The 250,287-nt window shown below is 42.4% G+C and overlaps 8 protein-coding genes across 17 annotated transcripts; 5 read left to right on the forward strand and 3 right to left on the reverse strand.

Annotated features, from left to right (window-relative positions):
* The first annotated feature begins 2,701 nt into the window (after positions 1–2,701).
* OCLN (occludin) lies at positions 2,702–34,826 on the forward strand. 4 transcript variants are annotated; one of them, XM_077936275.1, is made up of 9 exons: positions 2,702–2,725; positions 7,207–7,295; positions 12,906–13,608; positions 15,498–15,656; positions 23,567–23,706; positions 27,272–27,466; positions 28,838–29,009; positions 30,763–30,804; positions 32,233–34,826. In XM_077936275.1, the coding sequence occupies exons 2-9, from the start codon at positions 7,246–7,248 to the stop codon at positions 32,332–32,334; spliced, it is 1,563 nt and encodes a 520-aa protein (XP_077792401.1). In that variant the 5' UTR covers positions 2,702–2,725; positions 7,207–7,245; the 3' UTR covers positions 32,335–34,826. The 4 variants fall into 4 exon arrangements, with proteins under 4 accessions (XP_077792401.1, XP_028604276.2, XP_028604274.2 ...); XM_028748443.2 differs by lacking the exon at positions 2,702–2,725 and adding an exon at positions 3,488–3,625; XM_028748441.2 differs by lacking the exon at positions 2,702–2,725 and adding an exon at positions 3,875–4,003.
* A 7,459-nt stretch (positions 34,827–42,285) lies between these two features.
* On the reverse strand, positions 42,286–44,700 carry ANAPC2 (anaphase promoting complex subunit 2). The gene has a single exon (XM_028749059.2). It carries the CDS (start codon positions 44,634–44,636, stop codon positions 42,372–42,374), a length of 2,265 nt encoding a protein of 754 aa, XP_028604892.2. The 5' UTR covers positions 44,637–44,700; the 3' UTR covers positions 42,286–42,371.
* A 2,190-nt stretch (positions 44,701–46,890) lies between these two features.
* On the forward strand, positions 46,891–64,810 carry GTF2H2 (general transcription factor IIH subunit 2). Of its 5 annotated transcripts, none has more exons than XM_028748700.2 (16): positions 46,891–47,046; positions 47,885–47,960; positions 48,062–48,139; positions 48,515–48,551; positions 51,097–51,183; positions 51,778–51,828; positions 53,405–53,459; positions 54,629–54,734; positions 56,246–56,336; positions 56,543–56,630; positions 57,363–57,470; positions 58,619–58,682; positions 59,517–59,620; positions 60,257–60,359; positions 62,083–62,122; positions 63,185–64,810. In XM_028748700.2, the coding sequence occupies exons 2-16, from the start codon at positions 47,905–47,907 to the stop codon at positions 63,302–63,304; spliced, it is 1,188 nt and encodes a 395-aa protein (XP_028604533.2). In that variant the 5' UTR covers positions 46,891–47,046; positions 47,885–47,904; the 3' UTR covers positions 63,305–64,810. The 5 variants fall into 5 exon arrangements, with proteins under 5 accessions (XP_028604533.2, XP_028604536.2, XP_028604534.2 ...); XM_028748703.2 differs by having other exon boundaries at positions 46,902–46,989; XM_028748701.2 differs by having other exon boundaries at positions 47,040–47,178.
* A 1,786-nt stretch (positions 64,811–66,596) lies between these two features.
* On the reverse strand, positions 66,597–72,607 carry LOC114606432 (survival of motor neuron protein). Its single transcript, XM_028748673.2, has 9 exons — positions 72,477–72,607; positions 71,386–71,457; positions 70,674–70,799; positions 69,886–70,083; positions 68,751–68,888; positions 68,458–68,529; positions 68,084–68,194; positions 67,597–67,658; positions 66,597–67,177 (listed from the first exon to the last, which is right to left on the reverse strand). The coding sequence occupies exons 1-8, from the start codon at positions 72,528–72,530 to the stop codon at positions 67,602–67,604; spliced, it is 828 nt and encodes a 275-aa protein (XP_028604506.2). The 5' UTR covers positions 72,531–72,607; the 3' UTR covers positions 66,597–67,177; positions 67,597–67,601.
* A 4,924-nt stretch (positions 72,608–77,531) lies between these two features.
* SERF1B (small EDRK-rich factor 1B) lies at positions 77,532–80,796 on the reverse strand. The gene is made up of 3 exons (XM_028747886.2): positions 80,644–80,796; positions 78,174–78,282; positions 77,532–77,723 (listed from the first exon to the last, which is right to left on the reverse strand). Exons 1-3 carry the CDS (start codon positions 80,648–80,650, stop codon positions 77,651–77,653), a joined length of 189 nt encoding a protein of 62 aa, XP_028603719.1. The 5' UTR covers positions 80,651–80,796; the 3' UTR covers positions 77,532–77,650.
* A 2,977-nt stretch (positions 80,797–83,773) lies between these two features.
* On the forward strand, positions 83,774–135,189 carry BDP1 (BDP1 general transcription factor IIIB subunit). Of its 3 annotated transcripts, none has more exons than XM_077936276.1 (42): positions 83,774–84,176; positions 85,771–86,329; positions 88,080–88,189; positions 88,653–88,712; positions 89,898–90,032; positions 92,196–92,329; positions 94,240–94,334; positions 94,489–94,543; positions 94,900–95,052; positions 96,424–96,705; positions 97,803–97,965; positions 99,537–99,687; positions 100,732–100,799; positions 101,861–102,011; positions 102,319–102,407; positions 103,037–103,172; positions 106,295–106,371; positions 107,084–107,321; positions 108,296–108,492; positions 109,225–109,423; positions 110,157–110,338; positions 111,186–111,363; positions 111,522–111,655; positions 112,948–113,155; positions 113,794–113,999; positions 114,340–114,562; positions 115,452–115,645; positions 116,055–116,442; positions 117,263–117,370; positions 118,666–118,699; positions 119,378–119,461; positions 120,327–120,642; positions 121,424–121,581; positions 121,896–122,049; positions 122,536–122,701; positions 123,927–123,978; positions 125,521–125,719; positions 126,316–126,541; positions 128,624–128,666; positions 130,179–130,473; positions 131,462–131,693; positions 132,948–135,189. In XM_077936276.1, the coding sequence occupies exons 1-42, from the start codon at positions 83,926–83,928 to the stop codon at positions 133,068–133,070; spliced, it is 7,206 nt and encodes a 2,401-aa protein (XP_077792402.1). In that variant the 5' UTR covers positions 83,774–83,925; the 3' UTR covers positions 133,071–135,189. The 3 variants fall into 3 exon arrangements, with proteins under 3 accessions (XP_077792402.1, XP_077792403.1, XP_077792404.1); XM_077936277.1 differs by having other exon boundaries at positions 125,524–125,719; XM_077936278.1 differs by having other exon boundaries at positions 113,812–113,999.
* Positions 135,190–138,226: 3,037 nt separating this feature from the next.
* Positions 138,227–170,111, forward strand: MCCC2 (methylcrotonyl-CoA carboxylase subunit 2). The gene is made up of 17 exons (XM_077936279.1): positions 138,227–138,504; positions 143,416–143,482; positions 144,078–144,162; positions 145,913–146,014; positions 146,419–146,546; positions 147,633–147,745; positions 150,625–150,738; positions 152,845–152,909; positions 153,204–153,303; positions 158,003–158,098; positions 158,444–158,516; positions 159,010–159,086; positions 160,523–160,589; positions 161,002–161,158; positions 161,701–161,815; positions 162,029–162,114; positions 169,877–170,111. The coding sequence occupies exons 1-17, from the start codon at positions 138,364–138,366 to the stop codon at positions 169,992–169,994; spliced, it is 1,704 nt and encodes a 567-aa protein (XP_077792405.1). The 5' UTR covers positions 138,227–138,363; the 3' UTR covers positions 169,995–170,111.
* A 6,801-nt stretch (positions 170,112–176,912) lies between these two features.
* On the forward strand, positions 176,913–180,806 carry CARTPT (CART prepropeptide). Its single transcript, XM_028749351.2, has 3 exons — positions 176,913–177,142; positions 177,471–177,554; positions 179,025–180,806. The coding sequence occupies exons 1-3, from the start codon at positions 176,999–177,001 to the stop codon at positions 179,130–179,132; spliced, it is 336 nt and encodes a 111-aa protein (XP_028605184.1). The 5' UTR covers positions 176,913–176,998; the 3' UTR covers positions 179,133–180,806.
* Positions 180,807–250,287: the final 69,481 nt, after the last annotated feature.

Here is a 250,287-nt window from a genome sequence, read left to right on the forward strand (position 1 = left end):
TACCATTTCCAGCAGTGAGGCAGAGCACAGCGGTTATGGTTAGTAGCCACTGATGTCACTCTCATCCATGAATTTGTCTAATCCTCTTTTGAAGAGCTCAAAGTTTGATGGCCGTCATTGCCCCCTGTGGAAGTGAGTTCCACAGTTTAACTATGCTTGTGTGTAGAAGTTCTTTCTTTTATCTCTCCTGAATCTTCCAACATTCAGCTTCATGGGATGTCCACGAGAATAGTGGAACCCGCAATTCGGGTTGGTTTCAAACAAAGTCACCTTCAGACCATAGATATGACAATGGCTTGCTGAAACTTGCCTGCTCAGTGACATTTGCAGTGTAGGTTTGAGTCCTGGGAGCTCCCTCTCCTTAGCCCCTGACTAGAGATGTGAAGGCCCATGAAAATTGGAAACTGGGGGGACCACTGGAATATATATATGAGAAATGCTGACTCAACCAACTCAAACTGCGTAGTTTAAAGATTTTTGTGTGAGACAATGCAGAATTCAAATTTCTATGTATATTGTATATGCATAACACACCGATCCAAGATACATTTCTACATTTAAATGTGAACCTCAGTTTTGCTGTCTTCTTAGCACGGGGACAAACAAAAGAGGACGACTTCACCCCAGTATGGCTCCCCTTTCACAGCTCAACAAGACAACAACAGGAACCCACCAACAGTATATGAATCAATATGGCTAAGTTGACCCAACAACCCCCTCACACACTCAAACAAAACTCACTGCAGTCAACTACTGTATAGGCAACTAATCATGCCCTGCCCCCCACCCCCAATGTCTCTCACCGCCAACAAAAACTAATAAATGAATAGAAATAGAACCTACCCATGTGACACTGACACAAAAACCTTACACATACACTATGTAGATGAATGAAAGTTCTCCCCCCACCCCGCGCTCTCTCCCCACCCCTTTCTTCTCCTCCAACTTTATACTGTCTAACACCAGTGTCTCACACAGAATATGAATTATCTGTAGAAATAACTCTATGAGCTGAAAGCATAGATGCCGTACGTACTTTTGTAACCCAATAAAAATTAACAAAAATGTTTTTTTAATTAAAAAAAAAGCTTTGCCTTCTTCTGGAGACCTTTGATCTAGTTTGGAGACACTCCCTTGAGGCTGACCTTTTCTCCTCTCCCTGTCTGTTTACTGAACTGGGAATAAACTCTGCTAAACAGAATGCATTTTATTTCGAAGTACGCTTGCATCAGATTGTTCTGTAATGTTTATAAATATGCAAAACATGATTATACATGCTAATTACACCATAAAAAATACTGTTTATGCTGTTAAAACTAAAATAAGTTTAGATTTCATGGGGGTAAAGGTTGTATCCAAATCTGTGTGAGTCGTGTTCCACTCATGCAGTGGAACTTCCCTTTCCTCTCCTCACAGGTCTCCAAAATCTGCTATGGAGGATCGCCCAACTCTCTGGGGCAGATTTTGAGCATGTGCAGAGGGCTGCACAGGAGAGGAGAGTTCCAGTGTGCAAGTGATCAGAATAGCAATGTTGGCTACAACAACACACAATATTGCATATATTTAAATAAATAGATAAATAAAACCACCCTCCTCACGAAAACCCAGAAAAATTGCTTTTCTGAAGATTTTACATCATAGAGCAGGACTTTTTTATGGGCATGTAAAATTCTCCCTGATGAAGCTCAAACTCCCATTTCCTGATTCCCAACTTCATGGCCATTCAGTGAAACATTAAAAGTTGTTGCTATCAGTATGTGTCTGTGGCTACCCTTGTTGTGTGTCCTGGCTGCTTTGTTTTGGCTGCTTGGCAAAAAGAAAAAAGAAAACAAAAAGTATTTCACTCTCTGTGTCTGAAGGGAATTGGAGTCCAAAACTTCAGGAGGCTCCAGGATGGGGAAAGGTTATGTAAACAGGATTGAGCTGGATGGCTCTTTGGTCTGTATGAGTGCACAATGGAGCTTCCCATGTTCCTCTCTAGAGTCTATACCCCCTGCAGATTTGTACTGAATCTTCTAATTGTGCACATTTCTCTCATTCTGAAGACTTTCTAAACATTTTAGCATGTTGGTTTTGTGGTTGTATGCCAAGGCCTTCCCACCAACTGGTATATGAGTGCTTTTCAATGAGAAAAATAACACTTCTGTCAACAAAACAAGGTGTTCAGCAACATATACATAAGTGGCTGGCTCACCATCACCTTTGGCACATCATGGAAATAAACATCTCCAGAAAACTCTGTGGTTCTCTAGTCCCAAAACATATTACATCTATCGCTGAGACAGGAACACTTTAACTGATAACTTATCTCATGGAATCACTGGGTAACAATTATACATAACAACTTCCTCTTTCTACACTCCCGCTCATTTAATCACACCCACTGTCGATTCTGTAAGTTCTGAAAAACAACATGTTATGAGTTTGGGGTGGGGGTGGGCGGGCAGTAGGCTGTAGGTGGGGACCCTTCTATTGCTTGGGCCCCTCCTCTAATTCTTGGAATAGCCAGGCAGCCTGGTAGAGCCTGCTAAGTATGGGTCCTTAAGGGAACAAAGGAAGTGGCTCTGTGCCTCCTTCAGTTGTCTATTAGTTAGAAAGACAAAAGCCCAAAGTGGAGAGTTGAGTTATGTGAGCTACAAGCTGGAAGAAAAGGTGCAAACTGGAAAGGGAGAGAGAGAGAGGAAGAGAGAGAAGACATGCCTGGTCTCTGCTGGGATCCAAGGCTGTATGGGAGAAGCAAGACTTTCTTGGGGTGTTAATGCTTTGAACCCCTCCATCGTGGATTCAGGTTGTATATTATGTGTAAACAAACATATATCATAAAGACAACACAGTCGCCACTGTCCCTCATTCCAAACCCCAGTGGCTGGGGAAACCCAGCCGGATGGGCGGGATGTAAATAATAAATTATTATTTATTATTTACTTCCCCAGCCACTAGGGTTTGGTTTCCTTGGAATGAGGGACAGTGGAAACTGTGTTGAATAAACGTGAATAACTTGAATAAAATATTGGGGGGGGGGGAGGCAAGTAAGCCCTGTGTCGCATAATCAATCACAAGATGTGCATATGCACACTATTTGAATGACAATGCTCATTAACTGGGGGGAGGGACAGGCAGACCCCCTCAAATATTTTATGGGTGGGTGAAGGCCCCTAGGAGTTGGCTCCTATTGTTCTAAACGTCTTAGTTTTTTAAAATGCCAGTTGTTTAAATGGTCTTTTTTGTGGACATGTTTTGTTTGGTGTTTCGTGGACATGTTTCTATTTGACCATCATGTAACAACTCCGAACTTAAGAGAGTCAGGACAATTACCCAACACCTGAGTGAGGGAAAAAGCAGCCTCTCTCCCTCCCTCCGTCCCCCCCACCCCCTCTCAGGTATGTGAGCGATTCCTCGCAAGAACACCTGGTTTCAAGGACGCCAGGATGACGCGGCAGCCTCGGCGAAGTTCACCCCACCTGGGTAAGCGCGTCGAGGCACTTTTTGTGTGCCAGTCTCGTCCCGGCATCCCGAACGAGACGCCGAGAGCGGAGCTCCTCTTCCTCCCGACGGAGCCTTGTCCCTTTAAATGCGCTCTCTCCCCTCCAAGCGCTTGCAGGAACAACCTGTTTGCCGCCGGCAGGTGAGTATCAGGTGAAGAGGTCACATCCCCGCGCGCGGCATTCCCGCTCTACTACTCCCTTGGCCATTCCGGGGCCCCATTCCGGGCCCCGCCCCCGGGCTAGGAGAGGGAAGGCGCTGGGCCAATGGGATTGCGCCGTGCGCGCATTCCGAGCCTCTCATTCCCGAGCGAGCCTGGCTGGTTTCGAGGGAGCGGGGAACTCCTCACCCCGCCCCTCCCTTTCAAGCCCCCAGGTGTGCCGGCAGTGCGCATGCTCTGCTCGGGTGTGGCGCTCACCCGCTCTCTCTTGGCTACGGGGAGGAGGAGGCGGAGTTGGAGGAAGAGATGCGAGTTCTTGAGGGGAGAGCGCAGCAGGTTGCACTTCAGCGGCGAGCCAAGGTGAGCTTTTCTTTGGCGGGGAGCTGTTTGGGTGAGTCCAAAACGTGAGAGGTGTAGACTTTTTCAAGAGGGGGGTGCCGGGGGCGGGGGGGAGACGATACTCTGAATGACTTTGCTCAGGCTTAGGTGGGATATCTCGTTTATGCTTGCGAGTCCCAAGCCAGGGCTTAAGATGTGTGGCTGCGTGGGCTGAGATTGTGAGGTTAACCCCAATCGCTCTGGATGGAGCCAGCTCTTTCAGGTTACCCGGAGTTGGCTGTTGTGAGGGAGCTTTATTTTGTGGTGGGAGGGGGGGGGAAGAAAGGGGGAGACAGCCATGCTTCTCTAGTCCCCCCCCCGCTCCACTTCCCCCTTAAAACTTTACAGGACGCTTATCCGAAACTTAAAACTTTACAGGACACTCATTTGCGATTCTTTCCTCCAGGCGGCTGAGATTTAATTTTCCTCCATATAACTGAGATTTAATTTCTTGCCTCTTCGTCGTTCTCATGCAAAGTCTGCGGTCGTTATCGAGATATATTAATTTATCGACCCTGAACTTGATTTTGGTTAAGTGGCATGAATGTTGTTGGTCTAATATGATTTGCTCAAAGACACGTCCAGTTTTAAATGAACACTGCTCATCGACCAGGTGCTTAAGCCCTCCTGATCCTCACGAATTCTTGTTTGCTCTTTTGTCTATCATTTAGGAATTAGCTTTCTTTCACTCTGAGCCTTGTTTCTTGAAAGTGTGGTTGTAAACAAGGCAGTGAGTCTGGCAGGTCTTTAGAGCCCTAGGTGGCAAACTTTTATACTGTTTTCTAAATTCAAAGCCTAATCTCACTTACCTGGGAGTAATTTACCTGTTGATTTCAATAGGATTTCTGAGTAGACATGGTTAGGATTACTGTTAATCTGTAGGAATTAATATGGAATTTTACACTGGCTAAAGCACATTAAAATCCACTCTTCCCTCCCTGCTATTTCATTGTTCTCTGCTCCAATTCAGTTTTATCTCGACTGTGAGGGCATCTTTTTAAATAGGTGGCCTGAGGGCATAAATGATTTTCTTCAATTGTTTGCCTTTTCTATTCTCTCATTTCCTAAGGCTGTAATTCTATGCACACTTTTATTTAAGTGTAAATCCCTATGAATCCAATGGGTCTTGTTTCTTTGCAAATGTCTGTAGGGTTGTGCTGCGAGTTTGTTATGTTGAAGAACATGCTTTAATTGGTTTTCACTATACAGTAGATGGGTTCATGTTAAAGGCTACTGGTTCTGTATGCCAAGCAGAGAACTAGGACACTCTGGTAAGTTAGAGGACTCCTGCAAGTGCGTCATCAAGCATTGCACGTTCTGAACAATGCACTGGGAGGTTGGATAAGTTTGACGTCTTGGCCAAGGGTGGACTCTGATCAGTCAGAAGCTTGGAAACTGGTTTCACACAGACTTGTTACAGAATTAAATAATAGCATGTGTAAGTGCAGGCTGGTAGAATGGGTTGAAATTGTAATCATTATCAGTGTTGAGAGCTGGTTGAAGTTTTTCCAATTTTGTGCAAAGATATGGCACACAGTTTTAGTTAACAAAATGAATACAGTATATTTTTAAAAGGGGGTTTTCTCATTCATGCATGTTGTTTTCCAGTACATTCCTAAATTAAGAGTGCAATTGCTTCAGAATGTGGGACTGCAATTAGGTGGAATATTATAGTAATATGTGTATATATCACATTTTTCAAGTTGCATAGATCGATAGCCAGAACACACAGCAGGTGGATCTGCTTCGCTTGCTTTGTATGTATGTTTGTTAAGCCAAATGTGATTTTGTTTGTTGGACTTTCCAGTGTCCTGGAATAGGTTTGTTCAGAAGTTAATCCCATTTAGTTCAATGGAGCCTGCTCCCTGGGAAGTGTGTTTTGGATTGTAGCATAAATCATGAAATGTAGGGATGATCTGAGCATAGATCATGTTTGCAAATGTTCATGTTTAAAAACTGAAGAGAGCTCGGTCCTACATTTATAATATAGCAATGTGGAATGTTAAAAAGAAATACTGGTGTGGCATTATATAGAGAACACAAATGCCCCTGATCCATCACATAAAACATATAAAGTGTGTGGTTTGCTTTTTAACCATAATATGCAAACAGCTTGGAAGTGCCCACAACTTGAGTGCTTTCTTTACATTCCCCTCTTTGTCCAGACAGGAGCAACAACTTACAAACCACAAGCCTTGGGCTAGCATGACATGACTGTTGTTTTTCCCAAACAAACCATGATAACATCATGGTGAATTTAGAGAGAAGCAAACAAGAATCTCTGGTTCAAACTTCAGGGTAAGCCAGAGCTTGTGGTTTGTTGTCCCAGCTGGCCAGAGTGAGTTGTGAAATGGAAGTGCATAATAATCTGTATGGACAAGCCTGCAACTCATGAACAGTATGGTTTAAACCAACCATGCACCATAGCTTAACATTACATGAAAACACTGCCATTGAGTGTGTGTGTAGATCTGCCATCTCACCTAAAATAAACAAGGGAGCTGCTGTCTGGGAGCAAGATAAAAGGATGTATCTATAAAAGTTTGAATTGGATTGAAGAGTATTGACCAAATCTATTTTCAATAGATGGAATCAATTTAATTGTATTAAAAGGAATGAGGAAGCTAATTATGAGAATTGGAGGGTGGGTGCCTCAGTTTATATTGTATCCATAAGCTGCAGTCCTGTGCATACTTATATAGGTGCAAGACCATTTACCAAGTAAAACATACTTCCTTGTAAACACACTTGGGATTTCCTGTAAATTTACGGTAGATGGAACATAAATAGTTGCTCCAGTATCATACATGGTAAACAGGGATGGTACTTGCATGTGCGTGTGTGTCCACATAGTCCCCTCATGCTGCTGAAATTAGGCTTTAAGGAAGCATTGTAGCTGATATAATTGGTTGCAGAGCATGGTTTGTTATGGGGTGTGTTTGTGTGCCTGTGATGGTTTCACCAATTTGTAAATGTGCTTGCGGGCCAAAAAATGTGGCGACCCCTTATAGAACATAAATCATTCCGTCTCTGCTGTCTACATCTACTTTGCTGAAAAGAGTTGTCCCGTTATTGTAATTTAGAAACTTGCCACTCCATATTTGTGTGTATAACTATTGATGGTTTGGTTATGGTTGACTTAATATTCTAAGCTGAGTTTCTTTTCCCCCCATTTCTTCTTATAGATTTAAATTCTTGCAGCTAAACAGTCCAGAGCTTCCACTATGTCATCGAGGCCATTTGAAAGTCCGCCGCCTTATCGACCCGATGAATTGTAAATATCTGTTTTTCTTTTCTCCGTGCTAGTTCAAATTATTGTTGATAACTAGTGTACACTGTTAAAGATAAGAATTCTGGCAGCTCCCAACATTAATTGTATAAACAGTAGATGCAGTTTATGCTAGCTACTTTGTTACTAAAACAATACATATTTTGAAAATTAAATTATATAATGGTTGTAAACCATAAAGCAGACACCATTTTAAAGCTCAACATAGGTACTCTATGTGTGTGGACGTACACTTACTATTGAGAATCAAGGGCATAAGGGGGGTAGACTATCCTGCCCCTGCTATAAATTGTACAGCCTTAGAATAGAGAGAGCATTGTTAAATCCACTGTATATATGGAGAGATTTCAAAATGGTTGTGACAGTACAATGGTGGGAGAGGTTAGCTGCTTGATGGGGAAAATAAGTTTCCTTAGCAAGCAGGTTTGTGGATAGCAAACTAAGGTCTTGCTGAAACTCATGGTTCTCTTCCTTTCCATTTCCTCTTCACAACAACGCTGTGAGGTAGGTTAGGCTAAGAGATGGTAACTGGCCCAAGGTCACCCAGTGAGCTGCATGACTGAAAGGGGATTTGAACCCTGGTCTCCCAGGTCATAGTTCAACATTCTAACCATTATGTCATGCAACTGAGTGGCTTTTTTTAAAGAACAACAACAGTACACTCTAGCTACAGAATGCATCTAGCCCATCCGCTTCAGATTGGCTTATCCAATCATCCCTCTTCTTAAAACATGGCTTAAGTTTGGTAGAAGGCTGCTGGGATGCAAATATAATCTGTGCAGATCTGTTAGCCCACAGTACTTAGGAATTGTGACCATGAGGTGGAAATAAATTCTGTGTTTAAATCTGGTAAGACTTGTCTCCATGTTAGGTGCTTAAGGTCAAGGAGTCGTTGCTTAACGTGATAACAGTACTGTTGATCTTTGCTGTTTCTGCATATTGTGACTGGTGAAGGTTTCAACACCTGCACTTTTTGTGTTTAAAAACATGTATGTTTTCTGGCAGGAGATACCGTATTTTTCGGACTATTGGACGCACCGGTCCATAGGACGCACCTAGATTTGGGGGGGAAATAAAGGCAAAAAAATTTATTCCCCCCCCCCCGCCAGGCGCGGGGCTGGGGCGGGGAAGCCCGAGCTTCCCCCTCCCCCAGAACGGGACCCAGAGCCATGCCGAAGCTGCGCGCAGCTTTGGCATCGCTCTGGGAGCTTGCGGGGCTGGGGGAGGAGGAAGCCTTCCGCCAGCCTCCAAACCATGTCGGGAGACAGCGGGATGGCGCGCTGCGCCTCTCCCGCTGTCCCCCGAGTTTGCGGGGCTGGGCCAGCCTTCTAACCAAGTCGGGGGACAGCGGGAAGGGCGCGCTGCGCCCCTGCCGCTGTCTCCCGAGTTTGCGGGGCTGGCGACGGGGAGGAGCAGGCTTCTCCCCCCGCCAGCCTTCTAGACAAGTCGGGGGACAGCGGGAAAGGCGCGCTGCGCCTCTCCCGCTGTCCCCCGAGTTTGCGGGGCTGGCAACGGGGAGGAGCAGGCTTCTCCCCCCCCAGCCTTCTAGCCAAGTCGGGGGACAGCGGGAAGGGCGCGCTGCGCCTCTCCCGCTGTCCCCCGAGCTTGTGGGGCTGGCGGTGGGGCTCTCCTGAAGCCTGGAGGTTGTGGGGCTGGTGGGGGGGAGAAGCAGGCTTGCTTCTCCCACCCCCAGCCTCCAGATCAGGTCGGGGAATAGCGGGATGGCGGAGCGCCGCCATCCCGCTATTCCACGACCTGATCTGGAGGTTGTGGGGCTGGGGGGGGGGAGAAGCAGGCTTGCTTCTCCCACCCCCAGCCTCCAGATCAGGTCGGGGAATAGCGGGATGGCGGAGCGCCGCCATCCCGCTATTCCCCGACCTGATCTGGAAGTTGTGGGGCTGGGGGGGGGGGGAGAAGCAGGCTTGCTCCTCCCACCCCCAGCCTCCAGATCAGGTCGGGGAATAGCGGGATGGCGGAGCGCCGCCATCCCGCTATTCCCCGACCTGATCTGGAGGTTGTGGGGATGGTGGGGGGGAGAAGCAGGCTTGCTTCTCTCACCCCCAGCCTCCAGATCAGGTCGGGGAATAGCGGGATGGCGGAGCGCCGCCATCCCGCTATTTCCCGACCTGATCTGGAGGTTGTGGGGCTGGGGGGGGGGGAGAAGCAGGCTTGCTCCTCCCACCCCCAGCCTCCAGATCAGGTCGGGGAATAGCGGGATGGCGGCGCTTCGCCATCCCCCTATCCCCCGAGCTTGTGGGGCTGGGGGGGGAGAAGCAGGCTTGCTTCTCCCCCCGCCAGCCTCCAGATCAGGTCGGGGAATAGCGGGGTGGCGGCTCTGCGCCTCCCCGCTGTCCCCAGCTTTTGGGTGCAGGCTGCTGCCCGCAAGCCTTGCGAGCCCGCGGGACATCCCGCCGGGCTTGCAAGACTTGGGATAGCTTCCTGAAGCCTGGAGAGCGAGAGGGGTCGGTGCGCACGGACCCCTCTCGCTCTCCAGGCTTCAGCAAAAGCCTGCATTCGCACCATAGGACGCACACACATTTCCCCTTCATTTTTGGAGGGGAAAAAGTGCGTCCTATAGTGCGAAAAATACGGTATTTACTGAATAACTGAATATTTAATAATGTGCAAAGAATTGTCTGCTTTCCAGCCTTGTGAGCTGAAGGTTTGACTGTACTTTCCTACTGACTGGAATGTTTCATTGGAAATGGCTGGCAAAAGTACCATTTACTTACTGACATAGAGGAAGTTCATGGGGGAAGGATGGTTTTTCTGTGCTGATTGTGATAGCATGTGTCAGCCTCCCACAATCTGGGGAACCTTGAGTGTTTACTGGGGCTGATGGGTTTCCCAAACACCTGGACTGCACTTGGTCAGGAAAGGGTGGTCCACAGAGGCCTTTGTTTTCTTGCCCACATGAGTGACTGGGAAGATTCATCAAATCCTGGTTCTATGTTATTGGAAGGGACTAGTTGGGAAATGTGTCTGACCAGTCTTCAGCTACTACAGTTTGGTAATGTGATGCTTTTCTCAAGCCAGTGCAATGACGTCATTAAGCCCGTGATGGCATTCCTATGGGCATGCTTGTTCCTACAGGTCATTCCAACCTGTGGGCTTTGCCTCTCATAAACTTAAATACAGAATGAACTTCACATTGGTATTATGGCTGAAGATGTCTGCTTCTTTTAGAAAGCATCCAGCTTCCCTCCCAAATACCACCCTACCCGTTATGTGAATCTAATGCACCATTGAATCTAATGTGCACCCTAATTTTTGCGACGTAATTTGTTCAAAAAAGGTGCACGTTACATTTGAGCAGATACGGTAATGGATTTTCACTTGCTACAGAGATGACAATGGGATGATCTGTGGGACAGATTTTTTTATAACAGGTTTTTATAAAATTCTGAAAGATTGTAATCCTCATTAATGAAAGGTCTTTTGCCATATTTTTGTTAGAAGGTGCTTTTTGTGGTTGTTTCTCTCTCTGCAATAGTGTTAAAGAATAGATGTTAGAAAATTCAGTATAAATGGCTTTTCAGTATTTTTAAAGCTAATGCAGGTGAACGTTGTCACAAGATACAAAACTCACGCCATGTCAATTATAAAATTGTTTTGTGGCATTTTAGAGGTTGCTTTCATTTTTAAAATAAAGTAGGAAAGGGTAAGCACCTGTTCCTGCATTTAAAAAGGGACAGTACTTTCTCATTCCCCAACCACTTTGAGGCATTTTGCATTCAAGTAGTATATAACTTGTATGAAATAAAATACATTTTGGGGTTTTTAACTCACTCACACATACAATATACAATTAATCTGTCTTACCTGAAAGAGTTTATTGCACCCATACCTGTGTTCATAAATGTGGGAGGGGAAATCTCTTTCCTCTGCCCCACAACCCACTTGTAGTCTTATTATGGGCAGAAAAATGCCACTTGTCGTACTTTGTATTCAGTTACATGTGCTCAAATGTAAAACCAACAGGCAGAAAATCCATCCATGACATGTGGAGGACTCTACCCTTCTGCAAGCAGCTGTCCAGCTGTGTGCTCCCAACTCTTTCTGCTCAGCACTAATCAGCCCCACTTTGCAGCACTATGGAGTGCCCAGCATGGGAACTCCTGTTGCCCTCCAGCCCATGCCACTTATAGGGAGATGGTGAACACCTGTTCTGTGGAACAGACAGCAGCAGAGGCTCAAGCACCAAGAGGTGTGCTGGAGAGGGAGAAGGAAGCTTGATTCCAAGAGGTAGGAGAGGTTACTGAAATGAAACTACAGAGCTGTGTGGGTGGAGGGGAGAGGAAGGTGCAGCAGGGGCCCACTCCCCATAAGCTCAGAAGCAGGGTTGGGGGTGATCTGAATGGTGTTGTGCCCCATCAGAGATGTTCATTTCATCCTGCTCCTTTTCCAGCATTTAGAAAGGGCCCAGTATGCAAGGAGCCATCACCACTGTTTACTGCAAGGTGCATGTGTACACACATACAGCCCCTACTCCACCCCATCCCAGTCAGTTTTGGCTAGTCAGGCAGCAGCAACTTACGGCTGAGCACAACTAAGTTATGTAAGGTTTTAGAAAGTGGGTCAGACTCACCCTCTGCAGAGTCCTTTGAACATGCAGCTGGAATGGGAGATGGATGCCAACCCTTGTGCAGTCTCTTGCTTGCCATATACAGTGGTGCCTCGCAAGACGAAATTAATTCGTTCCGCGAGTTTTGTCGTCTTGCGATTTTTTTCGTCTTGCGAAGCACGGTGTCGGGAAAGTTTTGGAAAAGCTTCAAAAATCACCAAAGTCTTAAAAAACCTCAAAAAAGGCTACCACACCGCGTTCTATGAGTTGCTCCTCGAAGTCAAGTCGCAACTGTATTAACGGTGTTAAGAAAAAGGAAACAAACTTGCAAGACGTTTCCGTCTTGCGAAGCAAGCCCATAGGGAAAATCGTCTTGCGAAGCAGCTCAAAAAACAAAAAACCCTTTCGTCTAGCGAGTTTTTTGTCTTGCGAGGCATTCATCTTGCGAGGTACCACTGTATTGAGTGTAGTGTCAGACAAAGACCCTGTCTTCCAAGGGTAGGATTCGGACAACAAATTTTGGATTGACTACTAAGGCCAGTCAAAGTTTGTGAAACGCTGTACAGAATACATGCATACCATATAATGTGTATTTCAAACATGGCAGATGTAATTCTTTATTGTAATTGACAAGTGTAAACAGTTTAATTATTACTTGCTGATGTTTAATTTTAGTGTTTACTATTGGATTCTAATGCATTATTGCATACTACTTTATTTGGTATAAGTTTATTTTAAACAACTTTTTGTGACTTTGTATATAAGATCTGGTTGTTACTATTTATGTTGGATGTTTTATTATTACTTTTGTGTGTGTTGGAAGCTACCCAGAGTGGCTGGGTAACCCAGCCAGATGGGCGAGGTATAAATAAAATAATAATAATAATAATAATAATAATTAATAATAATAATGCTGTATGCTGTTATAAAAGACAGTAATTAAATGGTTTTCAGAGGTATATAGGGAAATTAATATTTCATATTTTAATAGCGGTTCATAACAAGGCGTGTGTTTTTTTGGATTTTTGCAGCAAACCTTCACACTATGTACCAAGCAATAATGCGTATGGTGGTGAATTCCATTCTCAGCCAATGTACTCTCAGCCTGCATATTCCTACTATCCGGAAGAGGAAGTTCAACACTTCTACAAATGGTCCTCCCCTCCAGGAATAATCAAGATCATGTCGGTTCTCATAATAGTGATGTCCATTGGCATCTTTGCATGTGTTGCATCCACGTTGGCTTGGGACATGGATATGTATGGAACTGGCCTGGGAACTGGCCTGGGAACTGGTATGGGAACTGGCTATGGCTATGGTATGGGATCTGGCTACGGCTATGGTAGTTCCTTTGGTGGCTTTGGAAGTTCTTATGGCTATGGCTATGGAGGAAATTATATTGATCCACGAGGAGCAAAAGGCTTCATCATTGCAATGGCAGCTTTTTGCTTTATTGCTGGATTAGTGGTTTTTGTAACGGGCGTTACCAAGACTAGCATAGCCAGGTCAAGGATGTATTACCTCCTCCTGATAATAGGAAGCTCCATCTTCCTCTTTTTGATATTTATTGCGGCCATTGTATATACACTAGCAGTGAACCCAACTGCACAAGCTTCTGGATCGATGTACTACAATCAGATTTATGCCATGTGCAGCTCCTTTTACTCTCCTACAAACACTGGAGTCTTTGTGAATCAGTACTTGTATCACTACTGTGTGGTGGAACCTCAGGAGGTATGTAGATGCGATAATTAAGAAATTCAAAATGCAAAATACTAGTTGTATTTCAGTCCTGAATCAAATGTGTGCTGAATAATGCTAAAACTAGTTTTGTAATTGAGCTATTATTGATTAGCTTATACTGGTGGCTATTTAGTTAACCTTGGGCAGCTTTTGCAAGAATGTGATTATTCTCTCTTTTTTTAATACTGTCTATACTGCTCTAGAGAGGATTCAGATGATTAATTGGAGGCCTAGACCTAGTGAGTAGGGGTTATCCTATGTAGATTCAGGGTTTCAACATGGCTTGACTGGTTTTATTTACTGGAGTCGCATTGCACCTCTAAATCTTGAGTTCAGATCTATGTATCCTGGTTTAAGCTCTACTTGAATTATTGAAACACTTGTTAGGAAGCAGCTGGAGCCTACAAACCCTGCTAATCCCTTTAGCTGTTCCTTTTATGGGTTTGTCTATGTTGATCCTTAATTGAATAACCTGTGCTAGCTGTCCTGGGCAATTATGTTCATGGACAGTAACTCAACTCTGCAGACATATTGAATGGTCTTGGAGAAATTTCAATTCTCCATTTGTTTGTTTGTTTAAAAAAATCAATCGGTCATCACCTAGGATTTTTGCAAAAATCTCAAGGGGATTAATAAAAATAATTTTAAGTGAAAGTATGGGGATGCTAAAGAGCTGCAGTCATATTTTTTTGATTGCAAGAATGCAATTATTTGCTTCTGCCCAAGGAAGTTAAAGGCTAAGCATGAAAGGTTTTGCTCAAATCCCTCTCCCACTCCCCCCTGGCAACAGCCTGATCTTAAAACATTTTTTCTCACAAGAAAGTTCTGCTCAGCCTTGCCTTCCAATTAAGAAAATTTTGCAGAAGTGAATGTGAAGGAAATGGCTCTTTGTTTCTTTTCTGCCCTACGATACACAAAAGTAGGCTGAAGGCTGAAATAAAGATGGGCCCCTATCATGGGGAGCTAGTTCAGGACTGGCAGAACAGGAGCCAACCAATCAAAGTATGAGCTTATGTCAGATGACCTCCCCCCAAATATTTGAGAATTGCTTCTTGCAGTAGCCGACAAGTCGCTGCTGCTTACCAGGAGGAAGAATTGTGAGGGGCACAACAGCAGCAATGTTAGCACGGTGCAAACACACCAGCAGGAGCACTTCTGTAGCTCCACTGGTGCTGCCACCTTGCCCCTCCCACTGTTCTCCTGAGAAACAGGGTGAGTGCCTCTGCTCCACCATGCCATCTGCAACTGGTTTCTTGCATTGCTGTTGATAATTGGGAACCTGTTCCTGAGCACAAAAAAGACTTTTTAAAAAGATCACATGTATTCATATACTGTGGATTTTGCCAGTAAAGCACAGGCAGGTGTGGATTCATACTTCTCAGTTAATGAGATTGCCCTAGGACACCTTATTTTTAAGCACTAGGTTCACCTAATTGAGCTAAGCATTTCTTTTTTTTAAAAGACTGTTAGAAAGGCAGGTATCTCTAAATTATCCTTTACCTTTCATTATTCCTTTCTTAATCCTATGAAAGTCTGAGTTTCTGGATATAGAGTATATCAAGTTTGAGGAATGGCTTGCCTAAATAAGTGTAAGGAATTTCTACCTGCATTGAGATCCTGAGTAATTTACGATGCACTTTGCGTACCAAGTCCTGTCATAATCAGTTTTTGCAACAATCTTATGAGGTGGGCCACCATTTTAACTATTCTGTTAAGTGCAGTTAAGTAACCATGGCTAAAAGATTAAGTTGCTTAAGACCAATGTGTTTCTGTCTCATTGTTACTTGTAGTTTTGAAAGGAATAGATAGTCAAATTTAAGACTTATCTTTGTTCTGATTTGTTGCATTTTAAAACTCCTATTGATCTGTTCCTTTCCTAGGCTATTGCCATTGTATTGGCCTTCCTCCTTGTTGTAGCTTTTGCCATAATAATATTCTTTGCAGCAAGAACCCGAAGTAAAATGAATTACTATGGCAAAGTGAATATCCTGTGGGACCACGTAAAAAGTTATGAAGAGGCTCCCAATGTAGAAGAATGGGTAAGTTATGTTTTAATATTTTATTTTGAAATTTTTGTCTTCAATAATTGTGAGCCTGCATTAAAGATTATATACGTGCATTAGTGACTACAATTCTGAAGAATCATTAAGTTTAGTGATTATATGAAGTTGTGTTTTTTTTAAACCCACCTCCTAAGCATTATTTCTTGAGGCAGCAGGGTTCATTCTTGATAGGAGTCTAGGGAAGACAACCCATTTTTATCTCTTTGTTGCACAATGCTTGTGCTGGATAGGTTTGTAGCATGTAAAATTGCAGTTTGCACTCAGAATGAACAACTAAATGAGTTGTTCACTACAGGTGTGGTGTGTTCTGGGCAGAGAAAAAATATCCCAGGTCATATACAGTCCAGAATTGGCCCTTGGATTGTGTTTTGCTTGTGCTGTTTACAAAGTCTAAATGCTCTTTTGGAATATAAATACTAAGAATTTTCAATGTAACTTCAGGTAATTTGAGAGGTGGTAGTACAACATTTGAGATAACGATGCAAATGTTATAAATGCAAGGCTGAGCATTTAAAATACCTGCACTGTAATATAAAAAGCAACCCACCTCCTTATGCTGGAGGTGCTTAATTAACTAGGAAAATGACTCAGTTTAATGCTTGCTCTTTTATGAGTACAGTATTCACTGTGCACTTTGATATTTTATGACTTGCACATGACACGGAGTTCGTTTGTCCTTTATCCATCAGGCCAGTGTAAAGGGACTGACTGCTTCATATAGTGCCTTACATGATATGAAGCAAATGTTTCGGTGAGACAGTTTCGGGGCGTGTTCTTTACTAGCTAATGAACTTGTTTACTCATGTTTCACTCTGCCAGGGGAAGCGCGGGTGAAAAAAAAAACCCTGAGCCAAATAACAAATCCCAGTGAATAACTATACAGTACCTGTAGCTTTTTGTCTTTACCAGAGATCAGATATCCCAAGTAGAAAATTATGGCTAACTTCTGATATTTGAGGTGGCTTTTTGTGAAGAACTACATTAACACTTTAGAGGAAATCTCTTCTGTTTTAATGCCGGGGGAGTTCTGAGGTTCACTTATATGTAACTGAAATTTTTTTAGAATGGCACTTTGTTCAGGTGCACCCAGAAAATCCACAGTGTGCAATTTAGAATTATCCAGATAAAGTACTAAATACTCATGGAGCCTTTTATACTGCATGTTCCAAGCTCTGCAACTTGTTACAGCCTAGGACTGTGGCTGACCAGAGTTATTAATAGATCAAGCAGAAAGTAGTGGGATTGGATGTATATTGCCTTTTAGATGTCCTGGAAATGGTCAAGGTCAACCATGACTTAAGAGAGTAACGTATTAGCAACACTGCTCATTCATGCTTAACCAGATGTGGCTGACTTATGGTCCTCTAGATCAGTGTTTCCCAACCTTGGGCCTCCAGCTGTTTTTGAACTACAATTCCCATCATCCCTGACCACTGGTCTTGCTAGCTAGGGATGATGGGAGTTGTAGTCCAAAAACAGCTGGAGGCCCAAGGTTGGGAAACACTGCTCTAGATATTGCTCAAGTAAAACTCATATTAGCCGCAGTCATAATTACAAGTGAAAAGGAATGAGGGGAGTTCAGCAACATCTGAGACAACAGGTTAGCCATCTCCAAAAACTATGAAAACCTGTCATAGTTACTGTTGTCGAGTAGTATATTCAATGGCTTATCTAGCACTTGGTATATCCAAGTTGTAAAGCCAGGTTAGGTGGGCTGTCACAGCTTTTAGAGTGCACATGAAAACACTTTTATATCACCATACTTCAAATGGTAATTAGTTGTAGCATTCTCTCATTTTGTGGCGGGGGGGGGGGATTTTTTTTTTTTAAAAAAGTCTTCCTCTTCACACTTTGTAATGTAGTCGTACCTTGGAAGTCAAACAGAATCCGTTCCAGGGGTCTGTTCGACTTCCAAAACGTTCGAAAACCAAATCGCAGCTTCTCATTGGCTGCAGGAAGCTCCTGCAGCCAATCAGAAGCCATAGAAGCCCTGTCAGATGTTCGGGTTCTGAAATAACATTCACAAACCGGAACAATCACTTCCGGGTTTGCGGCGTTTAGGAGGCAAAACGTCTGAGTTCCAGGGCGTTCGGGATCCGAGGTACCACGGTAAAGGTAAAGGACCCCTGACAGTTAAGTCCAGTTGCAGATGACTCTGGGGTTGCGGCGCTCATCTTTCTTTACAGGCCGAGGGAGCTGGCGTTTGTCCGCAGACAGTTTTCCAGGTCATGTGGCCAGCATGACTAAGCCACTTCTGGCACAATGGAACACCGAAACCAGAGCAGTGCATGGAAACACCATTTACCTTCCCGCTGGAGCGGTACCTATTTATCTACTTGCACTGTTTGGCATGATTTCAAACTGCTAGGTTGGCAGGAGCTGGGACCGAGCAACGGGAGCTCACTCTGTGGTGGGGATTCGAACCGCCAACCTTCTGATCGGCAAGCCCAAGAGGCTCAGTGGTTTAGACCACAACGCCACCCGTGTCCCTAACCATTGTACAATATATCAACCTAAAATGAAATACATGATTAGGTTTCTGAGATACATGGATGAGTGTTTGGATACATCCACATGTCAGAAAACCGATAACCTACCTTTTACTTTGGCATATGCTGATATTCACCTAGTTTTGGCAGTAATTATAAACTAGACGTGCAGGGGAATGAGGGTACCAAGCTTCCCGGGACTTGCATAACATTCCTCTGTGCAGGATGTACCATGTGCAGTGACTCCACCAATACTGGGCCAGTTTCTGTAATGGCAAACCATGGTTTTGCGTTGCATGAGCAAGCCTCAGGCTTGCATGCACCCTCCCCTTTTTTCCATGTTCCACTTAATAAGTTGCTTTCAGGATTGCAGCCAATCATGACTTGCTTTTGCATATTTAACAGCAAACTATATTTGCCATAACTCAGGAAGTGTCAGGGAGAGGTGTGAGCATATATGTAAATACAGGCTTCATTCCTGCATTGCTAAACCATAGTTTGTCTTGTATATTTATTGAATTGATGGGATCAGCAGGACTTCCGGAGTTGATTATTCAGTGCCTCGGTGTCTTACCACAACCATTATATATGTCCTCAGGCTTACTTTACACAGTAAATAGACAAACTTGGGTTTACAACCAAGCATATTCTCAACTGGGAGTTGCAGCCAATCATGGATGATACATGTGTTTGCATTCAGACTTCATATTTTAGGTGTGCCCTTTTAAATATAATGCGAACCACCATACTCTGGTATCTGCCTGTTCTTCATCACTCTTTAAAACTAGAGGTCATGCATGGATTTCAGTTATGCCAAACAAGAGGATGCTCTTATAACTTAGGGAAATAGTCTTGTTTACCATGATTTGCACGTTCTCTTTTCTTTTATGCCGTAGTTCCCACAAGAATCCTGCTTCCAGCTAACATGCTAATATGTGCAATCACTTTAGGTGAATTTAGGCAGTTGAAAATTTTCTAGTCTCCGCCATAGGGAAAATCGTTTGGTTCTCATGTAGTACTGATTCTTTACATGCTGGGTCAACAAACCAGCTAAACTAAATAAGTGAGTTCCTTTGACCTTAAGTCAATAGGATGAAATTTGTGCCATTCCAGTTCTCAGGGTTAAATGGTTACTGGAGCTATTCCTTGAAAAAAGGTTGTTGTGTTAATTGGACAGCTATCTTTCGTTTGTGGTGTGTGGAAAGTAGATTAAGTTTGAAAAGAATACAATGACTGGGTACATAAGTGAAAATAGTGCTTTCCTAGAAACATTAGTAAAGAAAGAGCTGTAGCTCCATGATGGAGCCACCCGCCTTACATTCAGACTGTCTTACATTCAGACTGCAGAAGGCTCTTCGCAAGCCCTGCATAGGAGGTCCCAACAATCATCATCTGGCATCATTGTGATATCAGGTGATTGACCAGTGAGTGACTCTACCCATCTCTCTCCTTTGCCCCACAAGGGGAGAGATAAGGAGCAGATTTTGTCCAGCACACTTAGTCTACTTGGTAATGATGGCCAGAATGGGGAATTCCTTGCTCAGCATAATCCACTTAGTCCGTACTCTGTTGAATTCCAATGTAGGCAGACCACCTTTTCCAGCTTGGTTTTTGTTTTTCTTTCCTCTGGTGTCCTGCATTATGCATTGCCACTGTTTTGGCTTTGTTATTGTATATGCCTTTAAAAAAACCAACAGCATTAATCACCTTTAACACGGTGTGTCCAAGGTAGAGAGAAAGAATAAGAAATTCAGTATAAATTAAAATGAGTATGAGCTGTCCTCCAGCACTGTTAGTGTTTTGTAAAGATGAAATTATTTCATCTGGAATGTCGTACTTCTCCCCCTCCTTTTCCCTCTTAAGTTTTCTGTGCTCTGGAAAACATAGCTGACAAAGCTATGCTATGGCTGTGAAGAGATGTAGGCTTTCAGCAACTCTGTATGAAGTTTTAAACCTCTGGAGAACTTGGAGCCAAAAGCTTTTTGTCATATTAGTTCTACATAGAGCAAACTGTGGAAGAATGCCATTTTTTTTTGGGGGGGGGGAAATACCTTTCCCCTTAAACACTCTTAACAAATATCCATGTAAAGTTTGAAAAACCAGTCAAACTGCTCTTTTCCTCCCTCCTTCCTCTGCCCAAAAGAGATCGTGAGGTGAAGACACATAGCACTCCATATCTAATACTGAATATCAGATGGAATTTGAGAAGAAAGTAGTTCCTTTGTGAAAGTAGTTACACCCAGCCTCTTGGATGGGGTTGTTGTTGGTATCCCTCTGTCTCGAGAGACAATGGATTGCACCTCAAGGGGTGAAGGCAAACTGCTGTGTTAGTAGCATGGAAGTGACCTTCCTGAGGTGCAAGCCTGGGTAGTGTGTATGGAGGTCTTGGGCTGCCCAGATGACAAGACCCCCCCCCCCTCGACCGCGCTGATGTGGTCCAAAGGAGCAACAACAACAACAAATTTTATTATTTGTACTTCACCCATCTGACTGGGTTGCCATAGCCACTCTGGGCAGATTCCAACAAATATAAAAGCATAATAACATCAGGCATGTGCTTCCCTATGCATTTGGCACCAGCTCGGCTGCAAGGGGCACTGGAAGGAGGTGTACAAGGCGCCACCTTAGGGACTCCACTCCGAATTTCTGTAAGGTTTACTCCTTTGCCTTTTCTTCTCCCAAGGCAGTGGAGGTTTAGACTGTATATTCACAGAACAAATGTCTGTGCACACTGTTTCACAAAATCCTGGGATTAGAACCATGGTGCTTTCTAGTGTGGTATCCAGATACTGGCCGGGAATATTTTGCCCCATTGGTTAAACTGCAAATCACTGCAGCCCCATGCAGCTTTGAAGCCAGTATGAATTTGATAAAACCCTGTAACTCAGGGGTGGAAAATATCAGCCTGTGTATCAGCCAGATGTAGCCCCAGGATCCTCCTCATCTGCATCATAAGCATCCCCTTCTTGCTGCACCCCTGCCCTCCAGCTATCAGGCTTGAAAAAAAGCCTTCATTTATATACAATTGTCCCCTGGGGTGGCCATTGTAAACCTTTCCTTCCCCAGCCAGGACCCCCTGTGCTGCAATTAGGCTTGAAAGACTTCCAAACAACAGAAGCCTAATTGTGGTGTAGGAGAGGGGCTTTCTCTCCCCGCCCCCGCCCTCCAGGCAGAGCTTGGGAGGAGAGTTAACCCTTCATTCCCCAACTGTGATCCCAGAAAATCCCTGCTTGCAGGTAGGCGTGAAATAAGGTTTCCTTTCCATGCTAATTGTTGTTAGAAGTTTGGGGTTTGTTGTAAAGTAACAAACCCCAAACTTCTAACACATTTTAAAAGCACTCTTTTAAAAAAGCATGTGTGAGCAGGGGGTGGGGTAGCCACACCCCACTTTTGGCATGCAGCCCTCCTCCCCCAAGTTAGACAACAGGAAATGCAGCTTTTGAGCTGAAGAAGGCTCCTCGCCAATACTTAGCCATCAGAGCTGCTCTTGTGGTCAGAGCTGCTCCAATCCATGCAGAGAAATTTCTTAAAAGAGAAGTACGTGTGTTCTGTGTCTCTTGATATGAGTGGTGCACTCCATATGTAACTTCTGCCCCACCTCAGAATGGCACGACTGGAATTATTTAGCAAGATGCCACAGCCAGGGTGACTGCCCCCACCCACACTGTTTTTATATCATGGTGCCATATAGTTAGAATTGTTTTTACAAATTCTGCCACCTTGGGCTGAACATTCCAGAGCCTGGGTGATTTGTTCATGCATCAGTCTGGAAACTGACCTGGATCACTCTGGATTGATATCCTGGGTCTTGCCTTCAGCCAGCATGCCTGGGGGTCGGAGCCGCCTCATGGGAAGCTCTTTGAACTGAGAAGTTGGCTGATAAGAGAGCCAGTCACTCAAGGGAGAGGCACTTGGATTCTGCTCTGGGCAGCCTGCTTTGGGTGAGGTCAGTGAGGGTGTAGAGAGCTGAGCCTTTTTTGGGGAATGCATTCCCCAGAGTGGGCTGCCTGGCTCCCTTGGTGATAGCTTGTTGCTGACAGGTGAAATTGTGGCTCTGGTTGAAAGCTTTTTCTACTGGCTGATTTGGTTTGTGTGTTTAAGCTTGCTTAAGCTTTTAATTAGCCAGTTATGTTTTGATGTCTGAGTTATTCCTGGACTGCTGTGTTTGTTTGTTTGTTTTTCATTTTAGTGCGATAGTTGTTTATATTGATTTTTTTTAATGAACCTTAATGTTACCATGTGTGCATTTCATCACCTGCTGTTGTTCTACAGCAGAGAAGGTGACTAAATGCCTGTATTTTCCTGATGAGTCAAGAAGGGGATTCCCCAGTTGGAAGCTCCCGGGTGTTCTTGGTGTGGGATACTGGGAATTCTCAGGCTCCAACAGGCATGTAAAAGTCGCTGCAATAGGTCCAATTCAAGTAAACAGTTGAGGTAGCAGGAACCGGTACAACGAGTCCTGCTAGAACAATGGGTCACCCCCCCATCTCCTACCCCTGGGCACCCGGGCTCCCCCCAAAACAGCTCTGGGAGAACCTCAGAACAGTACACAAGGGGCAGGGAATAGTATTTGTCCTAGTAAGCAGAAATTCTTGTGCTGACGAGCAGACATAATAGGGAGATGTTGAATTCAAGTTCAGCATTTGTTCCGGTTGTAGTCCCGTGTGTGAGGGGCTCTTGAGAATAACTTATAGAAAGGTGTCTCATCTCGGATCTCTTCACCTGTGGGTCAGACTAAGAAGACATGATCACTGTGTACCCCATTCTGCAAGTCTCACTTGCACATTGCTATATGCACCAAAGAAGGGACAGGAATGTGCATTACCTGTTTGGTTTTCCCACCCCAGTAACCCCCCAAACCCCTGTTCAGGAAGCTGTCACCTGCACACGCACAACATCTGTTGAACTGTGGTTTAAGTTAGTAAATTGGATGGAAGCTGGTATGAGGCATTAAACAGCAGTATTTCTCAAACCCTTACAGGATAGATATTCATAGTGGCTAATGTCATGCATACACAGTTTCAGACAGCAGCAATGGGAGCGCACTGGAGCCAGAGTGAATCTGTACAAAGCCTTATTCTCAACATGCACATTTGAGGCAGGCTTCGTTTGGTGCGAAATTTTGGCATTTGAAAAACTTCATAATTCTCCCTTGAGTGTAGTTGCTTATTATAACCTCTTTGGGCAGAGAGAGCTGGCAGGCAACCTATTCTTTAGTGGTGCATTGTGGGTTCAGCCCTCTACTGTGGAGTCTAATCCTTTCTTTAAATACCCATTTTGTGCCATGTAAGAATCTGAAATGCAGCCAATTAAAAGCCAAGAGAAGTATTCTACTCTGAGATGACGGTGTCCTGTTCAGTGTTACGTGTTTATCTTAACACATGTATGTCCTTCCAGGTGAAGAACATAAATCCGGAGCCAGCAATACCTACCCCTGTAGCTGACTATACAGATCGAGTGGCCAGTTCTGTGGGTTACTCAGTTTCTGAAGTTCCTGTACAACAGATCTATAATGACAATAGCTACAGAGCTACTCCGTAAGTATAAATGTTCCTGCTTTTTTTCCTACTTGAATGGACACAATGCAATAGAAAGACCACACAGGATCAATATTAAGCAATTCAAAGCAGGTTGTGATATCATTTTCTCCTGCCCCCCCCCCCTTTCGGAACATTAATCAGTTACTAAGATTCCTGTTGACAAAACTGTAACACTGACCTGCAGTTGAAAGGGGTGGGGTGCAGTAACAGCGGCAGATTCAGGGGAGTGCGACTGGTTCACCTGCACTGGGTGCTGAATTTTGGTATTACGCAGGGTCCTACTGAAATTTGAAAGCCCAAATTCTGACACTGGCAGTGATCCCAGGATCTGAATTACACCTTTGTTTGGATCATGGGTTAGTTTAGGTGAACAGCTGGCAGATAGGTGTAGCTAAGTTGAGGATGGGGTGAAGGGTTAATTCTCCAGAAGGAAGGGATAAAGAAATGTATCACTGCTGCTCTGTTGTCTTTAAATGTAATGGTTTTATGGTTATTATATGGGTTAGGTGATTCTTTTAAGCTTTTCTTATGTGAAGTGCTCCAGACTAGAGGGGATAGGAAAACTTCAATAAATAAATAACTCTTGGATCTGACCTGTCCAGAGAGTTAAGAGACTAGGGTGTTTGAAAAAAAAGAAAAAAGCATACTGTTGATCTTCATCTCGTAGCTACTTATCACTTTGTCATATACAGGATTTATTTGTTACAGTGTTCATCTGGGATGTGCATAGCTTTGTTTTTTCTTTTCAATATTCTGAGGTAAAAGCAAGGCTGATGCCTGAGTGGGTATACTTTTCAAGGTATGCAGACCTAACAATAAAAGTGCAAATATTTTATAAAATGTAGAATGTCCACATTCACACTTACACAACCTGAGGGAACGAACACAGGCCCTGTGCTTTTAAGAGCGTAGTTTCATGGTTACACTGTTGTTTACTTTTCATGTGTGTCCTCCACTGTTTAATAAGTATTTGGATAAGGATAACCAATCCGCATTTTGATAACCTAGGAAGTAAACATACACTTACAGTCCTCTGGAAGTAAGTCTCGCTGAGTTCTGTGGGACTTGTTGTCAGATAAGGGCATAGGATTGCAGACTTAGTCCCTTGGGTGTATTGTTCTTTCACTGTTGCACCCTGCATTTCACAGCATTTTGTAAGGGAATTTATGATGAAAACAATAACATAAAGCCAACACCTAGAAACATTAAAGCAGAACTAAGAATCCTAACTCTAGGGATTTTTAAAGAATGAGCAGTACTATCCTATCTTCCTTCATGCATCTTGTAAATACTGAACAGCCTTTTTAAAAAAAACTTCTCCCAAGTCCTTGGGTGTGTAGAATTTTTTTTAAAGCTTTTAATCAAGAGCCAATATCAACTTAGGGGTGTGTTGGGAGAACGTTAAGCATAGTGATTTGAAAGAATCATGTTATCCTCTGGGCTTGTAGAGGTTGCTTGAAGAGATTGCTCTTCTTGTAATATTCTCTGGCTCCATTGTTTAGAAAACTGACTTGCCTTCTATGATTGGCTTCCATTGCCCACTTGCTCATCAAGCGTTCCTTACATCAGGTAGCATGCCCTCCAGATGTTTTGGACTAGAACTCCCACCAACCCTAGCAAGCATGGCTAATGGCCAGGAATTAATGGGAAGTGCAGTCTATAACATCTGGAGCGCATCATATCGGCTGCCACTGCCTTAGGTGATGTATTGGTGGTTTATCATTACTTTGCCCCCATGTATCATCTTTTAGTTGGGTTCAAGAGGAACTGGTGATCAGAAAGTATGTCGTTCATCCAGCTTGCCTTTGTACCTTCAGAACTATGTTTTGTCTGGAAGATAGCCATAGTTGAACTTGTTAGTTATTCTGTTTATGAATGAACATAATGGAATAAGGACAGTCCTTGCATACATATTACATGAAATAGCGCTGTAATGAATGGTTGTCAAAGGTTGATGGCCATGTTTTGAGAGGTGCAGCAACACCATCCTGCTTGCAAATTTAGCTCACAAGTGACGATTTCATAATGTTCTCAGTCTCTATTGAATGAAATAAAAACACTGCATTCATTGGGCGGGGGCAGGCAGGGCGGCTTGTCACATTAGTGGCATTCAGAAGTTTCACAACCATGTCTTAACCTAGAATGTGTAAGTCCCTCGGTCATCTGGGGTCTAATTGCAGAAAATAAATTGACCAGGGGGTGGGGCTAATATTTTTATCGCCATGCATTGGAAAGTGTTCTACCAGCCCAATCAATTTTGTTTGTAGCTTAGAGTTGGGCAGGGATCACCCTTGAGCAGATGGAAGAAGATGTGTTCCCCACCACCTTCAAGCTAGAAAGGAAGGCTATGTTGCTAAAACACTCATCATGGCATGGCAGGCAAACCAGCTAGAGAGGAAGGTTTGGGGCATCTGTTTGACTGGTGCTCAAGCCACCTCAACTAGTCCCTGCTAAAACAAACTCCTGTTCTCTTATCCCAGCTCCCCCAAAATAGAGCTGGAAATTGTGCCTGACCTCCCATGGAGGCACTGCATAAGGTCAATTACTACAGCTGCAACTCTATGCCTGTTAACCTAGGAGGAAGACCCAATGAATGCAACGAGACTGACTTTCAAATAAATTTATCCAGGATTACACTGAAAGCAAAAGGCAGGGTCCTAGAAACCACACTATTTTGGCTATCAGGGTCAGCCAAAATGTTCCTGACCCAAGATGTGCCACTCTTGTTTTGTCACTTAAAGACTAAGTTAAATGTAAACCACCTTCAATAATGGCTGAACACAAGTCTCAGGGTGGTTTACATAATTAAAAATAAGTTTTGTTATGGATATTTGTCTGACCCTCTCCAAAACTGCCCCCAACTATGGCTATAGCAGGGAGGGTCAGAACCATATTATGTGAGCCATGTTGAGAGGGGCTTTCAATATTAAAAAAGACATGACAAAACAGAAGATGGTGAGGGAAACTAAGGCAGGGTGTATTGTATATCTGGTAGTTTCACTTGCACATACTGAGGTTTCCTTGCAGAAGGATCTGAGGACTGTTGTGTGTGTGCCAAAGGAAACAATAATTAATATCGTTTTGTCTTAGATTCTTGAAGTCAACTGTTTTCTGTAAATGGCAGGGAGATTAAATGTGTACAACTTGCAGAAGGCTGGGATACTTAAAGTTAAGGAACAGTCAAGCAAATGTGTCCAACATTTTATTTCATTAAGTTCAATGCATAGGTCCCTTTTGTTCCTATTTTAATCATGAGTTTACTAAAGCTGAACAGTAACTCTGAGCCCTTAGAATTACAGGGGTTACTCTGATTAACATTTCTAGAGAAGGATACCAGCTTATGCTACAGAACAGAAAGTATCTGGCATGACTTTGCCGACTTTGTTACCTGCTGCATTAGTCTACCTGACTTCGTACAACAGCTCTTAGACAATAACGTCATTTTGTGTGATGAAGAAAATAAACTTAACATTGGGAAGCCTAGCATTAACAACCAGCAGTCTTTATTTTGTCTCTCTTAATATCTGCTCAGTGGAAATGAATTGTTCTTGTTTTGTAACAGGATACCTGAAGTGAATTTAACAAAGAGCCCAATGCCACCTCAGTATGCCAACACTAGCAGTTACAATGGGTCAGCTAAGGAGCCAGCACAAAAAGGAAGAGCAGGAAGAGTAAAGAGAACCTACACCGACAACTATGATGCAGATTACACCACTGGAGGAGAGTCTTGTGATGAACTGGAGGAGGACTGGGACAGGTATGGACAATTCCATAAAACTTGGGCATTGGTACCATGTTAATGGCAGCCTGGTTGTAGAGCATCAGTACAGAGAACCCCACTTATTCTAACACAAGTTGATGCAGGTTACCATGAGGCTTTAACAGGTTGTGTATGTTATGAATGACACTGGGATACAGCCTCCTACCAACACTCACTCTCTAGGTTTCCACTAGCATAAATGGAAACTGGATATTAAATTCAGAAGTTGATGTCACCTACTTGTTAGTAAAAAGCTAGTATTTTGGCAGGGAAAATAGAAGTGCAGTGCCTTTCCTACTATTGATGGAAGCATCACTGTGTTTGAATACAAGTATTTTACATGAATGTGATGGATTGAAAAATTAGTTGCTGTAGCTTCTGTGTGTTACCTACCTATTAAGGTGTCAATCTTGTATGTTAGGGCAGAGCAGGAAAATGAAGGGAGGTGCAGGCAGATGTCATATTTTGGAACATTATTAGCCTCTGAAAACTGTCTGCTGAAACTGACTCATCCTGAGCTGCTGCTTGTATGCATACTTGGAAGGTCTCTGTTTTTAGAATCTGATCACAAGAATGTAAGATTTCAGAAATGGCTCTTCCTGTGTTTCAGTGATATGATTCAGTTGGTTAAAAGTTCTTGGATCACTGCTTAAATAGGTAAAAACTGACCAGCAATTAAATAAATATGCCTCACTCTAAACAGATAGTAACATAGTTTGTGAAATTCTTGATTTGTCCCTTTACAGACCTTTTTGTAAGTAAAACGTGTAGTAACCAATTTTCAAAATACAAGAGGTACAAATGAAACGCACTCCAACTACCCTTTATGTAACCTGAGTTAGAAACTCAAGTGTGTTATGTGTAACTATGGCAACTCATGCGGTCAGCCAAGATAATGAAGGAAAGCTTGCATTGCTTGTTAAGTAAACGTGCAAAAAACATAGTATGTGGAATGCATATTGTGTGTGTGTGTGTGTGTGTGTGTGAGAGAGAGAGAGAGAGAGAGAGAGAGAGAAAAATTTCCTTGGATATGTACATGGAAGGAAGATGGAGCCCAAAATAGTGGTAATAATTTCTAGAAACTGAAGTTTTGCTGAAAGAAAGTTGCATTTAAAGGTGTGGAAATGTACTTCTTTATTATTGCGTTGGTTCATCTTTGTACAAGGCTCCTATAGGCATTTGCCAGTTCTAGTAAAGAATGCGGATCTAAATTCTACATTTTCATGCTTTGACCAAAGCACAAAACTGAAAGATTAATTTGCATCATAGGTATCCTTTCCCTATAAACAAATGCTAAATCAGCAAGTCTCTCTGCAACTGCCTACTCCATTTCTTCAAACAATGCTGTTTAAATCACTCTTCATCCAGGGAATATCCACCTGTATCATCTGATCAACAAAGGCAAGCATACAAGCGAGATTTCGATGCAGGTCTACAAGAATACAAGCGGTTGCAAGCAGAGCTTGATGAAATCAGCAGAGAAATTTCTCGTCTTGATAAAGAATTGGATGACTACCCTGAAGACAGTGAAGAATATAGGGTAATTTCATTCATTGAAATATATTGCGATTTGAGTGTTGCTTTAGTGGTACATACACCTTTTGCCTCTTGAGAGAATTTTGGACATTAGAATTATGTCTGCATCTGCACTAAATTCGCTTGCATCCCATCTCCCAGAACTACAGTCTAGCTAAGGCTGTGCAGGGTGGGATAGTCCTCCAGATGTCGTCAGATTCCAACTCCCATCAACCCCACCCAGCATGGATGATGGGCATTGCATTGGACATCATATTTCTCATGCAGAAGGACCCGTGTTCCATCCTTGGCATCTCCACTTAAAACACTCTTAAGCAATAGGTCAAGGAAAGAGCTCTGCCTTGAAGAGTCACTGAAAACAGCAAAAGATTGGTGAAGTGACTCAGTGGTGTTTTGGTGAAGGCAAATTTGTATTTTTTATGGCTCTTCTTTGTTTTTTTGAAATGTGGCTTTAGATGTTGAACGCAATATTAGTAGCCAGTGGACAACTATTATTAGTGCCATATGCTTTCCCCTACAAAAATCACAAGCTATTAAAGTCTGTGATACTGTAATTAAAAAGGAACCAGGAAAGAAACACCTAAACTCCTAATGATCAATGCAGTGTTTGTTGAAACCAACTCTAACCGTAGGCTTCCCTTAGGCTAGGTAGCTGGAAGCAGTTTTTCCTTTCCGAAGAAAAAATGTTGCTCTTTGACCTGAAAAGACAGATATATAATTTACTGTAATGTAGAAAGCAGTCCTTAATACTAATACTGATTGGGACTCAAATTCCTGTAGCTTTAGAGGAAGTAACATGCTTGATAAAGGAGCTTTCTAACCTACTTCATCCAACAAGAATCCCAAGTGTTGTGGGAGTTAGCAACGTGGAAAGTATTTAATGTTGGTGACCTCTGAGAAAGACTTATGGGTCTGACTGCACAATGTTTGCGGCTTCCTTTCCCCCCCTGAATGATCTGAGTCAGCTTTTGAGTGAATACACTGATGAAATAATGGGATATTTTTCTCTGTCTCCTTTCCTGCTGTTTGTTGCTCAATCCCTTTTCTAGCCTCTTTAGCACTGCTTAAAGATAGAGACTCTGGCCCTTGTCAGTGGTCAATCAGTCTAGACTCCTACTGTGGCTATCTCTGATTCCCCCCCCCCAAAAAAAAATAACCTATCAGCTAGCTTCCTAGAAACCACTCCTTATTTAGGCTGAGTCAAACCATTACTCCATCCATCCCAATGTTGTCATCTTTGATTGTTGGTGGCTTATGGGGGTTATAGGAGTCGAGGAAGCTGCATTAAAAAGAGTTGGACCATTTGTCTACCTATTTGAGTATTGCCATTCCTGGGCTTCAGACACTAGTCTTTGCAAGCTTTACTTGGAGGTGTTGGGGATTGAACCTGGGACATTCTGCATGCAAAGCCCGTGGGTTATCACTGAACCATACCTCTCCTTCCCCACTCCCAAATAGTGTGTGGTCTCCAGTCTGTATTTGTGAAGGATCGGAGTAGATGAGAATTCCTCAGACAGATGCCTATGCTTGCAGCTTTCCATAGACATCTGTTTGAGAAAAGAATGGTGGCCAAGATGAGCCTTTGGCCTGATCCAGCCGGGCTCTCCTTATGTTCCTGCAGCTGTTCTTGTTACCAATAAAGATATTGGTTTAATAGTTAAACATTTATACATGCATCATAATGAAGCCTGCCTCCATTCTGCTTTTGATTTTTGCTAATGTTTGTGATATCTAATTTGAGTTATTTTTACTTGTAGTCTGCTGCTGAAGAATACAACCGACTGAAGGATATAAAGGCAGTAAGTAGTTTACTTAAGTAATCTCTGCGTAAACCAAGATACCTCCTGTTGCAGCAGGAGAGATCTTTGAAAGAAGTACGGTTGGATTGTCAATTTTTGCAGACTTTCAGTGGCTGCTTCCTGAAACCTGTTGCAATTGTTTTTGTCTTCTAAAAAGCGTGTGGTGTTTATTCAAAAACACTAGTAGTATCCCACAGTTGTTGATTTTTGTTCTTCACCAGTTTGGACCTAACTCATTGAACACATGTGCAACATGATGGGGCTAGAAATGTCCCAGATGTGTTGCAGTAAACCTTGGCCACGGAACATGTAGACTTCAATTGGGACTTAGTTCTTGTTGAACAAGTTGCCAAGTTAACATAGCCTGGATGACTCTGGCCCAGGTGATTTATATCTAGGAGAGGGTGCAGTTGGCACACCAGCCTCAGCTGGTGAAAGGGTTTCTGTGCCACCAGTACCACTTTAGCCGCCAGTGGAAAAGTAGGATCTACGGATTCTGTCACTGAATCTACAGGTGAGGGGGCAGCCTCTGCTGGGCAAGATGAAACCAAGTTTTCCTCTGAACACTGGAGCTATGGAAGAGAGAGGATGAATCACACCCTAGAGTTTGGCAGAAGGTTAAGATCTGTTTTGGCTTTATACTGTCCAGGTACAAGCCCATAGCCATAGCAATCCTCTGCCTCCCATCTCCAGCTCTTAAGAATTTGGCTCTGACCTGATGGGTATTCCAAAATTCAGACCACTTTTCAGGTTGCAGAGGCAGAGCAAGGGAAGGCTGAGGTTGGGCTTGCATCTGTCCCTGTTAAATACAGCCTGCTTTTCAAACTGTTGTCTTTGAACTGTTCTGTCTCTTTTAAAACAGAAGTACAGCTATTGGTCTGCCATACATGTTCCTTCTGGTTTTTCTTCTTCTTTTAAACAGATTTTCATTGGTTTTTAAACAAATACAATAACTATTAAACTCTTATAACTCTTATTGTACAAATACAATAACTATTAAACTCTGTCTCTTTTAAAACAGAAGTACAGCTATTGGTCTGCCATACATGTTCCTTCTGGTTTTTCTTCTTTTTTTAAACAAATTTTCATTGGTTTTTAAACAAATACAATAACTATTAAACTCTTATCTAGCAGTAAATCTAAGGGTGCTTGTTTTATGCATTGTCTTTAGACATTTACACATTCAAAATTCAAACTTACGTGTTCCTTCAGTTTCGAACAGAAGCACATGAGGTCATATCCCTTGGTGATTATTCTGCAAATTCATTGTTTTAAGGACTTCATAAACTATTGAGAGTTTCAGAATAGGCTCATTTGTCTCTTCTGATAGTGATCACTTTGAATGAATAAGACAGTATAATATTCTAGCATTTTAAAGATGAAATCTGATTTACTTCATTTATTAATAGTTTTCATTCTGTGTTTTAGTCAGCAGACTATAAGAACCGCAAAGCCCACTGCAAGGCACTAAAGAGCAAACTGTCGCACATCAAGAGGATGGTCGGTGATTATGACAGGCGAAAGTCATAACAAGAAGAAAGAAAGACAGCCTGGTTGCTTAAATATGTTAATTTTCATAAAGGTGGGACATGATTGTGTTGGACCACAGATAATGACAGGGCGATATTTTCACCAAAACAACACTTGTGCCATGTTTACTATGAAGTATGAAATTGAGCACTCAGTATATGAGACCTCTTATTGTTTCACTGAGTCAAGGAATTTCACCACTCATCACATCAGGTTCATCCGTTTTAACATGTAGTGGGCATCTTCTTGTCCTTTGTCTGCGATGACTCATCCTCCATTCACCTCTGTATGTCGCATCTTATTTTTAAAAGCAGTTGAGAAATGTCGTCCCCACCCCACCCCCCAAAAAATCTTGTGCCCCCCCCAATAATCCAGTTCTCCCTTTCTTAAAGATTTATTGCCACATTGTATCCTTCTAAATGCCATTCATAGTGTGGTCTGGGTGCTTCTTTCAAAAGGTACGTTTCTTCATTATTTTGTTTTCGAAACATAGCAACCAATTTTCCTTGTAAATGTCAAAATATTAAGAATTGTATTTTTTAGGTGCAGCCCAGTGTTGATCATTCTGTATGGTATCATCAATGTCAATGTGAAACTAAATGTAAATATATCTATTATTATTTTTTTAATAACCATTTGTATTGTAGGGAATGTTTTCATTGTACAAATGTAGCTTTGAGTAGCAGTGTTTTGACTCTTAATATCTTCTGTGGATTGACTTTTGAGTTGTATCTGAGTATGTAAAAAAGGATTGACTACAGCTAGCCTGGTTCTTCTAAATTGCCAAAGTCCGGACCACTCTGCAGTGAAACAGTTTTGCCATAGCCAAAGAAGAATGGAAACCAAAGTAGCAACTGATCATTTTATAAACATGTGGGTGCTCCTTTTTGAATGTTATGTTTAACAAAAGCACCGCCACTTAGGAATACCCAGTGAAAATCCAAATGAATTGTATACTTACTGAGATCCAGTGCTCTCTTAGGTCAGTTCTTAGCACACTCCATGTCTGCCGTAGCACAAATGCAATAGCCTTCAGTTCTCCAAGATTTGTATTGCCCCCTTTTCCCAAAGCGAAACATCATCTGAAGTAGCAAACAAGCCATTGTTAACATTAACTGCACCTTGTCAGTTTAGATAACATGACAAGCTGTGGCTAAGTCTCCCGGCTCCACTTCACACTTGTGCTGGTGACTGGCGAGTGGGGGCATTTGAGAAGAAGACTTTGCTGCATAAGTTCTCATTATGCTAAACTATGGTTTAACTTGACATCTGAACCAGGAAATTGGTTCCATGAGATTAAGCTACTAATCTATATTGGCATATCAAGGCTAAAGTTTAACACTTAGTTGTTTTCTTTTTGAGGCATATTTCTCACATTATTTTGATATATTCATGCTAGGTTAATCACTTTTTTAGTCAAACCAAAATACAACAAAAAAGGTGTGTATGCTTCCTGTTTTGTGACACTTTTGACATAACGGATAATACAAATTTTTGCATTTTTCTTGTGGGCAGACTTATTTACTTATTTCTTTGCTACAGTTACCGTAGCTCAGTTTTAAACACGGCAGACTCACACCCTGCGTGCATTTAACTTGTGTGAATACAGCTTTATGTGCCCGGCAGCCGGTCAACTGACATCACACAAATTAAATGCACACAAGGCAGAGAGCTGTTAGGCTCTCAGATTTGCTTACTGGGCTTTGGAAGACTTGTCACATGGGCTCTGGAGGCCTCCTCAAGATTTTGTTGGGACTTTGTGAGATCCCAGAGCCTGCTAAGCAAGGCTTAAAAGTGCTCTGCCTTACATAGGGGACAAGGCCCACTCGGCACACCAGCTTCAGAAGAAGGGGAGGGGTGATCATGCCAGGATTGGTTCAGGGATTGTTCTGACTATATGCTGTTTTGGCTTTATAAATGTAACCCCTGAGCAACTTGCGAGTCTACTGTAGTTGCATTGTGAATAACAGCACAATATTATCCATATTTGCTAGTGGAATATAGATGCTGTCTAATCTTCATGCATTCCATGATAATTAAAAACGGCAGTTCCTTGTTCAGAAAAGGCCACAGTTGTAGTCGGCCATTCTGCAGCTCTGGCTTGCACTGCTTTTGGGGAAAGTATATTTGCCTGAAAGCACCCCCTATACATCCAAGACTCTAGATCAGGAATAGGCAAACTCGGCCCTCCAGATGTTTTGGGACTACAACTCCCATCACCCCTAGCTAACAGGACTAGTGGTCAGGGAGGATGGGAGTTGAAGTCCCAAAACGTCTGGAGGGCCGAGTTTGCCTGTGCCTGCTCTAGATAACGGACAATGTTCATAAGGATTTTAATGGACTGAATAAAGAAAAACAAATTCCTTGAATTTGGCAAAAGAATGGAAAGTGTGCTTTTAATTTGTCTTAATTGGAACATAATAACTGTGTACGTAATGGCTGATTTGTATTTTTGTTATACGGTGTCAATAAAATAATGTGCTTAATACTAATTCCCAACCTTCATTGCATGCTCCATTGCTAAGGGTTTTTTTTGGGGGGGGGGTTCATGAACTATGTATGAACTTCAAGTGGCAGCTGTGTTAATCTATTGTGGCAGAAATTAAATTAAGAAGAGGTATGTGCTTCCTTAAGACTAACAGATCTATTGTAGCTTAAGCTTTCATGGAGCAAAGTATGTCATTGGATGCACATGATGAAGTGGACTATTAATCCACAAAAGCTTGTGCTACAAATAGGTGTGTTAGTCTAAAGGTGTCACAGGAGCCTTTCTATAGAGCAACAACAGAATATCCTATTGTGGTAAGAACCTAGGGTCATGCCTTATGGGAGCAGAGCATGGATTTAAGCAAAGGGCCATTGCACCTCATATCTGCCTGGCAACTAGTGCACACCATTCCCAAAGGGATAGTTCAACTGGTGGTTTTTAATGGTTGAGAGGGGCAAGCTCATACACAGCATTTAACAGGACATGGCTGTGGGTGAAGCAATAAAATGTAGCTTTCCTTTAAATACGCATAACGATACACATTGTATATGAACTGTAAGAATAGGTGCCCAGAAAAGTTTCCATGAGCAGCAATGGTTTAATGAAACTCCAGCTATCCTTGAATGATGCTAATTATGTGGGTCTGTCTCAGGTCTAGTTTCAGATCAGAGTCCAGTGGGTCTCATTGTAAATTATGCCCATGATGTCTCCAAAATAAAACGAGCATTCTAAAAAATAATAATGAACAGCTGGTCAGTTATTGTTTTAATAAAGCATGTAGCATTTTCCATTATGGCTATGCTCTGCAACCTGTTCAACCAGTCTTTGTGACATATCTTAGGAGTCTAGCAATCAGATAAAGTACTTATTACTAATAATTTTAGAACAATATTTTTTTACATTATGAAATCTCTGCCACATATGAAAATACTACTATAGCCTTCCAATGTAAGCCCTGATCTGTACTCTCATGTGTGGGAGTGGGGAGGTCAAGTACCATCCAGACAATACTGGAAATTATTTTCACAATTTAAGACATACTGAAAATACCCTGTCTTAGTTCTGGTTGTTGAATATTGGACCCGGTGGGGCTGCTTGACAACCAGAGGTCATGTTCAGGTTCTTTCTGTCCTCCTTGCAAAGATAATGGACACTTAAGCATTTCAATTATACAAATACTTAGCCCCTAATGAAGCCCAAAGTCTTTGGTTCAGAAGGGGCCCCTGCTGCCACAGTCGCTTTTTTGTTGAGAGGGGAAAAATGTGCCCTCCACCTGTTCTGATTTCCGCCTTCTCTTTTGCAAAGAAACAGTAGGCACTTAAACACTACAGCTGCATAAATACTTAGATATGTGCTACCTTTGCTCTGAAGGAATTTATGCTATCACAGTTTCTAGTGTGGGTTCATGCAACAATAACCACATTACTCAGAAGTAAACTACACTTAATGGGGATTGCTCCTTGATACATATGTACAAGATTGCATCTGCTGTGAATGCTTCAGAAATAAATGGCGCAAGCATGTACAGAGTGCACCAGTCTTGCCGGTAAGGAATCCACAGCAGACTGACTTCATAGAAAGAGTACATCCTACCATCACCACAGAATTGACAACAATAAAGTTTTGTAATCACTACACGTGCTCTGGTCCATGGGGTCACGAAGAGTCGGACACGACTAAACGACTAAACAACAACAACAATCACTACACCCAGTGTGGTGTAGTGGTTAAGAGCGGTAGACTTGCAATCTGGGGAACCGGGTTCGCGTCTCCGCTCCTCCACATGCAGCTGCTGGGTGACCTTGGGCCAGTCACACTTCTTTGAAGTCTCTCAGCCTCACTCACCTCACAGAGTGTTTGTTGTGGGGGAGGAAGGGAAAGGAGAATGTTAGCCGCTTTGAGACTCCTTCGGGTAGTGATAAAGCGGGATATCAAATCCAAACTCTTCTTCTGCTTCTGAACAGTTTGCATAAATGGGATTAACCCAGTCCCCTCTGCCCAGTTCATAACAGGAAGCAACTTCTTGCTTAAAACAAAACAAAAAAATACATGTCTCAGGCAAGATTGCAAACAAACCTACAATTCCCAACATGCACCTGTATCAAGTTGACAGGCTCACAGCATCCGTGGCTGGTCAAAAGAAACATGTCTCATCATTCCTTTGAAGAAAGCACCAGCAAAATCAAACTTTGAAATTCCACCAGCCTTTAGTACAGGTTTTATACTTGTATCTCAGTTAAGCTGTTGAATGAGGTTGTCTGAAGATTTGGAGCTATCGGTATGTTTGTGCCATCCAGCTCCATTTCTTTTCATCTCATTCAGCTGAGGCTGTAGCCTTACTGAACCAGCATTTTGGATTAAAAATTGACTGGATGAGGATTGATACATTGAAGCTCAGTTCTGATAAGATAGAGAGAGGTATCCAAACCATTCTGGTTTGGGTATCACTTATGACGGATCAGCTGTGAAATTTGTTGTTGCTGCAAGATCCGGCATTGTCAATGGAGACTTGAGTGCCTTCTGTGGTTGATATGAAGCATCTTTCAACAACTTCAGATGGTTTGGAAGCTGTGACCCCCCTCATGAGAAGAGAGAGTCTGGTCCTAGTGATTCATGCTCTGGTAACCTCCAGATTAGACTACGTACTGCAATGAATTCTACAGGGGACTGTGTTGTCAGATGATAATGTTGTTTAGTCATGTCCGTCTCTTCATGACCCCATGGACCAGAGCACGCCAGGCACTCCTGTCAGATACTGTACTTTAATTAGTCCAAAACAGCTGTTACGTTCTAACCGAAACTGGCTATATCTTGTCACTCTAAACAACGCCACAGGCTATTGGAACTAACCTTGAACAACCTGGGACCTGAGTCTTATAAAGAAGTGCCTTCTTCCACGTGAGCCTACCTGAGTTGAATTCACCATTTGAAATCATTATTTGAGGTTTTTCTCCACTGAAGGCAGATGGTGACCAGAGAGGGCACCTTTGCAGTGGTGGCACCTCTTATGGAAAATATTATTCTCTGGAGTAAAATAATCTCTGTGTCATTTTCACCACCAGGGGAAGACTATTTTATTTGCACTGGCTTCCCAGCATGTTGAGTAGCTGGTTTTAATCACTCTACTGTGTTTTATATAGTTGTTTTGTTCTTGTATGTTTTTATGATCCTCTGAAAACTTGATAGCTGAGGCCGGGCCTTTTTGTAGTGTCAATATGGGAGTGGTTACTGAGGCTTTGCAGCTATTTCTTGAATGTTGAGAGTCTTTTCAGGAACAGATAACCCTCGAGTCAAAGCTTTCTCTAAAATGGGATTGAGTTAATCCAGAGGACAGGGCAATGAAGGGTAATTGACCATGATAGCTTAGTTGACCCTCCAAGTTCAGGGGAAATGTATTTCTGCCAGTTGCTGGAGAACAGACAAGCCTGTAGGCACCCCTTAAGTATTTGTGCCACTAGACTGGTCTTGGCAGGGCGGTTTTATATGGGCTTCCATTATTGCTGACTTCAGCCCACACAGCATCCTGCCAACTGCCCAGAAAACAGACCCGTGGAGTCAGGTGTGTGTTTTCCTGGCGAGGTGGAGAAGCTGAGTATACAAGCTCTTTCAAAACAGACTTTAGAAAGAATGACCTAGTTGAGAGAGGATGGCCTGGCATCCTTGGTTGTCCTATATCAATCATGACGTGAAGCACAGCCACATTTCCTCCTCAGACAAAGAGGTTCAAGATACTAAAAGAAGGTGGTGAGAGAAAATAGAGGCAAAGCCTACATTCTCTTAATCAGCATTAATTATCTTTGACCCAAAATACACTGGACATTTTGTAATGTGGATGTTCAATGAAGCAACAGCAAAAACTGTTTATGATTATTGCACTTCAGCTTCATTAATGATTGTGCTGCAGCTCCATCAATTCAAATGTTTACATCATCACAACATATGGAACAGGACGTCCCTATTTTCGTTGGAGACATGTTGGAGGGTATGCAACCCTTGTGTCAGGAGTCCAGTCCTTGGCTTGATAGCACAGTGAGAGTAGTTAATTAAAAAGGATGATTTATTGTTCCACTTCCTATATTGCAGCCCTCCCATTCATGGAGGGGGTCAGCTCCCTCCTCTTCCCCAGTCTCTGAGAGGCTGTCTCTTAACTCTTTCTCACCTATTTGTGCTTCCAGTGAGCTGTGACTGTGTTCTAGCTTGTTCTCAGCGGCATTCCAAGGGGTGGGTGCATGGCAGTTAACCCTCTCTGTTCCTGACTGCTTCCTTCAAATGTCAGCAACTATTCTCTGGGAGTGGCTGCAAACCTTCCCTGGGGGCTGGCTCATTCATGACACCCTTCTCCATTGTTTAACATTGTCTTTCAGTATTGTCTAGCTCAGACAATACTGAACTAGATGACCATTGGACTTTATTTGGTATCAAGCAGCTTCCTTTGTGCCTAAGAGGAAACAATTATGATAATACACTTCTTTAAGCTCTTACACGGTCACCTTCATTTATAATCTTTACTTAAAACACATTTTGTGTTACAAATTGTACTAAGAATATGGAAATATTTGGTCTGGCCTCTCCTGTGAGAAGGATTTCAATTAGGAGAAAAGAGGTAACACATGCAGTTCTCACCCAGTTTCATGCTGAATCGAGAGAAGGAGGGTAAGGGTGTGGAGTCAGGAATTGCACTGAAATATTCCATCAGTTTTGATTTAACATTCGTCAGTTCCAATTGTGTCATAATAAATGATGATGCAAAACGTTCCTTGTCTTTGCAGGGAGGAATATGGTATCTGCAGAATCTGAAGCAGTGCTCAGTATCAAAACTATGCAAACAAACATATTATGACAGGCACTGTCTCTGTTTAGTTTCAGGTGCCTGGTTAAAGCCATCTTATTCCAGGAGGCCTTTGCATCATGGATGCTTCTCCAATGTTCTAAAACAGGGGTAGGCAACCTAAGGCCCATAGGCCATTTAACCGGCCCACGAGCCACCCCCGAACCGAGCTGCCCGCTCGGCGAGTCCCCACACACTGTGCTAAAACGGCACAGCGTGGCGCAGGGACTCGCTTCCGCAGTGCCGGAAATCGCGTCCGCACATGCTCAGATGCCGAAAATTGCATCTGTGCAGACGGAGACACCAGAAATTGCGGCTGTGTGTGCTCACGAATGAGCTTGATCTGGCCAACAGAGGGATCTCTGCTGGAGTAAACCAGACCAGGCAATGTGAACCTTGCCGACCCCTGTTCCTAAAACATTCTCATTTTCTTGTTCAGATGTTGGATATTTATATTTCTGAGGTTTAATTTTTTTGCAGTTTAATTATGTTTTTATTTTGGAAATTTTGTGTTTTTTTCATTGTACGCTGCTTTGAGAACGAGATGGTGAAAAGATGGATATAATTTTTCAAAATAAATAAACTGCAGGGTGTTAATCTTAAAACAAACACCACACATTTTAATTGCACATAACAACCATAAGGGTAATACCATGCATGCAAATAAATGTTGTTGAGAAAATGTAAATTATCAGCTATTAATTAATATAGGGAAAATATTTCCAAGCCTTAAAAAAAGGTAAAGGACCCCTGACAGTTAAGCCCAGGAGCTGGGACTGAGCAACGGGAGCTTACTCCGTCACGGGGATTTGAACCGCCAACCTTCCAATCGGCAAGCCCAAGGCTCAGTGGTTTACATCACAGCGCTAGTTCTAACTAAATACCTTCACCCAGCACATTGTTGTTGAAATAAAATGTTTTATGTGAATGTAATTTAAATGATAAGAGTTTTATAGTGTGTACTTAGTCCTCTATTAAAACTAAACCTTTTTGGAACAACAGATTATAGCCAGGTGTTCTGAAGGAAAACAAATGATATTTCAAATGGGTCACAGTGAATGTTGAAATGAATGGAAGCAGCAGCAAGCTTACTGGATGGTTCCCCAAAACTTTCAACTGCAGTATTTCCTAATTTCTACAGAAGAATCAGGTGGAGGTTGACATGTTTCAAACTTGACATTTTATATTGAAAAATGAGTGTTTCCATATTGTAGCAATATTAGGCAATTTTTGTAGTTTTTAAAAAAATAATAATCAGATATAATTAATTGGATAGTCTGATTTGTGTGTGTGATATCCAGAGCCCAAAACCTAAAACCTTAAGTATAAGAGGGCTATTTATTTATTTTAAAGATCTAAAAGTAAATAATGTAAAATTTCCATGAAATATAATTTAAACAGCAGTCAAAAACATCTAGAGTCTATAAAACCACATAAATTATTAAAATAGTTTAACTTTCTCAAAATACAAATCAAGAACTGCTTGATGGGTCCTGGGCTGTTATACCTCTTTTTAACCAGCTAACATGGGCTGACTGGGTGACCTTTGAAATTATTCTGTTCATAAAAACTAGACTAAAATTGCCACAGATGCAAATGTTTTAACAACCAAAGTGTTTATAATTTGGTCACAGAGCTGTCTTTTGAAGTCTTACTATTTTAAAAAGGAACTAAAAACTACCTGGTTTTACTTCCTTCCTTACTTTGTTTTAGAACAGGCTTGCGTGTATCAATTTTTCCCTTGAGAACATGACTATTGATCTTCATGTTATGATTGTGGGTTTCTGTCATGTGACATAGTGAAACATTTTGTTTGGATATGCAAGTAGACATGTTCAGCTGTTGGGCAACTGAAGGTATCGGGAAATGCACTCTCACTTGGCAGGTTTCTACTTGAAAGTTATGAGCACATATGGGGGTTGGGTTTTTTGACATCTTATGGTGATGGATGTGATATTTGTCCACCTTGTGTTTAGTCATTCAACAAAGAACTGCAGTCTCCAGAGAGAGACGGAGGAAAGCCTTTTTGTGCCCAGATATGTTTTGTGCCAAATACCGTATTTTTCGCTCTATTGGGATGCACCAGACCATAGGACACACCGGACCATAGGAGGGGGAGAACAGGAAAAAAATCCCCCCCCCCTTGTTCTCCCCCTCTAAAACAAGGTGTGTTCTGTGCGTTCACCCGAAGGGTTCCTTTCGACCTGCTCTTTGGGGCTGGCGGGGGGGGGGGAGCGCTGCTTTCCCCACCGCCAGCCTCCAAACCAGGTCGGGGAACAGCAGGAAGGCGGAGCGCCGCCTCCCCACTGTCCCCCGAGCTTGTGGGGCTGGCGGTGGGGAGAAGTGCTGCTTTCCCCCACCGCCAGCCTCCAAACCAGGTCGGGGAACAGCGGGAAGGCGGCGCTCCACCTCCCCGCTGTCCCCGAGCTTGTGGGGCGCACCCAGTGGATCTCTCACACCTGGCGCTTCAGTTCCTGGCCTTAGGGGAAAAACCCAGGCACTTTGCTTGCAAACCAATATCTTTATTGTGTGGGAACTGTAGCGCCCCCAAACGGATGGCGCCCGGTGGATCTCTCGCACCCAGCGGATCTCTCACACCCAGCGCTTCGGTTCTCGGGGGGAAAAAACCAGGTGCTTTGTTCCAAACAAATAGCTTTATTGCGTGGGAACCGTAGCGTCCCCAAACGGACGGCACCCAGTGGATCTATCGCACTCGTCGCTTCAGTTCCCGGCCTTGGGCAGGCGGTAGACGCCGCCGCAATAGACCAGCTGCTCGTCCTGGACCTTCTTCTGGAGGAAGATCTGGAGCTCCCGCAAGTCGATCTCACTGACCATGGGACCCGTCATGACGAAGATCTTCAGCATGCTGTGGATCCGCTCGAGGGGCAGGCTCTCCAGGTTGGTCAGCATGGCCTGGATGTAGGTCCAGAAAACCTGGAGCTCCCCCTCCTTCTGGTCAGCCTGGGAGGCCATGGCGGAGTCGCCCTCCTCGTCGCTCTCCACCAGCACCACCTTCTCGGGCGCCTCCTTGGGCGCCTCCTCCACCACCGCGAAGGTGCCAGGCGCCTCTTCGCGCAGCACCCCCTGCTGGAGCCAGAGGGCCAGCTTGCGGCGCAGGAGGGCCGGGGGGCAGTGGAGGGCCGCGCTCAGCTCCTCCAGGGTCCAGGTGCCCTTGTCCTGGAAGTGGAGAATGATGGCCGCCTGGGCTGGCGTGACGGACAGGGAGAGCGTCCTATCGGCGAGCTCCACCTCCAGGCAGACCGCCCCCAAGTGGTGCTTCCAGCTCAGAGTCCGCATGGCCTTGAGCTTCTCGTACTTCCGGGCATAGTCCTCCATGGCGGCCTTGATCTCAGCCGGCAGCTCCAGCTTCTCCTCCTTGAGGGGCGGCCAAAACTCGCTGGAAATGATGGCGGCCGCCAGCCGGAAGGGGGGCCTCTGGCCTTCCGGAAGCTTCTGCTCCTCATCCCGGATGTGGGCGTTGATCCGGCGCGAGTCGGCCATGTCCTTCAGCATCACCTCGCAGTAGAGCATCTGGGTTTCCCCAAAGCGCAGCTTGAGCAGCTCGACGTTGCGGATTTCCCTCTCGGCGCTGTAGTTCAGCTGGTGGAGCAGGCGGTCGGCCAGCAGGGTGCGGTATTCGTTGATGAAGAGGTCCTTGCTGCCGTAGATGCTGACCAGCAGGGTGATGATGTCCGCCGAGCGGCGCTTGGCGGCGGGCTTTCCGGCTGGGTGGGCGTCGACCGGGTCAGGCACCCAGTCCTCTGGCTGGGCGCCAGCCTCCTCGTCGCTCTCCTGCCCGTTGTCCAGGGCGACGGGATCCGCTCGGGAGAGCTCGTGCGCCAGGTCGCCCGAACCTTCGCCCGTCAGGCCGGCCACGATCTGCCGCACGGTGTCCTCGCGGGTCCTCAGGTACTTGCGGATGGGCTCCCCAGCCACCTGCAGGATGACCATCGAGGGGTCCAGCTGGCGCAGGGCCTTGATGGCGCAGATGTAGAGGGTGATGATGTCCGAGGTGTTGACCCCAGGATGGAGGAGTCGCATCTCCAGGGCGCTTTTCAGGGAGGTCAGGAGGTGCTGGCGCTGGTTGGTCCTCTCTAGGCAGAACTTGAGGTCCTCTATGGCTGGCTTGGAGTCGGGGAAATCTCGAATGATGCCAAAGAGCTCCTCGATCCTCATGGCGGTGTAGAGGCGGTAGAAGAACCTCTGGACGTGGCAGCGCCAGCGCCGCAGGGGGGCGGCCTCGGCCCCGCCCTCCCGCCGGAAGACCCAGCCGACCCAGCCAATCACGCGCTCGAGCCATTCCTGGAAGTCGGGGAGGAAGGAGCGCTCAAACTCGCCCCGGCAGGTGCCCTCCAGGCGCTCGGCGATCATGCGGTGTAGGATGTCGGTCACAGCGGGCGTGCTGATTCGCTCGAGGAGGCGGAGGCGGTGCAGGACGCCATTCAGCTCCTCAAAGCGTGCTACGGTTCCCTCCTCCTCGCCGCTGCCCGCAGGCGCTACGTTTCCCGCCATGTAGACCCGGAAGCTGCGCCCGTAGAGTTCGCCCAGCGCCTCCTGAAACGCCCCCGGCGGCGCCAGGAAAACCACGGCGCGCAGCAGGGCATCGAGGTTCCCGCGCAGGCGCCCAGTGGTGCCGGTGCCAGGCACCGCCTCGGGCACCCACTCCTCCAGCAGGGCGGCGCCACGCAGGTAGGGCGCCAGGCGCTCCTCCAGCCAGCGGAAGGCCTCCAGCAGGGAATGGGCAGGCTGCAGTTCACCGGGCGCCGCGCGCCTCCAAAACTCGGGGCCCAGGCGGGACTGGAGGTCCGTCTGGAGGACCTCGAGGAACCAGTCTTCCAGGGCGCCCTGCAGGCCGTGGTGGCGGAGGGCGGCCCAGGCCGGGCGCAGGTCGGGGGGGGAGTCGTAGCACGGCGGCGCCTCCATCCCCAGGGCTTCGGGCGGCACCAAGCCGGTGCTCAGCGCGCTCCAGGCCGCCGACAGTTCCATTTCGCGTCCGAACGCGGCTGCGGCGACCCGGAGGAGGACTAGGCTCCGCTTCCGCGCATGCGCGGACCGGCGGCGACGGCAAACGACGTCCGACGCGCGACGTGACGTCGCCAAATATATGTTTTGACACTGAATTCCGGAATGAGATAGTAAGCAAGAAACTACAATGCAGGAAAAAAGCAGATATAATAAAAGTTTTTTTGGGGGGCAGTTACTGCCTGCCTTCTTTAATGTTTGATTGGGACAAAAAGAAAGAAAATGGATGAATTAATTATATTTATATGAACCAGGATATTTTTTGCTTGTAGTTCGGTAAACTGTTATGAAATGTCATGGCCTTTGGCTAGCACAATAAACTTATTGTTGATGATAGGCTTATACCATGTTTGAGCCATCTTGTTTTATTAATTTAAAACACAACATTTTTTTTAACAATAAAAAGGCTAAAAGTGAGAACCCACCCTATATCTTATTTGTTAAAGCAATGCTCTGTTACAGAGTCTGTTCACCTGTGATTAGTGACTCTCTTGTCCTTGGGAAATTGAAAGCTAGCAACACCTTTTTTGGGAAAAGGTATGCCAGTCTCTGACGGTGTGATGCGTTTCAGGAAAGTCCAAAATGATTAGGAAAGGCACATTTGGGATTTCTGTTGATGGAAGCTGGAGATGCTAATATTTTGATTTATAATTTGGTTGAATTGTGAATGGTTTTATATTTTAACTAATTTTTATTATTAGCCGCCTTGAATTTATTCTGAAAACTAGACGAGATATAAGTTTTTAAAAACAGACTATCAATAAATTGGAGTAGAGAAGGGAGCTGATCAGATATATACTTGATTAAGTATACTTAATTAATGTAAGGCTTAATTTGTACCAGTTTTTTTTTAGGAGGAACAGTTGCGGCTCCAAATGTTGCTGAACCACAGCTTCCATCAGCTCTAGCAAGCACTGCCAGTGTCAATGGATGATGGGAGTTGTAGTTCAGCAACATCCAGGGGTCCAAAGGGCCCCCTCTTGACTTAAAGAGAAACTGGCTCAAAGGTTCCCCACACCTGCTTTAAGCGATGCATAGTTCTGAACCAGCTGGCCAGTGGAACATTGGAAGCTGCCTTGAATCAGTGGTCCATTAAGCTCAGCTTAGTCTGACTGGGAGCAGCTCCACAGGTTTTCAGGCAGCTCTACCTGGAGATGCTGAGTTGAACCTGTGATTTCTACATGCTCTGCTAAAGAGAAGAAGCCGTCCAGGTTTTTGATTTGATACTGGAATGTTCTACTTTCCCTTAGGCTGTCCCTATTTCATTGGAGAAATGTTGGAGAGCATGGAGTTATCAGACTCACGAGCCATCTGAAGGCAATCCTGTATAGGGAAGGGTTTTTTGTTTTTTTTTTTAAAAATATCTTTAATGTTTAATGTTTTCTTATGTTTTTATATATATGTTGGAAGCTGCCCAGAGTGCCTGGGGAAACCCAATAAGATGTGTCGGGTATAAATAGTATAATTATCATTATGGAATGGGACATTCCTATTTCCATCAGAGAAATGTTGGAGGGCATGCTGAAGCTAAGCCCTGGAACTGGTGAAGCTCAGAGGGGGAATAAAGTCTGTGTGATTAGGAGGAGAACTTTCCCACCCTGAGATGCGTCCCAAAGTTACAAGCCTCTAAATTTTAGCCTCTAAAATACAGTACCTACTGGATGACAAGGAAGGCTATCCAGGTCACAAGGCATGGTCTGCAACACTGTAGACACTACAGGTAGGCTTAAACAGCAGCTTTAGCAAAAGAGAAGCATCTCTGCGTCTCTCTGGACTGGAGGAAGTAATAGCCGTCCATAGCAGCTGCACCAGTTTATTCCCACGCCCCTTCCAAGACAAAAGGGCAGCAAAGAGTGGAGTCTTATTTCACCTGAACCGTTCATTATTTTAAAGAGTTTCTAAAAGTCCGAGAGTCCCCACATTGGGGGCAGGGACGTGAAAAGAAGAAACTGAGAAACTTCTTTATGACATAAGCTTTTGAAGACTCAGAGTCCTTTATCAGCCTTTAAAGTCCCACAGGGCTTTGTTGTTTTTGCTGCAACGCAGATTATAGCAAAGTGTGGCTTTTAATTGCTGGCAGAAGCTGAGGCTGCGTCACCCATAGCAGCAGAAGCATACTCCCCCCCCCCCCCCTACATCTATGTCAGTCACCCTGCTCTTTTCTTCTTCTAATCTTTCTCTGCAACAAGCTCTTTGCACGGCAGAACTCCTCTTCTCAATATTTGCGCTGCCACCGGAATGTTTAAAGTGTGGAACCTTTAGCCAGAGAGATGGTTTTCCTAGAGAGCCTCCGAAGTGCATGCGACTCGGTTCTTGGGCGCGCGCTTCTTTTGGTTCCTTCTCTTCGGTTTTTTCTGTCTCCTGAAAGATAAAGGCAGGTGGCAAGAACAGCTCCCCCCAAGACCTCCCTGAGAGCTGTTAGCCTATTCCTGAGCCAGAAGACGTTGTGGGAACAAGACGCTTTTGTCCCAACCCCAACCTTGTTCTTGTCCACCAGCTGAGCAGGGTAGTTCTACTTGTCTGGCTCTTGAGAGTTTAGAGGTGCTAAAGTTGTAATATGTGGCAGCTATCTTAGTTTTCGGTGGTGGAAGTGTCATTTTATCCTAGCTATTTTCATGTTGTTGGTTTTGTTCTTTTCTTTTTAAAAAAGTCATTTGGGTAAGGGTTGAAACGTGCTTACTGTATGTTCTGTCCTCTTAAGTCAATTGCAGGAAAAGGCTCGTTAAAATCAGCAAAACTTCCTAAGCTGAAGGGGGGGGGGGAGGAGGAGGGAGGCTTGAATCGAGCATTTAAAAAAAAAAAATCTAATTGATTTCCTTGTAGCCAGAAATTTGCCCAGGCTGGGACCCCAGCTCCGGATCAGCCAGAGTAGTGATGTGTGCTGATGCAGCAGAATCAGGATGTTATAAATCATTTCCCATCAAATACCTCTCCTTTTCCTAGTTTTTAGTACTGGATGGAGCTTTGTAGACTCTGAGTCTTGAAGACCACAAAAGCTGATGGGGTTTCATAAGGGCTTCTCCTGAGAGTTACATCTGATTGCTCTGATTTATGTACTATTCAGGAACCTTGAACCTGACAAGATGTAGCCATTTGTACATATGTTGTGTACATATGTTGTGTTATTTAATTATTTATTATTTATTTATAAATTCTATTATAATATCTCAAAATATAGTTTTAAATTACAGTATAATAATTTTCCTTATTAGTTTCTTAACTTGGAAGAGAAATGGATGATGAACCAGAGAGAACCAAACGGTGGGAAGGGGGTTATGAAAGAACTTGGTAAGCTTTTATATTTCTCTCCCCCCCCCCCCATTGTTTAAGAACTGTAGTCTTCTGCTATCTATATACAGTATATTATACTTTATTTTTGTTGCTTCTAGGGAAGTTCTTAAAGAAGATGAATCTGGATCATTGAAAGCCAGCATAGAGGATATTCTTTTTAAGGCCAAAAGAAAAAGGTAATCACTAAGCTGCACAATGTAGGAATGCACTATAAATTACACTTCAGAATAAATTGCATTTTGCTGCTGTCTTACAAGGAGAAGGGTGAAAAGTTTCCAGTTTAAATTCAAATCTAACTTCATTCTACTTAGGTTGTATGATGTTATAGTCAATCAGATTACAATGTGGCTCTGACATCCATCTTCACAGCATAATTAAAAACTTTTGTATCAAATATGCTCCTAGACTTCCAGTTTTTTTAAAAAAAGTAAATATGATTCCCTGAATATAATCTATATTTCACAAGTGAGAATAGATTGTGTATATTGATGCTATAATATATAAATGCTATAACAATTAGCAATTAACTTTTTTTTTTTTTTACTTTGCAGAATCTTTGAGCATCATGGACAAGTTCGACTTGGGATGGTAAGTTCTCTTATTCTACTTGGTTCTAAACTTATTTTGCTGTGAAGTTGTATATGAAATAGGTCTCGTTCATATGCTTAATAAGAGCATAGTCAGCCACTTGTTTTTTCTTAGATTGCAGTTTGCTTTGGGCAGGCAGCTCCACTGTCATTCAGTAATAAGAGCAAGAAGAGACCTGCTGGATCAAATCAAAGGTCCATCTTGTAAAGCATTCTGATGTCACAGTAGTTCATCCGATGTGTATGGGAATCCCACATGAGGGATATGAGCACTCTTGCTTGTGTGCCCTAGCAACTGATCCTGGAGGTCGTATATAGCCATTGTGGCTAATAGCCATTGAGAGCCTTTGTCCTCCATGAAGCTGCCCAAGTTGGTGGCCATCACTACATCTTGTGTAACAAATTGCATAGTCTGAGGATGTGCTATGTGAAGAAGTACTTCCTTTAGTCCGTTCTGAATCTCAAACCACTCAGATTCATTGGATAACTCTGGCGTCTAGTATTGTGAGAGAGGGAGAAAAACTTTCCCTACACCATACACACCTTCTTGTAAAATTGCAGTGATATTTAACTATAATCTATTTAGCCATAAAGAAATTCCTTCCAGTAGCACCTTAGAGACCAGCTGAGTTTGTTATTGGTATGAGCTTTCGTCTGCATGCACACTTCTTCAGATACCTGAAGAATACCTGCATGCACACGAAAGCTCATACCAATAACAAACTTAGTTGGTCTCTAAGGTGCTACTAGAAGGAATGTTTTTATGTTGTTTCGACTACGGCAACCCAACACGGCTACCTATCTGTAACTAGAACTATTTAGGCATGTTCATATGACCTTTGAGCTTCAAGCAAGCAGGTCAATAAACTTCAAATTGCATAGCAGAAATTCTAGCCATCCAAGTTCACAGAGATAATCTGAAGTCAACCTAAACAAAAGGTAGCTCTGGTTGATTTTTGGTTGAGGGAAGTTGGATTCTATTTAAAGCAAATAAAGTTTAAGCAAGTCTTAGCTTTGCTTAAGTGCTTTCAATAAAGACTGTGGGATTGTGACTGCAGCTTACCAGCTTTTAGAGTTGGTTTTGGGATGTTATAGTAAAATGCTGGATTCTTCAGTTATGATAAAGACATGAGAGAAGTTCTACTTGATTATTAATTTAGGCTGTGTGCAAATTTTACATTGAGGCATTTATTTGTGATGTTAAAGGTAAAGGTAAAGATACCCCTGCCCGTACGGGCCAGTCTTGACAGACTCTAGGGTTGTGCGCCCATCTCACTCAAGAGGCCGGGGGCCAGCGCTGTCTGGAGACACTTCCGGGTCACGTGGCCAGCGTGACATCGCTGCTCTGGCGAGCCAGAGCCGCACACGGAAACGCCGTTTACCTTCCCGCTAGAAAGCAGTCCCTATTTATCTACTTGCACCCAAGGGTGCTTTCGAACTGCTAGGTTGGCAGGCGCTGGGACTGAGCAACGGGAGCGCACCCCGCTGCGGGGATTCGAACCGCCGACCTTTCGATCGGCAAACCCTAGGCGCTGAGGCTTTTACCCACAGCGCCACCCGCATCCCTATTTGTGATGTTATTGGACTACTAATACATAAAAATAAAAATGTATTTTGATTACATAAAATTAATTGGATTTAAACTTTTTTTATTTTTATTTTTCTGCCCCATTCTTCCTCTTGACCAGACCCAGGATGGCTAACAAGAATCTTAAAAGCATGGGTCATGAAGCAACGGTTTAAAATTATACCAGTTTAATGTGCTTAGAGGCACAGCAACAGATGAAAAGGCCTCTGGGTTGCATCTAATGATGTTGTGCTGTTAGCACAAGGACTTAAATGGGACTACCTCTTCTCTCCCCATACCCCCCCCCCAATCTGCTTCATAGGGTTGGGGGAATCTCAGAACCTATTTGTAGGGGTGAGGGAGGAGATTCTTGCACTGGACAACTTAGTTGGATATAACCCTCTGTATCTTTTATAATTATCATTAGTCCTCTGCTTTGGTGGTTGACCAGATTGGATGTTGAGTGTAATGTATCTGAACTGAATCATTAAAAAACAAACAAACCAACAACCCATGGATGTCTAAGAGAATGTCAGGGCAGGATTAGTGGAAAATATGGGTTTCAGGGAATATGTGAGTATCTAGTATGATAAAGGTTGACAGGCTTCCTTGGCTCAATGCTGTGTGCTGCTTAAAAGCAAATAATACTGTCAGTAAACACAAAAACCCAGAACCAGCACAAAGAGAAAAACAAATAGCCTGAAGTGTAAATTTACCCTGAAGTAAGTTCCATGGATTCAGTGGGGACCACTCAAAAGCAAGGACGCATAGATTTTCAGTTTTCAGATATATTTCTGTAACTCTGAAAGAAGGGGCCAACAGCCTACAATTCCTGAAAACCTGTGTGTGCATTTAGAATAATTTGTGAATCCTAGATTACTTTTGAAAAGGTATGTATCATATTGGCCTCATACTCTGTTTTATGAATATTATAATAAAATATATTTTAATTCCCTAAAAATATCTTACCCATATGTAGATGCGTCACCTGTATGTAGTGGTTGATGGATCAAGAACAATGGAAGACCAAGATTTAAAACCTACCAGGCTAACGTGTACCCTAAAGGTATTTATTCTTGATAACTTGCATTTGTCTAAGATCACGGAAATCAATGAAAATAAATGTCAGATTGGGACAACTCAGATTCAAGTTCTTGCTCAGCTCTGAAACCCACTGGATAACCATGGGCCAAGTCCCATTTCTAAGCATAATGTACCTTGCAGAGTGGTTTGGAGGATGAATTGGGTGTGGTTAGATACAGCAAACATCACCTAGAATCTCTTGAAGGAAAGGTGGAGAGAAGGAAACAAATGTGATAAATTATCCTTCATTTGTTTCCCTTTCTCATCTGGTAATCTCAGGGTTTCCAGGAACAGTGTCTTTCAGCCATCAAATGGGAATGTTTTCAAATTCCTCCTGAAAGTCAATAACTGTCCTAAAAATAAGGTTTAGATGGACCTTAACATCACTCTTGAAATACCATTGGTAACCACAACTTTTTTTTTGTTAGTTGTCCTTATGCATACTTTTTAGATGACAAGAAGCTTTTATCTTTTTTGATGACTAGGTATAAAATGACTGTTGCGATGTTTATAAAGTTGTGCACTGTAAAGTAACACTTGAGAACGAATGGATCTAATGATATTTCTCTTTTTGTAGTTACTGGAATATTTTGTTGAAGAATATTTTGACCAAAATCCGATTAGTCAGGTATGTACACTGTGTTGGAGATGGTTGCTGCGGATTAGAAATAATCACCTCTTTGAATGTTTAGCTAAGAGCAATCTTAAGTGTGACTATTAGCATATCGGTGAGTTAAAAACATTCTAAAGAGAAAATAAAAGCCATGATTTATGTAAAATTTAAATAATGAAAATGTTGTACTGGGATAATTCAATTTTCTGTCAATAAAGCGCAAAGCATTTTGGCATTCTAAATGAGGGGGTTAATATCTTCATCCCTGCCTGTGCACTGGAGAATGTCTGAAGAAGGGAGCCTGCTCCATGAACACAGGCTGCCACCATGATTCAGAGTTCTATGCGATCATGCTTCCAAATCACAGGGCCATCTTCCAATGCATAGCCAAAGGGGGCTGGACTCCAGCAGGGGACTTGGCAGCCAGGCCAGTAGGTGGACTTTGCTCTCTAATCCATGTGATTAATACTAAGGTGATTTATAATGCCTGAATAGGGTTTGGTCCATATAAATGAGCATGCATTTGATGATTTTGCACAATTCATTTTGCTTCTGTTATCTATGGGCAAGAGCAAGAAATGACACAGTGCAATGAAGCCTCTGACCACCCCTCCTTTTGCCTTTCCCCTCCCTCCCTCGGCTTTTGATTTCATCAGGCATCACCTCCCATCAAGCCTGTCTTTGTATCCACCTAGGCTAGCAAGAAACTAAATAAAAAGGTAAAGGGACCCCTGATCATTAGGTCCAGTCGTGACCAATTCTGGGGTTGCTGCACTCATCTCGCTTTATTGGCCGAGGGAGCCGGCGTACAGCTTCCGGGTCATGTGGCCAGCATGACTAAGCCGCTTCTGGCGAACCAGAGCTGCACACGAAAACGCCGTTTACCTTCCCACCAGAGCGGTACCTATTTATCTACTTGCACTTTGACGTGCTTTCAAACTGCTATGTTGGCAGGAGCAGGGACCGAGCAACAGGAGCTCACCCTGTCGCGGAGATTCGAACCGCTGAGCTTCTGATCGGCAAGTCCTAGGCTCTGTGGTTTAACCCACAGCGCCACCCGTGTCCCAGAAACTAATTAGGAAGTGGCTAATAATAATAATATTAAAGCAGAGACTCTCGAGATTCTGAAATTTGCAGTGTCAAACTCTGTTTCTTCATCACGCTTATGGAATAAAAGCTGCTGTAAATATAGTAGAATGAATTATATAGATTACCAGAAACGGCATAAACATTCCCCCCCACAGATTTCATATTTATAGCTCTTGGTCAAACTTATCCCCAGCTGTTGATGTCATGGGGTAAGTGGAAGTAGCAATGGCTTCCATAATTCAAAGGCAGGTGGAGATGAAACTATCCAGCTCTGCCATGTCGAATTCCCTGCAGTGTTGCTCATTACATGTTTTGATGGGAAGCTGCAGGAGTGCTAGGTGGCTCTTGGTCCTCTTTGCATCTCAAGTAACTCTTGTTACTATAAGCTCTGCAAATGATTCTTGGCCCTCTGCTGCCACCTCTGTACGTTGGAAAACATGGTTGGGCTCAACAAGACTTCATTACCCTGTGACTCTATTAATAGTAGACATCTTTCTGGCAGGTTGGCATTATTGTGACTAAGGGCAAAAGAGCTGAAAAACTTACTGAGCTTTCAGGTATGAACAAATTATTTCTTTCATACTGAGAAGAGATTCGTTATGATGGCCTTGCCATTTTTTTAAAAAGCAAAACAGATAATATCTTCTATATTTCTGCCTCATTCGGCCATTATTGCTATAATAATCATGATACAGACAACTGACTTTGACCCAGTGTGAACTTAAATACACCTGGAATTTAAGGATAGTTGCTGGAGGGAAGTAGCAGGTTTAAAGAGAATGTTCCCTATAATGTTTCTACCTTAGACTATGTACAAATGAAACTTTACTTGAGGGCAACTCTCTAAATTCATTCACTGTGTGCTGTTTAAATAAAGCTTTCTCCAGGATGGTATTGACCTTAAGTGTATGTATGTGGTGGGGACGGTGACAGGTTTGGTTTTGCAAATTTGATTCAGCAGCCAGATGTGCCCAGTGCTGATTGGCTGCCACATGTGACATGTCCCCAAAGCAAGCTTTTAATTTCTAAAATTTTAAATAAAGCATTGAACCCAGAATGTTGACAATCAGTTGGAAAAGAAAATGGGGTGGAGGAAATGAAATGGTTTTCTGGAGAAGGGGATGGTTTGACTGACTGGCTGACTGGAGCTGTGAACAGGATCACTCTTATCACTCTAGACCAGACTTTATCAGCCTTGGGTCCTTCAATTTTGTTGGATTACAAATCCCATCATCCCTAGCTAGCGGGACTAGTGGTCAGGGATGATGGGAGTTGTAGTCCAACAACATCTGGGTTCCCAAGGTTGACAAAGGCTGCTCTAGATTGCAGCATTTTGTTGCAGGCCCCATTTCTTAGGCATAATGGACACTGGACAAAGATGAAGCAGGGCTTGAATGAGGGAAACTAGTTGATTGGATGGTTAGAGGACCCTCTTGGGGCAAAGGAGAAGGAGTGCATGAAAAATACTTGTTTTGAGCTTTCATGTGATAATGAAAGGTGGTCTTGGGGTGCCTGGAGACTTGATGAGCATTGTTGGTATACCTGTAGTCCTGGTTCAGCTATAATGCCAGACCATGGGTTGATATTGCATGAATGTGCGTCAGTTTACTTCCTTTGTATTTTCCTTCCTTCCTGCTAATAAAAGCAGTGTTTTATGTCAGAATATTTGTTTTTTGTTTAATTCAGTTATTTTCTGATGTTTGATAATGAGTGATTTTCCTCATAGGGAATCCAAGAAAACACACAGCTGCTTTGAAAAAAGCTGTAGATATGTCTTGTCTCGGAGAGCCATCTTTATATAATGCCTTAAATTTGGCCGCACAAACATTAAAGTAAGTATATATAGTCTACTGTAGTTTGCTTTTTTTTTGTTTAACAACCATGGAGATCGATCTGACTATAATCACAGGGAGAGTGATTTATTAATCAATTATCCCTTTTCAGCATTCATTAATCTGCTTTAGCAAAAACAGCCAGTGTAAACTAGGTTAGAAGGAAATAAAATGCAATAAAACAGTCTGACAATTGTGTTAAAGTTTAAATGCATGTAAAATAATTACAGTGACCGTTCCCAGAGCAGTGTTGATGATACCGTAAACATCGTAGCATTGGTTAGCTAATTAACACCTATATTGGGATAAGAACCTGTTCTGTATTCAGGCCACTGGTGATAGAATCAAATTTCTTGATAAGTAGTTTCATACTAGAATTTCCTGTTTGAAGTTCTTTTATCCAATAATATAATAGTCTGTTCAAGAACTAGATTGTTCCTCTTTGTCAAGATTGGGGAATCTTTCTGCAAGAGTCTTGGGTAAACTTCCAGGGACTGCATATTGGGAACAAAACTGCGTACACCTCCCCATTCACATGTACCCATGCATTTAAATTATCTCCCCATTCACATACATCCATACAAACCCAATTCTCAAACAGCCATTTTAACAGTCACTTACGTTATCTCTCCACCTTTTCTCTCTTCTCTCTTCCTCCCTTCACTGCCCCCCCTCAGTGTGGCACTTGGCTTAGTTTTTTTTTTGGGGGGGGCGTTGTGCATAGGGTGAGGGGAATGTTAGCTTCCTCCCCATTCAGTAAGTAGTCACAGGGGAAAGAACGATTCCATTTGTGCAAATGGGACCTCTTTCCTAAGACCGAGGGCTAATTACTAATTACATGGTGAATGGCACTGAAGAGGGCAGGCTGTGGTCCAGATTCAAAGACCTAGCCAGAGATTGTCCACCCTGGCTCTTGGACATTCTGCAATTTGAAGGTGCTGCAGCAACTCAAAGCAAACTGCAGAATTATCCTGGAGATTAGTACATGCTAAGTTACAGTGGAAGATGTTTAAAGCCCATATGTCCAACACTGATTCCCCTCCCCTGTTTCTTACTTTGCTTTCAACAGCCTTGGCTGAACCATCAAACTACTTAGTGAGCATAAATACACCTACTTACGCTGTGTGTGTACAGTCATACCTCGGGTTGAATATGCTTCATGTTGAGCGTGTTACTTCCGGGTTTCGTCGCTCACGCATGCGCAGACGCTGAAAATTACGTCACACGCATGCGCAGAAGCAGCGAAAAGCGACGTGCACAGACGTGCCGTCGCTATTTACGTTTGCTTCTGGATGCGAACGGGGCTCCGGAATGGATCCCGTTTGCATCCCGAGGTACCGCTGTATATGCAACATTTTCTCTGCACCGATTCATAACAAGTCTCATTGCTGTCAGAGTGTAAAATAATTTTCTCACGTAATTTATGTAGAAATGGGTCTCTGTCTTGCGTTTGATTGTTTTGGCACTTGTTTTTGTTTGTCACAAACATAAGAGTGTTTTATTCTCTCTAGGCATATGCCAGGGCATACAAGCAGAGAAGTCTTAGTAATATTCAGCAGTCTGACAACATGTGATCCTTCCAATATTTATGATCTAATTAAGGTACACAAGTTTTTGCTTTTGCTTTTTAGTTTTTTACTATTAAAAGGATCCAGAATGAATGCTGGACTTTCTTGACATTTGGGATGATGCAGAGATACTTAACATGCTTGAAACAAATATTTGTCACAGAATCCTGAAAGCTTTGTGCATTTTATAGGTTTTTTTAGATCTCTTATTGCATGTGTTTTCTCTTTTTTATATCGAAGAGTTTAAAGGCAGTTAAGATCAGAGTGTCTATTATTGGCCTTTCTGCTGAAGTTCGAGTTTGTACTGTGCTTGCCCGGGAAACTGGTGGTATGTATATATTTGAGTGTGAGTGAGTGAGTGAGAGAACCATGAACTAAATTGAAAAAGCCCTGAAGGCCTGCATTTTCAGTTGGCCTTCTAGCTGTGATGTTTATAATTTGGATGATGGTCTGACTGTAGTTTTGAACTGTAGTTTTTAGCTTTTAAAAATATATATCTGGTTTTTAAAATATTTCTTTGGTTTTGATTGTTAGCTGCTTTTGACTGGCATTTGCTCCAAAGAGCTGTCTGGAATAAATAAAATAAAAACTGCTTGTATCTAACATATTTTGATGACAAGTCACTAAAAGCTGATGCTAACAGAGAAGGAAAATTTCATAAATAGTTAATCTTTACATAGTCAGTCAGCGTTATCTAGGCTTATCTAAATGACTATTCACTTCAAAACCTTTTTATCTCTTTGCGCTGTGATGGAATTAGTGCAAAATTATTCATTTGCTGTTAAACCATTGCAGCCTTTCTTCTGACATACTCTCAAAAAGCTCCACAATTAGATCCACAAGGTAGTAGATGACATGTCTTTTTACTCGCCCATCTGCCCACATATACCTGTGTCAGGTTTGGCCTAAAAGGGGGGGAAGAGAACTAATTGGTTTTGCAGAGCTCCTTTCCTTGGTCACTTGTTGACAATTCTTACTTACCACTGGCAACCAGATGAGCAACTGTTGAGATGCCTGCTCTCAGTTAATTAAATTTTTATTTTGTTTCCTTTTGTGGCAGGAACCTATCATGTCATTTTAGATGAAAGCCATTATAGGGAACTTCTGATGCACCATGTCAGTCCACCACCAGCTAGTTCAAGTTCTGAAAGTTCGCTTATTCGAATGGGTAAGAAATTGTCCTTTAATATTTTGGTATACTGTTATTGAACACACAGCATTATTTACTCTAAATCCAGAGGCAAGCAATTAGGATAGTACTAAAGACCACCTATTCTGAGCTGGCAGATTTCAGTGTTATGTTGTGGTTTCAAGTAATTGGCATAATTTATCTACTGCCATACTAGGTAATATTTCACTTGCATTCTGCAGATACTTTAGACCTGTTGTTCTCAAACTTTGGGCCACACTTTCAGAACAAAAATTTGCTTGCACCACACTGCATTTTTTATTGCTAAGAAATGCATTGGAAAACAAAAAGAAATAACTCCTAGCAGTGCTTGATTTATAACATAGAACACAACTACCTTATAATACAGTCGTACAGTGGAAGTTGAACGGAATCTGTTCTGGAAGTCCGTTCAACTTCCAAAATGTTTGGAAACCTAGGCGCAGCTTCCGATTGGCTGCAGGAAGATCCTGCAGCCAATTGGAAGCCATGTCGGCTGCTCGGATTCCAAAGAACATTCGCATACTGGAACACTCACTTCCCTGTTTGTGGCGTTCGGGAGCCAAAACGTTCGAGAACTAAGCTGTTCGAAAACCAAGGTACGACTGTATTAGGTCTAATTTGAGACAAACTCTAATCTCATCAAAAACAAAGAAGCCTTTCCATTTTCTGATCTTTCATATTTGTCAGAGTTGAAAATCCTTGTTCACTACAATATGTTGTGGAGAACTGTAGAAGAATAGCCAATACTCCTGAAGAGAGGTGTGGATACTGTTTCCAGTTGTATATCCATACCACACTGAAATGTTTAAATTATTATTTTTTTTATCCTTGAATCTTCTCCTCACAATTGCCATCCTCTCCTGCCACACTAGTGCGCAATGCCACACTCTTTGAGAACCACTGCTTTAGACAATTATTGTTTATTAACTACAGGTTATTACCATTTTCAGTTATCTGTAACATACATTTTGCCCTGTCTACCTAGTGATGGCATGGTCCAAGCCTACCACACAGAGATTTGTGTGTCAGCGCGGTAAAGTGGCTTATATTGGGATGTAAATCAATGCACACTAAGATTCTCCTCTTAAATGAGGACCACAATACATATAAAGTGACTTAAAACTATGACTGTTCTTTTCCGCTAGGCTTTCCTCAGCACACCATTGCATCTTTGACTGATCAGGACGCAAAGCCATCTTTTAGCATGGCGTAAGTAATGGGTTGCTTTATTTAGACACGGCATGGACCGCGGTTTAAAAGTCTGAATGAGTGCATTGAGCAGCCAGCATTTTATCTGAAATTACTGCTTCAATAGCTCCAGTAGTGTAAGGGAAAACATCATTTTAATAGCAGCTCATAGTCTCTTTCAGCACTCAGAAATAATTTGCTGGAAACATCCAAGGCAGGTTTGGCTGTGTAGCTGTTCTTCCCCATATGTCTAGATTTTGGTCTTCAGTTCTGTTTAACTAAAGGTAGGTTTTGCTCATTGCAAATTTTATTATTGCTAGAATTTCAGTTGAACCGACTTTCTGTAGGAGAGAGAACTCCAAAGGACACAGTGTCTGTATGGGTCTTCCCAGATGGAATTATTACACAACAAATGCAGAGTTCTTTTGCTGTGGAAGGAGATCTCAATGACTTTCCATTGCAGAACAGCCACCTTTTCTTCTGTGATATTATAATGGACTCAAGTGACTTACTGGGAGGGGAGAGGCAGCAGTGAGGATGGTGTGGTACAAATGCAGCAGTGGGAGCAGCGGATTGGCTCTTCCCATGACTTAAACCACCCTGGCCTCGCCACTCCCCCTCTCAGTAAACAGCACTGATTCCAGTGATGAAGCACCACTGCTGGAAAATGCAACTCTTCTTCAAGTGCTTGACAAAGCGGTGCCATTTCTTTAGCCATACTGGCTTCTCCAAGAACTTAAACCATAAACTTTGAGGCCTAATGCCATTTCTCACCGTTACAAACAAACCTTTTCAAATTGTTGAAAATGTTTCTGTGCAACATTGTCAGGGTGGGGAAAATGTTCTTCTTTACAGGCAGCTAGAAAACAGCAATGATCCAGGTCTTACCCTGGGAGGATATTTCTGCCCCCAATGTAGAGCCAAATACTGTGAGCTTCCTGTGGAGTGCAAAGTTTGTGGTGAGTAATTAAGTGTATTTATCTTTGTCTATTATAATGGGGGTGTGTGTGTGTGTGCCAACCCCCAACTGGGAAAACAGAAAAGTAAGCCACCAGCCTTGACTCTTGCTGCATCCACTGTGATTTAGCCACACACTTCACAATTGTGCATGCTATTCAGCTTCAGTGTGTGAGGCAATTATGACATTCCCAGTAGTCAATTTCTTTTCTGGGGTGGAAGGTGGTGAGTTTCCCCAATATTTAATTCCTAAACGAAATGTTGCCACAGATCAGGCCTGTGTAAAAGTCATATCCTTTCACCTAGAAACCCTTCACATTAGTCACAGATAGAGGGTTGGTTGTGGTCTCTTGATCATGAATTAAGTGTCATTTGTACATACCAAAAGCACTCCTTTACTCTGTTCACATCTTCCAAGCATTCAGAAGTGACATCCAGAACTAAACCTTGGTCATTTACAGCTACATGGTGAAGAGCAGAATTTGTATGCTTTTTACATCCGTAAACAAGTTTTATGAGGGGAGCAGAAGTTTGAAATACTAATAAGAAGGTTAATAAGTTAAAGCTACGTTTTAAAAAGGATAATTGAGAATTGTTTTTCAGGAACCCTTTATAAATATGCCGATATTTTTTTGTAGGTCTTACACTAGTATCTGCACCCCATCTGGCTCGATCTTACCATCACCTATTTCCTTTGGATGCCTTTCAGGAAGTCCCACTGGAACAGTATGTAGGAGAACGGTGTGTAAAAGATGTCTGGTATACCCAGTCTGAATACCAGGGGTTAATGTTTCCAGCATGTGATGGGTTGATAGATTTATCTCTGCCTACAGACCACAACACCATGGTGAACACATAGTAACAATGGTACATTTGCAGGGGGTTTCTTTCCCACCAAAGGGTGAAATATCTTTTCATAATTCCCATTTCTGCTGTTTCCAAGAATGGCTCTGGAGCTTGCGGCTACTGAAAACAGAGCAAGGATGATCACCTTTTTGGGTTTGACTACCATTTTAAATAGCCATTACTTCCTGTTGATCCCACCACTGTTATAGTTCCTTTAAAAAGATGGCAGGGTAATGTTTTGCTTGGAATAAGAACAAATTGTGATACAGCATCTTCCCCCCCCTCCTCCCCAGTTTTGTGTCAATCAACTCATCATCAATCATTCATTTTGGAAACAGGTTTTTGTTTCGGATATAAGTGTTCATTATTATGAGCAAATTGGGGACTGTGATTGTATGGTGGTAAACTGACACTTCTATTCTTCTTTCTTGAGTGACCAGAGAGGCAATATTCTCATACAGTAGTTTGCGTTACTAATTGGAATATTTTCAAATAAAGAACTTCAGCTCTTTACAGTTACAGCTTCTGTCATTTCACAGGGTCCAATATTTTATGCCACATTAATATAATCATGCAGTTTTTGTGTTGACACAAGTGAAAGTAGGAACATGTGAAGGATCTTTTTTGCTAGACATGGGTTATCCCTGCTTTGGCTGGACTATTGAACATTTCTCTGTGCATCGTAAGCCCCCATTAAAGGTAACACTTACACAGGCAGGGGTTACGTTCTGGGGATAACGCATAAAGCCAAAATTGCATATGGTCAAAACACATTGGGTTCAATGACAGGGGGCATTGCCAAAGTCTTTTATCCCCACTCGCCCCCTTTCCGCCCACTTTCAGAAAATGATATTTTGGGGGACCAAGCATGTAAAGCTGATTGCATGCAAATTAAATGTGCATAAGTTGCAAGGTACCTGTAACAACTGCAACACATTCCTGGCATTTGATTAACTGGTTCTGATCCTATATTCTGTTATTAAAGTAATACTGTAGTTGCTTTATAAACACAACAGTAGCAGCACTTTTACTGTTTTTTTTAGGCCCTATGCATGCACATGACACTTTACAAAACACAGAGAACAGGTCCCTACCTCAGAGGGTTTACACTCTGTAAGGCAACAAAGGGGAGACAACAAAGGGAGTGGAGTGGAGGCAGGAATAAATAGAGAAAGAATATGCATTATTTCTGTTATATATACTTAAGGCAGGGGTGCGGAACTTGTGGCCCTTGGGTGAATGTTGGCTCACCAGGTCATTTGCCCCAAACCATGTCTATGTGTCCATCAGCTGACAACGTGGGGTGATTTGGGTGCTAATTCTCCACTGTGTTTCCTGGGGGGAATGTGCTGATGAAGCAGACCCCTCTCTCTACTGTTGTGGATCAACTTGGACAGGTGGGTGGGATTGTCCACCTACCAGTCGCCTTACGTCATCATGATGTAAGCTGATTGACAGGTGGGTGGTCCCTGCCCACTTGTCAAAGTTGGTGGTTGGGATGTAAGAGGCCCAAAATGTTCTCCACCCATAACTTAAGGCATGAGAAGTAGAGGTTAAACATGAAGTATGTATTAATTAGCCTCTGTAAAATCTCTTCATAAATATTATTTTTAAACAGCTATTGCCAAGGATGCCAAGGAGAAATTACAGATCAGCATGTAAGTCTTCAGCGTTCAACCTATAAATTACATTATATTTGCTTGCTCTTCATGCAAGTAATGCTTTTTGTCCACATCCTTCTCTTCCCCCTAAAAAAATTGTTATTGAATGTTTAATACTTAATACAATGTAAACAAAGGTCATAACTTTTACATCAGAGACAGCAGAAATATTTAGTAATGTTTAGGATTGTCTCTTTGCAGGCTATAAAAATGTGTCTGAGCTTGTTGATACATCAAGACTCTTTCCTGATATATAGAATAAGTTTTGCTAATATGGTAACATTCAAATTAAAAGCAAAGTGGTGCATTGGTTAAAATGTCAATGATTGATCAACCAAAATATTTATGGAGTGGTAGTGATGTAAGTCTGTTCTATACCAGCCTTCCCACCATGTGGCCCTATTCATGAACGCCAGGTCAGTTCTCAATAAAACAACCCTCATCTGTGACCTAATCATAGCTGAGGTGTCTGATCTGGTATATATTTCCAAGGCCTGTGTGAGCAAGCTGGGTAGGCCAGACCTGACCCAACTTTGTCCAGTTGACACCACACTAACATAGATTGGTGAAAGGGTTCCTTTGAGCATCACACACCTGTCTATGCAACTGTGGCTCTCTCCAGCAAACCAATCCACCTGAAAACTGGGTTTGAGGGTTTGTTCCTGGTGTTTGGGCAGGGATAAAGCAGGGATTATGTTGGTGAAGCACCTATCCCTGCTACACAGCATCAGCTGGCAAAGGGGGTGGGCTTCAATATTCACAGTGATGCTACCTTGTCAAGACTAGTTCAGTGCATTGGAATATTCCAACTGCCATGATATGCTGTGCTGCAAAATGTAGTCCATATTATTAAATGAAGTAAAACATTTTAGAGTGTTTTACCAAACAAACAAAAACACAAACAGAAGGGCAACAAAAAAATAAAGCAATATGCATTATGATCATAGCAGATAAATCTATGTTAGGTGTTCAGTACACAAGGCAATAGTTGCAAAAAATAATTCTAGTATCTGCTGTAATGTAACGTTTTAAATTTCAAATCTTTTTTTTTTTTTGTAGGTCTATATATGTAAAGTCTGCCAGAGTGCGTTTTGTGTAGAATGTGACCTTTTTGCTCATGATACTCTGCACTGCTGTCCGGGTTGCATTCACAAGCATCCTGCCCCTCCCTGTGTGTGATGCTACCTAAATGATCAACAATGTTGGTTGCTTTTCTGTGAGTAAAAAATTCAACTTGACTGTTCAGTGAAGGTCTTCAGCAAAATAGCTTAAGATGAGGAAGAGCACTTTGCTGAATGCTTATGTAAATATTACTATTTCCACACCCAGTTTGAATATACATGTGTGTACAGCTATTTGTATGTGGAACTAGTTATTGAAACTTTTTCTTCTTCTGAAATAATCTGAATAGTGTGCAAGTTTGTACCTCTGAAACTTGAAATGGATATGTGTCCTAAATGAATGGCCCTTGCTTTCATTTTAAATAATAATCAGCACAATAGGCTACAAGCCACAAAGCAGTCATGGAGAAGCAAGTTTAATATGTCATTAGGACTTAAAATCTAGGATGCAAAATCCCTGGTGCGATGGTCACTCTAGACCATCTCATGATAAGACCTGCTTCTCTGTGTTGGCAAAGGTTGAGAGTGATGTCAGGCAATCTCCGTTTCAATAAACAGTGTTAGTGTGCTGCGTGTTTTGTTTTTACTATAATGATTACAGATGAGAGAGTCTTTTTACGTTCAATTGCACTTCAGCTTCTGCAGGCAAGAGATAGAACTGTACCACACAGTTAAAAAAGAAAAGAAAAAGGTAAAGTCCAGTCAAAGGCGACTATAGGGTGCTGTCTTCAGTAGAAGAAATCTATAAAGCACCTTCTAATGAAAAGTGACACGGGTGGCGCTGTGGGTTAAACCAGAGAGCCTAGGACTTACCGATCAGAAGGTTGGCGGTTCGAATCCCCGAGATGGGGTGAGCTCCCGTTGCTCGGTCCCAGCTCCTGCCAACCTAGCAGTTCGAAAGCACGTCAAAGTGCAAGTAGATAAATAGGTACTGCTCCATCGGGAAGGTAAACGGTGTTTCCGTGCGCTGCTCTGGTTCGCCAGAAGCAGCTTAGTCATGCTGGCCACATGACCCGGAAGCTGTATGCCGGCTCCCTCGGCCAATAAAGCAAGATGAGCGCCGCAACCCCAGAGTCTGTCACGACTGGACCTAATGGTCAGGGGTCCCTTTACCTTTACTAATGAAAAGATGGTAGAGGGAAGTGCTATGATCTAAATCAGTAGGAGTATGAAATGAATTTTTTTAAACTTCTCTTAGACGCATCTTTTAAGAAGACATCAGGCACATGACCATGGACCAAAGGAATGGCTGAGAGACCTCTGTTGCCTTGCTGCCATGGGATTTTGAAGGGGGGAACTTAATTTTCACATATGTCAGATCCCTGACTTTTGTGTTCCACTTGCTCCATTAGGTGTATCCGCCCTCCTTTCTTTTCAGTATGAGTCTGGCAAACTGCTGCACTCACTCTCTAAGCTCTGGGTAGTTAGGGACTCTTTCACTCTTCAAAACTAAGGTGGGTGACCATATTAAATCATATTTGCTGCCTGCATAGTTGTACCATCGTTTTCTAAAGCACTTGTACTGCTCATCTTTCATTTCTGAATAATAAACCAATCATTTCTACTTTAGGTTGTGGCAGGCCCTTTATTAGGCATACATGTATACATGCTTATTTAATAAACTCATGTTCTGACTCCACACAAGTTTCCATTCCTCTCAGGGTATATGTTGGGTTCACATATGCAGTGGACATGCCTGTGGCTTCAGCCATACCCCTTGTAACAACCTGCAACTCTAGTGACAGAGCTGAATCTGAGGCCACACCAGACTGAACCTGCTCCTACAGGGAAAGTGCAACCCCATTTAGAGCAGGCAGCTTTGTGACTTTCTCCCACAGAGCCCTCATCTTGCCAGGTTTCAGACTCAGCTTATGAGTTCACATCCAGCCCACCACTACATCTAGACACCAGTCCAGGACCTTCTCAAGCGTTCCCAATTCTGAGGTTACATAGAAACCGAGCTGGTTATCATCAGTGTACTGGTGGCACCTCACTCCAAATCTCATTACCACTCCCAGCTGCTTCACATAGGTGTTAAATAGCACTGGAGACAGTACGGCATCTTGCAACAACCTGTAGTTCAACAGCCAGAAGGCTGAGAAACACTCATTCAATGCTCTCTTCTTGAACTGTCTCGAGATTAGAACCACTGCAGAATGAAGCCCCTGTTACCCATCTCCTGTAGATGGTCCAGGAGGATTCCATTGACAATGGCATCAAAAGCTGATGAGAGATTGAGCAGGAACAGCAAGATTGATCTCCCCCTTCTCCCAATCAAAGTCATCCATCAGGATAACCGAGGCTGATCAAGTCCTGAATCGTAATTGGAATTGATGTAGATAATCAGTTTACCTAAAGAATGCCTGCAGCTGCACTGCCATGACCCCTTGAGTACCTTGCCCCAAAAGAAGGTATTTGTGATTGGCTGGTAGTTATTAAATGCCATTGGATCCAGGATATTTCCCTAGGAGTGGCTGCACTACTGTATCCTTCAAAGTGGAAGGCCACACCTCCTTGTACAAGAACACATTCACCAGCTAAATGTTATTAATGAATTAATTAATGTTTGATTGTCAAAAATAAACTTCAAAGTGGTTTACAAAGTATACAAATTCTGAAATATGAACATTTGTAATTGAAAATAAACAATAAAAATCTCCCTTTAAATTAACACAGACACTAAAACAGGAGGCTGCCGGAAGTTGCCTTATACTGAGTCAGACCACTACTCCATCTAGGACAGTATTGTCTGCACTGACTGGCAGCATCTCTCCAGGGTTGCAGACAAGGGTCTCTCTGTTTTACCTGTAGAGGTGGATTTAGGGCAGCATGACCAGTTCCTCCACAATGGGCCCGAGTCTAGGGCGAACTGCAAAGCATCACAACAATGATGAAGTGAATTGAGCACAATTGAAGGTGAGAGGTGGGGGAAGCAAATTTTGGCCTTGCGCAGGGTGCCACTGAAATTTGAAAGACCCAAGACCCAAGGGAGAAGAGAAAGGGAAGCTACTGCCATATGTAACCTAGACTTTCAGAAGCTAGGGTTAAGGAGATGAAGGGTAGTTGTATTTCTGAAATAGTATAATCTCTCATGGTATTTTATTTAGGAATACTAGTACATTCTGGTTCTGAAATTAGTGCTATGTTTTCCTGCTAACAAAATGTTTAACCTAGATGGGTGTGTGCTGAACAACCTAAAGACATCACTGCATAAAAATTCAAGTTCAATTCCCTCAGAGATGTAATCTTCATCCACAACAAAATGTAAAAAGATGTTTGGTAACTTACAACTTACCTAGAAGCTTTCTAAATATAAACACCCACCCACTGACATATTATACAAACGCAAGTTGGAAAAAAATAATTTTATTGATCACTAATACAAACCAGTTGAATGGTGTAACTGATAAGTAATCTCTCTCTCAACTTACCTAGGAATTTTTCTAGTCCTAGGATTTGGACTGCTGCATAATTAACCACGTGACTACACAGTTTCTGTTATCACCACTGCCATCCACAGCTAGAAAGGGACATACATCAGTTTCGGCAAAATATGGTTAGATCCCATAAAACTGACCTCGTTTAAGGTTTAAATGTGTAGTCAGCTTGGCATCACTGAACGAGTTAGAAATGAAGATATTCTACAAATTGAAAGATTGCTTTACAAATCAAAGCAAGTCCAAATAATCAGATTCACTTGAATAACAGTTCACTTAGTCCAGAACAGGTACCCGATGATTAACAAGATACGGGCACCTTGCAAAAAAAAAGCAGGGCTATCCATTCAGAAATCTTGCTATGATGATGAAAACATTGCTGGCAGATTCCTCTCTGAGTTATCCAGTCAGTAATCCTGGTACCATTGAAAGCTTCTTTGCTGACCAATACAGAGTTGGGATGTCCTCCTTCATGGGAATCTTTTTTTTAAAACCTAGTTTTAAAAAGACCATGTGGGATAGTAAATTCATTTTAGAAGAAGTTATGCCAATGCTAAGGTCATGTTCTATCGAAACTGATCTTTATATCAGAAATAGAGGAAACTTAAAAATCTGATGTTGATAGCCATCCATCCCTCATACACATGCACTCTTTTACGGAGAATATACTCATACAAGCCACATTCTAGTATTTGACCCCCCCCCCCCTTTGCAGCAACCCTGGACTCATTTAGCTACAGGAGCCTATTTTCTGTGGGCTCCCAAGGAAACACCATAAGGTGTGATTTCCCCATCTCCCGAAAAAGCAAAAAAAATGTCACCAGCCCAAAACTGATCTTGTGCCTTCAAAATGAAACTAAGTTCAGCTTGCCCTCCATTGCAACTTAAAGTTAAAACAAAATGCAGTACTTACAACAGCTACTTAGAGTGGGCATGTCTCCCCAAGGCAGCTTCCATGCGGCTCTGCTTTAAACCCTGTGCAATACAAGAGACAGAATGGGTTGTTACAGAGGACCTGTTCATATTTCCACTCTCTAAATTACTGGGGGGGGGGGGGGAATCATATTACACTTAACCTGATTATCTAAATGTTCTTAATAGCAGTGGTAAAAGCAGTTCAGTAGGTCTTTGGTTAAGAGAAGGCGCACCAGCTGGCACTCCCTATAATCAGAAGATAATACACAGCAGAATTGTCCCCCGATTAAATGTGTGCAAGTCTGTCAGCCACAGTGTTCCATGTCTCTCTAATGAGCTACAGAAATATTTATTTTATGTAATCTGTCAGGTGCTGACCAGCCACAAATCGAAAGATTAACCTATTTAAGCAGTGTTAGCACCTTAATTGGTGACTTAGGCAAGTTGCTTGCATTTTAGTACAGAAAAAGATGTATGTTTCTTACCAGATAGTAACCAGTGTGATAGCCACTCATATACCAGGCTATTAACATACTTCCCAATGCTTCGTCGTCGTCAGGAGAATCTGGACTGAAAGGTGGTGGAGGTGGTATCAACTAAAAAGATAAATGAAAGACTTCTGAACTGGAATAACTACCTTTTCTTCTCAAGACATTGAAGAAGAAACAATTGTTCACTACAAACATTTAGAACAATTCTTAATGCGAATTTAATTGAATTAGGGAAATAATAATTGTAGGGGAATATTCCATTATTTAAATCCCCAGCTCAGGTGGTACCATTCAGCGTCTGGGTTATTAACTTTCCCATTTGTGACAAGAGTTTCCCTTTACTGTCACGCATTTTACCCATCACTCACCGGTGGTCCTGATGGAAATGGTGGAGGCCAGCCTGATAAAAAGGGTGGAGGTCCACTGAATTTCATTCCAGTCTACATGAGAGTAATTTAAAATAAAATAAAAGGTTTTCATTATACCAATGCTTGCAGAATTAAGCATGCAAGATACAGCAACCCCCAAATCTCACAAAAACATCCATGACTAGAATGGCACCTGTAATTCTGCTTGTAAAGGTAAAGAAACTACTCCTCTAAAAATCTGGAACACTACCATATAGTAATTGGATGTCTTTCAGATTTGCTTCTATGCTTACCCTTCCAAGGCCCGGTACTGGTGGTGGTGGAGGAAAGTGAGAATTCCACTGTGCTGATTTGGTACGGTTGTATTTGTTTCCAGGTGACCGGAATGAAATGTCACTTTCATCTGTTGAATACTGAGTCTCGTTTTCATTCTAAAAAAATAATAGTAATTAGGAATTTGCAACCAGTATTTGCAAGCCATATGCAGCTATAACTAATGAAACTTAAAAAAAAGCAACATTATTTTCTTCTGTTCTGATTTTGTGACATTCCGAAAGACACCCTCTTAAATGCAAACTGTTAAAAGGTTTTATGAACCTGCCCTTCTGGAACTCTACTTTCATCCTTCCCCTATTTCTACTTAAATTTTGACATATTCTCATCCATGCCTGCCCTTTTAACTATTATTGCTTATGTCCTACTCCTCTGCCTTGATTTAAAAGATAAATGAATACTGGATGTTACTTAGAAGCATTTTAACATGCTTCAAATATGCACAATCACATCCACTCCCTGGCTGCAACAGAAGTAGGCTGCCACAAGCAGCACAAAAAGGTAAAAACACAGCAAAATGCTTTCGATCTTTTGCAAAGGGAGCCAGTAGAATTTTTGTTTTACCTCACTATTTGAGCTGCTTGCCATGTGGTCTTACGGATATACAGCAGTTGCTCGAGTAAATAGGATCAAAGCTACTACAAGACCAATATACAACTGGGCTCAAGAACCATGGAGATAGCACTGGAATGTGTGTGGGTGGAAATGCTGCCTTTTATTCTGAAACTGCAGGCATGTTTCATCTCCAACATTTGTGTTGTGTGTTTACTACAAACATTCTTCTGTGTGCTCTTTAGAGAAACTCTATAAAAAGCAGGCAGCAGAATTTTAATCTCCCAATCAGAAATTGCTATGCAAACAGGCAGAAAAACTTGCTGTGAGGGTTTCATGAGGCTTGGCTGTCCCCCCCCTGAAATAAATCATGTGCAGGAGGCCCAGGACTAAATTCAGCTCCCACAGAAAAAGGTAAAATCCTATATTTCATGTGCTTTAGCTTTAATTCTCACACACTGTACTTCCTGAGCTGTGAAAGACGTGTAGCAATGATAAATTGTTTCCATTTCAGTCAAGTGTAAATTTTCTACTTGGCCTCACCTCAGCAGCACTTTTCTCATTTGTTCCCTCAGCATCCGTTGGTGGTAGCAGATCTGATAGATTTTGCTCTTCCTTATTTCCATATCCAGTATAGACAACTACACACGTCCCTTTCTTCCAGTTAATTGAGGTAATAGTTGCTTGGTACACATTGCCATCTTCAGACCAAACTGCACTGCACGCATCATTAACTCTCCACTGCATTGAAAGGAAAAAAAGTTAAGTTGGTGGTGTTATGAATTTATTCCTCACTCTACTGTACAAGTATGATTTCCCTCCTGCATACATCTATGTCATATTTGTGACATACCTGTTCAACACACCTATGTAAAAATTAACATTTTGTAAACTGCACTCTCCTTCCATATTTGTTAGCCACATTAGCTTTAAAAACTCAACTTTGGGTATCATGCTACATTTTACTTTGTATTAATCAGTTTTAAAACTTCATCCTTTATCACCTCTGTTTGAAATAGTTCTGCAGATGCACTACCTAAAAATACTTTCCAGCATCATAATACATTATTATTGCATATATAAAAAGTATTTCCCCATTTTAAGGACTGGAATACCCGAAGTGAACCAAAGGCACAATACAGGCCATTGCAAAAACCAGGTTATTTCCCTGTAAAAATTCAGGTGCTACAAGAAAAAGGTGGCTAAAGCTTTAGGTTTTGTATATGGGAACATATATTTATGTTTGAAGAAACAGGATCTTAATTCCATGATTTTAAAAACAACATTCTTAGTACTATCTCCTGTCAGGGTTCCCCTCCCCCCAAAATCACCTGTTTCTGTGATCCAGCATTACTTTTCTTCCTACTCTTGTTCTTTTTATTATTTTTTCTTTTTGTCCCAGCGTTTTGTTCTGTTTTATCCAAAGGCTCTGAACAGTCACCATTCTTCAAAGCATTCTGATGGAAAGAAGATACAAAATAATTATTTTGCAGGTTTCCAACTCCCTTCATTCCTTGAACTATGTTACAGCTATTGGTATTTAATTTTTTTTACTAGTATTAATACAATAATTATTACTTGAAATATTCATATATTTCATCTAGATCATTTGATATAAAGATGCACTGCACCAAATTTGATTAATCAAAACATATCAAGCATAAAAACTTAACTTCCAAGCCAATGTTAAAAATATAAAATAGTATATATACAGAATGTCCTTCTTAGAGCAGCCAGCTTTTTCCTGGCAGGCTCCTTTAGCTTTAAAAATGTATGTGACAAACTGAACAGGTGAAGTTTGCCCTGTCACTGCATTTCTGCACTAAGAACTGTTCCATGGACTATCTGCTTTCAGCCCAGCTGTTAAAAACCACAAGGATATAGAGAGAAGAAAAATGCAACAATCTTCTTCTGTTCCTTTCTTCCAATCCACCTATCTTTGGGGTGACAGTGAAGGATGAGAATGGGTGGCCACCATACAAGCTTGAGTCTTTGCAGTTCACATGTTGCATAGCAGGTGGGTCATGCTAGAGAATGTTTTACCTTGAAGGACGCAACGGCTTTATCATATGCTTTTATGAGCGCTGTATCATCCCATATATCAGAATCATCACTCTGTAGAGACAAAACAGAATTGTAGGTTTCCTTTTTATTTTAAACTTTTTTAAAAAACCAAAAGATATTTTGAGAATTACAGCCAAATCTAAAGGTGCGGCTTCTTCAATATATCAAGATCATCTCATGCTATATGCTATATTATTGCTGGCATCTAAAAAGTTAGTTCAGGCACCACCAGCTGATTGCCATGTCACATCCTAAGAGGCTTTCCCCTGGTTACAATAAGTGGTTGTCATGTGCAAATGCAAGCATCCCCTTGTGCAGGTAGAACTTAGTTGTGAAACTAGTTGCATTCTGAGACAGCTTTACAGTACTTTGTGCGTAGCTCATGCTTTTGTTGAAGTTGCTAGGGCAAGCCTTTGGAGCAGAAATTCAAGGCCCTGCTCAGCAGACTGAACAGGAGCACACACACACACACCCCGCCCCATGGCTGGTATGTGGCATTTGCAGTTGGTGTACACGTCTAACTCAGAAGTAACCTAACAGGACTAGGTAAGTGGACTTAAGCCTAGTCCACAGTGTCATCTAAAGAAGAGATCCCCAATGAGACTCACCTTACTATACCACTGCTTGCTTCCGTTTTGGAAGCGGGTCGACCTTCTTGCCCACCCCACTTAAGCAGTTACTTTCTAACATGTGCCATTAAGACGGGGAGCATGCAGGAAAAATGATTTTGAGGAGATATGGAAGGTGTTTGTAGAATTTGTACTGTTAAAACGGAAAGGGGTCAAACCCTCGCAAGAGGGTTTGGGAGGTTACAATGGAATGGTCTCGGGTGACGTGGTGTACAATTTTATTCTTATTTACTTATATTACTTCGTCAAAGTAAAAAATAAAAAAGCAGCTCCTTTCCCCTCAGAATCCGCTCCGCTGAACTGCGAAGCTCAGAGTCCCTCCTGAGCAGCGCCTCACGCGGGAGGAGCGGCCTCGCCTCGCCCGCTCAGCCGACAGAGACCCCCTAGGAGGGAAAGCGAAACCCTATGAAGGGCCACGGAAAGCCCGGCCTACCCCAGTACCTGCCCGGCCCCGCGTCTGAACAGCACCGCCTCGTCGCCGCCGCAAGAAGCCATGAGGACTCCGGGATAAGGCGCTTTTCCACAGGGCCTCCTGCTTCTACGTCATCAGTCAGCGACCGGAGGGGAGGAGCTCCACCGACAGAGGCCTCTTGCGAGCGCCGCCACCTCCGGGGAGATTGCCTTAACTGCCCCCTGCAGGCCAGGAGGCCTCAAGCTCTTCCCGGCGGCCGCCTCCTCCTCCTTCTTCCTGCGACAAAAGCGGGGCGGGAATTCCACAGGTAGCAGCCGCGCTTTTGCTGCGCAACAAGTCTGGTGCAGGATTCCGTTTCCAACGATGGGCAGAGAGACCGAGGGATTAAAAAGCAACCCTCGCATCCCAGCTGCCCAGCCCTTCTTTCGATCCACGTATAGTGGGAGACCAAACCCTACCAAGTCTCGTTAGTGGTTGACTTCGCCACGGTTACGACTTGTCCACTTGTTAGGGCTTGAGGTATTGTTCCAAAGGTATTTGCTGTTGTTGTTGTTTGTGTTTTTTTAATTCGTTCATACGTAAATCACCTTGAGATGGTTCGATCAGTGTTGATGAGACTGCAGCCTAGCAACATCCGGAGAGGGGAAGTTCCCCTATATCTGCTTCATAGGAAACCCCGCATTTATATGGGATAATACACACAACAATCCGCATTTATATGGGGCACTTGATATTCCGATGCTTATTGCCTCAGTCCGAACATTTAACCATCAAAGCCAACCGCTGCTGATAAACCATATCTCCATTGATTTGTATAATGCCTTTTTAAAACGATTTATAGTAGTGGCCGTTTCCCACAAGGTCATGAAAAAAATCTCTACCAGAAATCATCCATAGACTTGTGTGATCAGGAAATCGCAGATGGCCACATAGTTGCTATCAAGCTATACCAGTTACAAGGCTTACCCCAATTTTGCACTCAGAGGGAATGAGCCATTCTTGTGTGGTAAATGACTTCCTTTGTATTAGTTTTTGGGTGAGGGGGGGCACCTGTGTCCCTCCAGGTGTTGGAGAGCCAGATTCCTCAACCCTGGGATAAAATATGGTCAGGGATGAACAGAACTGGATGGCCACAAGTTCCCAGTCCTTTCTCTTTTCTAATTGGTGTACCATTTGTATTATTGTGGTCTATTCTCACTTTCTTCACAAATGCCTGCTTCTGCACATAGCCCTTTCCCAGTAAGGTATTTAAAATCCGTACCTGCTAAATGTAACCTGTAGAGGTACAAACCAAGTCTCCTTAAAGGCCTCTCAGAAATGCTTAACTGAAGGTGTTGTTGTTGTTGTTTAGTCGTTTAGTCGTGTCCGACTCTTCGTGACCCCACGGACCAGAGCACGCCAGGCACCTCTGTCCTCCACTACCTCCCGCAGTTTGGTCAAACTCATGCTGGTAACCTCGAAAACACTATCCAACCATCTCGTCCTCTGTCGCCCCCTTCTCCTTGTGCCCTCAATCTTTCCCAGCATCAGTGTCTTCTCCAGGGAGTCTTCTCATGAGGTGGCCAAAGTACTGGAGCCTCAGCTTCACGATCTGTCCTTCCAGTGAGCACTCAGGGCTGATTTCCTTAAGAATGGATGCGTTTGATCTTCTTGCAGTCCATGGGACTCTCAAGAGTCTTCTCCAGCACCATAATTCAAAAGCATCAATTCTTCGGCGATCAGCCTTCTTTATGGTCCAGCTTTCACTTCCATACATCACTACTGGGAAAACCATGGCTTTAACTATACGGACCTTTGTTGGCAAGGTGACGTCTCTACTTCTCAAGATGCTGTCTAGGCCTGTCATTGCCCTTCTCCCTAGAAGCAGGCGTCTTTTAACCAAGTGCAAACCAGCATTTCTATGGATTTCTGGCAAGTTTCATTGAACTGAGAGAGAGAATGGATACAAAGCTATTCCATTAACTCAACTTCCTTTGTCTATTCCTCAGTACTATATGTACCTAGTAACAGTCATTCTACCAAACATGTCACATATTTGGTTGCTTGTAATTTCTGTAATAAATTCCTTTTAAGAACTGGTGTCCTCCTTGCTCCTGAACCTATTTGTAGAACTTATATTCCACTTTACAGTCCCTGGAAGCTCTCAAAGTAGCTTACAAAAGTTTCTCAAATACTGGAACAGAAATTACATACTTCCTACATGGAACCAGAAATATTTAAGTAGTGTTTGTTGTCCCTTTCCCTAAGGGAATGCAACTGAGCAGATGGATCTCATTCAGTCCATAGGAACCAAGTTTCTTCCTTGCAGTTTAGTGATACAGTATTGTTAAACTGGGGCCAAAGAGTGACTTTTTATTGATCTAGTCGTCTATTTAGTTAAGGTGTAGGGTAAAAATGCTTTAATAAATTTAAGTGGGCAGAATAAAAAATGTAGTTGACCTGAGCCAGTTTCATGAAATTTACGTATCAATTTGTATGTGTATATGGGGAACAGTAGCCTATTTCCTTAAAAAATACTGTACACTGCCCTGAAATCCTATAAAGTTTTTTAAAAAATGTATACTTGCAACAGCAGCATTCTGCAAACCTGTGCACAGCCTCAAGCTAAGTGTAAAAGCAGACACCACATGGGTAGGATTAAGACTGCCATCATTATACAGCTCCAGAGTTTATCTCTGTATGAAAACAGACATGAAATCAGTAAGGGAGTGATTACTTTAGGAGGGAATACTGGTGTTTAGCTATCACAGTTGACAGCTATGACCACAGCCAATCCATCACAAACAGAAGCTGAACCTTCTATTGATGCAAGCATGGCTTGTATAAAGCACTTGTACAATACATGGTGCATACACAGCTACTTGCCCAGCTCAATTTCTTAAAGATCAGTTTTGCATATCCCAATAGAGAGGTGTATGGGAAATGCATCTGCAAGGAAAAAAATGTATCAAGGAATTAATGGTCTGACATAGAGCCCTGCCAGCTTGTCCCTCCCCCCTCCCTCACTCTTGTTAAGTTTTTGGGTGGTGTGAGAACATTAATGTCCTGAGAACTTGGGAGGAGGTGAAGTACCACAAAACTGCCTTGAATCAGTTGTGGAGGATAATGCTAGGTACCTTCTTTGATGTTGGACATTGTTTTGAGAAATGAAGCCTTGGGAGGGGGTGGCTAATGGATGATCTGCACATAGCCTGTGTGGCTTCCAAGACTGGCTATCTATAAAATCGGACAGTTATGGGCAGTTTCTTTGAAGCTCGTGCATGGACTGATTTGGCCACAAAGCCATGCAAACTGAGGCTACCTGGGGGAGTCACTTCACCATTTCTTGAGGGCTTCCAAGTGGCAGACTGAAGTGCTTGCTTGGTACGTATACATTGCCTGCTGTTTTAGAATAAAATCTTTAATCTTCTCACTCGTGTATTTTGTATTGCTTCTGAATCTCATTTTAGAAGAACCACCTTGCCTAGGGCAAGACAAGAGGGCAGTTCACAGGTAACTCTAGCCATGGCTTACTGCAAATGAGCAAACATGTAGTTTTCCAAGAGAGAAAGTAGTTGTTGCCTTGCTTCTCCAGTTCTGCAGTTGCGATTGAAGCCATGACTTGTCTGATCATTAAAGCATGAGTCTGGGTTCAGATATATCTCTTCAAGACAAGCCACAAGTGGTAAGCTATAGAACCCACCTTAGCTATATGTTATGGTTTGTTTGATGAAAGATAAAATCATGAGCTTAGGGTTTGGATGCAACACCAAGCCAAACCATAGCTTATAGCAGCACAGCACCAGGAAAAACTGGAGAAGTAGGGTGGCTGCTAGCTTTACCTTTTTAAAAAGTTGGACATTTCTAATTTACACACACAAAGTGGGTATGGCTAATCCATCTTCCCTTGGGATAGCAGTATTAGAGAACCATATATCACTTAGTTACTTGTGACCACCAATATGTCTTACAAGCCAAATTCTTCTCCCCCCCCCCCCAAATTTTTACCAAACTAGTAGTGCACTCATAAATATCCTTATTTAACGCACTGCTATACTCCTCCTCCAAGACAATGAATGTTGGGTAAAATTCCAAAGGGGTCAGTTGCCTAGTCTGTTACAGAAAAGTCAAAGTATTAGAGCCGAGTGTTTGTTGTACTAGAACAACTTATCTAGTATGCTAGATTTCAATGTCTTTGAACTTCTGAAACCCGAGTTAGGGTCACCCCGACTGCCTCCACCCCAATCTGCTAATATGCTACACAGAGCTCTATTGTTTTTAAGAGAAGTAGCAGGGAACAGAAGAATAAATTTGGCTTAATCCCAGGTCAACAGGCTTTTGTTCTTGCTCACTAGCTGAAGTACAACCATGAATGTCAAATACGTAATTCCGCTAGACCTTTAACATCACTATGGAAAACAGTCAGGCCTAAAAAAAAGCAGTAAAACTAAGCAACTTATTCTTGGCTGCCATTTTTATAATCAACCAAGCTTTAGACAAAAGAGGTTATTTATATTTTAGTTCAGAGTACAGATTTTAAGCTGCAGTTATACATAGTAATATATTTAGAGAATCTTACTTAGCAGTTGAAGAATTGTATTAAGTATTCAGGCTGCAATTGAAACACAATGGAAAAGTTGTGCTGATGAAAGGACTAAGAACCCTCTGAATTGTGCCAAACGTGTCAGAAACAATGGAAAAGCTATTATAACTGTCTGGTGTACCCATTTCCAACTTAGACAGTACTTCATGCAACATTTTATTGTAAAAATAATTTACGGTTAATTTTACAGCTGAGCTTTACAAAGTGGAAAGCAAGAACAGAGACCTGGGATCGTTTTTGAATGCTGTTGGGCTGCCAGACAGGATTCTCAGTATTTGCATATTTAATAATTGGTACAGTCACACAAGCCATTTACCAAGCCAACACTTAACAATGAAAACTGCAGTCAAGCCACTGCTATCATTACTAGTAGACATGCAAAGGGAACTTTGAATCCAATTTTACTGGAACTATTTCTAGTATTTCAGTTAAAGCCAAGTCAGTTGCAACTGCACTCTACTAATCAGACATTCTAAAATAAATGCATACTGGACAAATGAGCTTGTAGAAGATAAACATTAACCATTTAATGGCTGGCCACTTTTACAAATATGTCTTTTCTTAGGCCCTATTATTCTGAGATGCACTGCAGCATTATTAGGTCCTTCATGCAGCCACAGATTATTTTGTTCCTGTCTGAAGAGTTTTCTTCTCATTAGCTGCTTTCTGCTTTTGCTGCATAATTTCGGAGTCTCTGGAAAAGAAAAGATGAAGAGCGAGTGATGTCCATTGTTTAGTGGAAACAATATTTTTCAGGGCAACAAGAGTTTTGGTTTTTCACCTTCCTCAAAAATCCCCCAACCCTCTAGAATGGATTTTGGAGCACACAACGGGGAAGAATAAGAAGTCCTGTTGAACGATGTTGGTTCTCAATGTTTTAAAGTTTGGTGTTCTAGTTCTAAATTTTAAACTACGCCTCCCCCCCAACTTCAATTATACTAAGACTATATCCATTCCAAATAGCCAAATGCAAGCTTAAGCACATTAAGTTAGCTTCCCAAACATCAAATATAATTTTTCTGTCTAAGACAGGGCCACAGTACAGAAATTGTATTTTATCTTTAAGAATTCTGAGGCAGAATTTTACACTACTTACATATGCACCAGGGTATGTGGGTTGTCAGAGATTGCTATGCAAACATACCTCTGTTTCCTTTGAGAAGCCGACAAGGTATCCTCTTTTCTTTTTCCTTTATTCAGTTCTTGGTTTTTCTTCATGTTCTTTTGGCGGGCGAGTTCACGCTGGTTCCCACCTAAAGTTGGAACAGTTTTAACAGTTAGGCTTTAGGCCAGTTACTAGTACCTACTTTTGACCAACAGAACCAAAGATTGTCCATCTCTTAGTTGCACAATAGTAAATCCTGCTGCCGATAATCCAAATTTCCCCCTTTACACTATGTTAAAAGTACCACACTTTGACTGCTCTTTGGTAAATGAGGCTTGTAAGCAAACCCTGTTGGATCAGCTGCACTACTGAGTTCCCAACTACGCAGCCCACAGTATAGCCAATATTTTCAATATTCCTAACAAAGTGTGGCTTTGGTAAGCGCCAGTCACCAAGGAAATACTTAGCTTGCCCAGGTAGTTTGAAATTCAATCAAGTGGGCAAGTATTCAGGCTGGCTTGCAAAGGAATGTGCTTCATCCAATAACATGGTGACATCTTAGCCTACAAGCTAATATAACTGATAGAACCAAAGTGGGCTACTGCACATACATGTTGACAAGAACTTGAGCAGCACTGGTACCAATGCCCTTTAGGTATGCATGCACAAATATTTTATGCTAGTCTTTTGATGCCATGGATCCACAATATGAAATATTGTGTGTGCGTGCATATAATTTTGCTGCAAGTTGCTTGGAGACCTTTGGATGGCAAGCACCTAATAAATTGAATAAATAAATAAAAAACAACCTCTATGCCACAACCACCAATTAATTCTGTAGTAGAAAAAGTTTGAGTGCTGCAGTACAGTTTACACACACTTCAGCCATATTTCACACCAAATCATTACTTTTTCTTATACCTCACATCTTATCAAAATGAAATCTTCTATAGTTCTGAAAACTTGATACCATTAATGGGCTGCTACTCACATTTATTGTAAAGTTCAAAATCTATTTTCTGTATGCTCAGCCATGTGAAGCACAGTGAGTTTGACAACTATGCTTGCTAGTTGCCCAGGAGACTGGCTGTGGCTCTCTGTCAAGCGTGCACCAAGTGGCAAGCTCAAGAGGCTTCTTATGCCCATTAACACTCAGTTTTGTTGAATTCCATCCACACATTTCCTTGATGCAGAGAATCATGCAAGCTCTGAAACTAAAACAATTCAGCAAACAATTGCACAGGCACAACCAGCCTCATAACTGCCTTTATTTGACGCAAGGGTATAGATTGGACAATAACTGTGTGCTGCCCTGAGCTCTTTGAAAGTAATGCAATCATATGATAAACATCAAGAACAGTCGTTTCATTCAGCAAAGTTTATGCACACTATTCTAAAGACAAAATAAATACAGAATATCAGCCAAGTGTTTAAGGTTCAACTCCTAGTCAGAAAATATGAAGCAGATAACTCTACAGCTCTGTTGGCATTATGTACTGCTCGAATTGTTTCTGGTGTCAGTGAAGCTGTAACCATCCTATTCAGGCAGCTTCTTTCTGTGCTGAATAAGGAACTTAGGAACCACCTTTGGGGGAATGAACTTAAGGGACCTCGTTTCCAAGTAAGCCTGCGTACAAGTCTAGTTAACATTTCAATGAAGCTCTCAGCAAAGCCTAGTTCCTGCTGAGGAAACAAATCGGAGCGCTCCTATATAGAAATAACACACACTGAGCAGCATCTTTTGTTTCAGTTTGAAGTCACTGGAAACTGAAGTCGGCGCTGCAGCTGTTGTTTCCAAAAAGTTACGCTGCAGTTTGAAAATGCTGTACAGTACAGCCCGCATAGTGCAAACACTTAACTATTGAGGCATATTTAGCATCCACCCGTGGACACCGAGCGTCCCCGCTGGCTCTCGCCACTCGGGGAAGGCAGTTTGGGGCCCCGGATTCGGTGAAAAGGGCCCTTTCACACGGCTCATTCCGAATAAGGGAGGCAGTAATGCGAGCGCAGCAGGGACGTATGCTGCTCACAAAGAGCATGTTGTTTCCCCGGTCGAGGAAGGAAAACAGAGCTGTGGTTTCTCAGGCCATCCCTTCCTATCGCTTCCTCTTAAAAGAGAACCGCTTCCCTCCAGCCAGAGTCCCCGTTCACCCCAACAGACACACACAAGGGCGGCTACGGCCCCCACGCGCGACCGGCCTCTCCTGCGGCGCAGCAGCCCTCGCCGGGTCTACTCGGGAGCAAGCCCTACTGAAGTCAACGGGGGCTTCTTCCCCAGACAAAGAGGAGCCAGGGTTGCAAGCGAAGCTACCAACGTCTCTGAGGCGACCTTACAATAGCCGCCCGCCAGGGACCACAACACGGGAGCGGCAACCCACCGGTGGCCTACGGTCCCCGCAAGGCCCGCTTCGGCCCCAGGCCGCCGCCGCCACCAATTATACAAGTCCTAACTGGCGAGGGAAGGCCACCAGCAGGGCGGTGGCGGGCGCCGCCCACGCCGCATACTTACGGGCCATGGCAAAACAATAACCCCAGCGGCGACGACCGTTACGCGCACGAACAGCAACAACCCCGCTATCTGCTCCAACTGCCAGAACCTTCTGCGCGCCCCGCCCGCCGTTGTTCTCCTTATGTAAGGGGCCGCCTCTGTGACGTCAGGCCGCACGTCGACGCCTTTCCTGTTCCCAGCCCCGCTCATGGAGCCGGTCCCTCGGTGCCCTTACTGCGCGTGCGCGCAACCCACCGATCGGGCCTCGACGCCTCGTATTAGCTGCACGAGTTGAAGCTGAGACGCTGCGCGCGCGTTACGCGGGAGAGCGGCTCAGTGGGGTTTGCTTCCGAGTTAACGCGCGTACGGTTGGGATGTAATTACCGCTATTTCCCTGGCACGCGCGGGATATGATTTCTGCACGATCTCCAGGTTTCAAATGGGATGCGAGTTTCTTGCCCTAAAAGGCGGGATGGAAATAAAATGAACGAATATTCCTGTGTTTTCAGAAGCCCCACTGAGTTCGATGCACTTACCCGTGATTCATCTGAAATTATGGGGACTTTAAAGAAAACTGGGAGGATAAGGCTGCTTTTTAAATTATAATCGATTCCCAAAACTGTGGGATGTATTTTGAGATATACCATTTGTTCAGTGACTTCCAGTGTTTGAATTCTATCATGTATATTTGCCCATTTCTGTTGTATTGATGTAATATGTCAACAAAAAAGGCAAGGAAGAAGAACAACAAATGTATTCCAATTTTATACTTTATACAATTGGCCCCTTCACATCCAGAACTCATCTGAACAGAACCAACTCCTATGGTTCCTCAAATCAACCAAATTCACAGGTCACAGGAATGGATAGAATTAATGCAGTCACAAAGCTTAAGCAGAAAGCACATTCTGATACCATTTATTGTCCAGTGTCATTTATAGGTCAAATCAAAACCGATATGAATGAGCACTAAGCCACAAACCAGTGTGCTAGTTTAGAACCACATTGCCCAATGTGACATGAATTTGATTGGTTTAGCTACTCAGAAGTTGGGTGTTCCTGACTGTTCTGCAATATTGTTTATTGCTTAGAACAGGAATGAGGATGTGGTTTCTGTGGACTTTTTGTGGCTTACTGCATCATTCCCACCTGTTCCAATGTGACCTGTGAATTTGATTGGTTTGGTTCGTTTGGAAGCTGGCGTTCTGAGCCATTTTTCTGAAATACCATTTTTGCCGGTAAGTGATATAAGGATGTGGTCTCTGGATGTTTTTTGGCATATTGTATAAATCCCATCATGGTTTGGTTAGCTTGATTTGAAAAAGTATAGGTTGAACTCATTAGGACACCATCATAAAAATGGGTGGAGAGCTGCAGTCCAAGATACGGTCATGTCTTTTTGGAACCAACAGTATAATAATGGCATGTGCCATAGTTATATAAAGCACGGCACTATTTTTCTGCTGATGCATTCCTTTTCATATCTATAGCTCAGTATATTGGTTATTGTATATCACTATCCAAATGTTTAGATCCTTTTATGTATGTTTTATGTTGACCAACTAGATACTTTATGTACCAACCACATCTGCTCACTAGATCTTTGTCCACCATGGGTTATTAAAGCTACGTGGATTTAGATGACTGAGAGGGTGACGGGTGTAGTAAATGTATTTTTGTGTTGGAGTGTTGCCAGCTGCCCTTAAAGAGTCAGTTGTGTGCCTACTTCTTTAAAAGCCTACTCTGGATCCATGAGCATAGCCATGATAATTTTTTTTGTGGGGGGCAGAACCGTGACATTATTGGTCAGTTAATTTTTATCTATTTACTTGATTGGGGAAGGGCAGCTCCCCCCTTGCCCCCCGCTGGCTATGTCCATGTCTGGATTCAGTGGAATGTTACAACTATAGAATAGTTGCCAGCACCCCTTTCTTTCAGCAGTGTGGTGTAGTGGTTAAGAGCAGTAGACTCGTAATCTGGTGAACCGGGTTCGCGTCTCCGCTCCTCCACATGCAGCTGCTGGGTGACCTTGGGCTAGTCACACTTCTCTGAAGTTTGTTGTGGGGGAGGAAGGGAAAGGAGAATGTTAGCTGCTTTGAGACTCCTTCGGGTAGTGATAAAGCGGGATATCAAATCCAAACTCCTCCTCCTCTTCTTTATGTGCCTGCTGAAAAGTTTTTTATGCCACTAAGCTTATGCAGACAGCTTCTTTTTCTAATAGTTGATGATCTCCAATTTTAAACGTTCACACAGTTTTTATTGCATGTAAATTCTTCTGTAAATCACCCCGATATAATTTTTAATGAAATAGTGGTATACAAATATGCTTTATAAATGAAGAGTGCAGAATATAACCCTCTAAAAATAAGGAAAATTGCAAAACTAAAAGAAAGTTCCAGATTCTGTAATAGTAGTAGTAGTAGTAATAATTTATTATTTATACCCCTCCCATCTGACTGAGTTGCCCCAGCCACGTTGGGTGGCTTCCAGCACATATAAAAACATAATAAAACATTAAACCTTAAACAGCTTCCCAATACAGGACTGCCTTCAGATGTCTCCTCAAAGATATATAAATACTCATCTCCTTGACATCTGATGGGAGGGCATTCCACAGGGTGGGTGCCACTACCGAGAAGGCCCTCTGCCTGTTTCCCTGCAGCTTCACTTCTCACAGTGAGGGAACCGCCAGGAGGCCCTCGGCGTTGGACCTCAATGTCCGGGCAGAAAGATGCTCTTTCAGGTATACTGGGCCGAGGCCGTTTAGGGCTTTAAAGGTCAGCACCCACACTTTTGAATTGTGCTCGGAAACGTACAACGTGGAATTACCTTTTCAAAGAATATCCGCTCTAGGAAAACACTAACATTTATAAAATCCAACCGAGGTCAACAAAACACCGGTCTCGGGATGCCTTTCTCGTGACGCGGGCTTCACGCGGCAGGAGCCGCCAAGCCGGGAATCGCTACGAATGCACTCGGCTAATAAACTAGCTGCTTTCCCTCTCCTCGTGCAAGTCAAGTTCAGGCCAAGTTCGACATGAACACGCGCCGCTCTCCTGCGTTTCAGGCGGGCGTCCTCGCCGCCCAGGTGATGTTCCTGTTTTGTCGCAGAGTGATGACGCCACGCCGCGCGCCGTCCCCGGAGCAGCTGACAGACTCCCCCCCTCCGCGAGAGTCGGAGAGGAAGGGCGGGGAGCTGGGCTTGGGCCGAGCGAGGCCGGTGACATGAGGCGGCCTCGGCGGCCGGAGGAAAAAGGGGACGGTGGGCTTTAGCGAGAGTCGGCAGTTCCCCTTTGCGGCGCCATGTTCCGCCGCGCCAGGTTTAATGTGAAGCCCAACGTGAGACCGGGGGCGGCGGCGGCGAGGGGCAGCAACCCCAGGGGCAGCCCCAGCCCCTCAGGCGTCGCCGCGGCCCCGGACCCCGCTCCCCAGCCCGGCTCGGCATCCGCCCCCTGCTCTTCTGAGGATGCGGCTGCCTCGGCTCTCCCGTCGGGCGCTGCCGGAAGCCTGCAGCAGGACGACGGTAGCAGCAGCAGCAGCAGCAGCCCTGAGGGGTAAGCTTCGCCTTTGGCTGTAGGTTGCGCGCTTCCTTTCTCCACAAAATAAAAGAAGCCCGTTTCTGGAGATGAGCTGGAGCGCAAAAAGGTCTTTTTTTGAGAGACGCGTTGAAAATCGCGGGAACTGGTTCTCACGTGCACCTCCGACACTTGATGGCCTGCGCCTGTGAAGGAACCCCTCGCAAAGGCCGGTGCTTCACGTCCCCTGGGACACAGTGCGGCGCTTTTATCCGGAGTCACTACGCACGTGTAGTTGGGGTGAACCAGCTCGGCGTCTTTTATTTTTATTTCAAAAGATTTATATCGCACAATCGTCTGTTATTCCCCCCCCCCCCCCTTTAACCAGCATGACTTTGAATCTTTAAATAAGTGGTGTGTGTGTGTCTGTGATTCTAGGGCTTAAGGGAGTAGTCAAAATTATAGCTGACATTAGACAGTGACTGGTGCTACCAAGTTTGTGTATTGCAGGTGTGGGGAGAATTCTCAATATACATTCTTTGGTTGGCTGTAATGAAGAGGGATAATTCTAGATTTGAAATAGTTGCTGTCTCCCAGTTCCAGAAACAAGGGTGGCTAAGTCATGACCTTCAAGTTGCTGCCATCATCTCTCATCTTTGGTCATAGTGACTGGGCTGATGAGACTTGTAGTTTAATAGCATCTACAGGACCACAAGTTTAGCTGCATCTTTCCTAATAATAATATGCAATGTATATTATAAAGGTAAAGGGACCCCTGACCATTAGGTCCAGTCGTGACCGACTCTGGGGTTGCGGCGCTCATCTCGCTTTATTGGCCAAGGGAGCCGGCGTACATCTTCCGGGTCATGTGGCCAGCATGACTAAGCCGCTTGTGGCGAACCAGAGCAGCACACGGAAATGCCGTTTATCTTCCCGCTGGAGCGGTACCTATTTATCTACTTGCACTTTGACGTGCTTTCAAACTGCTAGGTTGGCAGAAGCAGGGACTAAGCAACGGGAGCTCACCCCGTCGCGGGTATTCGAACCGCCGACCTTCTGATCGGCAAGTCCTAGGCTCTGTGGTTTAACCCACAGCGCCCCCCGCGTCCCACAGCGCCACCCGCGTTATTAATTATATATGCAGCCATCATTCCCAGCTTTTGGTCATTAATTTGGATTGTTCTGTGCTATGATCTCCGGCCTATTTTATGGGTAAGAGTAAATTTTTATAGTTATTGTAGGATGAACACCCTTAGAAATTTTGTTCTGTTGCATTTTTTCTATGTGTTTGGTTTTTAAATTATTGTTAACCTTTTTGTATTATTATGTATTAGTAAGTTAGGAATGTCTTCTTGTGGAAAGTGATGACTGAATGTATCAAATAATATAAATACTAGATTGCTAACAGTGAGCTGTATGTGGGACTCTAGCCATCTATATTCTAAGTAGATATAAAGTTGTAATATATTTTTTGCTTTAATTTTTTATGTCTAATCAGAATAAGCATTTTCAAAAATAAACTCGTAATATGATGTGATTGGCTTTGTGGGAATACAGTGCATTTATTTATTTTAAAAACAGCCTGATTACAGTTTTTAGAAATATGACCGCTTTCTCTCTTTTAATCTTCCAGAAATGAAAAGACCAACGCTAGTGGTGATGGAGATTGTAGCAGACATGCAGAGACACTTCTGCAGAGAAGAAAACGAATATCTACAATGCCTAATCTTGCTAAACCACGAGTTGCACCACTATCCACACAACGTGTTGCCACTTCAGCATCAAAATGTTCTCAAAAACAAGTACCTCATTCTCCTGTTATTTGTAACCCACCACTTCAGAAGGACTTGCCACCTTCTGAGAAGACCAATGTGGAGAATTCCCCGAAGTCTCCCATACTTCCTGAAAAGAAAACTCCTGTTCCCCAAGTACCACAATTCTCTCCATTCAAAAAGTCTGTAAGTAAAGAGCCGAATGCATGTGTAACAGGTCAAAAAAGTGACGAAGCCTTGCAGAAGAACACATCCTCACCCCTCAAAGAGAGACCAACGCAGGAAAGTCTGATTCAAGAAGAAATACCACACTCAAAATGTATTCCAGCCAAAGAGAAAAAAATATGTTCCGATCGTGAGAAAATAATCAAAGCTCAGAAGCTAAGGAAGATGCTCAAGGAAGAGTTGAAGAAAGAGAAGGTATAACAACACTTTGGAGATTTGGTTATGAGGAAGAGGGGAAAGTAATAGAAAGAGCATATAGCCTGATTTCTGCATAGAAGTCATACTGAATCAATTTTGGCATTTGATTCAGTGGTATTGTCTCTACCCTGATTTTCTAGGGTTTTGGAGAGGAGATTTATATAGTCTCACCTGGAGATTAGCATTCAAAGCATGCACTTTGCCACTTCCACAAGAGATGTGGAAGCTCTTGATGTCATGATATGATGCTTCCCTATAAAAGGTACAGATAGGTAGCCGTGTTGGTCTGCCATAGTCAAAACAAAATTTTTTTTTTGTTTTGACTATAAAAGGTAGTTTGCTAAAGGTTTCCAGTTTTTAAAGCTGGCGTGACCCTCAGCAACATTGTATGATACATCAATTTATAACAGGGATAAGGAAATTATGGCCCTGCAAATGTTGTAGTACTCTACTAACTCCCATCACCCTTGATGCTCGTTGGAGTTGCCATGCTCATTGGAGTTGATGGGTGGTATAGTTCAAAACACCTGGAAGGTCACTTATTAGCCTGCCGGATTTATTAGCCTGCCGGATTTAATGGCCAGCAGAGATTGAGCTTTGCTTGTATCTGTGGGATGTCTTTTTGTAAGATTATCATGGTTGTATAGTATGCTCTGAATGTGAAATGATATAATGGAACTGGTTAGCACCTCTCTTTAGAAGGTGGCATCACATGAAATATGATTTTTAAATCAAGCATGCTACCTTTTAAAATGGAATGTGGGAGGACCTGTTAGGATGGTCTGCCCTCGGAGTCTGATGGATCCAGTCAGTTTCCAGGTGACTTTGGAGGATTTTCTGGCTGATATATCTGGCACTCTTGTCGAAGCCCTAGCTGACCTCAGGAACATCCGAATGGGTTGCCATGATCACTCTTGAGCTCTTCCCCTGCTTTGTGGAGCCTGTTTGGCTTACTGGTTCACAACAGAGCTTAGGGCAAGGGCACAAGCTAGGCGAGATGGCTTCAACACAAGTAGAGGAAAACTCCAGTCAAATGCGGTCAAACACTGGTGAGGGCTCTTCATCAAGCCTACCTAATGGCAGGGAGTGGGCAGGGGTGGGGGACTCCCTGGTCCTGAATTGGGTTACTGTGCCCCTGAAGGACCAGGTGCGCAGCCTGGGAGTCATTTTGGACTCACAGCTGTCCATGGAGGCGCAGGTCAATTCTGTGTCCAGGGTAGCTGTCTACCAGCTCCATCTGGTATGCAGGCTGTGACCCTACCTGCCTGCAGGCTGTCTTGCCAGAGTGGTGCATGCTCCAGTTATGAAGGCAGCCCTGCTTAGGGAAGTTTTTTAATGACTGATGTTTTAATGTATTTTTAATTTGTTGGAAGCCGCCCAGAGTGGCTGGGGAAACCCAGCCAGATGGGTGGGGTATAAGTAAGTATTTGTTTATTTATTTATTTACTGAAACATATACACTGCCTTTCTGCATTCAGTGCCTAAGGCAGCTTAGACTATTATAAAAATACATAAAAATAACTATATTAAAAGAAAACAATACATACAATTAAAACAGAGTAGTTGCAATTACTCCAGTAAAATATAACAATAAAATGAGCAGTCAGTTAAGGTTAATTAAAAGCTCCCACAAGGCCACTCAGAAAAAGAGCAACCAAGTTGTCATAGATTTGTCTAAAAAAGAAAAGTCTTTGCTTATATATTTGTTACGAAATATATAAACTTAAATGTTAATTTTTGTGTCTAGCAACAACAGAAATACAAATACCCAGTAATTGAAAAAAGCATGCCAGAAGATCGTTCAAAAATGGTTATGAGGGACTTCATATACTATCTGCCTGAAAACAATCCAATGAAGTAAGTACACATTTTATTTTTATTGTAAATGTAAATTGTTTTTATATATTTGTTATGTCTTCATTTTATCCTTCCTTTAAGATACCTAGGCCTCCTCCTTTTCACTTTCCAGGCTTGTGGAAAATTTGGGATTCCTTGTTAAGTTGCTTTAAATAATATCAGCTTTCTCTGTTGTCCATAGGAAAACATCAGGGCTCATATAAAGGAATTTTAAGTAATTAGATTTCTAAATAATTCATAGTTGTCTTATTCTGACAACCAATAAATCACATAGATACATTTCCCCCCAATCCCACTGAAGTTTGTGTGAATAAACCAATTAAAAACCTAATATTTCACATTAAAGTGTGCTGAGTAGGATGGTAAATCACACAGGTAAACTGCAGGAGTGTTCACTAGTTGCTGTCTTCAAATTTTATTTTAATAAATGGTTAATGAAAATTGTGCTTTTTATATTTAATAGATCTTCACTGGTGGAAGAAAAGAAATCCGAAAAGCCTTCTACAGTGACTCAAGCAAAAGAGTAATTTTTTTGTTCCTTCTTTCAAATAGAACTAGTGATCTGTGCAATAATTTAGCACAGAGGGATTTGTATGAAAAAGATCGGTTTGTTTAATATTATTGAAACTGAATTATTGCTCTAAAGATTATAATCCCAGAAATTTTTCTTTTACTTGAAGATATACTACTTTGGTCAGTGAATTGTAATAAAATACCCATATGGTAAAACTCTGCGAGGACCAGTTTAGACATAATCCTAGCTAAGACCAAGTACATGCTGTGTTCTTGGGTACATGGGTTCCCCAAGCCTCTTCCCTCTCACATGGAAACTCGCTGTACCTTATCTGCACTGTCTTTAACAGTTGTGGGCAAGAAATTCTCAGCAGAAGTCTTGTGTGCAAGTGGGTTACCAAAATTACCACCTTTTGCCTGCACTGACATTAACCATGTTTAACCTTAAGTCCTGGGGACGCGGGTGGCGCTGTGGGTAAAACCTCAGCGCCTAGGACTTGCCGATCGCATGGTCGGCGGTTTGAATCCCCGCGGCGGGGTGAGCTCCCGTCTTTCAGTCCCAGCTCCTGCCCAGCTAGCAGTTCAAAAGCACCTCTAAATAGGTACCGCCTTATAGCGGGAAGGTAAACGGCGTTTCCATGTGCTGCGCTGGTGCTGGCTCACCAGAGCAGCTTCGTCACGCTGGCCACGTGACCCTGAAGTTTCTCCGGACAGCGCTGGCCCCCGGCCTCTTAGGTGAGATGGGCGCACAACCCTAGAGTTGGACACGACTGGCCCGTACGGGCAGGGGTACCTTTACCTTAACCTTAAGTCCTAACCCAGCATTTGATTCTTGATTTCAAATGCTAGCTTAGGAGTTCCCAGGGTTAGTACAGAAATAATACCATGGTTGATGGCAGCAAGAGGAATATTAGTACATCAGAGGAGTGGGTTAGGATTGTGATTTATTTATTTATTGCACTTTCTCATCTGCTAGTGGATGCTGGCTCTCAACAGCCTATTTAAAATATATGCCTATTTAAAGTGTATGTGCAAGAACACATTACAGTCTTCTGAAAACGGTGTACAGTATAATGACAGTGCCACGGTTGGAAGTAACTGATAAGGGCTTAGGCCATAGAAAATAATTTTTATTTGAAAAGGAAATATGAAGAAAGTTCCCTGCTACTAAAACTGTTATCTCTTCCCATTTCAGGCCTGAAATCATTCTTGAAAGCGAAAATGAGGAAGATGAGGATGAAGAAGAAGCGGGAGATGATGATGATGGCCCCCTTCTTGTACCTCGAGTAAAGGTTGCAGAAGATGGTTCGATTATTCTCGATGAAGAAAGGTTCGGTTTTGTCACTTTGTATCTGCATTGGACATTGCTGCATTTCCCCTCTGACTCTGTTTCGGTCTCACATATGCACTTTCTTTCTGCTGCCCCCCTTCAGTAGCATATGCTCAGTTTTAAACTGCAGAGGACGGGGAGCAGAGATTTGAGGCAGTGGGAATAAGTGGTGGCGGCAAAGGAGCTTGTCCACTGGGAGCCTGTGTGGTGTAGTGGTTAAGAGCGATAGACTCATAATCTGGGGAATCGGGTTTGCGTCTCCGCTCCTCCACATGCAGCTGCTGGGTGACCTTGGGCTAGTCCAGGGGTCGGCAACCCGCGGCTCCGGAGCCGCATGCGGCTCTTTTACACCTTTGCCGCGGCTCCGCAGATCCTTGGGGACCCTGAGCAGAAAAGCAGAAGCGCCAGAAAGAGGAGGGGGATGGAGCTGGGCAGCCGAGCTGGGGAAAGCAAGGCGGTGGCGGCAGCGGAGCTCGAGAGGCGGCGGCTGCTGGGATGGAGGAGGAGGCGGCGGCAGCCGGAGAAGGGCTGCTGCTGCTGCTGCTTCTGCCACCGGAGGGAAGTTCTGCCAGGCGGCTTCATGGCTCATAGCTTCCCCCGGGGTAGGACGGGCGGCGGTGGTGAGGGGGAACGCTCTCCCAGGCCACGCTCTCCTCAGCCCCGCGCGCGAGGCACCTGAGGTGAGGGAGAGAGAGCGCGCGCGCTCAAGGGAAATGGTGGGGCGGGGTTTTTGTGTGTGTGCGAGGGGTGGCAGTGGTGCTTCGGGATCCTTTTCCGTGCCTTGCTTCTGAGTGGCCACCGAGTTGAGGGAGAGCACCTGAGGTGAACCACAAAATGGGCTTTCCCTCCCTGTCAGGGAGGAAGGGGTGAATTACGTCAGTGACGAGGAGGGGGTCCAGAGGTAGCCAGCAGATGCAGCATCTCGGCCTCAGAGAGAGGCGGGGGAGCACGAGAGCAATTGCAGAGGGAGGGGGGCTGTTAGGCACCAAAATCCTGCATGCGGGATTTCCCCGGTTCTCTTGTGCCTATGCAATCCCTGCCCTTCTCCCTTCCCCCTCGAGATTTGCTGCAGAGACAAGCAAATGAAGAAGAAAGGGAAGAGTATTAGCTGACATGTCCCCGGATCCCATGGAAAGCACCACAGATTCCTTTGCTTACCAGCTCTTTTTATTTTAAGTTGACTTCAAACCTGTAATTGTGTAGGTGTATGTATGTATACATATACACACATACATATTCATATCTCTTCCCTCTCACCTTCCTTTCACCCAGTTTCTCTGGCACTGGTTTATAAATGCTGCTATGTAGAAATGATGAGAAAGTTGCACCAGCAGAAGGAATGGATATGTGCTGTTAGTAAAAAGAGAGGGAGTTGAACTGCAGGGAGGGACAGACACTTTTCTATGTATTAATTTGTATAATGCCCTCTATGCACATGGTGCTTTGCAAAAAATGGATATGAGAGGTACCATACCCCTCTTTGCTATCTGAAATAGACTCAGGGAAAAGAGAGAGAATGCGGGGAGGGGAAGAATGTGTGGTTATTTACATTTGGCTTGTTTTGCGGCTCCCAATTTTTTTTTCTTCCGGAAACGGGTCCAAGTGGCTCTTTTTGTCTTAAAGGTTGCAGACCCCTGGGCTAGTCACACTTCTCTGAAGTCTCTCAGCCCCACTCACCTCACAGAATGTTTGTTGTGGGGGAGGAAGGGAAAGGAGAATGTTAGCCGCTTTGAGACTCCTTCGGGTAGTGATAAAGTGGGATATCAAATACAAACTCTTCTTCTTCTTTTTCTTCTTCTTCTTCTTTTAATTATATAAAAAAAATTCTACCTGTGGAAAGTGTGCCAGATCTGTCACCTGAGTGCTTTGCCTCTGGTTACCTAATAACCAGCTGGGCCCTGGAACTCTTAAGGCTTCTTGTTTCTCACATGGATCTTAATGGTTGCTGGATTAGTGAACTATATTCATATTGGCATGGAATGATAACTTGAGGCCATACTGGAGTTCACTGAAAAACTGTAAACTGTTCATTAAAGTGTTTGCTAGTAAGAGCAGAAATTCTAGTAAATTTGAGGTGGGAATCAATTGGTCTTCACTATTTGTTAAGATGGTTTTCTTGCAACATTTCTTTTGTATTTTAATATCTCTCAATTTCACATTTAGCTTAACTGTGGAAGTTTTAAGGACAAAAGGGCAATGTGTGGTAGAAGATAATGATCCCATCTTTGAGCGTGGATCCACAACAACCTACTCAAGTTTCAGGAGAAGCTATTATACCAAGCCATGGTCAGAAAAAGGTAGGTGCAGCTCAGTGATGTTATTCGCATTTGGCTTTGAAGGACCCCTGGACGGTTAAGTCGAGTCAAAGGTGACTATGGGGTTGTGGCGCTCATCTCGCTTTCAGGCTGAGGAAGCCAGCGTTTGTCCACAGACAGCTTTCCAGGTCATGTGGCCAGTATGACTAAACCACTTCCAGCGCAATGGAACACCGTGATGGAAACCAGAGTGCATGGAAACGTCGTTTACCTTCCCGCCGCAGCAGTACCTATTTATCTGCTTGCACTAGTGTGCTTTCAAATTGCTAGGCTGGCAGGAGCTGAGACCGAGCAATGGGAGCTTACCCCGTCACGGGGATTTGAACTGCTGACCTTCTGATCAGCTAGCCGAAGAGGCTCAGTGGTTTAGACCACAGCGCCACCCACATCCCTGGCTTTGAACACCTACACTTTTTTAAATATCTTGGCTTGTATGGCTTCAGGTGGACAAAGCTAGTGTGAGTGGCAAGAGCTGCATGCATCCCTATCTTATTTCTATCCTGGACTTCAGTCACTGCAAAATAATGGAGTTACTGTCATGGAATCCTACTCAATATTGATCCAGTGTAGATTCCAATGTCTAGTTGGCAGAGTAACAATTTAAACACATTGCAAAAAAAGACCAGAGGCAATTGTATTTCATCCAGCAGAGCTTTACTGCTACTGAAGACAAATGAGCATAATAGTCACAAATCCAATACATTCAGGATTGGCACTGTCCATAAGAAATCCAGTTGCAGCAGACTTAACTTAAACTTACAGTAACTTACAGTAAGTCTAAACCTTAACACTAAGCATACTATGTACAGAAGGAAAAGAGATAGAAAGAGAAAAGTGAAACCCAGGCTCCTTCTGGCCTTATTTTTATAGTCAGCATGACCTTGACTGAAAGAGATAACAGGACCAGTTTAAGCCAGCTGTACTCAGCTTCTCTGAAGGAATAGCCCAAACATCATGAACCTTCTGCTTGTTTCTTTCACACAGAGAAGCTTCCAGAACCTTTTTGAATTAATTAGAATAGGAAAGATCTCTGCACATCAGATCAATACTTCTGCACTAAGAAATGCAAACTGACAGTTACATCATGTAACATAATTTGTATTTTTTTACAATCCATGGTGTGTGTGTGCATGCATGCAAGTTAATTGCAAGAGTAAGTCTTAGTGGCATTTACTGCTGCAAAGAGTTACAGTGCCTTTGACTTTCTGTGCAAATCTGGCAGTAGCGATCAAATGATTATGTATCCATATAATCTCAAGTAATTCTCATGTTCTGTTTCTGTTATCATGGGCAGCCACAGTGGTGCCCATATACATTGTTGGACTGTAGCTCCCATTAGCCCCAGCCAGCATAACCATTAGTGAGGGATGTTGGGAGTTGTAGCCCAACAACAACTGGAGGGCACCAGGTTAGTTACCCCTACTCTAGATCTACTGTACTGTACAGAGTTAAAAGTAGCTGGATGCTAATTGACAGTGTTTATCGGTGTGCTTTAAACTTGGTGACTCACACTAATTATTCATTGCTGCCAGAGGAAGATTAGTGTTAGTAGTTTGCTTCTTTAGGCTCCATTTGTGGTCCTGGAGAGATATAACTTAGTTCTGCACCCTAACATTTGGAGTGAATAGCTTAAAATCCTTTTCAGTGGGAACACCTGAAAAACAGAACTGTGTTTCACTGAATTGTAAAGCTATGCAACCCTTATGAAAATGCGCAGTACAATGCAGTAACTAATGTTAGTATGAAGTATTATCCATTTCATAATATGCAGCTAAAGGGAGATGCTTTGGTATTTAGCTGAATGTATACATTTATTGATCATGAGATTAAAATTGATATACCAAAATTGCTCATTAAAAAATGGCTAAACTGTTTTTTCCCCTCTCTTACAGAAACAGACATGTTCTTCTTAGCTATAAGTATGGTAGGAACTGACTTCTCAATGATTAGTCAGCTTTTTCCTCACAGAGCAAGAACAGAGATTAAGGTAAGCACTGAAAAACCCCCAAAATCAATGGAGAAGTGATCATCTGGTTGTGGATGCTAATGTTAAACATTTGCACAGATCATTTCAATTGAGTTTGCTTCGTATCAGCTGATGATCTGAGAATGGCTTATATAGCATAACTTTCTGTTTTCAGAATAAATTTAAACGTGAAGAAAAGGCCAATGGATGGCGAATAGATAAAGCATTCAGTAAGTATTACCACATGTTTAATTATTTTTTTCATTTGGGGGAAATGGTGTGTGCACTCTAGCAAAACTAAACTAAAATTCCATAACTGTACCTTTTTACAATAGATAAACATTTTGAGTAAAGGGTCTGTTTCATCGCTCTGTTAGATCTCGTTTAATGGTTCTTGATATTCAGTAAATATTATGTTTTTTCGTGCTATTAAGTAGCATCAGGACTACATGTATTTTAAAATACTAATTTTTAGTTGCATGAACTTCAGTGACAAATCCTTTCAGGACAAGAGAAGCTCAAGACAAAATTATTATTTTTAGCTGGAATGTTTGTACATAAAATAATCCTCTCCCCCTTTTTACAGAAGAAAAAACGCCATTTGACTTTGATTTCTTTACAAAACTCCTTGAGAAGGTCCTGGAAAATGAAAAGAGAAAAAAGGATAAGGATGCTAAATGTCAGCATCAAAAAGAAAAAAATCCCAATGAGAAAAAAACACTCAAGAAAAAGCGAAAAGGTATTTCTAAGTACTTAAATGTATTAAGGAGTAAAAGTAAATCCTATTTGTTATTAAACTTCTCTTCTAAGTTCTGATGGAGCCGCTGTTTTGCATTCCTTCTGTGTGCAATGTTAGATTTGTCAGTGTAGACCGGACGTTGGCAAATTTTTTTAGCTGTGGGCAGGTCCACTGTCCCTCAGACCTTGTGGTAGGCTGGAGAAGCAGCACCGGGGTTGGGGGGAAGCTAGAAGAAGAGGCGAGGGGGGCAAGTAGTCCTCCTCCCCACCCCCAGCCGCTGCACTTACCTTCCCAGGGGCTGCTGCTGCCGCCACTGACACTGCCGCAGCTGCTTCTCGTGGGTAGGCAGAGGGAGTTGGCCCACAGGAGCATCAGGGCGGCGACGGTGGAGCGAAGATGAGCGGCACAAAAGGGCTGGCTTCGGAGAGGGGCTACTTAAAATGGCACCTAGCCAGCTCAGCCCAGCCCCCTTCCTCCTCTAGGCAGGGCAGGGAGAAGCCAGGAGGAGGGAGGGAGGAGGTGCCGCCGTGGTGTGTGTGTGTGTGAGGGAGGGAGGGGGAATGGAATGGCGCAGAAAAAAATATGGTGCAGCCCGAATGAACAGAATCCCCACGCTGATCCACGGACAGTCCATGGGCCGGATCCTGAAGGCAATTGAGCCTGATACGGTCCCTGGGCTTTAGTTTGCCGACCCCTGGTGTAGACAGTACTGCACTCTAGAAAGCCTTTCCGAAGGCTTGATTGGCAATGAAGGCTGCAAAAACACTTTGCCTTACAGGTATTTCACATAGTGCATGTTTGATTGTTGCTTTTTTCAGTGCTAGAATTAGTTTTGTTTTGATTTCTTTCACTGTTTTGACAGGTCTAGGGCTTGCTCTGTCTTATCCTTGGGTTTTTATTTTAATTTAATTTTACCATCTTGAATAGTTTTGATTGGAATATGTCACATGCATGGTCACATTGGGTGATATCCGATGGTGCCCATCTGCCGGCAGAAAAAACTTTGGCTTCTCCTTCTCCGTATAGACCTCATGCTCTGGGACAGATTTGGTTGGTTGGATAGATTTGCTGCAGGGAAGGAGAAGTCCTATTCTGCTATGTTGCATTTCTCTTATTTTCATATAATATTGCCGTGTGTGTGGAATTAAGACTTTTCCTCACAGCTAAGACTGTCTTTGGGGGTGGGGTACAGTGGAGGGAAGGAGGACTGATGGAAGGGAAAGCAGAAAACGTTGAACAATCTTATATGGAGGAAGTAGAATTCTATTTTTGTTCTTGGGATTTTGAAAAAAAGCTTTTCGGTATTTTTTTTTAGCTTCCTTGTTGAGAATTGTCTTGCTGTAGGTATATTTACATTGTATACTTTGATAGCTAAAGTTGTCAATGGACAAGCAAACCATGGTCAGGATGACCCGCAGAATGCCAGAATTTCTGATGCAGAAATGGAAGTGGATGCTGGCACAGCCGAAAAAGAGAACGAAGAATCTCCTAGCATTTTGGAGCAGCCAGACGGACAGACAGTTACTGAATCAGTGATGGTGAAAAAGAAGAGAAAAAGGAAGAAAAAAGATTCTGAACAGGAGGCAGAGAATCTTCCTGACGAAAGAACTATTTCTGCAGAAGTGGCTGAGGGAGAAAAAACTAGAAAGAAAAGTAAGAATCTAGAAATTGTTGCTACTATGTCACAGTGTGCATGTGTGCTGATTTTGCTAATCTTCTTCCAGACGCTAAACTATTTATTGCAAGATAAAACAGCCTTAGTAACACAACCAGATTTAATAATCACTCAACTGAAGCTCATTTACTTCATCTTAATGACAAGTGTACAGCATAAATAGAGATGATTTTCATCTTGAATTTGAATTTACTTTAAAACCTGAATGTAACAAAATGGCTTGATCTGCATCTGCAAGTAGTTGGATACAATATGTGTTGTATTCCGAAAGATCTGTAGGCTGTGCAATTGCACAACATTGTTCTATATTTCAGGGTCAATTATGAAAAGTGAGTTTTATAATGGTTTGTGTTGAATTGTTTCCATAGTCACAAGAATATATCCACTTGAAGTTATTTCGTTAATTTATTTTTCATTAATTTTTATGTCATTTATTCCATTAAGTATTTTCAGGAACTGTTGTCATAGTTAAAGTGCCATATTAATAATTATGAGAAATAATGAAAGATTCAGCTTACTGTTAAATAAATTCCATATACTGACTGGCATTAGGATGACTGGGTTAGGGAGGACATTGTGTAATTTTCTTTTTCCTTCCTGTTAACTTAAATACAAGATTAATGCTTTGTGACAGTGGGAAATCCAGATCACTTTAGGAAATTGCACTTCTTTCACACTAGAGTCCTTCCAGTAAAGGAAACCAGTAAATTAAATACTCTTCATCAGAGCCACTGAATAGAGTGCAATAGAATTAACTGGATCTGGTAGGAGGAAGCTTTAATTAAAAGCATATTAGTTATTCAGAATCATCCTGCCTGCCCATAACAAATAGACCAGTGGTGTAACTGAAATTTACTTTGTGGTGGGTGGGGAGGAAATGACCAAAGATCAATTTGAGAAAATGGGAATAAAACACAGAAAATACTGAAATGTAGTGCTTTTGAAAATTGCCATCTGGATAGTAATTTCAAAGAAAAAAGTTAATGTGGAAGCAACCAGAGGCTCTGTCTTTTAAAAGTGTGTTTGAGTGGTAATTGCTTCAATGGACATATAATGTTCAAAAATATATTGTCAGGAAAAAATCTATCATCTAATGTGGAGATAAATGGCGCAGAAGAAATTGGTGAGGAGCTGGAAGTCCCTGATGAAGAAACACCTGCCCAAATTCTTCCATCTGTTGAAGAAGACCCACAGGTGGATGAAGAGAGAGAGGGAGACCTTGGTTCACCTTTATCTGGGTAATAAGATATATTATCTTTGCAGAATTATATGAATAAGCCTTGATACAAAGTGTAAATATAACATCTTTATTACTTCCTTTCCAAAAGTCTCCTAAAGGTTCCCTGCATTGCTGTATTACATAGAGCCCATTTCATTTGCCACTCAGATGTGGCTGACAAATCTGCCTATAAGGTGGATACGTATATGGCTGCAGTCCAAGTTGGAGGGTTACAAGTTAGCCTCTCCTATTTTGTTTACATTTTCTTTATATGGAGCTATTGAGTCTTTAATATACAGAAACAAACATTTTTTTTTTGTTTGGAGAATGCATAGGAGCATTCAAAACAAATGTCACAACTTGCTTTCTCTTTGGGCTGGGAGAAAGATAGCACACCTCTATAGAATCTCATAGGCAAATATTGGATAACTGCAGTGTGCTGTAAACTTCTTTTTGCTTGCTATCTGTGTGTGAGCAGCAGTCTTCTGCTTGAACAATGTGGCTTCATCTTCTTTCCTCCCACCTGTAGTCCCCTGCCCCATGCAGCCCCACATCTGCTCTGAAAGGTTGCAGGGGGAAGAGAATTGGAAGTCCTGTTGTGTGAGCAGAAGTGTGCTTGCACAATGCTGAATTTTGCCTTCAGATACAAAGTTTGAGTATTGGAGGGGGTCCTTTGATAGGACATTACAGTGCAGTCCTCTAACTCCAGCGGGGCAGCAGTGGAGTGTGATAGAATGGCATAGCCACCTCCACAATTCCTCTGCTCATGCTTCCTGGGGCAGAAGGCAGTGGGAAGTAAAAACCCTGTCACGCCAGCCTGGAAATGATGCAGTGATCAGGCCTGATGCTGAGTTTCTTGGGGGAGAGATGCCAGTGGAACTGTTTTGGGCTTGGCCACTCCCAATTCCCACCCCCAGCAGCACAGTGGATGGGCAGATGGAGGGGGGCTGGATTCCAGCCTTAGCCTTATATGAGTATACAAATGGGACAAATAAAATAGTAAGTGTTAGATTTAGACTTCGTGCTAAATTCTTGCCCAGCAAGTGACTTTCGGGTAATCTTGATGAAAGCCTTACCTTATCTTTGTTTTCCAGCTGTAAAATAGGAATACAGTGGTACCTCGGGTTACAAACGCTTCAGGTTACATACGCTTCAGGTTACAGACTCCGCTAACCCAGAAATAGTACCTCGGGTTAAGAAGTTTGCTTCAGGATGAGAACAGAAATCGTCCTCCTGTGGCACAGCGGCAGCGGGAGGCCCCATTAGCTAAAGTGGTGCTTCAAGTTAAGAACAGTTTCAGGTTAAGAACGGACCTCCAGAATGAATTAAGTACTTAACCCGAGGTACCACTGTAGTGAACTAGTCTTCAACAGTAGTTGCAATGAGATTGCACATGAACAATCGTGTGTAAATGCCAGTAAATAAAGAAGTTAGTTTGAGCACTTTTCGCTTATCAATCACTTTGAGCAAGCCTCTATCTCAGTTAGCACAGCTGTTGAAAGACAAAAGTAAGAGACAAGAAGCTGCCATGAGCCTATGGGGTAGAGTAGGAAAACCATTAATGCTTTCTTCATATTCTTACTTTTCCAGTGTTCAGAAAGGTAATGAATTCCTAGACGTTGATTCTGGAGAAGCAGATGATTCAGATGTGAGTTCTGAGCACCATGTTGGGCGGCCTTCAGAGTCTCAGATGTCTCTCAAAACAAATAAAGAAGGTTTTGAAGAAAACAGTGCAGCAAAGGTAAACAATATGTACATGCATTTCTAGCCTACTTCCTATTTCAAAGAAACAACTCATAAAAATAAAACCTACAAGAAGGCACTGAACTTAAGGTTTCTGTTCTGATTCGGCATAGATTCCTGCATACGGATATTGCTTTTGGATATGGGCTATTACGTACAGAACAGGGTGGGGGAAGTAGTACGTTGACGACATTGTGCCTGCATTTGCAGGCCTGCTACCAGATAAGGGGGTGTTGTCACCTCTGATAGCTTATTTGGACAAGGACTCATACCAAATGTTCTGGGAGCTCACTGGTCATTTCCCATTTTTTTGTTCTGGATTTGTCCCTTCGGGTAGAACAACTCAGAATGAGTGGAGGACCAGCTGGGTGAGGGACTGTATCAGCCGCCTTCTTCTTCCCAGCTATTTTCCCACTTAAAATTGCCTTCTTCTTAAATGCCTTTTTTCCTTGAGGGAAAACAAATAAACCAGAACCTGTTTCACTTGGGGAGAAAAGCAGCCTGGGAGAGAAGACAATTCTGAGAGATGACTTAGGTGAGGAGGAAAGGATTAAGCAGTCATCAACCCACATGCAGAAAATGTTCATGGAATATGCATGTCCACCCGGAGAGTGCCTGCTATTTGTTCAGTGGGGGAGATGCACAGCAGCCTGCAAAGATTTTTCCTTCGTATGCACAAGCTGTAAAAGCTTCTGACACATTATCATCATCATCATCATCATCACTATTACTGTATTTATGTATTTATATACTACATTTATATACCACCTTTATCTTCCAAGGAGCTGAAGGTGGTGTACTTGGGAGCTGACTGAAATTCTACTTTAGTTCAATTTCCCCCCAGAGAGTGAGAGAACAATATGTGGGGTTCCCCCACCTTCAACCATGACACACTCATGAAATTCTCATCAGTGTTCACTTCTGTTTTGTAGAGAAGTCAGCTTAGTGGGTAGAGTTTCTTGTTCCTGGGCATAGCCTCTCCCTTATTCATTAAAGAAGCCAGGACCATAAGATCATACTAACTGTTCTGATTTCCTTGCAGAATGAAGTAGCAGAGTTAGATCAACCAGATGAAAATACAGCCTTTCCAAGTTGTAATGATGAGCTTCTGTGAGTAAAATAATTGGACGTGGTTCCCATTTCCCCACATATAATGAAACTAATCCTATAGCCTGATTTGGGGGTGGGGGAGGCTTTCAAACAAGTTTGGAGTTCAGGTGTTCTCTCTGTGGATAGACTAGGAAGGAGGTTCATGTCTATGATCTCATAACTCCTATTCCTGGTTCTCAGCCTTGCTTTTAATTTATTACATGGGCTTGGTAAAGTTGGTCTGGAGATTTTAGAAAAGAAAACTCACTACCATTTGAAGTGAATAAAATAACAGAAAAGAGGTGGAAAATATATGATGGGTGTGAGGTCTATTTGCCCAAAGGAATCTGTCTTTTTAATTTCATATTTGCTATTCTAGAGTGCAATCCTATGTATGTAGATTCAGAAGTAAGTCTAATTGAGTTCAATGGGGCTTACTTCCAGGTAAGCACATAGGAATGGAACCTATTCACCTTCCTACAAAGGTGTGGCATTGGAATATAATGTTCCTTTTGGTCAGTGAACTAACAAGATCACAAAGACTTTATAGAGCTTGTGAATACCAAAAATCCTCTGAATACCTGTTGCTGGAATTCACAAGTGACAAGAGTGCAGTTGTGCTCAGGTCTTGCTTGGAGGTTTCCCATAGACATTTGGTTGACCCCTGTGACAACAAGATGTTAGAGTAGATGGGCCTTTGGTCTGATCCAGCAGGGCTCTTTGTATGTTTCTATTTCTGTTTCTTAATGTTTATAGAAGTAGATTCTTTTGTGCAAGATTGAAATACATAGTTTGAATCCAAAGGTGTGAGTATTGTTTGAGCGGAGTCTTAGATTTTTAGCAATTTCTCCATCCTGCAGAAAATTTCTAGGCTGCTTTGCATGTCTTTCTGGAAACTCCTGTTACACTCAGAAGTGGCTTTTGGGACACAGGGGGCTTCAGCAGGAAGTGACTGGCAGGAAAATATAATAGATGGCACCACCACTTCTACATCCCATAATAAATTATGTTAACTGAGATGGTTGGTGATGGACTAGATTTGTGTGTGTTGGAAAATATAAATATATTCAATTTAACTTCAGGGAAACGGATAGAGCAGCTATTGAAAAGCCCACAGTGAAAGGACAGCTACAGAGACTTGCAGCAGAACCGTCAGAAGAAAAAGAACTTCCAGTTAATGACACATCTGAGGGCAAGATTTCTCTTTCAGAGGTTCTGGTTGCTGCAGAAAAGGTATGGGACTAAATAATTTAAAATTAATACAAGCCTTTATTGTCTCTTCTGTGCACATGGAAGCTATTTTAATTTCACAACCCAATCCTGTTTTTCAGAGGGCTCAGGAGATTGGCTGCATTGTTGCACACACCCTTGTTGTTATTTCAATTTGTATACTGCATTTTATCAAAAGATCCCAAGGTGATGGATAGCATTAAGGACACATTTTATGGAGCATAATAATAAACACACAATACAAAGCAGAATAATAGACAGCATAATGATAATAACTCTTATCTAAGTTCTTTATGTCTCTTTCATTTAGAGTTCTGTGCAAGATACGACTGCTAACATAACTGGACCTACGATAGAGCAAACAGACAGAGCAAGCAATGATGTGGCAAGTGAATCCCAGTAAGTATATGTAAAGTAGAAAGATTGAAAAATGTGGCTTAAAGTGTGCATCACTTCACCACTTACTATATTCAGCTGTGGTGAAGGAAGCAGCTCCTAATGGTGCCTAGAGAATGTCATCTCCTAATCAGACATTGTAGGAACTACTTGGAGTTAAGCAGCTTACACTGATCTGTGTTTTTTTGGGATAGAAGAAGAGGTGACATTTTGGAGCAAAGTCTTGCTTTGATACTGAACCAAATCAATCCTTTTTAGAGATGAGTCAAATAGTACTAAACTTTAACCGTAACAGAGCATTAGGCATAGCTGTTGCAATGAGTGGAAACTAAAAACAGAACTTTTCACAATTTCTTTTTTGGATTTTTTGCATTTGAAATCACTTGGACATTTTAGGGAAGGGATGGGGAATCAGGTCCCATCCCCGATGTTGTTGGACTATAGCTCCCATCATCCCTGAGCATTGGCTTTGCTGACTGGCGCCGATGGGAGTTGTAGCCCTACAAAATCTGGAGGGCCGCAGGTTTTCCATCTCTGTTTTGGAGAGTATAAATAATTGTTTTTATAAGTTATTTGCAGGTTTTGCCTAAAGAGTGTTGGGATTATAATTTTTTCTCTCTGTGTATTTCCAGAGATACTCAAAAAGGTCCTGTAGTGAGAGGCCGTCGGCAGAAACCTAAACCTAATATATTGAAAGTGTCCAGCAGAAAAGAAGCACCTCTCCGGGACAAGCCTGAAAAGTCAGAGGCCAATGAAACAGTAGGAAAGGTATTCTCTATGTTAGATTTAATTCTCCCCTTACCCTGCTCCTGCAATTTGGGAAATTAGGAAAATAACTCTCCATTATTATTATTCAATTCAATTCAAAATCCTTTATTAGGCATATCACACCTCACATTAACAAACAAACATCATATACAGACTGTATAAAATATGGGCTCATCGCACACAATTTATCCCAGTCCTATTCTTAACTCCAAGAAATAAGTCGATGTACATAAATAATACAATACAACACAGCAACATCACCTACCATTAAAAACCACTAAGTCTCTCTATCATGGCCCACTCTTTCTTCATGCACAGCACTCAAAAATTCAGCCGCTATCAAAGTAATCTGATCATCGCTGTCCGCCAGCAGGTCCTGAACAGTTGGTTGTGTAAAAAACTGTCTATTAAATTTTAGGGCCTCAAATAATTGTCCTCTGGCATAGCTGCCAAAATCACAGGAAAAGAATATATGCTCTAGAGTATCGGGTTCCTGTTTTCCGCATTTACAGAGACGCTCTGATTCTGGGATAGCTAAGTATCTTCCTCTCACTACCGCCGAGGGAAACATGTTAAATCTGGCCAACATAAACAGCCTACACGATTCATGTTTCTTCAGATTTGTCATGTATCCCTTTTGGAAATCTCTACACAAAGGGAGATTTAGGTGGATAGGAGAGCAGGTGCTGTGCCTTGCAACCTCAAGCATGGCGAGAACACTTTTTTCTGTGAAGGTCTTCCTGATAATTTCCCATATATCTTTGGGATCAGAGATTTCAAAATCAGTTAGAGTGAACCCTATCGAATCCAGTTTTCTCCTACAAATCAATGATAGATTGTAGATTGCACTATCACTTAAAAGATCGTAAAGTATAGAATTAGGGGATAGGGCTCTATAATGGAGGAAGATCCAATATTTCAAGGTCCTCAGCCATGCTCTTACTGATAAAGGCAGTATTCCCAGCTCACAACATATTGTTTCATATTTTACAGAGTTTGCAAGTCCTAATAATGACCTCAAAAGGGATGCGTGGAATTTATCTAACCTCTTGAGGTCACCTGAAATCCACACTGGTGTGCCGTATAGAGGTTGGGCACAGAGTTTCATGTCAATCACTTGCAATACAGCTGGAATAAATTGTTTCCTACTGGAGAAAAAAAATAGGATTTAATATGGTGGGCTGTCACTTTGGCCTTAACTATTGCATCACATATATGTGTATTCCAATTCATATTATTTTTGAATGTGATTCCCAGATAATTGAAGTGCTTAACTTCCTGTATTAGATGTCCGTTAATTATACAGCCATTTGGGTTCCCTCTCTTTCTGAATTGCATAATCTTTGTCTTATCATAATTAATTTTGAGATTATTGAGAGAGCAGTAGTTTGAGAAACTCTTAAATAATTTTTTTAAACCCAAAACTGAGAGTGAAATAATTACAGCATCATCTGCATAAAGTAATAAAAAGAGTGGGCTATTGTTTAAATAAGGAGTATGTGTGGTTGCATTTTGAAGAAATAATGGTAGGTCAGATAAAAATAGATTAAATAGGGTAGGGGCCAAGATACAGCCTTGCCTAACTCCTCGATTATTCAGAATAGGACCTGCAAGTCTACCATCTTTTGATACTTTAACATATATTTGGTTATTAGAGTGTAAACTTTGAATCAATGTAAGTAGATATGGGTCGATACCAAGATGTTCTAGTTTAGTCCATAGTTTATTGCGGTCGACCGAATCAAAGGCACTTTTTAAATCCACAAATGCCACAAAGAGTTTTCGTTTATTTCTCATGACATATTTATCCACAAGATGACTTAACACTAGACACTGGTCAATAGTTGACGAGCCTGCCTTAAAACCAGCCTGCTCTTTACCAGGCAGACCTTTTGTCAGCATCCATTCTTCCAATTTAATAAGCAGAGACTTGGCATAGATTTTACTTATGCATGGTAACAAACTTATAGGCCTGTAGTTCTCTTGGCAATTCCTATCACCTTTTTTAAAGATCGGTACCACTATTGAGTTGTTCCACGACTTAGGTACAAGGGCTGAGTGATAGATAGAATTAAAAAGCGGTACAAGTTTGTTGGCCCACCATTCTACATCTAATCTCACCAGGTCTATTGGAATGCCATCCATACCAGGTGATTTCCCTTGCTTAAACGAAAAGATTATCCTTTTCATCTCCTCAACAGTAATTTGAAATTGTGTGGTTTTTGCCTGAGAAAATTTAAAATTTTCCTTTTTACAAACTTGGTGATCATAAAAAACAGCAGTAAAATGTGAGATCCAAGCCTCATCGCTAATATTAGGGAAATCAGTGATATCTTTTATTGAGAGAAGTGACCAAAAAGTTTTGGTATCTTTAATTTCTAATGCAGTAACAATTTTAGACCATTTGGCTAGTGCGAACTCAGATTTTTTTTCCAGGAGCATGTTCTTAAAAGCTTTTTTCATTTCAAAATAAGTCTTCCAGAGACCTTGAGAGTTGGTAATATAGGCTTCTTTTAGACAAGTTCTAAGTTCTTTCTTATAGTTAATACAATCTTTATCAAACCAGTTATACTTATTTGAAGGTTTGTTGCTGAACTGAGGGTCTAAAAAAGAAGAAAATAATTCCTGGATAGTCTTATAATAACAATCATTATCCTCCAAGGGCATCAAATTTTGGTTAGCCACAGGTTCGAGTATAACTGGGTTATTTTCAAATACTGCTAATAGATCCTCCCTATTTTTATCACTTATATAAATTCTTTTGGCATAGATAGTCTTATCAATACTAATAAGAGGACTAATACCATAATTTCTAGGATTCCTGTACATCTCTAAAACTATTGGGAAGTGGTCACTTTCTGAGCGAGGTACAACTGTAAAAGAGGCAACTTCATTTTTATTATTTATTATTTATTATTTATTATTTATTTATTATTTATTATTATTTATTATTATTATTATTAATTATTATTATTATTATTATTTTATTAGTGATTTTTAACTCCATGTAAAGGATTATGTTAGTTGTTTTCTATAGCAGGTTTCTGCCACTTTATTAACTAACATTAACTACTATTATTTTAAAAATGTATACTCCACTTATTTTTATGCCTATTCCTCAGAACAATGACCAGCATGATGCACTCATCACAGAGGAGACTGCAGAAAAAGATTGCCAAGTTTTAGATACTGAATCTCTGTAAGTATGTTTATTTGAGTTTATTCTATAATTTATAGGCTGATCGTTAGAGTTACCCCACAGCAGGTTGCTCACAACATATTGCAAACTGTAAAATTGTTCTACAAAACACAATACGACTAAAACATAATAGCAGCAGCAGTTAAAAACAGTATCAGAGAATTAAGCAGATTCAGATAAGCTGGTCTCAAACCATGTCATACTTTAAAGACCAAAACCAGCACCTTGGATTGGGCCTAGAAATTAATAGGCAGCTACTGTAGTTGGCACAGAATAGGTGTGAGATTATTGGAACACTTAGTTCTCAAAACTTTTCTTACTACTGCTTTCGGTACCACCTGAAGTTTCCAGACAGTCTTTAAGGGCAGACTAGGATAGAGCTCATTACAGCAATCCAACTTGGAGGTAAGAAAGGTGTGTATTACAGAGGCAATGTCTGCTTTCTGTGGATAAAGCCACAGCTGGTACACCACTCCTGTTTTTATTATACAACTATGCCTGTTTATATACTGTTGTTGTTGATGATGATATACCTTTGGCTTATTCATATGGGGAGAGTTGATCCTCCATGGTGACAAGCTTCTAAAATTCGAAGTGGCACCTGTAATTGGTTCAAATAACAATCAGATTCAATTACATTATGAAATGAAGGATCTTTGCAATGTTTAAGACCCCCTAATTCTTTTCCTCCCTGAAATCATTGTTCTTTCAGGACTAGTAAGAAATCACAAGAAAGCAGCAAGCAGGTTGTCTTGAAACCTGCACCATTAGCAAGGGGACGAATACAGAGGCCCAAGCCAAATTTAGGAAGGGTTGCTAGAAAGCCAGAAGAGCCAGCAAGAAACACGGAGGCAGAAGAAGAAAAGGCAACTGATGCAGCCATTGAATCATCTGAGAAGATTCGGATACAAGCTGAATATAACAGCCAGGAACTCCTAACTGTTACCACAGTAAGTACCACAGCCCGCTTGCTACTGTACATAAAACATTATGTGAGCACTTGACATTTTGGATGAATTGGATTCCAGCCAGCAAACATTTATGCTTCTTGTAAACCAGTTAGTCTAAAAGGTGCCAGAGCACTCATTTTCTTAATATAGATGGTAAGATCACATCTTAAGTACTCAAAGCTTTCTGTATTATATTTTTTCTGGAACCCCACACCCTTTTCAGTCCCCTTTATTTTATTTTTTTAGCCACATGCATAAAGCTTGAATGTGCACAAATTAAATGTGAGGAAGTTGCAGGCTTACTATACACACAGTCTTGATCTTTAATTCAGAATTCTGGGAAATGGGCTTCCTGCTGATGTAGAAGATGTACACTGTAGGTGCACAGGGCATTCTATCCCTACTTTAGCAGACAACGTACAAAACTTTTTTATGTTTTTGGGACTGGGGCCTATATTTGAAAACATTCAAGAGCACAGCATTTTTTTTTAAAATAAGATGTAATCCGGTCCAGAAAATAACATGTGCACATATTGGTTTTGGTGCCCAAGTTAAAGCTTGCCTTCTTTTTTCCAGATGTAATCCTCAAGAATTCAAAACATATGTTTTATTGTGCTAACTGTATTAGTAAGAAAGAGCAGCACACTTTTGAATTGCATTGACTTCATGCATAGAAGAATCCCGAGCAGCGTGAAAACTTACTGGTACTGCTTTATCATACCAAAGCAGTCTAGTACATTAGCAATTTTGACACCCCCAGTACCAGTGTAACCTTTTTTTGTAACTATTATTTTAAACTGTTATTTCCTTATTTCCTTTTATATTGGTATTAATTTCTTACGTTAATGCAGGCTAAAGGCTTAAAAGAACACTGTGTTCTTGTCTAAGTATACACTAGCTGAATGTCTTCAGATTATTTTCTTTATGAACTCTTACACGTTGGATGTTTCAGAGAAGTTTAATTTGTTTCCTAGGCGGCAGCTAGTTATGAAGCTGACATTCCCCACTGTGATGTCTTAGAGGACAAAGCTGTTGCCAGTGCTGAGAAAGTGCTTTTGGCACACACAATCCAATCTCCTGTAAAGGCACTCTTCGAATGTGAGAGCCATGAATTTAAAAATATGTTTCCGTCAAGTGATAAAGTGGAGGATGTGAAGGATCTTGCTACCAGGTAAGGTTTATTATTTTGAAGGTGAAGAATAAGGGGCACAGTGCCATCTTCTTAATGGAAAAAAATGCATACTGACATATGTGTATGTTTGTGGCAAATACATTGTGCAGGCACTCCCCCCGCTCCCAACGCACCTTCCACTCGGGTTCAACCATGTTTACGTGCGTTGCCACAAAATAAAAAATAGTGCCAAAATGGCGTTGAAAGGGTGGCAGAGACCCGGAGATCGGTGAAAAACAGCTTGCATGACTGCTGCAAGTGTCTCGCTGCCTCCACCCACTCATCCTTCTTGGCTTTCTTCTTCCTGGCCACCATAGCTATTGTGTGTGGGGTGCTCTGTGTTTCCCCTGCCTGCCCACCTACCTGTGCCTCCCTTGCTCACTTGTCAATTTTGTTCCTTGAGCAGGATCTGAGAGTCCCTCTTCCCTCTGATTGCCATCACCCTCTCCCTCGCCGCCCCACAAGCAGGCAGCAACATTATTTATTGGGGTATGAGTGAGAACATCTGTTGCCTGCATGATAATTATGGGAATTGTCCTTAGTAATTGAAACATGTGCAAAGAGTGTAAGTAAGCACATATTCATGTGGGTTGTGGTGTTGTATTGGGCAACACTGTGTTGATTAGTTTTTTCGTTGCTCCTGAGATTTTAAAAAGGAAAACTAAATCACACATCCTTTCTTGCTTACTTAGAAGTTATAGAAGTCCTGTTGACTTTTTTTTCATCCAACAGAGATTCCAGTTTTGTACAAGAAGAAAAAGAAAATTCTGTTGAAGTAGAGCCATCTTTGAAAAGTCTAAAGGAGAACACAGAAAAGGCGGCAGAAACTGAGGAATTAATACAAGCAGAAAAAGAAATGCTTACAAATGAACATAAGACTGACTCTAGAGAAAATATCAGGAGTGAAGGCAGCAACTCGTCTAATCTGGATGTAAGACTTATTTTATTGCTGGTGCTTGGTAATTTAATGGCTTCAGGTTGCTGTATCGTTTGCTCCTGAAAGTACCTATGAATTCACTTGCATAACAAAGCATTAAACAGTAAATTACATTTAATACTGTGATTTGTAGAAAGCCCTATGTGGGACAAATGGTGTGTTGGCAGTCAGTTTGCATGTTGTTTCCTATGAGATTACTTGTTGACCTTAGGCCATATATGAGATACTTGCAGTTTAATTTCAGGAGCACAGTGTCACTATATTTTCCTTAAAAAAACCCAGGAGTTCCTGGCATTGTATGGCAAATCATTCTTGAAACTCAAGCATGAAGGGTTTCTTTGTGAAGGATGTCCATGTTTTAACAAAGACATTAAGATGACTTTCTTAATTTGGGGTTGTTTTTTAAAGTCACATAGGCACAGGCTTGTAGTAAACTGCATGAACTGTTTACAAAGCTTAAGTGAATATCAGATTCTTAAAATGACTGAGAGTTAGTAGAACAGTTCAGCTGGTTTAATGCCACTTTCCCCTTTGCTGGTGTTGCATTACTTCCCTGTACAAGAACTGAAAAATATTACCTTGTATTTTATAATAGAACAAGCTGTTGGTAGTCTTGTGTTGTACTTGGATTCCCTGCATGATTTGTGTGTGTGTTTTTCCTTGAACTTTTAAATTTAACTGCATGCATTTTGCACCAGGTATTGAACATTCTGATAATATATTTTAGGAAACTATAGCATGCGTAATCCTGCCACCGCCACTTTTGTCAGAGGGGAACTCCTCAGATACTCAAGAAGCAGCTGCAACAAATGAGACCCACTTGTCTCCCCCAAGCCATTCTGACTTCATAAGTAGTGATCCAAATGAAGTTTTATCATCCCCAGATATCCAAGAAAAGATTACAGTTGGGTAAGGATCTATTAGCTTTTAAAGAGCTTTATCAGTTGGAAATCCACTTTTCCTCCTTTACAGGTCTGCTGATTTGAAACATAGGTTGAAAAAAATCCTATTCCTTTGATACGTTGATAGATGTTGGAGATAACGGATTTTCCTTAACTGAAAATGAGATGCAATAAAAATATCCAAAATTAAACCTTGTTTTCCATCCTTCTGTGATGGAGCTGTTGCCAGAACAGGTTTATATGTCTTGCTTTGGGGCCAGGGACACCCAAGCAGCCTTGCCACGGATTGTTTTATTCCCTCTAACTGATCACTGCAGTACCATTTCTGGGGATTTCCTGATCTACAGGAGTAACTGTTCAGAGGTGGAACAAGGTGCTGCAGCAGTGTAGGCATGGAACATGGTTCTCTGCATCTAAGCTGTAGTTAACTATGGAATCATTGGGAAAGCAATGAATATGTGATTACTGAAGATGAAAGCAAGATAACACCACATAATTAAATTTACTGATGAACTGAAAAGAAAATTATTTTGATTGGTTGATTAAGTTTACTTATGTGCCGCTTTTCCACAATTAACTGTGTCCAAATTTGACAGCTGCAAAAGGCATATGTTGGGAAGGGCAATGATGGCAAGTCTCTCCCTCAGCCTCGTGGAAGTACCAAATGCAGGTTTTATTGCACTTGTTTTTCTGTTCCATATTTGAGAAGTACATTAGTTACCATTAATCTGTGAAACATGGGATAAATTATTTAACCTATGGATGTAGTTTTGTTACATGTGTGTATCAGTGGTGATGTATCTGATGAGAATGATTTTAACTGCCATATGTGCTGCTTTGGGTCTCCCCTCCAGCAAACAGAGCACTGTTCCGCCAACACCTTTTCTCAGGGGCAGATTCCAGAGACCGAAACCTAACATAGGAAGGGCAGTTGGAAGGAAAGAAACACCATCTCTAGGAAATGAAGCAGCAGCTGGATCTGAGAAATCAGAACTGCAGAAACATGGACCTTCGAGAACTCTCCCTGCAGTAGTAAGTTAAGAAAAGGGCCAGACTTTCTTTAGTAGTAAAGACATTTCAAATTCAAGAGAGATTTTGTTTCTATATTTTTGCAAATACAGAGTAAAGTTGAGACCATCATTGCTAAAATGGTTCCACGTTTTGATGTTTATATTGCTTCTTATTGCCAGCCTCAGTTAAAGAGTGACAGAAAAAAATTACCTGCTGAAGGCTTGGAGAACAGACTGGTAGACATGGAGAAATTGATTCAGGAAGACCCTCAAGCACCCAGTACCTCTCAGGATATTTCAGATCAATATCCCAGGTGTGTGTTCTTCAACAAGGTCTTGTTAGCTTGTCCCAAACTCCCTTTATTATGTGTGCATGACTTTACAAATCCTCCATATTTTTAAGAGTGCAGTTCTTCTCTGCTGGGGCCCCAATGGGGATAACGCTTCTTATGTCCTCAAGCTGGTGATGCTCAGGTTTTGATAATACAGCAAGAGGAAAAACAAATGGAGGTTCTGCTGTGACACAGCGTAGGCAAAGGTTCTCTAATTAAACCATCTCTTAGTTATAGGAGAGCTTTGGGTTAGTGCACTCCCACCAGTAGCAACTAGAGGGCACACAGTGATAAGAAAAAAGCAAAACAGGCCTTCCTTAACTGGGGGAAAGGGAGTCCTAGGTTAGAGTTCCGCCTTTCCCTTTTCTTATGTGTGCTCACCTTGGGCTTTCTGGAGCTCTCTGCTTCCTTCCTTGCTTGGGCAGCTGCTAAAGCCTGTATCTGCCTCCTAGCAGTCTCCCATCTGCTCCCTTGTCACCCAAGGCTATCAATGCATGTTTAAATGACCATTTATCCTCCCACACACTTTGAGCAATTCCACACCCTCCTTTCTGTTCTAGCTGCAACTGTTTTTCTCAGGTGTGGAGAGTATTGACTTGAGGCAAGGACGCAGCTAGCATGGGGCACAGCTCTGGCCAGAACCCCCAATACACTTTCTTTCCAACTGCAGTTTCCTAGGTCTGAATTCGGGAAATGGCAGCTGTTGCAAACCACAGAGTCAGATTTCCTCTCCTGCTTCTTTGTAGAAGGTCTGAATGTATTAGGTCTGAATGTAGCCATTCAGCTCTTAGGCAGTTACTTTACTTCCTCTGGTTAAGTTTGCTCTTTCTTGCTCTAGAACTGCCACTGAGAGAGAAGCAGTTGGTCAAGTGGGAAAATCTGTGAATTTATTAATTAAGAATATTTCTAAGCTAAACTTTAGGGTGGAGCCATCTTCCCTTCCTCAGTAAAACTGTAAACAACAACGATTGAAAACAGTTAAAACAATTGTAGCGCTGCCTTTGTATCTGGTTCTGCAGCCAGGAGATATAGCTTGGCTGCAGATGCAGAGGTCACAAGACTACTGCTGCTCTCAGCTGCTGAGGCTGGCTTGCCTAATGGTGAGAGGCTCTGCATGTGCAAGGCTAGCAAGGGGGGCGGGGAGTAGCTGTAGATGGTGAAAGGATTGAAGTCTCCTCCCCTCTCTCCTGTTTGGCTTTTGCCACAAACAGCACTCCCTTGGTTCCTGGGCCTGTTGAATCACTTCAGTAACATTTTCTCCTTTTGTGGGATAGGGAAAAACCAACTTCCCAAGAGAATAAGCCATGTACTATCAAACCAGCTCAGCTGGTGAGAGGTCGATTCCAGAGAGTCAGGCCGAACCTTGGAAGAATGAATGACAAGAAAGAAGACCCCGTGTCAGAGAGCATTACTGCTCCAGTTGAGGGAGACATAGAAAAAACAGAGATGACCAAGGAAAGCGATCTGCACCCGCCTTCAGAGGTTAGCTACACACTTAGTTTTCTTTCATTTAAGCACAGCTTTACCTGTCCCAACATTGTGGGAGATGCTGCTGCTTTTCCGGTTCATTTTTGGGCAGGTGAGGGAGCGGAGGGGTCTACGTTAGGAAAGGGGCCGCAGAAGCAAAATAGTTCTGGCCCACATTCTTGAATAATTGACCATTTTTCTTGCAAAGGCTTTATAGAGTTTTTCCTGCATATCTTTTTCTGTTGTATATTTTAAATTAATTGTGTTTTTGAACAACGAACCTGCTTGTGTCACCTTAAAGACTCATAAATTTACTGTGGGATGAGCCACAAAAGCCAAACTTAAATTCCTACGGCAATGATAATTCAGACAGAAGTCAAACAGAAAATTCTTAGAGTCAACCATCTTAAGACTCTACAGGGAAATTCCAGTTCACACTAACTTCTGGATCACAATCCAGATTAAGCTTTTGGGCAGGGATGCCATGCAGACATTGGTAGACTACAGCTCCCATAATTTCTGATCGTTGGCTGTGTTGGTAGGGGCTGATGGGACTTAAAGACCAGCAACATCAAGGGGGTGAGCACTATGTTGTTAGGGTTATGTTTGCTCTGTTAGTAAATTGACAAGCGTATTTGTTCTAAAAAATCAAGGATAATGTCAATGTCCAGGCATCCCTTGGTGATCTGGAGAAAAAAGAAGTGTCAGAATCCAGTGAAGCCCCATCACCCGAAAGGAATATCGATCAGCAGAAAATTGATTGTCCTGAGAAGCCAGAGGGATGCAAACTTCCAAAAGACCAAAAAGAAATATTTGTTTCTAAAGATGTTGAAGGAAAGTGTCTGGATCTTCCAGAAAGGTAAAATAGTTTTCAATAAGTTAAGTGTTTCTTTGAGTACCCAAGTCTTTATATCAAGCATTATTAGAACTTTCAGTGATCTCCAAGCTGAAAATAACCGTGCCAGAGGGGTGAGGGTGGGATTTTGTTTTTACTTTTTCTCACAAATTTATTGGGTTCGTGTGGAGGAGCTAAGGAGGAGCTAAGATTGGTTCTGGGTTTTTAAAGGAAAAAATATTAATATGGCTTAGACTCTAGACAATAAAAGGTAGATATACCAAAACACACACACACATTTTCAGGAATAACTAAACACTGGAATGATCTAATTGTTTTGCTGTTACTTTTTCTTTTTGGTCAGTGATATATCTGGTGCTCATAAAGGGAGTCTTTCAAAAAGCATAAAATCCACACAGCTGTTGAGGGGTCCTCTTCAGAAGCCAAAACCAAACCTAGCCCAAGCAGCTAAAAAGAAAAAAGCCTCTTCAAAAGGAGAAGTCAGCACCAAAGAGAAAACTGGAAGCGATACACAAAGCAACACAACCCCAAGTGACAGCAAATGTGGGAAAACACCCACATTAATGGTGAGCCCTGATCAGGAATTCTAAATCATGTTTTGATTTAAATGGTTTTGACAACATTGGATTTTCATAAAGAAGCTGGTTGTTGAACTGCTTTTATGCTGTCTGAAATCACCTGCAGCAGCATGGGAACAGCAATGAAATCCTAGGATGAGTGGAAAGCACCCAGTCATGCAAAGGGATTCCCTTCCCTCCCCACCCACCAGATGCAGCGGCCTGTGTCACAGTGAACCCTTTGGAGGGGTTTTCAGGAGACACATAGAGCTGCATCAGGAAGGAGAAGCCAGGAAATCCCCGAGGTGTATGTGTATTGTTTTTAGCAGATCCCATTCTCAGGTTCAAAGTCCTTGAGATTGCCTCCCGCTTTCTTTTTTAAGGCTCCTTTGGCAATAAGATAAACAAAATTAAGATTTTGTAGCATTCTCTCTCCATTTCTTTCTCATTAATTAGTTTTCTTAAAGTGGTAGCCTCGCTGACCTGGTGTTCACCTTTTAAACCACAGTTAAGCTTAACTGCAGTTTAAAGTTATGTGCAAAAGATCTAGCACACTATCCACTTCATTACCAAAATTAGTGATGGACTACAGATATAAATCAACTAGTATAACCTGGCTTTTTTTCTGTAGCTGTTAAAACAGCCACCTTCAGTGTCAGTGTGGAAAGGCAGGATATAATTTAGATAATATAATAAATTAGACATTTTTAAAAGAAAGACAATTATTTCAACATTTTTAGATAAAACTGAAAATTATTTCTGTTTTACCTGAATGTTAAAGAAGCTGTTTGTCTGCTGCTTTTGTTTAAAGCTGGATGTGAAAGGAGGGGTAGGAGATCTGAAAGGACACAGAAGAGTTTAACGTATTAAATTTGGCACAATTTTGTATTGTTTCCAGCACAATTCCGCATCATCTTCTGAATTAAGACAAAGAAATCATATAGATAGCATTGAGACGATGTCCCCAACAGGACACGGGCACTCTGGAAAATGTGATTCCTCAGAACAGTCCCCTTGGAGTGGAAGTCAAATCACGAAAGAAACCTCTAAGGCCCATTCTGTCCAGGAGAGAGCATCTGAAAGAATAAAAGGGTAAAGTTACTCTTCGAACATTATTCTTTAAATCAGGCACCCCCAAACTCAGCCCTCCAGATGTTTTGGGACTACAACTCCCATCATCCCCAGCTAACAGGACCAGTGGTCAGGGATGATGGGAATTGTAGTCACAAAACATCTGGAGGGCCGAGTTTTGGGATGCCTGTATTAAATGGAAACGTGGAACATAAATGCTTCTATGAATGAATAAAACTCAAACATCTAGTCCATATTGATAATATAAATGCAGGCCCTAAGGAAAAACATGTTAGCAAAAGTTTTGTATCTTTTTAAAAAAGAGTTGATTGTCATCTTTTTTTCATCACAGAAGAAACATAAATATGCACCCTGTCTTTTCCACCCTTTACAATGAACTCTTCTTAACAAAATGTCTTTTTATACTTAGAAAACAAGCGGGAAGGACAGTGAAACAGAGGAAAAACATAAGTGGATCAATAACGTCTTTCGCTTCTGAATGTGAGAATGACCTTAGTGAAAAGGGGAAACACTACCAAAAGGGGAAACCAAATGTTGGTAGAGGCAGAAGTTCAAAACCAGTCCTTCGCAAGAATGCTAAAAAGGAATATGGGAATTCAAAGGTTAACCTGGTGACTCTTAGGGCTTCTTCTCAGCAAGAGGATGATGATGATGACGATGATGGGGATGACTTTGAGCCGGACTATGAAGTTGAATGCTTTTCACCAGAGGAAGTGAACAAAGCTCCAGTGTTTGTTCCTAAAGGGCTTCGATCTCCAAATCCAGTTCCTGTTCAGATTGAGGAAACAATGGAAGAGGTATGACTGAAACACCTGTAAAGTGGGGGTGAGGAACCAGTGCCCCTCCAGATGTTGGACCCCAACACCCATATGGCCCAGCCAGCATGGCCAGTGGTCAGGAATTATGGGATTTACAGTCTCATAACATCTGGAAAGCTATAATTGCATCGTGCCTGCTGTAAAGAGATGACTGCAGATGTACCAGTTCAGTGTGTCTCTCTGATTGGCCATACTTACATATAGCTGCTTAGCACCCTTTAAGCTAAAGCAGAAAATAGAAGGTCTTAGACATTTTATTGTCAAGTATAAAAGAACAGCTAATGGAGAAGAGTTGATGGATCATTTTGCCATGAGAAAGATGGTCTACATTATACAATATGGGGCCAATTGCTTGCCATGACTTTAGTTTTTTGGCCTCAGTCATAGTCTGTGACATGGAATTCTTTCCCATGTGTTACCTTACTGGCAATCTGATGATTTGTTCTTAAGAAAGTTATTTCTTCAACATTTCATTTGATGTTATCTGTCCATTCCTTCCACGGCTCCCTCTCCCATTAGCAATTGTTCGTCTAAATATTCCTGTTCCTAAGAGTGCATGCATACTTAAGTCCCATTGAAGTTTTGCTTATGCCTCTTTTAGAAAGAATTGCGTTTTGAGAACTGTGAAACATATAGCACCTCCACTGCATCTGAAAATATATCATGCTGTCACTTCCGTTATATTTAAGTGTGCAGAAAGCAGTTATAATGCACAAAGGACATTTCTTAGATCCCTTTCAGGATGTGTTTGGTTTTGGGGAACTGATAAACTGAATTGGTATGCTTCCCTGCCCAACAGCTTGAGATATATGAGAATGTTGCAGATGAGCCATTTCTGTCTCATGAACTGAATGTAGATGCTCAGCCTGTAATTCAGACAGACAAAGGATTGTATTCCTCACAAAATGTAAGTATTTTGATTTCCCTCTTTATGCAACATCCTTAAATGTATTTAAAACTTATTTTCTCTAGCATAATTCAGTTCTTGTTACTTTAGGACAGTTAACGTATCATTTGCATGAATAGGGGGCAAGGCTAGCAAAAATATTACGCTTTTGTGATGCCACTTGAATAATCCCCACTCCCTTAAGCAAGATGAGAAGCAAATGTTTTAGGGAGTGGCAATACTGATTAAGGAACTGAGTTATTTTTAGCAGTATATTCATCTATTCAGATAATGCATGTAGCACACCATTCCAGTATGGCATGATAACAGGCAAACCTGCAGGAATGTGGAGCCTTGTTGTTTGTGCTGATGTAGGCCTTGTTTGCTCTTCCTCCTGGTGTGGCTTGTCTGTTCCTGTTTCCCCACAAGGTGTCCACGTGGCTCAAATGAGCCATAGTACGGCTGATCATGTCACTTGAATATGTATCATGGTTTGTGTGTTTCCAACAAACCATGCACCAGGTTCATTTAAACAAACATGAAATACATGAAACATGAAATAAACATTAAATGAACCTCGCGCATGGTTTGTTTGAAACAAGCAAACCGTGATCCAGATTTGAACAACACAACAAGCCAAAATATGGTTGGTTTGAGTTGTGTGGAGAGTGTGGAACCATGTGGCAATAGGGGAGCAAGATCATGATTAAAACATGCTTTATGGCACGGGTGTCAAACACAAGGCCCGGGGGCCGAATCCGGCCCGCCAGACCTCGTCATGTGGCCCGTGTAGCCACCACCGGCCGCCAGCCTTCACCTTTTATTCTCGCTTTTTTTTTTTTTTGACACAAGAAAGCCGCCTCTTCAGCGCATGCGCGGCAGCCTACAAGCCAGAGAACGTCTGCCCTCTAGCGGCACCAGCCGTTCTACACAGGAAACCTCCACTTTACATGCATTCAGGAAACCTATGTTTCTGCTTTCAGAGCTAGTTATTACTTACATTCTTACAAAAAACAGTAATAATTGAATGCAGTGACAATAATTTATGATAATAAAGAGTGGACACATAGTCCTACAGATACAACCGGCCCTTTGAGGGTGACCAAACTGCTGATGCGGCCCCCGATGAATTTGAGTTTGACACCCCTGCTTTATGGCAACATGTGGCTTATGATATGCCAGCCAAGCTGTTATTGTCACTATCCATGCTAAGTGAAAAAGCTGATCTGTAGAATTTAATTTAATTTAATTTAATTGGGGGGGGGAGGGAGGGATTCAAAACTACAGTCGCTAACTTGCGTTTCTTTTTATCTAAGGTGGTTGCACAAGAAGATCAAGAAAAGAAAGCAGGTAAATGGTCCAAGTTGTTGACACTGAACAACTGAATAGCCACTTAAAGAAGCTTGTAGTTATGAAATTCCTATGAGTTTGATTTTCCTCCTTTTCCTTTTGGGCCATATCTTCTAGCAGGAACTGTCTTATTATTGATTGATATAGGCCACTGGGAGCCTTGCTTTGAATGAAGCGAAGGGTAAAATATACCTAAGTAAATGTACCATTGAGACCAAGTTAAATTTGTAAATTTTATTAATAATGGTCTTTACAAAAAAAAAAAAAGTTTTTAAAAGATGAGATCCTCAAGTCTCTCATTCACTAAAGAAAGAAATAACTACTCAGGCTGCAGTCCCACAGACCAGCCTTGCTGGGTTCTGACGAGAAACATTTGGAGGCCACCAGGTTGGCAAATGCTGCTATAGACACTTACCTGGGAGTAAGCTGCATTGAAAACAACGATACTTACTTCTGAGTAGAAAGCATATCAGATTGCACTGTAAAATAAGAACTTTGAAACAACTTTCATGGTTTGTAAATGAGGGATGCTGAATGATGCATGTGTTAGAAACCGATTTTAATACCTAGGATGATCCAAAAGCAACTAGTCATTTTTAAGACAAGCATAAGCAGTTTGGGTGTACTAGAGAAACAAAATTTGATTTTGGTGGCTTTTGTTTGGTAAACATTTTTCAGGGATTAGTGATGGAAGTACCGAAGCAGCCATGACTTTACTTGCTATGAGAGATCCAGCGTTCCAGTTAAACATTGGCATCCAAGGTATGTTCAGTATTATCATAGCACTTTGGTATAGCAGTGGTACAATGGATTCTGTATTGTTTTTATTCTTTTCTAGCTTTGTGATTATTTTGGAGGGTGGAAATAAAGGTTATTTTTCCTTTGCAATATTTAATTAACATGCACTGAACACCAAACTAAGTTTGTTTTAAAAGCATGCACTATTTAAATATGGGAAGACCAAACTGTCTCCTCTTCACTGTGATTACAGGTCATCCACTTCTAATTGTTAGCCAGGGCATATTTTGTGGATTCTATACTTAGGTGACAGTAGTAGGTTCTTATTTCCAGGAGGTCTGCTCCATTTCTTTCCTTTTTAAATCTACTTTTTATTAAAACAAAGAGAAAGAAAGTGATAAGTGTTGGATGGAATGCTTTTATTGAAGAAGTGAAATATGAAACTTGCACTTGGGGACCATTTTACATTATTTACGCTAGTCATACATTACATTACAGTCTTTTGGCAACTAAAAATGTCTGAAGGATGTCCATATGATCTGGACTAAGAAGTATCTAGTAAACCCCAAACATCATTTTAGGTACTCTTCGATTTAACCAAAGAACCAGACTTTGCACAAGATTCAAATATTGTAAAATAAAAGTATTGGTTTAGCTGCAAAATGGATTCCAGTTGTAGAATTCTGTGTTTCTAATCCCATGGGTATTTTTCATTCAAAATGCAGTGGTGTAATTTAATGAAATATAGACACGAAAATGTATCATTTACTTAGGATTTCAAACTGTAATCTTTATATTGTCCCAACTGAAATTGCACAGTATAAATGTTTGTTATACGTAAATTAAGAATTTAATTATTTTCAACTTTTTTCTTTTTGTGGAAAAAAAGAACCAAAAATTCAGGAGTTTCCCAGTAAAGATGAAATGAATGTAACTGATAGCTTCCCAAATGAGTGTCACGAAGAGCAAAGTGTAGTCCATTGTCATATGCAACATCCTGCCCCTTCAGAAAATGAATCGCTTTCTTCAGTCAGTGCAAACGTAACTGCTGCAGAGGATCATATTGTTGAACCATCAGGCTTGGAAGTTTACTTACAGGAAGCAACTAATGAGTCACTTTCAAAAAATACGAATGAAGCTGCTGCACAGCATTGCAGTACATCAGTTTTGGAAGCATGCTCAGAGGAAACAACTAGAATCAGCAGGTTTGCATTGTTCTATTTAAAAATCTGTTTGTGTTAGTTAGGAATCCTCCTCATTCTTTAGGTTGTAAGACGTTTTACCATGATCGCATGATATCACCTAGCTGTTCTCCATTCTAAGTTAATCTTTTCAAGCCATCCCATGTAAATATAAGTTAATGGACAACATAGGTGTATAGTGTTATGTATCATCTTCAGTCTATGATTTTTAGGACTAGGTCACTCACTCTAAAGCTTCCCAAACACATTAGGACATATAATTGTGCTTGCCGTGTGGTGGTGAAGACAGCAAAGAAGACATTCTTTGTTGCATTTGCCACATCCTCAAGGGCTCGGCTGGCATTTTTTTTGCTGTGTATCCAAATATTAGTTACCCCAGATTCCCTTTTAACAAACTGTGATTAGTTTGAGTAGTTGACAAGACACTTGGGGGATAAAGCCCCTTGACTTTGTAGCGACTTGGATGCCACTGTTATGGCAAATTTGGTCAAGGTGTCCAGTGCCACATCTGACCAAGTGTTATGGAATCGTGGCCTGATGATGTGGACAAAATTCTTGCACTAATGTGTCCAACCACATGCCCTCTGTACCTCTGCCCTTCTTGTCTAGTTAAAGCTAGTTGAAGCGCGGTGGTTGATTGCATCCAAGGTGTTTGACGTGAATTGTCACAGACATTCTTATGCCTTTTCTAGATTGGTTGCATTGCTAGCTAAAATTTTGACTATTTCTGTTGGATAAATGTTGAAATTAAGGGTACTCAGTGGTGGTTTCTGTTTCTCTGCAGTGATTTACTGTCATCCAAAGGCGATCAATCATCCAAACAAGCAAGATGTAGGTTTCCCAAGCCTAAACCAAATCTTAACAGAAGTCTGAGGCTGAGCAAGAAAGCTTCTCAAAAATATGTTGATTCGTGTATTGAACAATCTGAAGAAATCCAGAATGGTAAGTTTTTGGTTCCTGCGCTTAAAGCATTTAGTTATCAGGACTTTACGAATCCTTTACCCTGTGCAGAAATTGTACTCTGTGCTTGTGGAGATGTTTTCTGAGAATATCCGATTTCATTTTTCCTAAATTACAAACAAGCTTCTGGCCCCCAAATGTGCATCCAAACCTGTAGGTACCTGTGTCTGTCTGTTCATCCTTCCAGCTGGGGATTAGGTGATGTGATGCCCTGTCAATGTTGTAACCTCATCCAAAATAGTATATATTTATTCCGCAAACTATACTGAGTGGTGTTTTAATGTCTAAAATAATAGAAAAGAAGGCTTCAGACAATGCAATAGAAGAGCAGAAAGTTGAACTGGAAAAGGATCTCAAATTGAATGAGCTAACTAAGAGCAGCTCTGCAGAGAAACATCATCTACAGCTTCCAAGTTCTGGTCCAGCCATGCAGAAAGACAACATAGAAAGGTAATAACACTAATAATTTTCACATGCTAGTACTTTTGGTTTCTCTCTTAGATATGTTGAGCTGCTGTATGTGAAATATGTAGTAAATTATGTTTTATAGAATAGGAGCATATCCAGTATATAGTTGACTAGAATTATGGGAAAATATGCAACTGCACATTTACTGGTTCTATATTTAAAGAGGGTGTCATTTTTTAGAGAAAAGAAAGGAAAATAGCATCTTTAATTGTTAAGCCACATCATCTCACCCAAGTAACTTTTGAGATGTGAGAATAATAAAACATCTTTAAGATACTTGAGGAAGACACTTTAAGACATTGTATTTTTTATTAGCTGAACTTATATATGGAACGGTTAATAGTACTTTTAATCACTTTGACAAACAGTGACTGTAAACCTGGCACCATTTGTTTCAAAGCTATGCAGCATGAAAACATTTAACTGATAAACATTTTATGAAGTGAAACTGGCTTAATTTTTCCAAAGAGACAACACGGTGAGAGATACTTGGGAAGTTGCATCACTGTTAACTGCTTCAGAAGTTTCTCCAGAAGCAGATCCTCCTGAACCACCCGGTGGCTGCAGCACAAACATCAGTGTCCAAGTTTCTGCTCCTGCTGAGCACCAGTTGTTGGCAATTGAACCTGCACAGGTATTTATTTTATATAACTAAAACTGCTATCTTAAGGGAGAGAATAAAAGGAGGAAGCTGCTTCAAGCGCGCACGCGCGCGCGCGCGCACACACACACACACACACACACACGCAGAACCATTATAGATAGAAGCCACTCTGAATACAGTAGTACATTCTGAGTGTTCCTGATAGTTATTGCACAAATGACATCCCTGCTTATATGTATATTGTCTGTCTATGTCTCAGTCATGGCCCTAGCCCTCATTCTCAGGAGGAGCTGGCCAATACAAAGACTGCTATTGGCTGAGGAACTGGACTGGACCGACCCTTCAAGAGAGACTGTTTTTTGAACAAGGAGGTAGGGCTTGAGGGGGTGGACTGTGTATCATAAGGCCTCAGCCTTTATTAGAGCACGTTAGTCACTTAGGACTATCTGTGACACTGCAGTCATATTGCTGCCTTGTGGGTTCCTTATTGGAATCAGGACAGGATAGTCTTTCCTCCTACTAGATCTCTTTTTCCACAAATGGTTTCCGCATCCCTGCTTGTTTGTTGCTAAACTGTATTTTCTATTTTATTTTTTTAAATGTTGCTTTGAATTTGGGGGCTTGAGCAATCTTTTTTTTTTATTTGTCTTCAATGGTCTTCACACTAAAGGCATGTCAGACTGTTCTTCTGACAAGCATTTAAACTAACTTTTGTTGTAAATGTGCAAAAATACTGTAGGAAAATGTCATCAGTGAAGCAGCCTCAAGCTCTGGGTTTGGATGAACACGTCAGTAATTAGAATAATTGAAGGAATTAATTTTCTTTGAGTTACTGAGCAATCTTTTCTGTGAGTCACTTCAGGCAAAGATTGTGCTATAGGCCAAAGTTGTTCATTTCCATGTAGTTATAAGGTAAATTTATAAGCAAGGTTTTATTTCCTAATAGTACATGTTTCCAGTCAAACATTCTTTCTTTTGGGTTACAACTTTTGCCAAGTCTCTTTCCATTATTTCTTAGTGATGTTCTTTCAAAGGAGGAGATCATGTTTATTTATTTTAAAAGGCATTTTTACTCCACTCTTCTAAAACATTTTTGCCAGGTGGCTTGGCAGAGGGGAACAACATGGATAAAAATATGTATTCCTTTTAAAGCAATTATCAATAATTTTTCATTGCTTTATTTTTCCCTTTATCTTCTGAGCATTAGTGTTATTTGGAAAGCTTGTGATTTTTATTGTGATTTTTTAATTGCCAGACTGAAGCAGCCAAGCGTTCCAGTATTTCATCCACCACAGAGATGACTGCAGGTACATTTTACACTGTTTTATGATCACATATTTGCTGCTTTAGGGAACTAGCTTCACGTAAACATTCGTTATGCACTCGTCATTTACAAGTTAGACTAAAAAGAAGAAGAGACAAATGCAAATGTGGATCACCATAACCTCCCCTCCCCTGGAACTAGGTATCATTAAGATGTCCCAGACTGAAGCATGTAATGGGCTTATACATCAATGCTTTGGTGAAGATTGAAGAGTTCTCCCTTTGAAACACTGTTACGACCAGTTCTGATTAATTTTATTGCCTATGCGGGTGGCGCTGTGGGTTAAACCACAGAGCCTAGGACTTGCCGATCAGAAGGTTAGCGGTTCGAATCCCCGTGACGGGGTGAGCTCCCATTTCTCGGTCCCAGCTCCTGCCAACCTAGCAGTTCGAAAGCACGTCAAAGTGCAAGTAGATAAATAGGTACCGCTCCGGCGGGAAGGTAAACAGCGTTTCCGTGCGCTGCTCTGGTTCACCAGAAGCGGCTTAGTCATGCTGACCACATGACCCGGAAGCTGTACGCCGGTTCCCTCAGCCAAGTAAAACGAGATGAGCGCTGCAACCCCAGAGTCGGTCACGACTGGACCTAATGGTGAGGGGCCCCTTTACCTTTACCTTTATGGCTGGTATGGGACCGCAGCTTGCTGACTCTGCCTTTAGGCCTGCTTGATGGCCACGCTTGGCATCTCCCTTACGTACCATGCATTCTTGAAAAATCCAGTTTGTAGAATTCAAGTTGTGCTGTCAAATTCCTAGTTTTATGTGGGATGTTGATCACTCAGTTTGAGTCTATGTGCATGGAATGTTTTGCTATGAGAAGCTATGCAAACGAAGATTTCCACGTGTGGAGATTCAGTGGGATAGGCACTTGGAATGGCCTGTAGCAATCCTTCTTTCCCTACTACATGTAGCAATAAAATTAATTATAACTAGTTCTTCAACATTGTACATAAGGCTTCTTTGCGTTTGCTTCTGTGAACACAAAAGATACTAAGAAAACGGCTATTTTGGTAATAGCTAATGCTTATACTAATAAGCTGTCAGGAATGTTTTTATAAATGTAAGGTAAGGCATAAATATTTAAGGAATAAAAATTGGAGTTGTCACATTAAAGAATGTATAATGTAGTCTAATTATATATGATTTTTAAAGATATATGGATTCCATTTGTTTGGCTATATCTCTAATATGTGTGTTACAGTTGCTACTGCTTACATACAAGAAGGGAAGTTGTACATGGCATTATCAATTGTATATCAAGGCTGGCTGCAGGGGGCAGAGAAAGGGAAGATCTGCTGTGGAAGTTTGCCATCTGTTTGAACACCATTGGATACAGCCCAGGGTTGTATTCATTATGTAGTTGAGCATGGAGCAACCTTAATCTTTTCTTACAGCACTTGCATATCACTTTACTTGTGAAAATGAATAAAAAATACTGCAAGGGTTTTTGAATAGAGTAACAGCATGCAGAACGATGTTATTTTATATATTATTAATCTTTTATTTGCCCCACATATGTATCTTAGTAGTTAGTGCTGGAGTTGAAGAATATCCGAAGGAAGAGGAGCCAACTTTCATTTTAACATTGGTGGAAATCTCCGTTGGTTCTGAGAATTGCAGTGACGGATCCGGTTTGCTACAACAAACGTCTGAACAGCTGCTTCCAGCACCAGTTTTTTTTACCCCAGACAATCTGAACTCCACAGAAGTGGCAAGAGAAGATAAGTAAGTAATATTATCTTTTAATATGAACTGATGTTCTTTTGTTGGGTGTACTTAAGACTGGAGATGGTAGTGCCCTTATATGAGTGTGCAGCTCCCAGAGAATTGTCCAAGATGGGAATATAGCCCTCTGGCTGAAAAAAATTAGTTGTGCCCGATTCAAAGGGATATTATGGAAGAGAATTTGCCCTTTTAACAAATGAAAGTTTTGAGGGGATTCTCCTTGTGGGAACATGAAATAGGCTCTATGTTTCCCCTCTTCTTGTGGTCAGCCAAGTTATTCATGATAAAACTATTAGAATTGCCAGCTGATTAGAACTGTACCTTGTCAAAGGACAGAATGTCTCCTTGTGAGCTCAAGGCAAGGAGCGACTTTCAGGAAAAGAGGAGTTTTTACTGCTCTGTCCTAAGCATACATTAGTTACTTGGACTGTGGTCCCATTGGTCTAAGTGAAACCTCTGCCAAGTCAAGGAGACAAGCATTAGAGCTTTCAAAGGGCATTAAATGATTGCCATTAAGGAGAGTTTTAATTTGAATTACATTTACATTGAATTAAATGACACTAATTTCACAACTTTTGCATGGCTACTTTGTACAGCTTTGGATCCGTAACAGCTGCTGTGGAAGAAAATGCTGTCTCTTTGGACAACACTGTGAGTGCAGGAGGATTGCTGGAAGCCTCGTTGGAACAATTGGCAGAGCTTGGTTCAACCTCTTGGCGGAATCTGAAAAGGCATGCTGAAGCCCTTGAAGAAAGTGGGAATGCCCCTGAGAAGAAAAAACTGTCTTCTCCTGTAGGGGGAAACCTGGAAAGCACCAATAAGGTCAGAGATTAATTCAGAGAATCACAAAAGTTAGAACTTTTTGGGTTTGCTATCTGTTGCCTGAGTGAAGAAAACTTGGGAGGCTGCGTGAAAAAAGAATGGAGAAAGCACTTCTAATCTGTCTCAGTGCTGTTTTTTGATGGCAGCAATAGAAAAAGAGTCCATTTTTAAGAACCCTGAACTATGGTGAAGTGCTGCAATTGAAAACAACATGCTTATTTTTTTAGGATGTTCTGATGTTTGACTGCTTTCTTATGCACAGTAGTCCATTCCATTTTGAGAAATGTGTTTATTTAGGGTATTGATTACAAAGAAGAAATCTAAAATTAACAAATGTTTTAAACCACTCATTTGGGAACTTTGAGCACAGGCGTTAAAGAATTTGGCTATTGAGTTGAGAATTAGTTTCCATTGTATTTCTATTTTGTGGTTGTTTAATTTGGAGAATTGTTAGGTACGTGCACATAGGAAAGCCAGTACAAAATGTCCCCAGAGACATGACTTGAAATTTCATCCTGAAAAGGTTAGCTACGGCTATTATATTGAGTTGTGGGATCTGCCATCTAAATTAATAATGCATAGCTGCTATTGCTGTAGTCACATTAAAGATCATAGTGGCATTTGTTATCTTTCTGCTGTATTTTGTAGAGTAATTCTTGTGTGTTTTTTTGCTGTGTATTTGTATGTGGAACTGAGCTTTATTCATGTTTTAAGTTATGTTCTTTGTATGTTTCTATGGGTAAAATAAATAAAAATATATCATAAACACATGCTGCAGATTAATTAAATAAACTATGAGAATTTCTCTCAGGAAATTTAGTTTTGGAAATTAGGGGTCATACCCAATGCTGCAGCTTTACTGGGTCAAGGGGCTTAAATGTGCGCAATGGATTTTCCTTTTTCCCTCCTGTCCCCTGAGCACTATCAAAATCAGCTCTGAAGATTTGGAAGATCTTCCTGAGCAGATTTGGGGGAGATGTAGGAGGAGGAGAGTAAAAGTCCTGTTGAGCCATTGGAACCCCGCTGGTGCAACATTAGATAAAACCCTAGTTTTCCACTTTATAGGTTGCATCCAGTGCTGTGTGTGCTGAGTTCTAGGTACACAGTGGAACTTCCCCTTCCTTTCATCTCCCTGTGCACCCTCAAAGTCTGCTCCAGGAGGTCCTCCAACTCTCGGGGCAGATTTTGAGGGTGCACAGAAAAAGAAAGGAAAGTTCCGTTGCATGTGGAAGTCTGTTGTGCTAACAGAACAGCAGTGTTGAACATGACCCCATGTTTGAGAACCAGGGAACAAACATGGGGTCGTGTCCAACATTGCTGTTCTGCTAGCACAGCAGACTCCCACTTATACAATAGAACTTTTGCAAGACAAATTTTGTTGGATATATATATCTAGTCTCCTCTCAACTTCTGCTTTAGGTACCTTAGAGTAGACACTAGAAAAACAATTAATTGAAAACCCAAATCTAAATGGTTTTCTGGAAGCAGTGTTCAGGTTAGGAAGTACATAAATGAATTAGTTCATCATGCAAATTTTTGGAAGTCCACCACTGGCATAGATGTTATCTTGAATCCCCAAATAGATGTACAGTAGTACCTTGGGTTACATACACTTCAGGTTACAGACTCCACTAACCCAGAAATAGTACCTCGGGTTAAGAACTTTGCTTCCGGATGAGAACATAAGTTGTGCTCCGGCAGCACGGCAGCAGCAGGAGGCCCCATTAGCGAAAGTGGTGCTTCAGGTTAAGAACAGTTTCAGGTCAAGAACGTACCTCCGGAACGAATTAAGTACTTAACCCAAGGTACCACTGTAGTATTTTTCCATTCAAGATGAAGGATTTTGTAAACTGTTTCAACACATTTACCCTTAGCCAAATATATTAACTGACTTGTGCTGAAATATATTGGGGGACAAATAATACTAATTCAGCCTTACTTCAGGAAATGAAGTTGATGTATCATTAAAAATTTTAATCCCTGTTCTTTCACAGTCTAAATAATAGAAGCAATTGTACTGTCCTTTTGAATCATATTTCTGAAAATGAACTTATACTGATGTTCATATTTCCTTTCATGCAGGGCGCCTCTATGAAATCAAGTTGTATACCAAGGAAAGCTGCTGGTAGGTGAAATTTATATTGTTTTCACATAAAAAGGCACAGTACATGTGATTTTCTATAGTTAGCTATTGATGTACGTCAGCATCTCAAATGCATTATTGAATTTTTATTTTAACAGCAGACATTATTAATCAATTAATTAAATTTCTATACCGAATTAATTAATTAAATTGCATCCGAATATCACAGGGCAGTTTATAATATACATAACATAATAACAAACAAAAACAATACCTCACACAAAAAAAATTCCTTCCAGTAGCACCTTAAAGACCAACTAAGTTAGTTCTTGGTATGAGCTTTCGTGTGCATGCACACTTCTTCAGATACCAAATACCTCACACAGTTTAAAAGGCCTTAAAGGTAAAGGTAAAGGGACCCCTGACCATTAGGTCCAGTCGTGGCCGACTCTGGGGTTGCGGCGCTCATCTCGCTTTATTGGCCAAGGGAGCTGGCGTACAGCTTCCGGGTCATGTGGCCAGCATGACTAAGCCGCTTCTGGCAAACCAGAGCAGCGCACGGAAACACCGTTTACCTTTCCGCCAGAGAGCGGTACCTATTTATCTACTTGCACTATGACGTGCTTTTGACCTGCTGGGTTGGCAGGAGCAGGGACTGAGCAACGGGAGCTCACCCCGTCGAGGGGGTTGGAACCACTGACCTTCTGATCGGCAAGTCCTAGGCTCTGTGGTTTAACCCACAGCGTCACCCAAGTCCCTTTAAAAGGCCTTAGATAAGTTTAATTAGCCAAAGGCTTAGGAGAAGAGGAATGTTTTTGCCTGGCGCATAAAAAGGCACCAGACGAGCCTCCCTGGGGAGAGCATTCCACAAATGGGGAGCCACCACAGAATAGGCCTCCCAAATCTCTCATGGAGGAGGCACTCAAAGAAGGACTTCAGATGATTGCTGGGTCTGGCTTGGTTCATATTGGGAGAGGCAGGCCTTGAGGTATTCCTCCGACCAGATCAAAAACATCTTTCTTTCTTTAAATTACTTACATATCATCTTTCATTTCAAAGAAATACTGTGGTGGTTTACATGACAATAAGTAATATAAAAATATATCATATAACAACAAAAGATCCACATCAGTAAAACAACAATAAAACGTTTATTACAATTGCAGTAGCCAGAGATGCTAGCAGCTGGTGAGCTTGGATGAAGATGTGGGTCTTCAATGGCAGAAGCACGCAACTGTCAGTACCCACCTGATTCCTGATTTTGAAACTCACCCTCTAGTTTCAAAAGTAGTTCCTCATGTGCTGTGTGGTCGGGCAGATGCTGTTTGAGAAATGCATCTATAGCCACTTTCGGATTCACAGAACTTGTTGTCTCTTGGTGTTGATGTTACTGAATGTCTATTTCTGTGGGAATATCTTATTTGTGGGGAAATGAGACAAATTTGTTGTTTTGTATAGAGTAAAATGGAATTTCCCTGTAGCAGATACAAGTAGCAGATTCTATATTTTTTTGCTTATTTATTTGTATTTGCTGTCGTCTTTTTTTTAAAAAAGGGAAAAAGTCAGGAAAATCGAACATTTCAAAGAAGAAAACCACCTCCACCTCTAGACCAGTACCTAAATCTACGGAGGTAAAAGTAATGGAAAGAGAGCACCCTCAATCTTCTCTGAATTTAGGGGCTGGGCTCCTTGATGAAGCAGCTGCTACTGGTGACCAAGTGTCAAGGACACTCCATGCAAGAAAATCAGAAACAAGTGAAAAACAGAAAAACTCAGTTGAAACCTGTAAATCTGTACAATCAGAGCAGGCTGGAGGCACAGCAGTCATTCCAAAAACACAATTATCCAGGTACTTATTTAGTAGCTGTTTTTAGTATGCTATGCTGCTCCCCCACTTTGTAGTAGTGTTGAAACAGCCACATGTGCTCATCACTAAACGGTGTTTCCGTGCGCTCTGGCTTCTGTCACGGTGTCCCATGGCACCAGATACAGTTTAGGCATGCTGGCCACATGACCCGGAAAAGCTGTGTGCAGATCAACGCCAGCTCCTTTGGCCTGAAAGCAGAGATGAGCACCGCACACCATAGTTGAATTTGACTGGACTAAACCATCCAGGGGTCCTTTACCAATGCACTAAGGTCTGCAATAAACCTGCTTTACTGCTAACAAGGTGCAGAGGAGACTAAAGTACTATGTAAACCCAACGCAAGCGGTAGAATAACCTCACATGAACACAATATCAAGTAGCAATACCACCAAAGGAGTTGACTAGCTCCCGATTCTGTACCTTATACAGTGGTACCTCGGGTTACATACGCTTCAGGTTACAGACTCTGCTAACCCAGAAATAGTACCTCGGGTTAAGAACTTTGCTTCAGGATGAGAACAGAAATTGTGCTCCGGCGGAGGCCCCATTAGCTAAAGTGGTGCTTCAGGTTAAGAACAGTTTCAGGTTAAGAACAGACCTCTGGAACGAATTAAGTCCTTAACCTGAGGTACCACTGTACAGCAGAAAAATTAATCCAGATGAGGGGAAAGTGTTTTATTGTTTTCTTTTTAAAATCAATCTTAAGAAGTCTTAGTTACCCTGTGGCACAATGGGTCAGTGCATCTGGCTGTTAACCAGAAGTTTGATGGCTCAAGCCCACCCATGGGTGACTGTTAGCAGGATTCTTGCATTGCTAGGCGTTGAGCTAGAATAACCCTTGGGGTCCCTTCCAACTCTGCAATTCTGTGATTCCTATGAGAGGGTTGTGTTTTTTTAAAAAAACTATCATTATTATCACCATATGTCGGACAATTTATCTTGACATTTGTATTATTTTTGTATTGAATAGGTCATATAAAAGATCTCTGGGATTTTTACCTTTAATTTGCAAAAATAATAATAGTGATGATGAAGTAACTAGTAAAGGGAGTAAACAGCCTCTCCAGGAACCTCATATATTGGTCTCTGAAAGCACTGTTGAATTTCCAAAGTTGTCCTCAAACAACAAGGAAGATACTCAAGAAAATAGTTCGTTTCCATCAACCTCCAACTGTGAGAATGGAAGCTCCTCTACTGTTCAGGTATGCATGATTATATCTACACATCATCTATTAAAGTGTGCTGAACTCCGCAGCTCGTAAGATAATGTCCTGTTCTTCATTTATTAGTGCATTCCTCATTGTGTTGCACACAGAAAGGTGCTTTAGTAGTTAGGCCATATTTTGTATGAATTGTTTCACTTTGCACTGATGGAATGTAGACCTGCATGGCCTTTTAAAGACAGGCACTGCCTGTCTTTAAATCTCTAACAAATTTTTGTTTAACTTATTTATAAAAATTTAACAGTAATTAGTTCTCCACAACCTCCTTGGTCTTTTAGTTACTTAGTTCTCCCAGAAACATATACAGTAGGCTCCAAACCACTTTAAAGATTTTTTTTTACAATCAAGCAGTGTATAAATTTTATAAAACAAACAAACATAGAAAAGTAAACAATTAAGCCAGAAACAAAACTTCATTGCCCTGTAGCTGTGTCAAAAACCTATGTAGAGAGTGAAAGATATGTTTTTCTCCAGAAGGTATTTTTTAAAGACCATGTCACCGTGTGCAATCTGGTATACGCTTTGTGGCTCTACATTGTGATAAAGCAAGGTTTGAATTACTTCAAATCAGTAAAGTTATAGAGCATAGACAGGGAACCTGTGGCCCATTTTGGACTCCCAACTCCCATCAGCCCTAGCCAGCATAGCCAATTGTTATGAATGATGGGAGTTGTAGTTGAGCAACATTTCTCTACCCCTGCTGTAAAGACTACTGGCTTTAGTCAATAAGGGAATCTCTTCTTTATTGGGTTGAATCTAAAGCTTCCCTGAACAGAGCTCCTGTCACGGAAAGAGTGTTCTAAGAGACCACTAAAGGGAGCCAACAATTTTTGTTGGTTGACACCCCCTCCCCGCCCCCAGTTCCACAAATCTGCTCTGAAGAGTTTGGAGACACTCCCACAACAGTGAGAGGTGTTGCATGGTGCTTCAGAGGACATGTGAAATTGGAAAAAAACAACCCACCTCTTCCCTGCCTCCTTTCCAAGTAGAATTCACCATTGGATCAAAAGCACTTCTGTTCATGGACAGACTCTCAAGCAAGAGCCACTTTTGGATTCAGTCCATTTAAAAAATGTTTTAGAAAAGCTACTGCAGTGTGATTTGTATAGAAAATTATATTCTGAAACAAGTGAGCAAAATCATGCACTCCTAGCAGATGTTGGTTTATTAGGCATACATTTAACATTTACATATTTCATATCTGTTGCTTTTATCTGTTTGTTTTTCTTGTAGATTTTATCTGAGTTATCTGAAAAGGAAGGCATTACTAAGGAGCAGGAAAAAGAAGAAGAGCCAACCAGGATCTCAGAATATTTCTTTGGGGATATTTTTATGGAGGTGGATGATTCAGAATAACTGAGGATCTTATCAAATGCCTGGCACCCAAGAATGCACTGTAGCAGTAATGTAATTGACTAGTCACAAGTTTTCAGTTGGCCCTTACATTTAATGCAGAATTATTTTCCTTTTACTATGAATAATCTATCATTTGGAAACACTGAAGAAAACACAACTCTCTTAAGTTCCAAGATACTCGCAAGAACAGCACCAGATCTGTGTTTTATTTTGGTACAAGTAGTTTCTAGATGCATGGCTACACTTGAGAAATGCCATGAAGAATGAGCAGACACCATCTAAATATAATGCTCATGTTTGTGGGGGCTGTAAATTATCTTTACTTCTTTTTGTGAAGTAAATGTTTATGGGATGTGGATCATAAAATAAGCCAAGTTCTGATTTTAGTCATCTTATTAATGTTATTATTTTATAACAAATGCCTATGTGAATTTGTTCAAAAATGTAATGTTTAATTTCTTTTCAATGTACAGAGATAAACGTGAAAAAATATTTATTTAAGTTGAATGTATAGAAATTTTAACTATGCCAAGTTAGTTCTGTCTGTCCTGGAGATAAAAGAGGAATTTAATATTACTCTACTTCTAAGCACTAAATTTTAAATGAAAAAGCTAAAAACAATGAAAAGCATAAAACGACCCATCAAACACCCACTGACAAGGAGAAATTGGATGCTCAAGAATAAAATCAGCCCCAATATATAAAAGGATAATATATCATGATTATTACTGGTTCCCTCCCCCACTTTTGTTACCTGTTTAGACTTTTGACTTCTGTCCTTCCCTGTTCTGTCCTTCGCCTTGGTTGGCGATGATATTGCTACAAGGCACAACTTCCATGTGACATTTTTGGGGAAACCTGTCTAAATCAGTTGTGCTCATTCTGAGAAAGGTGTCCTGTTTTCTCTTCATTTTTCTTGAACCTAGTGATTTGGATACCAAATATTGCTCATCTCCTTTACTACAATTAGCAATTGAATATAACTTTATTCTACATTTCCGCATAAATATTAATATTTGCAAATATTTGGAAGTAGTTGTTCTCACTTGCAATTGTCCAAATAAGCATACAATTTTGCAGCTGCTTCTCTTTCCCAAATCATCTGTTTGTGACCATATATCATCCCAAAACAAAATTACTGATGTTATTAAATTGGATAACAGAAGCATTACAGACTCCTCACTTTTTCTAAAAGCGTATCATATAGTTATCAGTAGCAAATCAGTGGATGTCCACTAAGTGTGTCAGTTCTCTACCAGAACAAACACTGTCCAAATGCTATCCAAATCTGCTCGAGTGGGTTGGACTATCCTCTGGAGCAGATTTGGCCAGGTGAAGTTGAAAAGTAAAGAAGGGAAACTCAACTGCACAAGTAAAAGTCCATTCGCAAGACTGCACGTTGCCCAATATTTTAATTTTCAAGCTAACAAGTCTATATTTTCCTGCTGGTTTGAGCATTTGAATTTTGTTTCAATTCTGTCATATCTGAAGCCCTAAATAGAACAAAAAAAAGAGCGCCAAATAAATGTGAATAATTTACCAAATGTAAATTTAGGTCAACAGACTCAGAGAAAGTGGAATCCGTTCCAGTATGCTGTTACTTCATGTTAATCACATGGAGGAGATATAATGTACTCTCAAATTATGTACACTCAAGAGGCTGCTGAAATAATGAAATACGTTTTTATGTAATTTGCTGGAATTGCTTTAAATTACAAAGCAAAACTAATTGTTTTTTAGAAATCACATAAAAAGCTCAGCTAGAAGGTGCCTTATCTTTCCTTGCTAAATGGAAAGAACAATCGATCCTATTAGCTTTCACTGTAAACCATGTTTTCTTGGTTATCCCTTTTAAACGTCTTTAAAACATGCATATTTCTTTCGTGAGTATTGTATATATTTAATGACAGAAGGGAACTAAATATGCTGGGTTCAGAAACAGAGCATTTCATTTGCATAAAAATATGATAAGGGGTTGCTGTCCTGGAAAGTGTGACACACTTTTTTTCTCTCAACTGTGTGTAATGTTCCTGTGGAAGCTTTCTATTTCAAAGAAAGCGCTAGTAGCGCTTGTGTTATATATGTAAATTATGTGAATAAATAATTTTGTACCACTGAACTTGTTAAGTCTTTCTTTAAAGGCTGGTGATTTAGGGTGCAGTAAATGGTACTGCCAATCTAGCAATTAGAAAGCACATCAAAGTGCAAGTAGATAAATAGGTAGCGCCCTGGTGGGAAGGTAAACGGCATTTCCATGCACTGCTCTGGTTTCGCCAGAAGAGGCTTAATCATGCTGGCCACATGACCCGAGAAAACTGTTCGCGACTGGACTTAACTGTCAGGCTTTCCTTTACCTTTACCTTTTTAAAATGGTACTAGAACCCCTGAATATGAGCAAGTGTGGATCAGATCAGTGCCTGTCTGTAGAGATAGCGAGATAATTAAAAGATTTGCCCTAATTGTTTTTGTTTAGAACTAGTTTGTTTTTCTGCAAAATTGCAAGTGATCTAGCTTTAACAAATTGTATGTCTAAGAGAACTAGCTGTGTCTACAGATTATTATCCCTGTTAAGACAGTGAGTTTTTGAGACTAGTCAAGAGCAGATGAAGTGTCTCTCAGCCAGCAGCAACAAGATAATACCGACAGCAAGTTCTGTTTGCCACGTGTAATAACAACAGTAGGCTCTGTGATGATTGTGGACAGTGTTCTGTATCTACTGCTCTGTTGTTTAGTCGTTTAGTCGTGTCTGACTCTTCGTGACCCCTTGGACCAGAGCACGCCAGGCACTCCTGTCTTCCACTGCCTCCCGCAGTTTGGTCAAACTCATGCTGGTAGCTTCGAGAACACTGTTCAACCAACTCGTCCTCTGTCGTCCCCTTCTCCTTGTGCCATCCATCTTTCCCAACATCAGGGTCTTTTCCAGGGAGTCTTCTCATGAGGTGGCCAAAGTATTGGAGCCTCAGCTTCACGATCCAGTGAGCACTCAGGGCTGATTTCCTTCAGAATGGATAGGTTTGATCTTGCAGTCCATGGGACTCTTAAGAGTCTCCTCCAGCACCATAATTCAGAAGCATAAATTCTTTGGCGATCAGCCTTCTTTATGGTCCAGCTCTTACTTCCATACATCACTACTGGGAAAACCATAGCTTTAACTTTGTTGGCAAGGTGATGTCTCTGCTTTTTAAGATGCTGTCTAGGTTTGTCATCGCTTTTCTCCCAAGAAGCAGATGTCTTAATTTTGTGAATGTTGTCACCATCTGCAGTGATCATGGAACCCAAGAAAGTAAAGCTCTCTGTGCCTCCATTTCTTCCCCTTCAATTTGCTGCTCTATAACTGCCAATTTATGGCTGGTCTATATTCACAATATTCTCAATATATACGGTACATAGGTTGATAATAAATTTGTGCCTAGTTTATCTACCAAATGTACCTTTTTGAATGGCCCAGCATTGTTTGGAAGGTGGAACTGTCAGCCTTGTACATGCATCCAAAATGCTGTATGCTTTAGTTTTTTTTATAAAATAATGTTTATTAAAGATTTCCAAAAAAGTTAACAACCCAACAAAGAAAACCACAAGAAAAACAACAGCAAACAAACATCAAAAAATCCCAATAGAAAAAACACCCAAGAAAAAGAAAAATACAACAAAAAAATTTAGTGTAAAAAGAACACTCTTTCATTTTGATAACTTTCAATACCTTATTCTCATTTACTTCCACCCGCCTTCCCTTCTTGTATTCCAATTTAAAAATTAGTTCAGCAAGATCATTAACTATTCATCTTAAGCCTTTATCCTTCTCTTTATAATCTATTTATCTTGGCCACTTAAACCCCATCATTTCATTTTTAATGCCCTCAGCATTCATAGATTTTACAATGTTTTTGTAGATAAACTTTAAACTTCTTCCAGTCCTCTTCCACCTGCTCCTCTCCTTGATCTCGGATTCTGCCGGTCATTTCAGAAAATGCTGTATGCTTTAGGGCTGTGCTAAGCTTCATGGACATATATTAATTTTATTTAAAAAGGAAATTTGTGGACTTGTCAAAAATCAATTTGCCCTGCTCAAAGCAGTGTCTTGCTCACTTGGGTCAAATATATTGATCACTTCATTCTATTTATAGACCTGTTGCGTCTATTACATAATTGTATGCAAAACTATTTCTCTCTCCATGCATAACAGAAAGCACTAATCTAGTTTTATAGGCTACTGCTGTTTGCATTTCTTCCTTTTTATTTGAAAGCCTGTATGGCTGGCCATTAATTTTCCTATAGGGTAGGATGTTTTGTTCCATAACAGAACTTTTAACAGGTCTGTGATGAATAAGCATTCCGATAGGTGTAGTTTGTCCCACTACTGAATCTCTACACTAGTAATCTACAGTATTTTGTTCACTATTTCACTGCTGTGGAATGTGGATGACAGCAATTAACTCCAGCAGACTTTGAAACAGTACCGGTGAAATTTATGGAAGTAACAGCTGCTGATGGGCGTAATTTCTTTATGCAAACCTCCCCACCTCTTCCTGCTACGTAATCTCCAGCTGTTTGCAGCTGTACAAAACTTACACAACCAGAAGTAGTCTCCCTCTGAATACAACTTGCTGGAGCCACACAGCAAGGGGAAACCTTTTACCTTTACTACCCTTGCTTGTGAGCACCAGTGCAATGGAATCGGTTAAGAATGGTCCTACAGAAGGTGTTGGACTACAACTCCCATTATCTTCGAGTGCTGGCTGGGGGTCGCCACTATCTAGACCAGGGGTCCCCAAACTTGGGTCTCCAGTTGTTTGGGGGCCACAACTCCCACCATCCCTAGCTAGCAGTGGACAGGGATGATAGCAACTGTAGTCCAGAAACAGCTGGAGACCCAAGTTTGGGAAACACTAAAGGGCCAAAACTTCTCCACGCAGCACCACAAAGCTGGTGTGAACTGCCACTCGCACACCTGCTAAAAAGTCAGAAGAACGTTGCACCGAAAAGAAGGCAGCCTTCTTTTACAGAGACGGAAAAAAGACACTCCTCAGGAAGACGGGAAGGGATTTGGAGCCGAGGGCGAGAGAGGGCCGGCTTGTCGGTTTCCACAATCCCCTCCTGTTCCCTTCGCCTGCCTCTTCCATTGGTCTAAGGTACCAGGAAGAAGCAGGCGGCGCCTGGCGAGGGGAAGGCCTCGTGCCGCCTAGGCCTCGCTCCGTCTCTCTATTGGGCGCCGCGGGGGGAGTGGCCGTGAGGTTGGTCCCAGGCCCGGGAAGTTGTTCCTCCGCCGCCCGCCCTTCCTCCCCCGGCCGCCGCGATGTTACCGGGCCTGAAATGCCGCGTCTGCACGCTCTTTCGCTGCCCGCGCGCGGCCGCGGCTGCCCTCCGCCGCGCTTACCATGGGGACAAGGTGGCCACGGTGGGCTCTCAGCCCGACCTCGCCTCCCCGGTTTATCAGGTAGGCCGAGGAGGGGAGGAGACCCGCTTCCTTTTGGTTTTTGCCTTTTATTTTAAAGAAGGTTGAGGTAGTCTACACACGCGCGCGCCCGCGCGAAGGGCTCTCAGGTGAGGTCGCGTGGGTTTGCTTTCTGCGCACCTTCGCTTGCTCGTACCTGACGCGGTCTTAGTTTAAAAAGGGAGGGAAAGACGGGGCTTGTGTGCCTTTCTAGTGGCTAAAAGCCGTCTTCCCAATACGGAGAACCATGCCTAGCAATTCGGAGTGTAGGTCCTAAAGGTAGTCCGAATCAGCGTGGAAGTCTCGTCCCATAGCTTCACACTTGGCATTTTCTCTCACTGGCAGCGCGACAGCTGCCACGCCTTCTTGCCACATTAGCCTAGTTTGGCAGGGAGATAGGCAGCGGTGTAGTGGAGCAGAAGCTCATCCTTACAACTACAGTGCTACCTGTGGTTGAGTACTTAATTCGTTCCGGAGGTCCGTACTTAACCTGAAACTGTTCGTAACCTGAAGCACCACTTTAGCTAATGGGGCCTCCTGCTGCTGCCGCGCCGCCGGAGCACAATTTCTGTTCTCATCCTAAAGCAAAGTTCTTAACCTGAAGCACTATTTCTGGGTTAGCAGAATCTGTAACCTGAAGCGTATGTAACCTGAGGTACCACTGTACGAGCTATCAATAAGGTGGCTGATCTATTTCTCCAAAGAGCAGCACTAAGCAGCATAATCTCTCCGCCTCCCATTTTTAGAAGGAAAGATGTTCTAGAGCAGTCATGTTGCGAACCCGAGAGGATGCTTCAGAGAAACTAGAATTTCATTCCTAGTATAAAATGGGTGTCACATAGTCTGATCCCCTTGACCCCACCAGCAGTCAAATCAAATAGTTTGATGTAAGGGAGAAGCACTCCCTTCAGGAACTTGGGTCCCAATCTGTTACCGCTTTTTACACTAACATAAGCACCTTGCATGCTGACAGCTTCTGAGAGCTGAGTGCAGGGTGGCGACCAAAGGTGGACACACTACTCCAGAGGTACTACCCCTCGCCTAACACCCCACACACTCACAGTTTTGTCTGACCGGCTAAACCAGGTGGGGGTAGCTGTTGGGTCTCAAACCTTCGGTGAGTTAGGGTTTTGCCTGCATGCGAAGACGGGCTCTGGTGGATTGAGCAGACAAGACCAATAGTGGTTCCAAGGGTTAAGAAGCCAGGTTTTGCATGTGCTGTAGAGGGAAGTCAGGGACAGGTGGGTCTTGTCAACATGAGAGAAGAAAAACTGATTCTAAACCTCTGTTGACTTGTGGATATGTTTGGGAGAAGAAAAGGCTAAAGCCCTGCACAAATCTGGAGTAGAGTCCCTGTGACAGTTGGATGGTGCCTTGTATGCTTCCTTCTGGCAACTCCTACAGCCAAGCTCGTGCCCAATATATTGCTCTACTTTCCTTTGGACCACATCAGTGAGGCCGAGAGAGCAGTCTTGTCATCTGGGCCGCCCAGGGCTTCCATACACACTGCCCAGACTTGTGCCCAAGGGAGGTCACTTTGGTGCTGCTAATGCAGCATTTTGACTTCACCCCCGAGGGCACACTCCATTGTCTCTCAAGACAGATGGATGCCAACAAGCACCATAGGCAGCCAATGAAAAGTCTTCCAAATTGGTATTATATGGCTTGGATGTGTTGAACCAAGTAAGAGTCTTGTGGCTACATTTTGCACTGACCGCAGCTTCTTGACTGCCTCCAAGGGTGGTAATTATTGGCCTTTTGGAGCATGTTGAAGACATTTTTCCTTCAGGAGGCCAGGTTTTTATCCCAGCTGGTATCTGTGTTGGATTTGAGTGGATTTTATATATGTGGCATTGTTGTTTTAAATTGCTATACAATTTTCCCCCAATTGCTTTTATAAATGCAAATGTTTCAACTGTTGCTCTCGCTATATTTCTATTGTATTATAAATCGCTTAGGATGCCACATGTGAAGTAATTCATAAATGAAACAAATAATAATAACTGTAGTCTGACATAGTAGGGTTTAGCAGCTAGAGGATCTGGCACCTAGTTGACAGAGAAGAGAGGAGCATGGAAGGTTTTGTGGCTGTGGCAGTGTGGCTTGCTGGAAGTCCATTTGGGACTTCCATTCGCTCCCGTGAAATTAGTTGCTTGTTAGTGCTCTGCAGGATCTCATTGTGAGTCTTGATTAGTTTTGGATTTTCTTTTAAAATTATTTAAAAGGAAGTTTCAAGTGAATGGCCAAGGCAAGCCAGATATATCCAGTTATGCTTAATAAACAACTATTCACGCGTATATCTAGTATAACATTCAAGGAGCAAGATGGCCCATGTTGTTAGCTGTTGAACAGGTGTAGCTATTATTTATGAAGGTCATAATATGTACACTTTGTTTCACCAGCATGTGAGGTTCCTTCCATGAGGTGCTTATACTCTGAGCAAATGTAATATGGCAAGATACTGTGCAAACTCAGAAACGGTACAGCGGCAATCATGAGTTGCCCTTCTTGATCTTTATTGTTTGTTCATTTCTGAAGATTTAACAAGGCAGGGTGGAAGATAGTTTTCAAGGCAGGATAGATGGAAAAGTAGTTTGGTAAGACAGAAAGCGTATGTGTTAGTTCAGGAATCTAAATTCATTGATGAGGTCACAGGGACAGAACTGGCAGCAGATTCCTGTAATGCACCATTTGTTTTTCCTGTGTGTTAATAATTATACATTTAGTATTCTGCTTCTTTAGTTTTCATTGTCAGACTATAGAGAAAATAATAATGGATTCAATTACATTTTGTTGTGGCTACATGAAATTCATAGTTCTTTTCCGATCCCATTGTACATGATTCATTAAATACAAAGATCCAGTTTGTATATAATGCCAAACTGTGGCTTATCCCTTGCGTGAATCAAGCTTGGGCTTAGCCACCGTGATTCCTTTGCTGACTTTTGGCTTTGGGCACATCATAGTTTACTGTTACACATCAACAAACTAGTTTGCATTTGCCCTTCAAATCATGGCTTCCAGTTCTCATTTGGAGAGCAAGCATGTCGTTTCCTGCTTTGGTTATAACAATATACAATGGCTTGCCAATTCAGATATTACAGTAGGGAATTGGCACATGCAAGGAGAGGAAGGAATTTGCAAGACTGAGGCTTCCTTAAGGGAGCTTTGGATTGGCAATTCTCAAACGGCAACCTATGATTCCCTATTGCAAGCCATATTTGAAACTTGGGAGACTTAAAAAAAACTGAGCAGAAAACTGACATTTTGTTTTACAAATGGGAGAAAGAACCAGAAATCCCTCTCAATTTATGAAAAAGGAGACCGTTGCTGCTGTGTAGCTTCAGAGGAAATAAATAGTATAAAAAGTTTCTTATTCATCCCATTTTTATTTATCATTCTGTAAGAATATTCTAACATCAACAGAGTGATAGAATGTAAAATATAATTTAAGCATAAGTGGTTCCTTTTTAAGGCTTGACAGGTATGAATAACTGAGGCAGAGACTGACCCATGGTCATTGCTCAGGATGTAGGGTTTATTTTATACACTTGAACACCCCTCCCTCCACTGCTCTTCTTGTGACTGGCATTACAAGCTTTTGTTTGTAGCCCACGAAATGCCATTATTATTAGTACAAAAGGGCATGTTAACTCGAATTGGCTGCATGGAAAATGCAGAATAGTCAAAACTTATATTATCAAAACAGATTTCATTGTCCTAGTTATCCTAGACTTTGACCCAGAGAGTTTCTTTCGGTACACAGAAGTGGGGGAACACATGTACTTTTTTGTGTCATTCATGCTGGTCTGGGACATCCCACTGCATTTGTCAGCCTGGATCTCTTTCTTTCTTTCTTTCTTTTCATCATCATTACCATCTGTTGTTCGTATCCCACCTCTGCAATATTGTGGCCAAAGGATCTATAGTTTATCAAATGGGCAAATAAAATGAAACATATGAACAATACAAAAAAAACCCTAGTGTCAATAAGCAAGTACATAATAAAAATCAATGCAACTCTACAAATAAAATTGCCTAACTCAAGAGCGTAAACCTAGTTGGGAGCGAGAATAAAGCCTAACATGGGAATAACAACAGCATATAAGGCCAACTTAGATCTCAGTTCCACAAGGTAACAGGATCTTCTCCGTATTTAACCTGCACACCTTTGTTGGTAGCCTCACCTCTCACTTGAGACAGTCTTTCTCCTAGTGCTCATTTGGCATGTTCTCTCACTTCCCCAGCTCTGATATGGGGAAGTAAAGATTATCTTTCCTCCTTCAAGCCCCATGTATATTTTATTCAATCTTCTGCAGCCAGCAACTCTTCCAGGCAAGCTTTTTAAGGCACTGTGGTCGTGGTGGTGGAAAAAAGCAGGTGGAAATGCTCTGACTCTTGATTTTGGTCTCCCCACCAAGCAGCTTTTCTTGCAAAGCTGTCAGGGCAGTTAAAGAATAAGTAGATAATATTTATGGATAAAATAAAACAAATAACAGCATATGTTCATTAAAAAATAAATAAATCAGAAAGCCTGGGAGAATAAAAATGTAGTTTTCTGACAACTGAAAAAATGGTTTGGCACCAGGTGAGAAGACTTTCTTTTTGGTAGCTACCCGAGGGAGAGCCTTTGAAGATGGCTTTAAATCACAGTGATCGACAGTGGTATTTGGTGTGTGTGAACTTCTGAAACTCTGGGATAAATACACAAAAGAGAAACAAGTATGAAGAAAATGCAGTTAAAACAATGGATCAGTTGAAATGTATTTAATAAGCCTTTAACCAGCTTTAACAACATGTTTTAGAAAAGTGGTTTATAAACATAATTGTTCAATAGTGAAGAAAAGGGGGTGGGATTTATTGTCTCTGGTTAAACATTTTCATTAGTTAACCTGTTGAAACATTCTCCACCAGGAAAACTATGAACGGATGAAGGCATTAGTAACAGAACTCCAACAGCAATCTGAAAAAATCAGGTTTGGTATGTCCTGTTTTTCTTCTATTAGAGCATTGTATAATTGGAAACTGGTTGTATTTGGCCTTCAGTATCAGAAGGTTGGCGGTTCAAATCCCCGCAACGGGGTGAGCTCCCATTGCTCGGTCCCTGCTTCTGCCAACCTAGCAATTCGAAAGCACGTCAAAGTGCAAGTAGATAAATAGGTACTGCTCCGGCGGGAAGATAAACGGCATTTCCATGCACTGCTCTGGTTCGCCAGAAGCAGCTTAGTCATGCTGGCCACATGACTGTATGCCGGCTCCCTCGGTCAATAAAGCGAGATGAGTGCTGCAACCCCAGAGTCGGCCACGACTGGACCTAATGGTCAGGGGTCCCTTTACCTTTACCATGATAAAATGTCATTGCTTTAGGACTTAATAGAAAAAGACAGAAATAGTATCATTTAACAGTTGTTTAGCATCGGTGTAATACATTACAAATACAAGTAACAGAAGTTTATGAAAATAATGCATCTTTTATTAATGTCTTTGATTCTAAAATAGTATTGATTATTGCTAAAGGGCGTGAGCTATTTGTTCAGCTCCATGCACAAGGAATAATAAAAGATATTGCATGACAGGTGGTGGAGAGAAGGCACGGAAGCTTCACACATCAAGAGGAAAATTGTTACCTAGAGAAAGAATTGACAGACTCATAGATCCTGGGTGGGTACTTCCTTCTTCATTATTAATATTTTAATGTACAGGATGTTTAAGTTAGCAGATTGCTTTGTTTCCAAGATTTTAACGTCATGGTAAACCATTTCAGATTATATTAGAATTTAGTCATTTGGAAAGACAAATATTGTGTACTTACGTTGTTTTGGTAGCCATCATTAAGCAGGATCTATAAATTATGTCTGTGCTTGGTAACCAGCTGTGAAGTCAGTACTATCATGATTGTTGTTCTTGTTAGCATCTGTCGGTCTTGGGAGACAATGGAAGAGTGCGCCTTCGGGGGTAAAGTCACACCGTTGGAGGGTTACAGTGCCTGCTGTAGATAGCACAATAATAGTATATGAATTTATCAACATTTAAAAGCAAGTAAACTGAGCCCGAGCTCTGGGGAAATGGAGGCACTGTGCATTGGTGGCTCCTGTGTCTGGGAGATTAGCTGTTTGTTTGTTCTGGATGGGGTTGCACTTCCTCTGAAAGAACAGGTACTTGAAGTTCAGGGTTGCTCCTGGAATCATCTATGTCTCTGGAGGCTCAAGTAGCCTCAGTGGCTAGGAGTGCCTTTTACCAGCTATTGTTGGTATGTTCACTACGGCTGTCCTTGAGCAGGGATAATCTAGCCACAGTGATTCATGCATTGGTAACTGCAAGACTCAGTTACTGCAATCTGCTCTATAGGGAGTTACCCTTCAGCCCAGTCTGGAGGCTCCAGCTCAGGCATAGGCAAACTCCGGCCCTCCAGATGTTTGGGACTACAATTCCCATCATCCCTGACCACTGGTCCTGTTAGCAAGGGATGATGGGAATTGTAGTCCCAAACATCTGGAGGGCCGGAGTTTGCCTATGCCTGCTCCATCTAGTGCAAAATGCTGCAATTTAGAATGTTGATGCTGGCAGACAATTGCCAGTATATGACTCCAGTGCTCAAAAACCTTCTCATCCACTACTGGACTCAGTTCAGAGTTCTTATATTAATTTACATGGCCCATAGCCACCTGGATCCAGGATGGAGCTTTACTTGTGGCCTTGCCTAATATATACCCACTTGACAGCTTCAGTCTGCAGAACTGACACTGTTACAGGTGCTACATAATACTCATTTTACTGTTGTAAGAAATTTATCTTAGTGTGGCAGCACCCATTAACACCAGGCCTATTAACAATATGCTTATTTTAATTTTCTAAAAATTATAATGACAAAATATGGTTAGTTTTTCAGGGAGCCCTGTGAAAATTTAAAGAATGAACTTATTTCTGGCATGAGTTTTTATATGCAGGGGTAGACAGTTCGGTGCCTCCAGATACTGTTGGACTACAACTCCCATCATCCTTGACCATTGGTTATGTTGGCTTGGGCTGATGGGATATGTAGTCCAGTAAAATCTGCATGGTACCACATTGCCTACCATTGCTATAGAATTTATGTCTCAGCTTTAGTTTTTCCCCTAACCTGGCAAATTGTTTGTTCCTCTAACAGCTTCCATGAAAATTATCTGACCCAATTCATGGTATCATAAGCAAATACCACTTTTCTGTGAGATAACTCAAAATTTGGCAAGATATAAAGCTTACTTTATATGTTGTGTGAGAATGGAAAGGTGGAATAAAAATTCCAAATAAGTAATACAGTACATGTAATTAAAATATGCTTTTGGAGCCAATCTATGAGCTTGAAAAGTTACCTACCTAAAATGCTTCATATGACTTATGTGCCTGAGAGTTCTAAAAAATCTTTTCCCAGGTCTCCGTTCCTGGAGTTCTCCCAGTTTGCAGGTTACCAGCTATATGGCGATGAAGAGGTACCAGCAGGTGGCATCATTACAGGCATTGGACGGGTGTCAGGGTGAGAACTGTTACTATCTGTGCTTTTTGTGGGTTGCAACTCTGGCTTTCCGACAGCTTGCAGAATGTCAGAAAACAATCTCAAGAGATCACAATTCATAGTTCTTTTTATTTTCCAGAATTACTGTGTTACTGTGTAATAAGAGCTGTTTCTGAAGATTCATTAGCAGCACATAAGATGCAGCAATGTCACCTTCAGTTTAAGTGTAATAGATGTTTGTGTAACACTCTCTGTCATGATACAGGACTGATGGAAACCTTTTATGAGATATGATTGGCATTGCATACCTGAGCATGTTTATTTGGATGAAAGTTTGATGGATTTCAGTCTTGTTAGGATTAATGCCAGCAATTCTCTTGCTCAACTGGGAAAGATTTAGTCGCTGAAAATCATTTGTGTTTCAGAGTGGAGTGTTTGATTATTGCAAATGATGCAACTGTCAAAGGTGGAACATACTATCCAATCACTGTAAAAAAGCACCTGCGTGCTCAAGAAATCGCAATGCAGAATCATCTCCCTTGTCTATATTTAGGTAAGTTCTATTGCAAAGACTATTATTAACTGATATGTTAAGGTTGGAGGAAAGCTATATTTTAAAGAGTAGGCTGTCAATGACATTTTTTTTTTACCTTTCTAGTGGTTGGGCTGTGGAGCCATAGTGCTTTTACTCACCAAAATGTGGTTAAGGAAGCTCAGTTATGGTTTGGCTTGGTGTAAGAACTGACAAAACATCAGCTGGCAAATCTGAATAGGAAACTCTGGTTTGAAGTGGGTTTGGAAATCAAGGTTTGCTCTAACAAATGTTTGGCATTATGTCTGATTTGGCAACCATAGTTATGTTCATCAAAGGCTGCTACACCATAGATGATGGGAATGAATTTCTGAAGCTGCATGCTGAAGACAGAAAACAAACGTACACTAGTAGCTTTAAACTCTAGTTTGTCTGTTGTATGTCTATTTTTCTTTTATCCCACCTTTTCTCACAAGAGAGCCCAATGCAGTTAAGAACTTTCATGAACACCACTCACAGTTTTTTATACCATAATCTATAATGGATGCAAACTAAGCTTAGACTTGGTGCTTAAATTAAGCTTCTGTGTGTGCATCCTTATTGGAAACGGCAAACTTAAGTTGAAGAGGCAGAAGATGGATTTTTGTACACATTACATACTGTTTAAACAATTCAGAGCAGTACAGTGGAGCAAAGTATTGAGTGCAAATATAAAATTGCAGATCAGGCTGTATGTCTCTAATGCTTCATCTAAGCATCTGAAAAGGCTGGGCTTTAAGCAACTGTTGTCCAGAGTAAAGCTGCCTGTTTTTCCTTTTTTCAGGTGCTGGAGCCCACCCTGTTCTTCACTTCGGTGGCACTTGCTTAGATAAAGGGCTATAGACAGGAGGCAAGGGCAACCTTTCATCCAAGCAATTGTCATATAAGGGTTCTGGCTTGCAGTGACAGTGGCTGATTAAGGACTTTAGACAGGGGAAGAAAGCAAATGCCTTTCCTTGCCTCAAACGTCTATGATTTCTCATTGTCCTCCTCACAGGGAATAATGGTTTCCAGTAGCGTTTAGATAAATATGTTGTTTATCAATGTTCAATCTTTATTTTAACTTAGTTGACTCTGGAGGTGCAAACTTACCACGCCAGGCAGAAGTGTTTCCCGATCGTGATCATTTTGGTAGAATTTTCTATAACCAAGCACGCATGTCTTCACAAAGAATTCCACAGGTAACTTTATTTGAGAATAAAAGCAGGAATATAATTAAGCTGGATTGTAAAGGGAACTATATAGGCAGCAACATGCATCATATGGAATTGAGAACTAAATAATTTTCAGTTACAATGGAAAATGTCAATTAAAAGTCATCCTTGCTATTTAGGACACTCATGAATTTCTTATCTCAGTTTATCACATTAGTGTTTGTCTCTTGTGTGTATTTGGAGTTGACAAGAAAACTGTCTCAGGTTTGATTTGTTAAACCCAGACCTCTTTGCTTTTCCTTTGTTTTATTTCAAAGGGACATTTCTTCTTCTTCTTCTTCTTCTTCATGTGCTGTTGAAAACACATAGCAGTGGGTAGAATTATTTTATACAATTTGTTAAAAGAAACTGTTTTGACCATATCTGATCTTATGCTTGGAAGGAGAGTCACAACAGCAGGAAGCAATTTGCTAGCACTTGACCTACATGGCTTTACCCCACTCCATCACCATTTAACTGGAAAAGCTTTGAGTGTGTACTGATGTACGTCAAAACGGGAATTGGCATTCTCCTCCCCACTTCTGCACATCATTCTTTCACCTTTTGCGCTGCAATCAAAATACGTACTTGCCTCTTTGAACACTGATTTACAGTAGTTGTTCACTTTGTCCTTCCTTCCATATCTTTAGGAAGACTCTCCTTTAAAAAAAAAAGTTCAAAAGACTTCATTTGGAACTTTTTTAGAGAGAGAGAAATCATTTTTTTCTTTTTAAAGCTGCAAAAGTTTGCTGGACAGAAGGGTGATGATGGATTCATGATACCACAGGTCCCAGCCAGTTAGTTCTATGCATTGTTGACTGTTTCTGCAGGCTGGCCAACTGGGTTTTCCTTGTATTTGAGCCTGGAAAGAGAAAGGTTTGTCTGACCGCAAGATGACGAGTCTTCTTCAGAGTGCAATGACCCCCCAAATAGCTCTATGTATTTTGGATTCCCACCTTCACTGCTCTCCCACTGCCGAGTGGCTGTCTGTTTTAATTCTTTCAAAGTGGGAATCTAATAAACTAGAGGATGTTTTCCCCAATGTAAAATTAATATTACGTAAGTCCATGAGTAAATAGATGTCCCTTACACATGTTTTTCTTGGACGATTGATAAATATATTTGTCTGACCCACCAGGATAACAGACAAACCTTTATAAATAAATAAATAGACAGATAGATAGATAGATAGATAGATAGATAGATAGATAGATAGATAGACTGGATTCTCTCTTTTTTAAATATGGCAACCCTACCCACCATGATAACAGCTATCAGGTTATACATTAAAATAAATGATTTTTATTAATTCATACAAATTACTTACATGTCTAGCATATAATATCCTGGAGACAGCACAAAAGTTATTTTATCCATTACAGATAGTCATTCCCAGGAAAGAATATAGTTCAGCCATACTGTTCAGCATAGTCATATCTACAAAAATGCTTGGGAGAGTTTGTACTGAAGACCAGTTTAATTTGTACAGTATATTGAATAAATGAGCACCATATTGCACAAAATTTGTCCAGTTTTTCTGTTCCTTTTATCACTAAGTTATGAGTTATTTTCTCAGTGATAGGCAGTCACTATATATGTTTATACCTTAAGTCCAGGATAGTCTCTGTAAGGCCTTCCAGGTTTGACCTATAGATAACCAAATGGCCAGTAAAAGAATAGTTAGTAAATCTTTTTATAGCAACATTCAAGGCCTCGAAATAGGGATAGTAAACATAATTGGGGCGTAAAATCCATGGCTGCCTGAATTACGTTGGATACTTCTGAGTCCCCCAAATACCTGTATTACCAGGCAACCCTGCTGTAAGTGATAATAAGTCCCCTTGCTATCACATCGCCACCAGCATCATGGTTGGACTGTAGGTGATATATGGGTATCCACTACCACCTGCATACCACTTTTAAAGTATTTTCTAATATACGCAGAAGCAGATTTTGCTGAGACCCAGGCCCATCACATCTGTTTCCCAAACCATTTTTCAAACCAATCAAGGCCCTCATGATTATCGTGTTATATATTAGAAATGAGGTCTTTACAGCCACAAGAAAATAATTTCATCAAACCATGTCATAGTCCTAGAGGCATGTAATTTAATGATTGGGTTTCAGATGATATCACAAAATCGATGTAATTGCAGCCCCCACCCTCCAGCTCTGTTACCCATATCTACCCTAAGTTGTTCTTGTGGAATTAGATTTCTGTTTTGAAAGAAATATAATCCTGCCTTTTTCTCAAACTAAGAAAATTTCCCCCCCTAATAAACGTCTTAATGATTTGAATAGTTGCCTGTAACACTTTCTCCTGTGCCTTCAGTGTTCATAATGGACAATGATGATGCCTAATTTACCCTCGATTTTGTATAGTGCATTTCCTTTCAATAAATGCCCACTGAGACAGCAAGGGCGGAAGGTTATATCCTTTCATTTTTCTTGCTTGCTTTCTCAAGCTTTTTCTTTGCTTTTATGGTAGTACTAATTTGGTGAAAATGTCATGCTTTGTGCTTCATATTTAGAGGTCTGAGTGCACCAGTTGGGACAGTATTCCTCTCTTACATAGCAGGAATGAATCTTTAAAGAAGGAGTGACTCTGGGAAGGATTAATATTACTGTTCTATAAAACGCTGCCTGGAAAGACCCAGCAGCATCAGCAGCTTGCATAATTTATAGATCCAATTGGCAGAACTAAAGAGAACTATTCCTCTTCTGATCAGCTTACAAACTTAGTCTAGATGTAAACAAATATGAGCCAGTTGCTGCACGTTAGGTTGCAAGACTACAAGGAAGTGAAGTTGCCCGTAGGTGAGTTTATTTCTTTCTGTTGAATGCTGTGTTTCTGTTTGTTTTCTCAGATAGCTGTGGTTATGGGTTCATGCACAGCAGGAGGAGCCTATGTCCCTGCAATGGCTGATGAAAGTATAATAGTTGGCAAGCAAGGGACGATTTTTTTGGGAGGTCCTCCATTGGTGAGTGCATGGTTTTGAACGGATTTTGTAGGATTTCCTGCTTTTGTTATAACATATAACTGTGTCACAGGCTTCTATGAAGAAATGGGGTCACACCAAAAACAATACCTGCCCTAGCTGTATCCCAGATAGTTGAGGAAAATGTCTGAGATAATATGTGTTCTATCATCCAGCCACTTTCCTTCCTGTTGTTGTTGTTGTTTAGTCGTTTAGTCGTGTCCGACTCTTCGTGACCCCATGGACCAGAGCACGCCAGGCACTCCTGTCTTCCACTGCCTCCCGCAGTTTGGTCAGACTCATGCTTGTAGCTTCGAGAACACTGTCCAACCATCTCGTCCTCTGTCGTCCCCTTCTCCTTGTGCCCTCCATCTTTCCCAACCTCAGGGTCTTTTCCAGGGAGTCTTCTCTTCTCATGATGTGGCCAAAGTATTGGAGCCTCAGCTTCACGATCTGTCCTTCCAGTGAGCACTCAGGGCTGATTTCCTTCAGAATGGATAGGTTTGATCTTCTTGCTGTCCATGGGACTCCCAAGAGTCTCCTCCAGCACCATAATTCAAAAGCATTTTCCTTCCTGTATCCTTTTCAATGTGATGTAAACTATTATTTCCTTAACTATATCCAATTCTGCTTTTTAATTATAAACATCCATTTTCCAATATTTTGTCAGTCCTTAATTAAAAACAGAGCTAACACATTAAAGGGGAAACATGATACGGAACTTTTAGAACTTTGGAAATTTGTTGTTGTTGAAATATATTTCAATAAAAAGTGGCAGCCACTACCTAGATTTCTTTTACCAAGATGATGCGTTGTCAAAGCTGAAACATGCACATTTCATTGCTTAACTTGCAGGGATAATGGCTTCAGCGTGGGAAGTGTTTTCCTGGGTCAGGAATAGTGTTCTGGTACAAAAGTAATCAGCAGAAGCAGACACAGAAAATCAATAGGTACCTTTGGATGACGAAACTCTGCCATTTAGCCCTAATTAATTTGTTACTTAATTTCCTGCTTGAATTTTCGGCACTAATTATATCACTTTAGAAAAATGGAACAGACTCAGAGCTTATTGATTAGTTTTAAGTGTAAATTTTTTTTTTGAAACAAATGGTTTTTTAAAAAAATAGGTAGCTTTGAGGCTGCTAAGTTGAATGGAAATGGAGATTTGAGGCAGGCAGGCTCTGCTTAGCATCAGATAATATTAAAATTAGGTTTTGGGGAAATGATTCTGTCTTTAAGGATTGGCCACTCCTAGCTGCAGCACAAATTCCTTACTCTTGTGCTGGATCCAGCACAAAATCCCTCACTCTTACATTTAAATTTATTCATGCCCCACGACCCAGTCCTTCAGCTACACCTCCCACAGTCATAAAAAAGTCTCCAGCTCCCTTAAACAACTCTGCTGTTTCTCCTTGCTTCCCCTTATGCCTGGAGCTCTCTCTCATGCAGCACCGCCTCCCCCCCATTTTCTGTGTCTTCTTTGGCACACCATTTCAGTCTTCTCTCCTGATATGATCACCCTTAAATCTGTTCCTGAACTGAACACATGTTCTTCCAATTTTACTGTTTAACTTTAGATAATAAGATCCTGGAAGTCTTTATAAAGTGACATACATATTAATAGTCCTTCTTAAATAATCATAATAATGATTTTATGTTACTTGGTTATATTTTTATGGCATTTAATACTCTACTCAATCAGCTATGTCCACTGGGCATAGTGCAAAGTGCTCCATCCCGTCTTCCCTTTCCAGCTTGAGTTCCCTCTCTTTTCTTTCCAGCATTAGTATTATGTAGCAGTACGTCTGAACCAACTGTGTAGACCAGTGTTTATTACTAGGTTCAGACCTTGGTTTATATGGGCCAAAGTAGTGAACTGAAGAGATTCTTGGATGAGAGTTGGGGGAAGTAACAGGCAGGGTCCAAAGCCTGAAAATTTCAAAGATTATTGTAGTTAACTTTTTAAAAAAACACATAATTGCATTGCTGCTTATCTTTGGAAGCTATTTTGGAAGCCTTTTCAGCTATGGGCTAAAATTGCTTTAAATATATAAATAGCATCCCTAGTTCTATGAACTTCTGTGCTGAGACTTTGTTTTTGTATTTTAGGTTAAAGCAGCAACAGGGGAGGAGGTATCAGCAGAAGATCTTGGTGGTGCTGATCTTCACTGCAGGTAAAACAAAACACTCTTCTCCACCTTCAGTACATTTTAATGGAACGTGCCTTAAATTATGTTGCTTTGAACTGTTGTTGCATTCCCCTTGCTTTAAATAATGGTGGGCTCTTCTGCTATCAATGGATATTACCACTAAATTTGCTTGCCCTTTATTTCTCAAGTTCCCTTTGTGTTTGGGTTCTATGGCATGTCATTCCCTGCCCCCCTCCCAAAAGTATTTCACCATTGAATAGTAAATGAAAATATATTGCTTAATAACACGCCATGGTCTTGTATTTTAAATCTGTGCAGAAAATCTGGTGTAACTGATCATTATGCTTTGGATGATAACCATGCACTCCATTTAGCGAGGAAAGTGGTGAGAAGTTTGAATTACCAGAAGAAAGTAGACGTGAGTATGTTTTGTTCACTTTCCTTTGAAGCGATGTATGAAATAGAATACTTAGAATGTGGCTTTGGTAGCAGTGCTGTGCATTTAAAGTTTCCATTTGCACTGTGGCCTGTTGCAAACATAAGACAGCTGGTTTCTTAATCATGGTTAGATTGAGAGTGGATCCTCATGTGTTCCCTCCCTTCTCCCATTTGGATTCTACCCATCCTCCCTTGTTAACACTATCCCTGGAGCAGTGTGTTATCAGTACGGTCACTAGCCAGGTTTACGCTAGGCCAGATTTTGACATAAGGGGTGGTATTCAACGAAGTGATACTTAGTAGAGCCATTGAAATTAATGCACATGAAAAATTGAAGTCCATTAATTTTAAGAGGTCTACTCTGAGTGAACTTCAACCATGGCTTTTATGTAGGTACAGATATATCATTCAATGCACCAAGGTTAATGAGGAGTTCATCTGGGGGGGAGCGGGGGGGGAGATGGAGTAAGCAGGTCTGTCCTTGTCTGATGATGTATTAAACTTAGTTCAGAAAATGAAGAGTTATGCCTGCACTGGCCCTGACTAGATATTAGACTATTACATTTTCAGACCTACAATTTAACTTTCAGACCTACAATTTAGGATAGCATATGTGGCAAATTGGTATTTTGGGACCCCGCTAATTGATTTATTGGTCCTCAATTAGCTATTTATGGCAGCCCGGTCCGGCGCGCTTCCCTCAGCTGCGCCACTCAGCTCCGTCGTCCGGTAGCTCTCAGTCACACCTTAGCAGAGATAAACACAGCGGTGAAAAACTGTCACGTCCTTTTCAAACACACACAGAGTCCAGGTTTGTCCATTTTCAGTTCTTTATTCCGACATTCCCCAGGGATCTCCTGGGCTCACCGCCTCCATTACAGACTACGTCTTTCCCCCTCAAAGACCCAGGAGGAAGAGACAGAAACTCCTCCCAGCTCCTCCCAGCTTCTACAGCTGACGTCAGAATGTTGAGGCATCATGGGAACTTCTTAACCAGTTAAGTTCCAAACCTGACACCCCCTCTTGCCGAAACCATTCTGACAAGACCCTTTGAGTTCAACACCTTTCCCTTTGCCTTGTGCCACTTCCCGGCATCTTTCCCAGGCACCTGTTGAACCCCTTCAACACTCCCAGAATCACACTGTGCGACACTTTTCCACGCACCTGTGACCTGATACCCTACTGACCCATTAGAGCCAGCAGTTGTGTCTTCTCCGTCAGACTCTTCCCCCTCTGACTCGACAACCCGTCCGTGAGCTTTCTCCATTACCGGAGATGAAGCCTCACACCTGGACACTCCTTTCACAACCCTTGGAGATGCCCAAACCTGCCCTGAACCCTGACCCTGGACTTGGTCCCCATCACCGGGTTTTGAACCCTGATTCTGGACCTGATCCCCATTCACTGGGTTCAGCAACAGCCTCCCTTCTCCCTTGAGAAGACTTTGCACCCGTCACCTGGTGACGTATTCCCTTTTCCTTGAAAAATTCCTCCAGAGCAGACCCAGTAAACTGTGACCCTCGGTCGCTCTTGAACCCTTGCACCTTGGTGGAAAACCTTGGTTCCACCTCCGCAACCCAATCCTGGATCAGTTGCGCCGCCTCCCCCTGTGATTTGTGAGAGAGACACCAGCCAACCTGGCTGTGGCCATCTGTCAGCGATGGCACATACCTGGCCCCACCCAGACTCTCACACCTCATGGGTCCTGACAGATCTGTGTGTGAACAAGCTCAAAGGGCTTCTTTGGCTACCCTCCCAAACCCGGGAAAACCAAGTACCTGTGCATGTTTTGCATGCCCTGCACCCTAGGGACCTCCCACATTTCCGGAGTTTACACCCTTTCGTGCACCTGTGCAACTTTTGCACATCTTTGGGAACCTTAGCACACTGCGCCTGTGCTTTTCCAGTATTCCCACCACCCTCCAGAGGTGTCTCCAGAACAAAGAAATTGTTCTCGCTCTTCGCCATGTTGACCAGTTGTCGCCCCCTCTGAAAATGGAACAGGTGTCATTTTCAAAGCACTTTTTTGAACCCCCTGCTTCATTAGAGCAGATACAGATAAAAGACAACTATTCAGTCCCGGCATAACGTAGACCTCTTGCTCCTCCTGTAAAGGAGAGAAAAACACGTTAGCCACACCACAGACTGATTTTTTGTGCTCCGTCTGCGAACATAACAATTGTTCCTGTTGAAACAGCCCTGCAGTTCCGCACTCCGCCTGCAGGCTTGCCTATCAGGTGCTGCCTGATAGCAGAATCCAAAACACCCAGCGTGTCACCGTGTCCTGGCTGGAGTTGTTCTTCACAGTTGCCATAGAAGCAACAAACGTCCCGCTGCCTCTGTCCTTGGCAGCGTCCGAAACCGCAACATCCTGCGTTGCTCTGAAGACTGGACTTATCTCAGAGTTCCCAGACAACTCTGCAGCACGTATCTCCCTCTGCAGCAGATGGCTGGCCTTGAAGCCTGTAGCTGTGTCCTGTTTCCCAGGCTTCGACTTTCGACGCAAACATCTCTTGGCAGCCTTTGGAAAAAGAGGCTTTTCTGTGCTTTTACTGCTCACCGCCCCCCCACTGCTCCCAGGGCTCCCAGGACGCTATCCTGCACCCCCAGTGGTAGGTAAAGGGCTCCCAGCAGCTTGCCTCTCTCCAAGCTCCTCACGCAGACACGTTGCATTACACGTGTAGCAATGACGAACTCCAGTGGAAAAACACTGCCTTGGGCTCCTCCCGCTGGCCTCCTTCTCCTTCTTCCGGAAAAGCACTCCTTGCCAGCTCCGCCCACTCTGAACCTCCACTTCATTCCAGCAGGCTTCTTAAACTTGCCTTTGGAAACCTTCGCCCCCCCCTCTGGGGCCCACAGCCCTTCCCAGCTGTGCACCGGCTCTCACGAAGGTGGTCAGCGACATCTTGCCTTTCTGTTCTGAAGCAGCCATCTCCCGGCCCTTGCTGTCCGCCTCCAGCCTCACAAACTCCCTGGAGCACTAGGCAAACGGCCTCTGGCTTCCTGGCACCCAGAACAGTAGACTTCAGATCAGCAGCCAGGTTGCCCAACTTCTTAAAGTGAGCATGGAATGTCCTCCAAGACTTGGCAGCCTGCCATCTTCTTCCGTTCTCCCAAGGGGCCCCAAGCTGTACTTACAGATCACAAGCTCCTCTGGCACTCCCTTCCGTGGAGAAACGATTTTCCTTGCTGCTCTCTTAGCTCCGCAGCTCTCCTTGCCTCTTAACACCAGGCAAAAAAAAACAACCACCATCTCCTGCCGAACTTCAAACGCATTCCGGCAGCTCCAGTGACAGTTTTACAAGCGGTGATTAAGTAAAAGCACAGAAAAGCCTCTTTTTCCAAAGGCTGCCAAGAGATGTTTGCGTCGAAAGAGATGTTTGCGTCGACAGCATACACCATCCATCCTATCCTCCTGTCGCACACAAATCCATCTAACCTTCCTATTCCAGGGTTATGTGTGATTGTCATGAAACCACGGGTGTTCCTGAACTCTGATTGTGGTGCTCAGTGTGAGTTTAGGATCATGGTAGTATCACCTACTTGAGCAGGGCTGAAGCTGAAAACACCTGCAAGGAAAAGCCTCCTTTGGACTCAGGGAGAGAGAGTTGGGAGGAGAGCCCTGCTGTGCCCTCCCTCTTCTGTCCTCCTCCTCTTTCAGAGGTGACCCATTGGGCTTTAAGGCTAATTTCTGCGAAGGCCAGCTGCTAAGTCTCAGCACAGTCCAGTGTGCCTCTTTTGCCCCCTAGCGGCTCAGACTGAGGAGAGCCAGTGTGGTGTAGTGGTTAAGAGCGGTTGACTTGTAATCTGGTGAACCTGGTTCACATCTCTGCTCCTCCACATGCAGCTGCAGGGTGACCTTGGGCTAGTCACACTTCTCTGAAGTCTCTCAGCTCCACTCACCTCACAGAGTGTTTGTTGTGGGGGAGGAAGGAGATTGTTAGCCGCTTTGAGACTCCTTAGGGTAGTGATAAAGCGGGATATCAAATCCAAACTACTACTACTACTACTCTTCTTCTTCTTCTTCTTCTTCTTCTTCTTCTTCTTCTTCTTCTTCTTCTTCTTCTTCACCACAGCAAGACTTGTGCAAAAATAGGGTGCCAGGTACTATATATGATACCCCATTCCCAGTCCCTTAACCAGGGTTCAATTTTCTTTCTATCTTTTCTTTCTATCTTTTATTTAATTTGATTTCTTACCCACCTTTTCCTATATCCAATGCCCTTTTAAAATGTATTAGGGAAGGGGGATTATTGGGTTTTTTTATTTTCATTTTTATTATGTATTATATGTTTTTATATTGTGATTTTATGTTGTAACCACCCTTAGACCTGCGGGTGTAGGGTGGTATACTAATTTAATAGATAATAGGGTCCCAAGGTGAGTTACAACAATAAAATATATAATTACAAAACAAATAACTTGTAGGTCAGAATTGAGCCGTAAAGCTGTTTTGGAAATGTGTAAATTACTGCTGGAACTTAGGAAGAGCTGCGAGGAAGAGAGAAAAGTTCTAAGAATCCAGGATAAGTTTAACTGTCATGCTGAATGAATTGTTACTCAGATGCAAACACTTTAGCCTGAGTTGGTTATAGAGAGAGACTCTGGAAACCTGTAGGAAAATATTGATGAATGTTTTGATTAATTTGTGGGGTTTTTTGTACTTTAAATTATTGCAGGTGACAATAGAACCATCGGAAGAACCTTTGTTTCCTGCTGATGAACTTTATGGGATAGTTGGAGAGCAGCTTAAAAGAAATTTTGATGTTAGAGAGGTATAAATACGAAATATTGCTGCCATGATTGTCTATTTTGTATTGTTTTAAATGTATCTGCTGCTTAATTGTTTTTTGTTTGCTATTTTTATTGTACATCACCTTGAGACAATTGTGAAGAAGGTGACTGATGACGGTGATGATAACAACCACTTTCTATAATAATTGGGCTTTCAGTTTCAAACACGTTCAGCCTAGTGTGTTCCTTCAGCTGGTAGTAATGAAGCCCAGTTACTTGGAATTTAATATCAATCTAATACAAAAGAGAATGTGATCTTAAAAATATTATCTGTTGTCACGAAGAATGAACTAATAATGTGTGTCTTGTTTGTTTTTCTACTTAAGGTCATTGCTAGACTTGTAGATGGAAGTAAATTCGATGAATTTAAAGCCTTATACGGGGATACCTTAATCACAGGTATTATTTTTAGGTGATTAGAAATCAAATTTCCTGCTACACATTTCAGAAAGTAGTTTATTTGTTTGCTATGGACTTGGACACTTCTTATGATATCAGAACCAAATTTGCATAAAGGTTCATGAGATCAGGGAGCAGGTGCCATTTTGAATCAAGATGGTGAACTGAACCTTTCAAAACTGCACCTATTTCCCCCACTTACTTCAAAACTGAACTGATTTTTTGTTTTTTATTTACAATTCATGAGGAACACCAGGTATGAAGCTGCTACTATTTAATATGTTGGAATATGGGTATGTTTGCATTTTAAAAATACTTTGTAAGAGCTTGTGGAAAATTAACAATTCATATAATTTATATGGAAGAATTGTGGCTGCAGGCCTAAAACTCTTATTCTTAGAATACTGATTTCATTCAAAAGGTGTTGAAATGTTTTATGCTTTCATTGTGAGATACATGTGCAATTTTGTCTTACTCTCATTTCCCCCTCTAGGATTTGCTCGGATATTTGGTTATCCGGTAGGAATAATTGGAAACAATGGTGTCCTTTTTTCAGAATCTGCAAAGAAGGTAAGTATAGCATACGTTATTGAAGCTCTGCCTTCCAGATTTTCATTATTGCTGAGAACAAAGCAAACACCATAGACTACATTCATAGTGGGTAATTAATTACCTTTTTGGTGGTTACTTATGACTATAAGAAGCATAACCAAGTCTAAAAAAAATAATAATTTCATATTTACATTTTCTTACATTTTAAGGCAGGGATGGGGAACCTGTAGCCTTCCAGATGTTGCTGGACTAGAACTCCAATTATCCTGTTTTATGTTGGCTGGGGAATTGTAGTCCGGGACATCTTCATGGCCACAGGCTCCCCATCCCTTTTTTAAGGAAATATAATTACTCTTGCTGATTTTAGATGTAAATACAGTGGTACCTCGGGTTAAGTACTTAATTCGTTCCAGAGGTCTGTACTTAACCTGAAACTGTTCTTAACCTGAAGCACCACTTTAGCTAATGGGGCCTCCTGCTGCCGCTGCGCCACCGGAGCACAATTTCTGTTCTAATGCTGAAGCAAAGTTCTTAACCTGAAGCACTATTTCTGGGTTAGCGGAGTCTGTAACCTGAAGCGTATGTAACCTGAAGCGTATGTAACCCGAGGTACCACTGTATGCCCAACAGGAAGAAACACTTAGAAGACATTCTGTCATAGATTTATTGTCTAATAGTGTGTGTATGTAATAATACTGACTTAACTTTCAGTGTTGTTGTAAGGGTTACAACTAGATAGTGCACGGGAAACACTTTGAACGTTTGTACAGATGCTAAGTATGATTATTAACAAAGTTACGAAAGCTTTTTCTCAAGACCTGCCACGCTGCAATAATTTTTTAGTCTAACCTGCTATTTTGTCACTCTTAATGGCAGTGATCTAACGTACTATTTCTAGCATTCCGTACCACAGCAAACTTGTTTCCTCAGTTATTACCACCTACCATTTATCACATCCTTATGTGTTGAAACTTGCTTCAAATCTATTTTAGCAGTTATTGGGGAATGAGTAACTTCTTCATGAATCAGCTGTTTACGAAGATAAGTAACACTAACTGGGAAAAGTTGTTTTATTCTGAAGCAATTTGAGAGTATTACTACAGTTAGAAAAAATAACAGACAAGCTGATACTCAGGTATAGGGTCATTTCCAACGGAGGGAATTGGGAAAGTGCAATTATGTGTTGGAATGTTTGTTTTTTAATTAGATAAGCATTATATATCATGTAAAAGATTGTGATATATACACACACACACACACACACACACATACACACACACACACACACACACACACACACACACACACACACACACAGCAACTTAATAAAACATTGTCATGGAAGCACCTATTGGTTTTAACAATAGATGGGATTGAAGATAAGCTGTTCAACAATTAACTGCCAGTAGGTCCCTTTACCTTTTAGATAAACTATCTTTTTACTGTCTTTACAGGGCACCCATTTTATTCAGCTTTGTTGTCAGAGAAACATTCCCATTGTATTTCTGCAAAACATCACAGGTCTGTGACTCATTATGATTTATGTAGCTGAATTTCAGGGGAAATAAATTATTTGGAGCTGCAGATTCATTGCATAGCCCCCAGGCAACTAAATACGTAGTAGTAATAAATATATTCCTATCCATTATTTATAACCTTTATTTGTTTTTTTAGGAGGGCTGTAGAGCTGACATTAAGTAAAGTGTTATTAAAGTGTCTTAAAATCTAAGCAGTATATAATGACTGTTATCTTAAAGTAAGAATAGATTAATACCTTAAATAGCGAGGAAGCTATTTATGTTGTGTTTTAGTTGGGGTGGGCCCAGTAAAGGTGTTACCTTTGGATTCTCTCCCCACCCCCTCTGCAATGGACCAGTAAGATTACTTTGCAAAATTGGTTGACATTGATCTTGCTGCTTTTCTAATTCACTAGGTTTCATGGTTGGTAAGGATTATGAAGCTGGTGGAATAGCAAAAGATGGAGCCAAGATGGTAACTGCTGTAGCATGTGCCAATGTGCCTAAAATAACAGTACTAATTGGAGGTTCCTATGGAGCTGGAAATTATGGGATGTGTGGAAGAGCATATAGGTAAGTATGTGCCTAGAATTAGTTAACTGTTAAATGCAGTTGTGGCTCAGGCAGACTATGCCACCTGTGTTTATTCACCTTATACAGGTGAATTAGTGAATGTATGCATTCGTATGTCCTACTCATTGTATTAGATCCCTTGGTCATTCCAGTTACATGGTGCTTATGTCACTTTGTATGTGTAATGTTGCAGTATCCTGGCACAGAAACTCAAATACCCCTTCTTTATAGCTAGAAAAACTTGATGAAAATTTTGATCCTCACTGTAGGTACCAATGGATAATTAAGCGGTATAACAACTCTGCTAAATGAATTAAATAAATGGCATGCTTAAGGAAAATGGTGGATCTTTGCTGCTTTCATATTATGCAAATCACAATGACAGTAAGGAAGTTTAGGTACATGATGGAGCAGGTCTTTGAAACTCTTCCTGTCCCTGTGCCCCTCAAACATAAAATAAAATTAGAATAATTCTGGAGTAGGGCATTTGGGGGGAAAGCAGGAGATTTGCGCCCCGTGTTAGTTTGTTTTATCTTTTTCAGTCCCAGATTCCTTTTTATGTGGCCAAATGCTCGGATCTCAGTTATGGGAGGAGAGCAAGCTGCAATGGTTTTGGCTACAATAGCCAAGGACCGAAAAGCAAGGGAAGGGAAGCAGGTAAGTATTTTTTGTTATTGACGTGGGTAAGAAGAAGGTGTAAATCTGGGAATGGGGCAGGGAGAGAGATGTGAGATTGAAGCTTTCTGGTTCTTGTTCTTGTCATGCTAACCTATGGTCTTATGCAACCAGTGTGCAATATCACTTCTTAATAGATAAAAGTGTAGCTCTTGCAGACTAAAACCCCACTTTCTTTCCATATCAATCCACTAGCTAACTGAAGAGGAGGAAAAAACTCTCAAAGAGCCAATCATCCGGAGGTTTGAAGAGGAAGGCAGTCCTTACTACTCTAGTGCACGGTAACATATAGATTATAGTTTAACATGCTATGGTGTTTTGCTTCCACACCCCCCCCCTCGCCACCACAACCTGTGGTGGTGGTTCTGATAAAGCTTAAGCTGCAAAGATGTTGGATTGTCATGAGGGTCAGATAGGTAATGCCTTACTCTTCCATTAGCGGAACAAGAGACTTGATTGGATCAGGCCCTTTATTATCAGCTATTTATTAAACATTGTTAATGTGCAAAGTGTTCAGTCCTGTGCACCCACAAAATTGGTAAATATAATCAACACTCCGATTTAACAGATGAAATACTGAGGTTCAAATATAATAACTCTAGTTAAGGCTATTCCACGTACCTGAGGGCACTGGCGGAGGAAAAGTGCAGGGGGATCGCATCGCCCCTGGCAGCATGTCCCGGTGGGGTGCCATCACAGCTGCCCCCCCTGCCTGCGCTGGGTGCCATGCCCCCAGGATGCGTGCCAGCCCCTGCCTGCTCCTCCACTGCCTGAGGGGGATGTGAAGTCTGATAATCAAGGATCAAGCTCAGTACTCTTATTTACCAGCCGAAACTGGCTTTTCATGATCTGCTAGAGATAAATTTACATGGATCATTTTGTGTTTTACTAGGCATGAGGGCAGCCAGCATCTCTCTTAGAATTACTAAAGCAGAGTGTATGTTTATTATGTTATTTAAAAGTTTTTATTTAGTAATAGTAGCAAGCCATATCTTTCTTGTGATAATTCAAGAAACGCATTTGAAGAATGCTAGAGCTTTTATCTTCCAAAAAGCAAATGAAACTGTTTACCACAGAGGATATATTTTACTTGCATTTGAATTACCACCTTGTAAATCTGATCAGTCAGATTTATTAAAAGGTGTTAATAAGTGTGAGTTCAAACACAAAACTTCACTGTCTATTATTCATTGTCCTACTGCCAACACCAAACAATTGCAAGAACCTGGGGCAATCTTTTTTCTTGAGAGTTGACATAGCAGGCTGTGTTGCATGTTGTCGCTAAGACATTGTTTAGCATTATGAGAACAAACTGCAATGAGCCTTGCAGGGCTTGCTTGCTCCCATCTTCCCCTCTCCTGATCCCAAACAACTGCAAAGAGGTTAAGCTCACAGCTTGCCATGTTGTCTGAACCCAGACAAACTGTGACTAATGTTAAATATACCTGGTTGCCATAAACCAGCTTATTCAAACCACAGTCAACATTGTAGTTTTGCAGTGTTCAGATGATAGGCTAAAGCGCAGTTATACTAAAACAGTAATTTCCTAGCTATTGGCCATTACAGAGGAAGAAAAGAGCTTGCATTCCTGAGGTTCACTACAATTTGTTCTCAGAATACTAAACCATGGTTTTAGCATTAATGTCCAAATGCATCCAGCGTTTGTGAATTACTCAATTCTCACAGACTTATCTATATAGTAGTAGCCTATCTTGTACTCCTTGCTGTCAACTGGAAATTCATGGTCTTTGATATAGATTGGCCTTAGCAATAAATACGAATCTGGGTGATTCATCTCAGTTGCAAAAATACGTGTGGTTAAACCGCTTGAGGACCTGGCTTTGTCTAGCTGTCACAGAATTTCATATGTCTCCCCAGGCCAGAAGGGACAAATAAATACATGTATTTTCATCTTTTATTATTGGATTATACTGCAGTCAAGAAAACTTCTCATTGAACTAATTACATTAAAGAAATTATCAACAGACTGTATGTGCTTAAACCAAATCCTTAATTTGGAGGTATTTTTCCCCTCTCTGTGTTCTCTTCTGGGATCTAATAACTGGAGGCCCTTTATATTTTTTATATGTGTTAAAGGCCTGAAAAATAATTGGATTTTTAAGCATGCAGTATGTGCATAGTTGTGATACAAGAAATGTCTGCCTTTCAGCGGATGATCTTGTAAGCAGTCAATTAGTTATTGGTTGTACAAAGGTTATTTTAACTTTAGGCTTTTAAACTTGTCTCTACTAAGAAATGTTCAGTAATTGTGATGAAAAGGCTAAAAATTAGAGGTATTCCATCATTTTTTGCTTTTAAATTTGAGATCTTCATGAGAGAACATTTCAGACATGTTTGGTCTGCCTCTACCTATGCAGTGCTTGACCTTTTCAGTAATAAAGTATCTCTGATGCTCTTCAGATCCATCATTAAATTGCTGCAATGCTAAAGTACTTGGAAAAATAGGATCTACTAAGAACATTTCTTATGCAACCTCATTGAAAGGAATAGGACTTACACAGGGGCACAACTGTGATTGCATAGAATTTCCTGATAGTTTGTATCCACTGATACAATTGGGCATTCTAGATTCCCTTTTCCAATTCAGCTTCTTGAACTTTGTTGATGATCCCCTGCTTGTCATAAGCAGTGTTTTAGGTGGTAAAAGGTAAAGGACCCCTGGACGGTTAAGTCCAGTCAAAGGCGACTATGGGGTGCGGCACTCATCTTGCTTTTCAGGCCAAGGGAGCCAGCGTTTGTCCACAGACAACTTTCCAGGTCATGTGGCCAGCATGACTAAACCGCTATTGGCGCAACGGAACACCGTGACGGAAACCATAGGACATGGAAACGCTGTTTACTTTCCTGCCGCAGCGGTACCTATTTATCTACTTGCACTGGTATGCTTTTGAACTGCTAAGTTGGCAGAAGCTGGGACAGAGCAACGGGAACTCGCCCGTCGCACGGATTTAAACTGCTGACCTTCTGATCAGCAAGCTCAAGAGGCTCAGTGGCTTAGACCACAGCACCACCCGCATGCAATAATTGGTAGCAAGAGCTCCAAAAGCTTGTTTTGTGCACACAAATTATATGTACAGTACTTTATACCCTAAGCATTGAAATATACGTCCACCAAGTGCAAGTGGAAATATTTCCCCTCGACTAAATTAATCCTGGTGTTTCTAGTGGGTAAAAGTCTGTATGCTTAAGTTCAAGAGGAAAAGCCATTATTGTCTCGAAAGACACTAGTCTGTGCTACAGGGGTGTCAGAACTACAACGAGGCAAAAAAGGGGGAAGCTCCTCCTTTAAACTCTTTTTTTTATTTTCCGATCCACCACTGACTCCTTTGATCCACCCTGGCTACTATTAGCGCCTGTATGGCATTTTGCTGCTGCTCTGGCTTGCTATATGCTTAGGAAGTGCTGTTTGTTTCATAAGAATCAGATTATTTCCCTCAGAGCTGCAATATCAATATACAAATGCAGTTCTTTTTGACATCAACAAAAAGTTTTCTCATTGAATTTGTGACACAAATCAGAATGATTTCTATAAAAGATATTAAGAGAATGCTAGATTACAAAGTCAAATAAAAGGAATTTTTATTGATATTAGTATAAGGCCAAGTATCTGAATCTTGGACAAATTGCCAGGATCCGTGTGAATCTGTAGTAGTGGATCCAGTGACATTTTTGGATCTAGACCCTCAGAGAGCAAGGCCAATTTGGTTTTTGTTTGACCCTCTTCTGGGTTAGGAACAGTGCATGCTTAAGGGAGCTTTATTCTTAATTCCTATGCCTGTGTCTCTGGATCTAGTTCACTGCAGCTGCTTTCATAGATCCCAGTCAGTGGATTTGAATTCTGTGCATAGCACCCAACAAATGACATTTCTGCTTATTTGTTGGGGATATTGGGGAGGCAGATTCCAGTCTCCCCATCACTTCTTCAGTGGGTGATCGGCTGTATTAACAATGACAGTGTGCTGCATGCATGTGTGTATATGTTATTTTGCAAATCACTCTGTATGCACACTGTGATGTTTATATTGGCACTGTGATCTTTGTACTATAAAGTTGGGACTACGGAGGCAGAACAGTGCATTTTTTAAAAATGGAGACACATTTCTTTATTAGCTCTGCATATAAATTTTATCTCATTCTGCGTACAGGATGTCAGTAGTCTGCTCCATAGTTGTATTTCCTCATCAAACGTGCCTGACTAGAACATTTCACATGCAGAGGTCTTAATTACCAAGAGTCATTAGCCAGACATCTTTTTAATGAGCTAGATTAATCTGCTTTCAGGTCTCTAAAAGGAGTTTAATCAGTTTACCTTGTAACAAATGACACGAGCAGCTTTCTTCCCAAGCCCTCTTCTTCTCGCAGAGGCCCTGTTATGAATTTTTTACAAGCAGAGATATGATTCATGGTCTCGCCATGGGGTTTGATGGGTTGCTCAATAATTAATGCTTTGTCCTGTTACAGAAGGCAGTTTTCACTAAACAAAGATAGGAAGCCACAGTGATTTGGAGAAAGTAATCTTTTATCTTACGGTGAAAAATCTTTCAAGTTGCCAATAAAAATTCTATTTGCCATATCAAAATTGTGTTCTACAGATTCAAAGGATAGACAGATATTTTTCTTGTTATAGTGCTTTTTTTTAAAGGCTAGACTTGGGCCAATAAGATTTTCTGAAGAAGTGTGCATGCACACGAAAGCTCATACCAATAACAAACTTAGTTGGTCTCTAAGGTGCTACTGGAAGGAATTTTTTATTTTATTTTGACTACGGCAGACCAACACGGCTACCTACCTGTAACTAAGATTTTCTTAGAATACAGTCCTGAGTCTTGGTCAGTGTTTTCATTTAATTTTGATACCTTGTCTAGAATATCAAAATGTGTGGGGTTTTTTTTAATCCTGAGAGAGGAATTGCTCTTTGGCTTCTAACAGGACCCCCAAGAGGCTATAGTGAGGTTAAAGCCAGAAGGATAAAGTGTAATTGAAAATTCAAATGTACAGGGCAAAGCAGGTTTTTTAAAGCCCTTAAAACTACGAGGCAGAAATGGCTATGCCAAAAGCATCCTTGAACAATATGGTTTTTATAAGGCGTCTAGAACCATCATCAAGAAAGAGCCAGCCAAGCTTCCCAGGGCAATTCACAGTCTTGGAATCATGAATGAGATGTGTGTCATACCCACCAACTGTTCAGGTGGTGGTGAAATTTGTAGCAGATCCTCTATTGAAAACCTAAGCAGAAGGATAGGATCGTGGAAGGACTGCATTTTAAGTATCCTGATCCCAAATAATTGAAGGCTTTAAAGCCAACATTCTGGATTGGGCTTGGAGATGGACCAGGGACCAATTTAGATGGTACATAATTCACCAAGACATGTTACCAATCAATGTGTAAGAGCAACCAGATCTGCAAAAGCAATCCTGGCCCCAGACACACCTTAGACATTTAGAGCAAAGCAAAACTGGATCCATGCGCACACCCAAACTGCGAACCTAGTTCTTAGGAATATTCTTCAACCCTATCCAGAGTGGGTATCAATTACTGTATTTTTTGTCCTATAGGGCGCACCGACCCATAGGAACTCCCGCCAGGCTTGCAAGGCTTGCGGATAGCTTTCTGAAGCCTGGAGAGCTAGAGGCATCGGTGCGCAGCGACCCCTCTCACTCTCTAGGCTTCAGCGAAAGCCTGCATTCGCCCCATAGGACGCACACACATTTCCCCTTCATTTTTGGAGGGGGAAAAGTGTGTCCTATGGGGCAAAAAAATAAGGTATTTCCAACCATACACTAGTGCCGCTAAGTAATTTTTAGACTCTGTTTTGCTAGTCTTAAGAGCCTTCACTTTAAATGCTAGTGTGTTGTTCCTTCACCTTCTTCAAAGTGCCGTAAGCCAGTCCTGCGTTTGGGGGCTCCCTTCATTCTGCCCTGGACTTTTGCTCCCCAATCCTTCCCTGATATCAATACTCCAAACAAACTTCATATTTTAAAAATTCAGGCCATTCACATATTAAAGAAAAGTACTATCTTCTCCTTGTGTTTCTACCATAAGTCAATTAGAGAAAGATGTGGCTAAAGGACATTTGTATTTTTTAAATTTTTTTTAAAGCCAGAAGCTAAAAGATAAATGAAAAGGAGCTATGATGCAGTAGCACATTACAACAGAGAGAGCATGCTGCTTGGAAATCACACATCCAGGAATGCTAAGTTTGAATAATCTTTTAAGGGGCTTGAGAAAGGTCAAAGAACAGCTGTTATGATTGTAAGTGTAACCGGCGAAAGCAAACCAAGACCATCTCCAAGACCTGATGGGGTTAGGCTGCCATAAGTATGTTTTCATGTACAAATGAAGTTTGGTTTGTCCTGTTCTTTAGGAATATTAACACTCAGGAAGCGGGCTGCACGTTTTCTGCATAATTAGATTTAAAAATATAATCTTCAGACAATAAACAGTTGAAGGCTTGATTCTTTAGCCAGAGGAAAATACCCTATTCTAACCATTCAGTTCCGACTGCTTATTGGCAGATGAATGTTCTAAAGCACTTGTTTTCCAGATGGCCTGCTCTCTCTTACTTTCTGCCCTCTAAAATAACAATCAAATAAAATTACTTGAGAGATCTGTATGATCAGTTTGCTTATTGACTTTGCAACTGGCTTCCACACACTCGACATAAATCTAAAAATTAAATGAATGGATGTACTCAGCATTGGGATAGAGTGCTTTTGTTACCTTTTTTAGTTTAGAATCCATTGCTTTAAGGCAATTTGTTATGACTTGGATTACTTTCCATTAGTTTCCATTCTTCAACAAAGAAGATTAATGAAATGATTGTTGGCAGAGCATTACAAAGAAATGTCTCACCACTTTCTATATCTTTGAGTTGAATACAAAAACCATATTTAGTTGACATTTAAGCCCAGTAATTAGTCATAATTTACATTTCCCCTTTAGAGAACAGATATTGTAAAAAAGTATGTTTGTGTTTGTGTGTGTGTACATGCTGGAGGAGACATGAAAGTGTTTCTTTGGATTGTGCTCTATATGTGTGGGATAGCTTAATACAAAACTAAATAGTTTTGTACAAATTCTGCTGAAATAATAATAATAATAATAGTAATAATAATAATAATAGAATTTATATACCGCCCTATTGTTTTGTGTAAACCGCTTTGTTACGTGTGTGTGTGTGTGTGTGTGTGTGTGTGTGTGTAAACAAACAAACACTGGATTTAGAGCATAGTTGTCAGAAGGGGTGACCATGCCTGTGGTTCGCATCCAATTCTTGCATGAAATTAAAAATGTAGACACTTTTCCTTTAAAAGGTTCCCTGTATGGGAGCTCCTGGATAGGTCTGCCTGAAATTCAGAAGGCTTTATCCTCTAAAGTGGGGCTTCTTTGCATACAGACTTCATCCACATGTGGAAAATAAAAATTATACCTCTTTTTGGATTTCCCTCTTACAGTCAGTGGTGGTGAAACAGCTTCAGATTTAAAAGTTCAGATTTTGGCCTGAATAACAAATCAAAACAGATCTGAAATGTGCTATTTCCACATACTGCAGATACAGGTGAATGTTGTGGTCACAGCACACTTTTAGCCTTTATGTTGTTGTTTATAGGGTGGTTGTTGTTGTTATTCCATTGTAGTTTGAATATGGAAAAGTTGCATTCTCCTCTGTTACATAGCTGTCACTTTTGGTTTTTTTGTTTTTCTAATGGAAATATTTGTTGAATATTGAATGACTAACAGGATCTATAGCAGTCTCAGGATGGAATCATAACTGAATAGAATCCATTGGGATCCTATGGCCTTTAAATGTAGCAAAGCTATGTATGTGGGAGCCACATGGCACAGTGCAGATTCTACTAAAGTCTACTGCCCATGTAGTGGTGTCACTTAAATGCTACTACTAGCAAAATGTAGCTGGGTACTATGCTAAAGGTTCCATTTATTGCTTATTAAACTGAAATAGCTTTCTATGTCACTTGCAGTAAAAATGTAACCCTTTATTTTTGCTTTTTATTTCTCAGGCTGTGGGATGATGGAATTATTGACCCGGCTGATACAAGACTGGTTTTGGGTCTCAGCCTGAGTGCTGCACTCAATGCGCCCACCCAGAAGACAGAGTTTGGAGTTTTCCGAATGTGATTTGGACGGTCTGGCAGTGGCACCTCTGGATTATTAATATGATTTTAATTAACAAATCGAAACATAAAATGGACTAAAAGAATCAGTATATCAAATAAAGATTTGTTCAATACTGTAGTTGGGTTTTATTTTTATGCATATTGAAATAAGGCTTCATATGATATCGCTCTAGTAATTAGACAGGTAATTGTGGCATTTTTGTAAAAAAAAAATCGGAACAATTTATTAAATAATTGAAATTGGATTCACAAGTATCTTCTCCATAACATTCAAATTTGAATCTAAGGCATATAAGTGATTCAGAAGCCAGACAGCTCATACATCTTCATTAATTTAATTCAAATAGCCAAGCATCACATACACCTTTATATATTTCAGTTAACTAAAATGAGCTATAATTAACAGTGAGTAATAATGAGTAGGTAAGAAAGAACAAAGCCATATATCTTATTTTGCTGTACAGTCATATTTCTCTCGCAGATGTTATTTTGTCCCCAGTGTTACTCTCCTCCTTTGGTGCCCCACCTGTAACGTACAGGGTGACGTTCAATGATGTCTTGCTACTTGCCCAATGGAAATATGCTTGCACAATGGGAATTGCAATTTCTCCCCCCTCTGCCAGCCCCCATGTGCCCCTCCCAAATTATTCTGGTGGGAGGAGAGAAAGAAGAAGCCCCACCCTGTATAAATGAACACCTGCTTCCACTGTGTTGGGTCTCACCCACAGCATTTAATAGCAGAAAAGACTTGACTCCAACAAAGATTACAGTGGTGCCTCGCAAGATGAAATTAATTCGTTCCGCAAGTTTTTTCTTCTTGCGAGTTTTTCGTCTTGCGAAGCACGGTTTCCCATAGGAATGCATTGAAAATCAATTAATGCTTTCCTATGGAAACCGACTTCAGACCAGGTGCGGGGACAGTCTGTCCCCCGACCTCTTCTGAAGGCTGGGGGGGGGACCAAGGGCTTTTCTTCCCACCCCCAGCATTTTAAAAAACCCCGGGACAGCGGGGGACTTCTCCGCTGTCCGGGGCGATCTTAAAATGCTGGCGGGCGGGAGCGAAGCCTCCGCTGCTGCCGCCCGCCAGCATTTTAAAAAGCCCCGGGACAGCGGGGGACTGCTCCGCTGTCCCGGGGCGATTTAAAAGCCCCCGGGAAGGCAGGCAGGGGGGACAAAGACTTTTGCCCCCTGCCAGCCTTCAGAAGAGGTCCAGGACCTCTTCTGAAGGCAGGCGGGGTGCGAAAGTCTTTGCTCCCCCCCGCCTGCCTTCAAAAGCCGTCCGGGACAGCGGAGAAACACGCTGCATTTCTCCACTCTCCCGGGAAGGCAGGCAGGGGGGAGCAAAGACTTTCGCCCCCCGCCGGCCTTCAGAAGAGGTCCAGGACCTCTTCTGAAGGCTGGCGGGGGGCGAAAGTCTTTGCTCCCCCCCGCCTGCCTTCAAAATAGCGGAGAAATGAAGGCTGGCGGCGGGAGGAGGTCTCTCCGCCCCGCCGCCAGCCTTCGGAGGAGGTCCGAGGACAGTGGGGAAGACGCGCTGCACTTCCCCGTTGTCCCGGAGATTTCCCTATGGGCTTTCGTCTTGCGAAGGAAGCCCATAGGGAAATTCGTTTTGCGAAGCGCCTCCAAAATGGAAAACCCTTTCGTCTAGCGGGTTTTCCGTCTTGCGAGGCGTTCGTCTTGCGGGGCACCACTGTAGTTGCCTTTACGGGAGGAATTTGAGATAATACACTAAAACCAATGGGAGCTGCTTGATTCTTGGCATTTTTCAACCTTGTATCTTACTCCATAGCACAGTCCATAGCAAGGCAATCTGTTCCAAGACGCAGTTGTTAGTCCAAATGTGTTCAGGCATAATTTAAATGAAACTAGATTTATGACATTGTTATCTAATTGTAATTCTCCCCAAGTTGCATACTCAAATAATTAATGTTTCTTTGGAAGGAAAAAGTGTGCCCTGTGGAAATATGCTTGCGGCACTGAGAAAGGCAAGGAGTGATGCCCAGTGGATTGCCGGATGATGTGCCAATGACTTCTGGCTAAAGCTGGGCCAGAGCATTCAACTCCTGCTGACATTGGCAACACTTGTCAAATATGTGAAGGCATGAAGAAAGTCTCTGAGCCAATAATCAGGAAAACTGCACTGCTGTAAACGTTGCTGGGAGAGAGCATCACAGACCACAGCAAGCAGATGAAGTGATGGGCAGAGCACTATCAAGAACTGTACTCCTGGGGAAACATGGTCTCTGACACAGCAGTCAACAGGAGCCAGACTCTGCCTGTCTTGGAAGAGCTAGAAGTCCTTCCCTTGACAAGCTGAATAACACCCATCAACTTTCAGGAATAATAATAATAATAATAATAATAATAATAATAATAATTTATTTATACCCTGCCCATCTGGCTAGGTTTCCCCAGCCACTGGGCAGCTTCCAACCAAATATTAAAAACAATACAGCGTCAGACATTAAAAACTTCCCTAAACAGGGCCTCCTTCAGTTGTCTTTTAAAAGTAAAATAGTTGTTTATTGCCTTGACATCTGCTGGGAGGGCGTTCCACAGGGCAGGCACCACTACTGAGAATACTTTCTGCCTGTTTCCCTGTAACCTCACTTCTCGCAGCGAGGGAACCGCCAGAAGGCCCTTGGCACTGGACCTCAGCAGGCATGTTGTGAAACCCCAGGACAGGATGGAATCCCAACAGAAGTGCTGAAAACTCGATTCCTTCCTCATGATACACCTCTACAGCCTCCTCGTGCGGTGTTCAGAACAAGGCATTGTGATCCTCTACATACATGAACAAAGGTGACCGCCGTCACTAACAGCTACAATGAAATCTCCCTGCTGTGTACTGTGGGGCAAGTGTAGTTCTCAACAGATTCCAGTCAGGTTCTGTATCTGCAGCAGTGACAAGAGGAGATAGGACTACTGGGAGGAGAGCCAAGAAAAGAAATGCTATGGAGCATCTGCTGCAGCATAACCAGATGCCTTGATCTGCCCCAGTTGCATCTTGGTCTCTAGAGCCACAGCAGGTGCTGTAGCTCTCCAATCGTTTGACTTTACCCCAAATGGTGCAGTCTTCCAACTGCCTTGAAGGAGGCAGTGATGCCTCCTCTCCTTGCTTTGACCAAGAAGTGTTAAACAACTATTTCTTAGTGGTGAATATCCTTTTTAGAGGCAAGGTGTTTGAGAGGGTGCTGGCGGTGTAGCTTCTGGCATGGTTGGAGGAGACCTATTGTCTGGATCCATTTCATTCTGGCTTCAGGAATGGATGGTCATGGCACTGAAACAGCCTTGGTTACCCTTGGTTGATGACATTTGTTACGAGACAGATATGGGAGTGTGGCCCTGCTTGTTCTTGACTTCTCGGCATCTTTCAGCACAATTGACCACAGTAACTTCTGGAAAGGCTTAGCAAGGTGGGGGCAGAACACTTCAGTGCTTCTGACCCTACTTCCCAATATGGAAGTCGTTCTAGAAAGGCAACTCTGAGTGCCATGGGAACTGTCCTGTGGTGTAGAACAGGGTTCCATCTTGTCTCCCATGCTTTTTGATATCTTTCTGAAGCCACTGACTGCCCTCATCAGGAAATTTGGCGGGAGTATCAGCAATATGCTGATTTATTTTATTTTATTCAGAATATTTATAGCTCACCTTTCCAACAGAATATTGCTCAAGGTGGATAACAGTAAAAAGGAAAATCATCAACCTAGAGACTAAGATATATTAAAAATATGTTGGTTCTTATGGTGAGAGGTGGTCCTTTCTACTGGGGTCCTGAACCACATAAGACTTCATAGGTCAAAACCAACACATAGAATTGGGTCATCTTTCCTACTGTAAACACATTCTTCTGGGCTGCAGACAATGCCTCATAGAACTATTTGCCAGATTACTTGTCCTTTAGTTGCAGGGAGTAGGAAGACTACTTTCTGACCCCAGGCCTTTGCTGCAGAATTACATCCTTAGCTTGCCAAGGTTCCCACAGAGAGTGGTAATTAAATCCCTTCTTGAGCTGGGAATAATTCATCAATAATCTTGAGATGTAGATAATGAAAAAGGATGCATTCCTACAGACTTCATACCTTGCAAATGTTACCTCCTGGTTACTTATTATAAGATGTAGGAAATTATTAATTTTCACTGTGTTGTTGTCATAAACATGTAGTCTGGACTCTAAGGCTGGGGTTTTGCATAGGGGTTTTTTTGCGGGGAGGAGAGGGTTGCTATTGATAGTATTTTTTATATCTTTATACTATGGTTTATGTGGAAATTGTTCAATTTGGTTGTGTACTTTTTGATATTTTAATTGTTTACCGGTACTTTTGTTAGTTATGTAATTATTTTCCTGTTGCAAGTTGCCTTGAGCATGAGTTTAGCTATGGAAAGGTGGCATACAAATAAAATTATGTCTGTTAGGTAACATTTGGTTTTATTCATTGAGAGTGCATTAAAAATATTAAGGAGCTAGGCCTGTTATGGTTGAGGAACAGAAGCAATTCCTCTGGGGGAGAGTACAAGGGATAGTATCATAGGGTCATAGAGTACACCCATTAAAATTAATAGTCTTGTTAGTTGTGGCTAACTTAATTTCAATGCCCTACCCAAGTAGGACTTAGCTGAATACATCCCAAGTTGCATTCGCAGATGAGAGTATAAAACTCAGGGCTTTTTTTCCAGCTGGAACTCACTGGAACTCAATTCCAGCACCTCAAGTGGGAGCCATTGCCATTATTAGAAAACAAGGGAGACATTCAGGCTGAGTTCTGGCACCTCTTTTTCTAGAAAAATAGCACTGGCTAAGAACATGGGCAGTTCTTGATAGAACTGGTTATTTTGTGTGAGTCATGTAAGTGAGATGTGATTTAAGTGCTTGTTTTAAAATTACTAAGCATTACACAGTTAATGAGATAAGTGAGACCTAATCTATAATAGCAATTTATTTTGAAGTCCATAGTTGAGCAGTCATTGCAGTTTCTAAATGTTACATTCACAACCAAGCCTTAAAGCAGCTTACCTACACCACCTCAACTCTATCCTGTTTTATAAATTGTATAACCAACAATCCAAAATGATTGGAAACGTGTGTCCTTCCAAAAGTGGAGTACAACTCTCATCAGAAGTCACTCGCCTAGCTTGGTGACAGTGGTTAAGAGTGGTGGACTCGTGACCTGGTGAACTGGGTTCGCTTCCCCGCTCCTCCACATGCAGCTGCCGGGTGACCTTGGGCTAGTCACACTTCTCTGAAGTCTCTCAGCCCCACTCACCTCACAGAGTGTTTGTTGCGGGGAAGGAAGGGAAAGGAGATTGTTAGCTGCTTTGAGACTCCTTAAGGGGAGTGAAAGGCAGGATATCAAGTCCAAACTCTTCTTCTCTTCTATTTAGATGCTTACAAAAGACAGCTTTGTTTACAAAAGCTTTCCCTGAAGTGTAACTCAGTCATTTATGGAAAAATCAATTTTACATTTCATGAAATGTTTTTGTTGTTTTTTGAGCTTTGTATGGATAGTTCTATTGTCACAGAATTTGTTGGACTGATTTTCTTGTTCTTGGAGATTGTGCTTCTGTGTTTTACTTTGTTTTTACCCTGGACATGACTTTGATGGCTTTATGCCATGAAGCTGTTTATAAATTTGTTTAATAATGATAATAAAAAATTTTTTGACCATGGACTATGTAGGCTGGGGTTGGTGAGAGTTGGAGTCCAAAAATATCTGATCACAGCCTCCCTATCACTGACCTACACCAAAATCCATTTTAAATGACATATTATAAACATGCAGGATGCAGACTGCTCAGTACCACTTACAGTTTTCATTTGTAACAAGAGAAATGTTAGACTGAAAGCCTAGAGCCACCACGACCATTTTCCTTGGCATAATGACAGCTGCATAATGTAGACTGCAAAGTTATTCATCCTCCCTCCATCCTCTTGTGTAAATTCAGGTCTGGTTGAAATGTGGTCTTTGTGCTGTGGTTGCTGCCTCTTCTAGTTAGCTCCTGTGCTCTACTGGCATCATTTTGAGTTCTGCACCACATTCATTATTGGACTCATATGGATATTTCGCCTGCCGGTGTCAGCAGCCCTGACACTAGGAAAGGAGGCAGGAGCAGAACCATGAACAACATGATGTGGAACTTTGAGCCTTAGTGCCATAACATGGGAGCCATCCATGAGAGTGACAATCTACAAAGATAACATTCAGATTACACCCAACATTAACCAGCTTTCCCAGATTCCTGAATAACTACATAAAATGAAGAGGAAGGAACTGCTTCCTATGTTCAGTCAACTGCTATCTTATATGTTTTCTCCGGGGCAACATGTCTGGTGCCCTCATTATCAGCTTTTTGATGCCCGGCTAAGGCATTTCTTTTGCCCATATACTTCAGTATGATCAAGCCTCTTTTGCGGTGCTCAACTTTTGGTCTGGGATTATCCTTTTCATAGCACTCCTGGATGAGAAATTTTGTTCACTGTGTTCTGTTTCCTTTTTGTTATCTGGTTCCTAACTGGTTTAATTAATTTTGCGTTTTATGTTGTTTGGAGACTTCTTTTGTGTAATGACAACATAATAAAAAATACAGATATTATATGCCAACATTTTAGACGCTCCCAGGTACCTTCTGACCATGCACAGTGCTACTAAGTTGGATCATACTCATGTCCATGAGGAACACGTTGTATTAGAAATAGGAATTGTTTCTGTCTCCGGAAGGAGGCCCGTCACTGCGCTTTACCCTAAGTGCACCCTTCCTCCCCCCCCCCCTTTTCTTTTTGTCTTGCGTCTTCTTCTTCCTCCCGTCCACCCTGGAGGAAATTGAGCTAATCGTCCAACTCATCCGTCATCCACCTTGCAGTCCCCGCCTCCCCCCACCCCATACATACACACATCAGCACCCGCGCCAGGACTGACGTATCGCAGAGCAAGCAGTTCTGTCAACAGGTGCCTCCAGCCAGCTGTATAAAGAGGGCTCCGCGAGGTGCAGCGTTTTCATTTCAGCACCATGGAGAGCTACCGGCTGCTGGCTTTGCTGGGAGCCGCGGTGCTGCTGCTGGTGGGCGTCAAAGGGCAGGAGGAGACGGAGCTCCAGCCGCGAGGCTTGGACATCTACTCCACGATGGAGGACACGTCTCACGAGAAGGAGCTGGTAGGTCCTACAGAAGGGAAGGGTGTGCACGGGCAGGGCGGGGGGGGGCACCCAGAAAGCGTGCTCGGATCGCGCGTAAAATCTCTCGCTTAGCTGGATCGCTCCCTTTGCTCGGCAGAGGTAGGAGTCCCGGGGAAACTTCGCCACAGTTAAGAGCAGGGAGGTGATCTAGGGACTGAGGTGGAGCTGAAGCTCGAGGAGGAAGGCGCTCAAGGACGGCGTCCCATCTCGTGGCCAGCGCAGCGCGTGTCCGCGAGAGGCAAGGGCCCCACCGCCCTGCGAGGTTTGCTTGCGCGATCCGCTGACGGGTCGCTTTGTGTGTCCGCAGATCGAGGCGCTGCAGGAAGTTCTGGAGAAGCTGAAAAGCAAGCGGCTCCCGCATTACGAGAAGAAGTATGGCCAAGTCCCCATGGTGAGTTGGCTTCCGATCCCATCGCGCTGAGAAGGGAAAGGGCGGCTTTCGAAGGAGAAAGTTGTCCGGAGAGGGACTAGAGGAAGTGGCGGGTGTGTGTGTGTGTGTGTGGTCCAGACAGGCTGGGGCTGTCAATCTGGATTCTGGAAATTGAGCAGTTCCTCCGGACTTCAGCCTGGTTGACTGGTTCTCATCCTGGCGTCCCCCACTTAATTTGAGTCCACACCTCTCAGAACTTCTGCAGGTTGTTGCTCTTTCACGCAATCGCTGTGATTCCAAGAGTTCTGAGCTCTTCCTGCCGTATTAATCCATTAGGTATTACAAGGCTGCAGTCCCAGATTACACAGACCTGGGAGTAAATCCCATTAAATTTACTTCTGAGTAGACATGATTGAACTTGAAGCAAGTTTTGGAAGTACATCCTGGTGAAGATCCAAGAGGCTTCCTCTTTTCAAAATGGAGTGTAAGTGGAAGGTTGCAGTCTTAGTTTCTTTGCATATTTTGTTATATCCTATCATCTAAGATTGATGTGGAACTTGGAGCACATTAAAAAGAAAATTCCTTCTGAATAGCCGATAAGAAACTGATCATTGATTTCAGCTGAGGACTGGATTTCACTTCCCCCTTGCTATCTTAAGGTATTAGAAGATGACTTTCTATTGCACTGGGAGACAAAATTCCTTAATGTTATCAATATTTAAATTTCCAGTTTGAGTTTTGAGTGGATTCTCATATAAGTAGGGTATCAGTTTTCGATCTGTACTTGAAATGTTTGACAGCAATATGTGTGCTTTGGTCAAAACAGTTATTTGCTTGTGATCTTTTATTACTTAACAGGAAGGAAGCACCACTGAAAACAATGGGACTTACTTCTGAGTTGAAACGTATAGGATTGCTAATTCAAATATTGCATGCTTCCATTATTAAACAACAAATATCCCTAGGGGAAGTATGCTTGTGAATTTTTTGATGAGATTTTAATGTGGTTTTCTAGATGCTCCAATATTGGTATCCGTGTTTCCAAATGGGTGCTTACTGTGGGATCACTGCTCCTCATGCAAGCAGGTGTTGGTTTTGTTGTTGTTTTGTTGTTGTTTTGTTATTTTTGCAGCACCTACACATCATCATTGGCCTCAAAGTGCAAGCCTGGCTTCTCCTCCATTTAATCTGAATTTTTCTGTATGAGTAAAAAACAAAAAACAAAGACCTGTTGCCAATGACCTATCTGCAGGATGTCAGTGACCCATTTGCAACTTAAGCCCCATTCTGGAAGCCCCCTAACCTGAAGTCGAGCAAGCCAATTCTCCCACTCATTCGTTCTCCTGTTAGGATATTGGGATAGCAGAATATTTAAATCCTCAAAAAGTAAAGCTTGGGTATTGAAAAATTAGTAGAAATGGCACTGTAGCCATTTATGTTCTTCTGCATGGTGACTTCCTTTGTCTAACTGTTGGTTACTCTCAACAACAGTGCGATGCTGGAGAGCAGTGTGCCGTGCGGAAAGGATCCAGGATCGGAAAGCTGTGTGACTGCCCCAGAGGAACATCCTGTAACACTTTTCTCTTGAAGTGCTTGTAAAGAAATGCCTTTCCCTCGACCATTGAAGAACAGAGAAAGATCCAGTTTTGCCTTGCCTGAAGGATCATACCTGTGACACTGAGGCGGGTGGGGTGGGGTGGAGAATAGTATCCATCATACACACACACAGGAAAAAAGGAGACAGTTATATTTAACTGTTGCCAGTGAATTACCTTTTAGGATGTCTGACATTTTTCTGTCCATTTGATTTTCTTCCCTGTGTCCATCTTCGTTCTTTCCATGCATCTGTATCTCTGTGCAAAGAAGCTCAAATGATATTTTGAAATTAGTATTTTTGTATGTGGAATGTCCTCATGACAACTAGATCTAGGGAGCGTCCGTTAACCTGTCTACCTTCTTTGCAGCCAATGGCCCGAGAGACAGGACATGTGGGAGGTTGTAACACATAAACAATAAATGGGACAGTGTCTGTTAATACCTTTTTCATTAAAGCGCACCAAGGAAAATGTGTATATGAACAGTAAGTAAACAAAGGCATCATTCCAAAGCACCCTGTGGGCCAGTCCTTTTGTCTCTGTTTGGTAATGCCTTCACCCTGTGCCTGCACCTTTTTTGGTGGGCAGCCAAATTCTTGAATAAAATAAAATAAAAAGCAATGGAAGCTAATTGTATACTGCATGCTAGGATTCTAGGTGCAATTAGAAACTAGGAATGATTTTTCTTGACCAAGTGTGCAATGGATCAGCCTGTGGTGTTGCCATTTCAAAGGGCAAGTGTATGTAATAGTAACTGCATTGCAAACATGTCACTATGTTGACTTCGTGTTAAACAGCTTCAGCGAGTGAATCTGTACTGATTAGCCACCCATGTTATTTCATGTTTGCTTCTTGGTTACTAAATTCACGTGGTATGAAAACAGTCCTACGTTGAAAATGGTGTACGGTTGATCTGCAGCAGGCTTCAAAATCTGAAATAATTGGAAGAAATGCTTAATATGTAGCCAAATTAGGTTTTGAAGGAGCCACAAGGGAAAAGAAAGGAATATTGCTCAAATCTTCCTCTGTATAAACTCCAGTTGTTGGGTCTTCCTTTCTCAACAGTGAAAAAGCATACAGGTTCAAGAAGAACAAGGGTCTTCTTCAAACTGACCAAAATGTCTAGGCTTTTACCAACAGTTTTACTTGTAAGAAAGCATTGTTAATGGATGTATCCACTTGGGAATGTTTTGCAGACCCAGCGCATGAATTTGGTGCAGTTACAAACAGCATGACCATTGTGCACATCTCTGACCATTGTGCTGACCAAGTCTTGGCAAGAGATTGAAAAGAATAGGTCAAAGCTTCATAAACTCCAAGTAGCTCACATTAAAGATGTAGGACTTACTGAATCAAGGTGGGTACCACAGCACTAAAAATAACAACAATGTTGTACAAATTTCTATTAAATATGGAACACCTTCCATTTTTAGGCACCATTTCTCACACATCTTATGTTGTGTGGAATGGATGGTAGCTGTTGCAAAATAGATCAGGGTCCAGAACTGTGAGACTGAGTGTTCAGTGGAAGAGTTCTAATGTTTAGAAGCACATGAAACAGAATACTTCTGTACTTCTGTAACAATGTACAGCTCACATATGTAGATGTTTTTCAGTAATGTCCCATTGTGTTCAAATCCTTTATTTGATTGTTAATAAAAATCATTATTACAAAGTCCTTCTTCAGTGTAGTCCTTCTTCTTTTAGTATCTTCAGACATTTGGGGATTTTTTAATACTCGGGCATTTTGGGTTAGGCGGTTGCAAGTTCTTTTTCACAAACGTATGCATACATGACCGTGTGAATAGCAAAGCTGAAGCCTTGGCAATAAAGTCATCAGAATTTGGTAAGGTAAACGGGAAATTTGAAGGACTGGTGCCTTTGTTTGGATAGATATTGTCAGCAAGATTAACCTGATGCTCTACCATGATGCTCCTACCACCAGCTACAGTTATTAAATATTTTGGAAAATAGGGGATGGCCCAAATGCACTGGTATCTAAGAGGTGTCTTGGGGTGGATGGCCATATTATCAGGAGCACCAATGGAGCAATGTAGGACCCCGGGGTTTCGCCCAAAGTCACTGGTGATATTGTAGTACAAGTCTCATAAACACTTCCACGCTCTCTTGCTTCCTGTGAAACATTGCAAGGATTCAAAGATGGCCACCTCTCAAATGTCTTGGACTGCCTCTGGGGAAATGGTGGAACAATGATGTCTTTATCATAATGCCCAGGGTATTTCAGTGTTAATGTGTGCTCAATAAATAACAAATTAAAAAGTACCATGCGTTGGATTCAGACTATGTTAGTCACAGTTTGCACTGATCTCAGTGGTAAGAGTGACTTGCAGCGCAATCCTAATCAGGACTTCTGTGAAAGCAAATTACATAGTTTAAGTATTTGCTGTGTGAAGAAGTATTTCCTTTGTCCATCCTTAATCTTCCAACATTCAGCTTTATTTAATGGCCCCAAGGTTGGAAGCAAAGGAACAGTGAGAGGACCCAGCTGGGGAAACACCAAAGGAAGAAGACTCAGAGCCCAGAGAGTGGTGGTGGGACAATGATGAGCAGTCAGAGGGGGGGGGGGAGGAGAAGACTGGGAAAAGGATGTGTCAGAAGCTGAAGAGGAAACTGGGCTTAGTGAACTGGGAGGGTCTGGGCAGAGAGAAGTCCAGTATCAGAGGAAGAAACTGAAGCAGGCGAGTTGGAGGAGGGAGGTGAAGAGGCAGTGATGAGTCAGGCTGGTGAATAGTCACAGGTGCCTCCTTCCTGTTGCAACAAGTTCCCTTCCCTTCCCCTCCATCTCCCAGAACCAGAAGAGGGCTGAAATGGGACCAGCAACAAGCTTCACACAGGTGCAGTCTCTGATTGCTTGGAAAAAGCTCTGGAGAGGATAGAACTTAGATGGCAGTGGGAAGGTGGGGACTTTCAGTCTTGGCAGTGGGGTAAGACCTGCTGGGGATCAGCTGCTGTGCTTATTAGGCCTGACACTCAGCCAAGTCTATGAAGTTCGTGTTTTTGCTAATAAAGAGTTAACTCCAACTGCCAGCTCACTCTTTGACGCAAGGTCTAATATTATGAGAGCGGAAGCATCTCCTGGACCACTTTTCCCACACCTGGAAATAATTCCCATTGAATTCAAAAGGAATGCATCTGAGTAGACATGGTTAGGAGTGTGCTGACAGTTTAGATCCAACCTAATAAACTCTACTGTGTGGGTACACATTTAGAATAAATGATAGAGCAAGGGGCAGGCTGTGCAAATTCAGGAGCTGAAAATAATAAAGCCGCTATTTTATTGAACTAAAGAAACACAATTAAAAATAAAACCAGTTTGGAAAATAGGGATGTTATGTGCACTATATAAAGGGTGTCTGGATGTGAGCCTTCTCACCCTCCTTGGCAGTGACAGTGTGCATACTTTGCTCCCTCCTCTGCAGTTTCTGGGTATCTTTTCCGGTAAGAAGGCTGTGCTGTCGCCTAACACAATGACACAGACAGTGGTGATTTAAGCACCACTGGATGATTTAAGCCTTTAATAGTTAATTCAATCTAGCGTTTGCAGGTGCCTTGCGTCAGTAAGCTAACGGGTAACAACATTCCCCAGAATAATCAGCAAGTGTGACAATAGGGTCTTGGGGTGTGCGTATGTACCGGTAGTTTTAAATGGTTAACATTCATTGGGATAACAATTCTATGAAGACACTGTGATTTGCGTAGGTTTGGCTATCATTGTCAAGTATATCTGTGAATGCTCAACTCTCAGTGCAGATTTAGATGTGCATGTACCAAATCAAAGTCAATTGTACTTTGCCTATGTGATTCCACACACACCATGCATATAAAAAGAAGCTATGTTTCGGCACCGAAGAAGAAGAAGAAGAAGAAGAAGAAGAAGAAGAAGAAGAAGAAGACGAAGCAGCAGCAGCAGCAGCAGCAGCAGCAGCAGCAGCAGCAGCAGCAGCTATGCACTTGCACCATACTAATCCTTGTAAGCTATTTGATAAATAAAATTTGATCTGCGCTACACTATGAAGTTCCTGCCAACCTAGCAGTTCGAAAGCACGCCAAAAAGTGCAAAAAGTGCAACCCCAGAGTCGGCCACGACTGGACCTAATGGTCAGGGGTCCCTTTACCTTTACCTTTACCTTTACCTTTACACTATGAAGTAGACAATTTATTAACAAGTATTTCACAAGACAATGGCAATAACATGATTTTTCATTTTTACCTCCCAAATGATTTGGTATCTTCAGCAAACTGAGCCACTTCACTGCTCACTGCTAACCCCTAACTCAAGCACTGGTCTCAATATCTCATTTCTAACTCACGTCAACTATTGATTTACTCTATGACTTAACCTATGGGAAGTTCAAAAAGATGTACATGGTATCACCAGATAGTCACTTCTGCCCAGATCCTGGACCTCAGACACTTTCACACTTATCAGGGTTCTAACCACTTGGGGGTGTGTGCCTATTTAGTCAGAAGTGAATCCTATTGAGTACAATGGGATTTACTCCCATATTGTGTACAGGATTGCATACTAAACTGGCTGACTTCTCTCTTATTAAATAGGATTCTAAGCCCAGAGGAAGTGGAATGTAAAAATACCTACATGTTGTTTTTATTGTGTTCTCAGTTCCACACTTGACAGCATTAGACTGTCACTTTTTGCCAGATAGACACACTTCTTTCTATTTCAGGACAGTATTCACTCCTCCGTCGGTGAGATTAAAAATAGTTGATACTTCTCTTTTCAGCGCATTTGACAAACGGTAGTCGACAGCAGTTGTTGTTGAGATGTTCAAAAAGGCCTAGAGAGGGCAGGGGAGAAGCGCCACTGCTCAGCATTTATATCTCAGATAGAAGCACCTACACCTTTGATCACTTCTACTCACTCAGAGGTTGTGATAAACGGTTCCCCTGAGCATAAGTCAGTTTGCTTTTAAAAAGAAGGGGTGTGGTGGCGGCAGTTTAAGAACAGTGCTGCAGTATATAAAAAGGAAAACATCCTCGCTGAATACTCTTTTTGTAATGTAATCCTGAGAACTGCCCAGACTTCACATTTGTAAGAAGAGTCTACTGGATCATGCCAATGGCTCTTCTAGACTAGCATCCTGTTCTCATAGTGGTCAGCCAATGCCTGTGGGAAATGTACGCACTGCTGCATCACAACTGCATATCACCTATCTCTATGACTTGGAGACTTGTCTTATTTGATATGCACTAGATGGGTGGCGCTGTGTGTTAAACCACAGAGCCTAGGACTTGCCAATCAGAAGGTCGGCGGTTCAAATCCCCACGACGGGGTGAGCTCCCGTTGCTCAGTCCCTGCTCCTGCCAACCTAGCAGTTCGAAAGCATGCCAAAAAGTGCAAGTAGATAAATAGGTACCACTCCGGCGGGAAGGTCGACATTTCCATGCGCTGCTCTGGTTCGCCAGAAGCAGCTTAGTCATGCTGGCCACATGACCCGGAAGCTGTATACCGGCTCCCTCGGCCAATAAAGCGAGATGAGCGCCGCAACCCCAGAGTCGTCCACGACTGGACCTAATGGTCAGGGGTCCTTTTACTTTTACCTTAGCACCATGTGTGTTCATTGCTTTGGATAACTGAATAGGATATCTGAAGAAAGGTGAATGTTTATTAGAGTAGTAGTAAGCACATCAATTTAACACACAACATCAAGTGTGCACTCACCTGCTCAGCTTCCAATGTGGTATGTATGCCACTGTTTGCCAGCAATGCTCTTCTGTATTTTGTGTAGGACACCCAGGCCAGTCTCAACACGCAAAAATAAACGGACACAAATCCGAGAGCAGAAATGGCAATATCCAAAATCCAGTGAAGACACATTTTGACCTCCTAGTGTATTTCATAATGGACTTTAATGTGGCCTTCCTCCACTTTAAAGGGAGACTTGCATCTGAAACTGCCGAAGTACAATTTATCAAGAGGTTCTACATTCTGTCTCTGCTCTCACCTGGTTTCCAGTGGTTTCGTCCTCAACAGTCTGGGGTCTGGTGTTGTGACCATCAGGTGGTCTGCAAAGAGCCCTGATTTATAGTTTCTGCCTTTTATTTCCATTCCCTTGATGTCTGTGTGGCTGCTCGGATTCAGATTGCTAGGGGTTCCAGAGCCAGGATGAAGAGGAAGGGAGACAGTGGGCATCCTTGTTTTGTGCCTCTTTGGATTGCTATGGTATTAGAGTCCATACTGTTAGTGCTGCATTTTGCTGAGGCTTAGACACTTTGCCTCTTTGCCTCTGATACCACGGAAGACTTTTGTCTCTCTGCTGCTACCCAAAAGTGTGAGTCTGACTCCCTCTCCTGGCAATAAGAGAGATTAGCATTCACCTTAATGGGGCATGTGCAGCATTTTCTCATGCAAAGGCCAGCTGGAATGGGTGGAGGTCCTGCAGCGGCTATGACCAGTGGATGATGCTCTGTTGCAGGCACACTTTTTAATTTTCATATTGCAAAATAGTTCTTCCATATCTAATGCTTTCAAAATAAGACATTTCGGTGCGAAGGATGATATTCACAATTTACTGAGGAAGGAAATTCTCTTTGTAATGAACTGTGCCCTCTTCAGGTACAAACAGCAATAATGCAAAATAGGGAGGGGCTGATGTGACTATTTGAGCTTTCAATATATGTTTTTATTGACCTCAGACAAGCTGCAATCAATCTTGAGGACAGCCAACCACTGTTTATAATTGCCTGTATTGATTAAGGACACAATCCTTTGCATCACTCAGCTTGTTAATTCAAATTAAGTAAGGCTTGAGAGTGAGAGAGGTAATGGAAGGTAGATACAGAGAAACAAGAGGCAATAACTGCTCTAGGTTTGGGTTTTCCGGTGGACAACTCCATACAATACTTTTAGGAAATGGTGCTCCCTGTAGAAAGAGGCTCTGACACAGGAGGGGTAGATCTGCTCCATCCCATGACCTTCAAATTTACATTTCAGTCCATCTTACATTATGCTTCACTCTCCTGGTGCCAATGCTTCTTGTGAAACAGTAATATGACACTCAGGGATGCAGGTGGCGCTGTGGTAAACCACTGAGCCTCTTGGGCTTGCCAATTGTAAGATTGGCAGTCCGAATCCATGTGACCGGGTGAGCTCTCATTGCTCTGTCCCAGCTCCTGCCAATGTAGCAGTTCAAAAACATACCAGCGTGAGTAGATAAATAGGTACCACTGTGGCGGGAAGGTAAATGGCGTTCCATGCACTCTGGCTTCGGTCTCGGTGTCTTGTTGCACCAGATATGGTTTAGTCATGCTGGCCACATGACCTGGAAAAGCTGTCTGCAGACAAATGCATCTCCTTCGGTCTGAAAGCGGAGATGAGCGCCACCCCCCATAGCCGAATTTGACTGGGCTTAACTATCAGGATGTCCCTTACCTTTATCTTTACATATGACACATTCACCAACCTGCAGTTATTCTGCTAACCCTTTATTCTGGGATTTTTCAGACTCATTTTATGACACCCCACCACCACCACATTTATTTCATTGCCCTTCCACTGCTGGTTTCTAAGTGTGATTATGAATGTTACTGGTGGGAATGACTTCAATCCTACAGAACTGGTTTAAATTCCAACACTTTGCTGTCCTTTCATGCCACTGAAAATCAGCCACCACCTTGCCTAATGATAGGGCTGGCCCTGGTTAGCGGCAAATATGCTGCAGCATTTTGTTGCAGGTCGCCACTTGCCAGTGGCGTAGCGTGGGTTGTCAGCACCCGGGGCAAGGCAAGTAATTTGCGCCCCCTAACCCGTGGATTTGCGCCCCCTAACCCGTGGATTTGCGCCCCCTAACCTGTGGATTTGCCCTAACCCCAGATGTTGCGCCCAGTGTGGCCGGCCCCCCCTGCACCCCCCACGCTACGCCACTGCCACTTGCGCTATCATGTCATGATCCTAGGAATCCAAGTGCCGAACTACACTTCCCAGGGTTCCTCTGGGGAGAAGGATTTGCTTTTAAAGCCATTTAAATCCAGCGTATAGAAATAAAATATGCTTGTTCTTCCCCCTATAACCATAAGACATGCCCTTGCGGTCAGAACTGCTTTATATCCAAAATCCACTGCAAAACTGAAGACATGATGCTCTAATCCCTCAAGCAAGCAGTTTCTAAGGCAGCTGCTGGCATTAACAAATGGTTCTTTCCTGCCAGCGTATGAATGCCAGCTTTCTGGGGTTTTTCCCTCAGTATTGCCACAAGGTTTCTGGGAAGCTGCTGCAGGATTCCTCTTCTACCCCCATCCATTGCCGGCATCACTCACATTGCAGCAGTTGTTGCCAAGCAAGGTTTTATTTTAGTGCAGTCATTGTGCCTAAGGCTTTCTTGGCACCTTGTTTTATTTTGCAGAATTTGTTTCCCTTAAGTGCATCTGTCTTTGCACCAGAGTAGGCAGCAACATCAGATGAGACTTTTCACCTCTGTGCGAATGCCATGAAACTCGGAAACAGCAGGTGGCAATGTTGATTTTGATTTCAGATGCAGGTCAGCAATAAAGGAAGCAGATCTCCGTTGTCCACTGACTCTTTATTCAAGGAAATTATTCAAGGAAATGAACATACAACTTGCCCTTGTGGTCTCAGCAACACTCCCCCAAAGGTCTTGCCCCTATGGAGCAGTTGCCAGACCTGAAGGTCCCTGCCTTCCACCCCCTCTAAGGCTCCTTCTCTCCTGGGTGTTTTGCAGTCTCAAACTGCATCTGCACACCTCTGACCTCTGTTCTATTCTTCTCATTTCTCTGTTAGTTTTGGAGACCAGTGGGGAGGAGAGCTTGTCACAGTAAGAGAGGAAGATTCCTTGGATTCTTCAGCAGTCATTTGACCAACCCCCTCCTCTGCTTCAGCCTTGGAGTCTGAACTACTCCCTCTCACAGGCTCTTCCTGCTCACTAAACCCTGTTGCCCCTTCAGCCTCTGACACCTGCTCCCAATCTTCTCCCTCTGACCTCCCAGTCAGTTTAGAGAAAAGGCAAATAGAATATGATAGACATTTAGAAAAGTATGCATGGAATGGAGAAAGTGGATAGAGATTTTTTTTGGGGGGGAAAGAATTATTCCTCTCTCATAACTCTAGAACACCTGGACACCCATTGAAGGTGCATGCTGGAAGACTCAGGACAGAAAAAATAAAGTACCTCTTCACATAAAGGTAAAGGTAAAGGTACCCCTGCCCGTACGGGCCAGTCGTGTCCGACTCTGGGGTTGCGCGCCCATCTTGCTTAAGAGGCCGGGGGCCAGCGCTGTCCGAAGACACTTCCGGGTCACGTGGCCAGCGTGACGAAGCTGCTCTGGCGAGCCAGCACCAGCGCAGCACATGGAAACGCCGTTTACCTTCCCGCTATAAAGCGGTACCTATTTATCTACTTGCACTTAGGGGTGCTTTCGAACTGCTAGGTGAACAGGAGCTGGGACCGAACGACGGGAGCTCACACCGCCGTGGGGATTCGAACCGCCGACCATGCGATCGGCAAGTCCTAGGCGCTGAGGTTTTATCCACAGTGCCACCCGCGTCCCACCTCTTCACATAGTGCATAGTTAAACTATGGAATTCACTGCCACTGGAAGTAGTGGTGGCCACCAACTTGGATGGCTTTAAAAAGAGGAGTACTGTAGAAAAATTCAGGGAAAAGAAGGTTATTGAAGGCTACTAGCCATGATGGCTATACTCTGCTTCCACAGTTGGAAGCCACAAATGTGCTGCAAACCACAGGACAGGAAGAGGTCCCTTGTGCTTGAATCCTCCTTGCTGGTTTCCCACAGGCATCTAGTTGGCCACTGTGAGAACAGGATGGTGGACTAGATGGGTCATTGGCCTGATCCAGGAGGTTCTCTTATGTTTATGCTCACAGAGATAGAGCCCATGGCTATTCTCCTTTTGCCTATGGAGTCCTGTCTCCACTCTCTCCTCTCAGTTCTCAGTTAAGGTCCCCCAGGGATAGTTAAACTAACTTTCACCTGACCAGAAAGAAGACCACTCTATCAAACACATTGCAGTGCACATTACGGTACAAATAGCAAAATACATTATACAATATGCTTTAAAACAGAGTTCAATTATTTATTAATCACAGTTTGATTATTTTTCTGAAGGGGGAGGGAAGAACAAAAACTTTCCAAAGGCATGCTGGGACATGTAGCTCTTTTCCTTTTAACCGGAAATAGATGATGTGAGCTGGAAATAAAGGATGGTAACAGTAGCTTCCTTAGGCAGGGCCAGCCCGCCCATGAGGCAGACTGAAGCAGGTGCCTCAGGCAGCGGAACCCCATGCAGGTGTCCCACCTGGCCACCAGGGTTGTGTAGAGTCAGCGGCTTCTGGTGAGAACTGGTGAGACCCCAGTAAATGAGGTTTCGGCTGGGGCCGAGGCGATGGCTAGGGCAGGGGCATTCATTTCAGTCATTGTACCTGAACAGGGATATTTACACAAGCCAATCTGTTGTTAAGGGATCAAGGAATCATTCTGATGGTTGTCCAGACTAATGACCCATTTCAGTTCTTAGCCATGGAATAACTTTTCTGGTGAGCATCATTTATATAATTTTATTAACTGCCAATCAACACTTTGTTTACTGATACTGCCATCAGCGAGGAACCTGCAGTTTTCTTGAGTGGACCGATTTACTGCTTTTAGTAAGCAGTTAGCATACGCTAGCAAGTGACTGCCTTTGGCTGTTATTCAGGCTGAGTCTGCCTGGTGGCAATCCTCTCATGCCACATATGCTTTGTTGCTCCCAAATGCTCTCGGCAGGTTTCATGGAAACAGATTTAGTGCAGTCAGTTTCCTTGGCAAACCCCTGGGTCTTGATTCATGCAGCTTCACATCAGAAATCCCCTTTCTACGTCTTTGGAAGCAACTGAATTCAGGATGAAAGGTAGCCATTGGCACTTGGCGTTTTCAGAGGAGCAACCTAGAATGGTCTTGTTTCAGAATAACAGTCTCATTCTTCCCCCTTTCCTTAATTTGGGGGTTCTGTTTTGAAAACCCCCAATGCAACATAGTCACATATGGACATGCATATGCAGGCAAGAGATCTGAAGGGTGAATAGCAGCTGGTTGCCTTCAGGGCAGCTTTAGATGCTAAAACGACTCTTGCCTACATGGTTCTTCCAGGCTGCCGACACTCATTGTACACCAACATATGTGCAAATTGTAAGTAGAGGTTCGCTTGTTCTGGGCAGAAAGGATGCAAGAATCTGTGAAATAAACAAAGAAGGTGGTGAAATGATCAGCGCAATCCTATACCATAGCTGTCAACGTTCTCCTTTTTTTAAAGGGAAATTCCCTTATTCCGAATAGGATTCCTCGCAAGAAAAGGGAAAAGTTGACAGCTATGTCCTATACTAGGGACGCGGGTGGCACTGTGGGTTAAACCACAGAGCACGTCAAAATGCAAGTAGATAAATAGGCACTGCTCCAGCAGGAAGGTAAACAGTGTTTCCGTACGCTGCTCTGGTTCGCCAGAAGCGGCTTAGTCATGCTGGCCACATGACCCGGAAGCTATACGCCGGCTCCCTCGGCCAATAAAGCGAGTTGACTGCCGCAACCCCAGAGTTGGCCATGACTGGACCTAATGGTCAGGGGTCCCTTTACCTTTACTATGTCCTATACTTGTGTACTCAGAAGTGAGCCCAACTGAATTCAATGGGACTTACTCCCAGCAAAGTGTGCCAACCCTTTTAGGCCCATGAGCACATTTGCAAACTGTGGTAGGCATCACACACAAACTCCAACCATGCATACACCACAACCGTGCACATATACACACGCTGCAATGACACCTGCACACTCCCCCACTCCACTAGCAATAAGGCTTGAAAAAAATCACATTTCCTCCCCGCCACAAGCCTAATTGGGGATGATCTAAGACCACTTGACCGCCAATATTTTTGCTGTATATATGAGTGAAGACAGGAATCTTCTTGCTGGTCTAGATTTAGATATTTTGGAAGTCGGTTCAATCTCTGAGCAAATCGCAAGCCCATGATGAAAGCTTTTTAACTTGCCCGATCTATAAGAAAGAACAGTTCTGATTTTATTGATCGCCTTGGGGATATTAAAACATTTACAGTTGCTTTTTATAGATGTGTTGATCAATACTGCCAAAATGCAATGCCTATTAATGCTTTATGATGTGCTCTTCAAATTTACTTTGAGAGAGAATTTATGTTACAAAATGAAATAGAGATATGGACATTTTGGCTGTGTGCACATGAGGAGCTTGAAAATGCAGAGGTTTCACCCCCCCGCCCCCGCATTTCAGTTCACTTTCTTTCATTGCTGTACTTCACCTGATGTGTTTTACCTGATTTGTTTTCCCACTCCAAACCCCAACCAGTGGTGGACTTTGGGCTCTCAGACTTCAGCAGTGCCCTATGCAACACTAAAATTTGGCGCCCCCTGCCTCTCTTGCTCCATTCTACAGCATTGCTTTGGTGCCGCCTGCAGCGTGGCGCCCCCCCCAACACTGCCTCTGTCCCAATTCACTGAAGCGTCAATCTGCCCATGTGCAACAGCCGTCTGATGTGTACATACCTCAGGTTAACCATGGCTTCCATTTTCTAATTGGATGGAAGCTGCTTTGAGGGAGATCGCATCAAATAGAAGTATTTCTCAAGAAGCTGCAGGATTCAGATGGCTCCATCACTAAAATATCCTTTCGTATAGATCAGGCGAGTTAAAAAAGCTTTCGACATGAGCTCGTAGTTTTCTTGAAGACGGAAAGACCTACAAAAACATCTAAATCTACATCTGTAAGAAGGGTCCTTTCTTCACTCAGGCATACAGCAAAGGTGATGACCGTCAGGCAACCTTAGGACAAGCCCTATTTTGACAGCAGAAAAGTTCAGCCAATACTGCAAGGAAAGGCATAGCGTGTGTGAGGTGTGATATTTAGCATAATACAGAGGGATTGTGGCTTCAGAAAGCAGAGGTGGGAGCACACTGGATCTAGAGTAAATGGCCATGTGTACACAGTCTTGGAGAAACCACTGGGCTTCCAAGTTCCACATTGCTTACTTATGGAACTTGCCTCTGAAAGCCAGTCCCTGATAAACAACAGTGGGAGAGAACTTCTGTAGCCCTCCCTGTTCTGCTTGCAAGTTTCCAGGGGTATCTGGTCAGCCACAATAAGTGCTAGGCTAGATGGGCCTTTGGTCTGAGCATGCCTCTGAAAGCCAGTCCCTGATAAACAACAGTGGGAGAGAACTTCTGTAGCCCTCCCTGTTCTGCTTGCAAGTTTCCAGGGGTATCTGGTCAGCCACAATAAGTGCTAGGCTAGATGGGCCTTTGGTCTGAGAATGCCTCTGAAAGCCAGTCCCTGATAAACAACAGTGGGAGAGAACTTCTGTAGCCCTCCCTGTTCTGCTTGCAAGTTTCCAGGGGTATCTGGTCAGCCACAATAAGTGCTAGGCTAGATGGGCCTTTGGTCTGAGCCAGCAGGACTCTCCTTATGTGGCTTCAAATCATATTGTTGGCATTCCTCTGTCTTGAAAGACAATGGAGTGAGTCTCTGGGGGTGAAGTCAAACCACTAATTTAGCAGCACCAAAGTCAGTGTGTATACTACACCATTCAAATCATATAGTTCACCACTAACAAATGAATGTAGCGTTTTTCTGGTGTTTGCCACTGAAGGGCAGCAGTGATCTACTGAAGCCATCAGAATGCCGGCATTTCAAGCTACAAGCAGGTCGTAACTATTTTAAATTGTCTTCTATGTAAATCACCTTGAGATGGTGGTTTAGAAGGTAGTTTATACATCAATTGACAATCATAATAATCATGTACAAATCTAAAAAAATGGATGAGAATTCATTGTTTAATTGTACAAAATCATCATTTTTTAGGCTATTGCAAGTTGTGGTTGGGTTTTTTTTAAAAAAGTTTTTAGTTTACTGCTTGCTTTAGAATGTTTAAAATCCACTAGTTCTGCTGCAGGGATAAGCTTAAATGTTGCAGTGTTCAAATCACAATGTGCTGGGCTTATCAATTCCATAAAAAATCTATGGCATAAACTGGCTGAAGCTTCTGGCTGAAGTTCCTATTCACCCAGAACCAGTTTTACTGAAGAGCATGGCAAAGATTGAAGCCAACGTTCAAGGTAACAAATGTACTATTCACTTAAAAGAACTGATCCCCATGCTACTTCTAAAGAGTTTGGATCTGATTCCAAATCATTTTGTGCTTGCATGACTCCACATTTATAGAACACCCTGCCTACCCAGTCCAGTACGAGAGGCACAAACCATGATGTAATTTCAAGGGCCAAGCTGAGCTTTTTATTTTATTTTATTTTATTCTTGAAGGCTTTTAATGGAGTGATTTATATCCATGCTGCTTTTGCTTGATTCTAATCATTATACTATTGAATAATTTCATTTATATCCATCTCCCCTCCCTGCTGTTTTCTACTCAAGGCAGCATTGAGAAGTCTTCCATCTAAAGACTTTTGACCTGCTTTGATTTAGCAGTTATTACATTCTGTACCTTTGGACCATGGCTTTCGACCATTAACTATTCCTGCCATTGTAGATTTTTTAAAAATTTCTATTGTGTAAAATCTATTGTTTGTTTTCTTGTAACTGCTTAGGATATTTTAAAACAGGAATATATTATTACTCTATATTAAATATTTTTCTTAATTTGCACAGTGGTGCTGATTTTTCTTTTTTTTTAATGGGCATGCCTTATGAAGGGAGGAATGAATTCTGTGACAGCATTGAGGGACCATTGGACCAGGCAGTAAATAATAGTTACATTTCCACCAGGCCCTTTTTCCAAGGAGCTCTGAGTGGTACACATGGCAACCTATTCCCATTTTATTCTAACATAAATTATGTGAGCTGGATGAAGCAGAGAGAGAGAGAGAGAGAGAGAGAGAGAGAGAGAGAGAGAGAGACTGAGTGGTCAAGATCATTTCATGAGCTTTATAGCCAAGCAGAAATCACACCTGGATCTTGTAGTTTCACCTTTAAATGCAAACTGAATTGAATTTCTGCCCCATCACTGTTAAGCATGAGGTAAGTCTTGCCTAAGCAGCACCCAACATCCCAGTAAGGAGAAGCCATACCTAAAAGGCATGGCTTTATCTTACATTATGAAGCGTGCACAAATGTTTGAGTGATGTGTTCTGCTAACAGCAAATTTACCTGTTCAAAACTTCAGAGAGCTGCTGCCAGTCAGTGCAGACAATATTGAGCTAGATGGAGTAATGTTCTGACTCAGTATAAGGCAGCATCATTTGTTTCCTTAAAAACATTGGAGAAAGGTGCTTTCTTCCTTCTGAGTTTGAAAAAAAAAGGTGGTTGTTATGCACACTCACACAAACACTTTCTGTCTTTATGTGTCCTTGCCATAATGCCATGCTATTAATGATTCCATTCAAATATTCCATTAATGAGTCCATTCAAATCCCCTTTTGATAGAGCAAAGTGGGGCGTCCTTGAACCAGAAAGCTCCCCGTGCGGCACGTGTTATTTCTTAATGCATGCAGTCACAGGAAAGGTAGATGCCAAGTTATATACGACTAGGACACAGCCTTCAGGAACCAGCTCATGGAGGCAGAGAAGGTTTGATGCCACCCAGAACAATGGTAAAGATTAGGACAGGGATTTGGAGACAACCAGGCTCACCCCTCAAAGAAGACTTATACGTAAATACATGCATACAAACTAAGAACACCATCATCAGGAGGCAAGGAAGGAAAAGTGTGAATGCTTGTGCTCTTTAAAACCACGCGCCTGTAATTTAGGGCTTAAGCAAGTGCAGATCCCATTAGAGTCATTTAACGGTTCTCGGTTGCCTTAGTAATAGGTGCTCCTTCTATGAGCACTTTTGCCACCTGCGCCTCCACCCGTCTCCCCTCCCCAAGCTCTACAAATGATTAGGCAAATTGGGTCCCATGCCGCGCATTCTGTTTCCATACGAGACAGCGCTTAAAAATCAATGCTAAGCCTGACAATAAAAACACAATCTGTATACCATACAGGAAATTTAAATTGATGAGAAATGGGAGGCACTCAAAAAGAGGTGTTTTAGAAGCAGTCCTTTTTATTTGCACATTTAATGTTTTTTAAGCATCTCAGCTTAAACATATGTGGACGTTACAATGAGGAGGTGCATTTGATGGTAATATTCTGTTCATTCATTACAAACTCAGCTTTAAATGTTGTAAGACCGCAGAAACCTACTTTGTGTTTCTTGCTCTCAGTGCTCCAGCATCACATCCTATCCATGTCCCATTTTTGGAATACTTAATTGTGCTGAGCATTCGTATGCTGCTTTTGAAAGTTCCAAGGACTTCACATGCCTTTTTTCATTAAACCTTACAATAACACAGTGGGGATTATAATTCTTGTCTTGCAGACAGAAGGGCTGAGAGGGAATTGGTTGCCTAAGGCTAACAGCGAGGTCAGGGCAGAGGTGAGATTCAGAACGAAGGCTTCTTGATCCATACTCCAATCTCTTAGCCAAGATGCGACACCAGCTCTAATCCTACATCATGATAGCGAACTCTCCAAGTGTGGATGTTTATGTAATCAAAGCAGAACTATCTATGCTCGAGGGAGAGGTCTCTGTAGGGTTGGAGGACCCAAAGATTTGCAGAAGTACAAGCAATATTTAGAAAAAAACCTAATGTAGAAAAAGCCAGGGAGAGGGAATGTAATGGCATATCCTGGAGAAGGATGTGGCTGGCACACCGAGCAGGAGGAGTATTCCATGTTGCAAAACATTTTATTGCATGTTCCACTTGCAGTTTCTAATAATTATCACTACAAAACTGAAAGGACTTCTTTGCAGCAAAACCACCATGTCCTCAGCTCTTCTTAAATGACTTTGGTATAATTTAAGACACAGCTTTCAGACGTGCCTATACAGACGACTGCTCAGGAAGTACCGGTAATCCTGAGTCATAATCCTGACTCATGATCCCGAGTGCTGTATAAGGAGTGGTAGCTGGTGCCTTAAACAACTGGTAGCGACTGCTATCTGGCCCCCTCTGTGGTTGATTTCCTGACACCTGCCTACCAGATTCTTTCTCCCGCATGACTCTCATAAGAGGTAAAGTGTAGGGTGAAGTTTATGGCATGTGTGTGAGGCAGGGTTTGTCTATGCATTGATGCACATTACTGCTGAAAATGGAGCTCTCAGGCAAGCAGCGCTGGCCTCAGACAAAGAGGCCCACCCTCAGAGACCAGGTTTATAGAAACTCTTTATCTTTTGGTACAATAAGGACATGCTTTGGAAATTTTGTTATTAAAGTAAGGACCCTCACCATTAGGTCCAGTCGTGACCAACTCTGGGATTGCGCGCTCATCTCGCTCTATAGGCCGAGGGAGCTGGCGTTTGTCCGCAGGCAGCTTCCGGGTCATGTGGCCAGCATGACTAAGCCGCTTCTGGCAAACCAGAGCAGTGCACGGAAACGCCGCTTACCTTCCCGCCAGAGCGGTACCTATTTATCTACTTGCACTTTGATGTGCTTTCGAACTGCTAGGTTGGCAGGAGCAGGGACCAAGCAATGGGAGCTCACCCCGTTGTGGGGATTCGAACCGCTGACCTTCTGATTGGCAAGTCCTACGCTCTGTGGTTTAACCCACAGTGGCACCCACGTCCCCATTATTAAAGGACCAGCATTCAAAACCTGTCTCAGTATAAGCTTTAATGCAGAGAGAGAGAGAATCAAAGACTGATCTGATATTACCAGCTGCTGGAGGCATTTGATGAGAGATGATACTTGCCTTTGTGCCCAGTTTGTGAGTGTATGAAAGCCTATGTGTGAACTAGGCGACCTTTTGCTCAGATTCTGCCAAGCAATTTACTATTTTATTTTATTTAAGGGTATGGTGTGCACACACCCTATGGGTGGGTGGGTGGGGGGTTTGGGGCAAACCACACTGTGTGAGGACCCCATTGGCTTAATCTTCCCTCTGCCTCTTTCCTCTTCCTCTTCCTCATGGTGGCAACCCCTCTTTGCCAACGAGTTCAGAAGTTCTTGGTACTGCCTGCTGCTCAAGAAAGGGAGACAATATATTTTCCGACACATGACTGTAATGGTTTAACAGAGAGCAACCACATTCAGTATCCATTCACTACCATAAACTTTAATGAGCTGTAAGTAAATTTGGGTCACCCATAAACTACCTGATAGCTTTGTGGGTAAAAAAAAAGGTTGCCAGCACCACATTTCCTAATCCTTTATCTCCTTTCATTGAGGTGGCAGGCAGAAATTGATGGTGTGCGTACAAACTCTAATTAGCAGTTTCCAAGCATCCTTGCAAAGTCACAAAAGAGCTGTGGAATGCAGGCTGGCGGGCTGGCAGGCGGAGAGCCAGAGACAGGCCTAAACCTGTGCAGAGGGTTTGTTTTCTGCTAAATTCCTAACGGGACTGTAATTTCATTTTGATTTGTGACAAAGATTTACGACAAGCCTAGTGGTGGTGGTGGGAAAATCACATAAATGGCTAGTAATAATATTTGTCTTTGTAAGAGAAATCACAAAGAGAACGCCAAGGCTGTAGGGTAATTATATAGGATATGTGGAATTTAAAACAAACAAACAAACACCATATTTTTAAACTACTCTTAAGAAAAATAATTATTTATACTTTTCAGATATATACATTTCACTGATTTTACATACATTTTAACATTTCAAAACTTGACTTCCTTCCCCCTCTTTCTGTGGTTCCTTAAGTTTATTTTTAATATCTTCTGCATATCCAAATTAGCTTAACTTGCTCATTTATTTATCTTCTTTGTGTATATACTCTTATATAGCTTCAGGTTATTACAATAATCCTGCCAGTGTTTTTAATCTGTTTACAATTTATCTGTAAATATTCAATAAACCATTTCTATTCCTTTACAAAAAAGCTTGTTATCTTGATTTCTTATTCTTCCGGTAAGTTTCACCATTTCTGCATATTCCATAAGTTGTTTTTCTTTTTAGAACTACTCTTAGGCTGCAGCACAAAAAGTTTTTCTCAATCCAGAATCACTCATGCTCATCCTCAACATGCTGCTTTGAATCTAGATTGAGTCTAGATCTCACAGCCCACAAGGGTAGGTGTGGTTACTTGATGCACATTTGAAAACACTCCTCTTGGTCGGGTTGCCCATGCTGTTTCCGCTCTGCTCAGGTCCCAGGTGAATGGAGAAGAAAGTGGTGATGGCAATATTGGTGCAAGCCCATCCACAACATCATTGGGCAGGTATGGATACACCTTTTATTTCCAGGACCGCCTACATCTTTCATCTGTTTTCAGTTGGATACACTGCAGAATCATAGAATCAGTTTCTTCTAACTGCACAAGAAATCAAATTCCACACAGCACCACCAAGTGCAAATAATAGCTGTTCATAGAGTCTGGATGAATTAGATAAAATGTACCTAGATTTGAGGCTCAAAGCAAGAATGGATGAGGATAGCCATGTGAATTATGACTCATCGGCATTAGAGGTGATAATTGAAACCATGTGCTTCAATGTTAGTGATGAGAGAGGGAGAGAGGGAGAGAGAGAGAGAGAGAAAGAGAGATTGAGAGAGGAGTTTTATGGATTTGAATAAGCATGAGACACCACCAAAGCTATCTGACCTAATTATAATCTGACTCTGGATCTTCAAATATAAATGATTAATTGGTTAGCCGGGTGGCTCCCTCATCCTGATTAATACAGAAGTATGTTCTAATAGCCTGAAGTGGTTATTCAAATAATGTAGCTGAAAGCAAAATCCACACACCCAAAAGCACCTCCCAGTACACACAGAAAGACATACACACACTCAGTTGCCAGAAGTTTAAATCTCAGAAACAGAAGGAAGACTTCTTTCTGGATAATGGAAAAACACTCAGTTCTCTGAGATTCTATAGAGGGGTATTCTTTTGTATCGGGAATCTGCCCCACGCCCCACCCCCTCACAGTCTGTTTGCCTTAGTTGTGGTCAAAGGTAGTGCAGATTTTTCAGATTGTTCTGCCAACATCATAGCACACATTTTTAGAAATTTTTGGCAGGGATTGAGCTGGTTTGCTTTTTTGGATATGAGTTTTCCCCTTCAGTTAAGGTCAGCCTCAGATGCTCCACTCTCAGTTCTGTTTTTATATAAGATTAGACCCCCTGGCTCCCCACAAAGACTTTCCAGGGATGGCACAGTGATTAAAACATATCCTTCCTTTTTAGGTTTGCTCGAACCTTTCTCTTCCAGACATCATTTTAGGTTATTATTTTGCATTTGCATTTTCACTTTCATTATTATTGTCACAAAAACAAACATATCTGTATAGTACCGTATAGCAAAGAAAAATAAATTAAAATCATTGATCATAACAAGGATGAGCAACAAAACTATAATCACCTCATCCATGAGCAGAAATCATAATGAGAGTCTAACAGAGGGATATATTTGATCATTCCTACCTATATTATCCCCAAATTCCAATTTTGACAAGATTTATTTATGACTTAATAAAAAAACCCCTCTAAGCAGTTTACATCAAATGGTATGAAATATTCATAAGAAAATACCAATAAAATTATCAGACTTTAAAATCAAGTAGACCTAATTAAATTATCACACTATAGATAAAATCAACAGTTTAAAAAACAAGTATACATAGTAAAACTACATGTCTGGGTAGGCTTTCCGAAACAAAAAAGTTTTGCTTAGCAGGCATCAAAACAATACAATGAATGTGTCTGCTTAATATTTACAGCAGTGTTTCCCAACCTTTTTTGGGCAAAGGCACACTTGTTTCATGAAAAAAATCTCGAGGCACACCACCATTACAGCCCCGTGACGTCAGCGCGCAGCGTCACGCCGGGAGGGACGCACGAAAGTGTAAGTTTCAATTTTTTCCCCTCCCCCTTGCCTTCCTTCTGTGCCAACCGCCAAAAAGCCAAGAAAAAAGCCAAGACTTTAGGGCAGCAGGTCGACACGGAAGAAGCTCCTACCTAAGCACAGGTGCGACGGCCGTGTCCTCTTCTGCCACACTTGGCAGCCCTGCCTCACGGTCGTGACTCCCACCCTGATTTCTCCCCGCAGGTCGAGCGGCACAGGCAGCCCAATGTGTCCAGCCCAGACACAAGCCCCGCTTCCCCACTCTAGATCCTGAATGCGACCAAGTGCTCTGGACTCCCGAGCAGGGTGGGAAAGAGGACTCGCATCTGGTAGCCTCCGGGCTCCTCGCCTGCTCGAGGGATGGCATTGCAGGCAAGCTGCCGGCCGTCGCCATCGCCGCCCCCTCATGCGAGTGGACCTGCCCGGAGTGGTGGGCCGGGGGAGGCTCGCTCTCTGTGGGGATGTGGCCCACAAGCGCGGCCCCGCTTCCTCCTGCCCAGGGCTGAGCTCCTTACCTGCAATCTCGGTCTCGTGCACGCGGATCCCACTTATTCTGAAGCTCGCGCCACTAGCCGGGGCTCTCACACCGTGCCAGGGCGAGGCGGCGCGGCCCACTGACGTCATCGCGGCTCGCCGCCGCCCTCGACTTCCCTGTTCCCTCCCCTCCCTCGGGTCGCCGTGGTTACCGAGGACTGCAAGCTGCTCGGGCGAGCGTGGGGCATTAAGTGGGAGAAGGAAAATTAAAATTAAAACTCGCCTGAAGGCCGCCTCTCCGGATACAGTGGTGCCTCACAAGACGAAATTAATTCGTTCCGCAAGTCTCTTCGTCTTGCGAGTTTTTCGTCTTGCGATGCACGGTTTCCCATAGGAATGCATTGAAAATCAATTAATGCGTTCCTAGGGAAACCGCCTTCAGACCAGGTCCGGGGACAGTCTGTCCCCCGACCTCTTCTGAAGGCTGGGGGGGGGGGGGACAAGGGCTTTTCTTCCCACCCCCAGCATTTTAAAAAACCCCGGGACAGCGGAGGACTTCTCCGCTGTCCGGGGCAATCTTAAAATGCTAGCGGGCGGCATTTTAAAATCGCCCGGGACAGCGGAGGACTTCTCCGCTGTCCAGGGCGATTTAAAAGCCCCTGGGAAGGCAGGCAGGGGGGACAAAGATTTTCGCCCCCCGCCCGCCTTCAGAAGAGGTCCTGGACCTCTTCTGAAGGCCGGCGGGGGTCAAAAGTCTTTGCTCCCCCCTGCCTGCCTTCCTGGGAGAGCGGAGAAAGGCAGTGCGTTTCTCTGCTCTCCCGGGAAGGCAGGCAGGGGTGAAAGTCTTTGCTCCCCCCCGCCTGCCTTCAAAAGCCGTCGGGGACAGCGGAGAAACGCGCTGCCTTTCTCCGCTCTCCCGGGAAGGCAGGCAGGGGGGAGCAAAGACTTTTGCCCCCCGCTGGCCTTCAGAAGAGGTCCTGATTCTTACTCCTAGGTAAAACGGGCTGAGATTGCACCCTTAGTTTCCCAGTTGCTGTAATTTGCCTTTTCTTTGACTGCTTTTGAAAAACTGCTATAATTTTAAGATTGCGCTGTACTGTGTGGCTTATTTTGTGTGTGTGATTCTTTTATTATTATTAATACATGTAAGAATTATAAAACACACACAAAAGAAGCTGCACAGTGCAAAACCATTTTGTTCTGTACATCTCCTCATTACAATGTGGGGGGGGGGGGCCGGGAAGAATATTTAGCACTATAAATGTTATGTACTGAAGTTCTCACCCTGGGCCAGCAGGGGGATACTGTAGATAGTTATGCAAATGAAGGATCAAAAGTGACGTTCAGTGATTAGATAGTTTGTATGCAAATGAAGGATTGAAAGTGACATTCAGTGATTGGATAGTTTTAGAAAGTTGCTACAGTTACGTTGTTCTGGAGCTCTATATAAGCAGGCTGACTGAGCTCTTCAGTTCAGTTCTGTTCTGCCTCTGAATAAACAAGAGCTGTTTGAAGAATCGCTGTGTCGTCTGATATGTTCGCCCACAACTTAACAATAAATATGCCTGGTGTGAGAACAACAAGGAGACACGTCCCTTCCTTAGGGAGTTTATACCCTAAAACAGGGGTCAGCAACCTTTTTCAGCCATGGGCCGGTCCACTGTCCCTCAGACCATATGGTGGGCCAGGTTATATTTTGGAAAAAAAATATGAATGAATTCCTATGCCCCACAAATAACCCAGAGATGCATTTTAAATAAAAGGACACATTCTACTCATGTAAAAACATGCTGATTCCTGGACCGTCCGCGGGCTGGATTGAGAAGGCGATTGGGCCGCATCTGGCCCCCGGGCATTAGGTTGCCTACCCCTGCTCTAAAATCTGACACAGGGGAGATAACAGAGAAATGGAAGGAAGACAGAAGTGAAGATAAACAGGAAAGAATGTGTGGTCAGTTCACTTTCACATACTAACAGTGCAATCCTATGCACAGTTTAATGAGGCTCTTGGTTAAGTGGATAAAGCAATGAAGAATCTAGTTTCAATAGTCTGGAATGCAGACTTCTGTTTTAGTACCTCCCAGTACTGCTGTATTAGCTCATAAACGAGCATCAGGTGGTCTTAATACTGACTTGTTTTGAGAGCAGCACAACTTGTGTTCAATAAGACTGCAGTTTCCCCCTCATTAGGCCTTGTCTGGTAAGGCAGTTTTGTCAAGTCATCCTGAGCTCTGCATTGGGATTCGGAGTGGTTCCGGCTGAGTCACTCCTTTGTGCTGCTTACTAAAGAACAGTACAAAATAGATGCTCATGGCAATCTCTGTGAATTTTGGAAGGGAAGCTGAATTTAGTTTGTGGATCTTATGCTAGAGAGGTACAACATTATGAAACAAAGTGTGTTTATTGCATGCATGCATTGTTTAGAAAAAGGAGAAGCTGTCTTTGTCCAGTTGTAATTGTAACTGCTTTTAGGATGCAACTTACACTCAAGATCCATCAGGAGGGGCTCTGGAATCTGAGAAAGGCCCTGTTACATAGCTGTCAACCGTCCCTTATTTGGCAGCAAAGTCCCTTATCCCAGTGCCGTGTCCCTCTGCTGTCCCTTATTGATGATGTCCTTTAAATTTCCTGGGTTTCAAAGGAAACAGCTCCTCTCCCTCCCTCCCTGCCGGCTAGGGAGGCTCCAACTGTGTTGCTTGGCTGTGTTGCTCACCCAATAAGGAGTCTAAGAACGACTGGGGGGTGGAGCTTGCATACTTTGTGCCGATCAAATCGGCCTCATTGCCTGGGGACTCGCCTTTGCTCAGCGCTTCCCAGCGGAGAGGTGACGGTGGTTTTCCATGCTGCATCCCCTTTGCTGGGTTGCTGCGCTGTGGGAACCACCGCTTGAGGCTTCGTTTGGCTGCTGGTTGACTAAAATTCCTTATTTTGGCTACTGATCCCTTCTTTTCGAGGCTGCTGGTCCCTTATTTTCAAATCTGTAAGTTGACAGCTATGCCCTGTTATGCCAGCAGAACTTGGAAAAAATGCTACCGGTGTAATATATGGCCTGTACTCCATCAGTGGAACCATTCTGCTGGTAAAGATATATCAGCAGAGCCATCAAAATGGGGGAGAATCATAACCATGTATTAGAATCTTGAGTTCCTAGGAGGGGTGTAAATGTAACAAATACACCATTTTCCTCTGTGCAATACGGCCTTTTTCTCTGCACAATAGGATCCATGCAGAGAAAAAAGCAGCTTGCCCACCCATCCTTACCCCAGCATTAGGGGGGGCGGGATAAAATTCTGCATCTCCAGTCTTAGTGCTGTGGAACTGGAGATAACAGATCCCTCTGGCTGCTTTTTAGAGAGGATCTCTTTGACCGCTGAAAGCATCACAGCTAGCGACTGAGTGGCAGTAAAAAGGGTAGCACTACCAGATATTTTTATGGGCAAGTGGGGAACACTCAGAGAACACTGAAGGAGCCTTGGGGAGGGGTGCTGAAATCCATGGATAGTGAAGTTGAAATCACCTGAAAGAAGAAGAGAAGAGTTTGGATTTGATATCCCACTTTATCATTACCCGAAGGAGTCTCAAAGCGGCTAACATTCTCCTTTCCCTTCCTCCCCCACAACAAACACTCTGTGAGGTGAGTGGGGCTGAGAGACTCAAGAGAAGTGTGACTAGCCCAAGGTCACCCAGCAGCTGCATGTGGAGGAGCAGGGAAGCGAACCCGGTTCACCAGATTACGAGACTACCGCTCTTAACCACTACACCACACTGGCTCCACACTGAAAATTACATTATGGGAGTTGAGGAAGCTCAGTGAAACCACATAAGTTAAAAATTCAGGGGGGGGGTGTAATTTGGGGGTTGGACAACTGCCAAATTTATCAATGACAATATTTTTTTTGGGGGGGGGCTATCCATGGGCCACAAACACTATCATAGTGGACCATATATGGCCCACATGTCATGGGTTAGCTATCGCTGAATTACAAACTACATCATTAGTGTCCTTTTCCTCTATACAGCCCATGTTTCACTTATGACCTCATTCTTTCTACTTGGTTACAAAAGGAGGAGCAATTCTTCATTTGCTATGCTATGCTAAATCTATTAACTATAAAAATTAATATATGCAGATCCCAGTTTTGATGTGAACCAGCTAGAAAGGGGGCAAGCTTAGCTTGGATCAGGCGCAAAGCCTTCTAGCTAAAAAAGATCCCTGCCTATCAAAACAGTAACCAGAGGTCAAGATCTTGGCTTGCAAATGGTGAGGCATTTATGTATCGACATTTATATGCAGAGAAAGAGAAAGGAGGAGAATGTGATACTGCTGATGCTGCAATTTATATAACAGTAGCACTTTAAGGGTTGGTGGTTTTTAAATTGTGATGGTTTTAAAGCCTTTGTTTTCCACAATTTGTTTCCAGGATCAATGTCCTGGCAAACTGCTGAGTCACAGTCGCCTTGGTTTCATCTCTCTCTCTCTCTCTCTCTCTCTCTCTCTCTCTCTCTCTCTCTCTCTCTCCTAAGTGAATCACTTCTTTTTTAAACAGCAGCTGCTGTTTGGGTGGAGATATTTTACTGCAGTGCTCCAGCGACCACACAGCAGAATGGGGCGGCAGCAACAGCAGCTGGGCATGGCTAACCTTAATTGAGTTGTCTTTGAATTTCATTGACACATTTACACTTGTTCCAGAAGCAGCTGATGACTCTCTCGACTGTGCTTCTTCTTCGCCTCGTCTGGGTGTCTCAGACGAGGAAAGCAACACTGTTCAATTAAAGCCTTGCTATGTGCAAAAGCTTGTGACGGAGGGGGACAGGGCTGGGCTTAAAGGAGGAGGAAGTGTGCAAAATGGAAAGGTGACCCTGAAGCTGAGGTGCAATTGACAGAAGCCATCGAATGGGGTCCTATGAATAGGATGACAGGCTACAAGAGAGAGACAGCTGCCGCCACTTCAGAGCTCATTCCCTCTCTTCCGGGTCATATTTAGCCTGACGGAATGTGTAATGTGCGTCGCATTACTGGCTGCTGGTGGCAAGAGCCAGGAACTCCACAGTGCAATGATGTCAGCATAAGGGAGGCCAGCATCATACCAGGGTAGGATTCAAGATTGAGAGCCAAAAGCCTGAGCAAACTGGAATGGCTTAGTATGACCGCTAAAAGCTGATAATAATGCTGTCAAGTACGTTTCCCTGAAGAAAGCATTCCACAAATTGGACCGAACCGTTCACAAAATCTCAGAGCAAGAAACAACGTAAAAATGCAATAGAACAATATTCATGTCAACGCAACTTAATGCAAAATAAAAATAGATACCATATTAATGACGTAAACACCATCAGCAAAAAGAGGGGCGCCACTTTATTCAAGTGTTTGAGCAAGCGGCTACATTTTTGACCTGGAAAGTGTGGTGCTGCTTACAGCCAAGAGTCAGAAGTGGCTTGCTGGGTGGAGTAGCTTTGCTAGCTTCCCAGCAGATGGGTCACTACTGCTTACTGGGAGGAAGAGCGGAAGGGGTAAGGTAGTGCTCTCCTGTTGGTGAACTTGACTGGGCAGACTTCCTCGCCACCTCCCTCCCTGCTGGGAAGCTAGCATAGCAGTTCCATCTCGCCTGGTGATCTGCTTCTGCCAAGAGGAGGGCATTGCTGAGCAGTGGTGTTGCAAGCAGCAAGAGATTCCAGGGATTCCGGTACTTGCCCAGGGTTCATTTCTTGGAATGAAGGTCAGTGGGGACTATGGTGCCTTTAGAATGGAAGGAAGGGGCGCAGCACTAATACTGTAACAGCTCTTTCCTCCACATTAGGTTTCCATGGAGGCCCCCAAAATCCATGGCTTTGGATTCAGCACACCAAAAATAAAATCTTATTTCAAACTGTGCATGAGGTCAGCCCTGCCTTGCATTGTTTGAGAACCTTCCTGCTCATTCTGCTGGGCGCTGGAGCCCTGATTGAGACTGTGGATGTGTGTCTGTGGATCTAGGCCACACAAGCAATGGAGCCAAATATTTATACTTCCCTCAAATAGGAACATTATTCATTCACATTGAAGTACTGCCAGGATACTTTAAACTTACATCCAAATGCAGTAGGGTTCAAGAAACAATATATTCAAGAAGACACAGCCAGTGAATTTAAACTGTTCCTTTAGGATGCTTTTTAACAGTTGAAGTCTAAGCCAGTGATGTGAATGAAGTTGCCGTCTATATTGCCATGAAAGCTGTTTTGGGGAGGACACACAAGAGACCATTTTTAAGGCTTAGCAAAGAACAGCATTTGGGAAAAGGAACCAGGACAGCTTCAGAAAAATATGCATTATGTGTTACACCGGGAGGAGATCTGGGTTAGCAGCTGATATTGAAATTGGTGGTGTAGTATCCTAGGGCAGGAGTGGCTAGCCTGTGGCCCCCCAATAGGTTATTTTGGTGACCCCCTTCCAAGAATGTGGGTCTTCCACCATGATGCAATGATGCCAATAGAACTAGGGGGAATGTTACTCCAATCCTCAGTGAAAAATAGCAACACATGGATTGACTTCACGCCAGGCTTTTTGACAATACAGTGGTACCTTGGGTTAAGTACTTAATTCGTTCCGGAGGTCCGTTCTTAACCTGAAGCATCACTTTAGCTAATGGGGCCTCCTGCCTCCACTGCCATGCCGGAGCACAATTTCTGTTCTCATCCTGAAGCAAAGTTCTTAACCTGAGGTAATATTTCTAGGTTAGCGGAGTCTGTAACCTGAAGCGTATGTAACCTGAAGCGTATGTAACCCGAGGTACCACTGTATAGACATTTCCATAGTTATGGTGCCTTTTGCTTGTAAAGTGTGAGATTGGCACAAGGATTCCTGCAAAGAATTGCAATGCTGCCTTCTGGGTGGGTTTTGGGCAGCCGTTTAGCTTTGTACAAAGGCTGCAGTGCTCACCCTCTAATCAATAGCACTATGGACAGCGATGTTTGCAATGCACAATAATTGTTCCACAGATATTTCCTGAAGCAGCTAGTATTTCCTTCTTAGTCTGCAGATTAAGAAATTAACCCTGAAAATGGCTTTCTTGAGTTTTTAATATAACAGAAGTTGTTTGAGCCTCCCAATTTCTGAGGCTAATCCAGAACTACTGCAGATGTGATAAGCCCTCATTAGGAATAAGATTAACCCGAGGCAGCTTCTGTCCCATCGCCATGTCAGTTCCAAAAGAGTCTGAAATGAGATTACCTTTTCCACCTTGAACTTTCATAATTATGTATTCATTTTTTTTATTACCAGCCTACTGAGGGGATTGATTGAAGTCTTATGAGAGGTTACTGAAAATTGCTAGGTGTCATGTAAGACAAGTGGGCAGGAGGAGAACTTATTACAAAACAACCGAGTCAGGAGCATGAAATGTTCCAGTTTCTGTGCCTCCCCATAGGCCACACAGCTCTCTCTTAATCCTAAATCCCCAACAGAGATAAGGGATGCATGGTTAAATTGGGACCCTGGGTATGTTTTAATCAATGTGGAGGTTGGAAGCATTTAAATATAGAAGGCTGAGTTAATGGCTTGTGAATGAGTTCCTCAGCTGTTTGCAACCAGGTGCTCTCCATATATTTAGGCAAGGGATGACTAAGCCCTGCAGCACACAGTGGGATTTACTTGTTGTTGTTTAGTCGTTTAGTCGTGTCCGACTCTTCGTGACCCCATGGACCAGAGCACGCCAGGCACTCCTGTCTTCCACTGCCTCCCGCAGTTTGGTCAAACTCATGCTGGTAGCTTCAAGAACACTATCCAACCATCTTGTACTCTGTCGTCCCCTTCTCCTTGTGCCCTCAATCTCTCCCAACATCAGGGTCTTCTCCAGGGAGTCTTCTCTTCTCATGAGGTGGCCAAAGTATTGGAGCCTCAGCTTCAGGCTCTGTCCTTCCAGTGAGCACTCAGGGCTGATTTCCTTAAGAATGGATAGGTTTGATCTTCTTGCAGCCTATGGGACTCTCCAGAGTCTCCTCCAGCACCATAATTCAAAAGCATCAATTCTTCGGCGATCAGCCTTCTTTATGGTCCAGCTCGCACTTCCATACATTACTACTGGGAAAACCATAGCTTTAACTAAAGACTTAAAAAAAAAACAACCTAGTAGGCTTTCTGCTGTCCAGAGTAATCCCATAGGAGTCAACCAGGCTGGTTTACCTTGTGTGACTTAAGTTTACAAGTTTAGCATTCTGCAGTGCACCTGGGCAGTGGGCGGGGCATCAGGTGTGCACTGGCTGCACGACAAAAGACAGCCACAAGCATCATCATCAAAATATCACCTTGCCAATGTGTTTTGATAAGGGAACAAGAACCCTTTGGCAAGATCTTGTAAGTACATGGCTCTCTCTCTTTGTACTCTGCTGTGGAATCAACAAGTGAGCTGCTAAATTTGTATCTGGATATGCTGCCAGAGGAGAACCCCTTGGGAGGCAGACATTAGAATGTTTATTCTGGAGAATACTTGAGTGACTGGGTCGGAAATCGGCATGGCAGTGGGTGTCACTGCAGGCCCGTCAGCAGCAATGATAGGAAAATGCTCTGCATCTGCAGAAATACCAAGTGGACAAAGTTCGCTGTTAAAGAGAGTGTAAATTTTCAAGAAGGTTTAACTAGGTATAGCACATTTCTGAAGGTCATCCTGATCATATGGACCAGTTTTAGAGGCTGTTGTGTAGATGGTAGCTAGTGCCATGCTCACATAACCCGGGTCTCAGATGCAATCACTGGCACATCCAGATACAGCTGGAAGAGACGCCTGTTTGAAACCCTGTTCAATATGCCAGTCAGCAAAGGTCAGGGGTTGCCAATGTGACGCCCAAGGACACAACTGCACACCCTCCAACATTCCACAGATGAAAATAAGGACATTTTTCACTGCCCCCAACTGACCGTCCTCGACCCTGCAATTTTGGTCCCTCCACCCACCCACAGAACATTTCCTATCAGAAGAAGTATGAACTTATCAACAGGACACAGCACACATGCTGTCCACTGTCCTGAGAAAACCCCTTAATCCTGATTTTATTTTATTCTTTGGTAGATTTATACACACACACACACACACACACACACACGAAAGGGGCATGATTATATGCAGACACACAAAACATTTATTTTTTTAAAGCAAGATTTATTGCATTCCCCTTACTTCCTGCCCAGGTTGGCCCTGCCCTCTGCCTGCGCCTCACAGCTGGCGCGTCACATGAGGCTGGGCGTTGGCAGCCTCAGGTTCTCCTCCTCCTCACCCGCTCTCCAGCAGTTGCTCCAAGTTGCTCCAAGGGAGGAGGCTGGCAACAGCAGCCATGGAGAGGCCATGGAATGCTCCTTCAAAGCCGCCACTGCCACCATCACTTCTCAGGATAAGCACTGTCTCATCCTCCTCCCCAAGTTTGGCAGCACTGGTGGGGCATTCCGGGATCAGATAAGAAGCTGGGGTGGCTTTCTGGGACTGTCCCTGGAAAATAGGGACACTTGGAGGGTCTTTCCCTAGTACCCACAAAGCCTCTGAGCAGCCTCCTCCGCCACTCGCTGTTACCTTTTTCTTCCTTCAAATGTGCATAGAGATGAAGGAGGAAGTTGGACAAGCGACGCTGTTCCCCACTTCCTATTTCAGTTCTATGTCCTTTTCAAGGCTCAGATTAATTCTACTGGTTCTGACTTGCTAGGGAAAATCTCGTAGATTTAAAACAACAACACTGTTGCTATTTACAACCTTAAACTTTTGTCTGGATGGAACCACCCTGGCACTGTGGCCGTGTGGGTACACACCACACATTAAAGCATGCCCCAAGAATCCTGGAAACTGTCATTTGTAAAGGGTGCTGGGTCTATGAGGGGTAAACTACAGCTTCCAGGATTACCGGTATTTTTGCAGGTTGTGCTTTAAACGTGCCTTAAATGTACAGTGTATATGAAGCCTGTTTTAACACACTGTTCTTGTTTCTCTGCCTTATTAAGGTCACTTGTAAGTAAACTTCTCAGTGTCGATATTCATGGTTGCGGTTCTCCTTGGCAACATTTCCACCAATCTTCTGGATGCTTTTTTGTTAGAAAGAGAGAGAGAGAGAAAATTGCCTGAGCCTGGAAAGGCATAACCTTCAGTAATAACCAATGAACTAAAGATTGATTTGGAATATGAGCCAATAAAATAAAAAATAAAAAAGCCACCTAACCACCACCTCCTGTCTGAAACTTAAATTCAAGGGAGGAAATGGAAGAATAGATGCCCTTTTTCTGCCTTAGTGATATAGACTTGAGGCCAAGAACCCCGAAAATAAAGAAGTATATTATATTTTAGAAGCTGCACTTATGTCAAAGATATGGATTTTTGAAAAGCTTTTCCTTAGCTACTTAAATACCTCTGCTGTACATAGAATGGAATCAATTCACAGCCTTTATATGCCAGTTATCCCTGTAATAATAACTGTTTTAGCTTCTCCCAAGGGCAAAAAAGGACTTTCTTCAAATACCAGGCAACTGAAAATCCTTATCACACAAAAAGACTGTACTATGGAACCGTCAGTTATGCATTTAAAATGAACATTATGTAGTAGATACAATATAGAAGAAAATATTGTACAGCAATGGGAGGAACGTACTGTAAAATACAGCTACAAACGCCAGCTATTTCCACACTCAATAGGTCTATTGTTATATTCACAAGTATCAAAAGATAGACAAAATGTTCTGCTGTCTTGTATGGGGTTTGGAGTACTCAGATATTTCTTTTTTGCTTAAACGTTACAGCTAGAACAAAAGCATAACAAACCATCCAACATGATAAATGTAACTGCTTCTGGGAGAAGACAATGTGTAAAATCTGTGCCAACATGCCAAATTTGAGCCTCCCACTGACCTAGCTGCAACCTAGGCCTAAATATGAACTGACTCTCATTCCCCCTGCTCAGCTATCCTCTCTCTTACTCTGCCTGTGTAGTCTTCCAGGAATGTGTTCATGTTTCGCTTTTCCCCTTCTGCAAACAGCCATGGACAATGATGTTGTCTGTTTCTATAGGGTCTTCACAACCCCCTGAAGGCTTGTGGCAGGTCCCACAGAAAGCAACACGCCCCTCCCTCAAGCTGTACACAAATACCCCAAACAGCTGTGAGGAACCTTTAGCCCTCCAGATGTTGCTGAACTACAACAGCCATCACTCCTGGCCATTGGTTGCTCTTAACTGTAGTTCACCAACATCTGGAAGGCCAAAGGTTCCCCACAGCTGGATTAAAGGGAAAGATGTTCCTCAGCACTTATCTACTCTTCTTCACGCCTGTGCATCTTATGCAGGAGAGCTGAGTACTCTCATCCAAACCTGGTGCATTATTTCAGTGCTTTATTGGAAGCTGCGTCTGAAGGTTGATCACTTTTGGGGAGTTGCCTAACAGCTGAAGCAACCAGAAGGTGGGTGTTATGTACTGAAGTTCTCACCCTGGGCCAGCAGGGGGATACTGTAGATAGTTTTCACTCAGGCCCACATATGCAAATAAGGGAACGAAAGTGACGTTCAGTGATTGGATAGTTACAGAAAATGGTCACTGTTGCATTCTAGTGGAGCTCTATATAATCAGGCTGGCTGAACCCTTCAGTTCAGTTCTGTTCTGGCCTGTGAATAAACAAGAGCTATCTGAAGAATCGCTGTGTCATCTGATATGTTCACCCACAACTTAACAGTGGGGTACTCTGTGGTAAAGTCCTCTGTCCTCAGCACTTATTGCCCACTCCCTCCCTTGGGTAGTTACAGGGTGTGTGTCCTCTTGAGTGCTGGGATGACTGATACTGATCACATTTTCTTTATTCCTAAACAGCCTTTGGTTGAGAATAAGACAGGATGCTTGTGACTATCTATATAATCCATATCTTAATCTATAGCACAACAATATTAATTGAACCAAATTGTTTGGCAACTTCTTTAAAGGCGGGGGGACCCCATTCCTTAATCTGATTATTTGTAAGACATTTTCATTTAATTTCCCCCACCCCCAAAAAGCTCTATTTGCTGCACATAATCAAATTAGAACAAAGGCCAGTTTAAGCCACTGGGGAAATTGCTATCAGAGCCCCACTTGTAATTAACCAGCTATCTTGTATTAAATTTCATTTCCTCAGCCAAATGCATCCTGTGGTGCAGTTCTGCCATAACATTTAATTCTAGTTCCTTCCTAGAACTAGGGAAAGTGTTGAATGGAACAACCTGCCCAGGAAACTGTGAACTTGTTAACTTTCCTTGGGGGGGAGAGGGGAATCTATCTTCTCTATGGCATTGCTATCTTGTGACAAGGTTCCACTTCTGGTTTGTGTGGTGTTTGATCAAGAAAAAAGTTTTATTTCAAATGTTATTTCCCAAATCTGTGTACTGAGGTATGCTGTGAAAGAAGATAAGAAGAGTCCTGCTAAGTCAGGCCAGACGCTCTTCTAGTGTCATTCTTCAGACTGTGCATCATTTTACAAACCTCTTAGCATTTCACTAATAACAAAATGGCATGTGGCAGGACAATACCATCCTAAATCACACAGAACTATTTATATTAAAAAATGATGGTGTACCCATGTGTCAGTCACAAAAACAGAAGAAGACCTAGCCATCTTTTGGGGTCTATGAGCACACTGAGGTCCAGTGCCGAGGGCCTTCTGGTGGTTCCCTAAATGCGAGAAGCCAAGTTACAGGGAACCAGGCAGAGGGCCTTCTCGGTAGTGGCACCCACCCTGTGGAACGCCCTCCCACCAGATGTCAAAGAGAACAACAACTACCATACTTTTAGAAGACATCTGAAGGCACCCCTGTTTAGGGAAGCTTTTAATGTTTGATGTAGTACGGTATTTTAATATTTTGTTGGAAGATGCCCAGAGTGGCTGGGGAAATCCAGCCAGATGGGCGGGGTATAAATAATAAATTATTATTATTATTATTATTATTATTATTATTATTATTATTATTATTATTTGCAAACTGGAACATGACATAAAAACATTGGCCCACCTGGTCCAGTTTCCTGTTCTCACAGTGGTCAATCAAATGATTATGGGAAGCCTAAAAGCAGAACCTGATCACAACAGCACTCAGCCCTCTTGCCATTCCCAGCAGGTGTCACTCAGAGGCATATTGCCAACAGCAGAGAGCATAGCTGTTGATAGCTTTAATCTCCTTGAATTTGCCTAGTCCGTCTTTTAAATCCATTATATTTGGCGGTCGTTGCTATTTCTTGTGGGGCCGAGCCCCATTGCTTAACTATGCCGTGTGAAGAAGTACTTTATTTTGCCTGCCCCAAATCTTCTGGAATTCTGCTTCATTCTCGTATTCCTGCAGGAACTCAATAGAGGAGCCAATCCCATGGACTTGAAGTCACGGCCTATCAGCTGAGGGGCAGGAACTCCCAGTCCACCTGCCTTCTGCGTGGAATGCAGGTGCCCCACCAGTGACCTACGACCTTTCCCAGTCACTTCAACTGTAACTTTACTGGGTGCAGCTGCAAATTAGCCTTCTGTCATGTGCAAAAGGAAAATCCTTTTTTCTGAATCCTTCTGTACGAACTCCTGTTTCCTAGGAAATTGCTATTCAGGCAACAGTACATAAAAGGAGTTTGCCCTGCTGCTCACATAATCACCTGGAAAGCCAAAGAATCAAATGTCATTGTTCTGTTCTCCCTGCTGTTTCAGACATCAGCTGTCTGCACGCCTAATGATAAGGAGGAGATGTGGAACGGCTTCCCCCTGCTAAGTGTGTCACTCTGTGGGAACCCTTTTACATCCTGACCCCACCTCTTTCCATTCTTGGTTGCAATCTGGCTCTCCGTTCAATGTGCTTTCTTGAAATCACCTCTCCTCCATATCAGATTCTTGACAGTGGCATTTTCCTGTGAGGTATTGATAGCATCGAGATCTCTTGCACCTTTCAAGGGAAGGGAGCAGGGTAGCCTTGCAGCGTGTACGTGAAAGGGGAAGATTGCCATACATCTGCATTATGTTTTTAATTAACGAAGGCAGACGTATGCTCTGGAGCAGCAGAGTGCACCACACACACCACACCAAAAATTAAAGTAATGTTTTAAAAATGATTTATTTTTATATGGAAGTTCTGCTGAGGAAAAATGTTTGCTTTCATGGAGGGTTTTATTTGGCTGGACAAATACAGAGAGAACATGCTTTATGCACTTATTTGAAACAATATTTTCTAAAAAATCTTGCAGGGAGGCACAAAATATATTGCAGGGAGGCTTAAAATATATGCCGGGAAGGCACAATGAATTTATTGAAACGACAGTGAAGACAACTGACTTTACTGAAATAGAAATAGGGTAAAAGAAGGAGAGGAACCAATCACTTTTTTTTTGTATTTTGCAAAAATAAAGTAAAAGGAATAATTATTTAAACATTTGTAGCATCCACCTACCTAAGCCTAGCTCAACACTTGAGTTACCGGTACATTTCCTTAATCACAAACTTTGCACACTCAGCTGCTGAAACAATTCTTATTTGCTGCACTCTTATACTGTACCACATCTAAGCATGGGAAGATGAAGGAAGAACATACAGCATCATCTCTTGGGTACCAACTTAAATATGATGTCCTCCATAGCAGCCAATGTCAATTTTGTAGCCTAGCAGTTGTCTAAGAGAATGCATCCCATGCAGTGGCGTAGCGTGGGTTGTCAGCACCCGGGGCAAGGCAAGTAATTTGCGCCCCCTAACCCGTGGATTTGCGCTCCCTAACCCGTGGATTTGCGCCCCCTAACCCGTGGATTTGCCCTAACCCCAGATGTTGCGCCCGGTGCGGCCGGCCCCCCCTGCACCCCCCACGCTATGCCACTGATCCCATGCACCAGCAGAAAAAGAAGTCTTCAAAAGCATGGAGAAGTCATGTGACTGTTGATTGTGACTAATCTCCAGTGATCCACATCTCAAATTAATCAGTTGGATCAGGAGCTTCTGAGCTACACACTGGAAGGTACTGAGCTGGACACCTTGTACTTTGCTGTCAGTTAAGAAAAATCTGAAAATATTTAAAAAATGTGCTCTAATTCCTGGCCAAAGCATGCTGATCCCCATTGACTGTTTTATACATTGACCATGTTGTAGTCTTCAGAAAAATCTGTGTCAGGCTGAATCATTTGCAGATGGTGGAGGATCAATTGTCAACATTCAGTTCCCATCATGTCTCCATGTTCTGGCAAACAAGGATATTTGCCAATGTGAACTCACTAAACAAAGTAAAAATGCCTCTATTATTTGTTGCCCAGAGTCATTTGTCTGCCATCTCATCCTTGCTTCCAATATACAGACAATAATTAAACTGAAATGCAAAAAGTTTTGTCTGTGGGCCTAAAATGTGTGAAAAGGGTGAGAATCTCTGCTATTTCCTGCTAGAATCCCACACATGTTGTACCAGCAAGCTCTCCTGACTCCATCTGCTAATGCTTGTTCACAGAACCGTAGGCAACAAGTTTTTGTGGAACATTTGTTAGCATTTGTTAATGTTTGAAGGCTTAAGATAGTGATGTATACACATTTTTAAAGACTGGTGGCTTTTTTTTATTATTAACTATTATCAACTCTCTCCTGTAGTCAGGCTCCATCAGTCCCTTGTGCCACTGCCTCACCTTCCTCACCTACTGTTGCAAGAAGAACTCCAGGCATGCCCTTAGCAGCTGGGGAAGGGGTTTAGGAGCAGGAGCTAGGGGAGGGAGGTGATAGGAAGAGCCAGGACTACTATACTGTCACCTGCAGCTTCATTTAAAAAAAGAAAGAAAAAGAAATGCAACCTCTCCACATTGTAATTTGGTGACCCTGGAGAACTCAGAAGTGGGTCCCCCCCCCCATAAAATGGGAAACCTCAAGTTGATCCAATATGAAATGAAATATTAAATTCAGAAGTGGTACTGGGGGAAGGAGGACTGTACTGGAATGGTAGAAGATCAGAAGCTTCTTCTACTGTTCCCTCTGCACTCTCATGATCGGAAGGTCAGCGGTTCGAATCCCCACAATGGAGTGAGCTCCCGTTGCTTTGTCCCAGCTCCTGCCAACCTAGCAGTTCGAAAGCACACAGTGCAAGTAGATAAATACCGCTATGGTGAGAAGGTAAACAACGTTTTTGTGCACTCTGGGTTCTGTCATGGTATTCTGTTGTGCCAGAAGCGGTTTAGTCATGCTGGCCACACGATCTGGAAAGCTGTCTGTGGACAAACACTGACTCCCTTGGTCTGAAAGCGAGATGAGCGCCACAACCCCATAGTTGCCTTTGACTGGACTTAACTGTCCAGGGGTCCTTTATCTTTACCTTTTACCATACATTAGCTTTCAATTCAGCTACTCTCTTCCTAGAGTGCTCCCAAACAAGATGAATCTAGTTGCTGGATCCTAGTAAACAGGCTTCATCACTTCCTCTTCTATATTAATTAGCCTTGACTGCAACAGCAGACTCATTTTTCTGCCTGAGCATTCAGAGAGTGGGCTCACCTTATTTTGGGGACCATGACTGACCCTTCTAAGGCAAAGTTCTAGGTGTAGATGGAAATGTGGTTGGCTCTATTCCAAGGGTGTTCTTACATTTCTTTGTGTGTACTCAAAACATACTTTTTACTGCAAAATGAAAAGGCATTTATATAGTAATACTAATGGTTTCTTTGTGCTAGTGGTAAAGTTGGGTGTGTGACTTTGGCACATAGTTACTATGCAGCTAGTCTTTGCTATATGTCTGTTGTTTGTAAGCCCAGGAAGATACTATGGGAGGTCTGCAAAGTTCATGGTCATAGAAGCTTCCCTATTCGCCTTAGGATGGCACTGAATTAATATGAAAATCACAGTGTCAGCTGAATCAGCCTGACTAACACAAAGTGATGAAAAGTCTAAATTTTCACAGCCAGAGGCTGATAACAAGATGTTTCACAACAGATCCTATATGTGTGCTTGGCAGTTTCCCCAATGCAAGAGGAACTGAACAAAATTTATGACTTTGGGCTTGTAGCTAGGCTTGCCTGAGCAATGAGAAGTGTATAGAATTGCTGAGATATTACTTTACCAAGAAAACGCCGGCAATCAATTCTACTCACAACAAGCAGCCATTGACCCCTTGATCGTGTTTTACACCAGTTTTCCAGTAGTAGTCAAACCAAACCTGCAGACTGTCTCTGGGAAGAGCCAACCCTTCAGCAGATATCTTAATCGCTCTGCAACATCTCCTGTAAATAATTCACATAATGCCAAAGTGCCACCAGACTAATGAAACCTTTCCAGTACTACTAGACTGAGCCATATATAAGTGACGTCCTGAGTGCAATATGCTGGCAGCACAAGGCTTCTGGGTTTTATGATCTGCTCTGTTGCAGGGGAAAAGCACTGGCTATAAGGAAAATATTGGATTTATTTTTTTCCTGCATGAGTTTAAATATGAGAGGAACATTCATGGTTAAATGAAAGCCACATGTCCATATTTGCAAAGAGATGCGGATTAGATGGAAGCTACAAGTCCCGCAGTCATTACAAACTGGCACACATACACAAAACACCATCACCTAAACAACCTGGTCTGGCTATGTGTCTGCAGTAAATGGGTGTGGTAAGCAGTTTGGTGTAAGGCAGGGCCGGGGAATTTGGGGGAGTTGGAGTCCAACCGCATCTGGGAGGCCAGGGATTCCCTACTCCTGGTGTAAAGGGAGGGTTATGCTAGATTTCCTTGAGAGATGCCTTGAGAAGGACAAGTTAAGCCTGATAGTGGCAGGGAGCAACAATGGAACTATCGCTGATTGGCAGCTTCTGCCCAGCTCCTGTTTTTGCACCTGGAGAATTGAACCCTCTGGTGGAATCAGGTGTGTTTGTGATGGCAGTTGCATTTGTGGTGAGAGCACCAATGCAGCCCCTGAATGTATAAAGTGTGGTACATGGTGTTCCGGGTTTTTTGCTCTGTTTATCGATCTATTGTACTTTTACTGTAGCTTTATTGCATTTTCTTTTTTTGAACTGTTCCCATTTGTATTTGTCCTCTGTGGGACTGTGGGAAGAGGAAATGACTTGGCAGAATTTCTGTAGGTGGACAATGCTAAAACGAGAGGAAGGGAAGAGCAAAAGAGCAAATATTGGAATGCAGTGTGGGTGGAGTTTAGAAAGGTTTCGGCATTTACCAATCTGAATGCCACAGACGAGACAGGAGCTTGTATATCGGATAAGAAAGGCTGCCTACTTGTCATTTAATATATTTTTGCTGGCTGCCTTGATACTTTGATAGTGTCCCATATTACTTATAGTTTAACTGGATAATGTGTGGGCGATCTCCTTTTCTTGAAGAAGAGCAAAGTGTTCTTCTAAGCCAGAAATACACCCACTTTCCTGGGCTCAGTGCCTGATAAGTGAAGAGAGAATTGTTGACTCATTGCTGTTCTGTAGTACTGAGAATTGAAACACAAAGCACTGGATTAACATGGGAAATGACCAATTTCATGAGCAACAGGGAAAGAACAGGAAATAATTGCACTGTGACATTCTGAAAATATTAGGATATTTACATCTACATCCACAGAGTATCCCTCAGCACTGAAATTATTAGAAGAGTTGATCCTTGAATGGAGCTCTCCATATAAATCACAGTTATTATGTGGGGACATACTGAGTGTGTGTACAGGCTCAAGATTCACTTTGTACTTGTATTCCCCCCCCCCCCACCTTAAATCAGTCTGTTTCTGTTTGCTTTAGTCTGTGACTTGGATTCCAAGCAACCCTGTGTAAAATGATGCTGCGTATTCCCCATTCATTCTTGTGAGAAATCTATAAATGGCAACAACATTTTTCCATTTGAACAGAAGTAGATGAAATTTGTAGGTAGAGAAACCCTGCCCCCTCCAGTGTGAATTAAGTCTGCCAAATTGCAGACAGATAGGTCCAGGGTTTTGTTTTTTTTAATGAAGAAAGTAAAAGGGATTCACCTTCCTCCACAACCCTCATTGCGGCAATAATTCATTAGGCCAGCTAAAATTCCAAAATGCATATTCGTTTCATATTGTTAAGGCAGGGAAGTGAGGGTTAGTCTCTTGCTGTGAAGCATCCTTCAAACCACAGAATAAATGAAATACAATAAGCAGAAGTTTATTGTTCTTCTGATTGGCCATCCTTTGTTTCAGTCACAAAGCCACATCTGCACATCTATAGGGTAATTAGGGGTAATGTATATAAAACTAATTGGCTCATATGTCAGTCACGAAGATACCTATCCCCAGAGCTTTATAGAGAGGGGACAGAGTTGGACCGAACAACAGGAGCTCAACCCGTCGTGGGGATTCAAACCGCCGACCTTTCGATCGGCAAGCCCAAGCGGCACAGTGGTTTAACCCACAGTGCCTCCCGCGTCCCTACCATTGAAGTACCACATTTCTAATCAAAAGAACACTTTCAACCATTTGGAAAGAAGGAAAATAATAAATATTTGTAAATATATTCATCCACTGTGCTTAAACTGTGAATCTACAGGCACTGTAGTCATTGTTTAAAATGTTGTTTTATGGGCTTATCATCAGTGCGTGCACCAATTTTGGGTCTTAATGCCATTTTGCAACATGGACAAGTGAGTAATAATGAAAAAGGCTTTTAAGTAATGCAGAAAACTGTACTATGGGGTCCTGTTATATCTCTGTTAAAAAGATCCAAATCAAACAAGAGCAAATAACCAGTGCTTCTCTTCACAGAGTTTTGTATTGTTCTCAAAATTGTCTGGATTGCATTCATTACAAGTCACCTCAACTGCATCCTTTGCCTTTGGACTGCCATTTTCACAAAAGCAAACTGAGTTCAATGTCTCCCTTGTGCTCGGCACCTGACGTTCCTGCTGAACATTTGACACAGCCTTCAGAGATGAGATGACAGCCTGTGGAAAGAACAGGCCACCAAGCAGATGCATCAGAAGAAAATCAAAAGGCATTCAAAGGATGACATTTACTGATTCCTTGGCTGGTAGATTCAGATCCTGACATGTAACAGAAGATGGTCTGTTCTCTCTGCCCCCATGTTGCTGGGTCTCCCCACTCTTCCTTGTGTAGTTTTCATGATGGCAGATTTGGAGCTAGTAGTTAATCCAAGATTCCTCCAGCCACATGTCATGAGGGAGTGCTCAATTTGGGCTTATCTATAAGGAAGGGTTCAGATTCAAACTCAAAGAAAAATGCTTACTAGCTTTGATACAGCCTGCTTTATTTTATATTACATTTTTTTTTGTACACCACACTGATCTTCTAAATGATTAAAAAAAAGAATAACAATGGATTTATACAGCGCTGATAAGGCAGGTGCAGATTTTTATATATGTAAACAAGATACTATTAGCAATGAAGGAATGGGTACAAAGCGTGGCATATCAAGTTATAATAATATGAACATGCAAAAAAATGAAATGGATTGTGTTTGCTGATTCCTTGACTGGCAGATAGTTGATTCTGACACACAACAGGATAAAAAAATGCAAATGTACTTGTTCTGTATGCACTCACTTTGCTCCCCCCATCCCCAAGTCAATTCCATGATTTGGAACCTGTCAAGAGAAAGTGCATTTCAGTAATGCTTCCACTGTGTCATCTGTAGACATTCACAGAATTGACACTACTTGCCTTTAGTGGTGTCATCTATGAAAAATGAAGTATATTTATAGATACTGAATTTTACCCAAGAACAAAGGTCCTCTGGGAGGTTTTTCAAGTAAAAATTAAAACCACAAGATATACAAATTAAATGGAACAAATTACAAAACCAGCAACTGAACAGCATCAGAACAAAGGGATCTAAAAAGCATTTTTAAAAATTATGACTGAAAAGCCTGGGGAAATATAAAAAGTCTTCACTTGGCACAGAAATACCACAGTGTAAGGCCCAGGTAACCCTCTTCAGGAATGTCAATGGGCAACTGGGATGCCACCTTCTGAAACTGACCACTCAAGTAAGTGTGGAATCACTGTGGAACAGTGCTTTCAGCACCCTACCCAGTAAGCCTATCCAGAAAGATACCATGGTTGAGGATATCAGAAGAGGTCCAAAAGTATCAATAAGGTCACACTTTCCCTGCCCCTCTCATGGCAAAATTTGAAGTCAGTTTACCTTCCAAAACAGGCCTGAAGCCTGTTTGAACTGGATCTAGAACATGATTTTCATCCAAAACGGCATGGAGTTGGTCAGTAATCACTTGCATGAATCCCTTGCCCAGGAAGTGGATGTTAGCAATTGGTCTATAGTTGTTTACATCTTCTGGGTCTAAGTCAGTTTTTCTCAGGTGTGGTCTTGTCTCCTGGTACCACCCTATCTGTCAAGGAGGAATTTACAACCTCCTGGAGCTAGACCTACAGAGAGGAAATTAAAGCAGCTTTCAGGACAGAAACCAGTAGCTGGACAATATGACACAATGGTCAGTTGGGGCAGATTAACTGGAAGGAAGTTTTATTGAAATGAATGGAACATGTTCTTAGCTGAGTAATTAATAGCACAATCCTTTGCACATTAAATCAAAAATAAGTCACACAGTATACAATGGCACTTAGTCATAGGTAGGACTGCAGCCTAATTTGGCTTTTGACAGAACATGATAGAAATTTATGTATCCTATCACTCGGTGCCTTTTTCTGTCTCACTCTTTTGCTACTTAACTTCCATATCATCTTCTCCCCTTCATTAGGAACATGAAAGAAGATATCCCTAATGCTTCTGCAGAGTCATAGCTCTGCTGTTTTCTCTGGAGCCATTTCCAACGAGGGACATTTATATTATGTATATTACTTCACCCTCTATATTAAATAAGTGATAATTTTTCACGTTTTGATCACATTTATAATTCAAATGACAATACATTTATGTCCCTTTGGAGCAGTAAAAAGAAGCACTTACTGTAAATTGCATCACTTGATTCTATTCCTGTGCCAGGTTTTATTCATTCGAACCTTTTAAGCTTAAAATGAACAAGTAGCAATGTGCAGGTTGCCTTTATTTCTCCCACCCCTTTGGGAATTGTTCCAATTTTCTGCAGGTAGGAAAAACTGAGAAAGGAGCAAAAGAGGAACTCTGGGGATATTTTTTCTTACTATGGTATCCTTTTCTTTTTGTACTAGAAAAATAAAGCAAGGGATACCAAGTAATAAGGAAGGGCTACAATAACTATTAATTAGAAGTTACTAAGATAATGACAATGGACTGCAAGAAGATCAAACCTATCCATTCTTAAGGCAATCAGCCCTGAGTGCTCACTGGAAGGACAGATCATGAAGCTGAGGCTCCAATACTTTGGCCACCTCATGAGAAGAGAAGACTCCCTGGAAAAGACCCTGATGTTGGGAAAGATGGAGGGCACAAGGAGAAGGGGACGACAGAGGATGAGATGGTTGGACAGTGTTCTCGAAGCTACCAGCATGAGTTTGACCAAACTGCGGGAGGCAGTGGAAGACAGGAGTGCCTGGTGTGCTCTGGTCCAGGGGGTCACGAAGAGTCGGACACGACTAAACAACTAAACAACAACAAGATAATGACATCTTATGAATTATTCACTTCTTTAACAATGCAGGGTATGGTGGAACAAAATCAGTCACCGTCCCATCACCTGTAAGGTAAAGCAATTCAGCTGACCAAAAAAACTGGTCGAAAGCGACACACACAGCCCTGAACTAAACTAAACTAAAATAGAGCTGACTATGACGAGGGAGTAGCTTACTACCCACACTGTACCCCAAGATTAACTAGCAGCATAATGCAAGACACTGGTATGTAGCTATTCGTTCAATAGAAACAGAGAGTAAGTTGCAAAGAAACCACTGTTCCCTTTTCAATATATAATTATAAACATCTAGAATTCTTTTAGTCCTAAGAATAGCAACATGACTTCCCAGAATGTCATTATTTGCATAGACTTATTTTCTAGCCAGTTCTTATTAGTAGAGGCTGGTCCATTTAGACCAATGAGACATTGCCCCACCAACCTCAGCCAACCTGACCAGAGAGTGGCACAGCCTGCCATCTTCCTCTTCCTAAGTCCCCATGTTGCCTCCATAGAACTTGGCAGGGAAGAGGAAGGGGACAAAACTAGAATTAGTTTACTTGGCCTGTCATTGGCTGTGGCCGAACCTACTGTAGTTCTCCCTGCTTTCCACTCTACCACTTGTACTGCTTCCTTGTAGGGTTATTAAATGGCTGTTCCTTCGTTGCACTCTCAAGGGGCAACATCACTCTTATTATTCAGCGTCTCGTGGCTCTAGTTATTAAAAAACATATTCCATACCTTCTTTTCAAAATGAAGCAATGTTGGACAAAGAAAAAAGAAGCGGCCCTGCTCTGAAGAAAGCTGAATGTTCTGAATGTAATCATTGTGTATCATTGCGACGAACATTCCCTGTATGAATTAGATATCTCTGTAGGAGTTTCCCCCCTCTCTTTCCTTTACAGGTTTTGGCTGTCACTGAGGGAGGGGGCTGTATTTCAGTGCCCTTCAAATGACAGTGAAATATTGTCCTACAGCTAGAACATATCAAGACGCTTCAGAAAGGCATGCCTAAAGTAGGTCATATGAAGTGCACATGATTATAAAATTGATGGAACGACATCCTCTTGTAATAGATCTCACATCAGCAGGGAGATAAGGAGCCTTATAGCTGCGGGGCCTAAAAAATGTGTTAACCCCTTATTGCAAGTGAGGTACAGATGCAGTCTGCTGCATATTACTGCTGCATAGCCCCCACCCAATTAAATGGAGGATTGGCAGGAGGTCTGGCTAGCCCAGTTCAGAGGAAGAGAAAAGGAGCAGGAGCAGTGACTGGTGGACAGAGTTCTGTAGCACTTACTTCAGCCTACCTCTGGGTCTCATGATTTTGGACTTCTGTGAGACCCACCATGAAATAATCTTTTATGCTCTTCCTCTCTTGAACAGGCTGATCCAACTTTTCATGCTAAGTGGGCCACAAGAGTATTTTGACATGGAACCCATGGGCTGCACACTGACTTGTTGCATTGGGGGTGGGTGGGAGTGAGGCCAAAATTTACCCCACAGCCTTTGAACTTCCTTCCCAGAGCTGACTAAGCAAGGTGCCAGGATTTGGGAAGGAGGCACAAGGCTCTGGCAGGGTCCTAGAGCCCTCCCACAGTCACCCCAAAGCTGGGAAAGCACTAACTAGGTTTTAGGGAGGTGGAGGAGGACTTTAGGGCCCTGTCAGAGCTGTCTCACCTCCATCCTCAAGCCCAGTGCCTCACCCAGCTTTGGGACACCAGTGGGAGGGCTGGGGTGGAGGCATCAAATGTTGCTGAGGGCCGCCAAAAACGGTCTTGAAGGCCAGATGTTTGGACCGCCCTGCTCTAGAAAGTATACTCAGTCAATTAAATGATAAAGAGGGGGGATAGCGGGTCCCACAAATACAAGGATCTATTATCTAAATTATCAGTAATTAGATGCTTTGTATGCACCAGATGGGAAAGGCAAGATATAGAACTAAACAAATACATAACTCAAAGCCCAGCTTGGGAAGGGAATAGCAAAAGTCATACTTTTGATCTTGATGTGAGATCTAGTCAAGGGATTTGTCAGAGGCCCCATACGTGTTTAAGCAAAACCAGGGATGCCTGAAAATTGTTTATTCCAGCCCTTCAGCCTTTATAGTGTGTGTGATTGATCACCCAAGTCACATGGTATTGTTTCTGCTCCCTGTCAGAATGACAAGCTTTAGAAACAAGCAAACAATGGGGGGGGGGAAGGGAGGGGAAGAGAAAACACACAATGAGCCTTCTGGTATGAAAGTTTGATCAAAAGCCATTTCTGCTCAGATCCACGAAAATGCAGGGATCCACAATTGCTGTGGAAAATGCTCAACATCCTGTAGTAAACAAAATAAAAATTATAAATGCACAAACAATGTCAAATGAACCAACCCACTGTTTTTTAATATGCTCATATTGCCACTTTTTATGTTCTTAGAAGAAATACTGTATCTTTTTCAAGACAATGAGACTAAACCTCCTTTGTTTAGTATATGCTGTTTACTTACCCTGAGGTACTATTTTCTGGTAGAACGCGTGTGAAACAGGTTATCTTGACATCTCCTTAAATACATATACAATAAAACTGAATATGGATATTGTGAGCATGATCTTTTGGGATGTTTAAATAGGGTCTCGATCAGAGCATAACTGGTTTGACTTTATATGTGGGTAATTGCCACCTTAGGTTAGTGTCAGATTCTAACTCTTGTTACTCATTCGCTCACATATTGAGTGACTGTGTGACACAGGAGTGTGGGCCATGACCCCAACCCATATGTATTTAAGTGGAAGTGCGTAGGTTAAGCACACTGACACTCGGTACATAATCCATGAGCATGGTTCCCCTCCACACATCCATGGAACACATGGATAGAGGAAAAATAAAAACTCTTTTGATAAAGAGAGAATATGGGACAGAGAAGAAGCATCTGAGAGGGTTCACATAATCCAGCACACCAATCTCTGTTCCTAAACCCTGGCTTTGTGTACATGTATGTTGACTGAGCCCTAAAGATAGCTAAAATGTGGAATAAATTCATATTTATGTATTTATTATCCTCTTAATACAGTTTGATACATAGGCCAACAGGTAACCTGACCAAAATTTAAAGGTGACTTAGCTTTTTTTATGTGTGGGGGGTAGTGTTTCCTTAGTTCTTGCTTCAGATTTGCTTATCCAGTTACAGTATTTATGGGCCTAACAATTTAATCCATTATTTGTTGGGTATTGTCAAAATGAAAAGAAATTGGTTGAAAAGCTAATTGATGTTTACAGGCTGTCACTTCAGAAGGGATGAGTATGCCTTGGCATGTTGTCATGATGGACATTGGTCTCTGTTGATTCTCCAGTAAATTCCTTCAAGGAGCATTTTATAAGACAGGACTCTTAATCACATTTTGTTTGTTTGTTTGGCAATGATGTCAGAATTAGATAAGTCTGAGCTGAGGAACCAGAAGCAAGGTCAAATACTTCATTCAGATAACTGCCATTTGTTTCTCTCAGGCATACTTTTTCTTTAGCTGAAAGAATTTGAAGATAGATAAATCTATTCTCTGCAGCAAAGTCCTGGACTATTCATGTAATTTATTGCCTAAAACAGCGCTGATCAAGATGTTGGTGGCACCAGAGGGGGGCAGGGAGGCAGGCACCGACCTCAAAGGAGCCTGTCCTCCACTTGCCCCCCATTTCTGTACTCCTATTATTAACATTTCTTTCTTTCTTTCTTTCTTTCTTTCTTTCTTTCTTTCTTTCTTTGGCATATAATTTGGTGCTTCTGTGCCCCATATGTTTTTCTGGTGCTGCCCCTCCCGTGTGCCCACCAATATCTGCTATGGCACCCACAAAAGGTCTCAGTAAATATTCCCTCAAAAACACAAGATATGAGAGACTTTCTACTGTTCATGCTCAATTTCCGTTTGCACCAGGTCGGCCTCTCTTACACTGAAACACCCTCTTAAACATGCCCACATTTCACTGGCTATCAGGATTTTATGAACATAGGAGGGGTACAAATAGCTGCTCTTTGTAAGCAAGTGCAGAAGTGGCTGATTTGGCTGCCTTTCTCCACCATTTCTGGGGTGGCAGATGGGAGGGAATGTCTACAACATTTTGTGGTCTTGTCTCTTTTCTCGTGCTCTCTTAGATGTGGCAGCAGTTGTGATGTAGCATCATTTGCATTATGCAACACTCACACAACATCCATTATATGTTACGCCATGACCGCATGGCAGCCATTTTGTGTCTGGTGCCCACGACACTTTCTCAAAATGGCCTACTGGCTCAAGAAGGCTGGCAGCCTTTCTCAAAATTCCGAATGGCCTACTGGTTCAAGAAGGCTGGCAGCCACTGGCCTAAGCTGCTCCAGAATGAAATGGAAGATAGCTATAGACAGCAATGTTTTAAAGAGGAGAAATGCTAGTGGATATGTCAGCCTTGTGCTTGCAGCTTGTTCATGGATAGTTATTCCTTTGCTACTGCAGTCCCTATATTTATTCAGGAGAGCCAAGGGCAAGCCCAGACGTGAAGCCTCTGCCTCATTGCTTGAGCCAATGCAGCTTTGGTAATAACTTCTGTAGAAATTATTCATTTGTTTATTACAATTATTTTCACCCCATTTTTCAAGGTTACACATTTGTCCAAGGTGGCTTATAAACAATGTTAAACTACATTTTTTGAATCCTCAATAAATATGTGAAAAATCATAAGGATATTTTTGGTACAAATGAGTCCAGCTGAAGAAGAAGACTATGAGATGGTCTTTGCCTGCAATCCCTTTCTCTACTGCAATGCTTCCCACAAGATACTTGATGTCTGGTGGCCCCATGTTCAGGGTGGAAGTAGATGAGGGGAAGGGTTCTATCTGTCAATTTTCATTCAGGTTGAACTGGATGCCTAAAAGCCTCGTCCGAGACTCTTGACCACAGCCCTGGCACTATCACCTCAGTGTGATGAGTTTCCACGTGCAAAGTTGCTGCGGGTGACATTCCTGGCACGGACAGTCACCACATAGAATCGCTAGAATATTCCTGGCATGGACAGTCACCACAGAGAATCGCTAGAAGATCAGAGATACCAGTGTATGTTATTTAGGATTCATTAGGCTATATTTGCTAACAACATCAAGACATAATTTGGGCCATTGGGAAAACAAGTTCTTTTATTGCATGACAAATAGAATTGCCAGTTTTTTAGCACTCTTAATTTGAAACATTCCTTGCTTGCAGCAAAAGTGAAAGATGTCTTCCTATGGCAGACATAGGACTTGAACCCAGTTCTTTTTATCTAAGACCTTGTCTTTCTCCACTGGACCCAAAAAGTGAGAAGGCAAACAAGAGGATATTGAGGATTTTTTCCTCTTCCTTCCTGAGTCAAATTAAAAGATTGTTTGCTTTTTCTGAACCATTAATCTTATTACAATTGTCTTCTATTAACTCTGTCTGTCAACAAGTTTCCAAGGCCCAATCTGATTTGCAACACCTGAACGGCATAGATAGATAATCAATGCTGAATGAGTTTCTGGTAATTTGATAACATTTTAGTATTCCTTTATTTTGATGAATAGCCTACCTTGTCTCAAGGATTTAGGACGTGTAAGAAATATTATCATTCTTCTCTCAACTGTTAGAAATTTAATGCTAATTCCACCATACGACCCTTAGAATGACACTGAATGGCTAGGCAACTGGTGTAGTTGCTAAGATCATTGCTTCCGTTCACTTCCCAGTGACTGCCCTACAAAATGAACACTTTTCTCTAATAGCTGATAGCAAACTTTCTTATCCAAGGATAGACGCCAATCGATGTGATTATTTGAAAAAAGAACAGAATCGATTACTTTCAAGTGCAGATTAAAAAGAGGTAGAACATGTTGACAGCTTATGCTTTGCTGTACTCACATATATCCACCTTTATTGTTTTGATTTATTACCATAATTTTGGGTACAAGATCCCAGCAAACATTTCTTCACCCCCCTCAGTGTTTGTTGGAAAGGAGCTGGGCACCCTCAATATTGGGGAAAATCTGGCACCTCTGGTTTATTATTAGAGCAACTGGTTTTCTTTCTCCTTCTTTTACTTTTAAAAAACTTAATTTCAACAGGCAATGGCTGCATGCACCCTATAGAGCACATTCAAAGCACATTTCCACTCTCAGAGAATTCTGGACACTATAGATTGTTGAGTGTTGCTGGGACACTGTGAGAGGTAAACTACAGGACCCAGAATTCTTTGAGGGATTGAATGTGCTTTAAAGGTATAGTGTATGGTCAGCCAATAAGGCAAGTTGCACTTTCAAAATGTAGCTGGAACATCACTAGATAGAACACCCATGGGGTCATCCATCTTTGTTTCTTTTCCACCTTCTTCCCACAGACATTTTCTGTGCAATGTCTCTGGAACCAATGCTACATCACCACCTTTTTTCCATGGCCATTCCAGCCACCATTTTTAAAGCTCATGTCTGCAGTTTTTCACAGTCATTTCTGGCAGCTTTTGCCTTTAAAAGACCCCTTGGCTTACCAATTTTAAATTTAAGAATTAGCCCCTTCACTCAAAAATAAAACGTCTCTCAATTCTCTACGAATGTCCCCAGAATACCCCTCCCCACTTCATTGGACAGAAAGATGCAATAACAAGGGGGTATATATACCCACCCATATATTTTCATTTCTTTTTTTGGAACTAGTGTCGGGGGGGGGGATAGGATTGAGGGCTAATTGCAAAATAATGGATTTGGGGCAAGTTTTGGGTGAATAATGAGGATTAATTCATTGAGGGGGAATTGATTTGCATGGGAAATTACTTGCTTTCTGCAAAATTTAAATTCCAAAAATTATTTCGAAATTTGCATCTATATATAATACTAGCATATGCAAAAACTATTTTACTTTCCCTACTTTTTTAGTGATACGTTTTCTCTTTTTTTGGCTATGTCAATACCCTTAACTCCAATAATTCCAATATAATTAATTAATTTCTCTTCTTCTAGCTTTCATTTGATGATACAGGTGTATGTAAATTCCGAGCTTGCCCAACTGAAGCAATTCCAAAGAGTTCCTGAAATGAAGGCTGTATGTGTGTTAGAAAGCAGATGGGTAAATGGGTGAGGTACAGCTGGGCTCCCAGGCAGGAGCTAGTGAGAAGAAATCCTGAAAAAGTGCTCTAGGGAATGCTCTCCAAGCAGCTGTGAGAGGAAAAAGCACTCTATACGGTTAATTAGCCCAGTCCTTCAACACACTTGGTTGGAAGGGAGAGGAAGAGCCATGAACCACAAACACAAACAGGAGCCTTATAAAGATGAAATGCAGATCCATGTACCTTAAAAGGGGTAGGGCTCACATTCTGCCAGGACCCACATGCACTATACATTTAAAGCAGTGTTATACCACTTTAAACAGTCATGGCTCCCCCCAAAGAATTATGGGGACAATAGTTCGTTGACAATGTTGGGAGACATTTGTAAAGAAGGATGAATGGATAACTAAGATGGTAGACTACGCCGAAATGGCAAAGATAACCGTGAAAATCCAGGACCAAGTTGAAAAAAAGTTTATACAAGACTGGACTAAATTTTAATTTACTAAGGTCCACTGTAATGACTTAAAAACATTAGCAGGATTGACATAGCATCTATGAAGTAATGTGAATTAGGGTTATCAATGGACTTGTAACCGAATGGAAAACTAAAGATCTGTAAAGTAATAAAGGGGAGAAATTGGGGAAGCATAGAAGGGATGAATAAGTAAGTAATTTGGACGTTGAATTGTTAAATTATTAAAAATTGAAAATAAAATATGAAAAAAGAGAGTTGTTGGGAGACCCCCTTTCCCCTTTGCAGATCTACAGATCTCAGAGTAGTTTAACCATTGAACTCTCTTCCCAGGGAACTCAGCTCTGCTGCTGCCAGTCAGTGTAGACAGATCGATGGTCTGACTCTGTACAAGGCAGCTTCTTATGTTCCTGGCATCCACGAGGTCCCCTCCCCTATTGAAATTAGGACTCAAAAGCCAGTAGAATATGTTACAGTTTTTACGCTGCCAACAGCGGTTTGAAAACACAAAGGCCTGCTGGATCATCTAGTCCAGCAGTCTGTTCTCACAGTAGATGATGCCCCAATGCCTGTGGGATAACCCACTGTCAAGATCTGAGCTCAAGAGCACTCTCTCTTCAACTGTGGAGGCAGAGCTTAGCCATCATGGCTAGTAGCCATCAATAGCCCTCTCCTCCATTCATTTGTCTAATTCTCTTTTAAAGTCATCTAGGTTGGTACCTGAAATATACCCAGAGTCCTGTAATGATTTCATGCTCTTTATTGCAGCTTGTCAACCAGTGATTGAATTGCCCCTCAAACCTCCGGCTTTTATATACATTATTTACACAATGAGTCCTGTCTGACTGGCTGATTCTGCTTCCCTCCTGGAGCCTGATTGGTCTTTTCCTGCAGACCAATCAGCTGTTGCATTCTACGATCCTACCAGCCTAATAGGCTGATTGACTTCCTCCTGGAGCCTGATTGGTCTTTTCATGCAAGCCAATCAGTTGTTGCATTCTAGGATTCTACTTGCCTGTCGTTCTAGGATCCAAGCTTAGTACATAACAGTACCCATCACTACCTCCTGGGGGTTGAGCTCCATAATTTAACCATTAGCTATGTGAAGTAGTATTTGCCTTTCTCTGTCCCAAAACTTCCAAGATTCAGCTTCACCGGTTGTCCATGAGTTCTAGGGTTACAAGAGGGCGGACGGGACATTTCTATTTCCTCTTTCTTCATGCCATGCACAATTTTATAAATGTCTATCATGTCACCTTTTACTTTTCTTGAAACTAAAATGTCCCAAACACTGCAACCTGACTTCACAGGGGAGTCTCTCCATCCTCCCACCCATGCTGAATTGGCCACAGAATATGAAGAATAAGAGGCAAACAAACGGAAGTCCAACCTGGACATATGTATGGTGCAACCTGTGCCAGATGTCACTCACTGAGGCCCAAGGTGGTAAAACATATGGGGAAACAGAAAGGAATCTCCTGAGGCAACGAATGTGGAATCCAACAGACAGTGGGAGGGAGCTGCAGTCTGGCTCTTGTATTAAATAACACTGAGGAACTGCTCCACAAATGCTGAGAGGCCAAACGAAGGCCAAACAACAGAGGCATCAGAAAACAGAGTGAATACTAAGAAGAATGGAAAAAGAATACATCTTCTCTTTTACTGTCTTGCCAGCTTGGTTCATTTGTTGCTCTGCTTCTTGCTGCTCCACATCCAGGCATTCCTGTCTCCCACTACAAGTTATAATGTTTCCCTTAATTTTATGCCCTTGGGTTTGTTTCCAGTTTCAGCCATCCCTGATTCTTCAAGTCATCCATTGTGCACTTAAGTAATTTTAGACTCTGGGCTTAATGACCGTATGCTCCTGAAATGGCCACGTTTCTTAATTCACTTAGTTCAAAATGTAGTGAGCCAGCCCTGTTGCCCTTGGGGACCTTCCTGCTCATCCTGCTGAGTGGGTTTCTGCCCCCAAATCCTGCCCTGATGGCACCTGATGGCCATATCTAAACTGATGGGTGATGATTGCAAGCACCTACGAAGGCTCCTTGCTAAAAGTGCATCCCCTAAGACAGGAGTTCCCAAAGCTTCATTTGGTTGGTCCATATCAGGCATAGACATTCTGGTAAGTAATATTCAAGAAAGTCTATGCACTTACAAATGGTGAGCTCAGAATCCCTATTCAGGAATCCTTACCACCACCACTGTGTGGTTGCCATCATGCAAAGAGGACAGTGGGGATGAGTCCTGAAATGCCAGGTTAAATATTATAGTCTGCACATGTGTGTCTCTATGAGTGGAGAAGGCCTGTCCCTTGCAGGAGACATTTCCTGTCTCAGTACATGGAAGGTGATGTAACTGGCAGTGAGGATGCAATGGTGCGACAATGCCAACAAGCTAATTCCTGCTCTCTTCCTTGCACAATGATAATTGCTTTTGGGGACTGCAGGCTCTGTCCAAATAGGCTGCATAGACCAAGCTTTTCCTTTGGCGATCACTCGTAGCTGAGTAAGATTGTCTTCCATAAACACGGTTTTAACAATGAGTCCGTAAGTGACTGTGGAGGCCAATTCTGGATCCACACGTCCTTCCACAGTGGGGATATTGGTTTCCGGGCGGGAGTTGATTTGCCAAGCGTGCCTTCCTCTTAGCATGTTTCTCTCTTGCGTCCTGAGTTCGAGTGTCTTCAAAGCCCATGACACCTTTGGTGAAGGCTGTTCTCCAACTGGAGCGCTCGCAGACCAGTGTTTCCCAGTTGTCAGTGTTTATACTACATTTTTTTAGATTTGCCTTGAGACAGTCTTTAGATCTCTTTAAAGACTGAAGAGTGAGTAGCAGGGCTAATAAATGCAACTGTCTATGATTCTGCCCCTTTCTCTACACATGCTTGCATTCAGAGTAATGTATGAACAGTGTAAAGCCATGAGGGGATAGGAAGAAGCAGCTTCGGGGAGTTATTTGGAGCAGGAAAATGGTGGGCGGAGAAAGGGTTAAGTAGTCTGCTTCTGCTTCCCTGCTCTATCATCTGCTCTCCAGCAGCTTTTATCTGGAGTTGCAGTTTTTTTGCAGTGCGCTGACCATTTATGTGCTCTGACATGTCACACAGCCAAGCAATTTTCACAGTTTCTGAACTCCTAGCTCATCCCATGATGTAATGAAGTTAGTCTGGTATCCACTACAGTGCAAGTCAAAATTTCCAAATTCAGGGGTGAACAGTTAACCAATTTATTGAAATATGTCCCTACATTGTTCAGATTTTGAGATAATACTCATCCATATGTCTTATTTAAACAAATTTAAATTATTTGTGAGGTTTTCGTCTTCTCCTCTTTTGATCATCACTGCATGAAAATTGCTATGAATATTATGTATATTTGGAAATATTTTTTTTTAAAAATAATGATGGCAGTGATCATTAAAAATCCCCCAAACCCAACATTATTAAAAAATGAGCTGAAATTCTGTGCACTGGATTTGACTGCAGTATAATATGAGAACTCTGGAAGAAATAGACAACCACATACAACTGCATTGCGAAAATTGTATGTGCTGAGTCAAGCCATCCTTGCGTTAAATAGAAACAAGCTAACCTGCAGTGCAGGCATGGCCTAAAATCGAGAATTCACTCTTCACGTTGGACTGTCCCCAAGTACTTTTCTCAGAGCACACTACCATATAACGGTAATATAATTGATGGCTTTATGCCACATTGCAGAGATTTTTTTAAATTCACAGTTGGCACAAGGATGTATAAATATGGGACAAAACACAGTGAGATCTTGGCTCCACTTAATTCACTGAAGCCAAGATTTAAGTTGCAGGGATCCAGGAATACATATTTTGCAAAGGCCAGGCAGGCGATCTTTCCATTTAAAACACTAGGGAGTGAGGAAGGTTTAAGATATTTGCTTTAAGCTTTCCCACCTCTGTGGTTATATGGGAAGCCTCTGCTCAATGGTAGGTAGACAAGGAGGGACTTCCATGTGCAACAGTCTTAGCAACAGCCTATTCTCCCCACCTCTCACCTTCCACTCTGCCTCATAGTTGTGGTGCCCCCTGTGGCACCCCCGAGGCATTGCACCCAAAATCTGTCTCTGCTTAGCATACAACCTCAGAGGTACAAGAAAAGTTGCAGCAAATTTCTTTAAGCCTCTTCCTTCAGTTGCTTTTCAATTTAATGCACTGGTCGCTTTCTGTGTTTTTAAGTAGTTTTTGCTGCTTTTGTTGTACGTCGCCTTGAGATATAGTGTAGAAGGTGATTTATAAATTGATGGTGATGATGATGATGATAGCAATAATAATATTAATATCTCTCTGCCTTTGGAAATATGTATTCCTGGATTTTTTGTAACTAACATTATGTCACTAACATTTATAGCAGGGCAAGCTACTATAATGGAACTAAATGCTTAAAAAAGAATCGATCCTAATTTTATTTGGAAAAATCAATAGCATCTGGAAATAAAAGCCTTACATGTAGTAGAAATGCCTTCAGGAGTCTTCTGATGAGAACACATAAAAACAGTCCTGCAGATGTTCTTACAAGTGGAGTGTTAACAGAAATATAATTCAAGATTCATTTTGCAACTTGATCAATCATTGCACATACATTATATAGGCACAGAGATTGGATGAAGGGGTTTTCAGTTGCTGCAAATTGCTTTGAGAGGATGAGATACAAAGGAATCTTCTTGCCTTTGGTTAGTGTGCAGGACGGGGCAAAGTGAACCATTTCATATGGTTACTTATTTATCATTTCCTGCCAGAGCTAACTTCCTCATCGAGAAGCAAATGTGGAGATTAGGTCTCCCAAGAATATCATTTATACATTATTTAATGCCCTCCGACACGGCCATCAGAGGAATAAAGTAGAGCTTCAGTGATGCTCCCAGGAACACATAGGCTGTATCACAAAATGAAATATTTAGGGTCAAGTCTTAGGCCAATTACCTGGGAGTAAGTCCTACTGAATTCCGTAAGACTTACTTTTGAGTAACCATGCATGGGCCTGCACTGTCAATGCACAAACAAAATACCGTATTTTTCAGTGTATAACATGCCCCCATGTATAACACGTCCCCTATTTTTGTGGACTCCAAATTGAGAAAATGAGGGGGGGAGGAGAGTGTATAAGACAACCCACAATTTTGAACATAATTTTTTAAATAAAAAAACCTAGTCTTATACACAGAAAACTATGGTAAGTGCCTAATATTTATACTAGAGACTTACTATTCAGTTGCAATAGACACTTCTTGTTGTTTCATTATCTTTATTCTCTACTCTGCCGCCAAAGAGTTTACAAATTTCCATTAAGGAAACTTTTTATAACTACAGGTTAACATGCGTCTAACACTTACTTTACTGATGTGATTGCAGCTTTCCACAGGGTGGGGTGGGTGTGGGGAAATAAATAAATAAATAAATGAAGAGCAGAGGAAACCCACTGTACGTTTATTTATTCCTCCCTACACAAAAGTCTGTATAGTTAAAGCTATGGTTTCCCCAGTAGTGATGTATGGAAGTGAGAGCTGGACCATAAAGAAGGCCGAAGAATTGATGCTTTTGAAATTATGGTGCTGGAGGAGACTCTTGAGAGTCCCATGGACTGCAAGAAGATCAAACCTATCCATTCTGAAGGAAATCAGCCCTGAGTGCTCACTGGAAGGACAGAGCCTGAAGCTGAGGCTCCAATACTTTCCCTGGAAAACACCCTGATGTTGGGAGAGATTGAGGGCACAAGGAGAAGGGGACGACAGAGGACGAGATGGTTGGATAGTGTTCTCGAAGCTACAAACATGAGTTTGACCAAACTGCGGGAGGCAGTGGAAGACAGGAGTGCCTGGCGTGCTCTGGTCCATGAAGTCACGGAGAGTCGGACACGACTAAACAACTAAACAACAACAACCACAAGCACACGCCTGCACAGGCTTTCCGAGCTTTGGCAAGGCAGTGTGAGGACTCAGGCAGTATCCTAGAACCCTCTCTTATCCTCCCCAAATCTGGGCAAGCTCATTCTATGCTTTAGGAAGGAAGACTCTAGGACCCTGCCAGAGTTTCATTATTACATTTTCTGCTGAAACAGATCTACCTGCTGTCAGGTGTCTGGAACTATTTACCATGGGAGTAAAGTTATTAGCTGTATGAATCTTTGCAACTTTATCCATTACATGCCACTGTCATGGCATTCTCTGTATGTTTCATGTGTCTTATCAAGACATAGACATCTACATGCGCTGCTATGTCAACCAAGAAATGAACGTGGCCATATCACTTGCCACTGGCTTTTTCAAAAGTGCTGGAATGACTGATAAACAAATATTTATATATAGCAAGTGATCTGCAGAGGAAGTGTACATTCATGAAAGGTGGATTAAATTAGAATGCTTCTCTATTTTTGTTTCACTGTCTGTAATGTCTGAAAGACACTGTCCCTTGCAATGTTTTTTGGCTTTTGTGCCCTAAGATGTTTTAGAAGGAAATTTGATTTTCTGGGCAGTTTGACCTTCCCTCTAAATGCTTTTACTTATAAATGGAATGTGTTTCAGCTTCAGTATTTGACTCCTGCCATCGCACAGAAGAATTCAAGATTATTTTATGCTGGGTTGGTAAGCAAGGTAGGAATGGCAGTACATACTAATGAAGCAGATTTTCCCAAAGCAAAGAAAGATTCAAAATGTGGTGAAAACAATGGGGGGAAAGCAGTACCATGCTCCCTGTAGTTTTGCCTGCTCAAAAATGCTTGCAGTCCAGCTTTACTGAAATGCAAAACACACAGCTGTGTATTAAGGCCAATATCCTATTAAATCTGAGGTCTGCTAATATTTCACTTTATGCCTCATATATTTCAGGCACATTATATTAATAGACAGGAAATGACTTGAAGGTAGCAATAAACCACCCCAGCGAATTATCAGCACTCTAATTTCCGTGAGATTCTTGCTTTATCTGTGAAGGAGGTAATACAATGGAATATTTACTAGTGCGGGGGCTGATAAATATAACACACAAGTCGCTTGTCTGCATATGCATCTGTCAGATTATTTATTCAATACACATTTCTATAATATGAATGTGCTCTGGGAATCCATGGCATTTTGGATTGCTTTGAGACAGGGAGGCCTGAAGTAATCCCTGAGGAACACTATTTCAGTTCCTCCTCTAAAACTGGATTAAATGAATTACATTAATTATCTGGAAGAAAATGATGAGGGTTGTGGCAAGTGAAGAGAACCAAGTTGCGTCAGCAGGTCTTCAATTAGTAAAGCAACAGTGATCCAGTTTGGAAAGACCCCACATGATGATTCTGTACTGTACAAAGATGGGAGATCTATGATCACAGATCATCTGCAACTTTTCTTAAAAATGTCAAAAAACTGCCCCAAGCAGTGCCTGGGGTCAGTGGGATAAGGCTTCTTACTGTGTTATTCTCCTGATCTAAATTGCACCCCACCCCCCAAACTTCTGTTCGTCCTGTGGAGTGAAACATCCAGGAAACAAATAATTTCAGGGAGTGATTTAGATCAGGGAAATGGCATGGAATTTTTTTAAAAAACAGCCATTCCTCCTCAGTGCAGCTTCTCTGATCAAATTAGCAGCCCCACACAATCCTGATCACACATCTCCAACATCCCATTTAGATGAGTCTTTCAAGACACAGGGTGTTTTCTCAGTGGAAGCTAAGCACACCTTCTAAAATCTGAAAAGAATCCCTAGTGGATGTTGCTCACTGGGGATTGAACGAGGGAGAGGGGACTTTTTTAAATAAATGAGTGTATATTCTGGCTCGTACCAGCTAAGAGGAGTGCCTTAGGACGGGGTGGAAAATCTTTTGGCTCCGTGGGCCAAATCCTTCTCAAGATCACCTTGTGGGCCAAATGCGACAGGTGGGTGGAGCTGCATACCTGTCGATTGTGTGACAGCATTATGACACCAGATAACTGACAGGTGGGTAAAATCTCCCACCTGTCAAAATTCCTTCTGCAGGAACCACTCCACAAGGGACGTATGGCAGGAAGCTCTGGAAAATTGCTTGTTTCTCCCCTCCCTGCCATTGATGGGGAGAAAAGAAACATGGCTTCTCCTGCTTTTGTGTGCAAAATGTACCTTTGTTTCTCCCATCTCTGCCACTTGGAGGCTGGGAAGTGCATTAAATGCTTTCGGCTTTACTTCTGCAAACAGCAATCGAGGGCTTTATTTTTGATCCAGAAGTGTTTACGGAGGACTGGTATCTAGGCAGTGCCGGATTTCCGTATAAGCTAAAGAAGCTAGAGCTTAGGGCCCCACTCTCTTGCCCCGCCCCCAGAATAAAGGAAAATAAACCTGGATGTACATTTCCAAAATATAAGATAAAAAACAAATAAAACAAAACCTACATACAGCAACAGTGTTTTGTGTTGTGTAGGCTCCTATGATGTAGTAAGTAATGGGCCCCGCCTGCTAGCCTGCTCCCTAAAATATCATTGGTTTGCTCATTTCTATATATAGGGTGCCTACATTCTGAATGGACTGGTAATAAATTGCCATGTAACATATATTCAACACACAAACACAGTGACAATTTCTTGTTGACAAACGACCGCTGGACATATAAAGGGCCCCATTACCTTCAGTAGCTTAGGGCCTCATCAAACCTAAATCCGGCCCTGTATTTGGGGCATTAAGTCTTTTACTGATGTCACTGTACCTCTGAGTCAGCAACATACCACTGTGAACTGAGCTTTCAGTGGCACAAACCTCATATGACTCTTGGTCATGAAGTCATGAAGCTGTAGTGCAGAGAGAGGATGGATGGAGACTGACACCATCTCACTGCACTATAAGGCAGGATCCTTTGTACCCAACCAAACGAGCCAAAAGGCACAACAACACACAGCACACCAGCTGGGGAGTCTTGCTCATTTTTATTTAGAACATTTCCTAAATGCTTTAGATTCCAAAGAGTCTCAAAGCGATGCACTGAAAATTAAAATCAAATACAATATAACAGAGATTCAGAACATTGTACGAAGTAGAGGCATAGTGCCATACGAAAGAATATCAAAACCATGCTCAAAGTGGAAATAAATATCAAACGAGCAAACAAACACTCAAACCAATATACAATACAAAAGTAAAACACAGTATAAAGGAATCTCAAAACAATATGCAAGTGTAGGTTAAATGCAATACAAAAGAAATCAAACAATATGCCCAACAGAACTCAAAGACAACAAACAAATATATATCAAAACGGTGTGCAAAAATAAAATAAAACACAGTATGAAATATTAATAATTAATATTAATCAGCAATAAATATTAACAATCAAATGGAAACTGTCAGATGGCTGTTGTGGTTGCTCGAGAGTAACCAGGCAGGACTCCAAACCTGTGTTTTACAGGTTTTTATTTTGGTGCAAACTATTTACAGTGAAGAGCCCCAAAGCTCATGTCTGGCTCAATTGCTAGCAGAATCCGGGAGTGGTCTTTTTTTGGACCTCCCCCAACATAAGAGTTTCGTTACCCCCAACCTTCTCCTTCCCTCTTTGCGCCTTAGGCTACTGTGCAGGATGGGCGATGGCAAGGACGTGTTTCCCTCCTGTCCACCTTGCCCAGGAGCGGTGTTAAGGCTCCCACAAGCATCCTCTGGTCCTTGCACCTCTTCTCCACTGGAGGTGGGGCTTTCCTCCTCCCCAGAAGAGGAACTGCTTCACAAGATTTTCGGAGGCTTCCTGTAACACAACTCCCCTTCTATTCCTCGCCTCTGAGCCAATGGCAGTTCCCTGACAGAAACCTTTTAAAATATTGTCATATTATCGGATCTGTAACATTTACAAAACTCTAACCAATCACTTTGTGAAACAAAGACAGCTGACCAGATAACAAGTCATATACCGGTAACCTTGGAACTGAAGTAAAGATAAATCAGTATTGTTTTCATTCTTGCCGTGCCTCACACATTGCACACACACCTCGGACCAGATCGGATTCCCACTCTGACCTCTCATGTTTGTTTGTTTGTCAGGTTGAAGGAAGCCCCTTTTCTCAGGGTGGCCACTTAGGCATTGCCATACAAGAGGAAATGCACCATGGCACCACTTTGCATAAAATTTGCACATGCTAATTCATATACTTAGATACAAATTTAGAAATAGTTAATATAATTTAAGTAGAATACAGTGTAGCTCAGGGGTAGCCAACCTTTTTATACGTACCACTCACTAATGCATCTTTCTTGATGGGAAAATTTCCTTACCACTGTGGCGATCACACAGGGCCCCAGGATGTTTCACAGTCTATTGACCCTGTGCCACCACTGCGGTTAGCTTTCTTCGCTGCCACCACCCCGCTTCTCACGGGGACACCCGGATTCCAGACAGTTGTTAACATAAACAAATAATCAAGCTTATTTTTAAATGCAGGAACAAACATATGGTTACAGTTTATTTTTCTCTTGTCAGTTTCCTAATCTTAGTTCCTAACAACTCCAAACTGATTATTCCAACTATCTATCTGACTCAACCTAACAATTCCTCTCACTCTCTCACAATACAACTCTGCCAACCCACACCTAAGCCTCCCTCTTCCTTCTCCAACACCCAAGCCTCAACTCCCAACTGACAAACCTCAACTGTCAACTCCCAGACCTCAACTGTCTTTCAAAACCTCCCACTCTATCTTTTACTCCCCCCTCGCATTCTCACTGGCCAATCACATCACACCGATTTTAACCCTTTCCTTGACCCATCCTAGGAAGCAAACGCCACAACCACCCACCAGTGCTCGATGGAAGGAGGATTCAGCTTGTGCCGTAGAACCCCCTACTGCCCACCTAGAATCCTGAAACAGCCACTAGTGGGCGGTAGGGACCAGGTTGACAACCCCCAGTCTAGATCAAAATTACGAGAAAGCCTGCGTCTGCTGTCCAGGAGCTCACTGGTGATGGGCAACTTAAAGACCGCCCTCCCTCGCTTTGGTTCATTCTCTTTAGACTAGAATTGGGACTGGACAGTTCTTCAAACTGCCCTGCGTAAAGAGGGGAATATGGCGACCGTACTCCCCTTCTACAGGATGCTACTGGTAGCTTCCAATAGCAAACTCAGCTGGGCTGCTGGCTAAATCTATTTATATCACATAACCCAGATGAGCCTTTAATCACCACATGGCAGGCAGAGAGTGATTAAAGAGATGCTACAGGGTAGTTTCTCTCTGTGCTTTCTTGAGAAATGATTGTGAGTGAGGAACCTGGGGGTGGTAGTTATTCCAGATTAATTACCATGGATAGAAAAGTGGCAGGTGTGCACCTGCACTTTCAGCCTCTGTCCGTCCTTTCACCACTGTCTGGGTTCAGAATCCGAGGCTTTCAAAATATCTCTGTGTCCTGCTCTTCATGTATTTTAATTGGTAGAAATAGCAAGTGGACAAATGCATACCCTTCAACTGTCCCAACTAAATCAGGACATCCCGTTGTGGGAGGCTGTGCTCTCAAGAACACAGCACCCAAACACACACATTTTTGGGCACCATGATATCACAGCCCCCCCCCTGCACATCTTTTGCAAACTTGTGTGGGTCCTGTGATTCATGCGGAAGCACATCCCAGAAGACACATGCCCTGGTTTTCTGTGGAGACATTTTGGAGGGTATGCAAGTGTGGCGTTAACATATGAGAGTGCTGGAGGTGAAATAGTTAAACAAGTTACCCAATCAGAACCCAGGGGGGTGGAGTCAGAGGGACTATAAAACCAGCTCTGGGAGGGGCGAAGGGGGGAGTTCGTTGGGAGCTGGGTGGTTGGTTGGAGTGGGAGTGAATTGGGATAGAGTCTGTGGGTAGGTTGAGTTAGTGTAGCGAAATAAGCTGAGTCAGCAACAGTTAGGGGCTAGGAAGACAAGTAAATATCTGAGAGGTGGTTTAGTGAGTGAGAGCAGGTAGCAGAAGTTATAGGTCTGGATAGGCACCCCATGATTGTAATTGACCGATACCGTTTATGAAACCACACACTTGTTAAAGTGCAATAAATAAACAGAAGTTTATGTTCTAATTTAACCTTGACTGGACTCAGTATTGTACCACGTAGAGCCTGGGTGGTCGCAGCGAGAAATAAAGTGGTGGAACAGGGATCAATAGACGGCAAAACGTCCGGGGACCCTGTGTGATCGCCACAGCAAGTACCTCAGTTTACCTGGGGGAGAATGTGTCCCATTGGTCCCCTAATATTCTTGCCTGTTTCTGCAGTTACTCACAGTATAGCTTGACACAGCCCCCGAGCAGCAGGCAGCATTAAAAAGCACCCATTTCCCTGCGGACAAATACATTTAGCGAAACCAAAGCCACTTTACCAAGCACGCTATTCTGTATAATAAGAGGGGATAGTATCTTCCTTCGACTTCCCTGTTATAATCATATGAGGCAGTCCTGGGGAAAATCGAATGAAGCATCATGTAACCAGACAATAACAAGGGGGAAACAATTGCCAAGCATATTAATTGAAGATAGCGCAAGAAGTAATGAGCTTAAATTACAGGAAGGCAACTTCAAGGCCTGACCCCAGTCACTGCCAAGGAATTGCTGGAACTCATGTCCCTCAGGGCCACCTCCGGTACTCCAGATGCAATTGACTCCCCCCCCCCCCCGTTGTTGGTTTTTTTTAAGCCAGCAAAAGGTTTAAGGCCCATGTTGCTCTTTGTTCCAGGCAAATGGGTCTGTTGCCTAGAAACCACAACATGCTCTTCCCTGATGCTTTCAACTCTAAAGAAGCAGCTGGGTTGGGGTTTATTTTTTTGGGGGGGGAGAGATGTTCAGAGATGGCCCATTACATGCGCTTTGCACTGTTGCTTTAGAAGCCAGGCTATCATGAAAAGCCATTTTTTAAGTGCATGTTTCAGGAACTTTTCCTCCAGGGTCCCAAAACTAAATTGTAGCTCTCCTCTTTCCAGCAGAACCCCATGGGGAATTCCAGCAGCGTAAGACAGAGAAGGAAAGTGTAAATTGGCACAAAGGTCCAATTTACAATCAACCAGCAAACTGCATCCCATAATTATTAGAGAGAACCTCTTTTCTCAGGTAACTAGAAAATGTGTTGGAGCCTCTAATTACTGAAGAGTGACGAACCTCCGTTGCTTGAAAAATAGGCACTAGTAGTTAAATCCTTCACTTTCAATAAATTAAACATAAGAATATGTTGACATTTTCTTTCCAAATTGAAACTAACCTCTGATTATAGCTACTTCTGTAATGTATTATGATTCTCCCTGTTCGCCTGGGGATGATTACAAGGATAGTGGGGGGAAGAGGTTTTACCCCAGTATATGCATTTTTATACACATTACTTAACTGGAAAACTGTGTTGCAAAATTCAGATATGCGCGAAAACTGAAGGATGGCGATGTTCCAGTTCGCATCTTGTCTCGGAAAGCACAGATTTGGTAGGTTCATGTTTAAATGCCAACAGAATTGAACAGGGCTCATTACAGTAGTCCAAGTGGAGAGATAACCAGAGCATGTACCACTCTGGTGAGACTGAGCGCAGGCAAGTAGGGTCTCAGCCGGTGTACCAGGTGGAGCTGGTAGACAGCTGCCCTGGACAGAGAATTGACCTGTGTCTCCATGGACAGCGGTGAGTGCAAAAACCCCATTAGCCAGGCTGATAGGAGATGCAGTCCAAAGCATTTGGAGAGCACCAGGCTAGCAAGGGCTACAGGAAGGGATATATTGTCTAAAGATTGATTTTTAAAAAAAATATGAAAGGGGGTGAGGAAGAGACTATGTTGGGGTGGGGGAGTCTCATTAGAAAGGTATTTCATACCTCAGAGGCAGACTAAATGCCATGTGATGCAGCAGTTTCTATAGTGACTGCTCTCTTTCATTTGAAAGCAGAGTAAGCGGTTATAGAAAAACCCAAATAACTGTCTGGCTAGCATGCACACTCTCTCTTTCTCTCTCCCCTGATTACTTATAAGGATTTTCTGCCCTTGAATTGGATATGCTCCTCCTCCTGAAAGAGCTTTTGTTACACAGCAGAAAGAAGGAAGGCTAATACTCGGCAAGGAGGACAATGGGAAACAGAAAATTAGAATACGGGAGTGCATCTGCATTAGGGCTGGTTTGGCTGGGGGGTTTTATTGATTTCTTCTTGCATAAGTACCAAAACACATAGACAGGACCAGCCCAGAGGGCTCAAACTCAGCAGATGGGCGGTAAATTCAAGTCTGCTTCTTGCAGGGATCTGTGGCAAAACATAGTTTGCACTGTAGCCAGAGAGGGGAAGCTTCATTTTGGCAGCAGTTTCAATGCCATTTTCTTGGATGAAGGTGTGCTCCTACTGCCCATCAGGAGCTCACTTTGCTGAGATAAGTTTTTTAAAAAAGGATGTTAATATAAAAAGAGAAAAAGAGAGGGGGGAAACAAAAAACAATAAGGAACCAATAAGAAGAAAGATTACCCAAATCACACCTCATATTAAGCGGCCAAAGCAAAGTTAACTCAAGAGTTCAAGATCTCACACGAAGCTGTTGTAAAGTGTGGTTCATTGTCTACAAAATAAAATCCCACCAATTGTCCAGTTCATTGCAATGTCTGGAAACGGAGTGTAACTTTCTCCCAAATAGCAATATTCCAAATATCCTCATACCAGAGCATAATATAAGCTCTTAAAGTAGAAAAATCTTTTTGCAGAAGTCCTGTGTTCACTTACCTGAAGAGTGAGCCCAGTTCAACGAAAGTGGGACTTAGTTCAAAGTAAACATGTACAGTGGTACCTCTGGTTATGTACTTAATTCGTTCCGGAGGTCCGTTCTTAACCTGAAACTGTTCTTCACCTGAAGCACCACTTTAGCTAATGGGGCCTGCTGCCGCCGCTGCACCACCGCCGCGCGATTTCTGTTCTCATCCTGAAGCAAAGTTCTTAACCCGAGGTACTATTTCTGGGTTAGCGGAGTCTGTAACCTGAAGCGTATGTAACCTGAAGTGTATGTAACCCGAGGTACCACTGTATAGGACATTACTTTAAATCTTGCTTTGCTGCAACTGATGCCAGCTGAGAGCATCCCTGCTAATTTCATGATGAAGAGAGCCAATTTTAAAAGTGAGAATATCTTGTTTAAGATGCAAAGTATTTGCTCAAATGGCTTTCTTCCTCTTTCAACCATTCTGTTATTCACTGCACCCCTATTTGCCATGACTTCCATAATAGAGTTGCAAAGCCTGTCCACAATAAAAGGCAGAGGAAATAACTAGTTTCACTAAGGCGCACACTCCAGGTGAACTGAATGGCAATCAAGTGTACATTGTGTGTGCAACATTTATATCGAGACCACATGATTCATTTGACCATTTACCACCCTTGATGAGTTTACACAAGCACAGATGTTTTTGTGAAACTCGCAGAGAAACAGAAGGGGGAAAGCCTTGGAAATAATTCAAGTTCAACAGGAAGTGCATGAAGAAAGGGAGAAGGAAGACCTTGGGTGGAAACAGTGTTCTGTTAGGGGGAATAATTTGTTGAGTTTGGTTTTCTGCCTTGTTCCCTGACAGTGCCCTACCCTGTAACGGACAGCATCCTAATTCAGATTTTGGAGGAACCCTGCATCCATCGTGTGTATAAGAATGCGCTGAATAGGCAACTAAAGTCTTCCATTTAAAAGCAGTTCTCCAAAAACTAGAGCAGAAGGGAAGCAAACTATGGTGTCACAGGGGACCCAAGAAATCTAGTCTGGCCCCTTCTCTTGGCCAGAAAAGGAGCAGCTTCGCTACTCCCTCCCAGAAAGAATATTCAGCTCCAACTGCCGGTTGCCCTGGGCCCGCAAAACTGAAGGGAAGGGTGGTCTGATCTCATTCATCAGTCAGGGGACTAACAACTGCTGGGTTCATGCCCTCCAACATTTCTTCAGTGAAAATAGGGACGATAGCTCAGTTGGTAGCGCATGAGACTCATAACCCCAGGGTTGTGGGTTCTAGCCCCACGTAGGGCAAAAGATTCCTGCATTGCAGGGAGTTGGACTAGATGACCCCTGTGGTCCCTTCCAATTCTACAAATCTGTGAATCTGTCCTATTCCATAATAATAACAACAATTATAATTTTATTATTTATACCCCATCCCTCTGACTGGGTTGCCCCAGCCACTCTGGGCAGCTTCCAACATATATAAAAACATAATAAAACATTCAAAAACTTCCCTATACAGGGCTGCCTTCAGAAGTCTCCTAAAGGTTGTATAGTTATTTATCTCCTTGGCTCAGGGGGTCAGATAACTCCATACCCTCCAACATTTCTCCGATGAAAATAGGGACATCCTGCAGAAAGGTGGAACATTCTGGGATCAAATCAGAAACTGGGACAGCTTCTGTAAATCCGATTCTGTCCCTGGAAAACAGGGACACTTGGAGGGTCTGTGGGTTGTGTGTGTAACAACAGGCCAGCAATACTTAAATACTAACCTTGTATTACATGGGTCACTGCTGCTTACCTGTAGGGAGAGAGGAAGAGGTGAGGTGTTGAGAAGGTGCAAACTCGCTGGCAGGAGACCAAATCGCCTCTGCTGGTGTGCTATGGGAACCTTCCAGTGAATCCTGGAGCCCCTGGCCAGTGCCTGACTGACCTGACCGACCATTGGTGCTGGGCCTGGGCAGTGACCATCACTTGAGAGCCAGTGTGGTGTAGTGGTTAAGAGCGGTGGACTCGTGATCTGGGGAACTGGGTTTGCGTCTCCACTCCTCCACATGCAGCTGCTGGGTGACCTTGGGCCAGTCGCACTTCTTTGAAGTCTCTCAGCCTCACTCACCTCACAGAGTGTTTGTTGTGTGGGAGGAAGGGAAAGGAGAATGTTAGCCGCTTTGAGACTCCTTAAAGGGAGTGAAAGGCGGGATATCAAATCCAAACTCTTCTTCTTCTTCTTCTCCTCATTGGCAGAGTGCACACAGAAGGTATCTGGTAGCAAGTGTTGGCAGAACTGCTGTCAGGCAGAGTAGTCAATCTTAGATTCGATGAACAACATAGCTGCTTTGCAACAGGTCAGACTTCCTATATGCCTATGCCCAGCCACCCAGGAAGCATAACATTCCTTTCTGATATTTGCACTCGTATGTGATTCCAAGGCACTATAAAACCTTGCTGTTTGACATTTCACAGCATCAATCTGCTCCTATGATGAAGCACTGCAGAATGTTAAGTGATATAAAACACGGTCATCTGTAATGAATGGAGAGCTGCCTCTGATGAAAGGGGAGGGGGCGCTGGGGACTGGAAGCAATAAATCCTAGTGCCATTATTGGTTGTGCTGCCAGGGAGGAAATGTCTGCAGCCAGCTGCCACTGCCAGAACATCCTGCAACAAGTTTAAAGTATTAAAACGAGAACCTGCCATGGCCAGATGTCCGTGGTGGCAACTGTGAAACAGGCGAGCGCTCAGCAAGCTACGTGGACCCAAATGGATGGTGGCTGTTCTCGATGAGCTGGAAAGAGAAATCCCTTTGTTTCCAAATTAGAAAACACTGAAATGCATCATTAAATTTTAACACTGTGTTCCAATAAAAAGGAGAGAGCTAAAGGAAATTGGACAAGTGATTGATGTTGGTCTGGACCACTTCAATTCTATTAAGGCGGTGACATGGCTGCTGAGCATAATGCATTCTCAAGGCTTATGCACCCACCATGTTTTGCCATTGGGCTGCCAGATCAAGAGGTGATGGTGCATTTGTCTCTAGGTAGCTGCAAGCTAAGCTCAGAGCTGTGATTACTGTATAGGCGATTTTTCTAGATGTAAACAAGAATCTCACAGGGGTTAATTGGGGCCTGTTCTTTAGCACAACGTGGAGACTGATTGAAACTATTCTGGCTAAACGTAAATTTGTCCTGGGGATAAATGCTGCAGAAATGAAACAATGTGAATAAAAGCCGCCTCATGGCTTGGAGTCTTAATCGGCCAATATTGTCCCTGACCTAAGAACTGGGCTTTTTAAAACATGGAATCTTAACGGAATAAAATTAATGGGGGCTTTAAAATGAAACTATTTCATGTTGGATTGCATTTCCATGTAAGGAAATTCAAGAGAATTGTTATGTATTACAGTCATACCTCGGGTTGAATGCGCTTCGGGCTGAGCACGTTCGAGTTGCGCTCCGTGGCAACCCGGAAGTAACAGCGTGTTACTTCCGGGTTTTGCCACTTGCGCATGTGCAGATGCTCAAAATGACGTCACGCACATGTGCAGATGCGGTGAAAAGCAATGCGCGTGCAGATGTGCCATCACTAGTTACGTTTGCTTCTAGATGCGAACGGGGCTCCGGAACGAATCCCATTTGTATCTAGAGGTACCACTGTAAATGATTTACAGAGTTGGGTATTACATTTAAATACCAAGAAATGTGTGGTTTGAGTTTATGAATATTATTGTTGCTGTTATTTATTTAATGATATGGGTTGTAAAAATGAAAATAGATACAAATAAAAATTTAATTTATAACAGCAGCAGCAGCAGCAGCAACAACATTGTCCCTGTCCTTACAAGAGGACTCTTCATACAGGCACATTGTCAAGGACTGAAGCAATCTTGCTGGATGCTCTGAACATATAGTCATTTTTATTTTATGCTGTAAGAACTGTTGCCTGTTTTCTCCTCACCCCTCCATATTTCTATAGTTTGAAAAGAAAGAAGTGTGTGTGTGTGTGTGTGTGCACGTGCGCGCGCAGTATCATGTCATGCTGAGATGTGCCTTTTGCAGTCAATGCAGTTCTAATCCAAACCTGGAAAATTTATGGTGTCTTTTTTAGATCAATATATTCTTACCCTAGAGTTCATGGGCAATGCAGTGTCAAAAAAAGAGCAGAGAGAACAAGGTTTTTCATTAGTGGCAAGTCAAAACTCATGTGAATGAATGTTTTTTTTAGCCCCAGAACTGGGCCCTTTGTGTGATACATTCAGCTAGACATTGCTCTTTAATTGTGATAATTCTTGCAGTAAGCCTTGAAAAGGAGTTACCTTTATGTAACGCTTTTTTTATTTATATAAGGTTAAATTCAGAAAGCATAAATAAAGGAGTTACCTTTATGTAATGCTTTTTTTATTTATATAAGGTTAAATTGAGAAAGCATAAATAACTTGAAGAACCATATACTGCAATAAATAACAAATGATAGGATTTTTAGTTTAGGAAAAAGGAGTGCAATATATTAGACAGTATTCAACTAAATTTTACTCAGAGTAGACTTAGACAGATTGAGGTCAAATCCTGACAAGACAGAAGTACTGTTTTGGGGGGAAAGGAGGTGGGTAGGTGTGGAGGATTCCCTGGTCCTGAATGGGGTAACTTTGCCCCTGGAGGACCAGGTGCGCAGCCTGGGAGTCATTTTGGACTCACAGTTGTCCATGGAGGCACAGGTCAATTCTGTGTCCAGGGCAGCTGTCTACCAGCTCCATCTGGTACGCATGCTGAGATCCTACTTGCCTGCAGACTGTCTCGCCAGAGTGGTGCATGCTCTAGTTATATCCCACTTGGACTACTGCAATGCGCTTTACGTGGGGCTATCTTTGAAGGTGACTTGGAAACTGCAATTAATCCAGAATGTGGCAGCTAGACTGGTGAGATCCTGGTTCTGAGAGATCTGTATTAAGCTACCAGTACATTTCCGAGCACAATTCAAAGTGTTGGTGCTGACCTTTAGAGCCCTAAACGGCCTTGGCCCAGTATACCTGAAGAAGCGTCTCCACCCCCATTGTTTAGCCTGGACACTGAGATCCAGCTCCGAGGGCCTTCTGGTGGTTCCCTTGCTGCAAGAAGTGAGGTTACAGGGAACCAGGCAGTGGGCCTTCTTGGTAGTGGTGCCT

The sequence above is a fragment of the Podarcis muralis genome, chromosome 11 (assembly GCF_964188315.1).
Source record: "Podarcis muralis chromosome 11, rPodMur119.hap1.1, whole genome shotgun sequence".
Taxonomy (NCBI): domain Eukaryota; kingdom Metazoa; phylum Chordata; class Lepidosauria; order Squamata; family Lacertidae; genus Podarcis; species Podarcis muralis.

Coding starts and splice junctions, on each gene's coding strand:
- BDP1 (XM_077936276.1), top strand. CDS start 83,926: ATGTTCCGCCGCGCCAGGTTTAATGTGAAGCCCAACGTGAGACCGGGG. Junction 84,177..85,770: donor AGCAGCAGCAGCCCTGAGGG/GTAAGCTTCGCC, acceptor TTAATCTTCCAG/AAATGAAAAGACCAACGCTA. Junction 94,544..94,899: donor GCGAATAGATAAAGCATTCA/GTAAGTATTACC, acceptor CCCTTTTTACAG/AAGAAAAAACGCCATTTGAC.
- GTF2H2 (XM_028748700.2), top strand. CDS start 47,905: ATGGATGATGAACCAGAGAGAACCAAACGGTGGGAAGGGGGTTATGAA. Junction 47,961..48,061: donor GGGGGTTATGAAAGAACTTG/GTAAGCTTTTAT, acceptor TGTTGCTTCTAG/GGAAGTTCTTAAAGAAGATG. Junction 48,552..51,096: donor GACAAGTTCGACTTGGGATG/GTAAGTTCTCTT, acceptor ACCCATATGTAG/ATGCGTCACCTGTATGTAGT.
- ANAPC2 (XM_028749059.2), bottom strand. CDS start 44,636: ATGGAACTGTCGGCGGCCTGGAGCGCGCTGAGCACCGGCTTGGTGCCG.
- OCLN (XM_077936275.1), top strand. CDS start 7,246: ATGTCATCGAGGCCATTTGAAAGTCCGCCGCCTTATCGACCCGATGAA. Junction 13,609..15,497: donor GTGTGGTGGAACCTCAGGAG/GTATGTAGATGC, acceptor TTCCTTTCCTAG/GCTATTGCCATTGTATTGGC. Junction 23,707..27,271: donor AATAGCTACAGAGCTACTCC/GTAAGTATAAAT, acceptor GTTTTGTAACAG/GATACCTGAAGTGAATTTAA.
- MCCC2 (XM_077936279.1), top strand. CDS start 138,364: ATGTTACCGGGCCTGAAATGCCGCGTCTGCACGCTCTTTCGCTGCCCG. Junction 150,739..152,844: donor TTTTGGGAGGTCCTCCATTG/GTGAGTGCATGG, acceptor TTTGTATTTTAG/GTTAAAGCAGCAACAGGGGA. Junction 161,816..162,028: donor AAGCAAGGGAAGGGAAGCAG/GTAAGTATTTTT, acceptor TCAATCCACTAG/CTAACTGAAGAGGAGGAAAA.
- SERF1B (XM_028747886.2), bottom strand. Junction 77,724..78,173: donor GCTTCTCAAAGGAAACAGAG/GTATGTTTGCAT, acceptor TTTCTTTTCCAG/AGACTCCGAAATTATGCAGC.
- LOC114606432 (XM_028748673.2), bottom strand. CDS start 72,530: ATGGCTTCTTGCGGCGGCGACGAGGCGGTGCTGTTCAGACGCGGGGCC. Junction 68,195..68,457: donor CATTTCCATCAGGACCACCG/GTGAGTGATGGG, acceptor TTATCTTTTTAG/TTGATACCACCTCCACCACC. Junction 67,659..68,083: donor ATCACACTGGTTACTATCTG/GTAAGAAACATA, acceptor TGTATTGCACAG/GGTTTAAAGCAGAGCCGCAT.
- CARTPT (XM_028749351.2), top strand. CDS start 176,999: ATGGAGAGCTACCGGCTGCTGGCTTTGCTGGGAGCCGCGGTGCTGCTG. Junction 177,143..177,470: donor CGTCTCACGAGAAGGAGCTG/GTAGGTCCTACA, acceptor GTGTGTCCGCAG/ATCGAGGCGCTGCAGGAAGT. Junction 177,555..179,024: donor AGTATGGCCAAGTCCCCATG/GTGAGTTGGCTT, acceptor TCTCAACAACAG/TGCGATGCTGGAGAGCAGTG.